At 40.0% G+C, this 288,358-nt stretch overlaps 1 protein-coding gene, 1 non-coding gene and 1 pseudogene across 2 annotated transcripts; 2 read left to right on the top strand and 1 right to left on the bottom strand.

Annotated features, from left to right (window-relative positions):
- The first annotated feature begins 229 nt into the window (after window positions 1-229).
- On the top strand, window positions 230-997 carry LOC141628909 (uncharacterized). Its single transcript, XM_074441992.1, has one exon. The coding sequence runs from the start codon at window positions 230-232 to the stop codon at window positions 995-997; it is 768 nt and encodes a 255-aa protein (XP_074298093.1).
- Window positions 998-65,489: 64,492 nt separating this feature from the next.
- On the top strand, window positions 65,490-283,020 carry LOC141628908 (U-box domain-containing protein 44-like; annotated as a pseudogene).
- Window positions 169,925-170,029, bottom strand: LOC141635612 (small nucleolar RNA R71). Its single transcript, XR_012540286.1, has one exon. It is a non-coding gene; the product is annotated as a small nucleolar RNA R71 (small nucleolar RNA).
- Window positions 283,021-288,358: the final 5,338 nt, after the last annotated feature.

The raw sequence follows: 288,358 nt of genomic DNA, 5'->3' as shown, positions 1-288,358 counted from the left end.
CTTGTATCTATTAGTGACATAGGCGGCTGTAAGTGCTGTACTAGTTTGAGAGCACGAAGGTATGCAGAAACCAGTATACTATATAAGCAAGTCTCTGTTACCTGCAGAGACCAGGTACACATCTCTAGAAAAACTCGTTTTAGCACTTGTTACTGCTTCGTACAAATTGTGTCCCTATTTTGAGTCACATACAATTTCAGTCGTGACCAACTACCCCCTGAGAACCATAATGAGGAAACCCGAACTGTCAGGGAGAATGGTTAAGTGGTATGTCCATCTGAGTGGGTACGACCTGAAATTTGAACACCGAACAGCCATAAAGTCCCAAGCCCTAGCTGACTTTGCGTCAGACTTTAGTCCCACCCTTCAAGAACAAGCCGACAGTGAAATATTGACCCTAAGTGAGGCTAAAGGGGAGCAGGTATGGGAGTTACATGTTGATGGGGCATCCAATAAGAAGGGAGCAGGGGTAGGACTGGTCCTGAAATCACCTCAGGAGGAACAAATAATACAGGCAGTACGGTGCGAGTTCAAATCAATGAATAACGAGGCTGAATATGAGGCCCTAATCTTAGGACTCCAATTAGTCTTAGAATTGCAAATCAGCCGCATCGAGGTGTATAGCGACTCCAAACTGATCGTAAACCATGTGAATAACGTATACACGACCAGGGATCCTAAAATGATAGCCTACTTGGAAGTAGCGAAGGATCTCAAACTCCGCTTTGCCTCCTTTAACATCCAGCAGATACCAAGGGATCAGAATGTTGAAGCGGATGCTCTTGCCACCCTGGGAGCAGCCTTCACTCCAGGGGCAGTGGGTACTATACCATTCATACATGTCATAAAACCTGGCATACGTCAGAATGAACAGCAGAACGCCAGTAAGGCTACAACCACCCAGTGGACATACGAAGCACGGATATTGTATACTGCCACACCCCAGGAAGAGAATGATGATTGGCGCAAGCCTTACATTAGTTGGTGTTTGGGCTAAAAATAGCGTAATAAAGAAAGCCCACTTGGTGAAATAAAGATTATAGAGAAGAGGTGAGGAGGATGGGAGCCCGCAGTCAGGAGAAGGGGGAACGGGCTTAAGAAGGATCAAGAGCCCATCACAGTAGGCGCCCGTGTTGAGAAAAGGAGTGTCAGGGAGAAGTTAGGGAGAAGTTAGGGAGATCGGGGAGAATTGGCAAGAGAATCCGGATTAGGAAAGAAGTCTTCATGGAAATAATATTCTCTTTCCATATTCGAGATAGAGTATATCTAGGGTTCTTACCCTATAAATAGCAGAGGAAGGAAATCAAGAAGGAAATTCATAAAAAAACACCTGCATTCGTACATCAACACTCAAGATCACATCTCGGCAAATAATACACGTTCATTCCCGATCTTGCAGGCCTGGCACCTAGGGCCAGCAGGATTAGCTTCGTACCATAATTGTAATCATCCTCCAATTCATATATTGCAATACTTGGCAGGGTACCATCCCTCCCGCGGTTGTTCCCACATTGGGTTTTCCGCGTCACCAAAATCTTACGTGTCAATTTACATTACGCACTTTATTTCCCGTTTACTTATTAACGTACAAATCATCATACAATCGACCAACGAATATAGACTACATTGACCCTAAATCGACTTAGGTAAAAAGACCTAAACATTTGGCGCCTACCGGTAGGGCATTGTGGTCGTCAATCGTTGATATTCGAATATGCAATGGAAAAGCATGTATCGAAGCCATGTCGGGAGCGGCGACCATCGCCACCACCATCGTCTACCCAAAGCCCAACATCGACGGTGGCCACGCGAGCTCCGGACATACCCCAAGAATCATACCGACAACAAAAGCCTCTCTACCTCCCGGGACCCTGTTGTCTCGGCCCGGACCGGATCGGACAAAGTAACATCAAGCTCGGGCGTCACTCCGCCGCCCGATCCCACGCAGTTACTGCTCGCCGGCGTGGAAAATCTTCAAAAAGCTATGGAAAACATGAGAGAAGATCAAAGGAGAGCGATCTTTGAGGTAAGAAGGAGAGATAGAGAGCTCTGGGCACAAATTGATCTCCTAAAGCGGCGATCCAACACTCCGAAGAACAAGACAGTGAAGGAAGATTTCCTTTGGTAGATCGACGCAAGGAGCATCGAGCGACGGCGATACCAGCTGAAATAATCACAAGATTGGATTTGGCTACGACACCATCAGATGGAACGATAACCCCACGAGGATTAGGATACCTCATGCCAGATAGCTGGCAGCCAGCCGGCTGCGTGGGGGTACAAACAGGTGGCCTCTCCGTCAGCAGTCCTGCAGTAATCGATCAGACACCTGCAGTAGGATCCGGGTCAAGCTAGCAAGTGAACTGGCAGCAGGGGACAATCGTTACCGCAACCCCCCAGGCTGCTGGAACTTACCAGAACCTTCCAGAACGAGGATCAGGAGGAGATATGCAGACAGCTGATAGGCGCACCCCAGATTCAGCCAAATAACTAATCAGCAGTACTTGGAACTAAAGGAGATGCTAAGTAGGGTTCCAGGGCTACCACCCCCACTCAAGAAAGCAGCTCTAGATAGCTATGCCGACTCACCATTCGTGGACACCATATCCATCACAGCCATGCCAAAAGGATTCACAAATCCAAACATGCCTCTCTTTGACGGCACAGCAGACCCCTTTGATCATGTCAGCCAATACAAGCAGAAAATGATGACGGTAACAGCCATAGGATAAGTTAAGGAAGCCTGCATGTGCAAAGGATTCGGGTCCACATTAACGGGACCAGCACTTCGATGGTTTGTCAGCCTGCCTAACAGGTCGATATCTACATTTGCTGAGTTGGTGAACGCATTTACTCAACAGTTCGCAAGCAGCAGAAAGCCACGGAAGCACGCAGGAGACTTATACAGAATCGTCCAAGGGGCAAGAGAGAGCATTGGAGAATACAATACGGTTTAACAATGAGAAGGTAGCGATGCGAGTGTGATATCTCAACAGACGGTAGAAGCCTTGAAGAGGCCTCCACCATGACTACGATCTATCTGCGGTGACTATGCATCCTTGCCATAGTTTCGAAGCGATCTGCGGAGAAAGCATTTGCCGCGATCGGTGGAGGAAGATATCCTAGCCGAGCCGACTTACAAAGCATGCCAAGTATTTCTAGTACTTTAGCCGTGGAGAAATCAGGAAGAAAGCAAACCACCAACAAGAAGGACAAGAGATACAGGCCATATGGGAGGGGAGTCAACGAGAATCGAGGAAAACCAACTACTCCCACCTTGGCGAGAATATGGGTTCACTACAGGTGTCGGAGGAATCTTGAAGGCACTAAGAGAGATGGGAGATGGAGTCGGGTGGCCCAATCCACCGATGGGAGAGCAAGCCGGAGAAAGGATAGCAAGAAGAAGTGTGAATTTCACCGTGATATTGGGCACAACACGAGGATTGCTACACATTAAGAAGAGAGATCAAGCGCTGTACGAACAAGGAAAGGCCGAGCCACCTATTACCACGTGGGGGCAAGCGGCGGGATAAGATAGGTTCCGTCAAGCGGCGGACCCACCCACATGCACTAAAATTATAAACGTGATAACAGCGGCTCAAACTTAAGCGGCGACACATACTCAGCGACTAAAAGGCATGCCACCGAGACCAAAGGAGACAGACCAACCAATTCTCGCGAGAATATCTCACGGTGATCTCGCGGCGATCGGCTTGATGAGGGAGATACATACGATGAAAGAGAACACCATGATGCACTTATTATCACCTTGTCAATGGCCAACGCACGATAAAGAAAGGTCTTGGTAGATACGGAAGCTCGGTCAACTTAATCATCTTTGAAAACCATAGAAAACATGGGATTCGGCGAGAAGGATTCTGAGAATAAGACTATTCCGCTAGTAGGCTTCGGCGGGCAAACGACCCGGCTCGCTAGGTGAGATAGTCATCCCAACCTATGTGGGAGGAGTCAACAAGCAAGTCGGTACACTGGTTATAGATGGCCCCTCTACTTACAACGTCATCCTAGGAAGACCATGGCTACACCCGGATGAAAGCGGTCCCTTGACATATCACCGGTGCATAAAGTTCCCCACCCCATGGGGAGTAGAAACGATAAGAGGAGATCGGGAGGAAGCTAGAGGTGCTACATGAAGGCACTCAAGGGCACTTTGCCGGCCCTCCCGCATAGCAATTACGAAGCGGCATGTCCGGGGCGAATACATCGAGCCCCCGGCGAAGAGCTGGACCAGTTAACTGGATAAGTTGCACCCGAGAGAGAATCGTGCTCATTGGAGCGGGATGTACGGGAACTTACGACAATGACTAGTCAAATTCTTACAAGATAACATGGATTGCTTTGCATAGTCACACGATGATATGGTAGGCATAGATCCATCCATCATAACACACAAGCTTAGCGTGGACCCAAAGTGTAAACCCATCCAGAGAGAAGGAGAAAGTTTGCGGCGAGAGAGAAATAAGGTAATCAACCAGGAAGTAGACAGACTGGCGGTAGCAAAGAAGATAAGAGAAGTGAAATACCCAGAATGGTTGTCTAATGTAGTGGTGGTGCCTAAAAATAATGGGAAGTGGAGAGTATGTGTGGACTTCACTGATCTCAACAAAGCGTGTCCCAAAGATCCATTCCCACTGCCTCATATTGATGCAATGGTAGATGCAACAATGGACACGTGATGCTAACATTTATGGACGCATGGAGTGGATACAATCAAATCAAGATGGATCCTGCGATCAAGAGAAGACACATTTATGTCCGAGAGAGGAATATATTGCTACAACGTCATGCCATTCGGCCTAAAGAACGCAGGCTCCACATATCAAAGCCTGGTTAACCGCATGTTCAAAGAACAAATAGGAAGAACCATGGAGGTGTACATTGATAACATGGTGGTGAAGTCAGAAAAAGCTAAAGATCATATGCGGCATCTAGCGAAACATTGACACCCTCGGGAATACAAGATGAAACTAAACCCATCTAAATGCACCTTCGGGGTATCTTATGGCAAGTTCTTGGGCTATATCGCGACTCAAAGAGGGATAGAAGCCAGATCGAAGCGATCAAAGTCATCTTACACTGGAATCACCGGAGAAGCCTAAAGATGTTCAAAGGCTAGGTGGGAAGGTAGCGACCTGAAACGGAGTTCATTTCAAGGTCTTGAGAAAAGTGCGGGCTATTTTACGACGTACTAAGGAAGAGTCGAAGTTTGAATGGACCCCGAACACGAGCAAGCCTTCGAGAGACTGAAGCACTATCTCGGCGACCCGCCACTTCTATTTGTCAAAACCAAAGCCAGGAGAACCATTATTCCTATACCTAGCCGTCACGAAGTAGCGGTGAGTGTTGTTACGGTCGAGAGAGCAAGAAAAGGAACGAAAACCAAGTATACTACGTGAGCAAGTCTCTGCTGCCGTGAGACCAGTACACATCCCTTGAAAAGTTAGTACTAGCATTGGTAGTAGCATCTCGCAAGCTGCGTCCCTATTTTGAGTCACACATCATACATGTTGTGACAAACTACCCGCTAAAAGCTATCATGAGGAAGCTGAATTGTCGGGAAGAATGTCTAAATGGTCGGTACACCTCGGTGGATACGACATCCGATGCGACCCTAGGACTGCAATCAAATCACAAGCACTTTGGCCGATTTTACAGTCGGACTTGATCCGGCCATCCAGAATCTGCGGATACATAAATCCTCACTCTAGAAAGAAGCAAGCGGACAGAAGTCGCGGATGCATATCAACGGAGCCTCCAACCAAAGGGGGCGGGCGTAGGATTAATCTGCGATCACCACGGGAGATCGATAGCACAAGTCAGTAAGATGTGAATTCAAGGCAACCAACAATGAAACGGAATACGAAGCCTTGATATTGGGAATGAAGCTAGCTCTGGGAGCTAGGGTGGACACACTGCTCATATCCAGTGACTCTTTGCTAATAGTCAACCACGTGAATGATGAGTTTATAGCCAGAGATTCGAAGATGATTGCATACCTGAAAGTAGCAAAGGATCTAAAATAAAAATTCGAAACTTGCAAGCTTAAACGGGTTCCCGGAGACCGAACGTGGAAGCGAGACGCCTAGCAACCACAGGGCAACATTAAAACCAACGAGCTATCCGGCATTCCAATAGCACATATCTTTGGAACCTTCTATCCGAAGAAGGCGAGACGAAATAAACAGAGGTGAACTGGAGGATCCACAAAGCAAAAGGAAATCCAGCGATTCTGAGAGGAAGGTGAGAGCTCTCGGCCAAACAGGCGGTGTGCGACCAAGTAGCCGACCCAATGAGATGATCCGCGCACACTTTACCTAGACTGGCTGCGCCATAACAAGCTACCAGACGATAAGAAGGAAGTGAGAGCTTTTAAAATAAAGGCTTCCAGGTTCATACTCATTGATGATACACTATACAAAAAATCGCTAGCGGTCCCTACCTACGGTGCACTGGACAAGAAAGAAGCACGATCGTGTTGCATGCTCTCCACAATGGCGAATGTGGAAACCATGCGAGGGCGGAGTCCTGCAAATAAAGCCCACGAGACGGGGATACTATTGGCCTACAATGAAGGCGGATGCGGCGAGTACGCACGAAAGTGTGACGCTGCCCGCGCTCGGCACCAATGATTCACCAGCCAGTAGAACCTCTGCACCCTATTATTTCTCCCTGGCCATTCATGGCATGGGGCATGGACATAGTAGGCCCCCTACCACGGGCCACAGGGAAGAGGACCTGGATGTTAGCAATGACAGATTACTTCTCTAAGTGGATAGAGGCAGAAGCATTCACGGAAGTAAAGAATAAACAAGTCATCTCATTCATAAAACGAAACATCGTCTGCAGAGTTGGTATCCCATCGAAATCATATGTGACAATGGCTCACAATTCATCTCAAACGATACCGAAGCATCTTGTGCCGGGTGGAATATCACCTTAAAAAAGTCGGCACCTAGGACTCCAAAGTCCAATGGACAAGCCAATCCAATGATAAAATCATTATGGAAAATCTAAGAAGGAGTCTACAGGAGTTAGGAGGAAAGTGGGCGGATGAATTGCCACTAGTGTTATGGTCGACAGACGACGCCAAAGATAGCAACAGGTCAAACACCCTTGACTGGTGTTTGGCGCGAGCGATCATTCCATCGAAGTTCTAGTTCCCACTCACGGTATGAAAATATGACGAGGAACGAACAATGTAGAGATGACCGAAGCACGGACACGATTGACGAGCTGCGAGCAAGCGCAAAAATCCGTCTGGCGCTACAAACGATCTGTGGCCGGGAGTTACAACAAGAATGTAAAGGTCGGGCTCCTGGAGGTAGGAGACCTGGTTCTCGAGAGAGGTGTTCCCAGAACACCAAGAATCGAAAAGCAGGCAAATTCGCCTACAAATGGGAAGGACCATACCGGGTAGAAAGAGTTGTTGGCCATGGCGCATCTGGATGATGACTATGGACGGTCAAATCATACAACGCCCATGGAACATACTTCACCGAAGAGATATTACTTTTGATAATAAGTAGACTCAGCTTTCGAATAATGTACTATGAGAAGCCAAATCATTTTTAAAGAAAATAAAAATCCGGTAGTAGGCATCTTTGCCGCCACTCTTATTTCGGTATCTTTAGTTATTTTAAAACTTTAAACTACTATTGGATGGTGTGGTCAGCGGCGTCACGGGACCACAATTGCTCAGTACCCCATGAGATGGCGGCAGTACTTCACATCATTCGATAGATTTTCTTATTTTCGAGGCTTCTCTAAGTACATCATTTTGAATTCTCGTATCTATGGTACTTTGAAAGGATGTCTAGCAGATCATCAACCGCCAACGCGGGGTGACAAGGCACATGGCACTCCAACATGCCTAACCTATTTTATCCACAAGGAGCACCCTCACCAGGCGGGTATGGAACATACGAAAGGGAGCAGTTGTGGTGAATACGCTTATCCAGGCTACCCCCGATACCACCCCCTGGACGTAGCTCGCACTAATCGCACTTAATCAAGGCCCCGACATACATGCAAAACGAACATGGAACGTAGGGATATCTCAGCTACGAGAATCTGCAGCGTCTCCATCTGGTCCTAGAATGACGATAAACTTGCCTCAATGACGCCACCCTGGGCATAAAACGAGACGAACACACCTTGTGTCATGAACAAAGTTAAGTAGTCCACAAATCATGCGGCATATGCCTAAATCGGCCGGTTTACCCAGGTGACACGGCGACTAGCTTGTCCGGATCGGTCTCTTTTCAGTGACCAGGTGGTCTAAATCAACCCCCAGGTTGACACGCCCTCCTCCTTACATTGCGGCATACGCCTAAATCAGCCATCGGTGACACGGCGACTAGGCGAGTCGAACGTTAGCCTTTTCGGTGTGACTAGACTTCGCCCTAAATCGATCAAGCGGTGACACGGCATAAACTTCCTAAAACAGGGAGAATAAACAAACAAGTACACGATATGTAAAAACCTTGCCAAACTATGACAAGGGGCATTCAAAATATGGCCAAAATACGGCCCCAAGTTCAAACCGCCACTCTGGCGAAGCAAACACAAAACAAGTTTAAAAACTTACAAAGTCTGCCACCTCTGGTCCAGACTGCCAAAAACGTTTATCAAAATATAAAAACTTAATTATCGGTCACATTAATGACCTCCACCTCTGAGACCTCCTCTGCCTGCTGACCACTCATTTTAGGTACTGCACCAGCTTGCATATCCTCAGCCGCCATAGCTCCCTGAGCTCCGTCAGCAGCATCCCGGGACATTCCAGTATCACCCCAAGAACCTTTGCTCGGCCAACGCAGAGAATTCACCTCACCAACCTCGGGCATCGGCATGCTCGGATCGGTTGAGCGGGGTAGAGCATCTCCACTTCTTCTCCTCTTCCTCTATGGCTGCTTTGGTGGGAGCCTCCTTGAGGGCAGCACGCATCCCACTGATCTTTCCCCGCCAGGTGGCATAAGCAACGACATTGGTGGCCAGGGAGATCAGCTCAGTGATCTTCTCCTCGGACGCTTGGAGAGTCGAAAAAGTCTTTGCACACCGCTTTGGGTTCGAGCCACCGATCGGCTCCCTCCTTCAACTTCTTCTTGGTGACAAAGCTCGGTCTTGACTCCACCACACGCTCCTTGAATCAACCCGGCTTTCTTGTGCGGATCATGTGATTTTCCTTCGACTCCTGGTTCTTGGCGCTGTAGCACGACTGGTGGTCTGCACTATGTTGATCATCTTCCTGTTGTAGAGTGCACACTGAAGAGTCTGGGGCATAAATAATCAGAAGTCAGCAAAGGAGTTGGGAGGCAGAATTTAAGCAAGAAACAGACAGACGGACAGGTAGAAAAGGAAGAATATTTACCATGAAAGCGTTGTGCACGTCATTTTCAGCCATCTCCTCTAGGAGAACTCAAAACGTTTCCTCAACGGGAGGGAAGAGCGGTGATCAATCTCCGGCCGATGGGGCACCTTGTCCACATTCCCAAAGCCTTACGGAAAATGAGCAATGATGCCTCCACTAGTAGAAGCACGGGGGTGGCGGGAGGAGTAGGCGGATGGCGAGATAACGGATCGACCTCCGGGGGCACGCGAGCGAACGAGAACTAGAAACTGCTGGGAGGAGTCGAAAAGAGGCGGCGGGAGCACTCCTCTTGGAGGCGGAGGCCACATCGGGCGGCGAAGGTCTCTTTCTTTTAGAACTTTGGGGGATGAGTTCCGTTGATCGACTTTTGAACCCGCAAGCATACACGATCTCGGACGGCGGGAGAATGCTTAAAACATCGGCGAACGGGCACAAAAACGAAGTGGTTACTGAAACCTTACCGAAGACATGTTGTCGGCTGATTGAGGAGGATTGGAGGAGGAAGCGGCGAAAAAACCAGGAGCGGTCCGGAAACTTTCTCTCGGTTCGAAATACAAAACGACTTTGCGCAAAGGGGATCTTGGCACCAATACGGGTAAGGTCACTGGGGCCTGCACGAAGACGATGAAGTAAGCTAGTAAGCGGCGAGATAAAATAATTCGAGGCGACAGGGAGGCTACTTACTCAAGTCGAGCCCACTTCTCGAAAATATAATCGGCGGGGAGGGTGGATGGAGTCCTTCCTCATGTAGAAGAAGTCCTCAAACCATTTCTCATCACGGGACTTTGACGCATGTTTGAAGGGAGCCTCTCCATGGCCCCGGAATGAGAACTGACCCCTGCCCAGGGATCTGATGCTATACATATGGACCAGATCACCCAGAGTGATAGATTTGCCAGTACTCTGACCAGCGGCCAGAGAATAGAGAAGAACTCTCCATATGGCAGCGAAAATTTGTGCCATGGCGAAATTATTGGTGAAGATAAAATCTTGGACGAGTTTAGGGAAAGGGAAACGGAGGCCGTATTTAAATGGGTACAAATAGAAACAAACCCACCCCGGACGGAGGGCGTCAGCTTTCTGTCCCGGCTCAGGGATGGCGATATCCACCCCGTCACCAAGACCAAGCAGACTCTTGATCCTAGGAATGTCGGTCGGAGTTAGGGCGGAATCACAATTATGTGGATGTCTAAAAAGTCCCCGAGAAGGGAAATGGGGTCAGGATTACGGTCGGAGGATGTTGGGATTGCCGAGGATAGTCGGGTTTTGCCCATGGTGGAAAGAGAAAATGAAGATTAAAAGAAAGAAAGAAAGAAGATGGATTACCTGATGATGAAGACGGGGGAGGGAACAGTGAAGCTGATGAAGATTAAAGGGAAGAAGATTGAGGGTTTAAGAGAAGAGAGTTTTTTTAAATGATTTAGAATGATTAATGAGAGTGGAAGAGAGACGTTGGGGTTATAAAGAGGAGAGAGGGAGTTGGGTGCGGAGAAAGAGGAGAAAGGCGGCTTGCATGGGAAGGAGTAAAAGGGCGGCATAGGGTTTTAAATATTTGGTTACGTAAATTCCTTGCTCGATACTTGAAGGCGTACTTCGCAAGAAATTTGGGGCAAACTGTTTGGGCTAAAAATAGCGTAATAAAGAAAGCCCACTTGGTGAAATAAAGATTATAGAGAAGAGGTGAGCAGGATGGGAGCCCGCGATCGAGAGAAGGGGGAACGGGCTTAAGAAGGATCAAGAGCCCATCACGGTGGCGCCGTGTTGAGGAAAGGAGTGTCAGGGAGAAGTTAGGGAGAAGTTAGGGAGATCGGGGAGAATTGGCAAGAGAATCCGGATTAGGAAAGAAGTCTTTATGGAAATAATATTCTCTTTCCATATTCGAGATAGAGTATATCTAGGGTTCTTACCCTATAAATAGCAGAGGAAGGAAATCAAGAAGGACATTCATAAAAAACACCCGCATTCGTACATCAACACTCAAGATCACATCTCGGCAAATAATACACGTTCATTCTCGATCTTGCAGGCCTGGCACCTAGGGCCAGCAGGATTAGCTTCGTACCATAATTGTAATCATCCTCCAATTCATATAATGCAATACTTGGCAGGGTACCGTCCCTCCTGCGGTTGTTCCCACATTGGGTTTTCCGCATCACCAAAATCTTACGTGTCAATTTACATTACGCACTTTATTTCCCGTTTACTTATTAACGTACAAATCATCATATAATCGACCAACAAATATAGACTACATTGACCCTAAATCGACTTAGGTAAAAAAGACCTAAACAGTTGGCTACGTGATGAGGTATTACCACCTGACCAGAAAGACACCAGGAGCTTCAAAATGAAATCCTTCAGATTCGTACTTATTGATGGTATCCTATTTAGATAGTCCTTGGCAGGACCCTATCTGAGGTGCTTGAGCAAACAAGAGGCACAGGCAGTAATGTGTGATATTCACAGTGGTGATGGTGGAAATCACACAGAGGGTAGGAGCCTGTCCAATAAGATACTAAGGCAGAGTTACTTCTGGCCTACCATGAGGAAGGACGCCATAGATTACGTCAAGAAATGCGAAGAATGCCAAAGGCACGCTCCTGTCAGCCACCAGCCAGCAGAACATATGCATCCAATCATCTCGCCTTCGCCTTTTATGAAATGGGGAATGGACATTGTGGGACCATTACCCCGTGCTTCTGGAAACAGGACGTACATGCTGGCAATGACGGACTACTTCTCTAAATGGATAGAGGCAGAAGCTTTCCCTCAGATCCTGGAGAAGCATGTATTATCTTTCATCAAGAGGAACATAGTCAGCAGATATGGCATCCCTTCAGAAATCATATGTGACAACGGGTCACAATTCGTATCCAACAGGACGAAAGACTACTGCGCCAGGTGGAACATCAAGCTGTTTAAGTCCACTCCTAGGAATCCGCAGTCCAACGGTCAGGCAGAATCCAGCAACAAGATAGTCATGAACAACCTGAAAATAAGGCTGGAGGAGATAGGAGCCAACTGGGCAGATGAGCTCCCCTTCGTGTTGTGGTCTGATAGAACTACCCCCCAAAGTGGCAATAGGTCAAACACCATTCAGTCTAGTATATGGGGCCAAGGCAGTTATTTCCTCTGAGGTGCAAGTACCGACACATCAAATATGCCAATGCCACCGAATAGAGGAACCAGGTAGAAATGGCCAGCAGCCTGGATACCATTGATGAGCTAAGGACCAGCGCCCAAATCAGGATGGCAGCCTACAAGCAGATGGCTGCCAGGAGTTACAACAAAAACGTAAGGCTGAGAACGCTACAGGTAGAGGACCTGGTACTCAGGAAGGTATTCCCAAACACCAAGAACCAGAGTGCAGGCAAATTCGCCTACAACTAGGAAGGTCCCTACTGCATAGAAGGCATCGTGGGTAATGGGGCATACAAGTTGGAGAACATGGATGGGGAAGCTGTCCCTAGATCCTGAAACATCATTCACCTTAAAAAGTATTATGTCTGAGGTTCCAGGTGCAGGACCCAAAAGTTCCACCTCCAACAGGTACATTCCAGGACCCTTGAATCCTAGCATTCAGTACTCCAGAAACCTTAGAACATGAACTAACTTGCTAAAAGTGTCTTTGATTAAGCAGTTATCGCTTGAAGGGGAACAACCCCATAATCCACTTGCTGGAGCCACAACTCACTCTCTCATGAGGTACATACGCAAAGAACTAATCATTTTGTTTTGTACCGCCTGACTGTGCCACCTGCACTAGTCTAACAACAACATCTCTTTTGACAACAGGAACAACTGAGTCACCAGGCAAGGTCTTTCGTTCAGTACGCACGTGCTAAGTCTCCTGAATTCAGCAGGTACTACTAAGGAAATGACAACTTACAACGTATCTTTCAAATCCTTTGAGTCAAAACCCTTTTTCTTATTTTCCCTTGGTGTCAACTTCACAGGTGTCACAAGGAGCAAAATGTGGAAGCAGCGTACTTAGTATTTCAAAAGGCCAAAATGAAACTCTATTTTCTTTTAAGTTGTTGTAAAACTCTGGAGGAACACACTTTGTGCTCCCCAAATTATTTTGGATTTACGAAATTGCTTCCACTTTTAGGTTTATAATTGTTTTTGGATTGAATGTGGATATGGTAAGTTGAATATTAAGGCAATGTCCTAGTAGGCTAACTGATGAACAGGAACTAGCAAATTATTCCTCCTGCAGGAAGTACCAAATGTGCGTGTGGTCGAAACAGAGGGATCCGAGCATCCTAATGGACAGAAAGCTCCCTGAACCATCATAGACACCTCAACAAGTACGAACCCGACACACAAACAGAAAAAACGAAAAATTGCTAGCAAAACAACAGAAGGAACAAAACAGGAATTTTCATAAACACCCCTCAGCAGGGGGAATTTGAAAAATAAATATTTTTGCCCCTTCTACGAGGCAAAAACCAAAGAGCACTAAAAGGTGCCCAAAACTACGAGGCACCAAAAGTTGGATTATAATAGGCCACCACATAGGGTGCCCAACGAAACATCAAGATAAACTTAAAATCTAAATGCCTAAACTAGGCAGCAGCAGTAGCAGCAGAATCTGGGGCGGCATCAGCAGGAACATCTACAGGGGCATTGGGCTCCACAATAGCCTCTACCCCACATAGACCTTCCCCTCCCTATGCAACAAGGGCATCCTCCCTAACCTCCTCGACCAACACGACAGTTGGTTGTTCAGTCCTAGCACTGGTCTCTCCTTCATCACCACCCAGCAAGTCATTGATGAGGCTGAAGTCTGGCTTGATTGGATATGCAGACTTAAATAGCCGTTCCTCCTCAGCAAAGTCCTAGTTGGAGTGTTCAACCGCCTCAAACTCCTTGATGCATTTGATCTTTGTTTCCCAGGCGGAAACAAATGTAGAGTCCAAGAGGAGGTGCTTCAGCAGCTCCACCTCCTTGTGAGCCTCTTTCATACGCCCTTCTGTCACCCTCCTCTCAGCATCCAGCTGCTTCTGGGCAGCTTCCTTCTCCTTAGCCAACTTCTTCTAGGCAACCACCTTCTCCCTCCTAGCCAGCGCCAGATCTACCTCCACCTTTCCCAGGTTGACGTTGAGGTAGTTCAACTCCCCATCAATCTGGCAACCCCCCTGCGCAGGAACAGGCCGTCCTGCAAAACCTACAACAGGAACAGTTAGCAGCACGAACAAAATAGACTAGTGAAACATAAAGGTAATTAAAAAAGTTACCTGCATGGCGCGTCCAGGAGCTTCATCTAGTACAGCAGGAAGAGGGGTATTTCCCAGAGAATGGACAGCAGCAGGGAGCAGGAACTGTTCCTTGTGAGGCCAGAGAAGCACCTCACTGGAGCCATACCCCTTGGGAAGGCGGGTTACAGTGGAAGTATTGGGCAGAGGTGGCCAAGGAGCCACTGCAGCCAGAGGAGCAACCTCAACAGGGACAGGCGTGCTAACCGGCTCCTTTTCGGCGAGGAGCGATGGCCTCTTCCTGGGAGAAGGACCGGAGGAGGCAGAAGCAACTTGCTTCCTCTTTCTATCCAGCAGGGAAAGACAGGAAACAGGAGTATTCCCTAGTACAGAAACACAGTTAGAACATAAACACAAATGACCATATAGCAAGAACGAAGATTTACCAGACGACATCTGGAATTCGGCAGCTGGGTGTTCATGCTTACTGGAGGAGGTACCAACTTCCTCTTATTCTTCTTCCACTTCCTCCTCTTCCTTCTCTTCTTCTCTCTCTTCTTCCTCCTCTTGCTCTCCTTCACCAATGTCAATAAGTTTGAAGGCGGATGCACCAATAGGGGAAGAAAGTACACTAGGGTAAGAACGAGTTGCAACAGGAAGAGCAAATATACGGCTAATCACGCTGTGATCTCTCGAGGGAACTGGCTGCTTCAAACCTGCAGCAGTACACTAGTAAGAACATTAAGGTAAAAGAAAAACAACAGACACCCAGAAACTAAAGTTACCTTTAGAGGCCCCTCACTTGTCAAATAAGTACTCGGGGGTGGGGGTAAGAGAGTCAATCTTAACAAAGATGAAGTTCGTATTCTAGCCTTCATCCCTCACTTTGGGAGGAAGGATCACACCAGCATTGCTGGCGTCGCATGACCTCAAGGTGACAAGCCTGGCAACAAAGGGGCTGAAAGTATAGAGCAAGGCAAGGTCACCCAGACCAATCCCCAGAGCATGATCCTCAGCGAGGATGCAGAGCAAAACCAGAACGCACCATGCATGAGGCATGATACGTGCATTTTATATAGTCTTTTTAAGCCTCTTTAAGCACGTATTTCTATGCTATTCTCGTATTTTTATGCTTCGAAATGCCCCGAATATTCTACGTTGGTTTGTTTTTCTTTATTTGCAGGAATGGACCCGGAAGTGGTGGAATCAAGTCTTTTAATCGTCCGGTTTACATGCATTTGGAGGATGAGTAGATTTGGAGCGGAAACACCGCTGTTATGTGATGCGTGAAGTCATTTCGGGAGCTAAATAACCAAGTCAAAGCTAAAATCAACGAAACAGTTGCTAGTTGAGTCCAAGTCATTCGATCGAAAGCTTTTGTGGTCGATCGAGTGGTTTTCAGAGAAGAAGTCCTCAATCGAATGGAATTTTCTGTTCGATCGAATTGTGCTATTTAGGGTATCCTCGATCAAGTGGTTTATCTTCTCGATCGAGAGGTTTTGCTAAGAGTCTATTCGATCGAGTTGTTTAAAATGGCTCGATCGAGTAATTCTCTATTGGGCTCGGGCCTTTTAAGTTTTATTTCATTTCTAGGTCAAATAAATTGTATTTCCTATAAATAGGAAGACGGCAGATCACTTTGACACACCACCTGATACATTAATCTTTTCCCTTTCTCTCTGTTGAACACTGCCTTTCTTCCGGATCTTATTTAGTAATTCTTTCTTTATTCTCTCTTTATTTTATAATGTTATTTACTTCTTCATCTTCTGCTTTTATTTATTATGCCTATCTAATTTCCCTGCTAGGATTTAAGGGAGTCAGTGAACTGATGTTAATAACTAATTAGGTTTATAGATCGTTCGTTGTTGTTAAGTCTATGTTGTTAATCACTGCCTTAAACTGTATCTAGCTATTTAAATCGATGCACTTAGCTTATTTAATTTTGGTAAACCTTAACCTAGACCAGAAGGTTAGAAGGGGTGAGACTCGCAGTGAACAATAGGATGCTTTAGTGAGGGCGGAAGCTAAGCTAATAGTATCTTAGGGCGAATTGAGACCGGAAGGAGATATTCGTTGCCCCTTAGACCGACACATCGACTGATCTGTGACCTTAGCTGCAATTAACTGACATTCATTGATGAACTTACAATCCTAGTTTTTCTTTCTCTCTTATTAATTCCTCTGAACCTTTTCTCTTGCCTTAATCTCATTAGTTTAGTTAAATACATTAAAACCACCATCATGTGACCATAGACAGACCGAATTGATGAGTAGATAGTGACCGCCTCCCTGTGGAGATCGACCCTACTTACCGCTGACTTCTGTTAGTAGTACCTAGGTATTTATTTTTGGTACCTGACGACGGTATCAAATTTTGGCGCCGTTGCCGGGAAGGCAACTATTTTATTTACTTGTCTAATTTTGTCTGTTTTTAGCCTCAAGGGATTTATTCCTTGAGGCAGTTCTGATCTTTTTTCTTAGTGTTGTTTTGATAGGTCCTACAGGTCCTACCTAGATAGTTCTAGGTAAAATATCGTCAAAGGGAAGGCTTGAGTACCTTTGACCTCCACCTATGTTCCATCCTATGGCGTAGCAGGTGGTTTACTATAAGAGATGTGATGCTGCTGGGCATAATGCCACTGTTTGTTTGACAGGGAACGATGAAGTTTGCGCGTCTAAGCAGCATAGACAAGCTAGTCAACCTTTTGCAATTGTGCCACCACATCCGCTTTATCAACGGGGCTATCAAAAGCCTCCATTCATTTTGGCCACCGCAACAACAAGCTCCTCCTCCTGATAGACAGAAAGAAGAGGTTGCGGAACTGAAATATTTGATCAAGACACTTGCATTTAAAATGCAAGAGTATGATAGATGCACGTACGCTCAAATCGATGAGATTGAGTCTCAAATAGCTCAGTTCGCCGTTGAGACGACCTTTTGGCACACAAAGAGTGGTCTTCCCCATGAAGGACCTGAGTTGCCTATCGATGATGGTGATTTATATGACTCGGAATGTGATTATCTATCCAAAAATGAAGAAGTTACGAATATTTCTACGACGCACTAGAGAAATCACTCGATCGAGCTAGTAATAGTGTTCGATCGAGTAGATTATCAGAAGAAGTGTTCGATCAAATAGAATATTCCACCCGATCGAACAGCTGTTATGAGGAAGTCCTCGATCGAGCAGTTCAGGATGTTCGATCGAGTGAAATTCAAGAGGAAAGCTCTCGATCGAGTGTTATCTTTACTCGATCAACCACTCTGGCCATGGAGAGCATTGATTTGTCATCTTGGTTCATTTTGGATGATGATTTTGATGAAGACAATGGTTATGGTGAATCTCCCCTTTTCAAAGCCGAGCTGGACGCGCTAGAGGCTGCGATTTATGGGATGGAACCCACGAAGGAGGGGAATGAGAAGACAGCTGAGTCAGTAATTGCTCCTAGCACGGAAGAGGTAATACATTCTTTTATCACCGATTCCGACAGTGAGAGAAACCAAACCGAGGTAGTTAACGACAATTTTATTATTGTTGATATTAATATTACGCTATCTCATATGATTCCTGCTTTTTCTTTCGATGCTCTACCCCCTCTCGGTTGGACAAACAATTTAACGATTTTTCACCATTCTTGTCATCCGAAATTCATTAGGCTGAAATGGTACCATAGTTTATTTTTAAGTGCTCCTGAGCTCCTTTATTTTATGGACAAATTTGGGAGCTGTCTTAGGAAATTTGTTAGACTTAAACGATTGAACATGCTATTTTCCTATGTTGCTGTTATACTATGGTGCTACTTACAGTTTTGTGTCACACATGCGCAGCTATTTGATCGGTTGCTGCGTGCTTTGAGCTGTTTTGACCAAGCTAAATTAGAGAGGCTCAAAGAAAAGAAGGTCGAGCTGGGACCTGTCTGAAACTAGCGCTACCGGGAGGCAACCCGGAGTTTTAATTTTTAGTTGCTTTTCAAACATTTTTAGTTGTGTGTGTAATAATTGGTTTTTAAACCATAGGATGGATCAGTTAAGCTTGTTTTGTTAGTTTCGCGGGCTGTTTTATTGCGTCTTTGTAGGAATCTATTATGGATGGCTCGATCAAATACTTTATATACTCGATCGAACCCTTTGCTGCTGATTTCACTCGATCGAACACAACTTCTTCTCGATCGAGTGCCTGCCAAAGAGGATCTTTCGATCGAGAGCCCTGTTTCCTCGATCGAACACCTAAGCAGTCTGATATACTCGATCGAGTACCATCGCGTGAATTTGGCTGATTTACTTCCTGTGACGCTGCTACGGAGCTGTTAGCGACCTCCCATATTCATGGTCGGTTTGGGGAGGTCCCTCCTTTACGTTGTCTTGTGAGTTTTCCGCATCTCCAATCTTTCTCCTTTTTAGTTTGCATTTTCTTTCCTTAATTTTGAGTACAATGAGGGCATTTTACGGTTTGGTTTGGGGAGGTTATGCATCCATATCTGTGTCTGCGTGTTGTTTTTATTGCATTTTTGTTATCACATTTTATTTCTGTATGCATTGCTTGTTTATTTTCATAAAAATCAAAATCTCAAAAAATTTATGAAAATTCGAAAAATTCAAAAAAATTCACGTTTACTTTTGCATATAGGTTGAGTCGGAACGGTGGATTTCAATGATGATATTGCTCTATAATTTGTCTTTTTGCTTAAGCCTTGCGATTAATTAATATCTTTTAGTTTTGTCTTCTGCATATCTACGAGTTAATGTTGAAATACAGCTGAACAAATAGACTTGACCTGATTATTTTGGCAAACTACTTATAATTTCTAAGATTTAGAGCCTTATAAACTGGTGTCATTTATGACCAGTTCCATGTAGGATTGTGAGTAGTTACTCCTTGCATAACATGTATCATCAATTTGCACAAATATGAAATTCAATTGCTTTTTGCTTGCATACATTCGGGTTAGTGGTTGGTGTCACATGCAGGGAGGTGCTTACATTTTCCCTTTCTTTCATTTTTACCCAATTAACTCCACATTAGCCAAATTTGCCTGTTGACCCTTAACTACATCCAAATTTAGCCTGCCTTGTCAAGCTAGTTAGTGTATGTTTTTGCGGTATGTATTTTTTATATTGATCCGAATTTGGTTTGTATTGTATCGATTTGGAGTTGGTAGAAAGGAAAGAAGGAGGATGAAATGAAAAAAAAAAAAAAAAAAAGAAAAATAATAAAAAAAACCGTGGAAAAAGTGAAGGAAAGGTGGTTCTATATCCTTACTAACATATTCATATATGCATAAATTAATTTGTCATAAAATTAACTAATGATCTTATGCATGCAAACATTAAAACAAAGTAAGGAAGAAACATTATTCTTACATTGCAATATCGGTATATATGGGCACAAAAGAGTTCTCCTTCTCTTTTGTTCTTGAGCTATCCCTTAAATGGAAGAACAAACACCCAAGACCCAAGTGTAGGATCTCTCCCAAGGCTTTATACCCAAAGCTTTCTCTTAATTAAAACCAATATTATGAAGACTAGATAATACTAATTTTTGTGAGAAAATTGAACCAAAAATATGGTCTCCTATAGTACATAGGCACACGGTTTTGGAGAGGAGAAAATGAAGAGTTATTCTCACTTAAACTTCTTAAAGTTTCAGCATACTTATGAATGAATTATGGCTTGTATTATATAAGCAAATATAAGACAAAAGTAAGAAGAAAAACAACTCTTGGACTTCCTCTATGGACCGCCCAAATGATGAGGAATTGGAAGAGTTTATTCTCTTCTATGTTAGGCACTATTAATAATATGGATTCCATATTACATTTGTCAATTTGTCAATATGTTACATGTCATATGTCACATAAATTTGTTATGTATTTTTAACATATTAAAAATCAACGTATTAATTAAAATACGTCATATACAAAAATCGACTTAGTAATTCATAATTACTTGTACCAAAATATTTTGCCAATCATAAATCACAACAACTTGTATTTATAATTATTCATTCAATTTCAATTGTTTACTTAAACAATAATTTCATCTGAGTAAAGATACAATTCGATTACTCAGACCGTATCTCATCTAAATGAGACACGTAAATTTTACTTCCAAAATCGTCCGTCAATTTTCAAGTAATTTAATTAACTCGCAACATTATACGATTAATTAAATAATCAATTAAGAGTGTTGCCCTATAGGTATGACCTAGGGGATCAACGATCACCACCGTCGCACGACGTAATGTCAAACTCTAGTCGCCAATCATTACCGATATGTGTGGACCATTGACAGATAAATACTTCCCAAATGTATTCTTTAAAATGAGATTTAATAATGATATTTAAATCATATGATCGCACTGTTGTTGAGGACACATTTCCCAACAATCTCCCACTTGTCCTCGACAAGTGTGCGTCACCAATTCTCTTGTCCTATTACTATCTCCCACTCAATGCAAGGTGTCTTTCAGGTCGTACTTGCAAGTGATCATATCGTGAGTGGTTTCCTCGATCTGGAGAATAACTGATTGACCGGATTTATCCACCATGGATACATTCCGAGCGTGGCCACGCATTTCCAGTTCATTACTCCTCGAGTGGCCTTGAGATATTGTTATAACCCTGACAAAGGGGTGGACAATTCCTATCGCACTCATTCCCTTCGACTAGCCACAGCCATCATAACCCAAAATATGCCCATTTGACCCCATTTACGAAGGTCGTAGTAACACAAATCAAAGTTAATCTGAAACTGTGCCATCTTAGGAGAATAGTCTTTAGTCAAAAGAATCGACTCATTTGAATACTATAGCGACTCTCGCCACGACCGTGCTATATAAATTTGCAGAACTCTATAAGCGGTCATTAGGCCCGACAAAATGTTCTTAATGTCATCTGCCTATGTGATCGACTAGTCATCTCACATGACTGTATGGCACTTGAACATGCCATCAATCGCATCACACTCTAGTCACTTCGAGACGTCACCTCATACAAGTGACTATGGGCGAATACTATGTTAATCCGTGTCCACTTTAACGGGGTTCAATTGTCATTACAACCCGTTTGGATGTAACAAAGTATAATTAAGATAAAAGACAAATGTGATTATGAACATGAACAACACTTCTATTTCATTTCAAAATCTAACATAGACTTGGTACACGTTTAAGTCCCATGGACGTCATATGTCCATCATGTTTAGCCTGCGATAAAGGCTTGGTGAGCGGATCGGATATGTTGTCATCCGTCCCAACCTTACAAATCGCAATTTCCTTTCTTTCTATGAAATCTCTTATTACATGAAATTTTCTAAGTACGTGTCTAGATTTATTACTAGACTTTGGCTCTTTAGCTTGGAAGATCGTCCCACTATTATCACAGTAGAGAGTGATCGGATCATTAGTCAGAGGTACTACTTTTAGACCTTCCGTGAATTGCCTCGATCCACACAGCTTCCTTAGCGACCTCGATGCTTTGCAATGTACTCACCTCCGTTGTAGAATCCGCGATTCTGACTTCCTTGAAGCTTCTCCAAACTCGCACCACCATTGAGCATGAAAACGAAACCAACTTGTGATTTCATGTCATCTCTATCTGTTTGAAAACTTGAGTCCGTGTATCCATTAACACGCAGCTCGGTGTCTCCTCCAAACACTAAGATAGAGTCCTTAGTTCTTCTCAAGTACTTAAGGATGTTCTTGACGGCAATCCAGTGACTCTCACCTGGATTTCCTTGATATCTACTCGTCATACTCAAAGCATACGAGACATCAGGACGTGTGCATATCATGGCATACATGATAGATCCAATAGCGGAAGCATAAGGGATCTCATTCATGCGTTCAACATCATGGGGTTTGGAGGGAGATTGAGTCTTGCTCAATATCGTCCCGGTTACCATAGGTACCAAACCTCTTTTGGAATTTTCCATGCTGAATCGTCGAAGGATCTTATCAACATAAGACTCTTGACTTAGTGCCAATATCCTCTTGGATCTATCTCTATGGATCCGGATACCTAATATGCGTTGTGCTTCTCCTAAATCCTTCATTTGGAAGTGGTTACCTAACCACTTCTTAACTGAAGACAACATTGGAATATCATTTCCAATGAGTAGTATGTCATCTACATACAAGATTAGGAACACAACATTGCTCCCACTGAATTTCATGTATAAACATGGTTCCTCAACACTTCGAGTGAAACCATTCCCTATTATCACATGATTAAATCGATGATTCCAACTTCTTGATGCTTGCTTAAGACCATAAATGGATCTCTTAAGCTTGCACACCTTGTTAGGATTTTTAGAATCGACAAAACCTTCGGGTTGTATCATGTACACCTCCTCTTCTAAATGCCCATTTAGAAAAGCGTTTTGACATCCATTTGCCATATTTCATAATCATGAAATGCGGCAATCGCTAACAAAATCCGTATGGATCTTAGCATGGCTACGGGGGCGAAGGTCTCATCATAATGGAGACCTTGGACTTGGGTAAATCCTTTTGCCACTAGCCTAGCTTTGTAGACATCGTCATGTCCTTCTATGCCATTCTTGACTTTGAATATCCATTTGCATTGAAGGGTCTTTTCCCCTTTAGGCAAATCTACCAAGTCCCAAACTTGGTTTTCTAGCATAGAATCCATTTCGGATTTCATGGCTCCTAGCCATAAGGAAGAATTAGGACTAGAGATTGCGGCCTTGTAGGTGGCTGGTTCGTCACTTTCTAAAAGCAACACATCGAGCGTTCCATCTTCTTCGATAAGTCCCACATATCGATCGGGATGGCGTATAACACGACTCGTTCTTCTAAGTGGAGGAGAGACAACCGTGTTAGACGATGAAGGAACATCTTCTTGCGTCTCTATCTCGGTTTGTGGCTCTTGAACTTCATCAAGTTCAAAATTTCTCCCACTCTGTCTCTTAGAAATAAATTCTCTTTCTAAGAAGACAGCCTCACAAGACACAAACACTTTGTTTTCTTGAGGTTTGTAGAAGTAGTATCCTCGACAATTCGAGGGGTAACCTACAAAGGTGCATTTTTCGGATCTTGGGGCAAGCTTGTTGTCATGTTTAGTTTTGACGTAAGCATCACATCCCCAAATCTTCATATAGGATATATTTGGAATCCTTCCCGTCCACATCTCACATGGAGTCTTTTCAGTGGACTTTGTGGGACTATTGTTCAAAGATCTAATTGCGGTTTGAATCGCAAATCCCCAAAACGAGTTCGGTAACTCGGTTTGACTCATCATTGATCGAACCATATCAAGTAAGGTTCGATTTCTCCTTTCGGCAACACCATTGAGTTGTGGTGTTCCGGGTGGAGTGAGTTGTGATATAATACCACGACTTTTCAAGTGTGAATCAAATTCAAGACTAAGGTATTCTCCACCACGGTCGGATCGCAGTGCCTTAATCCTTTTGTTCAATTGGTTCTCTACTTCGTTTTGAAATTCTTTAAATTTCTCAAACGCTTCACTCTTATGCTTCATTAAATAGATATACCCATATCTACTCAAGTCATCGGTGAAGGTTATAAAGTAGTCATAATTACCACGAGCAAGGATGCTCATTGGTCCACATACATCGGTGTGTATGAGTCCCAATAGTTCACTAGCTCGTGTCCCTTTACCACTAAAAGGATTACGAGTCATTTTGCCAAGTAGGCAATATTCGCATGTACCATATGATTGAAAATCAAATGGTGTAATCACATTACTCGAAATTAATCTTTTGATGCGATTCTCGTTTATGTGACCTAATCGACAATGCCAAATGAACGCTTCACTTGGATCACTTGTTTTGAGTCTCTTTGACTGAATGTTATAAATATCATTGGTCGGATTTGAGGTCTCTAAAATGTAAATGCCATTGATAGAGGAAGCTTGGCCTATAACCAAGTCGTTCCTCGATATAGTACAACGATTGTTCTTAATGACAAAACAAAAACCATCCATGTCCAGCATGGCGATTGAGATAATATTTTTAGAGAGTGTAGGCACATAATAACAATTATGTAAATACAACTCAAATCCGTTAGGCAAAGCTAGAACATAAGTTCCTTTGGATTCGGCCGCTACTCGAGCTCCATTTCCAAGGCGAAGATCCACATCTCCCTTGCTAAGCCTTTCCACATCTCTTAAACCCTGTAAATGATTACAAAGGTGAGAACCACAACCGGTATCCAGTACCCATGTCGTAGTGGAAGTATAATTTATATCAATAACATAAATTTCCTTAGGAATTTTACCTTTTGGAGTGATAACTCCTTCCCTTATATTTCGCAAATATACGGGACAATTCCTAAGCCAATGTCCCATGCCATAGCAATAATGGCATTCATCATTAACTTGCCTGAAGTTTTTGATTTTCCTTCCCTTCTTTTTGAACCTTTTGCCTTTTGAAGCAAGAGCTTGATTGCTTGAGCTCCCACTAGCTTTGGCATCTTTATCTTCCTGAGATAAAGATCCTACAGATTGTGTGAGGTAGTCTTCCTGAGACGTGCTCATACGAGATCTGGTAGTAGTGGGTGGTTTAGAAGAAGTGATGAAGTTAAGGTTTCCATCCGAACCTATCCCACAATGAATTTCTCTAGTTGTGTCGAAATCATTTTTGGAGCAAACGTCGTCAAAAACATTGTGGTAAGACTCAATAGTTATTGGTGCGGTAGCGTCTGATGGATTCATTGTAATGCACTACAATTTACGGAGTAAAAGGAATTATTAACATTTGTCTTTTTAAATCATACTTGTGAATAAATTAACAAGATATGAGCATTTATATAGTGACCTCTACCCAACTATTATAAATGATTCCAAGACCCAAATTCATATCGACTCGAACACGGTGGGGCCGATACATCCTTTATCAATATAACTCGGTGGATTAACGTTTAATCGATTCTACTTTTAGAACTCTTGGTCGATAAAATTACATTAACATTTATCTTTAGCCCAAAACACATCGACAAGGGCACGGTGGGGCCGATACATCCCTTATCAAAAAACTTTTGTTGAGTTCAACCCAAATTTCGAATAAATGTGTCCATGATCCAAATCCACATCAACTTGGGCACGGTGTGGCCGATACATCCCTTATCAACATGAATTCGGTGGATTAGACATTTATCACCCACTTCCCCTACGTAACAAGGTTTGTACCCCGGTGTGGCCGAGTGCACTCCCTCACGAAATAGGTTTTCATGGTTTCTACTATTTGGTAAGGCTATATCTCAATTGATTGTTTTAGCGAGAGGTCATGTCAATTTATTATCTATCACGTTTTAAGTGAACTAAAGCGGTGAACTACGATAATTGTAATTGACACGGTCGAAGGACTCGATTAGAACGATGCATGTTTTAGTTATGGCGATTTAGCGATGCATGCGACATAAATAAAATGCAAAACATAAAAAAATCCTAGTATGGCCTTCCTAGAAAATAGAAAACTGATTAACTGTTACATATTCGGAAACCAACTCCATTGGTCCCTTGAACTTCGGTTGTGGCACGCATCTCGAGGTAACACCGTCTTTATGCATCGCCATCTTTAGGAAATCCATCTTTAGGAACTCCGGGATGAATTAAAATTACATAATGAATTACATAATTCCTATTATACATTTGTAACTATAATAAAATAAATCTATTAAATTACAAGACGGTGATACGAGATCACATAAAAATTACAACCGAATCGATATTCCCATACATTTCGGGTAATACCAATTAAAAATCTAAGGCCATACTAAGTAAAATTACATAATTCAAAATTACATAAATAAAAGACATTCAACAATTGAAATATGCAGCATTATAATATGTATGAACATGCCCAATTTTATGCTAAATCGCCTTTAAATTTGCCAATATCATATATTACTCGGTTTTTACGGATTTGCGTGATTCAACATTTTACAATCACCAAAAATACATAAATTCATATTTATGCATAAGTTAATTACCCTAACTGTTTAGGACTCAAAATTTAGTCTTCACTAATAATTTGACCATAATTAACTCATATTTGTTCATAATGGACTTAAAATTATAATAAAATGCTATAAACTTCAAATAAATCATAAAAATTTCAAATAAATTCAAAATTTGAAATTTAAACTCATGAACATTCTGGAAAAATACCATGACACTCATAATGTTCAGAAACTTAGGTTAAAAATTTCGAAAATTATCCGGAAAAACAATGTTGCGGTTTTATCGATTTTAACTAAAACAAACATAAAAATATGAGAAAAATTATTTTCATCAACTTTTCAATTTTAGATCTGAAAAACATAATAAAAAGCAACATGTGACGTTTTTCCTTAGTCATGAAGTATGTTTTAGCAATTTTTACTAAAAATGTCACTATTTATGCTATTTTTCTTCAAAAATTCATAAATCATGCATAAAGACTTCTATATAGCCAATTATTTTACACACATCTTGTAAAATTGCATGTGACAACATACTAAATTTATATGACCAGAATCGAAATTTATCTCATATTAACCTATTTTTCACCAAAAAACGAATTTAATAATAAAAAATTCATTTTTCGAGCATAAAAACTCATAAAATTATGAAAAATTCCAGATCATCTAATAATAATATATGTGAAAACATATCCAAAAATAACTGAAAAATTCGAAGTTTAGCTAATTTTCGTCCAAAAATGGCATTTTTATCATAAAAATCACATTTTAATGCCAATATTATATAATATGAACAGTAAAATCCGTAAATTAACCAAAAAATCCTAAAATTCATTTTAGGACCAGAAACATATCATGCAAGAATTAATTTCGTGATATATCATAATAACACAAATTTACAAGTTTTATATGTTAATCGTATAACTCGGAAAAACTATAACCGATTTGCATGCAAACAACCATTGCTCTGATACCAATTGAAGGAAAGGTGGTTCTATATCCTTACTAACATATTCATATATGCATAAATTAATTTGTCATAAAATTAACTAATGATCTTATGCATGCAAACATTAAAACAAAGTAAGGAAGAAACATTATTCTTACATTGCAATATCGGTATATATGGGCACAAAAGAGTTCTCCTTCTCTTTTGTTCTTGAGCTATCCCTTAAATGGAAGAACAAACACCCAAGACCCAAGTGTAGGATCTCTCCCAAGGCTTTATACCCAAAGCTTTCTCTTAATTAAAACCAATATTATGAAGACTAGATAATACTAATTTTTGTGAGAAAATTGAACCAAAAATATGGTCTCCTATAGTACATAGGCACACGGTTTTGGAGAGGAGAAAATGAAGAGTTATTCTCACTTAAACTTCTTAAAGTTTCAGCATACTTATGAATGAATTATGGCTTGTATTATATAAGCAAATATAAGACAAAAGTAAGAAGAAAAACAACTCTTGGACTTCCTCTATGGACCGCCCAAATGATGAGGAATTGGAAGAGTTTATTCTCTTCTATGTTAGGCACTATTAATAATATGGATTCCATATTACATTTGTCAATTTGTCAATATGTTACATGTCATATGTCACATAAATTTGTTATGTATTTTTAACATATTAAAAATCAACGTATTAATTAAAATACGTCATATACAAAAATCGACTTAGTAATTCATAATTACTTGTACCAAAATATTTTGCCAATCATAAATCACAACAACTTGTATTTATAATTATTCATTCAATTTCAATTGTTTACTTAAACAATAATTTCATCTGAGTAAAGATACAATTCGATTACTCAGACCGTATCTCATCTAAATGAGACACGTAAATTTTACTTCCAAAATCGTCCGTCAATTTTCAAGTAATTTAATTAACTCGCAACATTATACGATTAATTAAATAATCAATTAAGAGTGTTGCCCTATAGGTATGACCTAGGGGATCAATCGATCACCACCGTCGCACGACGGAATGTCAAACTCTAGTCACCAATCATTACCGATATGTGTGGACCAGTTGACAGTATAAATACTTCCCAAATGTATTCTTTAAAATGAGATTTAATAATGATATTTAAATCATATGATCGCACTGTTGTTGAGGACACATTTCCCAACAAAAAGAAACAGAAAAAGAACAAATTAAAGAAATCGGAAAAAAAAAAATCTGAAAAAATGGAAAAATGTTTGTTGACGGTTTCACTCCTATGCTTTATTTATATCTATTGAGGAATATGTTCATTTCGGTTTGGTGAGTTTTGGTGCCAAATGAAGGGCATGTGCTTAATTCTATAATTGAGTAAGAATCGGATGTTGTTATTTGGTTCTGTTTAGGTACTAGTTTGGCCGCCTATACCTCCACATTCCCATAATTGCTTTGCCTTTTCTTTTCCATTGCCTCACTTTATCATACTTTTGTAAGCCCTCAGCTTTGACAGAACCTTGTTTGGTTGGAATGTATGTACGGTAGCTGGAATTGTCTATCATATTAGTTGCATGCATGTTTATGTGGGTCGAAGTTTAGGCGAGCGACTATTTTCTATCTCTCTTACATTTAATTGCTTACCCTTTGCTTCATGAGAGAAGAGTGACCCGTGAGAGTCCATCATTAAAGGTCTTGTAAGGTCGACAGTTCAGCTTTATTATAAACATCCTACAATTCGTTTGCATTTGACTGTTTTGCTATAAGTATCAGTTGTTTGCATTAAATTGGTTTAAGTGAGAATTCGTAGCTAGCTCTGAGCTTTCTTTTCCATTCCATTAGTTTGCATTTAGTTTACTCGAGGACGAGTAAAGGTTTGGTTTGGGGAAATTTGATACGTGCATTTTATATGGTCTTTTTAAGCCTCTTTTTATATAGTTTTATGCTTCAAAATGCCCCGAATATTCTTCTTTGGTTTGTTTTGCTTTATTTGTAGGAATGGACCCGGAAGTGGTGGAATCAAGCCTTTTAATCGTTCATTTTGCATGCATTTGGAGGATGAGTAGATTTGGAGCGGAAATACCGCTGTTATGGGATGCGTGAAGTCATTTCGGGAGCTAAATAACCAAGTCAAAGCTGAAATCAACGAAATAAGTGGCTGGTTGAGTCCAAGTCATTCGATCGAAAGCTTTTCTGATCGATCGAGTGGTTTTAAGAGAAGAAGTCCTCGATCGAATGGAATTTTATGTTCGATCGAATTGTGCTGTTTAAAATGGCTCGATCGAGTAATTCTCTATTAAGCTCGGGCCTTTTAAGTTTTATTTCGTTTCTAGGTCAAATAAATTGTATTTCCTATAAATAGGAAGACGACATATCACTTTGACACACCACTTGATACATTAATCTTTTCCCTTTATCTCTGTTGAACACTGCCTTTCTTCCGGATCTTATTTAGTAATTCTTTCTCTATTCTCTCTTTATTTGTAATGTTATTTACTTCTTCATCTTCTACTTTTATTTATTATGTCTAGCTAATTTCCCTGCTAGAATTTAGGGGAGTCAGTGAACTGATGTTAATGGCTAATTAGGTTTACAGATCGTTCATTGTTGTTAAGTCTATGTTGTTAATCACTGCCTTAAACTGTATCTAGCTATTTGAATCGATGCACTTAGCTTATTTAATTTTGGTAAACCTTAACCTAGACCGGAAGGTTGGAAGGGGTGAGACCCGCAGTGAAAAATAGGATGCTTTAGTAAGGGCGGAAGCTAAGCTAATAGTATCTTAGGGCGAATTGAGACCGGAAGGAGATATTCGTTGCCCCTTCGACCGACACATCGACTGATCTGTGACCTTAGCTGCAATTAACTGACATTCATTGATGAACCGACAATCCTAGTTTTTTTTTCTCTCTTATTAATTCCTCTTAACCTTTTCTCTTGCCTTAATCTTATTAGTTTAGTTAAATCAATTAAAACCCTTATCCTGTGACCATAGACAGGCCGAATTGACAAGTAGATAGTGACCGCCTCCCTGTGGAGATCGACCCTACTTACCGCTGATTTCTGTTAGTAGTAGCTAAGTATTTATTTTTGGTACCTGACGACGGTATCAAGGCGCAAGCTGGCAGATTGCCAACCTGTAGTGATGCAAGATCCTTTGCACCAGAGGAGGGAAGGGGAAAGACAAACCCTGGGTAAAAGGATACTCGTACAGGCATACCCAACCGGGATTATGGGCATCCGGCGCCTCCCCAGGCTGAGGAATGTGAATCTCGACCTCCTGCCCAAGGCCAAACCTCTCTCTCTCTCATCTCCTCGAGGGGGTGTCACCAAAGCTGGAATCGCACAGATAGTGATCTGCGAGGATCCCAGAGGATCGGAAGGGAGAGAGAGCAGCAGCAGATGGACCCCTATAGGGAGAAGGAGGAGGAACGGTACGGCGGATAGACTTTTTTACCATGATAGCGAAGTTTAAAGGGGAAAAAATTAAGAGAGAGAATAGAAAGTGAGGAGTTTACCTGGTGGATAGGGAGACTTTATAAGGGAGGGAGAGTGAAGGGTTTATAGGAAAGGGGTAATATGGACGGGAATAAAGGAAGTGGAGGGGGAGGGGTGTATTTATAACCAAAAGGAGTTAGGAGAGGGAGTTAAGAGAGGAAGTTAAGGGAAGGAGTTAGGAGAGGGAGTTATTGAGAGGAAGTTAAGGGAGGGAGTTAGGTTGGGAGGGGATCGAAGGAAAGGAGACGTGGGGGAGGTGGGGAGTTATTGAGAGGAAGTGACTGATTAGACCTCTAACGGTCAGACTCAATGGATAAGAATGCAAGTGGGCTGATGTCACACTATGACATCACCACTACATGCAGCGTCAGGAGGGAAGCAACTCCCAGCATCCATCGAGCAAAACCAGAACCTGGGAGTTGCTTGGGGGTAATTTTAAGGAAAAAATACCCTCTCATTTTCATCATGACGTGGCAACTCGCAATTGGATAAAGTAAAGGCACACGGATCAGTAACCAAGGCAGGAGGCTGCTAGACGCAAGGAAGAACAAGGGGGGATGAACCTAGACATTCAAGTGATACAAAGGCCACGTTTGAATTAAATAACAAACAGCCAGCAGGAACGTTGAAATGATTAGTAGGAACATTGCAGCGATCAGCAGAAGCTTTGACAAAGTCAGCAACCACTTCCTATTTCATAGGAAGTGGAGCGTATTGTTAAGCATATGTAGGGAGCATGTGCAATGACTCAAAGAAGGGCTATAAAAGAGCAATAAACATCAGATTCAAGGCATTCATCATTGGCTCCACTCGAAGAAATATCATTCGCCACCTGAAACAAATAATATCATCTACACACTTAGAAATTAATACATCGTTCATCTCAATTGTACTTAGTCGTTTGGAGATCACTGTTGTACCTCCTGATCATTCCAGCTAGGTTCACCCTCGGATACTATTACTACTAGTGGATCATTGGTGGGATACCATTTTCACCCGCGGTTTTTCCCACATTTTGGGTTTCCCGCGTCACCATTTTGCTTGTGTCACTTGTCTCTCTTTCTTTTTTGTTTGTCTTTCTTTTGAACTAGTTGTTTACTTTCGTTCTCGCTATATTCTTATTACCGATCTACTTAAGTCCTTAATATCGTATTTTAATTGGAATAGCCGCATTGACTCACAAATCTCTAGTCGGTAAAATCTTACCAAAACACAATTCATGCAACACGATACCGAATACAAAGGATAAGAATTAAGACAACTTGGAAATGGATAGAAATTTTCCCGACATTTCAAATTGATAAAAAACACTTCGAAAACAACTATGATATGGTCTCACTTGAGCTTTTATTCGTTTACTCAAACTCAACTTTCCGGAATAATGAAATCTATGTGAAATTTTGCAACTATAAAACTCCAATTAAATGATCAGAAACAAATTATCAAACTCTTAGCATTATTACATAAAGAATGAATCCAAAAATCAAAATTTTCGGTGTACTACTACCCTTTTGACAATTGAGCGATTATAAGACAAATTCTCTAGTTTGAATGAATACAACACATTATCGAGAAGAATGGAGGAAGCATGCGACAACCAAACAGAGAATTAAGCGTGAAAATCAAAATCCGGGTATACTTACTACTTATTTTCGACATCTTGAGAGCCTTTAAAACGAAAATTATCGACGTAAGTCTCCACAAAGCTTCATGGTGAAGGATTAAAATAATATGGGACAATTAAACCATGTCATGAGCATAAAAATCAAAATCTAGCCATGTCCACCATGGAGTTTTCGAAAATTTTAGTCATATTTTAGGATGAAATCTTCGATTTAAGACACGTATAGAATTATCCATAAAGATTATAGCTTTATAACACTATTAGACAACCTTTTTAAAGTGTGAAAGTCAAAATTTGGTCAAATGCATAATGGGTTTCGAAATTTTGGGTGACAAATTTTTTTTAAAGTGAAATTTTCATCTTAAAACAATGTATATACTTATTAACAAAGAATATAGACTTATAGCATGACTAAACCAAGTTTTATACATGAAAAATCATATTTTAGGCATGAAGTTCATGAAATTTCGAAATTTGAAGATAAAATTTTAAGGCAAAAAATTCACATGTAAGACAAGATCTATCAATGGTTAAGCCTTTGTTGATCAACTAAATCCAACAACAAGCACCAATAGTCCAATTATTGATTCAAGAACAAAATTTTCGAGTTCATTAAAGGTGAGCAAGATTTCAACATAAAAGTTTGATTTTTGACAACAATAATGATGTAGAAAGTTAATTACAACCATGAATTAAACAAAACATGCATATAATTCATTAAACTTGAAGTAAATTAGTGGAGGTCTAAATAAAAATCAAATTGGGGAACAATGAAGAAAGACGAACATACTTACATTATTAAATTAGAAGATATGAATGAAGAAAGGTGGAGTAGTAATGAAGTTTTGGAATTATTTTTAGAGGAATTTTGGTGTTGAAGTTATGAGGTGAAACGAAGAAATGAAGAAGATAAGGGTGAGCAAAAAGAAAATTTCAAATGGTTGACCACAGTTTTGAAAATATACTAAGGTTAGTACAACTATACAATTAATCATAAGAACAATACAAACACAATAAGTTCATACGATCAAACAATACCCCTCCATCAACTCCGAACTCCATAGTAACCTATGTCGGAATCGCAGAGCAGACACCAATGGCTCTCATCGCAACGAGTTGCCGGGTTCCCATCGCAACAAGTAACCCACCCCTGCCAATGTCAGACCGCAGCACTGAACATCAAAAGCCCCGCTCATCGCAATGAGCGAACCCAAATCCTTAATGTACACATTCCCTAGTGATGGGAGTCACAAGAGGCGATACCTGAGGGTGAAACAATCTCCCAACATGGCTCCACAATATCATCCACAACTCCTCCATCCTCCAATATCAATAATAATCACAATAATATAATCACACAAATCCAGGAATCACATCAATCTCACAATTAACTATATAATCATACTGAGTAGGGAAACCCTACCTTGCTAGCAATCCGAAATCAGCAATCAATCAGTTAGAAACGCTCCTCTACGAAGTCGTCACCTTTGGAACAATTAATACAATTCTATTACTACGACGATCCACAATAAAACTATCAAAATCCTCCAATTAACCCAACCTAGGGTTAAGGCAAACACTAAAAATGTAATTAAAAGTGAAGGCTATGACTTACAAAGCGATAGACACAAGCAAGGGTGAAATCCGAGACCAATAACGCCAAATCCGAGCTTGAATAATGATTAGGGTGATTAGGGAGAGTTTTAGAAATGACATTAAGTTGCAAATGGTGTTTATAAACTGATGAAATGATTTAATAACTCCCTAATTACTCTAAATCAAACCGCGTAAAAGACGTCCCCAGACTGGCCACTTGGTCGAGTACCACCACCCACTCGACCGAGTGAGCCCTACTCGGTCGAGTGCCTCACCAACTCGATCGAGTGATTCAAAATAACAGAACACACCCTAAACTCCCAACAACACTCGACCAACAATACTCGGTCGAGTGCCTCACCATACTCGACCGAGTGACGCTATGCAGAAATGTGGAGTATTACAAGAATGTCTTGAAAATATACAGCAGCATTTAGGCTTCTTCCCAAAAGAGAGGGGGAATATAGGCGTAAGACAGAAGAACCAGGACTATTTCATTTAGACGACGGGTCATTCATTCCGCCTTGCCATTTTGAGGAGAGGTTTGGGGGCATGAGAAACGGAAGATAAGGTGGTGTTTTTGTGCAAATTCGTGAAAGAGGTTATTGTCAAATTCGCGTCCAAGGTCATATTGAAATGATTTTAATTTACATGCAAATTGAGTGTGAATGTAATAATTAAAAGAGAGAATATGATTACATACATCAGACTTATTTTTAAGGGGATAAGCCCAAATAAATTGTGTGAAATTATCGATAAGCACGAGATAATACTTGTAGCCATTTTTACTCAAAACAGGACTGGTCCATAAATAAATATGTATTATATAAAAAAGAGCAACAGTAGCAAAAGTAGAATCAACAAAAGGCAATCGTTTGTGTTTACTGACTTGACACGGATGACATAAATGGGAGATAGTCTCCTTATTACAACTAATATGAGAACGACTCCTAAGATGTAAAATATTAGAACCAGGATGAACGAGACGGTTGTACTAGACATCAGAAGAAATAGAGACTAAGTTGTGACCCTGATCAATTGTGGACGACGCAGACTTGGAAGACACGGGGTAAATTTTGCCATTACTGTTACTCCTCAGAATCGTCATCCTAGTATGAAGGTCCTTCATAGAGAAACCAAATGGGTTAAATTCAACGGAAACATTATTATCTTTGGTAAATTGTCAAACAGAAATTAAATTCTTGATGATACAGGGCTTGTACAGTACATTGGTTAAATGAAGGGTACGGTCATGGGTTTTAATATGAGCATTTCCCGAGCCCCGAACCGGATTGCTATGACATTTACCAACAATAATAGAATGAATATTAGACGCATTAGAAAGAGAAACCAACGTACCTACATCAGAAGTGAGGTGAGACAATTCACCCATATCCATGAACCATGGTCGATCAGAAGCTTGTAAACTCATCGCCTGAAAATCTTAGCCAAGATCAGTGGGTTGAGGTTGTTCATTGTCAATGATGTGAGTTTGTCCAAAATTGCGAGAGCAACTGGTATTGGAACAAAAATTGGCATGAGTGGCAAGGGGACCCCACGGCTGCTATGGTTGAACCTAACCCGGATATGTCGGGTATGGACAAGGTGGTGGAGTCCAGGGGTAGGCCAGGGACTGGCAGCAAGCCACGTCATAGGGACAACAGTATTTGATGTCGTTGTTGAACGATCAGATTATGACGCCTTCTTTTGATAACTATGATTGTCGCGTTAACGATTTCCATTACCATTACCACGATTTGAAGATTAATTTTGAGGAGATGCCCCCGAGGAGTTAGAGTTTTCACGCTTACTGGAGGAATCAAAGGGCATGGCGGGAGAGGGAAGAAACGCGGTATTAGGCTCTTCTCGAGCAGAGGTTCGATGCTTTTCCAATTCAAGCATGCTTCGTGCGGTTTCGAACGGAGGTAGGGTTTGATTGATGTATGCTGTCACCGTATCTAAACTAGTAGGAACACCACAAAGTGAACTAACCTTTGATTTCCAACGGCGGACCCGACATCCTTCATCTGAACGGCGAGATCACGGAGATGCTGATAATAGGCTCCGAGGGAAGGCATGTTGTCGAGTTTCAAATTGTTTAACTCGTGCTCGAGTGCGGCTGCCCGTGCAGCTTTGCTGTTGAAAAAGATATTCTTAACTCGTTTTCAAGCCTGATATGCGGTCAACTCATCTTCAAGGATACGAGGAAGAAGATCGTCACTCATCGTGCCATATACCCTTTGTAGAACGTGGGCATCAACTTCACACCATTAACTATAGTTCTCATCGGTTGATGATGGTGGAGGTGTGTCATCGGTATGTGAGAGAACTTTTTATCCACGAGTGTGAAGGGTGAAAAGCCGACCCCACGAGGCGTAGGTGACCTCCGTTCCATCGAGAACACGAATCTTGTTGGTGATGTTGGGCACGGTGTAAACAAGGTGGGGGGAAGCTTTGGGCTGTGGCGTGGGGTTGACTGGATCAACCATAGTCGAGCAGTGGTGGTTATGGCGACGGGGAGGGCGGCCACATAGGAAGGTGAGACAGTATGCTAGGGTTAGATGTGAGACGGTATGGTAGGGTTAGATGCGAACCTAGGCTGGTACCATATAAGTTAACGTAATCCCCTAATTAGGGTGATGCCATTTCATTCATATATATAGTCAATACAAAAGATTCACGAAATATCCGAGATATCCGATTACGAGATATACGCTATAATAAATATATACACAATAAAATATTTACATATTTTACACTAATACCGGGTTTGGCCAAAAAACGGATAATCTAAAAAATGGATTAATATCTGTTATTTGGGGCTTAAATTGAATTGTAACTCTTAACGAGATCGCAGACACGTGGTGGAGAACCGGGAGAAAAATAAATATGGCCCAATACCATCTCCCGAATAGCTCAAATTGAGGTTTATAACACACAATTTTCGGGATTCCAAAGTCTTGGAACAAAAGTGTCCGGAAATCAAATAGAGGGTTCCTCACGTCAAATAAAGAGGATGCACAAAATTTGAGAAACCATGACGGTTATTTTAGAATGTCTGTATGCCAGTCTTGGCCGAAAAATGAATAATCTAAAAAATTGAATTATACCTGTTATTTGGACCTTAAATTGAATAAAATAATTCCTGAAACGACCACGGACACGTGTTAGAAAAATCGGGAGGAAAGAAACGTGACCCGTTACCACCTCCCAAACAGTTCATCAAATTGAAAGTGTATAATACACGGTTTTCCGAATTTAATGGTCCCGGAACAAAAATGTCCCAAAATTGAAAGGATGGTTTCTCAGCTCAAATAAAGAGTCCACACAAAATTTGGGGAATAATGACAGTTATTTGAGGATGCCTATTTGCAGTAAAGCAGTTGATAGGGCTAGTCGCGTACCCAAATAAAAGATAAATACCCTATGCTAGGCTAACAACAAATAATGTATTTAGGGAAGTAGGGTTCGAATCAAAGGGAGACGAAAGTTGCTAAACAAGTTACCATGAGGTGAATTCTATCAAGGTTGAGTCGATTGGTTTAGAGTTTGGTTGATAAATTAAAGCAAATATCAAGATAAAATAAATAACAATATAAAAAAGAATCTAGAGGATAGGCTTCACATGTAGATTAGCAAGGAAATTGTTGTCAAATAATGAGTACATTAAATCGGTAATTGTCTCGGTCAATAGCATTTACCTCTCGGTTTATTGCCAACCATAAAACGGGTCCTATAGGCTTTCGATCTTACTAGGTCGTCTTACTATTCATGCTTTATCTATTTTCCCATCCCGACTTTCGGTCTTAGGACGGAGAAATTTAAGAGTATAGTCAATAACCCAATTCTAACAACAAGAAATGCTAATTAAACATGATTCCTCTGCACCATAGATAAATATACTACTCACACATGATTTTAATTAAATTAACTAATAATAAGGATGATAAAAATTGCATAAAAACAAGATGATATTAAAGGAATTAGGATGAACAAAATAAATAGAGAATAGGTAAAACTAGAACAATACCAAAAGAGATACTTAAACAAGAATAAGGAAAATGGAAGAACAAAATTTGAATCTAAATAAAATAATCTTCAAAGTAGAAATGAAATTAAAGAGAGTTTTTCTAGTTCTAATGATTACAAAAAGCATAACATAAAAGTTCTCTAATGATAAGTTTAAATAGACAAACAACTAGTTAAGGAAAATAAAGAGTCTCCTGAATCGCGCAATCCCCGAGAATCCGGGGTTCAAGCTAATTTGGGGGCGCAATATTTCCTCACAAAACTATCAATCGCACAAACCCCTAGAATCTGGGGTTCCAACATCTCTAGGGGGCGTGACAATTTATCATATATGGCCATCTTGCACCAACCCCAAGAATCTGGGGTTTGAACAGCAATCAGGAGTCCTTGCGATCTCTTCCTTTCTTAATTAGTACTCCATTTCTTCATGCAAGTGTCAAGCAAATCCCGTTTCTTCTTCCTCGGGATGCGTGAATCTTCCCAAAATACCCCCATATGGCCAAGTCTCAATCCAAGTGGCCTCGTGAGACTCGGTGAATGCCAACATGATAGGAAAAAGCCGTAAATCGCTTCATTTCCTACAATATGCAACAAGACATGCAAAACACCTAGAAAACGGAATTAGCTCATAAAATCACTTTGTAAAATGCAAATTATCATGTAAAACCGAGCTAAAAGAGGGAGGATAATCATATAAACCTCAGACACATCAAACTCTCCCAAGCTAAACCTTTGCTTGTCCTCAAGCAAGCACACAACATCAATTATGACAAAGACAAGGATGACAAGCAACAATCATCCCATCCAAATGCAATTCCCTTCAAGTAGCTTGGAAAGCATAATAAAACAAATCCCGAAACAACATGGGCATAAGGAAAATGCAATACATGGATGAGGTTTAAACGACGTCATAGCATAAAAGATTTCACATGGACATTTCAACTCTTGCATGATCTTATATGAAATCGGGCTCCTCACAGGATTCACTCACACTCATGATATATACATGGCAAGTTTATGTGAATGTGATACTCTCCTATCTACGACTCAAGAGAATGCGCCCGCAATCTATTATGGTAAATATTCCAAATCAACAATATAATGCTAATCATGATGAAATATGCACAAGAAAAGAAGCCAAGAAGACAAAAAAGAAGACTAGGGGAAATGGGTAAGAAGGTGGACAAATGAATTTGGTCATGTGGAGCTGATGTCAAGCTAGCAACTAACCAAAGGTGCAAGGATGATTATTCCAACCTCAACCTTTCCCAAACAACAAGAACTAGAGCCAAAAGCAGCATATTGGCTCATTATACATTACAAAGCACAAGTACTTCCCAAAACAACACATTTTAAAAATGGAAGCTACTCACATTTCTCCTCTTCTTTTTCATCATTTTCATCATGCTTCTTTCTTTCTTTCTTTCTCATTTCATTTCATTTGTTTTTATCTTTTTTTTTTCAACTCTTTTCCAATCTTTTTTTTTTCTTTTCAATTTCCAACCAACATTCACCAAGTTACGGGAATCAGCGATCCCGCAACAACAATGCTCACAATAGTGACAAATTAAAGCAAATCCCAAATACACAAGAGCACCACAACACAAGTAGCAAGTCACTAGCTCAACAAAGATAGGTAATGTTATATGTAGCTAGGAAAGGGGTAAGATTTGGGCAAAATATGTAAGCAAGCATGGTGAATAGCTTCAAATGAAATCATGATAGCAAAGCTCATACAAAATGGAACAAGGTGTTGGAATATGTGTCCTCCGACAATAATGCGATCACAACTGTTGATCATGATGATCACATGTTTAAGTCTCATTATAAAGAATACAATTGGGAAGTAATATTTTACTGTCAACTGGTCCACACAATCGGTAATGATTGGCTGACTAGAGTTTGACATTAATGTCGTGCGACGGTGGTGATCAGTTGATCCCCTAGGTCATACCTAAAGGGCAACACTCTTAATTGATCATTTAATTGATCGTATAACGTTACGAGTCAATTAAATTATTTAAAATTGACGGACGATTTTGGAAGTAATATTTACGTGTCTCATTGAAATTTGATTAAATGAGATACGGTCTGAGTGATCGAATTGTTTCATTACTCAGATGAAATTATTGTTTAAGAAAACAATTGAAATTGAATGAATTATTATAAATACAAGTTATTGTGATTTATAATTGGTAAAATATTTTGGTACAAGTAATTGCGAATTACTAAGTCGATTTTTGTATATGACGTATTTTTATTAATACGTTGATTTTTTAATATGTTAAAAATACATAACAATTTTATGTGACATGTGACATGTGACATATTGACAAATTGACAAAAATAAAATGGATTCCATTTTACATATGTAAACCGAAATAATGGGAGGATTAGGAGAAATATTAGGTTTATTATGTTAGTGGTAAACATAATGATTTACCTACTAAACTAGCCATGCAAACTAGTTGTCATTGTGAAGACAAACTCTTGTATGCATTGGCTCACTCTTCTTCCCTCCTCTTCCCTTACCCGGTTTTTCATAGGAGCCAAACCAAGGGTTTTGCCTTATATTTTATCACTTGCACTACATTATAGTTTAGTGCATTAGAAAATTCATTCATTCATCACAAATTAAAATTTTTTAGAAAGATAAAAACTTCCTTTACTTCCTCTCTTAAACCGGTTTTTAGGAGACCAAAACCAAATTTATTTTGGGTCATTTTATGCTAAATTAATATTGTACTAGTATTCATAATATTAATTTTATTAAGAGTGTTCTTTGGGTATTTGATGTGAACATTATTTGCGCACATTTAGTCCCCTAATTGAGCCTATTTTGCATACTATTATAACATTTCATGGCCATTTTATCCGTCAAAACCTTCCTATTTGCTTTTCTATCGCATTTCATATGTTTTGTAGAAAAGGAGATAATAAGGCGGAAATTCCCGTCTTTCGTGCATATTTGGAAGCTTATTGATGATATTAGATGGACTAGTATGAAGATGAGGCAATAATGATGACCAAAGACGTAGGAATAAAGTGTATATAGAAGGATCAAAGGGTTAAAAGTAAGAATGACGAGAGGGAAGGCATTACAAGAAGAAATCGCTCGAAAACGAACCAAGGGTTGCTCCTTTGGCTCTGAAAATATGCTAGATGGAACGGCGTCGAAAAAACAAGTGATCTAGGCTTTTGAATCACTCCAATAGGAGTCCGGATGAGAAAATGACGTCCGTTTTACAATCCGAGGTCAAACAAAGAAGCTGTTCGGGAATCCGCGCGTCTTAGGCAGAAGACGTCCGTCTTCTCAAGAAGACGCCCATATTCCTCCAAATCCGCCCGTCTTTCCCTCTCTTTTTGTCCGAGCGTCTTGCTCCAAATCCGCCTGTCTTCCCCTGCTACAATCCGCCCGTCCCGACACCAATCCGCCCGGATTCCTTTACAGCAATTTTCGTGTTCTTCAAGCTCCGTGAAAGACGCCCTTCCTTCAAAAGATAGCGGCGTCTCCCTGCTCCAATCTAAAAAGTATAATTACTAATTTAGCCTTAGTTAACCTAATGAATCCTTACTATATATACCCCATTTGTAATAATCAAACCATGAAGTTTTCATATTAGAAATTCCTCCTTAGATTAGATTAGGAGTAGATTAGAATAGATTATCATTCAATCTTTCCACAAATTACACATTAATCTTTCCTTTAATCATTGTTCAAGTTTATTATTAAGTAATTCAAGTTTATTATTGGGTAATTAGAAGATTATTGGGTTTATTGGGAGATTGACAACCTTCCATCAATCATCAAGTTCTTCTATTATTCTTTGCATTATTATTATTGGAATCTCCATAGGTATAATTCTCTTAATCCTTGTTTTAATTATTGTTAATCTTTCTTACTTGTTCATCATGTTTGGCTTTGTTAGTATGATTGACAACCTTATTAACATGTTAAACTTGATCATGAGTGAGTAGTTACTTAGCTAGGATTAATGGGTAATTAGGGGAAATAAACATGGGGAATGATTCATGCTTAAATTAATATGCTTTCATAGTTTATTTGCTTGCTTGTTGTGATCTCAACTTATGCACATGTTATGTTTGATGAAATGCTAAGCCTATGAATCCTTTCATTTACTACCATCACTTACCTTTTCAATGAGACTTGTAAGACATAAACCAACTCGAGTCTCATTAGACCATGCATATAGTTGAGTAGGGTGGATTAAGTCGACTTGTAGGTGTTGTACAATCTAATCGATTCGGCTCCGGGACCCAAACCTCCCTAGGATTGTAAGATATAAACCAACTCAATCCATCACAACAATAATTTCTTGCATCTAGTAGGAAACATGTTTGTATGATCAACTCCCATGAATCCCTTATGAACCCATGATATCCTAGTGCTTTTAGTCATTTGTTTATATTTCTTAGTTCATTGTTTGCTTTACTTTGTTACTCTCATTTGTTTAAAATACAACTACAAACCCCACCAATTGTGACACTAGCATAGATCGAGATAGATAGACTTAGAACCCAAAGCACACCGTCCCATGGATCGACCTCGACTTACCGCTAACTAGTAGTTTGTTGAGAAATATAAATGTGTTTGATTGGGAGACCCGACGGCATCACTCTATATCAGTATTAAACTTTGAAAGAGATCCTATACTTGGATCTTTGTTCATCCATGGAGGAAAGCACAAGAACAAGAGAGAAGGAGATCTCTCTTGTGCCCTAATAAACCGAAATTCCAATGTAAGATAAAGATTTCTTCTTTATATTGTTTATAGTTTGCATGCATAAGATCACCAATTAATTTTATGATTAAATTATCATAAAACATATATGAATATGTTAAGTATATAGATCTACTTTTCCTTCAATCGGTATCAAGAGCCATGGTTGTTTGCATGCAAATCGGTTAAAAGTTTTTCCGAGTTATACGATTAACATATAAAACTTGTTAAATTTGTGTTATTATGATATATCAGGAAAATCATTATGCATGTTAAAATTTCTGGTCCTAAAATGTTTTTAGGATATTTTGGTTAATTTATGGATTTTTATTGTTCATATTATATAATAATGGCATTAAAAATATGATTTTATGAATAAAATGTCATTTTCGGACTAAAATTAGCTAAACTTCGAATTTTTCAGTGATTTTTGGATATGTTGTCACATATATTATTTTGAGATGACCTGTAAATTTCATATTTTTTGGACTTCTTATACTCGAAAAATGGATTTTTCATTATTAAAATCGGATTTAGATGAAAAATAGGTTAATATGAGATAAATTTCGAATCTGGTCATAGAAATTTAGTATGTTGTCACATGCTATTTTACAAGATGTGTGTAAAATAATAGGCTATATTGAAGTCTTTTTGCATGATTTATGATTTTTTGAAGAAAAATAGCATAAATAGTGACTTAATTAGTGAAATATTTATAAAACATACTCTATGACTAAGGAAAAACATTACATGTTGCATTTTATTATCTTTTTCAGATCTAAAATTGAAAAGTTGATGAATATAATTTTTCTCATGTTTTTATGATTATTTTGTTAAAACCAATGAACCGCAACATTGTTTTTCCGGATAAATTTCGAAACTTTTAACCTAAGTTTTTGAATATTATGAGTGTCATGGTATTTTTCCAGAATGTTCATGAATTTAAATTTCAAATTTCAAATTTATTTGAAATTTTGTGATTTATTTGAAGTTTATAGCTTATTTTTTGTAATTTTAAGTCCATTAATGAACAAATTTTAGAAATATGAGTTAATTATGGTCAAATAATTAGTGAAGACTAAATTTTGAGTCCTAAGAGGTTAGGGTAATTAACTTATGCATAAATATGAATTTATGTAATTTTTGTGATTATAAAATGTTGAATCACGCAAATCCGTAAAAACCGAGTAATATACGATATTGGCTATTTAAAGGCGATTTAGCATAAAATTGGGCATGTTCATACATATTATAATGCTGCATTTTCTTTATGATTGTCATAATTTTATTTATGTAATTTTTACTTAGTATGGCCTTAGTTTTTAATTGGTATTATCCGAAATGTATGGGAATATCGATTCGGTTGTCATTTATTGTGATCTCGTATCACCGTTTTGTAATTTAATAGATTTATTTTATTTTAGTTACAAATGTATAATAGGAAATATGTAATTTGTTATGTAATTTATTTATTTCGGAGTTCCCAAAGACGGATTCCTTCAAGATGGCGATACATAAAGACGGTGTTACCTCGAGATGCGTGCCACAACCGAAGTTCAAGGGACCAATGGAGTTGGTTTCCGAATATGTAATAGTTAATTAGATTTTCTATTTTAGGAAGGCCATACTAGGATTTATTTTTATGCTTTGCATTTTATTTATATGTCGCATGCATCGCTAAATCGCGATAACTAAAACATGCATCATCTTTCATCGAGTTTATCGACCGTGTCAATTGGAATTATCGTAGTTCACCGCTTTAGTTCACTTAAAAAGTGATAGATAATAAATTGACATGACCTCTCGCTAAAAATAAATAATTGAGACATAGCCTTACCAAATAGTATAAACCATGAAAACCTATTTCGCGAAGGAGTGCACTCGGCCATCCCGGGGTACAAACCTTGTTACGTAGGGGAAGTGGGTGATAAATGTCTATCCACCGAATTCGTGTTGATGAGGGTTTCATCGGCCATCCCGTGTCCAAATTAATGTGAATTTGGATCATGGACACATTTATTCGAAATTTGGATTGACCTCAACGGAAGTATTCGTGACCGTAGTCGCATGTGTTCCGGGCTATAGATAAACTTTGAGTAAATTTATCGACCAAGAGTTCTAAAAGTAGAATCGATTAAGCGTTAATCCACCGAGTTATATTGATAAGGGTTTCATCGGCTATCCCGTGCCTAAGTTGATATGAATTTGGGTCTTGGAATCATTTATCTAGTTGGGTAGAGGTCACTAGAAAAATGTAATAAAACTTGTTTAAATCTTTTTACAAGTATTATTTTAAAACGACATATGTTTTACTCCTTCTATTTTGTTTTGTAGACCACTTCTTTTTCTCATAACAAATGGCTACACCAAACCCAAACGCACTACAACAAATTGTCACTTGCGCCACGAATTATGCCACGGGAATTTATAATTCGTGGCTAAAATCTGCTTAGCCATGGGAAAAATTTATTCATTATTTTGGAAAAAAATTTATGCCACGGGATGACTTTTCCCGTGGCAAAAAGTCACTTGCGCCACGAAATAGGCTACACCCGTGGCAAATAAATATTTTAGCCACGAACTATGTCACACCCGTGATGAAATTTTACTTAGCCACGAATTGTTCCATGTCAAAAAAAAAATTTAGCCACGAACTAACAAACTCCCGTGGCGAGTATCTTTTCCGACTTAAATTAAGATATTTTCATGTTAAGGCAAACCTAAAATCTAAAAGAAATTTAATCAAATATAAATAATATGAAAATGCATTTAAATATAAAATTTTGCAGACACTTTAATTAATTTAATTAATATTTTTTTATTGTTTTATTTACTTTAATAAGATTTTAAAATTTTATAAACTTATATGCAAGCAAAGAAAAGTTTATCGTCTAAATTTTTTTATTCTTTTAGAAATCACAATTACGTTTTGCAGGTTTTTCAAAACATTTCTAATTTAAGAAATTTATTTTAATATATAATTATGTTTATTAGAGCCGTGAGTTTCTTTTAATTTTTTAATTAAAACATTATAATCTTGAATAACAAACTTAAATAAACGTATCACATTTAAAGACATAGCATATAAAATTAAATAAATATGTTATTTATCATCTATCTTTGATAAATCTAAAACTAACATATTGTCCAATTGGTTCATTCAAAATTTGATTTACAACTTAATTTGTAAGATATTAATAGAAAAATTTGAATTTGATATAAAATTTAACTTGGTGAGAAAAAAGTTTGGGAAAAATTTTTTTTAGGAGTGAAAAAAAACGACAATTAGATTACAAAATTGATTAAATAAAATAAGTGCGCTGAGAAATAAAAGAAAAAAATAATCTTCCACAAATAAATTAAGAAAAAAACATATCGGGAAAATTATGAATATAAAAAATTCAAGGGTTAATTGATAAACAATAGCAATATAAGGACCCTTTTTCATAATCAATATCAACATAATCAATAATAAGTAATCACTACCAAAATATTAACTTTTTTCTACGATCGGTACTAAGTCGCCTGAAAACCTAATCTCAACCTACTTGAAAAAGTCCAAAAGGCCATCATTCAAGTACAAATATCCACTCGCCCACTTCCAAAATCCCTCTCTTAGATGAAAACACCTTTAAAGTAGGAAAAAAAATTAGAGTAAGAAGGCGACTTGGTACCTATCGTAGAAAAAAGTTAATATTTTAGTAGTGATTACTAATTTTGATTATGTTGCTATTGATTATGAAAAAGATGACTAAAGTTGGTAGTTTTATCAATTTACCCAAAATTCAATATGGAGAAAATTTTTTCTTTGAAAATGAGTACATCACATGGAAAATATAGAAATTATAATAATTTAAAGTCACATGTGCAAATAATGTGAAAAATTTGAAATAAAAACGATAAATCATCACAAAGAGAAATCAGCTTAAGAAAATAAGAGATTCTGTTGTATGATAGTGTTTTTCGTGTTTTTTGAGTAAAAAGTGACTGCTGTTTGGTTAATAGTGACCAATTTGGGGGAGGGGGGGCTTTAATTATAAAAAGTGGTCATTATTTTACCAAAAAATGCTTAATTTTTCATATCGTAGGTACGACGGTCAGACAATAGCATTTGCGTAAAAAAATATACGAAAAAATGAGTAGAAGCGAAATGAAAATAAGAATGTCGATAAACTAAAGAAATAAAAAAAATGTTAGGAAAACACGATTAAATTTACTTTTTAGAGAAAATGGTTTTGCTAACTTGGGCAAAAAAATGACGTCAAAATCATTAGTCGGGAGGGTAACATCGAAAATTTGATTGTTTTGGCCAAAATAATATTTTTCCCGCAAAAATTCGTAAATCATGTAACATTTTTGTAATTAAATAGTACTAAAGGTAAATTTTGAAAGAAAAAAAATAAACTTAAAAGGATTCAAAGTATTAATTATATCAACAAAGTTAACTTTCAGTTTCGGTAGCACATCAAAGGAACTCTACAGTTAAGCGTGCTCAGGTGAGAGTAGTGTTCGGATGGGTGACCTCCTGAGAAGCCTCTTTGATGCGCGTGAATGCATGACCGGTGAAACCAAAGAACGTTCAAATGAATCGAGTTAACTAGCGAAACCAGTACCGAAATTGTTACGATTCCATATATGATAAAATATCGATCGTGAAAAAAAAAATTATTTAACATTTTATTTAATTAATTTTCATATATATTTTTTTGCCACGGGAATTATTTTTTGGCCACGGGAAATTTTTTGGCCACGGGAGTTATTAGCCACGAGAGAATCCGTGGCCAAAAATTTAATAATAGCCACATTCTTGTTTTTCTCGTGGCTATGTCTTTGCCACGGCCACTTGCGTCACGGAAGGTATTCCCGTGGCCAAATGATTTAGCCACGGAAATTTAACACTTGCGCCACGAATTTAGCCGTGGCCCAAGTGCCCATTTGTAGTAGTGACGCCACGCCTCTCGCTAATTCATCATGGCTCCGATCCTTCATGGATCGATGTAAACTTGAAAAGAATGGGTTAAATTTCTTCGATTGGAATGCCCAACTTAAATTAGCCGCCCAAGGTGACGACAAGCTTCGTTACCTTACCGAGGCCTCTCCACCCGAACCTACTACTAGGTCGACCGCCGCCACTAGGGAAGCATATGAGGCTTACCATAAGGAGTCCGCCGTAATGAAAAACGTGTTGATATTTGCGATGGAGGCGGATCTCCAAAGGAGAGCCTTTAAAATGGGCACCGCTAATGATATTTACTCCAAGCTTGTGACAATGTTTTCACAAACTCCGCGGATCGTCCAATATGAGGTGGCCGCGGCATTCTTTGATCTCGACTTCAAAGAGGGCCAAAAGGTTAGACCTCATGTGCTCAAACTTATGGAGCTAGTCGAGACCTTGAAGATTCAAAAGGTTGAAATCCCCAAAGAACTCATTGTAGATAGGATTCTACACTCCTTATCCAAAGTCAAAGCGTATGTTCAATTCCGGGTGAATTTTAACATGCAAGACAAGGATGTGTCTCTTGAAGAATTGCGCAAGTTACTTGTGCAAGCCGAGAGGGACATAGGGTTAAATGTGAACCCACCAAAGGATGTGCTTAACATAAGCACTAAGAGCAAGGGGAAGTTCAAGAAGAATGGGAGGAAGGGTAAGAAACAAGCTCCCACTTTCACCAAAGCTAAGACTAATGAAGCTAGCACTTCAAAAATCAAGAAGGGTCCTCTTGATAAATGCCATTATTGTAATGGTGTTGGACATTGGAAAAGAAATTGTTCCAAATACCTTGGTGATATTAAGGCTGGAAAGATCACTCCAGTAGGTAAATGACTATCCTTTCTTTTATGTTTCTAATTCAACTATGGTATTATGATACAAAGTTGTGATAATGTATCTCCCTTTTTATTGTAAATAGGGCCTCCACCAAGCAAAGGCAAAGGAAAAGAAAAGCAAGCATGAGAAACCATCAAGAAGCTAGGAATAGCTTTCATGGAGCTTTGCTTTTTATTGTCTTATTTTATTCATGTTTTGGATTTTAGAACCTTTAAGTTTCCGTGTTTGACATGGAAAGGTATTTTGAATAATTGGTTGTATTTTGGATAATGGTGGCTTGGTTTGCAACCCAAGTCACCCGTTTTATCATTTTATCCTTTGTTCTAAAATTCGTATTTAAATGCTTAATCTTAGAAACATATGATTATTCACTTAAAGTGATCTAATAGACAAATATAATGACGGGATTCATTATATGTCCACATGCTTAAGGCTTGTGTATGATCATTTACAAAGTGATTTTGAGTCTATGAACTCTTTTAAAGGAATATCAATCACTAAGTACACTTACGAAATCTAAAACTATTAGTCAACCTATGAGATAGTTCTCCTTATACTTCAAATTCATTATTTGTGTCTCATATGCTATCTTTGAATCTATAGTGTATTTATTCTAAAGATAGAGTGGGAGAAAAAAATGAGAACACAACACACGAGGCAAGATAAATGTACTTGTGAAAATGAGATCTACGCAAGGTAGAATGATTTGAATGAAGGTATATCTATTTATATAGTATACCCAATAGATGAGATCTATGGTCTCAAGTAAGTTCTATATGACTAAAGAGACCAAGTGAAGTAATCATAAGAGTATGTTCTCAAGATAACTACACGAGGAGACCAAAAGAAAGTTTTGGAACAAGAATGACTAATGTAAAGTCTTAATTGACTAGTTTATGATAAAATTTTGACCAATAGTTTCAAACTTTACTTAAGAGCCTAAATGAATCAAAGTAACATACTAGTAATAAACGAGTTGCAAGGATTGATATACCGATATCTTCAATAGCTAAGTTTTTTAACCTCGCAAAAGTCATTACTAAACCACATTATGAAAATAAATTGGTTAAACCTCCTTCTGAAAGAGATATTTTGAAGGACGTATATTAGATATTATTTATATTTAAACAATGACATTGCTACGTATCATTATGACATGAACGAATTAGAGATTAAAATCTCTTTCCATAAGGTTAAGATGAGACCTCTTCAAAATAGGAATTTTGAAAGGATATGATGGGACATATATGGCTTCATCTTAATAACTTTGCAAAGCAACATACATTCCAATTTTGAAATGTTTTCGATTGAGTAATCAATTTCGAAACATGTGGAATTAAGTGGGAGTTTAGAAATTATCATGTGAAGACATGGAATTTAGTGGGAGCTATCATCCTTTGAATGTTTACAACTCATTACTCATTAGGAATGACGAGCTAATATCTTCTTTCACAAAGAAGTATTTGAGTTTTCAATTCTGGATGAATATGGACTATGATGAATCCAATTACATCAAGAGATATTGGATTAGTATAAAGAAATACACATCGTATCAACATACACATAGGTTATTCATGTAAATGAAAATGGAATTGCCATTAGTAGTCATGGTTGTTCATTGAACCTAAGAACGGTTGATCTCATGATCATTAGTAACTAATGTTTCCGCCATTAGAATAATCATGCACATGTCCAATGGTGGGAAAGAAGTATTAGACTTCTGTTCTTCAATGGCGGGATAATTGGCACGGATATGTGCCAAACTATCGGAATTAGAAGCTTAAGCAAGCTCCTTGAAATAGTTGAGTCTACGGTGGAAGGTTCTCTCGGGCTCCGGATCACATGGAATTGGCTCACCCAATCGAGAAGACCTACGCATAAGACTCAAACTACAAGAGGAATGTAAGACCGGTCCCAAGGAACAAGTGTTCCTTAAGACAAATAAAAATAAGATAAAAATTCAACAACTAAAATAGCAACAAAACCGTGCTCCCCGGCAACGGCGCTAAAATCTATATAAGGCTAGTCGCGTACCCAAATCAAAGATAAATACCCTATTCTAGGCTAACAACAAATAACATAGTTAGGGAAGTAGGGGTCGAAGCACAGGGAGACGGTAGTTGCTAAACAAGTTGCCATGAGGTGAATTCTATCAAGGTCGAGTCGATTGGTTTTGAGTTTGGTTGATAAATTAAAGCAAATATCAAGATAAAATAAATAACAATATAAAGGAGAATCTAGGGGATAGGTTTCACATATAGGTTAGCAAGTAAATTTTGTCAAATAATGGGTACATGAAATCGTTATCTCAGTGAATAGCATTGACCTCTCGGTTTATTGTTAACCATAAAACGAGTCCTAGAGGCTTTCGATCTTACAAGGTCGTCTTTCTATTCATGCTTTATCTATTTTCCCATCCCGACTTTCGGTCTTAGGACGGAGAAATTTAAGAGTATTAGTCAAATAATTGTGGCCACCAATCAAAGACTAGGAAAAAGAAACAAGCATAAAATAGAGACAAGGGATCGATATTCATAAAACTCAATTCTAACAACAAGAAATGCTAATTAAACATGATTCCCCTACACCCTAAATAAATAAACGACTCACACATGATTTTAATTAAATTAACTAATAATAAGGATGATAAAAATTGCATAATAACAAGATGATAACAAAGGAATTAGAATGAACAAAATAAATAGAGAATAGGGAAAAATAGAACAATACCAAAAGAGATACTTAAACAAAAATAAAGAAAATGAAAGAACAATACTTGAATCCAAATGAAATATTCTTCAAAGTAGAAATGAAATTAAAGAGAGTTTTTCTAGGGATATTTCTAGTTCTAATGATAAGAAAAAGCATAACATAAAAGTTCTCTAATGATAAATTTAAATAGACAAACAACTAGTCAAGGAAAATGAAGAGTCTCTTGAATCGCGCAATCCCCGAGAATCTGGGGTTCAAGCCACTTTTGGGGTAGGCAACATTTCTTCACAAAACTATAAATCGCACAAACCCCGAGAATCTGGGTTCCAACATCTCTAGGGGGTGTGACAATTTATCATATATGGCCATCTTGCACTAACCCCAAGAATCTGGGGTTTGAACAACAATCAAGGGTCCTTGCGATCTCTTCCTTTCTTAATTAGTACTCCATTTCTTCATGCAAGTGTCAACTAAATCCCGTTTCTTCTTCCTCGAGATGCGTGAATCTTTCCAAAATGCCCCCATATGACCAAGACTCGCTCCAAGTAGCCTCGTTATACTCGGTGAATGCCAAAATGATAGGAAAAAGCCATAAATCACTTCATTTCCTACAATATGCAACAAGACATGAAAAACACTTAGAACACGGAATTAGCTCACAAAATCACTTTGTAAAGTGCAAATTATCATGTAAAACCGAGCTAAAATAGGGAAGAAAATCATATAAAACTAATACATATCAATAGTCTTAGCCGAAAAAGGGATAATCTAAAAAAAATGTATTAATACCTATTATTTGGGGTTGAAAATGAATAAAGTAACTCCTAAAGCGACTTCGAACACGTGGTAGAAAAACCAGGCGAAAAAGAAACATGACCAGGTACGACCTCCCAAATAGCTTAAAATAAAGTGTATATGTAACAACGGATTTTCTTTGGCGACTACTCGACCGAGTAGAGCCTACTCGGCCGAGTAGTGCTGTTGTTGTGAGTTGTTTTGATTCTGCCGATGAATACTCGGCCGAGTATAGTGAATACTCGACCGAGTAGAGGATACTCGGTCGAGTATAACGATACTCGGCCGAGTATTCGGTCTGGCGATTGTTATTTTGACGGTTTGATTAGGGAATGTTTAAGATTATTTTATATCCCGCGTCAGTTTTCAAAACATCATTTCAATTTCATCAGTTTCTACGTTACCCTAATTACACCCTAATCATTCCCTAATCTTTCCCTTAATCATTCTGTAGCATCGTCGTGTGGGTAATCTTCGTGACTCTTGCGTATAAGTTCTCGTTGCACTGTTGGTAAGTCCTATCTTTATGATTATTTGTACTCTTTGGGGTTACTGTATATATATGGAAATGGGATTTTGTGAATTGTGCAGTGTGTAATTGTGTTACATGATTATTGTATAGGAGAAGACTTCGTAGAGGAGCCTTTTTTATTGTCCGTGTTGCATACTACTGTTGGTTGCTAAGGTAGGGTTTCCTACTCAGTTTACTGTTATTGTAAGACATGTTGTTGTGATTATTGTTATCTGTTGATCATCGGAGTATGGAGATTGTTGTAACTATGTTGGTGTAAGGGTGTTGAGATGGCTGTGTTGTATTGTGATTGTGGTGGAGTCACTTGCGGGAGTGGCTTCACACTCTAGTTCGCCCTCCGTGGAACCCGCCACGGGAGGGGATGTGCACATTAAGGGATAGGGATTATTGTCGCTCGTTGAGGAGCTGGACTAGGTGGGATCGATGCGGTCACCCATCGCGCGAGGATTACCTATTGCGATGGGTAATGCTGCGGGCTACACACTTCGATGTGTAGTCGATTCTTGTGTGTGAATGGAGGATTGGGAATTGGTGATGATCGATTGATTCCTCCATTTGTTTGTCTTAATGTTTGAGTATCTCGACCCCGTGTTGTTTGTGGAATCTACGGTGATCCATTCGGGGATGGTGAGCGGAGCTTGACAGGTATTGCTAGTGTGAGCTTGGGGACTGTCTTGGGAGAAGTGCCATCACAAGTCATAGCATCACCGTCTGAGTCTTAGTTGGATTACTTTTATTATCAGACTTTGAAGTTGTATTTTGTTAAAACAGTATTTGAGTTTGGTTGATGTAAACTTTATATTTTACAGTACTTTAATAAATGTGCTCAGTTAGGACGCTTTTTGATATGTACTAACCTCGGGCAACCGAGATGGTAACACACTTTCATGGTAGGGTGGTCCTAGTAAGGCACCTTGGTATGAGGGGGTGTTACAAAGTGGTATCAGAGCTGAAGATTCCGGCACCTAAACAAATGAATATAATGTACCTAGGGAGTCTAAATAAAATGAACCCGGGGAGAGTTGCTTGGAGCTACCGCAAAGACTCGGGAGACGTCCCGGAGTCGCAAATTGGCCCTCACTAACTCGAGCCGGTAACATGGGGAAGTGTGATGAGAGTTAGGTTTTGTATGTACATGTATGTGAAGATGCATGTTTGTAAAAGTTGATAGTTGAAAGTATGTGTGTTGAAGTTCGTACATGTTGTGATGGGAGGAATGGTGGATGTGACGGGTTGTGAATGTTGGTCATGTTGGATTTAGCATATGCATGAATTGTATGCTGATATGATTATAATGTGGCATTAAAGTTCTTGATATATGAATTGTATGCTGATGTGATTATAACATGGCATTTAAGTTCTTAATATTATGTGTTTGTTGCGGGGAATAGTGAGCATGATAGGGGAACCTTATACTTTGTATAATTGTCTATTCGTGACTCGGCCGAAGCGAGGGCGGTGTACTCGACCGAGTAGGGAGCACTCGGCCGAGTAACCAAGAACTCGACCGAGTATTGAATTGCAGTGAGTAGCAGTAGCTACTGTATGTGATAACTCGACCGAGTAAGAAAGCGTACTCGACCGAGTAGAGGATACTCGGCCGAGTGTTGTGTTACTCGACCGAGTGATGTTTTTGAGTTTTTGACGTTCGCTTACGGTCGAATACTCGACCGAGTATCTAAGATACTTGACCGAGTAGTCGTTACTCGACCGAGTGTGTTTCATACTCGGCCGAGTGTTCTTTTGGCGGAAGATTATTATGTTTTGAGTCGTAAACTTTTGTGTTTACGTTTCCGTCTTCCTTGTCAGTTCAGTATGCCGCCCAAAAGAACTCCCGCGCAGATCCAAGCTTCAGAGATGACTCTTGATGAGGTTGCTCGCATGATTGAGCAACAAGAGGCTCTCCTTGAAGCTCTCAAAAATGTGGGAAAAGGGAACGAGAAGTCGATGGATGCAACACGGCTCGATCAACATTGCTCGTTTCAACCCTCCCACATATGACGGGGTAGGTGAACCAAAGCTACTCGAGAAGTGGCACCGTGAGATTGAAGCTCTCATGGAAATGGTTAAGTGCCCCGAGGACATGATTGTGGAACAGGTAGTGTACTACCTAAGAGGTGAAGCTGCAGTTTGGTGGCAAAATGTCAAGGATGATGCTAGAGCTTACTACCGAGCGAAGGAGCTATTCCTTGTCCAGGTTGAAGAGTGCTATGAGAGAGCGATTTGTGCGAGCATATCCGACACAAGATGAGATCGGACTTGATTCCTTCACTATGACCAGGAGATGACAACCGTCCTGATTACTATCATCGGTTTTTGGAGCTATCTCGTTATGTGGAAGACATGCAGCTAGGACAGAGGGGTTTGGCTCTCCATTTTGAGAGGGGTTTATCTGCTAAGATAGTGAGTCGTATGCCAGTGGGGTTGCTACGACCTCAAGGAAGTGTACCCGAGAGCGGGTCAAGCTGAGAGAATGGTAGATCTCTCAAAAGAGATCGATGAGAGGACTTAACTGCGAGAAAGAGGAAGGGTGATGGTGGAAACAACAATCAGTCGACCAACAAGAAAGGGAACTTCAACCATGCTAAGGCTTTTTCTCAAGGGGTTTCTCGGGAGGATCTCGTGGTTGGGGAAAGAATGGGGGTCGGGCTGTGAGTGACAACACCAACCTTACTTGCTTCAACTGTGGTGGGATAGGCCACAAAAGACGGAATGCACGAGCTCAAGCCCGAATGGTTCAGGAGCTCGGTCGGGAATTTTTCTCGGGGGCCGACTCGAGTTTTGCTAGTAACCGGCCGGGAGGTTCATGGGGCAACAGAGGTGGACAGGGGCAACCAGGCGGTTACAACCGCGGTGGTGGTGGATCTTATCGGCGCGGAACAATAGCGTCACTCGAGGATTCGGCGACCAAGCCAAGTACCTCCAATGCTTGATTCAGGGTGGAGGACGAAAAAACAATGGAAAGCACTTCATGATGGACAAGCGGGAAGCACGGATGATGCTCATGTAGTTACCGGTACCTTTCTTGTTCATAATGTACCGTCCTTTGTTTTGTTTGATTTCGGGGCTACACATTCTTTTGTGTCTAAGAGTCATCTTTGTGTCTATGGGTTTGGGAAAGTTTGAGGTTGTAAAAGATGATGTGTTCATACCTTCAGGGAGTCTGTGTCGTGTCTCAAGCTGTATAAGGGAGTATCCATGGTAGTTGGAGGGGTAGATTTACCAGTGAGACTGTTAGAGTTTCCTATGGATGGGTTCGAGGTGATTGTCGGGATGGATTGGTTGGGTAAGTATGATGCCAGGATAGATTGTCGGTAAAAGAGGGTGTCCTTAAAGGGTCCCAAGGGTGTTAGAGTGTCCTATAGAGGGTTTGTGGTAAAGCCTAAGTGTAGGTTCATAGCCGTGATGACTTTAAAGTCATGTTTGAGGAAGAAGTGTCCCTTGATTCTTTGTCATGTGAGAGATCACTGAGTAGAGTCACCGATGCCTTCCGAGATATCCGTGGTGAGAGAGTTTGAAGATGTTTTTCCCGAGGAAATACCGAGTTTGCCTCCCAAGAGGGATGTTGATTTCAGCGTGGAGCTTAAGCGGAACGGGTCCTATATCTAAAGCACCTTACCGTATGGCACCTAAGGAGTTGGCAGAGTTGAAAAAGCAGATACATGAGTTGCTAAGAAAGGGTTACATCAGGCCTAGTGTGTCACCGTAGGGAGCTCCAGTTCTTTTTGTAAAGAAGAAAGATGGAAGTATGCGATTGTGCATTGATTACGAGAGAGCTCAATCGTGTCACGATGAAGAACAAGTATCCGTTCTTAGAGGATTGATGACTTGTTTGATCGGCTAAGTGGAGCAGTGTGTTTTCCAAGATTGATCGAGGTCGGGTATCACCACCGAGGATAGCAGATGAGGATATTCCCAAAACAGCGTTCCGATCTCGATATGGTCACTACGAGTACGTGGTGATGCCTTTTGGGTTGACCAATGCGCCGGCTTTTATGGACTTGATGAATCGGATCTTTACACCGTTTTTGGATAGGTTTGTGGTTGTTTTCATCGACGATATCTTAGTCTATTCTAAGACTAAGGAAGAGCATGAGGAGCATTTGAGGATAGTCCTGCAGACTTTGAGAGATAATCAGCTTTATGCCAAGCTATCCAAGTGTGAGTTTTGGTTAGAGGAGGTGGCTTTTCTGGGCCATGTTATATCTAAAAAGGGGGTATCCGTGGATCCTAGTAAGATTGAGGCCGTCACCAAGTGGGAATCGCCGAAGAATGTTGCTGAGATTCGGTTACATGGTATACCTAAGGATATCGTTTCTGATCGTGATGCGAGGTTCATATCCAAGTTTTGGCAAGAGCTGCAAGAGTTGATGGGTACGACTTTAAAGATGAGTACAGACCTTTCATCCGCAACCGATGGTCGACGGAGCGGACCATCAAGACCTTAGAAGATATCTTTGAGGGCATGTGTTATGGACTTTGGGGGCGATTGGGAAGACAGGCTTGATCGATCGAGTTTTCATACAATAACGATTATCATACAAGCATTGGGATGGCACCTTTTGAAGCTTTGTATGGCCGGAAATGCCAAGTCCGGTTTGTTGGGATGATAGTTCGAGACGGTGGTTTTAGGGCCACACCGGTTCAAGATATGGTTGAGCAAATCCGTTGATTCGGCAAAGATGAGAGCACTCAAGATCGTCAGAAGAGCTACGCCGACTTGCACCGCAAGGACATTGAGTTTATGGTAGGTGACAAGGTTCTTTTAAAAGTGTCACCTATGCGAGGTTTTATATGGTTTGGGAAAAAGGGTAAGCTAAGCCAAAAGTTTATAGGTCCTTATGAGGTTTTAGACCGTGTTGGCGAGGTGGCCTATAGATTAGCGTTACCACCAGCTTTGGATAGAGTACACAATGTTATTCATGTATCTCAACTTCGGAAGTATGTGAGCGATCCGTCGCATATCCTTGAGATGGAGAACATCGAGCTTGATGAATCCTTGTCCTACGCCGAGATTCCTAAGGAGATTCTTGATCGCAAGGTTCGTAAGACCCGGAATGGTGAGACGGCCTTACTCAAGGTCCTTTGGTCTAATTATAATGTGGAGGAAGCCACATGGGAACCCGAGGAAGCTATGCGAGAATGTTTTCCTAACCTTTTCGATCAGGTATGTTTGGTTACGGGGACGTAACCGTTGTCCTTTTAGGGGGGTAGGAGATGGTCGCGGTCGTGTTTTGTTTTGTTTGTTGTTTTGCTCTGAGTCGGGGTAATGACTTTTATAGTGACTTATATAGTTCCTTGGTGTTGTTATATGTGGTTAGTATAGTCTTGTGGTGTAGTGTTGTGTTTTGTTTGATAGTACAGTGTGAACTTCGGGACGAAGTTCTTTTTAAGGGGGGAAGATTGTAACACTATGGATTTTCTTTGGCGACTACTCGACCGAGTAGAGCCTACTCGGCCGAGTAGTGCTGTTGTTGTGAGTTGTTTTGGTTACGCGATGAATACTCGGCCGAGTATAGTGAATACTCGACCGAGTAGAGGATACTCGGTCGAGTATAACGATACTCGGCCGAGTATTCGGTCTGGCGAGTGTTATTTTGACGGTTTGATTAGGGAATGTTTAAGATTATTTTATATCCCGCGTCAGTTTTCAAAACATCATTTCAATTTCATCAGTTTCTACGTTACCCTAATTACACCCTAATCATTCCCTAATCTTTCCCTTAATTATTTCGTAGCATCGTCGTGTGGGTAATCTTCGTGACTCTTGCGTATAAGTTCTCGTTGCACTGTTGGTAAGTCCTATCTTTATGATTATTTGTACTCTTTGGGGCTACTGTATATATATGGAAATGGGATTTTGGGAATTGTGCAATGTGTAATTGTGTTACATGATTATTGTATAGGAGAAGACTTCGTAGAGGAGCCTTTTTTATTGTCCGTGTTGCATACTACTGTTGGTTGCTAAGGTAGGGTTTCCTACTCAGTTTATTGTTATTGTAAGACATGTTGTTGTGATTATTGTTATCTGTTGATCATCGGAGTATGGAGATTGTTGTAACTATGTTGGTGTAAGGGTGTTGAGATGGCTGTGTTGTATTGTGATTGTGATTGTGGTGGAGTCACTTGCGGGAGTGGCTTCACACCCTAGTTCGCCCTCTGTGGAACCCGCCACGGGAGGGGATGTGCACATTAAGGGACATGGATTATTGTCGCTCGTTGAGGAGCTGGACTAGGTGGGATCGGCTGCGGTCACCCACTGGCGGCGAGGATTACCTGTTGCGATGGGTAATCTGGCAGGGCTACACACTTCAGTGTGTAGTCGGTTACTGTGTGTGAATGGAGGATTGGGAATTGGCGATGATCAGTTGATTCTTCCCTTTATTTGTCTTAATGTTTGAGTAATACTGACCCCGTGTTGTTTGTGGAATCTGCAGTGATCCATTCGGGGATGGTGAGCAGGCTTGACAGGTATTGCTAGTGTGAGCTTGGGGACTGTCTTGGGAGAAGTGCCATCACAAGTCATAGCATCACCGTCTGAGTCTTAGTTGGATTTCTTTTATTATCAGACTTTGAAGTTGTATTTTGTTAAAACAGTATTTGAGTTTGGTTGATGTAAACTTTATATTTTACAGTACTTTAATAAATGTGCTCAGTTCGGACGCTTTTTGATATGTACTAACCTCGGGCAACCGAGATGGTAACACACTTTCATGGTAGGGTGGTCCTGGTAAGGCACCTTGGTATGAGGGGGTGTTACAGTATAATACACAGTTTTTAGGATTCCATTGCTACAGAACAAAAAAGTTCGGAAATCAAATAGAGGGTTCCTCATGTTAGATAATGAGACTACACAAATTTTGAGGAAAGTCGACGGTTATTTTAGGGTTTTTGTATGCGATAAACGAGGCTTGACCGAAAAACGGATAATCTAAAAAATTGATTAATACCCCCTGTTATTTGGGGCAAAAATGGAATATGGTAACTCGTGAAGAGACCATATGTGCCTTTTATTAAGGTTACTTGATGTCTTTGACATACACCATATGCTTCTTTTATTATCCTAAGATATTTTTAAATGGTATGAAAAAAATTTAGGGATAAACCTACACGGTTACACGCAAGTATGTCCCAAATGTAAATTATTAAGTCTTTTCCACCGTGTATATCTACCGATAAGCTGAAATTTAACCCAAAATTTTAATTGGTCATATTCAACCTTCATATTTCATGTGCCTTATTAATCCTTACACATAAATACCTCAATGCCAAGTGGCAACACATCTGAACTGAAATGTTCCAACCAAATTTCATTTGAACTGAATCTAAACATGTCTAATATAATCTTGATCCCCCTTAACTCAACCGATATCCAATCCGCTATACACATCTCATGAGAAGGCCTATTCTTCAAATCCATCCACCTAAAAAAACTCTTTATAATCCTCAAAAATTCCGAAAAATAAAGAACAAATCACCAACATTATCATTAGCCCCTAGCCCCTTATTCTTTTTTACTTAATTTCAGCACATTTTAGTTCAGCTCAGCTATATTCAGTGCAGTTTAATTCACTACAGTTTAATTTATTTTAGTTCAGTTTATCTCTTTAAAAATTAACTCTTATTTCGAGTCTATTCAATTTACCTCTAACTCGTCCAATTCAATTCATCAGTTAAAAGAACAGAGCGAGTCTTCTAATCTTGTCCACTCCCTCAATTTTTTTTTTTAGACAAACGTGTACTATTTTATATAGACTATAAAACGGAGTGTACATAGAGTTCGAAACAACAAAACAACAAAGCAAATTACAAAACAAACATAGGGGAATTAGATACCCCTAAGCAAGTAGAAATCGGACTAAATGAACGAAAATTACAAGCGAAACTAACTGAAACTGAACTACGATACTTCTTAAACGATGGATGATAATAGTCCTAGAACGGAAGCAAGTCAGCTTCCTTACGCTTAGACCTTTTACCTGGAACAATAAAATCCGTGTACCTGCAAAAAAAAGGTAAGCGATTGACAGAAACTGATGATCTTCTCCAAATTAGCAGTAGACCTAACCATTCGACTGTGGGAAATATCGGTATACTTCATCAAGAAAGTCGGATTATAACGAAATTATAATTATGAAATTACGAGTCATAAACGAAATTACATAAACAAAAAGAGTAGAGATTAGAATTAACCTTCGGTCCTAGCAATTTGGCCTAAGAATAAATATCTACATCGATATTCTCCTAATCGTTGCACCCAAAATGCTTTGAGAAATGCCTCTCTTTTGCTAGAATGGGATCTCTAATTTCTCTAATTATTTTTTTGAGTTTTGTGATGATAGAATTAGGTCAAAAAGGTTAGAAAAATGATCTTCCCTTCTCCCTATTATAACCGTGTAAAATGGAGTAAAAAGGGGAAGATATTTTCTTTCTTTTTTTCTCCAAAACCGAATGACCCAAAATAAGGAGAGAAATCTTCTTATTTTAGGTTTGTCTTTTTAATTGTATAAAATGTGTATATTTATCAAATGTCATTTGTGTCGTCACGTATTTAATAAGTCCACACACAACAGTTTGTAGTCGATTTATTAATACCGGTCTGTCAACATTTTATTATGACAATTTCGCATAATATATACATTAACTATAAATATCGCATATTTATAATTTGCTAATTAAATATAACAGTTTACGTTTAATTACGAATTAACGTCTTAATTTGTTTAAGCTAACATTATATACAATAATTAAATATAACAGTTTATATTCAATTTACGAATTAACAATTAATTCGTCTCAGCTGATATTATTTAATTGAATTAAATAATCGACTCATCATCACATTGACTAACCTTTTAGTCAAATACATGGACTAACCTTTTAGTCATATAAGGCATCATTGTGATTATATTTTCATATAATCACATCTCTCAAACACATCCTTTAGGTGTGACTTTTAGGGACCAGTTGATCACCGCCATCAGTATGATAATAACGACAAACTTCTAGCAAGCCAACCGTTATTAATAAACGTTAATCAACTGATAAAACACTAAGTATACCCTGTGAACCTATAAGAGATTTATATACGTTATCACACTAACTGTGGAGGACACTAGCTCCAACATCGACCCTTACAAATGGAATGCTCCACCTTGCGACAACACTTCATGCTCGAGTTCATGCTCGAGTTCTCTTTGACTTTGGCAACAAATTGAAACTGAACCGTGGATACCTTGCTAACCAAAGAGGAATCAGATGAAAGCCGCTTCTTTTTGGCAATATGTAAAACAGCCTCCTCATGACCCAACTCAAGACTCTCAGATCCCAAATGTGCAAGCTGATGGTTCTCTTCATGAAAAGGATAAGGAATGGGAACTGCTGCTTCCCTTGAAATATCTTCATGGGGAGTTCCCGTCGAAATAAAATTTGTAGAGATGAGGGGACGAACCCTCAAGGATGACAACGATCTTGGATGGAAAAAAAGGAGATCCCTTCCGAGTAACAAATTCTCATAATCTTGGGGCGACAAACGCAAATTTTTATTAGGATGTTTTTTGTTGGAGAGAGAGGAATTTGCAGGCCTTGAGGTAAAGATAGTGGAGGGATTACAAGCATCCTTTGCACGCGAAGCCGGACAAGCCTCATTAAGGCTTTCAGATTCCATAATAATATTAGAACCAGAAGTAGTAATCAGTTTATCGGAGTCCATATTAATGGCAGCACGAGTTCCAGTTGCATAAGGGCTTTCGGAATCAATAATAATATCAGAACTAGTTGCAATTTCAGCATGAGTAGGAGAAACATCATCTATAACCAAAGGGACTTTACTACAAGACGGTATGTACAAATCAACGGGGATTGCAAACTTTTCAACCCCATCATCAACTCGCAAAGGTTTCTTACCTTTCTTGTCTGAGGCCAAAGGGTTAAAAGGATAAGCGACCCGTTTCCCATTAACATTTAAAGGTAAGAGATCGGCCACAGAAAGGAGTTCTCGATTAACATCATTGTTATGTGGTTCAAATTTTACGGCACGTTCAAAGTCATCAATAGCCTCAGAGTCCACTCCCTAAATTAAAATACTAAAATATTCATTTCATTCTTATCTTTCCATCACAGAACTCTCATATAGTCCTATACTCCTAAGTCCTAACTGGGATACATAAAACTCAAAATATATGAGTTTGAGAGGAAACCTCTCTAAAAAATAAAACCCCAAAATTTCCACCACCTTCCCACCAACTTCTCACATCCTCTCATTTCTCGCCGGCGGCCTCACCGCACCTCTATAGGTTGCTGGCGAGAGCCACCCTCTCCCGTATCCTCTTTGATCGGAGTATTTTCATATGATTGGAGTATTGTCATTTTACTAACTCTTTACAAGGGTCCGGGACTGTCTTCGTTTTCGATCATTACCGGTGCCCCTTTTAGGTTATGTTTTCCGATCTTTGTTGTTAGAACTCAATTACTCTCCTTTGCCCCTTTCAAGCAATATATCATGAATCGTAGGTCCTGTGTTGCCTTTCTTGAGTTCTTTGGGTATGTCCATGGTGGTGATGCGCCGGAGGACGATGAAGATTTCAGCTTTGTTTGTCCCTATAAGGATGCTTTCCCTCTTTCTAGAATTTATGCTTTAAAAGACCTTGCTAATGATCTTTTTAGACAAAATCATTTTGATTAAGCAAGCGCTTGCTACGACAAAGCATGTCGACTTCTGTGTTTGGTTATGAAGGATGGGTCTGACCTTGATTTTAGTTATATTTCAAACCTCAGAATTTCTTTATGCTTAAATTTAGCTGCTTGTGCTATTAAGCTTAAAGTTTTTGAAGGGGCTTTAATTCTATGTTCTATGGTGCTGAGCTATTTTCCTCGATATGCTAAGACTCTCTTTCGTAAGGCGATATCACTTAGAAGTTTGGGCAGGTTACAGGAGGCTTGCTCTACTTTGGAGGAGGCAGTCTTGGTGGAGCCTCAAAATAAGGATATTCTTCGAGAGTTGAGTGATATTAAAAATCTACCTGTTTTCAACCAAAATGGTAAGCGAATGGAGGAGAATTCGGTTGATGCTAATATTATCCGGGAAGGGAAACGTCTTAGTTCTTCACTGGAAATTCAAGAAGATAGTGTAGAAAAATTGGATTTGGGTAGTGGAGGCACTTATCAATTTGATCCTCTTAGTAAGAAAAGGAAAGGTAAGAAATCACTTCCACAATCATTGGAACGTATGGATTTTGCTGCTAGTAGCAATGTTAGTAATGCAGCTTATTCCGGCACCGACAAGAATGTCGATCCTACTCCTTCCTCCAATCAAATTCATGGTGATCAGTTTCTTCAATTTAACAGAAAAGGTGGAGGCCTTTCCCACTTAAAGATAGATGCATGTTCTTATCAAAAACTTCTTCAAGGCAAAGAAATTCAAGTGAACCAGCATAAGCTTTAACCATGATGAGAGTTCGTGTTCATAATCTTCTTCCGCATCAGGAAGCCCAGACGAGAACTCCCCATGAAGAGATTTCACGGGAAGCAGCAGTTCCCCTTTCTAATCCTCCTCCTAGTCCTTTGTCCGAGATGCGCAATCCGATATTTGATTTTGTGTCTACGAAAAGGGCTCAGTTGGTTGAAGAGGAGGTCATATTTCAAACTGATAACAAAAAGCAACTAACTTTGGACTCATCTCTTATTAGCAAGATTTTCATAGATCAGTTTCGTTTCGCGACAGTTAGGGAGCATTCGAGGAAGCTTCGTAGCCGTAAGAGAGATCATTTCAAGGGTCCCGGTCGAAGGACGCGGGTTGATGCTAATTTGAAGACCAACTCTTTGCTTTGTTTGGAGCATTCTGTTTTTGTTTGCAGGTACACGGAGACGATGGCTGTGATGTAGAGGAATAAAAGAAAGGGTACTCGCATGATCCATTTCGATGCCCATTATCATCCACCTTTCAAGAAACGTCAACTCCCGTCTTCCATTTGGTCCTTTTCTGAGAGTAGCCTGGTTTGTTGGATATCAAATAGTTATAGGGTCTGTGACGCCCCTCGGTTTGTATTGTAGTTAGTTATTATGTAGCCGTACACTATGTAATCTCATTTTATTTTATTTAGGGTACCCTTTTATTTATGCCAGTTCATGTTGTCAAATAAAATAAAATAAAATACTGCTAACTAGTACAGTAACTCCTAAGTCCTATCCCATGTGAATTACAGTTCAACTTCCATTACTTATAGTCACAAGTCAACCTTTGACTCCTTACCTCACCACTCTTCTCATCCAACGCGTCAATTCTTCACAAGGCAGCTGTCCAAAACCGGACCGGACCGGAATCAGAATCGTCAAAATTTTCGGACTGGAACCAGACCGGATCATAAAAATTCCGAACCGGGACCGGACCCGAAAAATTCCGCCCAAGACCGGACCGGAATTAATATTACCAGTCCGTCTTGCTTAATACCGCCTTATTTCAGACCGCAATAAGACCTCTTACAAGTGAGAAGCACACATGTGTTTTCCCACTCACACCCTAAATGAGTTTTTTGTGAGAGGAAATGGTATCCATCTGACCATTTTAGACGGATATGACAGTCTAAAATAAAAATTTGTGTAATTTTACATACACACTTTTTCAAATTCCGGTCCATAAATCCGGACCGGTTGGACCGGTCTTAAATGTATTTTTAGTTAATATTTTAAGGAAAAAAAATAAACTAAAAATAATTCCGGTCTTTCCAGTCCAAGATCGAACCAGACCAAAAACTTAAAAATTGGTGGACCGGGGACCGGACCGGAATTTTTAATTCCAATCCGGACCGGTCCATTTTTTTGTGGTCTACACCGGATGTTCCCCCTTATTTCACACTCTCCCTTCCAAACCACACCAAATCACCATTCCCGTCCCGAAATCCCCCCTTATTTCACACTCTCCCTTCCAAACCACACCAAATCACCATTCCCGTCCCGAAATCCGTCCAGTTTCAAATTCTCACTTAAAACGGTTTTATATAATGGAATCTTGTAACTAATTTTTCATTTAAGTGAGTTACTCCATTATTCGTATTTAATAGATCCGACGGGGAAACCAAACCTTTTGCCGTCGCCAACTGAAACAATAAACCAACTACTCTCCGACCTCAACCTAACTTCCCTAACCTCTGAAGACACAATCCCCTACGACGTGCCACATAGATTCTTATACGACACCTGCAGACTACACTTTCTGATCAATCACCATCTCCTACGCGAGATTTCAACCACGGCATCCATTGCGACTGCACTTAAGGGAATCTCCGTTGACCTAGCTAAAGCCGTTGAGACGGTGTCGCTTTCTAAGGAGAAGAGTAAGATTTAGGTGTTGATTAATTGTCGTACCATGTGTTCTGCGTTACAAGATCGTACGGCTAGTATTGGTGGTTGGCTTGCGTTGCTGGAAACTGGTGTTTGTATGTCGTCGGAGCACCGAAAGAAGGTTTCGGACCTTTCTAGAGATATGAAGCTTGCTCAATTCAATGTAGTTATTCCTTATCTTTATAATTTCTTAATTATGACTCGTTTTTTTTACAAACGTAATTATGACTAGTTTACTTTCATGATAACGATAAATGAGGTGTATAGGTGTATAGGTGTATAGGCGTATAGCATTTTGGCAGTGTTACGGTTTTAGATGACGTCTTTTTATGCTACGTGATTCCTTTAATGGTGACTATAATAATTATCGTGATTAGAGCATATTTAGAGTAAGTCCAATGGTTTAGTTTGAGTACTTGCTTGTAATTTCTTAAAATTTCAAGCTAGTAGCTTAACCATTGGAATTGTTCATGTAAACTTGCTTGGGTTGGGCTAGTAGCTTTATTAAGAGGATCTCTAATGGTAAGTTTAGTTCTTTCTTGAAACTTACCTTTCATCACATAAAGATTTTAAACTTAAATATTTTTAAAAATTTCTACAAACTATTACAATGGTAAGCTACTAGCTTAGTGGTGTGGCTTAAATGCACCATATGTCAACTACCTTCCACAATACCCTTTTAATTAATACATTTACTTATTTTTCCTAGAAAATAAAAATTAAAAATATTTAAGTGTTGTTTTAATTGGTAGATTTTTTCTTGTAGGCCTATTTGAGCTACTAGCTCCATGAATCTACTAGCTCAATTTAAGCTAGTACATTTAAAGTGTTCCAATGATTAAGCAACTAGCTTGAAATCTTTTTTATTTGGAAGCAAGTCCTTTTGCTTAACCATTGGAGATGCTCTAAGCATCTTGTCTAAATGGACTCACAACAAATAATCAACCAATAGAAAAATAATGGTTCTCAACACAGGTCGAGCAAGGCAGGCAAGGCAGTAACCATATACATCATTCGCAGCGTGGAATCTAAGAGGGCAGAGGAGTCCCTTAAGCCTCATCTCATTCTTGTCACAGGACTGAGTGCACCACAAGACCAGACAAGTTGCTCTCTCGCCTTGCAGCAGCGGAACCCGTCTTTTAAGTTGAAACGATATTCTTTTATTGAATTTCAATCCTAACATGAGGTTTAAGCACAAGACAAGAGTTGGGCGCCTTCGGACCTTTTCTTTTCATTTTTTATGGCTAGCCGCCGAATGACCAAAAACGCCGGGTTCTTAGAAAAATTGCATTTTAAAGCAGCAGTGGAATAAACTTCGTTGAAAAAGCCTTCTACTTTTCTAGCTAGTATAAATATAGGTAAACCATTGGAATACTTTAAATGCTCAAAATTATTGTAGCTTAAATTATGATATGGCAATGTTAAGCTAGTAGCAACTAGCTTATCATTGTACTTGCTCTTAATGATTTGACTTTGGGACTTACTTGTAATTTTATAAAATTGCAAACAAGTAACTCAACCATTGGAGTTGGCCATGTAGATTAGCCTTGCTCAAATAATTTGAGGGATGATTTTCATCGACGACGTTTTAGTAACTATCGACGACGTTTTCATTCCAAAAGACGATAATGCCCCTTGCACATGAACACTACTTTCTCTCTCTAAACATTTTTCCCTCAAATACAAGTAAAATCTGTAATACCCGCTGTATTAGGGACTCGTTGACCGACACTTTGACCTTGGGGGACCCTAGTGAGAGAGGGGAAAAGGGAGATACATGTAGTCAAAGACCAGACCAGAAACTCGATCTAGTAACAGTCACTCGGCCGAGTGCGGTGTACTAGGTCGAGTAGGGCATACTCGACCGAAGACTTGTTTGACAGCGTGATAGTTTATATTAGGCGGAGGTTGCGTCTTATAACATTTCATTTCTTTATTTCGTCACTTCCTAAACCAAATACTCTCTCTCTCTCTCTCCCTAACCTCTCATCTTTCACTACCCATCGATCACCTCACCATGATCTATACCACGGGAGGGATGCGTCTTGCGGGCAAGGCTATCGAGTCGGGTCGACTGTGCGACAAGGATCCGGTAGGGAGTCCTACTTAACGTGGTGTGATGGATGCATTCTGTGGACTTGCGAAAAGGTAGGGTTTTCTCTACTCAGTTGGCTGTGTAATTGGTTAAGTTGTTTGTGATTAATTGTTGGCATGTTATCTTTTGATTGGAATTGATAGAGGTTGATTAGATTGTACTGTTGGTTGGTTATTGTTGTGGGACCATGTCGGGAGATGGTTCCAACCCCATGTTCGCCCCTAGTGACTCACACAACAAGGGGGATGTGCAGATTAAGGAACTGGGATCGCTTATTGCGATGAGCGGGGCTTAGGTGATACAGCTGCGGTCCCTACTGGCGATGTTGGTTACCTATTGTGATGGCTAACCTGGCAGGGCTACACATTCTAGTGTGTATTCAGTTATTGGTGATTGTTGGAGTTGAAGGATTGATTGATTACAGATTGTTTGGATTCTGTTTATTGTGAGTTTTTACTTCCATTACTCAGTTGACTGACCCCGTTTATTGTTTTCAAAACTGTGATGATCCATTCGGGGATGGTGAGTAGTTGATTTAGCAGGTTGGATGTTGAAGTTGCTTGCGGGATATGGATGGGATCGAGTCATCACGCTGACACTTATGCTTAGTAGTCTTATCAGTAGTTTTGGAGTTGTTTTCCTTTGTCATGCTTGTATAACTGTAAGGATACATTTAATAAACGTTCTGTTATTGTCTATTTGGTATACTTACATCGGGCTACCGAGATGGTAGCATCCTTATATACTAAGGTGGTCCTTGGTAAAGCACTTTGGTATATGGGGGTGTTACAAAGTGGTATCAGAACGACGATTTTGGAACCTGAACCAATGAACTAAATGAACACAGGGTGTCAAATTAAAATGAACATCGTGTATGTGTGTTGGGAGCCCTCTTATGTCGGTTTTTGGTGAGAAGGCACCCTCATCTCAGAACCTCGGCCCTAACATACTTAAGCCAGTAACTACGCGCGGGAAAAGTTGTGGCATTGCATGTGTATGATTGCTGTGTGGTACGTAGTTTACCTTAGTTTCTTGTCGGGTATGAGCTTGTGGTACTATGGCTGGAATACGAAAGTGCGATGTGTGTATGCGTATGATCTTCTGTGTTTATGTTTCATGGTTGTAGTACTAGTGTGCCTGGTAGGCGTTATGGTGTAGCTTATGGAGGTATTTGTTCTATGAGTAGATGGCATGTGATATGGTTTAAATGATGTAGTTGTTAGTTATGGGATTTGAATTGTATGATGTATATATGAATTGTTAGCTGAGTGCGTAAGTTGTGTTAGAAGGATGTAGTTACTGTTAGTATAAGTTGGTTGGATTAAGGTATTATATTAATGCCTAAATGATCGGTAGATACTAATTGTGACGAGTTCTAAGCGCATATTAGACTCTGAACACTGTCTTTCGTGTTGCAGAACCGACAACGTCCTAATCAATGCCGATCTGTAAATCCTTTGTTAGCACTCGACCGAGAAAAGGTGGTACTCGACCGAGTTTGCTGTGCTCGACTGAGTACAGGTCTGTGCTCGACCGAGTTGGACGAGTTCGATCGAGGAAAAGGGAATATTCGACCGAGTACACATCTGGCAGAGACAAGTCAGAATCTGCCAAATAGCTACTCGACCGAGTACGACTAACTCGGCCGAGTAGGTCCAGAACTCGACCCGGTTCGCTCTCTTCGACCGGGTTCCGCGAGTGCTATGTCGGGTTTTAAAACCCCAATTCCTCCCCTTATTTCGAGACCTACTTCATAATCTCTCCCTCAAATCCTCTTATAATCTCTCTCTAATCAAACCTAAGTGCTTTTGGTGCTAGTAATTCTTCATCTTTGCTTGTTCAATTCTTCAATCGATCCTTCCTTCCAACTCAAGGTAATGTGTCCCAATGTTTCCCTTTTTTCCTAATTAAAAGTTTTTTTGAAAATCGATCACCAAGCTCTATAATCTTGTTGTAGATGCTTCAAAAGTGTTCAAATTGACTATATACCTTGTTAATAGCGCTGAAATAGTCGATTTCAACCCCGAAACCTTCATATTTTGGACCGAAAGTTTTAGGGTTTCGCCCCAAATCTCTTGAACTTTTGTAAATTTTATTCCTCATAGGGTGTTCATAGTTGGTCAATCAGTGATAATGCTACATTTTTGGTAGCCAATTCTGGTATTTTGAGCAAGAAAATCCGTCTTGACTTCGTCTTAAACCGAGTCAAATCTGAAATCTTTTCATCCTTTGGTACTCTTATAACTTTTTAAATTTTTGTAAGAGTTTATATCCTTGCAGTATGCTGAAACATCGAGCACCTCCCAAGAAGAAGACTCGGGCTACTGCCGCAGCCGAGCAAGGGGAGGCTAGTTACGGGCCGATCATTCCTCCGGTGGAGCAATATCTGATGGTAAAATTTGCTGATTTTAACCATAATTCTGCTTTTGTATCGTTGATGGGTCGCACAATGAAACCTACTCGTTGTGTCGACCCGAGACTTCTTAAGGATCTGGGGATTGAGGAGGACATTAGGCACATGTTCGAAATTCTAGGCTTCGAGGGTCTATATTATCTCCGAAAGAAGTCTTATCCCTTCCTGACTCTAGAGTTCATGAGCTCGTATAAATATGATGATGTGAAGGAGACCGTAAGTTTTCGTCTCATGTACACCGATTTCACTCTCACCGTTGATGAGTTTGTCGAACACTTGGGTTTCGAAAAGGCACAGGATGATCACTATAGGGATGTGGCGACTGATTGTGGGGCAATTAGCTACCTTCCTTTCATCACTGGGTGACCTGTCCCCAGATGCAGTGCCATGCTAATTAATGATGTGCAGCATGCGTCTATCCGTATATTCCTTAGGATGCTGACTTGCCTTCTTTATGGCCGGAAGGATGTGAGTAAGTTGAACTCACATGAGGTAATGCTCTTGATGTCTTATCTTAACCCTCTTCGAGAGGAACGTTGGTATTATAGTGCTCCGAGTATAGTGTGTGCTAGTCTAACACTCATGGCTAGCTCTTCGACTCGTAACTTTAGTGTGGGGCCATCGTGACCCGGCTTGCCCAGAAGTTGACCGACTTTGTTGCTCCTGAAGAGCCTCCTTCTGCCGCGTTAGTGGGTGCACCTGTCTTGGACCGGGAGTACTTCATTCACCAGAAGTGGTTGAGAACTTTGGAAGATGGGTCATTGTCATGGAGGGTGAAGGGTAACAAGTGGATAAAGCTACCCGCTGAGGAACACCTGCTTGTCACTGATCGTTTAGCGGAATCAACGGAGGTGGACCCAGAGAGTGGAGAGCCTACACTCCAGTACTACCTTATTCATGTGGGGTTCCTTATGGACTTACCTGAGCCGGTGCTAGGTACTATTCGCCAGAGGGTCGCTCCTCGTCGGACTCTTAGAGCTAGAGTGGTCAGAGATATTGTGACCGAGACACCTCCCTTCTCACAGGATCACTCTCAGCACCAGTACTCATCCTATCCTACGGCCCATGACCCTAGGATGCAGCCCAGCGAGTTGGCCGAGAGATTTTCCGTCACTCTGGTGTTGCGGAACATGCAGGAGATGGCACACCTTTAGGGCGTGGGGGTTCAGGGTGCTCATCCGATGTGGTGGGGGGCGTTGGGGATGATAGTGGGGTGTTCCATAGTTTCTGGGTGGACCGTGCTTCATGGAAAGAGCCAGTAAGCTATAAGTATGGCTATCTCGCAGAACCTTCAGGAGCCAACTATGGGAGCCAGCTGGACGAGGAGGGGTGATGGACTGGTGGCGGTGCAGGGATGACAGGAACAGGGGGAGATGACATGATGGATGCGGATGCAGCTGCGGACTTTTAATGAGTTCGTTTAGTGATTGTTTTATGTTATGTTAAACTTATTCGATATTTGGATATTAGTTGTCGCTTATTACTTTGTGTGTGGTTATGTACTTTGGCCGTAAGGCCAAGATTTATTTCATTTAAGTCATGTTGGGTTGAGGTGAACATTTCTATATGGATCAACGTTTAGCAATGTTGATTTGCAGATACAATAGAATTGCATGATGAGAAATTCGACTTATTACTGTCTGCCACCTGAGTACTCGATCGAGTACAAGCAACTCGACCGAGTAGCTTCTACTCAGCTGAGTAGTAGCTGTACTCAACCGAGCACCCAGGCTGGAATTAGTTTCATGGAGTTATGGTGGTCTTAATGCGTGGCCTATATCGTGGTGTCGTCAATCTGTTTTGCATAGAACTAGTACGCGATGGAATGTTTGGTGTTGGTGCCAAATTACTTAGAGCCTTTCAATTTTGTTATTTGCGTTCGGTGTATTGTTCGTAATTAAATTCCTGCTCGTGTGTTTATTTAATGTTTTTTTGCATATTATTTTATACTAGCATGTCCGTCACATGCTTGCAATTTGTTTTGGGAGTGAACTTCGGGGACGAAGTTCCTTTTATGAGGGGTAGATAATATCGCAGGACATAATTCTTTTTAATGCTTTAAATAGGTAATTGCCTGCATTCAAGTTTGAATTTGGGTGAATGTTGTTTCCCAAGTTAGTACGTGTTCAAGTTTGAATTCCGTTCTTTGTTGTCCTTTTGTGTGAATGTGTTTCCCGAGTTTTGTGTGAATGTGTTTCCCGAGTTGGTACGTTGAAAATGCGGTGGTCTCGAGTTTGGTGTGAATTGGAATTTTGAAAGTATGTCCGCATATGATGGTGGTTTTATGTGACGATAGCTTTGTGATTATGGAATTAATTGTGATTATGGGAGTAGTTATTCGGGACGTCGTGATGGGGCGTATGGGACGAACTTTGAGGACGAAGTTTCTTTTAAGGGGGGAAGACTGTAATACCCGCCGTATTAGGGACTCGTTGACCGACACTTTGACCTTGGGGAAGTCTAGTGAGAGAGGGGAAAAGGGAGATACGTGTAGTCAAAGACCAGACCAGAAACTCGATCTAGTAACAGACAATCGGCCGAGTAAGAGGAACTCTGCCGAGTGCGGTGTACTCGGTCGAGTAGGGCCTACTCGACCGAGTACCTATTTGACAGCGTGATAGTTTATATTACGCAGAGGTTGCGTCTTATAACATTTCTTTTCTTTATCTCGTCACTTCCTAAACCTAATACTCTCTCTCTCTCTCTCTCTCTCTCTCTCTCTCTCTCTCTCCCTAACCTTTCATCTCTCACCACCCATCTATCACCTCACCATGATCTATATCACGGGAGGGATGCATCTTGCGGGCAAGGCTATCGAGTCGGGTCGACTGTGCGGCAAGGATCCGGTAGGGAGTCTTACTTGGCATGGTGTGATGGATGCATTCTGTGGACTTGCGAAAAGGTAGGGTTTTCTCTACTCAGTTGGCTGTATAATTGGTTAAGTTGTTTGTGATTAATTGTTGACATGTTATCTTTTGATTGGAATTGATGGAGGTTGATTGGATTGTACTGTTGGTTGGTTGTTGTTGTGGGACCATGTCGGGAGATGGTTCCAACCCCATGTTCGTCCCTACTGACTCCCCTCACAAGGGATATGTGCACACTAAGGAGCTGGGATCGCTCGTTGCGATGAGCGGGGCTTAAGTGGTACAGCTGCGGTCCCTACTGGCGGTGTGGGTTACCTGTTGCGATGGGTAACTTGGCAGGGCTACACATTCTAGTGTTTAGTGAGTTATTGGTGATTGTTGGAGTTGAAGGATTGATTGATTACAGATTGTTTGGATTGTGTTTATTGTGAGTCTTTACATTCATTATTTAGTTGACTGACCCCATTTATTGTTTTCAAAACTGTGCTGATCCATTCGGGAATGATGAGTAGTTGATTTAGCTGGTTGGATGTTGAAGTTGCTTGCGGGATATGGATGGGATCGAGTCAGCACGCTGACACTTAGGCTTAGTAGTCTTATAAGTAGTTTCGGAGTTGTTTTCCTTTGTCATGCTTGTATAACTGTAAGGACACATTTCATAAACGTTCTGTTATTGTCTATTTGGTATACTTACCTCGGGCTACCGAGATGGTTGTACCCTTATATGCTAAGGTGGTCTTTGGTAAGACACTTTGGTATATGGAGTGTTACAAAAACCAAATTAAAAAAAACTAACAACAAATAAAAAATGTTAGAAAATAACCCACATCGACTAGAAAACTTTAAAAATTTAAGAAATCGGCAAATAAAGGCAATAAACACGGTTTTAAAAAAATTGACCGAACCACGAACGAAATGTTGAATTTCAACATTCGTCCATGGAGAAAACCTTGCGTTTTAACATTTGCCATGGAGTGAATGTTGAAATTCAACATTAAACCATGGACCAAATCTCAAGATCCAACGTTTGCCATGGAAGAAATGTTGAATTTCAACTTTCGACCATGGACCAACCTTAAAACCCTACGTTCAACCATGGAGGAAAGTTTAAGTTTAACTTTCGACCATGGCATCAACGTTGAATACCAACATTTGCACCATGGATGAAAGTTGAATTTCAACTTTCGTCCATGGTGTTTTTCCCCTTCCCCAATTTGACTTAATTCGACACAACAACCACAAAAATCGACACAAAATTCACCCTATTTCGCCAACAACAACACCACAACACAAACAAAAATGAAATCAAAAATATACAAACTAATTAACAAGAAAAAACTAAACCTAATTCAAAAACTAATTCAATTTAATTGGATAAACCCTAAAACAAGCAACTAATTCAATGTTGGTGGCGGCAGTGTTGGTGGTGTGTGGTAGTCGGCTAGGTAGTGGTGGTGGAAGTTGTGAATTTTGGAAGATTTTGTATTAGAGAGAAAAGAGTGAGATGTGGGGGGCAATACCGTCTTTTGCACTGAAAACGTCGCCGATAGTTACTAAAAGGTCGATGTTTACAAATTGGGAACAATTTTGAGCTAGTTTCATGGAACTACTTGTTTAAATGCACCTACAAAAGAAATTAACCAATAAGAAAAATAGTGCTCCATTTTTAAAGTTTTAATTTTATGTTAGAAATTTGGACATTGAACAAATAAAATAGAGGAATGTGTTAAATAGGTCCAATGAAACTAGTTGTAAGTTAGCTAAATCATTGAAGTGAATTATAGCATGAAATAGTTGTAGCTTAAAAAAGTGATGTGACAATGGTAAGCTAGTAACAACTAGCTTGTGACGGTAAGACTAGTTTATGTTGTGGCGATTGATTTAATTGATTGAAAGTGAGCTAATTTGATGCTATTTTTGGCATTATATGTTTTAGTTTATTAATTCGATGTACTTCACTTGCTATCTCGTTAATTTTGTTGATTTGGTGAATTAATGTTATGTTGTTGTTTTCAATGCTTGATTTAATTAATTTAATGCATTTAACATTGAGCTAATTTGTTGCTATTTTTGGTGTTGTACTACGGAGTATGTTTTAATTTAGTTAATTTCGAATGTAAACATAAATATAGTTCTGTCTTTCCTTCAATGACACCCAAAATCTTGGATTCAATTATGAGTGATATTCTAAATAATCAATATGAGTTTTCCTCACTATTAGCTGCTTCTTTTCCTCTAAAGGAATGTTATAATTCCTCTAATCCAATCCAAACTACCCACTTACTTTTTCAAGGTCAAACTATAAAATTTACATATTTAGTTGTATTTTGAAAATATCTTTCATAAATTATAATTTTTGCAAAAAAAAAAATTATATACAAAGAAAGAAAAACTCGGTAAAAGTGTCGCATGGAAGACCACCCAAAAGAAGTGGGTAGTTTGAATTGGATTAGAGGTAGTAAGATTTTCTCTGAAATATGTCTTGATAATTATCCAAACATTGATTACCAATTACACAAATTCTCATTTGTGACGAATATATTCGTCGCAAGCTTGCGACGGGTCAAGTATTACCCATGTAGGGTAGATAAGACGAAAGCAGAATGCCCAGGGAGAAACAATCTGTTTTGTGTTATCTACCCACATGGGTATTACTTGACCCGTCGTAAGCTTGTGACGGATATATCCGTCACAAGAAAGACTTACTATACCAATTAATGATTGAGGGTGAAAGAACAGATTCTTTTATAATTGTCAGGCCTTCTAATCCTAGGGATGTTATGTTGTTGATTTCGTTGCTTTAATTAATGTATCGAAAGTTGAGCTAATTTGATGCTATTTTTGGCATAGTAGTACTCTGTATATTTAAATTTAGTTAATTTGATTACAGCTCGATTATTGTCGCGTAATTGTTGTTTTTTTTTTTTTTTTTTTTTTTTTTTTTTTTTTGACAACGGAGGAGAATAACTTACAATGTTGCTTTTAGTACTGTTACTGTAGGAGTATATTTTGTAGGATAAAATTGTTAATTTTCATGAGTTTCTTCAAATATTTAATAAAGTTTTTATATTTAGTCTGTGACTCTGTGTTGAACATCTTGATTGATGCAAACTGTCTGCTATTTACAAAACACAAACATGTTGAGTACTTTCATCTTAGTTAGTATATTTACTCAATCTGGATACGAGATAAAGATATGAGTTCAAGGCAAATTGACTGAGTGTTGTTATTAGGGGCATGACATAATCGGAAAAGGCTTTGTGAAAGATTTCATCTTTTGTCTTAGCAAGATTGTCACATTCTCGATTCTAGTACGAGCCAATTTAATTTCAGTTAACTCTCCATGTACCTCGATGGGGTAGGCCGTATGGGAAATTTCAGTGTGCCAGTCTGTGTATATCGAGAACTAATAGTATTATGGACGGTGTAATGTTAAGTAGAAGGAATGGTGCTAGTACGAGCCAATTTAATTTCAGTTAACTCCCCATTTACCTCGATGGGGTAGGCCGTATGGGAAATTTCAGTGTGCCAGTCTGTGTATATCGAGAACTAATAGTATTATGGACGGTGTAATTTTAAGTAGAAGGAATGTTGCTAGCACCATTCTAGAAGTTAGAACTTAGAAGTATTGTTTTTGGATGGAAATGATTTTGAATGTGTTTAGTGTTTACTAACTCGTATTGTGAACCTAATTTTGAGTTCTGAAAATTGGTGTAGGTGATAGAGAATGAGGAAAGAGTGTACTGTACCCTGCAGAGAGAAGGGCAAGGAAGGCCAACCACAAAACCAGTTCAGAGTGCTATGATTATGGATTTATCCCAAGCATCAGGCATTGAGTATAGTAACCATATGGAGTTATCAGAACACATGACGCTGTTAAAGAAAGATCTTGCTAGGTCAACTTCAGTGTCTGAAAGGCGGATTTTGATGTCATTAGAGAAAATCGTCAACAACTGGTCTGTCCAGCCAAACTTCTCAGCTCTAAGCTTAGATTTCGACGTTGAAGATGATTCCCAGATTTTGCCTTTTAAGAATTTTCTTTGTCCATTAACTAAGGAATTTATGAAGGACCTTGTGGTGTTGGATTCGGGTCAAACTTATGAGCGTACTGCAATTGATTACTTGTTTCAGCGTTGCTTGGAGGATGGTCGTGATCCTACTTGTCCTGTGACAGGTCAAGTCCTTAACTCCTTGGAGCAGAAGCCAAACATTGGTTTAGCTGGGGCGATTGAAGAATGGGTAAACAGGAACGTTGAGATTCAGATCAAATCAAATCTGAAATATGTCAGTGAGGATCCTCCATCCGCTGAATGTGTTGAACGAGTTATGGATAGTGTCTATAAGATATCAGAAGAGCATCCTGCGAGCAGATACAAAATTAGAAATGCTGGAATTGTTGTTCTCATCTTTAAGTTGATCAAGAATCGGTCCAAGAGCCTCGGCTCTAATTTGAAAACCAAGGCTCTAATGGCTCTACTGTGCATGGCAAAAGATGAAGACAGCAAGGTGACCACACTGAACTTTATTGTGCTATATTGTTGATGTCTTATGCCTTTTTTTTTTTCAGTTCATTGTGTGATTGAGGTGGGATACATCATATACCATGCTAAACTTCTTATGAACAGTGCACCGCTATACTATGTGACACGCTTTGATTTTGTTTTCGTTTTAGTTTGCAGTTTTCACTCTTCATTGCTGATATCTTCCTATGGGTTCATTATAAGCTTGTACTGTACAATGCCGACTGGGTTGTAGTTTGTTGGAAATATTCATGTTTGATGTTCCTATATATCCAGACGGCAATGATTGAGGAAGGCATCACTAAATTGGCTGTGCATAGTTTTGTTGGAAGCACTGAAAAGGAGAAAGAAAACGCTCTGAAGTTACTGATTGAATTCTCAAGTAACAAAGATTACTGTGCAAAAATTGCATCTGAGAAAGGTACATTTGTTCTACTTTCAAGCTTTGCAGAGAACTTGGAACAACCTGCTTTTGTCGAATTTAGCAGACGATTTGTTAAGATGTTTGGAGATGATGGATGAGAATGTTGAACATTTGGCAGCAGCAGGAAGATTTGAACCTTTACTGAGTTGCCTCTGTGAAGGTAGGTCCATTAATAACATTCGTGGTTGGTTAAAGCTATTAGTCTAAGCTCGAAAGAGGTTTTTTTTTTTTTTTTTTTTTTTTTTTTTTTTTTTTTAGTGATGTTCTCTACCAGATTTAATACGACCTTTAACTCATGTAATCTTATTCTCAGGGACTCTTGACTTCTTGTACGAGTCTGCCTCACGTGTGAAACCAACCCAGATCCGTAGTATTCCTCATTTAATTATTTATTTGTTTTGTAGCAGCAGGTACTGAAAACGTTCAGAACGAGATGGCTTTGTTGATTGGCAAGATGACTTTGACAAACTGCAGTAGGGAACAAATTGCAAGACGGAGTGCAAAAGTACTTGTTGAAATGCTGCACAAGTCGGAGGGGAGATGTGCCAGTCTCCAAGCATTGTGCAACCTTTCATGCTTAGATGACAATGCAACTATTCTTGTAGAATCTTCTATACTTCCAGCTGTCGTAGACATTGTTCTTCAATCTCTGCACACCCTTCCTGAGCAACAGGAGCTAGCCGCTGCTATAATCGCAAATATCGTGTCAAATCCAGGGCATTGGGAGTTGGCTGAGGTCGACAAGAAAGGGCATTCTATGCTCTCCACTTACATTATTTCTAACTTCGTGAACCTATTATCTCAAGTTACCCCTTAATGCCAAGTGTCACGGTCCGAACTTTGAGCCGGATTGTGGAGCGCACCCTTGTCTAAACTCACGACAAGAATGCTAGCGAGAACATCAAGCACAAGTGTTTGTCAAGCACTAGTGCATTCGTAATTGGTCTCGGTTTGCGTGTGTCGAGATCGTAGTCTCGATCATCAACGGTCGACACACACATGCTTGTTGGTAAGTTATGAAGTCAAGAGTCGTTCATAAGAATGCAAGCAACAAGCAATAAGAAGGCAATTGGGTGGGAAGCAGATTCATTGATTTGTACTTCCAAAGAGGGAAATTTGATATTACAAGCCTGGTAGCTGGAAACATTGACTGTGCAGAATAGCGATACGTTTTCTAAACGCCTAAAAACGTATCTTAAACTAAAAAGCTAGCTCCAAGATTCGACACGCAGAAAGTAATCTTGGAGTACTACATGACTAAAAAAACAGAAACGAAAATACATAAGTAGAAACATAAAATCTAAGCGCTCGAAGTGAACGGATCACGCGCGCAATTTTTAGGGATTGTGCGGCTCGTTACTCTCTCCCCCACCTAATCTGTTGCCGTCCTCGGCAACGCTGGATGTCAGCAAGGCTGGTTCAGTCGACTGATGATGCTGGAAGTTGGTTGGAACGGATGTTTGCACGCTTGCTTTTATTGCGTGTAGGATCTTCTGGATCTGGATGGTACGACTTCAAGTAACTCACAAGGAACACCGGGTGACAGTTCATCCAGGTAGGGCGCTCGAGCTTGTAAGCCAATTCCCCAATCCGCTTTATCACTTGGATGGGGCCTTCATACTTTCGAACCAGCCGCTTGTCTCGTCCCCTGAGGAATCTCATCTGTTCTTTATTCAACTTCACCATAACCATGTCGCCTACTTTGAACTCCCTTGGTCTTTGGTTCTCATCTGCCCATTTCTTCATGCGGCGTGACGCCTTCTTTAGCTAAGCTCGAGTAATCTCTGCATTCACATTCCATTCTTTGGCGAACTTGTCAGCTTTCTTTGTGCGACCGCCATAGACATCTGCAACTGTGGGAGGCAATAATGGTTGTTGACTTGTAACAAGTTCAAACGCGCTCTTATTGGAAGAGGAGCTCGTCTGAACATTAAAGCAGAATTGGGCAACATCAAGGAGTCGCACCCACTCCATTTGAGTTGCTCCCACAAAGTGTCGCAGGTATTCTTCTAGCATACTTTTAAACCGTTCGGTTTGGCCATCCGTTTGGGGATGGTAACTTGATGACATCCGGAGACTGGAACCTAAGAGCTTGAACAACTCTCCCCAAAATAGTCCCTTGAAGCGGGAGTCGTGGTCACTGACTATACTTTCAGGTAGCCCCCAATATTTTACGACATGCCTGAAGAATATCGTGGCTGTTTCTTCATTGCTACAAGCCTTCAGAAGAGGAATGAAGGTTGCACACTTCGAGAATCGGTCCACAATGACAAATATTAGACTCAATGCCCTCACCTTCGACAACCCAGATATGAAGTCCATCGAGATGCTCTCCCATGGTCGGGTCGGCACTGGTAACGGATTTAGCAGCCCTCCAGGCTTCTGTTTCTCTCCCTTATCTTGTTGGAAAATAAGGCAGGTCTTAGTCTACTCGATCACATCATCCTTCATCTGTGGCCAGTAGTAGCTCCGCTTTAGTAGGCCTAAGGTTCTTTGCCATCCCGGATGACCCGCGGTATCATGGCACTCTTGCAGAAGAATCTTCCACAATCCTGCCGCCTTGGAACAAAAATCCGATGCCTCTTCGTGAATAGAAGTCCATCCTCCATCCTGAACTTGCGAGTCTTCCCTTCGACGACCAATTGTTTCAGAGTCCTCGCTACTGGGTCTTGATCGAGGTAGTCATTCGCCTGATCTCGAATATTTGTGGCCACCATGGTGGTAGACAAATGGGCAATCCTGTGCAATGTAGACATGTCGCACCTTCGACTTAGGGCATCAACGACCTTATTGATGCTCCTGGTCGGTAAACGAATTCCACATCAAACTCGACCAACAATTCCTGCCATCTTGCTTGTCGGATATTGAGCTTGGGCTGAGTTAAAAAGTGCAATGCTGCAGTGTTCTCAGTCTTGACGACGAACTTCGATCCTAAGAGATAGTGCCTCCATCCCCGTAGGCAATGAACAATGGCTAGGAGTTCCTGTAGGAAATATCGGTATACTTCCCTTTTAATTATAAGGATTATAACGAAATTATATTAATGATAACTAGTCATATACGAATTAACATCAACAAAAGAGAAGAGATTAATAATCAACCTTTGGTCCTTGCAAATATGGCCTAAGAACAATATCAAAATTGATATTCGCCTAATCGTTGCACCCAAGATGATATGAGAAATGCCCTTTTGTTCTTGCTAGAATCGATCCCCAAATTCACTAATTAATTTAGGGTTTTGTGTGATTTTTGATGAGAGAATTTTTAGGTCAAAAATTAGGTTAAAAAGGGATAAGCAAAATGATCTCCCTCTCTCCCTATTATAACCGAAATAGGGAGAGGAATAAGGGATGATATTTCTTCCTTTTTCGGTTTTGACCAACCGAAAAATAAGAGAAATTATTCTCTTATTTTCGGTTTTTCCACCTACCAAAAATAATGAGATTAAATCTTCTTATTTTTGGTAGTTTACAAAATGTATAAATGTGTATTATTTTCTCAATTGTCTATATATCGACATGTATTAATAAGTCCACTTATAACAGCTTGCAGTCGATTTATCAATACCAGTCTGTCAACATATATTATGACAATATTGTATAATATATACATTAACTATAAATATCGCATATTTATAATTTGCTAATTAAATATAACATGTTACATTTAATTTCGAATTAACATCTTAATTCGTTCAAGCTAACATTATATACATTAATTAAATATAACATATTATATTCAATTTACGAATTAACAGTTAATTCGTCTCAGCTAATATTATTTAATTAGATTAAATAATCGTCTCATCAACACATTGACTAACTGTTTAGTCAAATACATGGACTAACCTTTTAGTGAGGCATCAATGTGATTATATTTTCGTACAATCACATCTCTCAAACACATCCTTTAGGTGTGACTTTTAGGGACCAGTTGATCACCGCCATCAGTATGATAATAACGTCAAACTTTCTAGCAAGCCAACCGTTATTAAGTAATCGTTAATCAACTAATAAAATACGAAGTATACCCTTGTGAACCTATAAGAGATTTATAAATGTTATCACACTAATTTTGGAGGACACAAGCTCCAACAAACTCCCATTTGTCCTCACAAGTGCATGTGCGATAACCGATTCTCATATCCTAAAATTTCTCCCACTCAATGTAAAACAATTTGCAAAATCCGTATTCACAAAGGTCGTATTTTACAAGTGATCAATATCAAGAGTGGTTTCCCCGATTAGAGAGTAACTTAACTGATAAACGAATCATCATTCGAGCATGGCCATGCATTTAAGTTACAACTCCTCGAGTGGCCCTGAGAAATAACTATGCCTGATAAAGGTTGGATATTTTCCTCAACTCGAATCCTGCAGTTATAAGCACAATATGAAATGACCCAGAAAAAATCTGCTTAGCCTCCTGTTATGGCAGACCATGAGAAAGAACCAAAGTCACCCAAAAACTGCCTTAATCTCAAGAGACAGTCGATAGTCAAAAGAATCGACTCTAGGAACACAATGGACGTCCAATCCACGACCTGGCACCGAATGTTTTAAAAATTTAGGACTCCATTACGTTGTCACAAAAATTGTCCTACGAGGTATCGTTATAACTCGTATCTGTGATCAATCAGCCAACTATTTGACTTATGGCTCGTTGAACCCACCATCAATCAACTTCACAAAATAATAGCCAGAGTTATCAGCTCATGTAGGCGATTACGGACCAAAACAAATATAATGTAATTCAGTTCACTATGTGGCGTTCAATGTTGTCAGTACAATCCACATGAAAAACAAAATATTATAATAAAATGATGAAGTTATAAATAGTATATGAAAAAGATAATGTATCGAATCCATAATCAACTACTACAACTCAGGAACACGTTTAATTCCCATGGAAATAACGTGCCCTTCATGCTTATCATAATTCAACGGTTTAGTGAGAGGGTCCACGATGTTATCATCCGAAGCTATCTTGTCAATCACTATCTCCTCTTGCTCCACGTAATCACGGATCATGTGAGCCTTCCGACGTACATGTCTAGACTTGTTGCTAGGCTTAGGCTCCTTAGCTTGGAAGATGGTACCTCTATTGTCACAACAGATGGTGATCGGGTCATTCGAACTAGGAACTATCGTAAGTCCTTGTAAGAATTGACGCTTCTATATAGCTTCCTTTGCTGCTTCCGAAGCGGCATAGTACTCGGATTCAGTAGTAGAATCTCCTACAACATCCTGTTTGGAACTCTTCCAGCTGACAGCAACACCATTAAGCGTGAAGACGAACCCGGACTGAGATTTTGAATCATCTCAATCTGTTTGGAAGCTAGCATCTGAATCGATTGCGATAGCTTAGTATCTCCTCCATAAGTCAATACCCTATCCTTAGTCCTCCGTAGGTACTTGAGGATATTTTTAACAACTATCCAATGTGTTTCACCTGGATTCTTTTGGTACCGACTCGTCATACTCAATGCATATGCCACGTCTGGACGTGTGCATATCATGGCATACATGATTGATCCTACGGCTGATGCATAAGGATCACGACTCATGCGCTCACTCCCTTCAGGCGTCGTTGGTGACTGAGACTTGCTCAAATGCATCCCAGACGTCATTGGAAGGTTCCCCTTCTTGGAGTTGGTCATGCTGATCCTTTCAAGAATCTTATCCAAATAAGACTCCTGACTCAATGATAACGTCCGTCGTGATCTATCTCGATAGATACGGATTCCCAATATGCGTTGTGCCTCACCCAGATCTTTCATCTGGAAATGGTTCTTCAACCATCCTTTAACCAAAGATAAGAGAGGAATATCATTTCCAATCAAGAGTATGTCATCGACATACAATATCAAGAAAACAATCTTGCTCCCACTCGACTTGATATATTAGCATGGTTCCTCGACCGATCGAGTGAAACCATACTCTTTTATCACCTGGTCGAAGCGATGATTCCAACTCCGAGAAGCTTGCTTAAGTCCATAAATAGAACGCTTAAGCTTTCACACTTTCTTAGGATTTTCAGGATCTATGAAACCTTCGGGTTGTACCATGTATAACTCTTCCTCCAAATAACCGTTTAAGAAGGCGGTTTTCACATCCATTTGCCAAATTTCATAGTCATGAAAAGCGGCAATCGCTAAGATTATCCGAATGGAACGCAGCATAACTACGGGTGCAAAAATTTCATCATAATGCAATCCGTGCACTTGAGTGAAACCTTTTGCCACTAGTCGTGCCTTATAGGTATCTGGTTGCCCGTCTACAGAACGCTTTATTTTGTAAAGCCATTTGCACTGTAGAGGTTTTACCTTATTAGGTAAATCAACTAGATTCCTTACGTCATTCTCATACATGGAGTCCATCTCGGATTGCATAGCTTCAAACCATATGTTTGAGTCGGAACAGGTCATGGCACCTTTATAGGTAGCGGGTTCATTACTCTCTAGGAGCAAAACGTCACTCTCCTCGACCATACCAATGTATATGTCCGGAGGATTAAAGACTCTACCTGACCTCCTAGGTTCCTGAGGAATATTAACCGTATCATCAGTTGGAGGAACAACTTCCTCCATCTGTTCCTCGGTTGTTGGTTCTGGAATCTCCGACAGCTCGAAGGTTCTATTACTTGACTTGTTCTCGAGAAATTCTTTCTCTAAGAACGTCGCACTAGCCACAACAAAAACTCGATGTTCGGTAGGCGAATAGAAGTAATGACCAAACATTCCTTTTGGATAACCAATAAAGTATGTCTTGACTGATCACGGGCCGAGCTTATCCTCGTGTCTCCACTTGACATAAGCCTCGCAGCCCCAAACCCGAATAAAGGACAAGTTAGGTACCGTTCCCTTCCACATTTCATATGGAGTCTTGTCGACAGCTTTAGTCGGACTTCGGTTAAGTATAAGAGCAGCTGACAAAAGAGAAAAACCCCATAATGAATCAGGTACTACCGTGTGACTCATCATGGATCGAACCATATCAAGTAATGTTCAATTTCTCCGTTCGGACACACCATTTAATTGAGGTGTTCCAGGTGGAGTTAACTGTAAAACGATTTCACAGTCTTTAAGGTGTTGATCAAACTCATTTGAAAGATATTCGCCACCCTGATTTGAACGGAGTGCTTTAACCTTTCTACCCAGTTGGTTCTCAACCTTATTCTGGTATTCCTTTAATTTCTCAAAGGACTCACTTTTATGCTTCATTAAGTAGACATATCCGTATCTACTCAAATCGTCCGTGAAAGTGATAAAATATCTATAGCCATCTCTAGCGGTAATTGACATAGGTCCACATACGTCAGTATGTATGAGTCCTAATAGGTCACTAGCGCGCATTCCAACACCTTTGAAGGAAATTCGAGTCATTTTGCCGATAAGGTATGATTCACACGTGCCAAATGTAGAAAAATCGAATGCGGGAATAGTCCCATTCTCGACGAGTTTCTTTACACGTTTTTCATTTATGTGTCCCATTCGACAATGCCATAGATATGTTTGATCTTTGTCACCAACCTTTAATTTCTTATTATTCACGTGTAATATATCCGTGGTTTGATCTAAGATGTAAATTCCATTCATGGAAACTGCTTTGCCATAAATCATTTCATTGAAAGAGAAAATACAGCTATTATCCTTTATTGAAAATGAAAAACCGTCTTTATCAAGTACGGAAACAAAAATAATGTTCTTAGACAAACTAGGTACATAGTAACAGTTATATAAATATAACTCAAAACCACTTGGGAGTTGGATTACGTATGTTCCCTTCGAGACTGCAGCAACTCTAGCTCCATTCCCGACTCGCAGGTCCACATCACCCTTTCCGAGAGGTGTGATGTTTTTTAGGCCCTGCAAATGATTACACAGATGAGAACCACAACCAAGATATCAAGTACCTAAGTTCAAACTTGCATGGTTAATCTCAATCATATGAATATAAGATGACATACCAACAGGAGTGACGCGGCCTGCTTTTATGTCCTCACGGTACACGGGACAGTTCCTCCTCCAATGTCCAGTCTTGTGACAATGGTGGCACTCAATGTCACCGCCCTTGCTCTTTGCCTTGCTTTGTGAGCCACTAGTCTCACCAGGCCCACTCTTACCGTTTCCTGGCTTCTTAAACTTTGGCTTACCTAAAGTTAGGTCGCCGGGAGCTTTGCCCTTACCCTTATTCTTGTTGGAAATCATGAGAACATCTTGCTTCATGCTCCCACTCAATTTCATATCCTTCTCGGTCTGTATGAGAAGTGAGTGTTGCTCATGAGGACTTTTCTTCATGTCATTCATGTAGTAATTTGCCCTGAAAAGGGCAAAACCATCATGAAGTGAATGAAGCATACGGTCAATGACTATGCTCTCATTGATTTTGCAATCAAGTGCCTCCAATTTCTCGACATTCTCAATCATGTTAAGAATGTGTGGGCTAACCGGTTGGCCCTTCTGGAGTTTCGCATCAAAGAAGCGACAGGTATGCTCATAAGTAACGATTCTCGGTGCTTTTGAGAACTCGTTAGTGAGCGTGGTGAAAATCTTGTTTGCACCTTGGGCAATGAAGCGTCTTTGCAAATTGGTTTCCATTGCAAAGATGAGTATGTTCTTTATCGCACCCGCTTCCATGACGAAATCACTATAAGCAAGTGACTCGTTAACTCCTGCATTAGGGCTTGGGTTTACCGGTATTGGCTCAGTTAAGTACTTGAGCTTACCGTCAGCAATGTCAGCATTCCGCAATGATGCCTCCCAGTCTGCAAAGTTGGGCCCGTCATTTTTCAGACGTGTGAACTGATTCATGTGGTCCATGAAAGCTTTCAGCCAGGACTCGCGTCCAAGTGTGGCACTTGGCATTGGGATTTCGTTATTTCCAGCCATTTGTTGTAACAGTATTATCAAAATAAACGTATTCTACACTGCGAAAAGAAGAATAAATATAATAAGCATACTCATCGTTTATGATTTAAGTCTAATGCAATACTTTTATAACGCGAAGACTCAAGCATTTATACAATTGACCTCCCTCAAGAATTATATAAATGATCCCAAGACTCAATTTTACAGAAATTGATAAGCCAACCTCTTGGCTAATTCTACTATTAGAATTCTTGGTCGATAAATTTCTGTAAATTCTATCTTTAGTCCATCATAATCACGAGAAACTCTTCGAACTATAATGTTGAGGTAAACTAAGGCAACAAAAACTACTTACCCAACGTAGAAGGGGTCATATGGAGAGTAAGGTCCTAGATGCCTACCGACGAAGAACGGATTCATAGTTGTTTGCCTTTATAAAGACTAGTCTCAATTTCAGTTTTAGAGGAACATCCCATCAACTTTATTTTAATTCATTTTAAGTGAACTAATATCTAGCATGCGAGAATGAATAAACTAAGGTGATGGCTTAAAATTGTGTGACATCTGTATGTCTATGAAAACTAACATTCAACCTATATGAGTCAATTTTCATGCATTTTAGTAGGTGGTTTGGTTTAGGCGGAATATGATGCACTAACTATCATGTGAATGACAAGCAATAAGAATGGAAAAACGTAAAACAAAATAAAGTCCTAGTGTGGCCTATCTACAAAAAAGAACATAAATACAACTTTGGAATCCATCCTTGGACCCGAGAAGCTTGTCTTGATGTTCCATCTTGGTCCATGTAGCGGGAGTGAGCAATCCAATCTCCATCTTTAGTCTTCTCAAAATTACAATTTAAAAATTACATAATAAACCTATTTACATTCTAATTTCAAAACCGTAATAATTAAAGAAAACCAAACGGAGATACGATATCTCAAATTACATTAACAATTATGTTTCCATCATTACGAAAACATAATTAACTAAGGCCACACTAGGTATTACAAATTACAACCGATTGCAAAAATACGTAAATAAAACCATTCAACGATTCATTCAACTTAAATAAAAAGCATCAACTATAAAATTAAACATTCAAGACATAATTCCTTAATTATATAGATTAATTTATCCAGACCACCTATTTAAATGATCAAATTAAGTGACAATTCCTCAATTACTCACATTAATTTCAATCTTAATTCACATTGACCTATAATATGAATTAATCTCACATTATTCTAAACCTCTTTAAAATAATTAGGTATCTTGATTTGTGAACCTCTTCACAACAATTAATCATACATTATAAATTTAATGTATAATCAATATTGGCCAAAAACTATAAAAAACAAAAATAGAAATTGTTTTTTTTCTTTTTGGTCTCGGCAAAACAGGAAAATAAAAAAAACAGTTTTTTTTTCTTTGCTCACGGCATTTACAAAAAAAAAAAAAACAGAAAATCCCTTTTTTTTTTCAAATGCCCTCGGCATATACAAAAAAAAAAACGAAAAACCAATTTTTTTCTTTTTCTTCTCGGCTGAAAAAAAAAAAAAACAAAACAACCCTTTTTTTTTTTATTATTATCAAAACAAAAACATTAAGATGAACAAATTTGTTTATAGTTGCTTTTAGAACAAGATTGACATAATCATCAACAATATGAATTAATCCAATATGAATTAATGATACATGATTCTTAAACAACAATTTAATCTCATGTATGCCAAAAACTATATAGCAAAAACAAAAATCATCATTAATAAAAAAGATTCCATTTACATTTCAATTTAATGCTAATTAAATCAAAACATCTACGAATTTATTATATTATCATCGTAACCTATTAAAACAATAATATGAATAAATCTAAATGGAACAAAAACATCAACAAAACCGAAAAACAACTCGGCATACAAAAAAAAATGATTCGGCATTTTGAAAAAAAAATTTTCAGCCGATTGTTTTTTTTTATTTCTGCAAATTTTTTGTTTAAATAATTTATGAAAATCATACAAAAATAATTTCGTGGCCTTGGCTCTGATACCACTTGTAGGAAATATCGATATACTTCCCTTTTAATTATAAGGATTATAACGAAATTATATTAATGATAACTAGTCATAAACGAATTAACATCAACAAAAGAGAAGAGATTAATAATCAACCTTTGGTCCTTGCAAATATGGCCTAAGAACAATATCAAAATTGATATTCGCCTAATCGTTGCACCCAAGATGATATGAGAAATGCCCTTTTGTTCTTGCTAGAATCGATCCCCAAATTCACTAATTAATTTAGGGTTTTGTGTGATTTTTGATGAGAGAATTTTTAGGTAAAAAATTAGGTTAAAAAGGGATAAGCAAAATGATCTCCCTCTCTCCCTATTATAACCGAAATAGGGAGAGGAATAAGGGAAGATATTTCTTCCTTTTTCGGTTTTGACCAACCGAAAAATAAGAGAAATTAATCTCTTATTTTCGGTTTTTCCACCTACCAAAAATAATGAGATTAAATCTTCTTATTTTTGGTAGTTTACAAAATGTATAAATGTTTATTATTTTCTCAATTGTGTATATATCGACATGTATTAATAAGTCCACTTTTAACAGCTTGCAGTCGATTTATCAATACCAGCCTGTCAACATATATTATGACAATATTGTATAATATATACATTAACTATAAATATCGCATATTTATAATTTGCTAATTAAATATAACTGGTTACATTTAATTACGAATTAACATCTTAATTCGTTCAAGCTAACATTATATACATTAATTAAATATAACATATTATATTCAATTTACGAATTGACAGTTAATTCGTCTCAGCTAATATTATTTAATTAGATTAAATAATCGTCTCATCAACACATTGACTAACTGTTTTGTCAAATACATGGACTAACCTTTTAGTGAGGCATCAATGTGATTATATTTTCATACAATCACATCTCTCAAACACATCCTTTAGGTGTGACTTTTAGGGACCAGTTGATCACTGCCATCAGTATGATAATAACGTCAAACTTTCTAGCAAGCCAACCGTTATTAAGTAATCGTTAATCAACTAATAAAATACGAAGTATACCCTTGTGAACCTATAAGAGATTTATAAATGTTATCACACTAATTGTGGTGGACACAAGCTCCAACAGTTCCTTCTCTTGGACAGCATACCGAGTCTCGGCCCCATTCAACTTTCTGCTCTCAAAGGCCGCGGGGTGACCCTCTTGGAGGAGTACCCCTCCAAAGGCAAAGTCGGATGCATCTGTCTCGACTTCGAAAGGTTTCGTGATATCTGGCAGCGCTAACACCGGTTCTTGTACCACCGCTTCCTTGAGCCTCTCAAAGGCTCTTCTCTTCTCGATAGACCACTTCCACACTTGACATCTTTCTTCAGCAAATCGGTTAGTGGAGCGGCAATTTTTGAATACTCTCGAATAAATCTCTGATAATAGTTTGCTATCCCCAAGAAAGAGCGAAGCTCGGACACGTTTCTTGGAGTTCCCTAGTCCTTGATGGCTGTAATCTTCTTTGGATCCATTCTACGTCTCCCTTTTCCCACGATATGACCGAGGAAATTGACTTCGGTTTGGGCAAATTCACACTTTTCTCTTTTGACAAATTAGTGGTTGTCTCGGAGTTTCGCGAACACAAGCCTCAAGTGTTCTGTGTGTTCGGTCAATGAGCAGCTATACACAATGATATCGTCAAGGTACACCACCACGAATTTGTCCAAGTACTCGTGAAACACATGATTCATCAACGTGCAAAACGTCGCAGGGGCGTTTATCAAGCCAAAAGGCATGACCAACCATTCAAATGACCCAAATCTCGTCACACAAGCAGTCTTTGGCTCATCTCCTTCGGAGATTCGAACTTGATGATACCCGGATCTCAGATCTAACTTGGTGAAGTACACGACGCCTTGTAACTGATCGAACGAATCAGCTACCAAAAGGATGGGATAGCGATTTCTTACCGTCAGCTTGTTCAAGGCCCGATAGTCGATACACAATCTCAGACTACCGTCGTATTTCTTTTGAAAGAACGCGGGAGCTCCATATGGAGCTTTAGAAGGTTTAATCGACCCTGAGCGAATTAGATCATCGAGCTACTTTCGTAGTTCATCTAACTCTGGGGGTGCCATCCGGTATAGTCCTCGAGCTGGAGGTCTTCTCCCTGAAATTAACTCAATTTGATAATCCAAAAAACGTCGTGGTGGTAGACTCATTGGCAACTGATCTGGCATCACGTCCTTGTTGTCCTCCAACACTTCCTGGACTCGTGGTTCCACGGATTCAGCGGAAGTTTTCTCTTTCATGGACACGGTACACAAGTACGTCGGTTCTCCTTTTTGGAGTCCCCTCTTGAATTGCATCGCTGAGAGGAGCGGTCCCTTTAGCTTTCTCTCGCCTTCTACGACTTTAAGAAGACATGGTTTTGGTCATTGCTTTGTTACAGATATAGATAGCTTGGGATTTATATGTGCATCAACATTAGCTCTGAGTTATTTATTTGCCATTTGTATGATTGTCTTTTGTATTGTGTGATGCTTTGCTTGAGGACAAGCAAAGAGATGGTTTGGGGGAGTTTTATGAGTCATAATTATATACATATTTATGCCTCCCCTTAGTTACTTTGGATACGGTTTTCGTGCTTGTTTTAGTAGGATTTCACACTAGGATAAAGTCCTGCCAGGGATATAATTGCAGGGCCATCTAACTTAAATAATTAAGCCTGACTAGTACGATTGATTACTTAAAGAATGAATAACAAAGTGTGACACAAAGCTTTATACGTGGAAAAACTCTGGGAATAAGGGAAAAAACCACGGGCACCAAGCTAGGAGGGATTGTTAATATCTTTTAGAGTATCTTGATAGGGAATGTGTATGTCAGGCTAGGAATAGAGTATGAATGCTTAATAATTATGCTTAAGTGGTTTACAATGATAAAATGAGAATAAGTATGAGTGAATACTTAATTCTCTTTCCTTCCTCTTCTGCTTGTTATTTATACGCTGCTTACAACGACTCTTTCAAGGTTATTTTGGACGTTCCTTGTAAATAGGCCTCGTGCCCTATTTACTCGGGAGTGGTTGGTTGACTCTATAATCTGCCTACCGTTATCTTTGCTCAGTCAATAGCTTCATTTTCTTTGTATATTATGTTGAATAGGTCTTCCATGAAAGTAGGAGTCGTCTCTCTAGGTTTTAGTTGTGCTTTGGTTCTTGCCTGAGTTGATATGGTAGTGTCCTTCACACGGCTGGTGAGATATTCCTTCAGGCCTGGCCTAGTAGATGGCCTGACCTGTCTTTCCCTCCTGGCTGGCACCTGCTCAGGTGTTGTATGCCTTGTATTGGTCTCCTTTTGTTCAGGCTAGGCTTGGTGCTTCTTTGCTTGACTGTTGTCCGGTCAAGCAGGACAATTATGGGTCCAACAATTGCCCCTTATCTTCTTATTCCCAGTGGATCTGGCCAGGGATAAGGAGATAAAAAATCGGGCCAGGCAAAAAGTATAAGAATATTTACCGGAAAAGAGTTTGAGTTCCCTTTAATTTCTTTAACGACTAGTGATCATAAATGAGGTAGGTTCATCAAACCCTAGGACAGTCATGATTGGACTCATCCACTTGTGCTATCCGTTGGATTTTTGCGGTTATAAAATGCTTTGAGCCGTTATTTGCTTCCATATTTCAATTCTTCAATTCCCTAAACTTTATATCTCTTCTCTCTAATTCCTTTATGAAATAAACTTTCCTTTGAAAATCAACTTTATATTCCAATCATTCAAAAATGGCCACTGGAAGGAGAAGGTCTGTTGTATTAAAGACTACTGGGGCTGATCAGGCTCCGGTGGTGGTAGATGTCCCAGAAATTATTCCTGAGGATGAAGTTATGGAAATTTCTGTCCCTGTAGAAATTATGTCTATCACACATAATGTTATAACTTTTGCCCCTGTAAAATCTGTATCTGCTTCCTTCCCCGAGGCCAACCAATTGAAGCCTTCTTTCGAACATTATTTGAAAGGTAGAGGTCTACTTCCTTCTGGTGCCGAGATCTGGGTTCCTGAGAGCGGTCCAGTTAGGGCTAACTGGTGCAGTCCTGGCTGGTTTTGCATCTTCGAATGGGCGTTCAAAGGGGGTTGCAGGCATCCCTTTTCTCCATTTATGGTCGAGGTTATTAGGGCTATCAAGGTTGCTCCTTTTCAACTTATGCCAATGGTTTGGAAGATTGTTCAATCCGTTGAACATCTATGTGCCAAGCACAACTTGGTGATTACTCTTGAAGATTTCAAGAATGTTTATCATTTGAAAAGCAATACCACTGGGCGCTTCAACTTTCAAGTCAGGGCTAAGATGGCTCATCTGATAACCAATTTTGATTCAGGTGATGATAAAGGTTGGGCGACAACCTATATGTTCATCAGGGTAGATTCTGGTGCCCCTGATCTGGATTATCTTAACTATCTGGCTGTGGAGGGTAGTAAGTTCTTTTTCCCTGCATTTAATTCAAATTATAGTAGTATGTAAATTAAATTTTAATGATAAACTTACTTGTGTTGTGTCACAGTGGCTGACTGGGCTTGTGATCCTAATGCTGAGGGGTGAGCTGACCGGATTGTAGCTTTTATGGCATTGTCAGATGAGGAGAGGGCATGGCCTGCTTGTTTTGGTGTAGATACCCAGTATCTGCACCTTCCAAAAACCACCCGACAATGATCGGACTATAACGTGTTTTTGATATGCGTGCGTGGATTGGCTATACATGAGACGGTTTAATGCACTACTCGGATATGAAAAATGATTTCAAAAGTTTTCTAACTTCATTTGCATTAAAATAACACTATTTAGAGTTAAAACCGTCTTCGGACCCAAAACCGACTTAGAAACCCGCACCTCGAGTCAACCTGAGTCAACCCAAGTCAACCAAAATCTCGAATGTCAAAAATAATGCCATGAATGTTTTCATCATGTCATTTCCATTAAAATGACCCTAATTAGAGTCAAAACCGTCTTCGGACCCAAAACCGACTCAGAAACCCGCAACTCGAGTCAACCTGAGTCAACCCAAATCTCAAATGTCAAAAATAATGCCATGAATGTCTTCATCATGTCATTTCCATTAGAATGACCCTAATTAGAGTCAAAACTGACACCGAGCCAAAAACCGACTCGAAATTCAAATCCCGACTCACACGGGTCAAACCCGAGTCAAAGACACAAAATTCCTACCCCAAATATCACCTAAGAGTAAGCTTACACGGCTAAGCAAACCTGAAAGACCACAAATTACAACCAACAAAACATTGGTTAGAACAAATGCAAAATCCAAATTTGCGAAAGGGACAGTACACCCCATTGAGTCACGGGGTGGCTAGCGCCTCAATGGGGTGTCTCCTTAGCCTCCAAGCAAAATCGACCGACCTACCATCCCACATTTCTCTATAAATACCCACAATCACACACCATAATATTCACGCGAGAGTCCGCCCCCTCACATCTCCCTTAAACTTCTATACTCGACTTCCTAAGTCACAAAATCGACACGTGTTTACTACCTACCGATCCTAAACACAAACCTTACACTTATTGTTTGGTACCGTCGCCGTGCATTCGACCGACCCATTCGACCAACTCAACTAATTAATCAACATGTTTTAATTAACATATTTTCAACTCATTTTCAAAACAAAATCCTTTTTTAAGGCACTCTTTTTAAACTTCTTGATCGTGAGTAGTCGCTACGAGAAAACTTGTCTCTAAAGTCGTCTATGTCACAAACATCATACACGTAAGTTTAAGGGTATAAACAACTCACTTTATTTCATGTATTTACTGTTTTTATGAGTCTATAAGCATGAACAATGCATAACACGATTCAAATATAGGTTAGACGAGCCAAAACCGAGTTTTGGCCTGAGGCAGAAGCCCCTTATTGTGCAAGGTGGCTCGCGCCTCAATGGGGTGCCCAGGTCAGACTCAAACGTGTTTGAGCTCCTCTTTCCTTCAACGTTTTCTTTTATTTTTACTTATTTCCTTTTACAGTTTTTACCATTTCGAATGTTTCAAACCATTTTTATGACAAACTTTTTAACCATAAATCGTAATCACCCTTGGTTCCATATACCATGACGGTTAAATTCGTGACTCGGTGATATTAATTGGTTAATTACATTTTAAAGGAATTTCTATTCTTTTATTTACCATTTTAATTCATTTTTATGATAAACATATTTTGACCATTATAAAAATCATCCTTGGTATTCCGTGACTCGATGATATTATTGGTTAATTACATTTTAATGGGTATTTTAACCCCCTTTTTATTTTATTTACCATTTTTCTCATTTGTTTACATTTGTAAATATATTAGTCATAATTCATAATCATCCTTGGTTCTTTATACCATGTCGGTTTAATCCGAGCACGATGACAAACTTGAGTAATTACAAAGAAATGAACTTAACATGATTAGTTCAAATCAAACATTTTACATTTTTATTTGTAAACTATGCTTTTCAAACATGCAAATCCGACAATGAATATTACTAACATAATAGTAATTATTCCGAGTCATGCAAACAACATTTGTAAATTATTTAATCACATATACGGTTTTAAATAACTTTTTCAAGAACCAAGAGACACCCCCTTGGGTCGCCTCATGGCTCGCGCCCCAAGTGGCCGCCTGTTTCCATCTTTCAAAACCAGGGCAGAGCCCCTTCCATCGTCAATAGGCTCGCGCCCCTATGGGGCTGCCTGACGCTGTTATGCCTTGTTTTTAGCAGTTGTCTAGGAGGATCTCGACTACGGTTAACCCGTATAAATGACAGATCAGATTGACAAGTTTTAAATACATGTTTTTACACTTTGTCATTCAACACCCTTTTTCAAATAAATGGATCGTCTTAAGCATCATAACCCGAACTTGGTAAATGAATGTTTAATTTCCGTTTTCACATGTAAATCAATATAAATCCAACTTGACATCTTATGCTTGATATTTGGATTAACAAACCGACTTAGAAAGCTCACATGTTAGGTTAACACTTTTGGATGTGCATTCATGCATTTTAACCGTTTTATCAACTCTTGCACTTAAACAACCACGATCGATCAGTAGAGGCCGCTAACGCGGGTGGGATTGGGTGTCCGATTAAAGGGCTTCCCAATATGTACCCTCACTCCTTACTCAGAACCTTTGGATAGTAGACGACCTTATCCAGGGCGTACGAGAGTCATTTTAGGCATAGAATGCTAAAAGGGGGACGAGTCCTTATCTTTAGTACCTATGTTAAACACCGCTTTTTGCCTTGGTTGACCTAGGTATAAAGTGGATTTAGAACGGGTTCCAAGCATCCCACAAATGCTTGGTTGCGGCTCCGAACATCTCTAATCGTTTCGAGACCTTCACCGAGACGAAACCGACCGATCTAAAACGATCCGGTCGAAAGCATTTTTACGCCACCGAGCGTGGCTTTCAAAAGACCTCTGCATGTCCACATATTCGCTTGGCGTGCAGGTGGCCCGTGACCGCAGATCGGCTTGTGGCCCAAATCCACAGACCGGCCTGTGGCCCATGTCTACAGTTTGGCGACTCCGCTGGGGAAAACTAGGACACTTGTGTCTTTGTGATCCTTAGAGGTGAAACTCGAACGAGGTCGTGGTTAAAGTGCATTAATTGATATTACGGTCATAAGTCGGGTTCCTTGTCCGGGCCCACAACCTAACCCTTTACGACCAATTGTCTTGTCTCGTCGGCGTGAGTTTTCTCATCCCCGCGTTTCAATCCCGATTGAGTCAAGCATACCATTGACTTTACACATTTATGTTTCGTCAAAGAGCTTTCATCACTTTCGAGCACGAGGCTAGGGCACCCTCCTTACACATTTTGTTTGGATTGGTATCCCTCTCGCAAATCGGGGTTTGATCGCTTGGTGTGTAACCCACCCTTTTAAGCCAAAACCCGTATCAGCATAATGCATAATATAATGAACTGTGAGTGCTTATGTGCTACTTGATCATAAGTCCTTCCGTGTCATTTTTCAAACTTTCAAAAAACAACTTTTTGCGCCGTTATAATGGCCGTTTCAAACCTCGGTCTTTCGCCGACCGTTGCACGCCTTTCTAGGCCGTCATAATGACGATTTTCAAACCCGGTTTTTTATAACCATTTCAACACGCCTTTCTAGGCCGTCATAATGACGATTTTCAAACCCGGTTTTTAATAACCATTTCAACACGCCTTTCTAGGCCGTCATAATGATGATTTTCAAACCCGATTTTTTATAAACATTTCAACACGCCTTCCTAGGCCGTCATAATGACGATTTTCAAATCCGGTTTTTATAACCATTTCAACACGACTTCCTAGGCCGTCAAATGACGATTTTCAAATCCGATTTTTATAACCATTTCAACACGCCTTTCTAGGCCGTCGTAATGACGATTTTCAAATCCAGTTTTTACAACCATTTCAACACATCTTTTTATGCCGTTATAATGGCCATTTCAAAACCCGATTTTTTATAACCATTCAAATCACATTCTTATGCCGTCGTAATAACGATTTCAAAACTCGGTTTTCACAAACCATTTCAAAATACCCTTTTACGTCATCATAATGGCCATTTCAAACCTCGGTCCCTTGCCGACTGTTGCATTCTCAAGGAGCCCCTTTACGCCGTCATAATGACGAATTCTGCCCTCGAATTTTCAAAATTCGAAATCAATTTTTAAGCAAAAACGGTTTCAAACCATCGTAATGACGATTTCAACCCGTGCAATTTTCCAAATTTCAAATCTCGCCTTCGAAATCAAATTTGGCTTTTCTAACCCGTCGTAATGACGAATTCAATCCTCATGATTTCCAATTTCAAATCTTGAAAACGAATTTAACCATTTTCAAATTTCATTCAAAATCAAATCATTTGAAAACGAATTTAACCGTTTTCAAATTCCAATTCAAAACCAAGTCATTTGAAAGCCAATTTAACCGCTTTCAAATTCCAATCAAAAATCAAATCATTTGAAAACGAATTTAACCGTTTTCAAATTCCATTCAAAATCAAATCATTTGAAAACGAATTTAACCGTTTTCAAATTCCAATTCAAATCAAATCATTTGAAGGCCAATTTAACCGCTTTCAAATTCAAATCAAAAATCAAATCATTTGAAAACAAATTTAACCGTTTTCAAATTCCAATTCAAAAATCAAATCATTTGAAGGCCAATTTAACCGCTTTCAAATTCCACATTTCAAATCATTTGAAAACGAATTTAACCGTTTTCAAATTTCAAATTCAATTTCAAGTCTTTGAAAACAAATTAACCGTTTTCAAATTTCAAATTCAAAATCAAATCTTTGAAAACAAATTTAAGCGTTTTCAAATTCCAAATCCAATTTCAAGTCATTTGAAAACAAATTTAACTATTTTCAAATCCAAATCAAAATTCAAATATTTGAAAACAAATCAAACCGTTTTCAAATTTCAAATTCAATTTCAAATGTTTGAAAACAAATCTAACCGTTTTCTAATTTCAAATTCAAAATCAAATCTTTGAAAACAAATTTAACCGTTTTCAAATTTCAATCCGATTCCAAATTGTTTGAAAACAAATCTAACCGTTTTCAAATTTTCAACCCAATTTTAAATCTTTTGAAAACAAACTTAACCGTTTTCATGGCCATTGTGATGACGATTCAAATTCTTCAGTTCTCGATTTTCAAATCTGTGATTTGGAATTTCAAAAACCGTCTCTGGGAATAGTACATCGTTTTTCGAGTCGACTCAAACTCAAACCGTCTTTTGAAAATAAACTTAAGACAACTCTTCAACTACTCGACTTTCGGCGATCCCTACTCTTCGGAAATTGTCCATAAAACGACAAATGAACCTTTTTGAAAATTTCTATTTTCGAAAATTTCAGTCCACCTTTCCGATTCAGCCACGAGTCGGTTAGAGTCCAGTCGATTTCAAGTCAAGTCGTCTAGATAACGTCGAATCTCCGCCGAAGTTAGCACCTACCTTTTGGTCTAGGTCGTGTCGCCTAATTGTCGAGACATCTCCAATTATGGCGTTAGGAGAGTCAAAACCTCTCGGGTATTAAACCCGTATCTCCCATACATTACGGGTCAAAGGTCAAGTTGAGTACATGTCGTGTCCAACGACATCATGCCAGTAACACACATCCAAACTGAGTCAGAAGTCGTCTGTCTAGGCATCACTACGCCAAAGTGGACACTCGATTCAAGTTCAACGTCTTGCACTCTGAGTTCATACACAAGAGGTCATTCACGATCTTTAACAAACTCATAACCTTGTCACACTGTCACGTCTTCACGACAAAACTGCCTTTTGTACATATGTGTCGTGCTTGCCTTTGTTTGTGCAATACCTTGCCAAGACAAGTTATAACGCCTATCGTTATGTCAAATAGCAATCCCTTAGGTGCCATCGATTGCCAACCAGGAACTCAAGAAGCTGATCCATCTGCATCCACCACGACTCCTGCTGAAACCAACAACAGGGTCCTTCGACTCCTAGCTACCGTGGAAAGCTTGAGCACTCATCTCTCCCATGTTGAGGACAAACTGGTAACCGGGAATTTTCTCTCTTCTGATATTGAGCAAAGGGTTAAGCTTCTTGAAAGCCGGCTACTGGCCAACGACCAACAAACCAAAACCAGACGACCTCATAGGTCCTTCCCTGATCTGGGTATGCCTTATGCCACAGCCTTGGAAAGGCTAATCTCCAAAGGAAAGCTCAAACCGATTGGTCCAACTCTAGACCCTCTACCAAACAAGCGAGGACGAAGATGGGACGAAAAACTGTTCTGTCAATATCACCAAGGCCGTGGACATGACACTGAAATGTGTCTCCCCCTAAAAGGCGTCATTCTTGATATGATCGAAAAGGGCGAGTTACCATTACCTCCCTCAACAAACCACAAGAACAACCCTCCAGAAAACCCAGTTGGACACAATAAAGAATCTTCCCTAGACTGCTCTCACCTCATTTCTCCTGACGATGAGAAAATTCATGCAATTGATGAGGATGGCATACAAAGCGGTATAATGATGCTCTATGTCTCCATCAACAACATATTCTCAAAATTACAAGTGTCTATCGATGATTTGAACACTCGGGTAGCTAATTTGGAGAAAAGGGTCGGTACTACCGAAAATGAACCTAACCACCAACGAGAAAACCAACCCTTCATTCACCAACCAACAACTGTTGAAAATGAGGAGTCATCAGATGGTTCCCACATCCACGAACCTACCAACAAAGAACATGAAATTACCTCACCAAAATCCCTTTCAAAATACCAAGCAACATCCCAAAAACTTCCCATTGACAACGACCAAAATCCTGCTTCCGCCCAGGATTGACAAAAACAAAAACAAAACTCACAAAAACACCCCAAAGAACACCAATGTGGGAACCATTGGAAAACATCAAAGGGTATTCATAGATCTGGGAATAACATATGACACCGCTCTGGAGATACTTGCTTCAAAAGGAATTCTCCAACCCATTGGTCCGACTCCGGACAAGCCCGAACACAAAAGAGCCCGATTCTGGGATGGTAATGCCTATTGCCATAACCATCAAGGCAAGGGCCATGACACCGAAGCCTGTTTTAAACTCAAGCATGCCATTCAAGATATGATTGAAGCTGGCAAAATCATAATTGCACCTCTCAGTCAGGACAATCCTCCTGAATGTCTCACTTCAAACAACAAGGTTGGACGTTTTCAAAGGACATTCACTAGGCTCAACACAACCTATGCCGCAACTCTTCAAAAGCTCATGACTGAAGGGAAGCTCCAACCAATCGGGCCCACCCCGGACCCGTCTGAATGCAAGAAAAGCCGTTTCTGGGACGGCAATGCCTATTGCCAATATCATCAAGGGAAAGGTCATGACACTGAAACATGCTTCAAACTGAAACATGCTATTCAAGATATGATCGACAATCATGAACTGGTAGCTTCATCCCTAGGCCAACCAAGTGATGAAGACAACCCTAATGAACATCTATTTCTGCAAGGAGATGAAAGCCTCATGGACTTTTGTCCTCATATCATCCCCAACAACGAGAGTGAAGTGCTCAAGTGGGTCAATGCTCAAGACCAGACATTTAAGCTGCCAGATGCTGCGAAGGAGACCTTCAAGGAGGAACATGAGGATTAGGATTCCGTATCTACGATTTAGTCTGAGTCCGAGTCTTAGGCTTTCTCATATCTATCCTAGTGTCTGTCCTTTTATTCCTAAACGACAACTGGGGCCTGTCCCCATGAGTCACATGTATTCATCGAGTCTGTGCTAACCTCTTATTTAACTAAATAAAAGCACGATTTCCATCTATCATATATTTTCTCCTTTACCATTTCCCGTTGACAACGAGAATTGATTTGAGAATTTATTTAAAACAAACAACACGTTCCAATTTAATGCGAGTACACTCCAGTGACGTCCAGTACCGAGTAAGCAGAGGACTCGAAACTCCGTGTCCATTCTCTTTACTTATTCCATGTCTGGCAATAGAAACCTTTCAATAGCGCCTAATTTAGAACGAGCTTCTATCAAAGGGATTCTACGACGAACCTAGATAACAAACCAGGACATCTCCCTGTTCATGTTCAATGACGGAAGGCAAGCCCATTCCCCACAAAAAACATCCCATAGCCAAATTTCAACCTCTCACCAACGGGTACATCCCCGTCTGCCCCTTTACCTGCCTCGAACGAAGAATGGCAAATAACCAATAATTCAAAAGCCAAAGCGAAAGGCCAAAATCAATGTCCTAAGCCAATAACCATTTTCCCCAAAGCCAAAGCTCAAGGCCAAAGCAAAAACCAAAGCCAAAAACAATTCATCCAAAGCCAAAGCTCAAGGCCAAAGCAAAAACCAAAGCCAAAAACAATTCAACCAAAGCCAAAGCAAAAGCCAAGGCTAAAGTCAAATCACAAACACAAAATAGTGAAATTCAAAATCGCTATTTTCACGAATTTCAAACGACGGAATCAAACACCGTCATTCTCAAACCACAAAAAAAAAAACAGAATAGTGAAATTCAAATTCGCTATCTCTCACAAATTTCAAACGACGGAATCAAAACCGTCTTTTCCAAACAAAAAAAGAAATGGCGAAATTCAAATTCGTTATTTTCTCTCAATTCCAAACGACGGAAATTAAAACCGTCCTTTCAAACAAAAAACAAAATAGCGAAATTCAAATTCGCTACTTTCACAAATTCTAAACGACGGATTTAAAAACCGTCCTTTTCAAACAAAAATGAAATAGCGAAATTCAAGTTCGTTATTTTCCCACAATCTCAAATGACGGGTTTAAAAAAAACCGTCACCTTTCAAACTTTGGACCAACGAAGTCCAACACACCAAGTTCAGGATCAACAGGTCTAAAGCCCAGGATCCATGAGTCCGAAATACCAAGTCCAGGACCAACAGGTCCAAAACCAGGACCCACGAGTCCAAAACACCAAACACTAAAACCTCAACCAAAACTGCTTCACCCCTAAGTCCTTCAACAGACTGTTACAGGGAGACCTATCTAGGACCCTGAGAATTTCTTCAAGATCAAAACCAACATCGCTTCACCCTTAAGTCCTTCTAGACACTGTTATAAGGAGAACTATCTAGGCTTCTGAGGATTTCCCTCAAGCTCGTAATATCACACCTTAACCTTTATGGTCCAGACATGGAAATCGGATCCCATGTTATTTACCAACCATTTCGTGCTCAGGCCACATCAAGTCGGAGACCCCATTCCGCACCACACTACAAGCCATTACCCTTCGGCCTAAACACCGCAAAATTCTTGCTCCAGATTTTTATCTGTTAAGCAAACCTATAATTACCAAGCTCCACATTCCCTAATGTTGAAGCCATTTTTCACCACAATCCCCACGGAGTCCTCGAATGCTTTGCTATCGAGAACGAGACATACCTAATCTACCCTTAGAGTCCACTTTTTAGTGTGCTCAAATGATAAGGAACATTTTCACAAATTACACCTCTTCGATTCATGATCAAGAGGTATTTATCTTCAATCAACCTTCGAGTCACCAAACGAAATTTTCCATCGTGATGCTCAACTCCAGATTTTTATCTGTCAAACAAACCATTATTACCAAGCTCCACATTCCATAATGTTTAAGCCATTTTCACCCTGACCCAGATACGGAGTCCTCGAATGCATTGCTACCGAGAAACGGGAGATACTCAATCTACCCTTAGGGTCCACTTTTTAGTGTGCTCACATGATAAGGAATATTTTCAAAAATTACACCTCTTCGATTCATGATCAAGGAGGAATTATCTCAAATCAATTTTTCGAGTCACCAAACGACTTTTAACGTCGTGACCCACACACTTAAAGGTCCTAACATCTCGCTTAGGCACACAAACACATTCAGAACTACGATCTGGTTTGATTTCACTTCACGTGAATACGTAGGCAGTCCTTCAAGGACACAACCATACACCTCAAAATCACTTCAAGGTCCTAACATCTCGCTTAGGCACACATTCAGAACTACGATCTGGTTTGATTTCGCAAACACGCGAATACGTAGGCAGTCCTATTACTAGGACACAACCACACTCCCACACACATTCAATTTTCAAACCTTCAATTTGCAACCCATTGCACACACAGCTCAGAACTAAGATCTGGTTTGATTTCGCAAACACGCGAATACGTAGGCAGTCTCCCCAACAAGAACACAACCGCACACCCATTTCAATCTCAACCATCAACATCAATCCTCAAAAGCAGCCCACCCAGCCGCAAAAATTAATCTTATACCTCTTTACTGGGGTTTCTTCCTTAAGACGTTGCCCATTCCTTGTTTTGTCAAATTCTCACCATCTCACTCTGGGGACTTCTCTTTAATAGCCACCCGTCCTTTATCCTCAAACATATTTTGAGTCTCAACTACAGTCCAAAATAAAACTACCCATAGCCTAGGGCTCGGGCCGGACGATGACAAGGTCTTGGTTCCGCTCTCCGAATCATCATACCTCGAGGAGGGATCTCCAACAAGCAAACGGAGGCATAGATGTCTGGAGAAGATAATCAATTCATGTTCCCCTGCTGAGCGGACCTTCCAATCCAGGGATCTGATGCGCGTTGTAACCCTTTCTTGGCTAGGAGTTGCACTTACATGTGTAAAGTCTGTCAGGGTCACCCCCGTGTCGTGTCGATACTGAGTTTGCATCACGTTCACGACTGCCCATATCTCAGTCTGTCGATATGCGTCCATGTGAGTCAATGTCCCAACAGTCACATGTCTCCAATCTATCCAATCACCGATCTACGAGTAACAAGACTCGTCTTTAAGCTTCACAACATTCAATACTTCTATCTCCCTTCGCATGAGATATTACATGCTAGGTACTTATATGCTAACTGGCCACATGCTTATATGCTTACGTGCTAGTTGCTTATATGCTAACTGCTCACATGCTTACATGCTTATGTGCTTATATGCTTGCATTCAACGTGCTTGTCTATGCGACTGCGGATTTGTGTGGTCACTAACCATGCAGGTAATCTTGAGAAGACAAACTCACTCCAACTGAGTACTCGGTTCTTCCCAACAAACGGCGACCCATCAAGTCCAAGAGCTTTAACCCCGCCAATTACATGGCTTGCGCTACCTCCCAGCGAGCAACAACTCATATCCCCGACGAGTCCTGAGAAGTTTCCAACTCCCCAGCGAGTGCCGATTTTTAAATGGATGTCGCACATGCTATTTTCCACAGTCAATCATTCGACCATAGATGACTGGCGAGCCTTACAACGTATATGGCTGGCTAGCCTTTGTCCGCAAACAAGACACAACTCAAGGACGTATCCCGAAGATGCCTCGGGTACGACTCCTTTAAACAAGCTGGCGAGCCTTTGTCCGCAAACAAGGTACAACTCAAGAACGTATCCTGAAGATGCCTCGGTTACGACTCCTTATCACAGCTGGCGAGCCTTTGCACGCACACAAGATACGACTCAAGGACATATCCCGAAGATGCCTCAGGTATGACTCCTTCCTATGGCTGGCGAGCCTCAAAATGCACCAACTTTAACACCGGTAGGAGAGCCTTTGCGCGCAAATGATTCAAGGACATATCCCGAAGATGCCTCAGGTATGACTCCTTCCTATGGCTGGCGAGCCTCAAAACGCACCTCCTTCAAGACCGGCTGGCGATTCTTTGAGCGCAGATGATTGAAAGACGTATCCCGAAGATGCCTTAGGTATGATTCCTTCTTATGGCTGGCGAGCCTTTATACGTAGTCTAATGGACTTTAAACGACCCGAATCGGAAGTCGACAGACTCTAAAATGTTCCCGACGGCAGGTCCTTGACTCGAATCCCCGAGTCGCCTCGACGTCGCCCTTCCCGACGGCAGGTCCTTGGCTCAAACCCTTTTGAGTCGCCTCGACGTTGCAATGGTCTTCAGGTTGTAATCTTTGATTGACCTGGAGATCATACTTAGACTTTCGCCCTGTCCAAGCCTAAGTCAAAGTGGGGGCTCTGTAGATACCCAGTATCTGCACCTTCCAAAAACCACCCGATGATGATCAGACTATAACGTGTTTTTGATATGCGTGCGTGGATTGGCTATACATGAGTCGGTTTAATGCACTACTCGGATATGAAAAATGATTTCAAAAGTTTTCTAACTACATTTGCATTAAAATAACACTATATAGAGTTAAAACCGTCTTCGGACCCAAAACCGACTCAGAAACCCGCAACTCGAGTCAACCTGAGTCAACCCGAGTCACCCAAATATCAAATGTCAAAAATAATGCCATGAATGTCTTCATCATGTCATTTCTATTAAAATGACCCTAATTAGAGTCAAAACTGACACTGAGCCAAAAACCGACTCGAAAATCAAAATCCTGACTCACACGGGTCAAACCCGAGTCAAAGACACAAAATACCTACCCCAAATATCACCTAAGCGTAGGCTTACACGGCTAAGCAAACCTCAAAGACTACAAATCACAACCAACAAAACATTGGTTAGAACAAATGCAAAATCCAAATTTGCGAAAGGGACAGTACACCCCATTGAGTCATGGGGTGGCTCGCGCCTCAATGGGGTGTCTCGTTAGCCTCCAAGCAAAATAGACCGACCTACCATCCCATATTTCTCTATAAATACCCACCATCACACACCATAATATTCACGCGAGAGTCTGCCCCCTCACATCTCCCTTAAACTTTTATACTCGACTTCCTAAGTCACAAAATAGACACGTGTTTACGACCTACCGATCGTAAACACAAACCTTACACATATTTTTTGGTACCATCGCCGTGCATTCGACCGAACCATTCGACCAACTCAACTAATTAATCAACATGTTTTAATTAACATATTTCAACTCATTTTCAAAACAAAATCCTTTTTTAAGGCACTCTTTTTAACCTTCTTGATCGTGAGTAGTCGCTACGAGAAAACTTGTCTCTAAAGTCGTCTATGTCACAAACATCATACACGTAAGTTTGAGGGTGTAAACAACTCACTTCATTTCAAGTATTTACTGTTTTTATGAGTCTATAAGCATGAACAATGCATGACACGATTCAAATATAGGTTAGACGAGCCAAAACCGAGTTTTGGCCTGAGGCAGAAGCCCCTTATTGTGCAAGGTGGCTCGCGCCTCAATGGGGTGCCCAGGTCAGACTCAAACGTGTTTGAGCTCGTCTTTCCTTCAACGTTTTCTTTTACTTTTACTTCTTTCCTTTTACGGTTTTTTACCATTTCGAATGTTTCAAACCATTTTTATGACAAACTTTTTAACCATAATTCGTAATCACCCTTGGTTTCAAATACCATGACGGTTAAATCCGTGACTCGGTGAGATTAATTGGTTAATTACATTTTAAAGGAATTTCTATTCTTTTATTTACCATTTTAATTCATTTTTATGATAAACATATTTTGACCATTATAAAAATCATCCTTGGTTCTTTATACCATGACGGTTTATTCTGTGACTCGATGATATTATTGGTTAATTACATTTTAATGGGTATTTTAACCCCCTTTTTATTTTATTTACCATTTTTCTCATTTGTTTACATTTGTAAAAATATTAGTCATAAGTCATTATCATCCTTGGTTCTTTATACCATGTCGGTTTAATCCGAGCACGATGACAAACTTGACTAATTACAAAGAAATGAACTTAACATGATTAGTTCAAATCAAACATTTTACATTTTTATTTGTAAACTATGCTTTTCAAACATGCAAATCCGACAATGAATATTACTAACTTAATAGTAATTATTCCGAGTCATGCAAACAACATTTTCAAATTATTTAATCACAAATACGGTTTTAAATAACCTCTTCAAGAACCAGGATACACCCCCTTGGGTCGCCTCATGGCTCGCGCCCCAAGTGGCCGCCTGTTTCCATCTTTCAAAACCAGGGCAGAGCCCCTTCCATCTCCAATAGGCTCGCGCCCCTATAGGGCTGCCTGGCGCTGTTCTGCCTTGTTTTTAGCAGTTGTCTAGGACGATCCCGACTACGGTTTACCCGTATAAATGACGGATCAGATTGACAAGTTTTAAATACATGTTTTTACACTTTGTCATTCAACACCCTTTTTCAAATAAATGAATCGTGTTAAGCATCATAACCCGAACTTGATAAATGGATGTTTAATTTCCGTTTTCACATGTAAATCAATATAAATCCAACTTGACATATTATGCTTGATATTCGGATTAACAAACCGACTTAGAAAGCTCACATGTTAGGTTAACACTTTTGGATGTGCATTCATGCATTTTAACCGTTTTATCAACTCTTGCACTTAAACAACCACGATCGATCAGTAGAGGCCGCTAACGCGGGCGGGATCGGGTGTTCGATTAAAGGTCTTCCCAATATGTACCCTCACCCCTTACTTAGAACCTTTGGATAGTGGACGACCTTATCCAGGGCATACGAGAGTCATTTTAGGCATAGAATGCTAAAAGGGGGACGAGTCCTTATCTTTAGTACCTATGTCAAACACCGTTTTTTGCCTTGGTTGACCTAGGTATAAAGTGGATTTCGAACGGGTTCCAAGCATCCCACAAATGCTTGGTGGCGACTCCGAACATCTCTAATCGTTTCGAGACCTTCACCGAGACGAAACCGACCGATCTAAAACGATCCGGTCGAAAGCATTTTTACACCACCGAGCGTGGCTTTCAAAAGACTGCTGCATGTCCACAGATTGGCTTGGCGTGCAGGTGGCCCGTGACCGCAGATCGGCTTGTGGCCCAAATCCACAGACCGGCCTGTGGCCCATGTCCACACTTGGTCAAGAGCCCTTGCCTCGCTTCAAGAAGGCTAAATTGAGCACTTACAAGGCTGCTAGAGGTGCCAAGGCTTCAGGGGCCTCATCATCAGAAAGTAAGTTTTTGTCTTCTCTTTGTAGATTTTGATGCCTGAATATATGTTAGTATTATTGATATAGGATTTTGCGTGTAGCTACCAGGGCTTCTGCAAGGATTGCCAGTTTTCGTTTGTGTTTGGTAAAAGCAGGCATTTCTCAGATTACAGGGGAAAAGTCCCGGAGTAGTGACGCTACAAGGAGTGACAACACGCTTCAAGTCCAGGTCCCTACTCACCAGGCTCAATTGGTGTCTCCTCCGCAGGTTGTGGTTGATGCTGATGAGCCTAGTCAGGCTGGTAAGAGAAAAAGGTCGGATGAGGCTTCTGAGGGAGTTGATGGTGTGAGTGAAGTTAGGGAGGTTAGGGCTAGACTTGCTGATGTTCAATTTGCTAAGGAACAAATCCAAGCTCACTCTTTCTTAGTTTATGATCCTTACTACAAATATCAGGCTGAGGAAATGTCTGCTCAGGCAGTGGCTGCTACGTACCGTTCCAGGGACTATGCTGCTAACCTGGTCACCATGCTGCAGGAGGTATGATTCCTTTCTCCTTAGTTTTGTTTTGGTTGTATGTTTTTGTTCTAGCTTGCCTGATGTGTGATCTTCTTACAGAATGTAAAGGACATGTTGAGGGGTGCTTGTGAACTGGAATCTTCAAATGCCAAAAAAGAAACCTTGGTCTGGGAGGTGCAATGCTTGAAGAAAGATGCTGAATCTTTGAAGACGGATTTGGAAGAGTTGAAAAAGGATAATGAGTCTATGAAGAAAGAGAATGAGGCAGGCAAGGCAAGGTTGGCTGTTGAAACGTCAAAATTGGGGTCTGCTCAAAATGCTGTGAAGTCCATCCATGCTAAGCTTGCTACAGTCCAGGAAGAACTGAAGGTTGAGAAGCTGGCTATGCAGGATCAATTGAAGGTAAATGAGGAGCTGATTGCTGAAAGGGATGAGGTACAGGGCAGATACAAGGATGCTTTGCCTTGTATTTCTTTGGCAAGAGTCGTGTAGACGCCATGAAGGAGCCTGTTGAAGTCAGGCCATATTCGAACTCGGAACAAGAAATGGCTTACCTTAATGACACCTATCCTGATCTTTGCAAGCTACATGCTGATGACGAGGTTGATTCTCCTCCGTCCAAAGAAAAAAGCGGTGAGGCTGACGAGGATGGGGATGATGAAGAGGAGGAGGCAGCTGATGAGGGCATTGGTTCTGCTACTGCTTCCAAGGCAGGCTGATAATTTAGTTTAGGGTGATATTTTTTGTGCCCATCCGGGGATGTTCCCTGGACAAAATATCTTTGAATTTTTTCGCTAGTTGGTATTTGTCCTACCCAGGGGGAGATGTTCCCTGGTCAAACTTTGAATTTTTTGCTTCTTCCTTAGTATAATTTGAAGTTGTTCTCTTGTTCCATTGTGTGCCTTGGTATGATTATGTAGTACCTGCAATAATGCAACTTGAGCCATTTGTTAAGATAATGCCTGTCACGAGGGCTTATGGCCTTCAATTCGTTCAGGAAATCGTGGTTTTTTTGCCTGTCTTGAGGACTTTTTGAGTAAGAGGGGTAGTTGCCTGTCAGGAGGGCTTATGGCCCTCAGCCTGTCAGGAGGGCTTTAAGACAAGTGGTCTGGATTTATTTCACCATCATACCTGTCTTTTTATACTGAGTTCAGTTTTTTGTGTGTTTGTTAAATGTGGCAAAGATGCCAAAGTTTTTGATGCATTTCTGAGATGTTGTTCAGGTTGGGTGAAGTGGCCCTCAATCCTGAATATTTGTTTAAGCCTGTAATTATAATGACCTAGATAATTATAGAAAAGGCGTAAAACAAGTTTTCAGGATTTAACATGGTAAGTTGAAGAATAAGGTAAAAATTGTATTATATTAGGTAAAGGATAAGGTAAGACTATAACAGACAGCAAATTTGCGATTAGCAGGAAAGCACATATAAGCAGCATGGATTATTTCATTCAGGGGGTTTCAAATAGAATTTTGCAAGGTAAGAGATAAAGTTAATAGTCTTACCTGGTTGAAGCATAAGATAAGTAGTTTATACATGAAATAGTTTTAAGTGGGAGATGTTCCAGGATCTGTGGATCTTTTCTCCGTCCAGGGTGTGTAGCCTATAGGCTCCCTGCCCTACTATTGAGTCAATCAGGTAAGGTCCATCCCATGTAGGAGCAAGTTTGCCAGCATTCTTTTCTTTTGTATTTGGGAAGACTTTACGTAGGACCAAGTCTTCTTCTTTGAATACTCTGATGTTCACATTTTTATTGTAGCTTTTGGCTACTGTTTGCTGGTAGGAAGCTATTCTGATCTTGGCTGCATCTCTTAAATCTTCAGCCAGGGTTAGGCTATCTTGCAGTAGTGGTTTGTTTTCTTCCACGGTGTTCAGGCTGCTTCTAGTAGTTGGGACATGGATTTCTGCTGGGATCACTGCTTCGCAGCCATAGACCAGGGAGTAAGGGGTCTGGCCTGTGGATGTTTTAGGTGTAGTTCTGTCAGCCCAGAGGACTAGAGGGAGTTCTTCAGCCCACCTGCCTTTTCTTCTCTTTAGTTTTTCTTCAGACAGCTGATTACCACTTTGTTGCTGGATTTAGCCTGGCCATTGGCTTTTGGATAGCCTGGTGTAGAGGTCACCAGATTGATATTCCATTGTGCACAGAAAGCCATTGTCCTTTTTCCCACAAACTGAGTGCCATTGTCACAAACTATTTCTGAGGGGATGCCATATCTACATATGTTGTTGCGTTTGATGAATGATATGACATCCTTCTCCTTGACTTGCATATATGAGTCAGCCTCTATCCATTTTGAAAAGTAATCAGTCATGGCTAACATGTAGACTTTTTGTCCAGGAGCTTGGGGTAGTTTTCCTACAATGTTCATTCCTCACTTCATGAATGGTCAGGGAGCTGAAATGGAATGTAGTAGCTCCGATGGTTGATGGATGAATGGAGAATGAAGTTGGCAGGCTTCACATTTTGAGCTGTAAGCTAGGCAGTCAGCCCTTAGGATTGGCCAGAAGTAGCCTGTCCTTAGAACCTTGCTTGTCAGGCTTCTGCCGCCTTTGTGATTTCCACAGTATCCATCATGTATGTCCTCAATAACTTATTTGGCTTCATGAGGTTCCAGGCATCGCAGGTAAGGTCCAGCTTGAGACTTTTTAAACAAGATGTTATTTATAATAGTATAGGTGGAAGATTTAATTCTAAGGGCCCTTGCTTCATGCCTGTCTTTGGGTAAGATTCCTTGTAAGAACCAGTCATAGTATGGTTTGGTCCAGGAGTTCGTGTCCTCATTGATGGGAAAGATTTGGTCAGGTTTTGTAATGGTTGGTTCGAGCAGGTGAACAATAAGTCTCTTATCAAATACAGCAGGGCTGAAATTTGATCCCAGGCTGGCTAGGGCATCAGCCTGGGTATTTAAGTCTCATGGTATTTGATCAATGTCAAATGAACTAAAATTTTTGCAAAGGTTTTTGACATAGTCTAAATAAAGAACCATTTTGGAATCGTTTGCAGCGTAGGTTCCTTTGAGTTGATTGGAAATTAAAATCGAATAATTTTTTACCTTGAGATTTTGCACACAAAGATCTATACATACCTTGAGTCCAACTATCAGGGCTTCATATTCAGCTTCATTGTAACTGATAGCTTGAGCTATTAAATCTCCCTGTGGTGATTTTAGTACTAATCCCAGGCCAGTTCCACTCAAATTTGTTGCTCCATCTACGTGTAAGGTCCATTCCTGGCCTAATTTTTGGGTGTCTAGATGATTGGCCTCTTTTATGAGGTCTGGTTCTAGGCTGGGACTAAATTCAGCCACAAAGTCTGCTAAAGCCTGGGATTTGATTGCTGTCCTAGGTTCATAAGTTATGTCATAAGTAATGAGTTGTACTGACCATTTTGCCATTATGCCTGAAAGTTCAGGTTTTCTGAGGACAAATTTGATAGGCAGGTTGGTCCTGATAATTATTGGGTGACTCTCAAAGTAACGTCTAAGTTTTGTGCAGGATACAATAAATGCAAGTACGTATTTTTCAAGTAGTCCATACCTTGATTCTGCACCCAGGAGACTTTTACTTACATAATAGACGGGGTGCTATTGGCCTTCAATCTCTTTGGTCAGCACTCCACTTACTGCAGTCTCAGTGACTGATAGGTAAACCGTCAGGGGTTCTCCTTTGTTAGGTTTGGCAGTAGTGGAGGAGTAGCCAGGTAGGTTTTTAATTCTTGGAAGGCTGTTTCATGTTCGGGATGTAATACCCGGCCTTTGTGGGACCTGCACTTAGACCTCGGGACACGTGAGAGGAGGTTTATATCGATAAGAGAGCACTCGGAAAGGAAAGATAGCCTTACACTAGACCCGAGCCTAGACCGGTTGGTGTTGCAGCGGATCGAGTGGGTCTACTCGGTCTAGTGAATGGTACACTGGACCGAGTGAGTCCACTCGACCGAGTGGAGTGCTACTCATGACGAGTGAGTCCATTTGACCGAGTGGACTCGGCACTCGGTCGAGTGCCGCTGTTTTCAGAACACAGGATTTAATTCTTTTCACCCCGAACCCTAAAATTATTTCCACCTTCCTCCTTATCTCTCCAAACTTCCTTCTCTCTCTAAAACCCTCACAAACACCTTCTACTTGGGATTCAAGCTAGGATTTGAAGATCTACCACCTTCCTTCTTACCTCCTTCACTTAGTAGGTAAACATCTCTCCCTTTCTAGTCTTCTTCAACAAACATTGGCCTGTTGTGTTATGCACGATCTAATGTGTGAGAATAGGATGCTTTTTGAAGTTGGACTAGGTCTTCCATGAAAGTAGGACATGAACATTTCCCTTTATGTAACCGTTATGTTGCCTGTCAATTCAATCCGGCTTGTTTAAGAGCTCTGCCAGGCTGTTCTATGCTTTCCTTTCTTGGCAGCAGACTTTTCTTTCAAGGTTCAACAGGTTACCTTCCCTGGAATATACTTTTATTGTCAAATAGTAGTCACTTTTGTCCGTACTTGGTTGCCCCACTCAGCCTAATTATGCCAGGCTAGACTGAGGTCGGTCTAGGCTAAATATGGCTCAACAATTGCTCCTTGACATCTCATCCATGCTGGATCCGGTCAGAGGTGAGATGTCAGTTAATAGGGCTAAAAAATAAAAGGAATCATATTTGTTTGAGGACTCCTAAACTTCTTGTGACCGTTGGATGCGGCAACGGCTATCTCAATGATGTCATGCTGACAGATTTATGTTTGCTAGGGTTTTTAAACCGTTAAGCCACACTTTTCCTCCTATAAATATGCGTTTAAGGATGAATTCAACATCTACCAAAATTCTTCTTTCTTGTTTGCTATATTCTCTCTAAGAGATCTTCCTAATTTCTCAGAAAAAACTAATTTATTTTCTGCAATTTCCACATAAAACTTCTCCCAACTTCCATAAAATTATTTACTTGTGAATTTTGAAAAACATGGGAGGTAAAAAAAGTCATGCTTCTCAGAAGGCTACAACCAGTCCTGATCCGACAGAAGCCCGTGAGGAGGAGGTAGTTGAGATAGATCCTCCTACCCGCGTTATATCTTTTAGGTACCAAGATTCTATCTTTACTACTCTTCTATCACTTGAGTCTACTTTTTCTGAGGAGAATCAGCTAAAAACAAATTATGATGGGATTTTAAGAGAGAAAAAATTAATCCCTGATTCAGCTAAGGTCTGGATCCCTGAATCTTGTCCTGTCAAGGCCAACTGGACATCACCAGGCTGGTTTTGTATCTATGAATGGGCCTTCAAGGCTAGTTGCAAGCTGTCCTTCACTTCTTTAATGATTGACACCATTCGGGCCATGGGGGTATCTCCTTTCCAGATTATGCCGATGGTTTGGAAGCTGGTTCATTCTATTGAGAATTTATGTGCCAAGCATAATCTAACAATTACTGTGAATGATATCATGGCAGTGTATCATCTAAAAAATCATTGTACTGGTCGTTTTAATTTGCGGATTAGATCAACGATGTCTCAGCTGATCACCAACCTGGATTCGGGTGATGATAAAGGCTGGGCAAAAACTTACCTGTTTGTCCGGATTGAGAGTCTGGGATCTGGCCTGGACTATTTGAGGTATCCTGCCTTGTAGAGTGGTAAGTTTCCAGCATCTTTTGATTTATACATATTTTATTTTGCGTATATTTGAAGTATGTAAATTTTACTTGAGTGTTTGGGGATGTTTGTAGCTCCTGATTGGAGTTTTGATCCTCTTGATGAGGAGTCTTTTGCGAGGATAGAGGCTTTTCTGGCTCTTCCTGAGGAAGAGAGAACTTGGCCTGGCAGCTTAGGCAGGGATTTGCTGCCCCGGTACATGAGGCCTAAGCTGAGTGGTATTAAGGCGCCTAAAGGCAAGCTTACCTCTTCTGCCCTTTCCTGTATGTCTTCTTTATTCTTTTATGTTGATAATTTTCCTTTTCCTGTTGGTTTCTTGCAATTTATACGTGTTTCTTTTGTTTATCCAGTATATAGATCTTCTGCTAGGCTGGCTAGCTTTAGTGCTGCTGATTTGAAGGCTGGGGTTGCCAAGATTTCTGAGCAGTCTAAGAGTCAGGAGGCTACTGGTAGTGGGAGTGATAAAACTCTTAATATTCTAGTTTATGATGCCCAGGTTCAAAGGGGGCCAGCTCAGCTTGTGTCTCCTGAGGTCGTTCAGGCGGCCAAAAGGAGAAAAGAGACTGTTATAGCTAAAGAGGCGGAGGAGGAGGAAGAGCCTATCCAAGCCCAGCCAATCAGGACTATCAGGGGAGTGCCTGCCCAGGTTGGCGATATAGAAGCTGCCCGGGCACAGATAAATGATTTTTCTGCTAACATTGATAACGAGCTGTTATCCGGTGATGCTGCTAAGTCTTCTGCCAAGGCTGTGGCTCTCCTGACCTCTCTTATGACGAATGCTGTTACCGTTGCCTCCCAAGCCAAGGAGGTTGTTTATAACTGTATTTTCCTTGTATTGATTTTTGCTTTAGACTTAGTCAATAAGTTTTCCTTTCTTCTTTTCAGGGTTTGGATGCTGGGTTGATTAGTGCTTGCTAGCTGAGGGATGCTCGGGCCAAAATTAGCAGCTTGGAAGAGAGGTTGGATAGGGTTAACCATGAGTTGCATTTGTCCAGGGATAATGAAACGGTACTTCAGTCTAGGGCTGCTGAGGCTTGTGAGGTGGCAGCAAAGAATGCCGAGAAGGCGGTCAGGAAAGAGCTTGAAGCTGTGAGAGGGGAACTTGAAGCTGTAAAAAGGGAGTTGGTTGCTGAAAGACAGGCTATGCAGGATCAGTTGAAGAAAATGAAGAGCTTGGTGCTGAAAAAGAGTTGGTTGAGGCACGCCTTGCTGATGCTGCCCAATATTTCATTGGTAAAGGTCGGGTCGATGCCTTGAGAGATCCTGAGTTTGATAGGGCTAGGTGGGATCCGGATCGGGACGAGACAGCTCTGGATGCTAAGTATCCTGACTTGGCCAACTTGGGGCAGGAAGAAGAAGTTGACTCTCCTCCTTCCAAGGAGAAGTCTGCTGATCACGAGATGGTGGAGGGCTGTGGATCGGTTTCTGATTCGAAACCAGTTTAAATATTTGTTTTTGACGAGGTTTGGTTTGGCCCATCCAGGGGGGATGTTCCTGGAATGAATATTTATTATCACTTTTAAGGTAAGTTGATGGGTAGGTCCCATCCAGGGGGGAAGTCCCTGGTTTGAATATTTTGGTGGTTGGTCAGCTGTGTCTGATTAACCTTTATATAATTAATATTTTGCTTTCTCCTATTTGGGTTTGTGTTTTTGAGATGTGTTTAAGTAAGGTCATAATTTTTGTAGTGGGTCAGGTCAGGATTCATAGTGTTTGTATTTATACTGGATCAGGCCAGTTAGTCTACTGGATTGGGCCAGGCTTTCGCGCTGGATCTTGACCAGGCTTTCGTGCTGGATCTGGCCAGGCTTTCGTGCTGGATCTTGCCAGGCTTATATGTTATGGGTGAGGTATTTGCCTGTCTGGAGGGCTTACAACCCATGCCTATCTGCAGGGCTTATGACCCGTTTAGGACAAGCAAATCAGGAAGAGTATCCCCTAGCCTATTATTCGGACTGAGCTCAGTAGTTTTAAGGCCTGTTTTGAGAATTTTGCAACTGAAAGATGGATAATTTTTATATATGTGTGGTATGTATGCAGTGGAGTGGCCCTCAATCTTGAAAATTCGTTTAAGTAGAGTGTGAACTAAATGAATGCACTCTGTAAGTAAACAAGTATTCAAGATTCAGTTTGATAAAAGCTAAAGAATAAAAGAAGAGAATTTCATATTAACAAATAATCAAGCGTATAGGAAGAAGAAACATGTAGGATATATTTATTCATGTAACAGCAAGTATCATACACGTAGTTGCATATCAGGCCAGGCAAAAAAGGTAAAGTAAAGGTTTTTACCTGGGCTGAGGAGTGTATTCTATATGTGAAATAATTTTAAGTGTGCAACATTCTAAGCTATGGGAATCATCTCCCCATCCAGGTTCTGTAGCCTGTAGGCGCCCTAACCGACGATTGAGTCGATCAGCTAGGGACCTTCTCAGATTGGAGCCAGTTTGCCTGCACTTTTCTCTTTAGTATTTGGGAAAACTCTTCTGAGAACAAGGTCTCCTATTCTGAATACTCTGTCCTTGAAGAGTCTATTGATCCAAAATACTCAAGAGGGGGGTGGGGGGTGAATTGAGGATTTAAAACTTTTGAAAGCATTTTCGATTATGCGTATGTAATTGATTATATAAAGTTTATTGATTTAACTTTAAATAATCAACTAATGAAAGTAAACGAAATAAACGAAATAAACGAAAGGGCCACACGGTTTTTGAAGTGGTTCAGTTTCACAAGTCGAAACCTACGTCCACTATTCTCGATTAATAAATTTAGTACCTTTCTACGGATTACAAATTTACTAACCCAACTCGTACAACTAACTCTAGCTGTAACTCAATGAGTACCGTTAAATACTCGAGTGGCTAACTTACGCTAATAAGAAAGCACTAATGATTCTACTAAAAGTTCACGTTAATGAACGAGTAAGAAATCAAATAAGCACTATTATCTTATAACAATAACAATAAGAACGATGCACAAGATTATAAATCACACGACCTTTTTCGAAAATAAACAAAACGGTTTTCTTGCTTTAAAACACGGTTTTTGTTTTGTGAAAAATAATTCAAGTTATGCTGAAAGGTCTTAACTTTAAATGATGTAAAGTATGAAGTATTTATAGTAAAAGAGGAGCAAGGGTTTCGGTTTAGCAAAAACCCTAAGTGCCGTGGAAGTCTTGTAAAGCAAGAAAGAATTAGGGTAAATCTTTCCTTAATTCTTTTCCAACACTTGCCTTAATAAATAATATCTTCCAATTTTAACAACTCCTTAATATCTTGGAGATTAGGAAAGATAATATAAGGAGACAAAGAAATCTCTAACAAATATTATCCTAATACCTTAACCCTTATCCAATCAAACATTTATTGTGCAAGAAGGAAATTACTATTCACATTTTACTATTCATAGCACTATTTACGCACTGTTCACGCGGCACTATTCATGCAGCATTCTTCATCCCTAATATTTTTATAAGATAGAATTTAATAAATCAAATAATAAAGAGATAAAAAATCTCTAACCAAATATTTATTTAAAGATTTACTCAATCTTTTCTTTCTATCTTTACAAAAATAATATCTTATAAGTTAGGAAAGAATAAATCAAAATAATATAAAAGAGATATTAAATCTCTAATCTAATATTATAAAGATTTACATAAAACCCTAACTTGTACAAAGAGTAACCGTGTATGAGAAAGAAACGACTCATAAGCCCATTCCTCTTTCACGAAAACCCTAGGTAAGATAAATTAGGTTTAGGGTATTATAGAGTATGTAGAAACTAGAAACCCTAATTAGCAAGATGCCTCAACTCATAAGTTGATTCAATCATAATTACTAATTATAAGCTCATAGTAGAACCATACTCAATATTAAAATAAGCTCCCTTGTAAAATAAATACTTTTACTAAAACATTTAAAACGTTTTTCCAAAAACAATTTAAAAACTATTTTGTCGTGTGTTTTATAAACTTCACATCTCAATGTTATAGTAGAAGAGCTATAACATTGAGCTCTTATATAAGTAACGTTATAGTTGTGAGGCCATAACTTTACCAATGTAAGAAGTTCATTCTTACGTTACCATTACGAGATAATCACCTACGCTATTCTAATCTTCGTTAGGAGATCTTTAAGTGTAGGCTACTTCATTATCCAAGCTTGATCAATCTTTAATTGAGCTTCATCTTCTCATGAATGCTTGAATAATTCTTCCATTATCTTGCAATACCTTGATCCGTGATTGAGGGCTTGATCATGATATAAACGCATCATACTTCCATCACACTTCCTTAATGCTTGCGATTAGTAAGTCAATCTAAAAGACTAAACAAACAATTACGCGCAACGAGTATATAGAAAATAAAGCACTCTTGACATCATCAAAACATAAACATATATTCTATATGGTTCAACAAATTTCCCCTTTTTGATGATGGCAAGTCTCCTAAAATTGTGACTAAGTATGTAGTTCCCCCTCAATATAATACCGTTATCTTTATAGATAAAGATCAACGCAAGATCAAACAATTATATTCAATACCAAAGATTTATGGACTTTAAGAGACAATCGGTCTTGATAAGGAGGAAGCTTAGGCAAATACTAAATCATGGTTATTTCTTCCCCCTCTTGACATCATCGAAGAGACGAGAACAGACATAAAACGACTAGAATGATATCAATCGAGGCAAGAAATATTAATCAAAGCACATATTATAGTATAAGAACAATTTCAACATAAGCAAGCTCTAAATATAGAGTGTGCAATACAAACCAAGATGAATAGAGAGTTTGTAGGAGTGAAGAAAATTAGTCACTCACCTAACTACGATCTATAAAAGCATGCATGCAATCTAACATGATAGATATCTCTAGTAACCGTACATATACACTCCAACCAATCGAGATCCAAAACACATGCCGAGGCCTTACATATGAATGTGAGGTGAGGTAATTGGGTAAGAAGGGGCAAAATAATTTGGATATGTGGAGGTAAAAGCCAAGCTAGCACCGATCACAACCAAAAGTAACCATATTCCACTTTCCAACTCAACATTAAAGATGATGTACCATGCCAAGTACGGCACATACTCACTCACATCAAAAAGTACTTCTCATCAAGTAATATGGAAAAGAATAAGAATGAGAGTAATAAGAGATTTCTGCTTTTCCATCTTTTATAATAACATTTTTCTCCTTTTTTTTTTCGTATAATTTTTTATTTCATTTTTTTCAGTTCATTTTTTTCTTCCTTCCTTCCAATATTCATCACAACACCAACCAAATTGACCACAACAAGACTTCCAAATATACCAACAAGACTAGCTTGACAAGGGTAGGCCATATGGAATGTAGTAGAATAAATAGGTCAAAATAAGGCAAATTTGGCTAATGTGAGGTTAGTAGGTAAAACTTAAAGGAAGGGTCGCCTCTCCACATGTGTCACCACCACAAACCCGAGTGTATACAGGTAATAAGAGACAAATTTCATGCTTATGCAATTTGATGTTAGATGCCATGTAAGGCGTACTACTCATATCCTAAATGAAACCAATCATGAATGACATTGGTTTATGAAGCGCTAAACCTTAGAATGTATATGTGATGAACAAGAGTTATGGTTTGTATACAACACAAAACATAATAGACTAGCAAACGGAATATTCTCATAAAATAATAAAATACTATATAAGAATGTACTTGCAACGGAAAATACGGAAACAGACATACAATCTCGTCTTAACTAGTCAGTCATACGGTTAGGAAATAATTATGATAGTTTAGGTGCCACCGATTAAACCAATTTCCAACCGTAAAGTCTCAAAACGTTTTCTAGCTAATGATTTTGCCAATACGTCTGCCCATTGTTTTTCAGTACTACGAAATTCAAGTTTTATATTCCCTTTCTCAACATGGTCTCGAATAAAATGGTGTCTTATTTCAATATGTTTGGTACGTGAATGTTGTGCGGGATTTTTAGAAATAATTATTGCACTAGTATTATCATATAAAATAGGAATACATCCTACATCAATACCATAATCACGTAATTGTTGCTTAAGCCATAAAAGTTGAGTACATACCAGTCCTGCAGCAATATATTCGGCTTCAGCAGTTGAGAGACCAACCGAATTTTGTTTCTTCGAACCCCACGTAATAATACACGGTCCGACTGTTGGAATATGTGTCCTCCGACAATAATGCGATCACGACTGTTGATCATGATGATCACATGTTTAAGTCTCATTAAAATGAATCTCAATTGGGAAGTAATATTGTTACTGTCAACTGGTCAACATATATCGGTAATGATTGGCTGACTAGAGTTTGACATTACTGTCGTGTGACGGTGGTGATCAGTTGACCCCCTAGGTCATACCTAAAGGGCAATACTCTTAATTGATTATTTAATTAATCGTATAATGTTACGAGTTAATTAAATTACTTGAAAATTGACGGACGATTTTGGAAGTAAAATTTACGTATCAAATTGAAATGTGATTAAATGAGATACGGTCTGAGTAATTGAATTGTATCATTACTCGGATGAAATAATTGTTTAATGTAACAATTAAATTGAATGAATTATTATAAATACAATCTGTTGTGATTTATAAATTGGTAAAATATTTTGGCACAAGTAATTATGAAATTACTAAGTCAATTTTTGTATGTGACGTGTTTTTATTAATACGTTGATTTTTAATATGTTAAAAATACATAACAAATATATGTGACATGTGACATGTGACATATAGACAATTGACAAAAATAATATGGAATCCATATTATAGAATGGGCCGAAAATTAGAAGGGTTTATACTAATTATATGTTGCTTGTAATTAGTGGAAAACACAATGATTAAAAGGAAACCTAGCCATGCAAGCCTATTGTTCCTTGTGAAGAACAATTTCTCCATGCATTGGCTCACCCTAAAGCTCCTCTTACACGGTTTTGGGGAAGCAAATGTGATCATTGTTTTTTCTTTAATTTTGCCTAATAATATACTAAAGGTAGTGTATTATTTCCATTCCATTCACTCATCCAAAAACACAAGTTCTAGTGAGAAGAAAAATCCTCTCTTCTTCTCTCTTAAAAACCGAAATTTATAAGAGTTTTATAAAAGTTTTTGGTTCAATTTTCTACTAAAATTAATATTATACTAGTATTGTAATATTAATTAGATTAAGTGTTAAGCCTTGGGTATAATACATAGGGAGAGATCTTACACTTAGATCTTTATTCTTCCATTGGAAAAGCTCAAGAACAAGAAGAGAAAGGTGATCTCTCTTGTGCCCTAATAGCCGAAATCTACTATGTAAGGACATGATTTCTCCTCTATTTATATTATTGTTTGCATGCATAAGATCCGTAATTAATTTTATGACAAATTATTTAGACATATAAGAGTATGTTAACATGTATATGAATCTACATTTCCTTCAATCGGTATCAAGAGCCACGGTTGTTTGCATGCAAATTGGTTAAAAGTTTTTCCGAGTTATATGAATAACAAAATAAAACTTGTAAAATTTGTGTTATTATGATATATCACGAAATTATTACATGCATGTTAATATTTCTGGTCCTAAAGTGTTTTAGGATATTTTGGTTAATTTTTCGGATTTTTATTGTTCATAATTTACAATAATGGCATTTAAATGTGATTTTATGAGTAAAAATGTCATTTTTGGTCTAAAAATAGCTATACTTCGAATTTTCACTTGGTTTTTGGATATGTTGTTACATATATTATTTTGAGATAACCTGTAAATTTTCATAATTTTTGGACTTGTTATGCTCGAAAAATGAATTTTTCATCATTAAATTCGGATTTAAGAGAAAAATAGGTTAATATGAGTTAAATTTCGAATCTGGTCATAGAAAATTAATATGTTGTCACATGCAATTTTACAAGATGTGTGTAAAAAAATTGGCTATAAAGAAGTCATTTAGCATGATTTATGAATTTTTGAAGAAAAATAGCATAAATAGTGACATTATTAGTGAAAAATTAATAAAACATAATCTATGACTTAGGAAAAACGTCTAATGTTGCATTTTATTATATTTTTCAGATCTAAAATTGAAAAGTTAATGAAAATAATTTTTCCATGTTTTTATGATTATTTTATTATAAATTGATAAACCGCAACATTGTTTTTCCTAAAAAATTTCAAATTTTTAACCTAAGATTTTGAACATTATGAGTGTCATGGAATTTTTCTAGAATGTTCATGAATTTAAATTTCAAATTTTGAATTTATTTGAAATTTTTAGATTTATTTGAAGTTTAATGGCTTATTTTTGTAATTTTTGGTCCATTTTTGAACAATTTTATAAATAAAGGTTAATTATGGTCAAATTATTAGTGAAGACTATATTTTGAGTCCTAAGAGGTTAGGGTAATTAACTTATGCATAAATATGAGTTTATGCATTTTTGTGATTATAAAATGTTGAAATCACGCAAATCCGTAAAAACCGAGTAATATACGATATTGGCTAATTAAAAGGCGATTTAGCATAAAAATTGAGCATGTTCATACATATTATAATGCTGCATTTTCTTTATGATTGTCATAATTTTAATTTATGTAATTTTTGAATTATGTAATTTTACTTAGTATGGCCTTAGATTTTAATTGGTATTTCCCGAAATGTATGGGAATATCGATTCGGTTGTAATTTTTATTGTGATCTCGTATCACCGTTTTGTAATTTAATAGATTTATTTTATTTTAGTTACAAATGTATAATAGGAAATTATGTAATTTATTATGTAATTTTATTCATTCCGGAGTTCCAAAAGACGGATTACTTCAAGAATGGCGATACATAAAGACGGTGTTACCTCGAGATGTGTGCCACAACCGAAGTTCAAGGGACCAATGGAGTTGGTTTCCGAATATGTAATAGATTAATAGTTTTTCTATTTTAGGAAAGGCCATACTAGGATTTTTATCTTTATGCTTGCATTTTATTTTATGTCACATGCATCGCTAAATCGCCATAACTAAACATGCATCCTTATTTTATCGAGTTTATCGACCGTGTCAATTAGAATTATCGTAGTTCACCGCTTTAGTTCACTTATAACGTGATAGATAATAAATTGACATGACCTCTCGCTAAAACTATCAATTGAGACATAGCCTTACCAAATAGTAGAAACCATGAAAACCTATTTCACGAGGGAGTGCACTCGGCCCCCCCGGGGTACAAACCTTGTTACGTAGGGGAAGTGGGTGATAAATGTCTAATCCACCGAATTCATGTTGATGAGGGTTTCATCGGCTACCCCGTGCCTAAGTTAATGTGGGTTTGGATAATGGACACATTTATTCGAAATTTGGATTGAACTCAACAAAAGTAATTGATAAGGGTTTCATCGGCTACCCCGTGCCCTTATTGATGTGTTTTGGGCTATAGATAAATATTAGAGTAATTTTATCGACCAAGAGTTCTAAAAGTAGAATCGATTAAAAGGTTAATCCACCGAGTTATATTGATGAGGGTTTCATCGGCTACCCCGTGCCTAAGTCGATATGAATTTGGGTCTTGGAATCATTTATTCTAGTTGGTTAGAGGTCACTAGAAAAATGCATAAAACTTGTTTAAATCATTCATTTTTACGAGTATAATTAAAACGACAAATGTTTTACTCCTTATATTTTGTTTGTAGACCACTTCTTATTCATAACAAATGGCAACACCAACTCCTAATGCTACACCACTCGCTACTTCATCTTGGCTCCGATCCTTTATGGATCGATGTAAACTTGAAAAGAATGGGTCAAATTTCTCCGAGTGGGATGCCCAACTCAAATTAGCCGCCGAGGGTGACGACAAGCTTCGTTACCTTACCGAGGCCTCTCCACCCGAACCCTCCGCTAGGTCCACCGCGGCCACTAGGGAAGCCTATGAGGCTTACCAAAAGGAGTCCGCCGCAATGAAAAATGTATTAATATTTGCGATGGAGGCGGAACTCCAAAGGAGAGCCTTCAAAATGGGCAATGCTAATGAGATTTACTCCAAACTTGTGACCATGTTTTCACAAACTCCGCGGATCGTCCAATATGAGGCGGCCGCGGCATTCTTTGATCTCGACTTCAAAGAGGGCCAAAAGGTTAGCCCTCATGTGCTCAAACTCATGGAGCTTGTCGAGACCTTGAAAATTCAAAAGGTTGAAATCTCCAAAGAACTCATCGTAGGTAGGATTCTACACTCCTTGTCTAAAGTCAAGGCATATGTGCAATTCCGGGTGAATTTCAACATGCAAGACAAGGACGTGTCTCTTGAGGAGTTGCACAAGTTACTTGTGCAAGCCGAGAGGGACATGGGGTTAAATGTGAACCCTCCCAAGGATGTGCTTAACATAAGCACAAAGAGTAAGGGGAAGTTCAAGAAGAGTGCAAGAAAGGGTAAAAAGCAAGCTCCCACATTCACCAAAGCTAAGTCTTGTGAAGCTAGCACCTCCAAAGTCAAGAAGGGTCCTCTTGACAAATGCCATTATTGTAATGGCATGGGACATTGGAAGAGGAATTGTTCCAAATACCTTGGTGATATCAAAGCTGGAAAGATCACTCCAGTAGGTAAATGACTAACCTTCTTTTATGTTTCTAAATTCAACTATGGTATTATGATGCAAAGTTGTGATAATGTATCTCCCTTTTTATTGTAAATAGGGCCTCCACGAAGCAAAGACAAGGGAAAAGAAAAACAAGCATGAGAAACCATGGAGAAGCTAAGGATAGCTTTTATGGAGCTTTGTTTTTCATTGTCTTATTTTAAGTTATGTTTTGGATTCTAGAACTTTGAGTTTCCGTGTTCGACATGGAAAAGTATTTTGGATAATGAGTTGTATTTTGGATGATAGTGACTTGGTTTGCAACCCAAGTCACCCGTTTATCATTTATCCTTTTAATGTTCTAAAATTCATCTTTAAATGCTTGCGTTTTGAAACATAAGATCATTCACTTAAAGGTGATCTAATAGACAATTATAATGACGGGTTTCATTATATGTCCACATGCTTAAGGCTTGTGTATGATCATTTATGAAGTGATTTTGAGTCTATGAACTCTCTTAAAGGTATGTCAATCACCAAGTACACACATGAAATCAATTACTATTAGTCTGTCTATGAGATAGTTCTCCTTATACTTCAACATCATTGATTAGTGTCTCATATACTATCTTTGAATATATAGTGTATTTATTCTAAAGATAGAGTGGGAGAAAAATGAGGACACAACACACAAGGCAAGATAAAATTGTGTACTTGTGTAAATGTAGATCTACACAAGAGAAAATGATTTGAATAAAGGTATATCTATTTACATAGTATACCAAATAGATGAGATCTATGGTCTCAAGTTAGTTCTATATAACTAATGAGACCAAGTGTAGTAATCATAAGAGTAAATTCTCAAAATAACTACACGAGGAGACCAAAAGAAGTTTTGGATAAAAATGACTAATGTAAAGTCTTAACAAGTTTTGACTAAGTTCTATATGATAAATTTTGACCAAATAGTTTCAATCATGAGTTTTACTTAAGAGCCTAAATGAATCAAAGTAACATACTAGTTATGATCAAGATTAAGTTTCAAAGATTGATATTCCGATATCTTCAATAGCCAACGTTTTAACCACGCAAATGTCATTGCTTAACCTCGCTAGGAAATGGTTAATCCTCCTTCCGAAAGAGTATTCCGAAGGACGTATTCTAGATATTGTTTATATTTGAATAATGACATTACTACACATCATTATGACATGAGTGTGTTAGAGATTTAAAAATCTCTTTCCGTAAGGTTGAGATGAGACCACTTCAAAATAGGCTTTTTGAAAGGATATGATGGGAACATATATGGTTTTATCCTAGTAACTTGGCAAAGCAATTTATATTTATATCTTTGACAAATTTCGATCGAGAAGTCAATTTCGAAATATGTTGAATTGAGTGGGAGTTAGGAAATTCTCATGTGAAGACATGGAATTTAGTGGGAGCTATCATCCTTGAATGTATAAAACTCATTACTCATTAAAGAATGACGAGCTAATACCTTCTTTCATAAAGAAGCTTTTGAGTTTTCAATTCTGGATGAAAATGGACAATGATGAATCCAATTACATCATGGGATGTTGGATTAGTATTAAAGAGATACACATCGTATCAACATATACATAGGATATTCATATGAATGAAAATGGAATTAGCATTAGCAGTCATGGTAGTTCATTGAACCTGAGAACGGTTGATCTCATGATTATCAATAACTAATGTTTCCGCCATTAGAATAATCATGTACATGTCCAATTTTGAATCATATGCATAAGAGCATGATGATTGGTTGGTGAGCCATAATAGAAACGTCATGAATTCTCAAGTAGAATCCGATGAGCGATTTCGGTGTTTGACGGAATACTCGATTATGTGACAATAGGTTGCACATATATATGAAATCCGAACACAGGTAAGGATTTATGAGAATCCTAAAACTTTCGAGCTAGAAAGAGAAATGAGAAGCTTTGGAAAGATGCTTGGTTGAATAAGAAGTTATTCAAAAACAATCTTTCCTAGTAAAGCTAGGACTTGTGAGAAGTGCTAAGCTGAATAATCTTGTAAATTGTTACAAGATTCTACAAAACATATACCTAGTGCATTGTGTGTGGATGGAACACTTGATCAGTACAAGTTGTATTATTCATCGCAAATTCGTTCGTTATGAGATGAGCGATAAGAAAGTTCTTTCAAATTAAAGAACCAAAACCAAGGTCGAGAGTTTTCATCCAATGTCAATTTCTTGTTCTCGACCATTGGAGTAGCCATTGCATGAGAGTTTTCCATCCCGAATTTCCGAATTAATTCTTTAATATATTTCTGTTGATGGATTTTAATGCCTTCTTCAGTTTGTTGTATTTGCAGACCTAAGAAGAATTTTAATTCTCCCATCATACTCATCTCGAACTCGGAAGTCATCAACTAAGAAAAATATTTACATAGGCTTCGGTTGGTAGATCCAAAGATAATGTCATCGACGTAAATTTGAACAACCAAAAGGTCAGAATCCTCAGTTTTTAGAAATAAGGTTTTGTCGACGGATCCTCTACTAAATCCACTGTCAAGTAGAAACTTAGATAATCTATCGTACCATGCCCTAGGTGCTTGCTTCAATCCGTATAGGGCTTTATCTAATTTGAAAACGTGATCCTCAAATTTGATATTCTTAAAACCGGGAGGTTGTTCAACGAAGACTTCTTCTTGTAAATATCAATTTAAGAATGTTGTCTTTACGTCCATCTGGAAGAGCTTCAACCCTTTGTGTGCAGCGAAGGCTATTAGAAGTCTAATAGCTTCAAGACGAGCGACAGGTGCGAAGGTCTCGTCATAATCTATTCCTTCTTGTTGATTATAACCCTGGACCACCAATCTTGCTTTGTTTCTGACAATGACTCCGGCATCATCTAGTTTGTTCCTAAAGACCCATCTTGTTCCAATGACTGAACGATCTTTTGGTCTAGGAACTAAATGCCAAACCGTGTTTCTTTCGAACTGTTGTAGCTCTTCTTGCATAGCTATAATCCAATCTGATTCAGCAAGAGCTTCATTGATATTCTTTGGTTCGATCATAGATAGGAAATAGTAGAAAGAGCAGAAGTTGTTCAAGGAACGTCTTGTCTGAACACCCTTCTTAATATTCCCTAGAATGTTGTCCATGGGGTGTGAGCTCTTGTATTTCCATTTTGTTGAGGTACTTGATTCTTCATCGTTATTTGAGCTTGTCCCAACTTCATCTGGATCGGAATTGGAGGAAGTTTCCCCCTGAATCCAATCCGGGTGTTGTATTAGAGCCGATTATAACCTCGGACTCTACACCTTGATTTGGATTCAATGTTATAGTAACATCATCTATAACATTGGTTTGGGAGTTCTTGTTTTGAGTCAATGTTATAGTATCATCAACTATAACTTTGTTTTTCTCCTTTTTATCTTTTGAGGAACGATCAAGTTTATCATTCGTTCCCTCAATCTCATTCTCCTCCAATTCTAGTTCCGGAGGATCGTCTCTTGAAAGACGGAAGTCGGGTTCATCCAAGTCTTCTTCCTCATCCTATACAGGCTTATCAAACACGTTATCCTCATCAAAGATGACATGGACACTTTCTTTAATACAAAGAGTTCTTTTATTGAAGACTTTGTACGCCTTGCTATGATCTGAGTATCCTATGAAAATCGCCTCATCACTCCTAGGGTCGAATTTACTTAACCGGTTTTTACCGTTATTGTGAACAAAACATTTACTCCCAAAGCAACGAAGATGGGAGATATTAGGTTTTCGACCTCTAAGGAGTTCATAGGGGGTTTTCTTAAGAATAGGTCGGATCATAGCACGATTATGGATGTAGCAAGAAGTACTTATGGCTTCAGCCCAAAAGTTACGAGGTAAACCACTACACAAAAGCATTGTACGTGCCATATCTTCTAAAGTTCTATTCATACGTTCAACAACGCCGTTTTGTTGAGGAGTTCTTGGTGCATAAAAATTATGCCCTACACCATTAACTCTACAATATTCTATGAAAGCTTGATTGTCAAACTCGGTGCCATGATCCGTATGAATAGATACAAGATTAGTCTTATACTTATTTTGAACACGTTTTATAAGACAATCGAATTCATCAAAAGTTTCGTCTTTTGAATGAAGAAAGATAGGCCATACATACCTTGAGTAATCGTCTACAAGAACAAAGACGTACCTGGATCCTCCTCTACTCCTTACCTTCATTGGTCCACATAAATCCATGTGTACTAATTCCAAGGCTTGATTTGTGCTTACTATTCTTTTTGGTTTGAACGATGATCTCACTTGTTTACACCTTGCACACGTGTCACACATCCTTTCTTGATCGAACTTGATCTTAGGTAACCCTTCAACCAAGTCCCACTTCTTGAGTTTGTTCAAGGTTAGTGAGCTAATGTGATCAAATCGTTTATGCCATAGACAAGGATCATCAAGAGTAACTTTCATGCATGAAAAGGAGTTAGTAGGCACAACATTTAAATCTACCATATAAACATTTCTTTTCCTGTGGCCTTCGAGAATAACATTGCTAGTTCCTTCAATAATAATGCGACAACTATCAGTATGAAAATCTACTTTGTTACCTTTGTCGCATAGTTGAGATATGCTTAGCAAGTTATGTTTTAGACCATCCACGAGATAAACATCACTGATTGCGTGAGACTTAGAAATTCCGATTCTGCCAACGCCAATGACTTTTCCCTTTTTGTTGTCCCCGAACGTCACTTTTCCTCCATTGAACGGCTTGAGTGAAAGAAATAAATTCTTATCTCCGGTCATGTGTCTTGAACATCCACTATCAAGATACCATTGGTTGTTTTCTTTCACTACTTCCTGCAAAAAAGATTAGATACAATTTTTAGGTACCCAAGCTAAGTTGGGTCCCTTATGATTAGTTATTCTATATACTAAATCCCTTCGTATCCACACTTGTCTAATAACCGTTTTTCTAACCCTTGGTTTATTTTGCTTGGGAGGAGTTCTTGGGTTAGGGTTTTCTCTTGGTCTCTCTTGACTATTTCCCTTGTGAATAGGTTTACTAGGTTGAGATCGACAAGGGTTTTGTGAGGTGCTAGGTTTCTTGCTGTAGTCGAAGGCCATGTCATAGAACCAACGAAATTTATTGTTCCTTTCTTCGTTAGGTTCTTTAATGGGGGTTTCATCATTCTCATCAACCGTGTCAACAGTTTTAGCATGGTCGGCATTTTTTCGTATATCGTGAGCCTTTTTGACATAATTGATTTGGATGTGACCCGTATGAACACAGTAATTGAAAATCAAGTATTCAAGAAGATCAACATACTTCCTTTTCCTAAAATCACAATCCGAAGGTGTTGATTTGCATTTAGAGTGATCTCTACGGCTATAACACTCATGTCCTAACCCCATCTTCATATTATTGTCAGATTGTTTGGTTAGGAAGTTTAGGACTTTTGTGCTACCTTCCCACTTATCATGGACCTTTCTAGCATGTAGAAGTAGGTCTTTTAGGGTTTTAATTTCCTCTTGACATTTCGTGTGATCTACATCATTGTCCTTTTTAAAGTTATCACGAAAGTCTTGGAATCGTTTGTTAAGAATGAACACAACATCGGTGTGTTGTTTCTTAACATTGATCATATCGGTCTTAGATTCCTTCAATTGATTTAAAAGAGAATCTATCTCTTTGTTTTGGTCTAAGATCACTGCTTCATCAGATGTGACCTTAGTTTCCAAAAGTTCTTTGGCTTTTCTAAGTTCTAAAGTTATAGCTTCATTAGCTATAACTTTGGCTTGAAGGTGCTTGATGTTAAGCTTTAGGTCTGAAGTTATAGCTTCATTAGCTATAACTTTGGACTCTAATTCCTTCTTTTCAGCCATAGTCGAATCTAACGTTGTTGCTTTCTCAGCTATAACCTTAGATTTCAACTTCTTAGTTTTGGCCTTGAGTGTATGATTCTCTTCTGCGATTTCGAGAATCTATTCCTTCAGATCTTTTAATTCCAAGTTCTGTTCATGACACTTATCAAGACATTGTTCAAAGAATTCAATTAAGGCACTTTTAGACAATTTCTTAACACGTTTTTTAAGCTCAAGATAACTTACCTCTTCATCGTCATCTTGGTCCGATTCTCTAAGAAAGCAATAGTTTGAGTGAGAATTTGTGCTTTCATCGTCGCTGTCGGAGATGAGGTCAAGACTAACACTGCTGAGACAAAGGTTGGCCACTTCGTCGTCTTCAGATTCCTCGTCATCTTCCGAGTCAAGGTCTCCCCAACACGACACCATCATAACTTGTTTGAATTCTCTCTTTGTCTTCTCACGTTTTGTCTTGTCCTTTATCTTCTCCCATGTTGGACAATCTTTGATCATATGACAAGATTCTCCACACTTGAAGCAACCTCTATTTGCGAAAGATGACTTTGATTTTGTGACCTTTTTGTTGGATGACTTGTTGTTGTTGTTGTAGGATGATTTTGTTTGTTTGTTTCGAAATATTTTATTTTTGAAACGTCGTGCAAACAGAACAGTTTCATCCTCTAGTTCAGAGTCAACTTCTTCGCTCTTTAAGGCCATACTCTTATTACGGCTTAGTTCAGCGTCATCCTTGTTAAGAGTAATTTCATGGGCCATAAGAGCACCGATGAGTTCTTGATAGGATAGGTTTTCAAGATCTCGTGATTCCTCCATTGCTGTGACTTTAGCACGCCACTTATTAGTCAGGCTCCTAAGAACCTTCCTAGCAATGTCCTCGATCTTCGAATTTCCTACCTAGGTTTTTCAGTTCGTTTATGATGCTTGAAAACCTTGCGGACATACTATCTAAGGACTCATTAGGCTCCATAATGAATAGCTCATATTTTTGCATAAGCAAATCTATTCGGTGCTTCCTAACAATGGAAGTACCTTCATAAGCTAGTTCAAGCCCATCCCATATCTCCTTGGCCGTGGAACATGAAGAAAACCGATCAAACTCTGTAGAAGTCATTCCGTTTTGCAGGAGACTTATTGCTTTGGAGTTCTTTTCGGCCTTCTTGTAGTCGGCCTCGACATAGTCCTCTTCTTTCTTTTCATAGGTAGTGCCTTCCTCGGATGCCACAAGAATTTTGTGCGGTCCGTTTTGGATAATCCTCCAGCACTCCCAATCGTGACCTTTCACATAGTGAGTCATCATGTTTTTTGACAATCCATAATTCTCCCATTAAAGACGAGACACTTGAGATATTTGGAATCCATTTATCACGTGATAAGCAGCGGAATATAAAACGACAAGATAAATGAAAAACAAGATAGATCAGCCTCTTTGCGGTTAGGCAATCAAGAGCACGAGGCTCTGACACCAATTGAAGAGTCTATTGATCCAAAATACTCAAGAGGGGGGGGGGGGTGAATTGAGGATTTAAAACTTTTGAATGCTTTTTCGATTATGCGTATGTAATTGATTATTTAAAGTTTATTGATTAAACTTTAACTAATCAACTAATGAAAGTAAACGAAATAAACGAAATAAAACGAAAGAACGAAGTGACACACGGTTTTTGAAGTGGTTCAGTTTCACAAGTCGAAACCTACGTCCACTATTCGCGATTAATAAATTTAGTACCTTTCTACAGATTACAAATTTACTAACCCAACTCGTACAATTAACTCTAGCTGTAACTCAATGAGTACCGTTAAATACTCGAGTGACTAACTTTCGCTAATAAGAAAGCACTAATGATTCTACTAAAAGTTCACTTTAATGAACGAGTAAGAAATCAAATAAGCACTATTATCTTATAACGATAACAATAAGAACGAATGCACAAGTTTATAAATCACACGACCTTTTTCGAAAATAAACAAAACAGTTTTCTTGCTTTAAAACACGGTTTTTGTTTTGTGAAAAATAATTCTAGTTATGCTCAAAGGTCTTAACTTTTAATGATGTAAAGTATGGAGTATTTATAGTAAAAGAGGAGCAAGGGTTTCGGTTTAGCAACAACCCTAAGTGCCGTGGAAGTCTTGTAAAGCAAGAAAGAGTTAGGGTAAATCTTTCCTTAATTCTTTTCCAACACTTGCCTTAATAAATAATATCTTCCTATCTTAACAACTCACCAATATCTTGGATATTAGGAAAGACAATATAAGGAGACAAAGAAATCTCTAACAATATTATTCTAATACCTTAACCCTTATCCAAGCAAACATTTATTGTGCAAGAAGGAAATTACTATTCACGTTTTACTATTCACAGCACTATTCACGCACTGTTCACGCGGCACTATTCACGCGGCACTATTCATCCCTAATATTTTTATAAGATAGAATCGAATAAATCAAATAAAAAAGAGATAACAAATCTCTAACCAAATATTATTTTAAAGATTTACTCAATCTTTTCCTTTTATCTTTACAAAAATAATATCTTATAAGTTAGGAAGAATAATTCAAAATAATATAAAAGAGATATTAAATCTCTAATCAAATATTATAAAGATTTACATAAAACCCTAACTTGTACAAAGAGTAACCGTGTATGAGAAAGAAACGACTCATAAGCCCATTCCTCTTTCACGAAAACCCTAGGTAAGATAAATTAGGTTTAGGATATTATAGAGTATGTAGAAACTAGAAACCCTAATTAGCAAGATGCCTCAACTCATAAGTTGATTCAATCATAATTACTAATTATAAGCTCATAGTAGAACCATACTCAATATTAAAATAAGCCCCCTTGTAAAATAAATACTTTTACTAAAACATTTAAAACGGTTTCCCAAAAACAATTTAAAAACTATTTTGTCGTGTGTTTTATAAACTTCACATCTCAATGTTATAGTAGAAGAGCTATAATATTGAGCTCTTAATTTAGTGCAACTCATAATGAAAGCTAAAACATACTTTTCAAGTAAAACATACCTCATTTCTGCATCTAGTAGACTTTTACTTACGTAGTAAACAGGGTGTTGTTGTCCCTCTATTTCTTTGACCATGCTTGCACTGACCGCAGTCTCTGTGACTGATAGATATACCGTTAGGGGTTTATCCTTGACTGGCCTGGCCAACAAAAGAGGTGATGATAGATATGCTTTCAGGTCTTCAAAGGCTGACTGGTGGTCAGGAGTCCACTGGAAGTCTTTGTTTTTCCTGAGCAGGTTATAAAATGACTTGCACCTCTCCGATAACCTGGAAATGAATCTATTCAGGGCGGCTACTCTTCCTGTCAATTTTTGTATATCCTTGACACTTTTTGGTGGTTCCAGCTCCAGGATAGCTTTGATTTGTTCAGGACTGGCTCCAATCCCTCTTTTTGTCACCATATAGCCCAAGAACTTTCCTGCTGAGACTCCGAAGTGGCACTTGGACGGATTTAACTTCATGTTGAATTTTTCCAGTATTTGGAATGCCACTTCCAGGTCTTTGACATGGTCCTCTGCTTTCTTTGATTTAACCACCATGTCATCAATGTAGACTTCCATGGTGTCTCCAATTTGATCTTTAAAAATCATGCTGACTAGCCTTTGGTAGGTTGCCCCTGCATTTTTCAATCCAAAAGGCATGGGAGTATAGCAATACATTCCTCTTTCGGTAATGAAGGCTGTACTCTCCTGGTCCGGAGGGTGCATTTTTATTTGATTGAATCCACTTGAGGCATCCATGAATGTTAGCATCTCGTGGCCTGCGGTGGCATCTACCATTCCATCAATATATGTCAGGGGGAATGTGATACGTGCATTTTATATAATCCTTTTTGGCCTTTTTATGCACGTATTTCTATGCTATTATCGTAGTTTTATGCTACGAAATGCCCCGAAGATGCTACTTTGGTTTGTTTTGTTCTATTTGCAGGAATGGACCAGAAAGTAGTGAAATCGAGCCTTTTACCGTCCATTTAGCATGCATTTGGAGGAAGAGTGAATTTGGAGCGGGAATGTAATTGTCTTGAGATGCGCAAAGAAATAAAATAGCTAGGCGAGCAAAGGAAGAACTTCAAATTGCTGCTGCCTACTTTGAAGAGCTATATCTCGAGTTCTACAACTTATTTTCAGGTGATTCTAATTGAAGATGAAAGTTTGTCCTCTTAGCTTTCTAACGCCACCGGAATCGCCCTGTTTGCCCAAATAACGAAGAAATGGCAGCCGTTCGAAGTTCAGTGCGCGAAGTAGGAATTGTGCGCTGGAAAGTACTCGATCGAGTACAATTATGTTCGATCGACTCCTTTTTCTACTCGATCGAGTAGTTGCATTTTAGGGTTTACTCGATCGAGTATTTATTTCAGTCGATTGAGTGGTTTGAGCTTAATTTTGCTCGATCGAGTGGTTTCAAATCACTCGATCGAGTGGTTTCTTATTGGGCTCGATCTTTTTAGCTTTATTTTGTTTCTATGTCAAATAAAATTGTCTTTCTTATAAATAGGAAGACGACAGTAGACCTTAGACATCACTTTTACAATACTTTTTCCCTGTTACTGTTACTTATTGCTTTCCTCTCTTTTCCGGATCTTTTGTCTATAATTTTCTCTCTTTTCTCTTTTCTCATTATTTAATGTTTATTATTTCTCTTTCCTTTGTTTTTGTTCTTCCCTTTACCATGTCTAGCTAATTCTCTCTACTAGGATTAGGGGATTCGATGAATGAATGTTAATTGCTAATTAGTTCATAGATTGGTCGTTGTGGTTATGTCTATGTTGTTAATCCTTGCATAAAACTTAATATCTTTAGCCTTGTCTTATTGCATATGATGATATTGCACTGCAATTGTCCTTTTTACTTAAGCCTTGCATAAAACTTAATATCTTTAGCCTTGTCTTATTGCATATCTACGAGTTAATGTTAAAATTTAGCTGAACGAATAGACTTGACCTGAAATTTTGGCAACCTACTTATAATTTCTAAGGATTTACAGCCGTATAAACTGGTGTCATCTATGACCGGTTTCATGTAGGATTGTGAGTAGTTACTCCTTGCATAACTTGTATCATCAATTTGCGCAAATATGAAATTCAATTGCTTTTTGCCTGCATACATTCGGGTTAGTGGTTGGTGTCACATGCAGGGAGGTGCTTACAATTTCCCTTTCTTTCATTTTTACCCATTTAACTCCACATTAGCCAAATTTGCCTGTTGACCCTTAACTACATCCAAATTTAGCCTGCCTTGTCAAGCTAGTTTAGATTGTTTTGTGATATATATTTCATTGTGCCGAGTTTGGCTTGTATTGTATTGTTCTGGAGTTGGTAATTTATGAGAAAAGGAGGATGAAAAAAAAAGAAACCGAGAAAAGAAAAAGAGAAAAAAAAAGAAAAAGACGTGATGAAAGAAAAGAAAAGAAGAAAAGAAAAAAAAGGGACTGTTGATGGTTTCGCTCCTATGCTTTATTTTCATTTATTGAGGAGTATTTTTAGTTTGGTTTTGTGAGTTTTGTGCCAAATGAAGGGCACTCATGCTTAATTTTATAATTGAGTGAGAAACGGATGTTGTCATATGGTTTTGTTTAGGTACTAGCTTGGCCGCCTATACCTCCACATTCCTATAAATGTTTTGCCTTTTCTTACCCATTGCCTCACTTTACCATATCTTTGTAAGCCCTCGGCTGTGACAAGACCTTGTTTGGTTGGAATGTATGTACGGTATCTAGAATTGTCTATCATATTAGTTGCATGCATGTTTATGTGGGTCGTAGTTTAGGTGAGCGACTATATTTCTTTCTCTCTTTCATATATATGTTCACCCTTTGCTTCATGAGAGAAGAGTGACCCCTGAGAGTCTATTATTAAAGGTCGTGCAAGGTCAACGGTTCAGCTTTATTATAAACATCTTACAACTCGTTTGCATTTGACTGTTTGCTATAAGTGTTAGTTTGCTTGCATTAAATTGGTTTAAGTGGGTATTTGTAGCTAGCTCTGAGTTATCTTTTCCATTCCATTAGTTTGAATTTAGGTTACTCGAGACGAGTAAAGGTTTGGTTTGGGGAGATTTGATACGTGCATTTTATAGTCCTTTTTGGCCTTTTTATGCACGTATTTCTATGCTATTATCGTAGTTTTATGCTACGAAATGCCCCGAATATGCTACTTTGGTTTGTTTTGTTCTATTTTCAGGAATGGACCAGCAAGTAGTGAAATCGAGCCTTTTACCGTCCGTTTAGCATGCATTTGGAGGAAGAGTGAATTTGGAGCGGGAATGTAGTTGTCTTAAGATGCGCAAAGAAGTAAAATAGCTAGGCGAGCAAAGGAAGAACTTCAAATTGCTAGTGCCTACTTTGAAGAGCTATATCTCGAGTTCTACAAGTTATTTTATGGTTATTCTAATTGGATATGAAAGTTTGTCCTCTTAGCTTTCCAACGCCACCGGAATCGCCTTGTTTGCCCAAGTAACGAAGAAATAGAAGCCGTTTGAAATTCAGTGCGCGAAGCAGGAATTGTGCGCTGGAAAGTACTCGATCGAGTACAGTTATGTTCGATCGACTCCTTTTTCTACTCGATCGAGTAGTTGCATTTTAGGGTTTACTCGATCGAGTATTTATTTCACTCGATCGAGTGGTTTGAGCTTAATTTTGCTCGATCGAGTGGTTTCTTATTGGGCTTGGGCTTTTTAGCTTGATTTTGTTTCTAGGTCAAATAAAATCGTGTTTCCTATAAATAGGAAGACGGCAGTACACCTTAGACATCACTTTTACAATTTTTTTTCCTTGTTACTGTTACTTATTGCTTTCCTCTTTTTTCAGGATCTTTTCTCTGTAATTTTCTCTCTCTTCCCTTTTCTCTTTATTTAATGTTTATTATTTCTCTTCCCTTTGTTTTTGTTCTTCCCTTTACCATGTCTAGCTAATTCTCTCTGCTAGGATTAGGGGATTCGATGCATGAATGTTAATTGCTAATTAGTTCATAGATTGGTCGTTGTGGTTATGTCTATGTTGTTAATCACTGTATCTTGCTAATTGAATCGATGCATTTAGCCTTTTTAATTTTGATAAGCCTTGACCTAGACCGGAAGGTTGGAAGGGGTGAGACCCGCAGTGAACAATAGGATGCTTTAGTGAGGGCAGAAGCTAAGCTAATAGTATTTAGGGCGAATTGAGACCGGAAGGAGATATTCATTGCCCCTTTGACCGACACATCGACTAATCTGTGACTTTAACTGCAATTGACTGACGTTCATTAATGATCCAACATCCTAGTTTCCTCTTTCTCTTTCTAATTTCTCTTATCCTTATTTCTCTTACCTTTATCTTATTTAGTTTAGTTCAAACATTTTAAACCCCCCAATCGTGACCTTAGACGGACCGAATAGACAAGTAGATAGTGACTGCCTCCCTGTGGAGATCGACCCTACTTACTGTTAGCTTTTGTTAGTGTAACTAGGTATTTTATTTTTGGTACCTGACGACGGTATCAAAATGGATCCTTTGGACATGCTTTGTTTAGGTCGGTGTAGTGCACACAGACTCTCCATTTGCCATTCTTCTTCTGGACGACTACCACATTGGCTAGCTAGTTAGGGTACATCACTTCCCTGATCATTCCCATGTCTAGTAGCTTGTCGACTTCTTGGTTGATGATCTCATTTCTTTCTGCAACAAATTTTGTTCTTTTGTGTTGTACAGGCTTAAACGGCTTGTCAATATTTAACTTATGAGTTATAATGTCAGCATCTATACCAGTCATGTCAAAATGTGACCAAGCAAAATAAGACATGTTAGTTTTAAGAAAGCTGACCAGATTGGGCCTGACCGAGTCAGGTGCATCGGATCCCACAAGTACTTTCCTATCAGGATATTCTTGGTCTAGGATGACCTCTTCTGTCTCCATCTTTGATTGAGCTATATATTCACTCCTGACAGGGGACTTTAATTGCTATGCAAGGGACTTACCTAACTTTGAAGGTTTTAAAGCCTGAGTATAACATTCCTGAGCTGCTTTCTGTTCTTCTCTGATGGTGGTTATCCCCCATTCAGTTGGTATCTTTACACACTGGTGATATGTTGATGGGATGGCTTTGACGTTGTGGATCCAAGGTCTGCCCAGGATTACGTTATACGAGGACAGGCCATCCAGGACTCCGAATCTTTCATAAGAGGCTACCCATTGTGCATAAGTTGGCAAGTTGATTTCTCCCAGGGTACTCTTTGTTTCTCCGCTGAACCCGACCAGTACACTGAACTTCTTGGTGATTTTTTCTTCATCTATTTTCATAGCTTTAAGGACGTCTAGCATCACTAAGTTAATTGAGCTGCCTCCGTCTATTAGGATCCTTGACACCTTAGCTATACCAATTTGCATAGTAATCACTAGGCTGTCATGGTGCAGATCTGGTACTCCCTGTAAGTCCGAGTCATCAAAAGTAATAGCGGGTAATGATTTAGATCTAAAAGGAGATTGAAGTTTTGACTCCCTGGCAACTCTCTTGGCGGCTAAACTGGTCAAGCCACAGATTTCTAAGCCTTTGTTTATGAATTTGACTTCCTAGATGGGGGGAGGAGGAGGAGGATCCCTAATGTTCCCTGGATCTCTTTTGCCTGATCCTTCATCTTTGCCTCTGGGTTGCTGGATCAAATCTTTCACGTAGCCTTTATTTAGGAGGAACGCCACTTGTTTCCTAAGCTGAATGCATTCTTCTGTGGTATGTCCAATGTCCTGGTGGAAGTCACACCATCTTGAAGGGTCCTTCCTGGGATTGTCTGATTTCTTGGGCCATCTGACTGTGTCTCCCAAGTTCTCTAGGTGTTTGATTACCCGTGCAGTATTTATAGAGAAGTTATATTCAGGAATAGTTGGTAGGCTAGAAAGGTTACCTTTGCATTCCTGTGCCATATTGACTTCAAACCGGTCAGGCTAATAAGTTACTGATCCGGGGCTGCTTCCTTTGTGGTAGGAACTTTTTCTGTTGGTGTGGCCATAGCTCTGCTTTCCTCCGGATGAGTTTGTCCTAAAGTTGATATCTTCTTCCAGTCTGACATGCTCTAGGACAATAGACTGAACGGTAGCAAAGATCGGGCATGCCTTCTTGGTGAGATCTGCATAGATGTCACTGTCAAGCAAGACTTCCTGCCTGAATGATTCTACCGTCGTTTCCTCGTCACATCTGGGGATGGATACCTTTTCTTTGACAAATCTGGCCAGGAATTCTTTGATGGTCTCGTCTGGGAGCTGCTTCACTCTGAACAGGTTGCTAAGTCTTTTTGCCATATCCCTGCTGCTTGCAAACTGTTGGTTGAAGGCATTGACTAGATCCGCGAAGTTCTTGATGCTTCCATTTGGGAGATTGATGAACCACTGCAATGCTGCTCCGGTCAAGGTAGTGCTAAAGCCTTTACACATGCAAACCTACCTGAGTTCACTGGGTACCGAGGCTGCTAGCATCTTCTGCTTGAATATGGAAACATGGTTTTATGGATCTGAGGTCCCATCATAAGTTTTCATAGATGGAACGTTGAATTTCTTGGGGAGGTTAATCTTTGCAATTTCATCCGCAAAGGGTGAGTCAGCAAAGTTATCAGCTTCCACTTCCGCAATAGGATCTGGCACTCCGGGTATATTCTCTATCTTGCTGTGGAGTTTCTGGATTTCCTGAAGCATGACCATCATTATTGCTACATCAGTCTTGTCCGATCCATTATCAGGGGTGGTGTGTGGATCAGAGGAGACATCCTTCTCCGGAGTTCCAAACTAGAGAAGTCAATATGCTTGATGATGGATGAGAATGGAGTTCCAGGCTCAAATCTGGTTTTAGAGCCTGAAGCCTGATTTTCCAACTTCTTCTTCAGGCTGGGTTCTTATTCTTTGAGTCTAGTGATCTCAGCTTCCGCCTGGGCCGCCTTTTCTTGTATTGTTTCCAGTTCCTTGATTTTAGCCAAAGCAGCGGCTAGTTGTTGTTCTGGGGTGAGTGCAACCATTTTCTTGCGAGAATATTGAATGGAAGATGATGAAATTTTTTTAGGATTAATGAACTAGATGCCCCACGGTGGGCGCCAATTGTTTTAGCAGGATTTTCCCTGGAAAGATCCGGCCTACTTATTATGTGATCAGGGTATCTAGTTCTGTAAATTATAAGTAGAAATTTCAAAGGGAAATAAATAAGAATGGGGAATAAGTAATGTTGTTGTATTTCTTATATAGGCTGAATACAAATGTTGTGTGTAAACTTGAGTACAAGAGAAAAAGTAGTGAGTAATCTATAAAATATAATGAATAATCAATGAATACTTTACAATTGTTTGATGATGCTATTTATATCTCTCAAATTCTAACGTTGGATGCAGCTCAACGTCTCTCTTGGCCGTTGGTAGCTGTTTGCTAAAAAATAGGGCACATTTCCTATTAATCCGCTTGACTTAGTCTTCTTCAACAAACATTGGCCTGTTGTGTTATGCATGATCTAATGTGTGAGAATAGGCTGCTTTTTGGAGTTGGACTAGGTCTTCCATGAAAGTAGGACATGAGCATTTCCCTTTATGTAACCGTTATGTTTCCTGTCAATTCAATCCGTCTTGTTTAAGAGCTCTGCCAGGCTGTTCTATGCTTTCCTTTCTTGGCAGCAGACTTTTCTTTCAAGGTTCAACAGGTTACCTGCCCTGGAATATACTATAATTGTCAAATAGTAGTCACTTTTGTTCGGACCTTGGTTGCCCCACTCAGCCTTATTATGCCAGGCTAGACTGAGGTCGGTTCAGGCTAAATTGGGCTCAACAATTAGTATAGGATGCATTGTGATAGTTATTATGTGATTTGTATAGGATGAGATGGTTTCGGTCCGGATTCGAGTAGCTTGAGGAGATTTCTAAAAGGTAGGTTAATTCTACTCGGTTTCAATAATGTGGTGTTGTCTATGTTGTTGTTGTAGTTAGTTTTTCATAATTAGGGCATTTGCATTATAACATGTTTAGTGGTAATCATACTATTAAGAGGATGATTATGATATGTTGATTGTGGTTTATGCATTGGTCATTATCATATATATTGGAGTTGTTGTTGTTGTTGTTGTTGTTGTTGTTGTTGTTGTTGTTGTTGTTGTTGTTGTTGTTGTTGTTGTTGTTGTTGTTGTTGTTGTTATTGTTGTTGTTGTTGTTATTGTTTTAGTTGTTGGTGTTTTGGAGACGTAAGACGATTGGGAGACCGTCTTACTCTTGAGTCGCATCTTGGAGCTTCTCACTCCAAGAGGGATTTGCACATTATTGACTTGAGTTTGGAGGGACGCTTGTGGTTGAGACACGACGTCTGGCAGGGGATCCGGTTAGCTTCCAGACCCGATATGTCTGGGCATGTACCGGTACCTATTTGTGGTTGTTGGTATGTCTGGACGTGTCCCGGTACTAGTGTGGTTGTCGGTATGTCTGGGGGTGTCCCGGTACCGTAGTGGTGGCGGTGGCGTGTTTGTGTCCCATTCACATTAGTAGTTACATTGCATGTTCACACATGAGTCGTGTCATCCTTTATTTATTTATTGAAACTGTCATTTGTTGTGTGTGTCTTTGTCACGTGTCTCTTTTGGGGTGGCCTGTGTTGATCCATATGATGTCCTTTGGTCATATGGGGAGCAGGTTAGGTACAGATTGTTTGGATAGTACGCGGGAGACGGGACGAGCTTGATGAGCCACATGACATGCGTAGCTAGTTAGATGAGTATAGTAGTCATAAGTTGTATTTTATTCATTAGTTACTGGTTTGTAATTACTAAACTTGTTATTTATAATAAATGACATTTATCGTATCTCCGATTTACCGCCTCGGGAAACCGAGAAGGTAACATCTCCCGATTACCTTGTCCGGGTAAGAAGGGGGTGTTACAAAGTGGTATCAGAGCCACGATTTTGGAACCTAAACCAATGAACCAAAATAAACCTAGGTGTGTCTAATAAAATGAACCCGACTTGAGTACGATAGGAGATCGGTTTTATATGAGTGGCCGCCCTCATATCAAAACTAGTGCCTATTGCCTTGGTTGGTCACCACATGGGTTGTTAAAGATATATGTGAACGCTATATGAAGTTACATGGTTACATGGCTGTTTGATTTACCTTGAGTGTTTGTATGGTGTAGTTGTTTCTCCATAATGTATGATTGTGTATGGGAATTGGATGCTAGATTAATATGAACAATATGCTTAGAAATGATTAGTACACATTGGTATGTGAATTTTGTGTATGATTGGTGAAATATGCTGATAGAATAGTTACTAGTGCTATGACATCGTACCAAAAATGGTAAATAGGATGACGTATAAACTAACTCGGTGAGTCGCCGGTAGCCGGTTGACTCCCGAACCTCCTCTTTGTGTTCCAGGAATGTCATCGTCCTATTTCGACTCAAAATTTCGAGCCTTAAGCAACCACTCTACCGAGTACGAGTCCATACTCGACCGAATGATGGTGCACTCAACCGAGTGGGCCTGATACTCGACCGAGTGGACTACTTTCCAGGAGGTGGGAACATTCTGGAAAGCAGGTCACTCGACCGAGTAAACTCCCACTCGACCGAGTGAACTCGCCACTCGACCGGGTAGAACTGGGCTGGGAATTATACGGGTTTGATTCCCCTTTTTCTTCGTTCCTTATCTTCTTCATATCTCATTTTCACCTTATTCCAACAACACCAAAATTCCTCTAAAAATAATTCTAGAACTCAATTTTTGGTGATTTGCTACTTGGCTAAGTTTTTCGCTCACAATTTCCGTCTCAAATCTCTCCTAATTAGCAATGTAAGTAGACCATTCTTCTTGTTATTTCTTCATCTTGAATTTGTTAGATCTACACTAGTGTGCTTGAGGTGTGTCAATTAATTACACGCTTTTGCTTAATTCGTAGTAACAAATAGCTTTCCCCATTATAGTTGCTAAAAATCAAACTTGGTGTCAAAAATTTCGGTCATCATCAAGGAAAAACGTTTTGATGATAAATTTATATGTGGATTTTGGTGATTGTTGATGCGTATAATTGGACAACAAAGGCTTAACCTTTGTTGTTATGAATGGATTTTTTTTAATATGTAAAAATTTCGCCTTAAAACTTCGTCTTAAATTTTCTAGTTTTAGAACAGTCGTGCCCAAATTTTGATTTTTCTTTGAGTAAAAGTTGGTTTAATTGCCTTATAAGACTACCGTTTTTATTGGTAATGTGGTATGTGACCTCAAATGAAAAATTTTCCATCTTGAAAATTTAGTGTTACAAAATTTGGTGAAACTCGTGAAAACTTCCTAAGTATCCATGTACAATTTTGATTTTTGTCTTGAAAATGGGTTGAGAAGAGTCAACAAACTAAGAATTTGATGGTTATTACAACCCTATGAGGTGAGTTAAGGAAAGCTTCATCTTGAAAATGTAAATAGATTTCTCAAAATTGAGCACTCACTATGTCAAAAACTTCATTTTTCATGCTCACTACTTGGTCAAGTACTAAGTTTAGGAATTTGGGGGCGAATTTCATCCGCTTCCAAACTTAATCACGAGTCTCATATTCCATGCCTTGTGTGTGTGATTTGTTTCTTGTAGCATGTCAAGGAACACGAGGAGCAACCGTGGGAGAAACAACCGCAAACCCCAACCCGAACTGGAGGCACCACCCACCTTTACCCATCCTGGATACCCGGGGTTAGAATTCGAAAGTGAACCCCATAGGAATACCTTCTTAGCCCTCACCAAGAGACGTATGAACGCCACTAGGTGTGTGTTGGTGAGTGCCTTAGAAGCCTTGCGGATAGAGGTGCAAGTGCATGACATCTTTAGCGTACTTGGAATGGAGGGACTATATAACTTAGCGGAAATAAGCTACTGCATCCTTACCCAAGAATTTTTGAGCTCCTTCCTCTACAATCCAAAACACCACACCGTGAGCTTTCGGCTCAATAACACCTCATTTCACCTATCTAGGGATGTCTTTACGGAGCGGCTAGGTGTAGGAAAAAGGATCACCCATACTCTTAACAAGGTGAGGAAGGAAATGAAAGACACAAAATACATCGACCTTTACACACGTAACCGCAATACCGACGTTAGTGCCATGAAAATAAATGATGTGGAACACCCCGTTTTGAAAATTTTCCTTCGCCTTATGACCAACCTCCTTTACGGGAGAAAGGACCATAGTAAACTCAATTCCTCGGAAGTACTACTCTTAAGCTCCTACCTCAATCCATACCATGAGAGGCATTTTTACATTAGCCCTGTATCTATGGTGTGCTTAGCGTTTGAAAGGATGACCAAGTCCGATAAGTGCTCCTTTGATTATGGTGCCCTAGTGACAAGACTAGCCAAGAACCTCTTGGGTGTACGGAGGTGCCATACTTCAACATTGCCTACATGAAAGGCATGTTTTGGGTTGTGGATAGGAAAGACAAAAAGGGATACTCATGGAGTGTGAACACGGACTTATATATGAAGCTTCCCGCAAACAGAAGATTGACCGAAACCTCCCACTTGCCCGAACTAGCCCCACCTCGCCCTCCGGCCTGATCCTACCTCATTCCCGAGAGTCTTACTTACACTCTTGATAGTGAAGCGGTACGAGGGGAAGCGACCCCGCGACTTCTTTCTGATCCTCCTAGGACTTCTCCACATGCCCCATCATCCTCATATGTGCTCATGCCTTCGCCGCCCTTTGATCGCCCTAGACACTCCACTTACGCCCCGTCCTCTTCTATTATGCATGAACCCTCACCGCACCACAAACAACCTAGGCACTCCATGCATATGCCATCTTTTATCGGAGGATACAACCAACCTTCATCGAATTATAACCACCAATATCCCATGCCAAACCTAATTGAAAAGGTGAACAACTCCTTGGTCCTGAGAGACGTGCACGAATTCACCTATAACCAGGGAATCAGACCAAAGGAACGTCCTAGCTTTTGGTCATGGGATGGGGACACTTCCGGGTATTCAATGCCTATGGTATTCAACCTTGGGGTCATAGAGTTCCTCACGGCGACGGACACAAGCTTGGTCCTTGGGCGGGACCGCACTTTACCACTGGGAGTTTTTTTAACGATACGCACCAAGGTGGAGGTTATCAAGAGAATGTGGGCGGTGACTACCAAGGAAATTTGAACAGTACTTACAACGAAGAAATGGGGGGTGTCTCTTATGAAGGCGGGGGAAATGTTTTCTACGGAAGCGGGAGTGGAGGAGGAGGAGCATCTAGTTGGGCATCGGGACTTATAGAGCATAATGGGCGCTACGTCAACGCTATAGTGGAGGATGCATCGATGAACACTTCGGGCGACACCAGGGGTGAGGAGCTCAGCACGTGGGAGGAGGAGCCACCGGTAAGCAACCATGGAGCCCTGGTTCGGTGGATGAAAAGGTTTGGCAAGAGGAGGAAGTCAACTTCTTAGTTTTATCTACTCATGTGGAAACTTGTGTGATCTTGTGTTGGTTGAGTCTCGGACAACTCGCTTTTCTCGCGTTGTAAACTCGGCCATAAGGCCAAAACCTATTAGATGTTGTGTGGTGGGATGATGCTATGATCACCATTGAGACTCTTTTGCAAGTATGATTGACCATTGGAATGTTTAGAGACATGAATGACCGGATTTTGAACTATCAGGTGACACTCGGCCGAGTGCCGTTTTCACTCGACCGAGTTTCACTCGACCGAGTGGCGGTTCACTCGATCGAGTGCCCCATTTCACACGATCGAGTAAGCTGAAACAGACCGTGGGAACTTTATGTAAAAGCCCTCACTCGAACGAGTGCCACCCCCACTTGACCGAGTAAGTCTCTTCGCGATCGAGTGGACTGTTCTGTTTCTCTTTTAATAGTTCTGAACCGACATAGACTGAGTATTTTCGTTTTGTGACCCTACCGACCACCCAATAGTTGTATGAACGTAGAAATCCTTAATGAATAAATTAAAATGAGTTGTTTGAATCGTTGTGTGCCGTGTTATGCGTGTAACATTAAATATGTTTAGCCGACGATTGAGACTTAACATGCTTAGTAAAAATAATAATGATGCGGTAATGGGTAAACATAAATGAGAATTTTATGAGTCTTACACGATCGAGTCTTGTGGCAACTAGAGTGAGATGATATTATACGAGGATGGATGAAAATACGTGCGCAACCACGTGGTTGGTGAACAACAAGATTTAGTCGGGAATAAAGAATATGGGAGAAAGTCAATCACAGATTGCGAGGTACCCGACCGTGTTATGATTGTTACATACGGAGTCATGAGTTATACACATATACCTAGAGTCACATACTATGCATGGTATGACTGGACCTTAGCCATAAGAGTGGGAATGAATGTTGAGCTTGACTTGTACTCGAACCCATGAGCCTAAATCGAGTGAGTAAGAGAATCCTTCTTGCGAGCGATCGAGTGGCAAACTTCGGGACGAAGTTCTCTTTTAGGGGAAGTGAATGTAACATTTAGGAATAAGAAAGGACATGAGAGCACAAATAAGCACGTACGGTAAAATACTAGCGAGAGAGACGAGCGAATGTGTGAGGAAGTGTCTTGGGGGTGGGGCGAGGCATGACACGAATGAGACGTAAGAAAGTATTAAGGAAAAGTGAGGATGAGGCGAACTTCGAGGACGAAGTTAATTTTTAAGGACGAAAGATTGTAATACCCAGCGTTTGTGGGACCTGTACTTAGACTTCGGGACACGTGAAAAGAGGTTTAGACCGATAAAAGAGCACTCGGAAAGGAAAGATAGACTTACACTAGACCCAAGCCTAGACCGATTGGTGTTGCAGTGGATCGAGTGGGTCTACTCAGTCGAGTGAACGGTACAGTTGACCGAGTGGAGTCCTACTCGGCAGAGTGAGTCCACTCGACCGAGTGGACTTGGCACTCGATCGAATGCCGCTGTTTTCAGAACACGGGATTTAATCCCTTTCACTCCTAACCCTAAAATCATTTCCACCTTCCTCCTTATCTCTCCAAACTCCATTCTCTCTCTCTTTAAAACCCTCACAAACACCTTATACTTGGGATTCAAGCTAGGATTTGAATATCTACCACCTTCCTAATCACCTCCTTCACTTAGTAGGTAAAGATCTCTCCCTTTATTGTCTTTAAACCCTAACTTTTTGGGGAATTCATCATGGGTAGTTAATTAGCAATTAGTAAGTGTATTTGAGGTAATTAAGGGGTAGTAATAAGGGGCTTTGTAGTGTATATTAGTATAGGATGCATTGTGATAGTTATTATGTGATTTGTATAGGATGAGACGGTTCCTTAAGACGGTTTCGGTCCGGATTCGAGTAGGTTAAAGAGATTGCTAAAAGGTAGGTTAATCCTACTCGGTTTCAATAATGTGGTGTTGTCTATATTGTCGTTGTAGTTAGTTTTGAATAATTAGGGCATTTGTATTATAACATGTTTAGTGGTAATCACATTATTAAGAGGATGATTATGATATGTTGGTTGTGATTTATGCATTGGTGATTATCATACATATTGGAGTTGTTGTTGTTGTTGTTGTTGTTGTTGGTTTTGTTGTTGTTGTTGTTGTTGTTGTTGTTGTTGTTGTTGTTGTTGTTGTTGTTGTTGTTGTTGTTGTTGTTGTTGTTGTTGTTGTTGTTGTTGTTGTTGTTGTTGTTGTTGTTGTTGTTGTTGTTGTTGTTGTTGTTGTTGTTGTTGTTGTTGTTGTTGTTGTTGTTGTTGATGTTGTTGTTGTTGTTGTTGTTGTTGTTGTGGTAGTTGTTGTTGTTGTTGTTGTTGTTGTTGTTGTTGTTGTTGTTGTTGTTGTTGTTGTTGTTGTTGTTGTTGTTGTTGTTGTTGTTGTTGTTGTTGTTGTTGTTGTTTTGGAGACATAAGACGGTTGGGAGACGGTCATACGCTTGGGTCGCCTCTTGGAGCTTCCCAGTTCAAGAGGGATGTGCACATTAATGGCTTGAGTTTGGAGGGACGCGTGTGGTTGAGACACGATGTCTGGCAGAGGATCCGGTTGGCTTCCGGACTCGGTACGTCTGGGCGTGTCCCGGTACCTATTTGTGGTTGTTAGAATGTCTAGGCGTGTCCCAGTACCAGTGTGGTTGTCGGTATGTCTGGACGTGTCCCGGTACCGTAGTAGTGGCGGTGGCGTGTTGGCGTGTCATTCACATTAGTAGTTACATTGCATGTTCACACATGAGTTGTGTCATCCTTTATTTATTTATTAAAACTGACGTTTGTTGTGTCTGTGTGTTTCTCACATGTCTCTTTTGGGGTGGCCTGTGTTGCTCCATATGATATCCTTTGGTCATATGAGGAGCAGGTTAGGTACACATTGTCTGGATAGTACGCGGGAGACATGACGAGCTTGATGGGCTACGAGACATGCGTAGCTAGTTAGATGAGTATAGTATTCATGAGTTGTATTTTAGTCATTAGTTACTGGTTTGTAATCACTAAACTTGTTATTTATAATAAATATTTCTTTATCGTATCTCCGATTTACCGCCTCGTAAAACCGAGAGTGTAACATCTCTCAATTAGGGGTGTTACACAGGCATCCACTTGAATGATTTGTTCTTCCTGAGGAGGTCAGAGAAGGATCTGCATCTTTCAGATGATCTGGTTATGAATCTGTTCAGGGCTGCAACTCTTCCTGTTAGCCTCTGGATATCTTTGACTAACTTGGGAGATTCTAATTCCAGGATGGCTTTTATTTATTCTGGGCTGGCTTCAATCCCACTTTTTGTCACCATGTATCCTAAGAATTTGCCTGAAGACACTCCAAAGTGGCATTTGGAGGAGTTGAGTTTCATGTTGAATTCTTCCAGGATTTTGAAGGCTACTTCCGGGTCCTTGACATGATCTTCTGCCTTCTTTGACTTGACCACCATGTTATCTATGTAGACCTCCATTATGTCACCAATTTGGTCTTTGAAAATCATGTTGACCAGGCATTGGTAGGTTTCCCCTGCATTTTTCAGGCCAAAGGGCATTGCTGTGTAGCAATATATACCCATTTCTGTGATGAATGCAGTATTTTCCTGGTCAACTAAGTGCATTTTGATCTGTCTGAATCCACTTGAGGCATCCATAAATGTTAGTAGTTCAAGCCCAGCTGTAGCATATACCATTCCATCAATGCGAGGGAGTGGGAATGGGTCTTTTGGACAGGCTTTTGTTAAGATCTGTGTAGTCTACACAGACTCTCCCCTTGCCATTCTTCTTTTACACCATGACCACGTTGGCCAGCCATTCAGGGTACATTACTTCCCTGATCAGTCCCATGTCTAAGAGTTTGTCCACCTCTTCGTTAATGATTGTGTTGCGCTTAGGGGCAAACTTTCTCCTTTTCTGCTGTACAGGCTTAAAAGAAGTGTCAATATTGAGTTTATGGGTAATAATATTAGCATCTATGGCAGTCATATCAAAATGGGAACAGGCAAAACATGAAGATTTATTCTTAAGAAAACTTACTAGTTCTGGTCTGATATTATCAGGGACATCAGATCCTACCAGTACATACCTGTTAGGGTACTCAGGGTCTAATACTACCTAATCTGTTTCTATTTGGGTTTCTGCTACGTAAGTGCTCCTAACAGGGTACTGTAATTGCCAAGCGAGAGACTTACCTACCTTGGAAGGTTTTAATGATTCAGTATAACATTCCTGGGCAGGCTTTTGTTCACCTTTGATGGTTGCTATTCCCCATTCCGTTGGTATTTTGACGCATTGGTGATAGGTTGAAGGAATGGCTCTGACATTATGGATCCAAGGCCTACCTAGGATTGCATTTTAGGATGAAAGGCAATCCAGGACTCCAAATCTTTCATATGATGAGACACCTTCAACGTAGGTTGGCAGGTAAATCTTTCCTAGAGTATTCTTCGTTTCACCACTGAATCCTACCAAGACATTTGACTTCTTTATGGTCTGGTTCTCATCAATCTTCATGGCTTTCAAGACATCAAGCATAATTAGATTGACTGAGCTGCCACCATCTACTAGAATTCTTAGGACACGTGCAGTCCCAATTTGCATAGTAATGACCAGGCCATTATAATGGATGTCCGAGAATTCCTGTATATCAGTATCATCAAAAGTAATTTGAGGTAAATTTCTAGGTTTAAAAGGAGATTTCAGTTTTGACTCCCTGTCTATTTTGTTTGCAGCTAAGCTAGTCAGGCCGCAGATCTCAGATCCTCTATTGATGAATTTGACTTCATAGATGGGCTTTCCTGTTCTGCTGTCTTCCCTGTTCTTTAATGGCATCAAATCTTTGAGGTAGCCTTTCTTTAGCAGGTAGGCCACTTGTCTGCGTAGACCCGGGCATTCTTCTGTGGCATGTCCTATGTCAATGTGAAATTCACATCTTGTTGTGTCTTTCCTTGAGTTGGGATTGTCCACCTTTTTGGGCCACATGAGAATGTCTCCCATGTTGTCAAGCCTTTTGATCAATCCTGCCGTATCAACAGAGAAGTTATATTCCTGAATAGGTGGGTAAGTATAAGAGTTACCTCGTTGCTCATGAGCATAATTGATTTCTGATATGTCAGGTCTGGTATAGGGGGATGGCCTGGAACTGCTTCCCCTATGATTAGAGCTTTTTTTGTTGGATCTTTCATATCCTGAAACACTGTCAGTGGTTTCAGCCTTGAAGCTTTTATCTTCTTACAGTCTGATGTAGCCAATAGCCTTTGCCTGGACATCTTCAATAGTCAGGCAAGGTTTCATGGTCAGCTCGTCATAAAAATCGCTATCCAATTGTAGTCCCTGCCTGAAAGCTTCCACGGCTGTTCCAACATCACATCTGGGGATTGATACTTTCTCTTTGTTGAATCTAGTCAGGAATGCTCTGATTGTCTCGCCAAATTTTTGCTTGATTCTGTATAGGTCACTGGATCTCTTTTCGAGTTCCCTGCTGCTGGCGAATTGATGGTTGAACGAGTTTATCAGATCTGCAAAGGACTTGATGCTTCCATTTGGCAGGTTTATGTACCATTGAAGGGCTGGTCCGGTCAGGGTTATTCCAAAGCCCTTGCACATACATACTTGTCGTAGCTCACTGGGTATAGAGGCTGCCAACATTCTTTGTTTGTAGTAGGCTACATGGTTCTGAGGAACTGTAGTTCCATCATAGATTCTCATCGATGGTACGACAAACTTTTTAGGCAGATCTATCTTAGCTATCTCATCCACGAAGGGAGAGTCAACATAACTTTCAGGGATAGCTTCCTCAATGGTTGCAAGCACTCCAGAGATCTTCTCAAATTTCTCAGAGAGTTTCTGGATCTCCTGGAGCATGGCCATCATTATGGCTGCGTTAGTTTGATCTGGGATGGCATCTTCATTTAGGTTTTCTTCTGAGTCTGAATCAAGATCCCATGCTTTGGATTTTGATGGAGTTGGAGTACAAAAGTTGGAGAAATCAATGTTTCTGATAATTGAAGAAAATGGTGTTCCAGGCTGAATCTTCAATTTTGAGCCTGAAGCTTTATCTCCTAGCTTTTGCTTCAGACTGTACTCTGAATCTTTCAGTTTCTAGACTTCAGCTTTAGCCTGGGCCATCTTTTGCTTTAGTTAGTCCATTTCTAGTAGTTGTTGTTTGGTGGCAGCCAGTTGTTGTTCAATGCTATCTCCAGTCCTTTTTTGAAAAGGTTTTTGTGTTGTTTGGGATTAGGTTTTGATTATTTTTGAGCTAGATGCCCCACGGTGGGCGCCAATTATTTTAGCAGGATTTCACACTAGGATAAAGTCCTGCAAGGGATATAATTGCAGGGTAATCTAACTCAAATAATTAAGCCTGAATATTACGACTGATTGCTTAAAGAATGAATAACAAAGTGCGAGACAAAGATTTATACGTGGAAAAACCCTGGGAATAAGGGAAAAAACCACGGGCACCAAACCAGGAGGGATTGTTACTATCTTTTAGAGTATCCTGACAGGGAATGTGTATGTCAGACTAGAAATAGAGTATGAATGCTTAATAATTAGGCTTAAGTGGTTTACAATGATAAAATGAGAGTAAGTATGAGTTAATAATTGATCCTCTTTCCTTCCTCTTCTGCTTGTTATTTATACTCTGCTTACAACGGCTCTTTCAAGGTTGTTTTGGACGTTCCTTGTAAATAGGCCTCGTGCCCTATTTACTCGGGAGTGGTTGGTTGACTCTATGATCTGCCTGCCATTATCTTTGCTCAGTCAATAACTCCATTTTCTTCGTATATTATGTTGAATAGGTCTTCCATGAAAGTAGGAGCCATCTCTCTAGGTTTTAGTTGTGCTTTGGTTCTTGCCTGACTTGATCTGGTAGTGTCCTTCACACGGCTGGTGAGATATTCCTTCAGGCTTGGCCTAGTAGATGGCCTGACCTGTCTTTCCCTCCTGGTTGGAACCTGCTCAGGTGTTGTATGCCTTGTATTGGTATTCTTTTGTTCAGGCTAGGCTTGGTGATTCTTTGCCTGACTGTTGTCCGATCAGGCAGGACAATTCTAGGCCCAACAGTGCTAGTTTATATTAATTACATACTTTTTATGCTAGAATGTCGATACTTCCGCTATTCGGTTTTTAATGCAGGAATGATGCATTTATGGAGGAAAGGAATGAAATGAGCACCGCGGAATGGGCATGAAGGAATACACGGAGCATGGCACGAGAATCTAGAATAATAAAGGATGAGAAGTGAAGAAGACAACACGAAGAAAAGAGCTGAAACAGGGAGAGTCCTCGATCAAGCCCAAGCAGACTCAATCAACTGAGAATGTACTCGATCGAGTGCACCCAGGCTCGATTGAGTACACACTAGATTGAGGATTTTCTGCAATTTCCTTAAGTCGGTTGTGTTTTACTATAAATACCCACTTCGTACCCTATGTTATTTTTAAGCTTTATTTTACCTAGCTACGTAGATTTTACTCTAGAAAACTCTCTAAAAACTCTTAGTTTAGTTTTATTGCTATTACTCTCGGATCTACAACTCGTTCTACCTTAATTTGCTACGGTATTATTAATCTTCCTTCAGTACTTATTCAATTGTTATTGTTCATCTTTCATGTCTTTAATTATGTCTTCTATTATTATTGTTGTTCTTCTTCTACCTAGTATGCGTAGCTAAACCTTTCATCTAGGTGAATGGGGATCTAGGTTGTTAGAAGGGGGACTAATTAATGAATTGATAGTTAAATTGCTTATTCGTTGTTGTTCAGTTTATTGTTCTTCTTCTAGTTAGTTAATTACTGGCCGGGTTTAATTGACTAGTATAGCGAATTGAAACTTTCACTGACCGGGTTAGAAACAATAAAGACTGCGATAACTGAATAGAGATAATTTAATGATAGTGATAGCATGTTAAATTAGATGTAAAGGGAATACTGAATCGACCGATCATATAACCTTAAACAACGTAATTAGCTCTGTTAATGAATTTAATCTGACCCCCGGATAACTACCTAGTGAACTTGATCCCTAGACTCTTTAATATTATTGAATTTGTCTTTTATTTACACCACAATTAGTTTTAGCAAACAAACATCCTTCAAGAAATTGGTTACTTTAAGACAAACTTAAATATAAACAAACTAGAACAATTAAACTTGCCTCCCTATGAATTCGAACCTTTCTTGCCACTAGCTACCAGTTAGTAGTAATTTAGGATTTATTTTGATAGGCCAACGACTGAAAATAACCCTATCAAATTTGGCGCCATTGCCAGGGAGGCAACAATTTTTCTGTTTGTTTTTGTTTATTTTTGCTTTTTGTCTTAGGGAGCATTAGTTCCTTGAGATAGTTTGATATTTTTCTTGTTGTTTTCGTGTATGCCCAGGTCTGACAGGTCGGAGATTGTACCTTTTGATCCCGAGCCAGAGAAGACTTTTCGCTATAGACAAAATTTTTAAAGAGAAGTAAGTCAAGTGGAAGACTTGAGTACACTTGACTACGAGCGGTTTACTTTCGCAGAAGATTCGTCCTTTGAAGAGGACACATTAGTTTCTGCACCCGTTATTTCTAGAACGTTAAAGATGCCAACCTTGGCAAGTCATTCCGAACCCACCATTGATCCTATTCCTAAAGGCTTTAAGCTCCCTACCACTGATAAAGGGACCTTTTAGATCAAACCGTCTTATATAAGCCTGATAGAGGGAAATTTATTTGGAGGAAAAGCTGAAGATGACCCTGCCAAGCACATGGACAAATTTGTCACATATTGTTGTTCTATTCCCTTGATTGCTGGGGTGACTCAAGATCAAGTCAAACAGACTCTTTTTTCTTTCCCTCTCAGAGATGATACAGCAGAATGGCTACGTGACTTGGATATGGAGACCAATGCAATCACTAACTGGAATTCACTAGCTCTTGCATTCTACAAGAGACATTTCCCTCCACAGAAGACAAATAATCTTAAGGAGCCAGATTACGAGTTTTAAGAAAGGTCCTACTGAAGACCTTAATGAAGCATGGGTTCACTTTAGAAGATTGGTTCATTCAGTCCCTCACCATGGCTTCGAGAAGTGGTTTCTTTGCAACCAGTTCTACAACAGGTTGTATGACGATCATAGGGCTCTACTAGATTCTTCAGCTAATGGGAAATTCCAGGACAATACTAATGATGATAGTGCATGGAAGTTGATTGATCAGATAGCTACCCACACTACTGAGTATGGTAACCCCAGAGGTACTAAGAGAGGGATTGGTTCAGATAGTGTTGTTGCAGCACAGCTGGAGGCCTTAACTGTTCAAATAGCCGAATTAAAGACATCTCAGTATTTGGGTAATAAGCAAGAAACGGTTCATGCCATGACTCAACAACAAGTGTCCTGCGAGAGATGTGTGATACCATCGTTAAGTACCAAAAATAAATACCTATTACTACTAACAGAAGTCAGCGGTAAGTAGGGTCGATCTCCACAGGGAGATGGGAAAATGTCAGCTTAACTAAGTCCGTCAGGGTAACAAATTCTTGGGGGTTTTTGAATGATTTTTCTAAACTAAGGAGGTCAAATGAGAGAAATAAAATAAGAGAGTTGAAAACAAACAAGCAGAGAAAAAGAAGCTAAGACAGTCGGTTCACCATGCTTCTCAGGAATTGTAATCTAAGATCTCAGGTCAATGCAAGTTAGATCTACAGGGCAATGAATATCTCCTTCCAGTCTCAATTAACCCTAAAACACTATTAGCTTAGCTTCCGCCTTCACTAGAGTGCCCTAATGTTCGCTACAGGTCTTACCTTTTCTAATCTTCCGATCTAGGTCATGGTGTACCGTGATTAATCACCTAATTGTGTCGACTCAATTAGACAAGAATAGTTATATACAACGATTAACAACATAGACCTAATTTGCATCAAACCTAATCACTTATTCATATTTCCCTTAAAATCATGGTTCCCCTATGTCCTAGCAAAGGAGTTTAGCTATGCATGATTATTGAATAAACAACAAGAACAACACACAAACTATAAGAATTAAACATAATTAACTATCTAAGAAGAGAATAAGAAAGGAATAAGAGTAACAAGGAAAAAGTAATTAATTAATTAAAAGTAGAGAATACCGATTACAAGGAAAAAGCAATGGAGAATTAAGTTTCCAAGTTTTTAGTTCTAAGAGAGGAAAAAAAAGAAGAGGAGTCGAAGGAGAGATAGATCTCCCCTCGTATTATGACTACCGTCATAATATATACTCTAATTACAAAAGCCAAACTCGAAAATAGCTCAAAGCCCGCATAAAACACATATTCTCTCGATTGAGTGAGATTAAACCACTCGATCGAGGATAATTATTGAAAATCCTTTCGATCGAGTGAAAATGGAGTTCAATCGAACACTTTAGATAATGGTTAACTCGATCGAGTGAAAGAAGATTTCGATCGAGTGATTCTTTAGGGATAAAGCATTCGATCGACCATAATGAGTAGCAAAACTGGTCGATCGAGCTATATAAGCACGTGTGAACTCTTTGGCACTTTCCGAGGCCACTTCACGCATCTCTAAGTGACAGATTCTAGGCTCCGATTCGTTATTCTCTAAAATGCATGCGATTAGGACAAGTTCAGGCTTGATTTTGCTCCTCTCTAGTCTGTACCTGCAATTTATACAAGACAAACACAACGTAGACTAATCGGGGGCATTTGTAGCTAGATGCCACATAAATAACACAGAAATGCGTGTAAAAATGAGGTAAAAACCTTATATAAAATAAACGCATCAAATCTCCCCAAACCAAACCTTTGCTTGTCCTCAAGCAAACTATGAATGCAACTAAAGACAACTACGGAACATGACCAACTCATCAGCTACAAATCATCCACCCAAACCAATTTTATGCAACAACTAACAAAGTGGCAATTGGCAAGTGCAAACGAATTAAAAATCAATGTCTCAAACTACTGAACCATCGACCTTGGAAGAGTCATAGATATCAGACTCTCACGGGTCGCTCGTCACACAAATTAGGCACATGGTGAGTACTTGATAGAAAGAAGTAAAGACACTCACCTAACTCGACCTATAAGAACATGCATGCAGTCTAACATGAATAAAGTCTCTACAACCGTACATATACATTCCAACCAACTAATGACCAAGACACATGTCGAGGACTTATATTTGGGTAAGTGAGGTAATGGGTAAGAAGGGGCTATAATGAATTTGGAGATGTGGAGTTAATAGCCAGGCTAGCAATAACGGATCCAAATTAGAAACACTTCCTAACTTCATACTCAATATATCAATGCAAAATGGTGCTAAATTGCAGCACACAACTCACTAACCACCATAGAATCGTCAACTCCCCATAAGATATAAATATAACATAGGAGCGAAAATCACAAAATAGAGTATTTCTTGGCTTATGATTTTTTTCATAATCTTTCTTTTTCTCTTTTTTCATATTCTTTTTTTTTCATTTTTCACAACTTTTTCTTTTCATTTTTTTTCATTCCCTTCAACATTTCCACCAACTTCTCAAAATAGATATATCCATATTGCAATGGAACATTCCCAACAACTACTATTACTAGCTCGGCTAGGGTAGGCAAAATTATAGATTGTAGTTATATAGGACAAAATGGGCAATTTGGCTATGTGGAGCTCATGGGTAGAATGAAATAAAGGAAACTGCCTCTCCTAACATGTGTCACCAACCACAGACCGAATGCATACAGGTACCAAGTAGACTGAATTCATGCTTATGCAATTTGATGTTACATGTCTTATAGAGAGTACTACTCACATCCTACATGAAACTGGTCAAGGATGTCACCAGTCTATTAAGCTCTAAACCTTATAATGTAAATGTAGCTTGCTAATATAAGAGTCAAGTCTATTCGTTCAGATAAGTTTGAAACAAAAACTCGTAGATTATGCACATTAGCATGGCAACGGAATGTCAAGAATATGCAAGGTAAAGCTAAAGGGACTCAAAGTAGCATAAAAGTTCAACGTTCCGACTCAACCTAAGTGCAGTAATAAACGTGAATTTTGTGAATTTTTTTGAATTTTATGTAATTTTTTTGAATTAAAACAACAATGCATGTGAAAATAAGTAAACGTGCAAACTGAAATGCACAAAACTTGCAGACACAGATATGGATGCATACCTCCTTAAACCAAACCGTAGAATGCCCTCGTTGTACCAAAAATAGGGAAAGAAATGCAAACTGAAGAGAAAATGAGAGCGGAAGTCGGAAAAACTTACAAGATGACGTAAAGGAGGGACCTCCCCAAACCGACCATGAATATGAGAGGTCACAAATAGCCTAATAGAATCGCAGCATGCGAGAAATAACATCAGGACTCGATCGAGCAGTACAGAGGGGTTCGATTGAGTAGAAATAGTGCCAGAAGCTCTCGATCGAGCAAAAGTGCCACTCGATCGAGAAGAGGGATTTTGCAGGGACTCGATCGAGAGCAGCAGATGATCAATCGAGTAAGAATGTCAGCAAAAGTGCTCGATCGAGTAAGAAAACTACTCGATCGAGCTAGGTACCTGCAAATCGCAACAAAAGATACAATCCGACTCACAAAAGTGCATACAAGTTCAGAAAATGTTCGTAAAACTAGAGTCTAGGCACACAACGTAAACGAAAACAACAAGTTTAAACAAAAGTACAACAAAACAGTCCGGATTGCCTCCCGGATAGCGCAGGTTTATGAGGTCCCGAACGACCTTTCTGGCTTCAATTAGCTGGCGCATCAGGATTGTCGAAGTACAGGACTTCAACTCGGTTATCTGCATCATTTGCTTCATGATAATGCTTCACATACTGGCCATTGACCTTGAACCTGTTACCATCAGAACTTTCTAATTCAACTGACCCAAATTTAGTGACAGCTGTCACTGTATAAGGGCCACTCCACCTGGACTACAGCTTGCCAGCAAATAAGCGCAGTCGGGCATTAAACAGCAACACCTTCTGTCCGACATGAAATTCTCGAGGCATGATTCGTTTGTCGTGCCATCTTTTCATCTTCTCTTTGTAGGTGCGTGAGCTATCATAGGCATTCAGCCTAAACTCCTCCAATTCATCTAGCTGCAATAAACAGTTCTGACCACATAACTTGGGATCAAAGTTTAGTTCACGAATAGCCCACCAAGCCTTATACTCTAACTCAACAGGTAAATAACAGGACTTCCCATAAACCAACCGATATGGTGATGCTCGAATCGGTGTTTTAAAAGCAGTCCGATAAGCCCATAATGTGTCCTCCAGTTTGAGATACCAATCCTTTCGTGATTTAGAAACTACCTTAGCCAAAATCTCTTTAATCTCTGGATTAGAGACCTCAACTTGCCCACTAGTTTGGGGATAATATCCCAAACCGCGTTGATGTTGGACACCAACCTTAGACAATATAGAAGTATGTTTCTTTCTTTGAAGTGCATTCCCCCATCACTAATGACGACCCTAGGGAAACCAAATCGGGGAAAGATAATCTTTTTGAACATTTTAATCTTGGTATTGGCATCATAATTAGGCAAAACAATCGCCTCCACCCACTTAGACACATAATCTACTGCTACCAAAATATACCTGTTACCTTTGCTAGACGGGAAGGGTCCTTGGAAATCAATGCCCCAGACATCGAAAACCTCGACCTCTAGGATACCGTTTTGTGGCATCTTATGTCTCTTAGAAATATTCCCAAAGCGTTGGCAAGCATCACAACCTGAAACAAACACTTTAGCATCAGCAAACAAAGAAGGCCAGTAAAAGCCAGACTGAAGTACCTTAGCCACGGTGCGCGATGGACCGTGGTGACCACCATAGGAGGATGAACGACAGACCTCCAATATTGCTTTGGTCTCCCACTGCGGAATACACCGTCTGTAGAGACCGTATGCACACTCCTTAAATAAATAAGGATCGTCCCAGAAGTACTGCTTAGCGTTATGGAGAAAATGCTTCTTTTGTTGATAAGAAAGTCAGGTGGCAGCCCGCCACTAACAACATAATTAGCTAAATCTGCATACCAAGGGTCATAGTTAGGATGAGAAGACATAACAGCAAATAAGGAGTCATCGGAAAAAGAATCATCAATAGGTAAAAAATCTTCTCCCTCCTGCTGCGATAGTCACGATAGATGATCAGCTACTACGTTCTCTGCACCCTTCTTATCTTTGATCTATAAGTCAAACTCCTGAAGGAGGAGTCTCCACCTCAGCAATCATGGTTTAGCTTCTTTCTTAGCAAGAAGGTGTCTCAGTGCTGCATGGTTAGTAAAAACTGTAACTTCCGACCCTATCAAATAAGAACGGAATTTTTCTAGCGCATAAACCACAGCTAACAACTCCTTGTCAGTAGCGGTGTACTTCACTTGAGCCTCATCTAGAGTTTGGCTAGCATATTATATTGCAGTCAAAGCTTTGTCTTTTCGCTAGCCTAGCACCGCTCCTAGTGCATAATCACTAGCATCGCACATAATCTCAAACGGCAAGTCCCAGTTGGGAGGCTGTATAATCGGTGCTGAAATCAGGGCCTGCTTCAACCTGTTAAAAGCAGAAAGACACTCATTAGTAAATGTAAATGGGGCATCCTTAAGCAACAGCTGTGTAAGCGGTTTAGCAATTTTTGAAAAGTCCTTGATAAACCGGCGATAAAAGCCAGCGTGACCAAGGAAACTCCTCACTCCTTTAACATTAATAGGAGGAGGTAATTGCTGAATCACTTGCACCTTTGCTTTGTCTACCTTAATGCCACTATCAGAAACTAGGTGCCCTAAGACAACTCCTTCGTTGACCATGAAGTGACACTTCTCCTAATTAAGCACAAGATTAACCTCAATGCAGCGCTGCAACACTTTATCAAGGTTAGACAAACAATTAGCAAAGTCACTTCCATAGACACTAAAGTCGTCCACAATAGACTCTATATACTCAGAAAATATCCCTATCATGCACCTTTGAAAGGTGGCAGGGGCATTACATAAACCAAAAGGCATCCTGCGATAAGCAAAAACACCCTGAGGGCAAGTAAAAGTAGTCTTTTCCTGATCGTCTGAATGAATAAGGATCTGCAAGAACCCTGAGTATCCATCTAGATAACAGAAAAACTTATGATAAGCTAACCTTTCTACCATTTGATCAATGAAAGGAAGGGGAAAGTGATCTTTCTTTGTGGCGGCATTCAGTTGTCTGTAGTCTATGCACATCCGCCAACCAGTTACTACTCTAGTAGGTATCAACTCGTTTTTGTCATTCTTTACCACAATTGTCCCTCCTTTCTTAGGAACTACCTGAACTGGACTCACCCACTTAGAATGAGCAACAGAATAGATAATACCTACACCAAGCAACTTTATTACCTCAGCCATCACAACGTTCTGCATCTTCTGGTTTAGTCGGCGCTGACCCTGTCTACAAGGCTTGTGATCTTCCTCAAGCTCAATTCTGTACATACAAATGTCGGGACTAATGCCCTTAATATCATCCAATGAATAACCCATGGCTTTCCTGTTTTTCTTAAGAACAGCTAACAAAGTGGTCAGCTAATCGTCATCCAATTTGGCACTAACAATAACTGGATATTGCACTGTATTATCTAAGAAAGCATATTTAAGATGAGAAGGAAGAGGCTTACGCTCAGGTACCTTTACCTCTATGGCGCAAAGATTATTGATCATTTGTCCCACTCTCTCCGCTTCAGTGTCGGTGAGTTCACGCTCATCTAAAGCAGCTTCGAGCAAATCCAACACAACATCATTGTTCTCTGGGTTATCTGCACACTCATCTAAAAGCATCAAAGCTTTTAGTGGATCCTTTATAAAAGAACCCGACCAGAAGTCATAAACCGGTTCGTCAACAATATCAACTGAATAGCAAGTATCCTCTATCATTGGCCGAGCAAGTGTACCAGGCAGGCTAAAAGTGATTGCATCATCCCCCACTCCATGAGTCGAACGCCCTTGTTTGACATCAATAATGGCCCCAGCTGTACATAAGAATGGTCTTCCTAGTATAATTGGGGTCCGGGTATCCTCAGCTATGTCCAAAACAATAAAGTCTATTGGTATAAAGAACTTGCCTACTTTAAGAGGCACGTCCTCTAAGATACCCACAGATCGTCTAACAGATCTATCAGCCATCTGTAAGGTGATGTTAGTCATTTTAAGGTGACCCATATTAAGTTTTTTTGCAGACAGAAAGAGGTACGACACTGACACTGGCTCATAAATCACAGAGAGCCTTATCTATCACTTCATTCCCTATGGTACAGGTAATAGTGAAAATACCCGTGTCTTTCATTTTCGGTGGAGCCTTATTAAGGAGTAAATTATTAGACTCTTCCATAAATGCAACAATCTCAAATTCGCTAAGCTCTCTCTTACGTGTCAAAATGTCTTTCATAAATTTTGCGTAAGTAGGTACTTGGGTAACAAATTCAGTAAAAGGGACGGTTACTTGAAGATTCTTGACCACGTCCACAAACTAACCGTACTGTCGCTCGACCTTAGCATCCTTCAAAAGTCCCGGATAAAGAACCCCGGTAGGAATAAGTGGTCCTGCGACCTTCTCTTTACCTTTAGCATTTCGTGACATCTCCGTAGTAGGGGAAGATGACACAGTAGCGGAATTAGGCGTTGAAATTGAACTTACGCTGGCACAGGTGTTCGATCGAGCACTATTCCCATTCGATCGAATTGTTTCCTCAGGCATAGTACTCGATCGAGGACTATTGTGGACATGGCCCACCTACGGGCCCCGGTTCGATCTGCGGGCATGCAACGGTCTTTTAAAAGCCACGCTTGGCGGCGTAAAAATGCTTTCGACCGGATCATTTTAGATCGGTCGGTTTCATCTCAGTAAGGTTCTCGAAATGATTAGAGATGTTCGGAGTTGCCACCAAGCATTTGTGGGATGCTTGGAACCCGTTCGAAATCCACTTTATACCTCGGTCAAATTGAAGCACAAAGCAGCGTTTGACATAGGTACTAAAGATAAGGAAATCGTCCCTCTTTAGCATCCTATCTCTAGAATGACTCTCGTACGCCTGGATAAGGTCGTCCACTATTCAAAGTTTCGAGTAAGAGGTGAAGGTACGTATTGGGAAGCCCTTTAATCGACACCCAATCCACCCCGCGATAGCGACCTCTCTTGATCGATCTTGGTTGGTTGAATGCGAAAGTTGATAAAACGGTTTAAATGCATGAATGCGCATCCAATAATTTAAACCTAACACGTGAGAGCTTTCTAAGTCGATTGATTTAATCCAAGTATCAAGTATAACATGTCGAGTTGGATTTATGGTTGATTTGCATGCAAGACGAAAATTAAACATCCATTTACCATATTAGGTTTATGGTGCATAACGTGATCCATTTGTCTTAGTAAATCATTTTGCAAATATGATTTTGAATAAGCAAATACTCATCTGATCCGTCATATATCTGGGCTAACCGGAGTCGGGATCGTCCTAGACTAATGCTGGAAAGGGAACAGGCTCTGTATCAGACGACTACATGAGGCGCGAGCCAGCCGGCGGTGTAAAGGGGCCTCCCCTGGTTTTGAAAATGAGAATTGAAAGGCCTATTTTAGGCGCGGGTCAACCTACGGTGATATGCCGTTTTCTGACCTTTTGAAAAACGTTTACAAAACGTATTGAAAAATGGGTATTTAACCCGATTTGATTTGAAAGGGTCGTTTAGACCGCATTTGTTGATTTGAGGAACGAGACTCGAATAGTCATCATTATTTTGATAATATTTAGTGTCGGGTTCGACTTTGACAAACTTGACATGAATAGTTTTGAAAATAATTATGAACTAATTGTTTTAAGTTCACTTGAATGTAATTAGTCGATATTCATCATCATACCCGGGTTAAAATCCGGCATGGTATGTAGAACCAAGGATGACTTTGTGTCGGTGACTAATATGCTTGTTTTGGAAATGTAAAGAAATGAAGAAAGGCTTTAAAATACCTCCCAAAAATGAAATAAAAGGCTTTAAAATACCTTTTAAATGTTATTAACCAAATATTATAACCGAAAGACGGATTTAACCGTCATGGTATGAGGAACCAAGGGTGACAAATGTTTTATGGTTAAAACAAATGAAATAAAAAAGGGTTCGAAAATATTTGAAGTAGTAAAAACCGATTGTAAATATGAAAATGAATTAAAGGGAAATGACGAGAACAAACATAGTTGAGTTCTGACCTGGACACCCCATTGAGGCGCGGGTAAACCGGCGAACCAAGGGGTTTCTGTCTCAGGCCAAAAATCAGTTTTGGCTCGTTTATTCCATGTTTCGGTTCATGTTATGCATGTTTTAGCATGTTATAGTCATGAAACAAACAAAAACCTGATAAAATAAGGATTTTGACACCCTCATACTTACATGCTTGGTTATGGCGAGTGACCGACGTAAGTGTAACAACTCGTTTGGTCGGAAAAAACTCGGTTTAAAACCGTTTTGGTACGTAAAAAGAGTGTTTTAAGATTAGTGACGGTGTAGTGGTCGAAGTAGTCGGTCAAGTGATTTAATGCACGATGACGGTACCAAACATTGTGTAAGGCTTGTATTTACGATCGGTAGGTCGTAAATACGCGTCGGATTGTGATTTAAGAAGTCGATCCGAGAATTTTAAGGGAGAAAAGAGCGGGCGGACACTCGTGTGGTCGGTCAGAGGCGACACAGCAGAGGAGGTGGCTCCTAGAACAGGATCCAGGTTGTCACCTTTCATGGGAGTGGGGGTGGCCCTAGTAGACTCAGCCTCTGAATCGGCTATGACTTTGTGATAAAACAGTGGGAAGGGGACCTTGACTGGGACATCAGGAGTGTTAAGAGCTATGACAGACTCTGACTCCTACTCCTACTCAGACTCAGATTCAGATTCTTCTTCGCTTCCGTCTTTGAACATAGGGCCTTTTCCAGTTGTGATCTTGAAAATGCGGCCTTGGCGATCTGTCCACTTGACGGTTTTCCTCAAGCCCTGTGTAGCTTTCTCCGGGTCAGTATCGGAGATAAAGGCAGTTGGGTCAAACTAATTGTCCTTTAAGGAGATGTTGATGATGTCCTCATAGTCGAGGTGCTTGATGTTATCTTCTCCAAAGATGAGAGTGACATCTTGTCCATCGAGGCATGACGACGGCTTAGACTCGGTTGATGCAGTTTTGGTGTTATCGGGGATGAAGTAGCAGTCTTGGAAGACTTACACACCCGGGTACCAAGCCCTGGCTACAAAATCATAGATCGGCTCCGGAAAGCCATGGTAGAGCTCTGATTCTCCCTCGGGGACAAAGTATCCATTGAGGGTCAGATGATAGGGACAGAGGATAACTCCGTGCTTCTTGTGTTTTCGAACTAGGAGGTTCATCTCCTGGATATCTTCATTAGTAGTCTCGTATCCCAGTCCGAAGGGAATGTTGGGGACCTTAGTCTGTTTCAAGGGAGGTAATGTGCTCTTCAGTGGATTGAGGGGCAAACCCGGGAAGTAACCCTGGCGCATCATGATGCGGTTGACTTTGAGGTTGGCAAACGGGTCACAATCAAAGGGTGTTCATTCATCAGTTATGGCATTCACAGCTTGGAATCCCCACATTTCCTTATCATCTTCCTCAATGGTTTGGGAGGCTATTCCCATCCTCATGACAGCTTTGATCGGGGAAGCAGGAATTGTGATTTTTTTCCCGTTGAAGGGGACCCTGATTTTATGGTGGATAGTCGAGGTAACTTCCTTAACGGCGTGAATCCTGGGACGTCCCAGGAGCATATTGAAGGAGGCGTCGATGTTGACCACCTGAAAAGTGGTTTGCCTTTCCAGTGGTCCGGTTGCGACAGTCAGAGTGATGAGCCCCGTGACCTTGCGACAAGTGCCGTCGTAGGCGCGTACTTCTTCGTTTGTCGAGACCAAATCAGCTTTCTTAATACCAAGCTTGTGAGCAGTCTTGAGGAGAATGACATTTACTGCGGATCCATCATCCACAAAGACCATGGGTACATTCTTCTTGAGACATTGTACGGTAATGTACAGGGCAAGGTTATGATTGGCTCCGAAGGGAGGGATATCTTCGTCAGAGAAGACGACTGGGTTGTTCAAGTCAGGAGCGTCCCTTGTCATATGTGCCACTATTTCTTCAGGGGAATAGGTTGAGGGCACAGTTAGTTTTCCTAAGGCCTGTAGCAAAGCCTGTCGATGTTCAAAGGATGTCGCGATCAGTTGCCAGATCGAGATCTCGGCTTTTGCCTTTTGAAGCTATTTGAGGATTGAATTCTCAGGAGCCTTTGGTTGAGTGTCTACTTCAGGGACAACTTGGTTGTTTGTTGTTGGAACGACTGTTGGATTGTTCGGGTTCTGATAGGGGCGTCTGGACCGGGTAAGGTGACCGATCTCTTTTGCCCTCTTCTCTTTGTCTGGGACAAGGTAGACATCTTCAACGTCGTCTCTCCAGATGCCGTTGATTTCAGGATCTCGAAGGCACCATGGAGGGGTATTTCTTAGTAGGCAGTTTTTGTGAGGGATATTTTTGTGAGGGTAATTTTTGTAGGTTTGATTATTGTGAGTGTAATTATTGTGAGAATGATTATTGTGAGGTGCATGCCAGAATGGTCGCGGGAGCAACCCGTCCTGGTGAGGGTAGTTTTGGGCGCTCGGAGACTCTCCCTCGGGCGTGGTGGTGGAGGATTGAAGATAAGCCGGCGGTAGGCATCGTCAAGTCGGGTAATCCTCTCGGAGAGGCTGGTTATGGCTTCCTCAACCTGTTGGAACATGGTGAGCATAGTGGCGGCACTGAACACAAATACCCCGTCCGAGGGGTCTTTCTCCAAGGTGTTCACCTCGTCATCAATTGGCAGGATGAGGTGAGAGCAGTCCAGAGTTGGCTCATCGTTGGAGATGGCGTGGATTGATACGTGCATTATGTATAGTCTTTTTAGCCTATTTTAGCACGTATTTCTTTGTACTTTCGTACTGTTTATATTGCATTTTGCCCCCGAATTGGCTACTTTTGTTCGTTTTGTCCATTTTGTAGAAATGAACGCGAAAGTAGTGGAATTGTACCATTTTCGTCCTTTTTGCATGCATTTTGAGGAGACGGGATTTTCTAGAGTGAGACCTTGCATTTGGATGCGTGAAGGAACGGTCTACGAGGCATGCGGTCACGAGTTTGAGCTGATTTGAAGGAAGAATACTCGATCGAGCTGTTTTATCACTCGATCGAGTGGTTTCTATGACTGGATTTAGTCGATCGAGAAGTATTATACTCGATCAAGAAGTGCTGAAATTTGGAGTTACTCAATCGAGTAACAATTTTACTCGATCGAGTAGATTATCTGGAGAAATGCTCGATCGAGTGGTTTCAAACTACTCGCTCAAGTGGTTTTGGCTGGCGTGGGCTTTAATTGGCCCGTGAACCTGTTTTAGTTATTGGACTTAGTAGTTTTTCTATTTAAGCGTACGTTACTAGGTCATTAGCTATCTATTCTATTCTATCTAAGTTTTATCTATCATTCATCTTCACAAAAAAGGACTGCGTTACTTTTTCTTCTTCACTGTAACTTTTGCTTTCGGATTTTCTCGCTCGTATTTGTTAGTTCTTTACGCCGGATTCTTGCGATTGTAATCTCATTCTCCCTTTTTAATATTAATCTCTCTTTTATTTAATTTAATTGTTTGTTTAGTTCCTTTTACTTTCTGCCCTAATTACTTTTATGCAATTTAATTATCGTTTAATTATGTTTATTGTTAGTTCATTCATCGTTATTAGTTTTGACAATATTAATAGCATGAGTAGCTAATCGGTTTCATGTTGGGATTAGGGAATCTACGGTAGAAATGTGACGATGTAGTAAATAGGTTAGATGAATTAATTGTGAGAATATGTCCCCATAGCAATATAACTGTATTTACCGACTTAGTTGAGTGCACGCTTCTGAGTCACCTTTTTAATCTGGTTAAATTTATTCCTGGATCGGAAGATTGGATTAAATAGACCTGCTATGAACAGGAGACTACCCTGACGAGGACGGAAGTTAATTTAGTGGTAATTTAGGATAGAAAGTGGACCGGAAGGACCTTTTCATATCCGTCTCGCAGTAATTTATCTAAGTTGTTTACAGTTGAGTCACTGGACTACCGTAGTGAATCGAAATCCTGACATGTCCCCTCTTTATTGATAGTTTATCACCCTTTTTCTGCCTTTACCGCTCTTTCCTTGCTTCTCTTTCTTTTAAAGCCATAATTAGTTTAGAAAACCAATTATAAACACCCCCCATTTGTGACCAAATAGACGGACTTTTACAGATATCTTGCCTCCCTGAGGAGATCGACCTGACTTCCCTAGCTATATAGTTAGTTTAGTTAGTTATTTTTGATAGGTACACGACAGCCCTGTCAAATTTTGGCGCCGTTGCCCGGGAGCCAATTGCCCTATCTGTCTTTGTTTCGTTTATTTTATCCGTCTCAGGGAATTTTTATTCCTTGAGGCAGTTCTTATTTATTTTCTTTCAGTGTTGTGTATGCCGAGGTCAGACAGATTTGAGTTAATTTCAGCTGATTCTGAGCCAGAAAGACTGTTCACGCATAGACTCCGTCTGCAAAGAGAATCACGAAAGGAAGACTTGAGTACTTTCGAACCAGAGCTTTAGCATTTCCTTTTTACAGAAAATCCATCTTTTGAAGAAGATACTTCTAGTTCTGTAAACCAACCAGTAAAGATGCCGAACATTGCTAGTCACTCAGAGCCTAAAGCATCATCAATTCCAAAGGGTTTCAATCTCCAGACTGAGGATGGGAATACATTTGACATCCGACCTTCCTATATCAATCTGGTGGAGAGAAATCTCTTTAAAGGTGTGGCAGGTGAAGAACCGAGGAAGCATATGAAGGTCTTTACGGACTACTGTTCTACTATCCCCGCCACAAAGGATGTAACTCAAGACAAGATTAAGGAGGTTCTATTTCCGTTTTCTTTGACTGACTCAGCCAGGGAGTGGCTGACTGATTTGGACCGTACGGCCGCGGGGGTCAGAGACTGGGAGACCCTTGCTCTTTCTTTTTATAAGAGATATTTCCCTCCACAGCGCACCAATCAGCCGAGGGCAAAGATCATAAGTTTCAAGCAGGCACCTGATGAGACTTTCTATGAAGCATGGTCCCGTTTAAAGAAGTTGGTTAGCTTTTTTCCTCACCATGGTTTTGATCCGTGGTTTCTGTCCAACCAGTTCTACAATGGGCTGTACAATGATCATAGAGCCATACTTGATGCATCATCTAATGGAAGACTCCAAGAGAACACTGACGATGATAAGGGATGTGCCCTTATTGAAGAGATGGTGAACCACTGTGCTGAGTATGGAAACCCGAGGGATGGTATTAGAAAAGTTCATATAGTCGATAAGCAAGTTGTGGCTCAGCTGTAAGCCATGAATGCTAGATTTGATAAGTTGGAGCTGCATTCTGATGGGGAGCCTCAGACAATTCATTTGCTTACTAGAGGGGAGACTGTCACATGTGAGAGGTGTGGGAGCAATGACGGTCACACTGCTGTTGGCTGTCTTACGGAGAAGGAACATGTGCTTGCTTTTCAACAATACATCCAAGGAGGGGGTTCCTACTATAACAACCAAGGGGCAGTCCATCCCAATTTGAGGTGGACAAGTCAAAATGTGCTCAATCCTACCCATCCTCCTCCTCCGCAGCAGCCATATGTCCCTCCTCATAAGGCTCAACAAGGCTTTCAGAAGCCTCCTTCCTTTCCTACACCTAATCAAGGTGCATCATCTTCTGGTGGAGTAAGTGAGCTAGGTGAGTTGAAGACAATGTTGCAGTCTTTGACAAAGTAGTGGCAGCTGAGTGATTAACAAAAAAATGCATCTATCAAGGCACTTGAAACTCAAGTTGCCCAGTTAGCCGCGAACCAGTCCACAAGGAAACCGGGTCATTTACCATCACAAGCTGATAAGAATCCACATGAGACGGCAAATTTAATTAATTTGAGGAGCGGTCATTCGTATGAGGGAAGGGACGTGTTGAAATTAGCCCCAAGGAAGGTATTACTGGTGATGAACAGTGTTCTGTCGAAGAAAAGGAGCTGACGATAAAGAAAGCACTCGATCGACTAATTTCTGGGGGTCGATCGAGTGAAAGTGCCGAAGAAAGGACTCGATTGAGTGAAATTTATACTCGATCGAGTGAACAGGGAAAAGATTCTACTCGATCGAGTGAAATTTTTTGTCGATCGGGTGATTTTGTTGAAGAAACAGCTCGATCGAATGGTATTTTTGGTCGATCGAGTAGTGTAGATAAAGAACAACTCGATCGAGAGCCTGCTAGTGCTCGATCGAGTGAAATATCGCCTGAAAGACCTCGTTCGAGAGGAAAGAAGCGTTCGAAGGATTTAGAGCTTGATCCGACTGACACGTTGGAAGAGAGGAACAAGGGATTTGAGATACCCATCACGGTGCCCTTCCCGAGGTGTTTGCAGAGTACTAAGGCTAATCAACAATTCGGAAAATTTGCCGAACTCTTGAAAAGCTTGCAAGTCACTGTGCCATTCGCCGAACTGCTGACACAAGTACCCTCTTACCTTAAATTTATGAAAGAAATTTTAACGCGTAAGAGGCACATTAACGACCATGAGACGGTAGCTTTGACCGAGGTAGGGACTGCCCTAGTTCAGAATAAGTTACCTCCTAAACAGTCAGACCCGGGTATTTTTTCGACTCTGTGTCATATTGGTACCCATTTGATTGATAACGCGTTATGCGATCTTGGCGCTAGCGTGAGTGTCTTACCGCTGTCTCTGGCTAAGAGACTTGGTTTGACTAAGTTTAATTGCACAAACATGACTGTTCAGATGGCCGACCGTAGCATATCACGGCCACTAGGTGTCATAGAAGACATACCTGTTAAGATCAGGAGGTTCTTTATTCCCGTTGACTTCGTTGTACTTGACATCCTCGAAGATGCCCATACCCCTATTATTTTAGGGAGACCATTTTTATTTACCGCCGTGCGATAATAATAGACGTCGGGGGCAAGACATTGACTTTTCAGGTTGGGGACGAGGAATTGATATTCCATCAGTCCAAGTTCCGAAGGGCTCCCATGCAAGCTCAGCCTTGCAATGCCCTCTCTTCTATTGACCCTCCTATTGACACTCAAAACGAGAATTTGGAGTATTGTGCTGCTATTGTGACCCCTCCGCCTCAGGTTAAGAGAAAAAAGGAGGAAAGTTCGTCTGTTTTCCTTGCTACAGGTACAGATAAGAATAATGCAGGAGTTGTCAAAGGGTAATGTGCAATCAATGTCAGTCAAAGTGGGAGTGACAACGTTAAAGCCGGTGAGAAAGGAGTAAGGATGAGAAAAGTTCGCGCGTATGTGGACGTCAACTATTCTCCTCCTAATGATTCAAATGCAAGCTCGTGGAAATTGAAAAGGACGATTAATGTTGCTGAGATGACGTCCTCCAGTCAGAAGCCCTCCGAGGGGCTACTGAATTGCTTCGAGAAGTGAGCGGGGAAATGCCCCGTGTAACAAATTGTAAAAACAATTTTTAAATATTTCCGTTGAACTTTATTTAATGCTTTTAATTAGGACAATTAGAATTTAGACATTTTTTTAGCGTAGAGTAGAGACTATAGACTGTTACTTTTCGTATTTGGTATTTTGGGATATTTTTGCGAGTGTTCTTATGCAGGTTTGGGGAATTTTACGCAAATTCAAAGGAACAATAGCAAATTCAAGAGCTTACACGAGGAGAAGAGTTCGATCGAGTACTTTTTGTACTCGATCGAGTGAATTTTGTTCGATCGAATAACTCCATTCTGCTCGATCGACTAAAGCAAAGAAGGGGAGTTCTCGATCGAGTAACTTTTTACTCGATCGAGTGGATTCATGCTAGAAGTTCTCGATCGAGTAGTTTTAAACCACTCGATCGAGTGATTTTGCAAAGCCCACACATGGACTCTCCTTAACTTCCCCTCTTTTTACTTCTAATTCATTCTTCATCATTCTTTTTCGACTATGTTCCTTATTTGCGATCAAAAAACCCCAATTCCTCCATTTTTCTTGCCCATTTGCCAAATCCACCACCTACATTGGTATTATTCTAAATTAATCGTCATTTGCCCTCTACTTTCCCCTTGATTTGTGCTGTTTTACTCGGTCTATTAGAGGAATTAGGGTTCCGCGGTTTTTCGATCAAAAATCGCCCATTTTGCTTGTTTCTTGTCGATTAATTGTCCTTTGTGGGTGCTGTATCATCAAGTATGTGATCCTTACTCTTCTTTATCCTTTAATTTCTTTAATTTTTGCTTTTTATGAGGATAATCAAGAATTAGGGTTTCGGTCCTTATTGTAGGTCGAAATTTTCGACTATAATTCTGTTTCAATGCTTAATTCATCTTACTTGATGCTTAATTTCCTTGCCTCATTGATATTTTCTTGTTTAATTCGAATTTTTCGAGAAATTTGCGATTAGGGCTAATTACAGTCGAAATTTTCGACTGTAAACTGGGTTTTGCTGCTGCCATATGCATAATTGGCATTAGTTGTTGCTTTATTTGCTGCCATTGATGCCAGCTACCCTTCCCCTATCGCTGTTTACTTGTTATCATTCGAATTTTTGAGGAAACTTTGGGAATTTTTGGGCTGTAGGTCGAATTTTTTTCGACTGTTAGGAAATTTTCATGCTGATTTCACGCTGTTTTTCATGCTGTTAAACTGTTGTCTCTTCTCAAATTCCCCTGCCCAATTTGTTTAGGATGGATTCAAGCTCGATGCCCTCTTCGAGCTCTGCTGCCAGTCCGTCCCTGTCTAAGACGGTAGTCTCTGCTGCTACTACCGTCTCCGCACTTGCCAGTACCTCTGTTTTTCTAGTTTCTAGTGCCGGTACTGTGTTTACTGCCGCTCGCACTGCTGCTAGCCTTGTTTCAGCTACAACCATTGCTACTGTTAGCACTGCTGCTAGCCTTTCTTCCTCAGTGGTGGTCACAGCTGCAGCCACAGCTTCTTCTTCAGCCACGGTGAGCACACCTGTGGCGAACTCACCCGCAGTCGCAGCTGCTTTACGGGCGGCCCTAGTTCCTCGTACCGTCAGTGGGCGATCTTCTACTTCAGGTTCTAGAGGTCGTGGTCGGGGTCGTGGTCGTGGTCGTGCTACATATGCTCCTAGTACTCTTGCTACTCCTTCTGGCACGGTCATTGTTCGAGGGGACGACTCTCTTGACTCACACCCTCGGTTCCCTCAGGTGATTTTTGTAAATGGTGTTCATCGTGAGCGATTTTATAACTTAGTTGAATGTGAGTTTCTCCTTGACCAATTCTTAGACCGTCCAGAACTTCAGAGGCTCGGCTTCTACGAGCCAGTTTGTGAGCTTTTACGGGGCACGGGGATGGCCGGACTCATCACTATGAGCGGCCACACTTTCAGGGTGCTGAGCCTTGCGTTCTTCAGCTTCTTCACCTTCTCCTCAGGGGCACACGACGCTGTCCCTAGTAGTCTTTCTGTGTCCTTCCGGTTGTATAACCAGACCTTTTCTATGACATTGGAGGAGTTTGGTACCAGACTCGGCCTTTCCTTTACGGGCGCCACGGTTTGCCCTAGGAAGGTCATTCGTCAGCTTTGGCGGACCTTGGCCCAGGCCACCTTTCCTGAGAGAAAGCTCGCTCAGGTCCACCTTCCCCCTGCCTGTTACTTTCTTAGACTGATGGGGAGCACCATTTTTGGTCGAAGGGAGCCAAACAACATCAACATCAACGAGCTCTCCATCTTAGGTAATTACCTGAACATCGACTGCGAGGGTCCTTTTACCCTCAACATCGCCTATTTGACCGCCTAGTACTTCCAGGCCCAGGGGGAGAAGGTCACGGGCACCATTGTCTGCGGTGTCATAGCCACCTTTCTTGCCCGTTCTCTCCTCACCGCTTGCCTCGTGACTTACCCTACATAGACGGTTATAGGTATTTGAGCCTAGCTGCCATGCACTCTCAGACTTGGCTGACCACAGACTACCGGACATGGAAGATAGATGGTCCCTTGTCCGTCGACCTTCCTTGTGACACCTTGCCTCGTCTAGCCCCTCTGCCTACTGTTGCACGGGGCGCCCGACCACCACCTCTACCTCAGTACCACCTCAAGGTCTGCCCAATTACTACTTTAACCGCCGCTAAGAAGCGGCGTAGACTTAAGACCGGAGAGGGATCCGCACCTTCCACGGGTGGCCAGACTTCCACGGCCACACGTACCCCGATCCCTACTCCTACTCCTACTCCCGCACCCGCCGACCAGACACAGACACAGCCGGTCCTACCGGCTAATTTTATACCTCCCTCACCCTTTGAGGCGTCCTCGGTCATGGACCAAGGGCGCCGTGACGGTTTGTTAGTTGAGATTGCAGAGAGACAGGCTCGTATGGAGCGGGACATGGCTTTGACTTTGTCCCCTCTATACGAGTATCACATGCGGCGACACCGTCCCATCCCAGAGGGTTGGCCACACCGTTCCTTTTACCGGTACCCAGCTGAGGGGTACCCGGAGTCTGCTAGTGAGGATGAAGAGGACGAGGACCCGGCGGCGGCGGCGGAGAGAGCTCGAGCTGAGCAGAGGAGGAGGAGAGAGGAGGAGGTAGATCCGGACTTAACGGTGACGGTGGAGGACATGCGTGACAGTGACGAGGAGGCTGACGAGTAGCTGCTGGCCTACTCACTTCCCCGATTTTCTGGCTGGTTTGGGGAAGTTCGTGTTTTGTATGTCCATCTCACTCTTTTATTTTGTCTCCTTTTATTTTATTGCTTTTATTCTTTATTGGTTGTATATTCCCGTTCCCCTGTATATATCTGCTGGTGTATGCTGGAGAACAACGAAGGTGTTGTCCGTTTTGGTTTGGGGAGGGTATTGCATCCTTTTGAGTCTGCATTTGCATTTGTTTTCCATTCACGTTTATTTATTTCAGCTTGCATTGTTTATTTATTTCATTAAAAATAAAAAATAAAAAATTCAAAAAATTAGAAAAATTCAAAAAATTCAAAAATATTCACGTTTATTTTTGCATATAGGTTGAGTCGGAACAGTTGATTTCCGTGATGATATTGCACTATAACTTATCATTTTACTTGAGCCTTTCACTTCTATTGATGGTTATTAGCTTTGTCATACGCATAGTCTACGATTTTTTGTTCAAATATAGCTGACTGTTTAGACTTGACCTGATAAATTGGCAACCTACTTTACAATTTCTAAGGTTTAGAGCCCATAACTGGTGACATTCATGACCATTTCATTAGGAATTGAGAGTAGTACTCCTTGCATAACATGTTCATCATTTTTGCACTTTTATGACATTCGATTTCTTGTCAAATGCACACATTCGGGTTTGTGGTCGGTGTCACATGCAGGGAGGTGCTTGCAAATTTTTCCCTCTTCTTATATTTTTCACCCATTTAGCTCCACTTAAGCCAAAACTTGCCTTTTTGACCCATTAGCTACGTCCCAAACTGAGCCTGCCTAGTCAAGTTAGGTTAGTATGTCCTTTTGTGGTATGATTTTTCGTCTGCAGTTTGGTTCGTATCACTTGATTGCAGTTGGTGAAAATAGAGGAAGAAGAAAAAGAAAAAAAAATTGAAAAGGAAAAAAAATGAGAAAAACATGAATAAAGAGAAAAAAAAAAGAAAAAGAAAGGAAAAAAAATGTGATTCACGTTCACAGTGGAAGAAAAAAAAAAGTTAGAAGTTTTTGTATTTAAGTTTAATTGAGACCGTATATGCTCATCTTTTACCTTGTGACGGTCTCACTCCTCCGTTTTATTCCATATTTTTGAAGAGATTGTGTATGAGTTTAGTGAGCTGTGTGCCAAATGAAGGGCACTTGTACTTTATTTTTCAGTCAGTAGAGATTCAGACGGTCTTATATGGTCTTGTTAGGAACTAGCTTGACGCTTTTACCTCCACATTACCATAACTTGTTTTGCCTTTTCTTACCTGACCCTCACTATTCCCATATCATTTGTAAGCCCTCGACTGTGACGGACATTAATGGTTGGAGTGTGTGCATTAGTATTTGAATCGTCTTTCATTTTTGTTGCATGCATGCTATGTAGGTTGCAGTTAGGTGAGTGACTGTTTCTCTGTCTCTCTTTTACATATAACATTCACCCTTTGCTTCATGAGAGAAGAGTGACCACGTGAGAGTCCGATTTTGTTGGTCTTGTAAGGTCGATAGGTTGGCTATATTTCTGAACAGCTTATAACTCGTTTGCGTATTGACTGCTTAGCTATGACTGTTAATTTTTGCAGCATTAAATTGGTTCAAGTAGACAAGTTAAGCTAGCTCTGAGTCTTCATTTCCGTTCCATTAGTTGCATTTTAGTTTACTCGAGGACGAGTAAAGGTTCAGTTTGGGGAGATTTGATACGTGCATTTTGTATAGTCTTTTTAGTCTATTTTAGCACGTATTTCTATGTACTTTCGTACTGTTTATATTGTATTTTGCCCCCGAATTGGCTACTTTGGTTCGTTTTGTCCGTTTTGTAGAAATGAACGCGAAAGTAGTGGAATCGTACCATTTTCGTCCTTTTTGCATGCATTTTGAGGAGACGGGATTTTCTAGAGTGAGACCTTGCATTGGGATGCGTGAAGGAACGGTCTACGAGGCATTCAGTCACGAGTTTGAGCTGATTTGAGGGAAGAATACTCGATCGAGCTGTTTTATCACTCGATCGAGTGGTTTCTACGACTGGATTTAGTCGATCGAGAAGTATTATACTCGACCAAGAAGTGCTGAAATTTGGAGTTACTCGATCGAGTAACAATTCTACTCGATCGAGTAGATTATCTGGAGAAATGCTCGATCGAGTGGTTTCAAACTACTCGATCGAGTGGTTTTGGCTGGCGTGGGCTTTAATTAGCCCGTGAACTTGTTTTAATTATTGGACTTAGTAGTTTTTCTATTTAAGCGTACGTTACTAGGTCATTAGCTATCTATTCTATTCTATCCAAGTTTTATCTATCATTCATCTTCACAAAAAAGGACTGCGTTACTTTTTCTTCTTCACTGTAACTTTTGCTTTCGGATTTTCTCGCTCGGATTTGTTAGTTCTTTATGCCGGATTCTTGCGATTGTAATCTCTTTCTCCCTTTTTAATATTAATCTCTCTTTTATTTAATTTAATTGTTTGTTTTGTTCCTTTTACTTTCTGCCCTAATTACTTTTATGCAATTTAATTATCGTTTCATTATGTTTATTGTTAGTTCATTCATCGTTATTAGTTTTGACAATATTAATAGCATGAGTAGCTAATCTATTTCATGTTGGGATTAGGGAATCTACGGTAGAAAAGTGACGATGTAGTAAATAGGTTAGATTAATTAATTGTGAAACTCTGTCCCCATAGCAATATAACTGTATTTACCGACTTAGTTGAGTGCACGCTTCTGAGTCACCTTTTTAATCTGGTTAAATTAATTCCTGGATCGTAAGATTGGACTAAATAGACCTGCTATGAACAGTAGACTACCCTGACGAGGACGGAAGTTAAGTTAGTGGTAATTTAGGATAAAAAGTGGACCGGAAGGACCTTTCCATATCTGTCTAGCAGTAATTTATCTAAGTTGTTTACAGTTGAGTCACTGGACTACCGTAGTGAACCGAAATCCTGACATGTCCCCTCTTTATTGATAGTTTATCACCCTTTTTTTCTGCCTTTACCGCTCTTTCCTTGCTTCTCTTTCTTTAAAGCCTTAATTAGTTTAGAAAATCAATTATAAACACCCCCCATTTGTGACCAAATAGACAGACTTTTACAGATATCTTGCCTCCCTGAGGAGATCGACCTGACTTCCCTAGCCATATAGTTAGTTTAGTTAGTTATTTTTGATAGGTACACGACAACCCTGTCACGGATTCCCAGAGGATTTGTTTTGTTGTTTGGCTTAGTCGGCGGGGGTAAAGGCAATTCCTCTTTCTCAATCATGTATTGGATGATGTGTTTTAGTTTGAAGCAGGTCTCTGTATCATGCCCTTTCCCATGATGGTACTGACAATAGGCATTGGGGTTCCAGAAGTGGGATTTCTTAGCATCGGTCGTATCCGGGATGGGTCCGATTGGTTGTAATTTTCCCTGGTCCATGAGCCTCTTCAGAGCACTTGCGTAAGTTGACCCTATATTAGTGAACACTCTCTGGGGGCGCTCAGCTCTCTTAGCAGATGGTTCAACGAGGTTGACCTCATCGATCTTGTTTGTTTGATAGTAAGGGCGAGACCCGGTTGAGGTGGATCCTTGGTAGCCACTGCCAGTAGTCTTGGCCAAGACACCCTTTCGGAGGTCATCTTCAATGCGTATCCCCAGAATTTGCAGATCTTGGAAGGTCTTGATATTTTGGTACCTTAGTAAGTTGGCATACACTGGGCGGAGATTGTTGACAAACTATTTCACCAAAGTTGATTCACTCGGCTTGCTGACCAGCTGAGTACTTACTCTCCTCCAACGGGTTAAGAACTCGGTTAATCCCTCCTTGTCGTTCTGGGTTAGGACCTCAAGAGTACGGGTATTGGATTGGATTCCAACATTGTCAGCGTATTGCTTAGCTAATTCAACTGCGACCTCATCCCAGGTAGTAAGGTTTTTCGGATCAAGGGAGTAGCACCACTGACGAGGGATCAGTTCCAAAGAGGACGGAAAGATTCGGGTGAAAACTTCCTGTTTGACCCCCTTAATGGCCATGTAGTCTTTGAAGGCACGGATATGATTGAGCGGGTCCTTTACTCCTTTGAACTTGGGCACATCAGTTAGGGTAAAGTTGTCAGGTAATTAATCCCAGACAGGTTCGAACCTTCGGTTGTGCTCAAGATGGATGTTGTTACCCCAGGCTAGGAGCTGTTCTTCCAAGAGCTTTAGCCTCTTCTCAGTTTCAGTCAGAGGTGGAGTATTATGTTCTCCAGTTTCCTTATTTTCCAAGGCGTCGATACGGGTCTCGACGCGATCCAGGGTGACCTTAAGAGCGGTGAGCAGGCTGGCTAGCTGATAAGTCATGACATCTCTGTTGTTATCGTTGTTGTTGTTGTTGATAGACGAAGTTGAAGACATGGCCATGGCTCTGAGGCAGAAAAATGGCTCACATTACAACTCAATCCGACACGGTTCAAACACTGAACGCAGACAACACAAGGACGAGACAAAGATCGGACTAAAAAAGACGAGGATGACCGTGTGTGGTACCTTAGTGCTGACTCTATTTATGACGTGACGGTGTTGACCGAACTTTTAACACGTGTCTAGCATAACGGCGCGACGCCATTGGACGGGTCTCGTGGTGAGACGACTCATAAGTAAAGACCCGTAAGTACGTTTGCTTCGACTCGATAGACACGAGGCGGAACTGGAATGGTGGATTTGGGCGGGGTTGCCCCTCCTTTGTTTTGCAGGTTGTTTGTTTGTTCCGGGTTTATCCAATTTAAGCCGTCATAATGCCGAAATTTTGGCTGACTTTTTTTTTGTTTATTCTTTTGATCGCAGGGTACCATTTGGGACTTACGGGGGTCCGTCGTGGAGGCCTTGGAGGAGGAATATGATCCTGGAGGGGGAGGGTCGACTGTTTTTTGTTACAGCTGATGTGTGTCCCAAATATGATGTTTTACACCCTCTTTTACACGCATTTCAGAGCTCAATTATGTAGTTTATGCTACTATTTTCCCTATTTCTGTCTACTTTCGTCATTTTGTGTAATATTGTAGAAATGTGAAGAATCCAGCGGAAATCGAGCCGAATCCGTCCCCGAGTACTTGGCATATTATTTGACATGATGTATTTAGTCAAGAAACGAACTTGGTGCGCGTTGCAAGGCCTGAAAGATAGGTTTGCGAGAGTTTCAGAAGCGGATTACCGGCTAGAGCGGTCTATAGACTGACCTACACGGTCAATAGACTGACCTACGCGGTCTATAGACTGTTAGAATGCTGAACAGAAGTCTGCAGGAAAGAGGAGCAGTCGATCGACTGATGCCTTGGTTCGATCGACCAGAGCACGATTATCAGAAGCTTCTGTACAGCGCATCTTAGTCGATCGACTGGTATTAGTGGTCGATCGACCGCTATTTTAATGTGACGCAAATTAAAAGGACGAGAAGTTAGAAGCCCAATTGTAATTAGGTTTTAAGAATAAGAATCATGCTATATTCCTATATAATGTGAACCCTATGTTTCAGAATAGGCATCGGGTTATTCTAGGGAATTAATTAGGGTTCATCACACAAAAAAGGTTGAATTTTGATTATTCCATTAGTTTAGAATAATTTTCGTCTATAAAGTTTACTTTTCGCATTTGGTTTTGGTCTTTACTCTTCAATTCTTCTTTGCGGTATTCTTCTGTTCCTTTGTTCAGTTTTGTTGCTTTAATTCTTCCGTAGTTTAGAATTGCTAGTTTAGATTTCCCAAAGCCAAATTCTTGTTTCATGTTAGTTATTAATTTAGTTAATTTAATTATGAATTCGATTGCTTTATCTGTTAGTTTTATTGCTGTTATTATCACCATCATGAGTAGCTAAATCCTTTGTGTTAAGAAGTAGGGGACCTGTAGTGTAGGCGGCTTAGATTTCGTAGACCTGAGTCGCGTCATGGTCGATCGACTGCCTTACCTGGTCGATCGACCGGCTCACGTGAGATCAACTCCGTTTTAATTAATTTAATTGCTATATTTGACGAATCGAGTGAACGCGACTAGTTGAATGCTTAGGAATTGACCGACCCGATAGATCGAAAGATGGGGGAGGGAAATAGACTACTTAATTAAGACGACTAAATTAATAAGATCGAGAGATAAGTTAATTTAGGTTTTTAAATCACTTTTCAGGGCGAGAGTTAGTACTAGTGATATTAGGGACCCGTAGCTAGATCGAATGATGCTACCTGTTAAGAATGGAACGAGAGGACTTCTTATTTTCCCGTCTTACGTGATTATTTCAGACTTACTTAAGATACTGCCGTCGAAACTACAGTGAACCGACCATCTTAGCATCCTTTTAATATTTGTTTTCATCTGTTTTCATCTACTGCTCATTTATTTGTTTTAAGTTTAATTTTAATTTGATTGCCTTTAGTTATAGAATTGTTCAAATCAAACCCCCCTCACAACTGTTACTTTAGACTAAAATTAGACAACTATTAATTGCATCGCCTCTCTGTGGTTCGACCCTGACTCCCACTAGCTATAGTAGTAGTTTGGATTATAAATTTATCTTTGATACTCCACGACGGTATCAAATTTTGGCGCCGTTTCCGGGGCTACTCCACGACGGTACAGAAGCTTCTGATGATACCATCAAATTTTATACTACTTAATTAAAACGACGTAAAAAAAAATTTATAAAACCACCGAAGATGCAGGAGGTTGTCATGGCTGAGGTGATGAAATTACTCGATGCAGGTATTATTTATACAGTTGGCAACTCCAAGTGGGTTAGCCCAGTTCAGGTAGTCCCGAAGAAAGGAGGGACCACTGTGGTACAAAATGAGAAAAATGAATTAATACCAACTCGAGTTGTAACAGGTTGGCGGATGTGCATTGACTACAGACAGTTAAATGCCGCCACAAAGAAAGACCATTTCCCCCTCCCTTTTGTTCACTAGATGACCGAAAGACTAGCCTCTAATATATTTTTCTGTTTCCTAGACGGATATTTAGGGTTCTTTCAGATCCCTAGTCATCCAGATGATCAGAGTAAGACCACCTTTACCTGTCTACAGGGTGTTTTTGAGTACCGCAGAATGCCTTTCGGATTGTGTAACGCCCTAGCTACCTTTCAGAGGTGCATGATGGGGATTTTTTCTGATTATATAGAGAATATTATGGAGGTATTTATGTATGACTTCTCAGTTTATGGTAATGACTTTGACCGTTGTTTAGCTAACCTTGATAAAGTCATGCAGCGTTGTATTGATGTTAATCTTGTTTTAAACTGGGAAAAATGTCAGTTCATGGTCAATGAGGGAGTTGTGTTGGGACATTTGATTTCTGATAGGGGCATACATGTTGATAAAGTAAAAGTGCAAGTGATTGAGCAACTGCCTCCTCTTATGAATGTTAAAGGAGTGAGGAGTTTCCTTGGCCATGCTGGTTTTTATCGGCGGTTCATTAAGGATTTTTCGAAAATTGCTAAACCACTTACACAATTGCTTCTCAAAGATGCTGTTTTTGAGTTTACTTATGAGTGCCTTTTAGCTTTTAACAGGTTAAAGGAGGCTTTAGTTTCTGCGCCAATCATTCAGCCGCCTGATTGGGACCTCCCATTCGAGATTATGTGGGATGCCAGCGATTATGCGATTCGTGCAGTCTTAGGACAGCGGAAAAATAAAGTTTTGAATGCCATATATTATGCGAGTCTAACTCTGGATGAGGCTCAAGTTAATTATTACACAACTGAGAATGAGTTTCTAGCAGTAGTTTTTGCCTTAGATAAATTTCGGTCCTATTTGTTGGGTTCTAAGGTTATTGTTTATACTGACCATGCAGCGCTTAAGACTCTCTTTCTTAAGAAGGATGAGAAGCCGACGCTTTTGAGGTGGATACTCTTTTTGCAGGAGTTTGATTTGGAGATTAAAGATAAGAAAGGTGCAGAGAATGTGGTGGCTGACCATTTATCTCGTCTGCAGCTGACAGAAAGGGAAGATTCGTTACCCATTAATGATTCTTTTCCTGATGAGAGTGTTAGGTATTACTATTTTTGGGTCTTATCCACCTCCGTGGTTTGCTGATTATGCTAATTTTGCATTGACAGATAAAATAGCACCCAAGCTTTCATGGCAGCAGAAGAAGCGGTTCGCTTATGATGCTAGACAATAGTTTTGGGATGATCCATTTGTTTTCAAGGAATGTGCAGACGGTCTTATCCGGAGATTTGTTCCTCAATGGGAGGTCAAGGATATCCTAGAAGCTTGCTACTCTTCTGCCTAAGGTGGTCACCATGGTCCATCCCGGACTGTGGCTAAGGTACTCCAATCTGGTTTCTATTGGCCAACTTTGCATGCAGATAGTCGGAATTTTGTTGCTGAGTGCGATGCTTGTCAAAGATCAGGGAATATTTTAAAGAGACATGAGATGCCACAGGTAGGTATTCTAGAGGTTGATATTTTTGATGTTTGGGGCATTGATTATCAAGGACCCTTTCTGAGCAGTCAAGGTAATAAATATATCCTCGTAGCCGTAGATTATGTGTCCAAATGGGTAGAAGCTGTTGCTACCCCTCATTGCGATGCAAAAGCCGTGATTAAGCTGTTTAAAAAGATAATCTTTCCTCGTTTTGGTGTCCCTAGGGTTGTCATTAGCGACGGAGGCATGCATTTTAAAGAAAAACAACTTTGTGCTATGTTGACTAAATTCGATATCCAACATCGTAGAGGTTTGGGGTATCATCCCCAAACTAGTGGTTAAGTTGAGATTTCTAACCGAGAATTTAATGAAATGTTAGCTAAAGTTGTTTCTAAATCACGGAAATATTGGAGTCTTAAGTTGGATGATGTCTTGGGGGCTTATAGGACCGCGTTTAAAACGCCAATTGGGATGTCACCATTCCGATTGATTTATGGTAAAACATGTCATTTGCCTGTTGATTTAGAACGTAAATCTTGGTGGGCAATTTGTGATTTGAATTTAGATCCTAACCTCTCTCGTGAGAAACGTATGACGCAGTTGAATGAGTTAGAGGAATTTAGGCTGCTGGCCTATGATAATGCTAGGATCTACAAGGAGAAGACGAAGCGTTGGCATGACAAGAGGATCATCAAGCGCGAGTTCAATGTCGATGATAAGGTAGTCCTTTTTAATGCTCGTATCCGTTTATTTTTTGGTAAGCTAAAATCCAGGTGGAGTGGCCCTTATACGGTCCACAATTCTGACGAAATCGGATCGATTGAATTGGAGACCTCATCTGGAGACCGATTCAAAGTGAATGGTCAAAACGTGAAACACTATCACGGTGCAGACGAATTTGTTGGGCAGGTCGAAGTACTATACTTTGACCCACTTTTAGAAGCTGCAAATTGAGGTAAGAAGGTCGTGCGGGACCTCCTAAACCAACGCTAACCGGGAGGCAACCCGGCTTGTAATTTTCTTGTGTAATTAGGAACTTTATCGTTTATTTAGCTTACATCTCATTAGGAGCTTTAGATTTATTTTATTTTAGTTAGCGATTACTGTTATGGGAAGACGTGCGCATTTGTGAGTGTATGCATGTAATTATTTTATGCAAAACGCGTAGGATGATTCGCTGGATGTCTAAGAGAGAAAGACGGGAAATTGAAGTTGAAAAAGAAAACTTTTGACGTATTTGAGCTTAACTTCAAGTACCTTCAGTCGATCGACTAGGTGTATCAGTCGATCGACTGAAGAGAAAAAATCGCCAACAATCAGAAACTATTTAAGAGGAAGACTGGTCGATCGACTGGGTCTGATAGTCGACCGACCACAGTGCGATATCAAAGGCCACACAAATAGGGAAGTTTTAATTTATACTTTCATTCATTCATTCATAACACATTTGAACGAAAAAAGAAAAAAAACACTAGTTCTTCCTCATTGCGATTTTTCTTGTCAAATCTCCCCTGTAATTTCGATTTTTTTTTTGCTCAAAATCTCCAAGGTTTCATCAAAGGTATGTTTCTAATCATCTTTTAGCCCTTTAAATTCGATTTTTGCTGAATATTTATGCCCAAATTCGAGAAACCTCACATTGTTTTGAAAAAATCGATTTGGGGAAAATCGATTTGGGGCTAATTTCTTGTCGAATTTGTGCTTTAATTGCGTTTGTTATCCCTTTTCCCTTGATTTTCGAGCCATCTTAGAAACTAGGAGGAGTTAATTTCGTTCTCAAGTGGGCTTTTACAAAAGACAATCGTAAAAGGAAAACGCAGCTTTGAGATCCAGTCGATCGACCAGGCGAAGCAGTCGATCGACCGCCCAGTACAGTGCTGGCAAAAATGTTTCCTCTGCTGAACTCCATGGTCGATAGACTAGAGTCACTAGTCGATAGACCAGTTGCGCTGTATCATATTCCAACCCTCCAACTTCATGCACGCATTCTGAGACGATCAAGTCCAGAGCTTCTAACTTCATAGTTTCCATAAAATGTCCCCGGGAACAGATAAAGGCTCGATTTAGCTTACTTTCGATCATTCCTACAATAATGACATTGGAAATACAAAGTAAACCGTTTCGGGAAAATAATAGCTTAAAGCTAACAAATACGCATAGAAATACGTGCCAAAACCGCTAATAAAGTGTATAGAATATGCACGTATCAAATCCAAGTTGATGTAGGACGATTTTCTCTGCTGTATGGATTCCCTTTTAAAGTGTATAGAAGCGGTTATTCTAGGGAATTTCTTTCGATCTATCGGGTCGGTCAATTCCTAAACATTCAACTAGTCGCGTGCACTCGATTCGTCAAATATAGCAATTAAATTAATTAAAACGGAGCTAATCTCACGTTAGCCGGTCGATCGACTAGGTAAGGCAGTCGATCGACCATGATGCGACTCAGGTCTACGAAATCTACGCCGCCTACACTACAGGTCACCTACATCTTAACACAAAGGATTTAGCTACTCATGATGGTGATCGATTATTCTAATATAACGTGAACCCTATGTTTCAGAACAGGAATCGGGTTATTCTAGGGAATTAATTAGGGTTCATCACACAAAAAAGGTTGAATTTTGATTATTCCATTAGTTTAGAATAATTTTCGTCAATAAAGTTTACTTTTCGCATTTGGTTTTGGTCTTTACTCTTCAATTCTTCTTTGCGGTATTCTTCTGTTCCTTTGTTCAGTTTTGTTGCTTTAATTCTTCCGTAGTTTAGAATTGCTAGTTTAGATTTCCCAAAGCCAAATTCTCGTTTCATGTTAGTTTTTTATTTAGTTAATTTAATTATGAATTCGATTGCTTTATCTGTTAATTTTATTGCTGTTATTATCAACATCATGAGTAGATAAATCCTTTGTGTTAAGATGTAGGGGACCTATAGTGTAGGCGGCTTAGATTTCGTAGACCTGAGTCGCGTCATGGTCGATCGACTGCCTTATCTGGTCGATCGACCGGCTCACGTGAGATCAGCTCTGTTTTAATTAACGTCATTGCTATATTTGACGAATCGAGTGCACGCGACTAGTTGAATGCTTAGGAATTGACCGACCTGATAGATCGAAAGATGGGGAGGAAAATAGACTACTTAATTAAGACGACTAAATTAATAAGATCGAGAGATAAGTTAATTTAGGCTTTTAAATCACTTTTCAGGGCGAGAGTTAGTACTAGTGATATTAGGGACCCGCAGCTAGATCGAAAGATGCTACCTGTTAAGAATGGACCGAGAGGAATTCTTATTTTCCCGTCTTACGTGATTACTTCGGACTTACTTAGGATACTGTCGTCGAAACTACAGTGAACCGACCATCTTAGGATCCTTTTAATATTTGTTTTCATTTATTTTCATCTACTGCTCATTTATTTGTTTTAAGTTTAATTTTAATTTGATTGCCTTTAGTTATATAATAGTTCAAATCAAACCCCCCTCACAACTGTTACTTTAGACTAAAATTAGACAACTATTAATTGCATCGCCTCTCTGTGGTTTGACCCTGACTGCCACTAGCTATAGTAGTAGTTTGGATTATAAATTTATCTTTGATACTCCATGACGGTATCAACAAGCTTGGTTGTGTTTCTCCCTGGCGGCCTTTGCCCGGCCAATGATCGAGTATCGATCGTTGGTCAATTGTCTGCAGGGGTTCGGATGACCGATGAGTAGGGTTCAATACGGGCGTGTCATTCCATGATGCCACTTTTGATCGTTATCGAATTCTGGTGATTGGAGGCTAACATCGGGGTAGCGTCCGTTGTCATGATCCTCTTTCACTCTTGAATTTTGCTGATTGGAGGTCAACGTCGGGGTAATGTGCTGAGTTATGATCCTCGGTTGTCGTGTCGTCTGAACTCTTCCAGGCATCATTTTTCTTTTTGTCGTGGAGCAGGACCGAGGTATTACCGTCATGGTAACCACCTCTGCTTCCGTTGTTGCTCCTCTGTCTCTTGTGTTGCTCCCTTTCTTTTCTGTTTAAGAGGATAGAGAGTGCTTAGTTCGGTAGGTGGCGGATAGCCCCCAGTTCGTTTCCTAGGCCAGTGTCTGTATGATTGATGGTTGTTTTAGGCCAGTGTCTGTATGATAGATGGTTGTTTTAGGCCAGTGTCTGTATGATAGATGCTTGTACTGGATCTTGTTTGTACGGTCAGTTGTCCGTATCAAACGTGTGTCGATATATTTTGCGTGAGGCGGTTTGTATATACGTGTTTTTGGATTGTAGCTCATTTTGTGATTTTTGGCTTTTTTGTGTTGTGTTTCGGAGGAGCGCTGTCGGCTGTCAATTCTCCTTTCGCTTTGCACTAGTTCCTGCATCGTTAGTGTAGAAAACAGGCAACAGATAGCATATATACATAAACACAAACACGTAGAAGCATTTGATTGAAGAACAAAAATTAACCAAGATGACTTGGAGTTAAAATTTGAATTTTTAAAATTGAAATGAATTCTGAAAATTTTTGCGGCAAGTCGTTGCGTTTGGACTCCCAAAAGGAATTAATTTCAAAATTGAGCAATTAACTCGTGTCGTGAATTAAATTGCATCGAATGTTGAAATTGAATCGTGACTCGAAAAATTCAAACTCAAACCGTCAGGGATGAATTTTTAAAAAATATTTTTACGAGCATATTTGATTTTTGAGTTCAAGACTCGAATTTGTGAGTGCTTGAATTTTGAAGAAAACTGATGTCGTGTCATCAACTTTCGATATTTATTTTGATGGAAAATCGTGAAAAAGCGAAAAAATTTCGGAATTTTGATTAACATGGAAACGATCCGTCGCGGATCGGGGCTACTAGCCCTTCCCCCCTTTAAAAAAAAAAGAAAAATCTGTATATTTAAAGTTGCGTCATGGAAACCGTGTCGGATTTCGTAAAATTCGAAAACAAGGAAATGTGAGTGTTAGAAAACACAAAATGTCCTGGATCATCCCGAAGAGGCGCGAGCATCCTGGCAGGAGGTTTGAGGTGTCAGTAGAAAACACAACTTGAAAGAGACAAGTCAAAAGCGGATAATCGGGGAAGGCCTAAAGAGGCGCGAGGTGCCTGGCGATGGAAGCCAGCTCTCCTCTTTTTCTAAAAAACGCGCTGATCATTTTTGTATAAATAGTGATGTTTGCGCTTCATTGTTTCATCATCCGAAACACAAAAACATCTCTACAAAACTTCTTCTTCTTCTTCCACAAAAATATTTCATGGATTCTTTTGAGAATGCATTGCGACAATGGTGCCGGGATTTGTCGCCTCCCGAAAAGTATAAACTCGTTTGCATGGGAGTTGGTCAATTGTTGGTTCTCGTCAAGTCAAGGTGCAATCCTCATTTCTCGAAGCATGTTCTCGGTTTTGGGATTCGAAACACCATGTTTTCGTTTTCCCGAAAGGTGAAATTTGTCCTCTTTTCGAAGAAGTTGGAGCCATTGGTGGGTGGCCGGGTTGTGTTCCGGTGCTTCCTCCGACTCGGTTGTGCTACAAGGAGAAATTCCGTTCCATGTTGGGCTTGTCGACAAGTCAAGTCAACTTCCTTCGTGCTCCACATGGTGTGGTTATGTTGGCTCTTATCAACATCTTTTCAAACCGATTAGATGTCAACATTTCGGAGGTGGCTAGGAGAAGGGCTCTTGCCTTATGCCTTACCCATGTGTACCTCTTTGTTGATGTTTTGAAGAAGGAGGGGCCAAAATGTTATGGTAGCATGACCCTTATTCATGTGGTTGAGCAAACGGAGCATGGTAGAGATCCATCGTGGTTGGTGCTTGGGGAGATCATCCAAGCCTTGGACGAGGAAGGCTCTTGTGGAGAAGCTCCTTCGTTCGGATCCCCAAGGATCCTTCAAGTGTGGCCATTGGAGAGGCTAAGGTATGTAGAGCCTTCGGTTGATTTTTCTTCTTATTCCTTCCGTCACCTTACCATGAGGATGAAGTTGTACTCGGATAGTTTTGGTTCTACCGAGGCTTCGCCCACCGCCGAGCGGAGTCGCCAATCTGTGGACATGGCCCACCTGCAGGCCCCTGTTCGATCTGCGGGCATGCAACGGTCTTTTGAAAGCCACGCTCGGCGGCGTAAAAATGCTTTCGGCTGAATCGTTGTAGATCGGTCGGTTTCGTTTCGGTAAGGGTCTCGAAACGATTAGAGATGTTCGGAGTCTCCACCAAGCATTTGTGGGATGCTTGGAACCCATTCGAAATCCACTTTATACCTCCGTCAATTCGAAGCACAAAGCAGCGTTTGACATAGGTACTAAAGATAAAGAAATCGTCCCTCTTTAGCATCCTATCTCTAGAATGACTCTTGTACGCCCTGGATAAGGTCGTCCACTATCCAAAGTTTCTGAGTAAGAGGTGAAGGTACGTATTAGGAAGCCCTTTAATAAGACACCCAATCCCGCCCGCGGTAGCAGCCTCTACTGATCGATCTTGGTTGGTTGAATGCAAAAGTTGATAAAACGGTTTAAATGCATGAATGCGCATCCAATAATTTAAACCTAACATGTGAGTGCTTTCTAAGTCAGTTGATTTAATCCAAGTATCAAGTATAGGATGTCGAGTTGGATTTATGGTTGATTTGCATGCAAGACCGAAATTAAACATTCATTTACCGTATTAGGTTTATGGTGCATAACGTGATCAATTTGTCTTAGTAAAGCATTTTGCAAATATGATTTTAACTAAGCAAATAGTCATCTGCTCCGTCTTATATCCGGGCTAATCGGAGTCGGGATCGTCCTAGACTAATGCTGGAAAGGGAACAGGCCCTATACCAGACGGCTAAATGAGGCGCGAGCCAGCCAGCGGTGTAAAGGGGCCTCCCCTAGTTTTGAAAATGAGAATTGAAAGGCCTGTTTTAGGCCGATTTTATTTGAAAGGGTCGTTTAGACCGCATTTGTTGATTTGAGGAACGACACTCGAATAATCATCATTATTTTGATAATATTCGGTGTCGGGTTCGATTTTGACAAACTTGAAATGAATAGTTTTGAAAATAATTATGAACTAATTGTTTTAAGTTCACTTGAATGTAATTAGTCGATATTCATCAACATACCCGGGTTAAAATCCGGCATGGTATGTAGAACCAAAGATGACTTTGTGTCGGTGACTAATATGCTTGTTTTGGAAATGTAAAGAAATGATGAAAGGCTTTAAAATACCTCCCAAAAATGAAATAAAAGGCTTTAAAATACCTTTTAAATGTTATTAACCAAATATTATCACCGAAACACGGATTTAACCGTCATGGTATGAGGAACCAAGGGTGAAAAATGTTTTATGGTTAAAACAAATGAAATAAAAAAGGGTTCGGAAATATTGGAAGTAGTAAAAACCGATTGTAAAAATGAAAATGAATTAAAGGTAAATGACGAGAACAAACACGGTTGAGTTCTGACCTGGACACCCATTGAGGCGCGGGTAAACCGGCAAACCAAGGGGCTTCTGTCTCAGGCCAAAAATCAGTTTTGGCTCGGTTATTCCATGTTTCGGTTCATGTTATGCATGTTTTAGCATGTTATAGTCATGAAACAAATAAAAACATGATAAAAGAAGGATTTTTACACCCTCATACTTACATACTTGGTTATGGCGAGTGACCGACGTAAGTGTAACAAATCGTTTGGTCGAAAAAACTCGGTTTAAAACCGTTTTGGTAAGTAAAAAGAGTGTTTTAAGATTAGTGACGGTATAGTGGTCGAAGTGGTCGGTCAAGTGATTTAATGCACGATGACGGTACCAAACCAAATGTGTAAGGCTTGTGTTTACGATCGGTAGGTCGTAAACACGTGTCGATTTTGTGACTTAGGAAGTCGAGTATAGAAGTTTAAGGGAAATGTGAGGGGGCGAACTCTCGTGTGAGGATTATGGTGTGTGATGGTGGGTATTTATAGAGAAATGTGGGGAAGTAGGTCGGTTGTGTTTGCTTGGAGGCTAAGGAGACACCCCATTGAGGCGCCAGCTACCTCGTGATACAAGTGGATGTATTGTCCCTTTCAATTTGGACGTGGCCTATTCTCCATCCATTGTTGATATGTGGTATTCATATAAGATGTCGTGTAACAATATGGGCATATAATAAGATGATTTTGGTGTTCCTGAGGTAGGTGTTTTGTGTGCTTGACTCGGGTTTGACACGTGTGAGTCGGGATTTGAATTTCGATTCGATTTTTGGGCCGGTGTCGATTTTGACTCTAATTAGGGTCATTTTAATGGAAATGACATGATGAAAGCATTCATGGCATTATTTTTGACATTCGAGATTTGGGTTGACTCGGGTTGACTCAGGTTGACTTGAGTTGCGGGTTTCTGAGTCGGTTTTGGGTCCGAAGACAGTTTTAACTCTAAATAGTGTTATTTTAATGCAAATGAAGCTAGAAAACTCTTGAAATCATTTTTAATATCTGAGTAGTGTATTAAACCGTCTCATATATAGCCAATCCATGCACGCATATCAAAAACACGTTACAGTCCGATCGTCATCGAGTGGTTTTTTGGAGGTGCAGATGCTGGGTACCTACAGAGCCCCCACTTTGACTGAGGCTTGGACAGGGCGAAAGTAAAAGTATGATATCCAGGTCAATCGAAGATTACAACCTGAAGACCATTGCGACGTCGACTCAAAAGGGTTTGAGCCAAGGACCTGCCGTCGGGAAGGGCGACGTCGAGGCGACTCGGGGATTCGATTCATGGACCTGCCGTCGAGAACAGTTTAGAGTCTGTAGACTTCCGATTTGGGTCGTCTAAAGTCCGTTAGACAACGTATAAAGGCTCGCCAGCCATAAGAAGGAGTCATACTTGAGGCATCTTCGGGATACGTCCTTGAAACTTTTGCGCGCAAAGGCTCGCCAGCCGGTGTTGAAGGTGGTGCATTTTGAGGCTCGCCAGCCATAGGAAGGAGTCATACCTAAGGCATCTTCGGGATATGTCCTTGAGTCGTATCTTGTGTGTGTGCAAAGGCTCGCCAGCGGTGATAAGGAGTCATACCCGAGGCATCTTCGGGATACGTCCTTGAGTTGTACCTTGTTTGCGGATAAAGGCTCGCCAGCTTGTGAAAAGGAGTCGTACCCGAGTCATCTTCGGGATACGTACTTGAGTTGTATCTTGTTTGTGGACAAAGGCTCGCCAACCATATGCATTGTAAGGCTCGCCAGCCATCTATGGTCTAATGATCGACTGTGGGAAATAGCCCGTGGGACTTCCATTTGAAAATCGACACTCGCTGGGGAGTTAGAAACTTCTCAGGACTCGCCAGGAGATATGAGTTGCTGCTCGCTGAGAGGTCGCATAAGCCATGTGATCGGCGGGGTTAAAGCTCTCGGGCTTTATGGGTCCCCGTTTGTTGGGAAGAACCCAGTACTCAGTTGGAGTGAGTTTGTCTTCTCAATATTACCTGCATAGTTAGTGACCACACAAATCCGCAGTCGCATAGACAAGCACGTTGAATGCAAGCATATAAGTACATAAGCACATAAGCATGTGAGCAATTAGCACATAAGCAACGAGCACGTAATAACTCACGCGAGGGGAGATAGAAATTTTGAAATTTGTGAAGCTTGAAAGCTGTTAAGAGTTGGAATTTATTTCTCATAGATTTGCGATTTGATAGATTGGAGACACGTGACCGTTATGACATTGACGCACACGGACGCATACTAACAGACTGACAAATAGGCGGTCGTGGATGCAACACAAACTCAGTAGCGACACGAAACGGGGGTTACTTTGACAGATTTTGCCAATGTAAGTGAAACTCCTTGGCCAAAAGAGGGTGACAACGCGCATCAGATTCTTAGGGTAGAAGGTACGCTCGGCTGGGGAACGCGAATTGATTTTCTTCTCCAGACATCTTTGCCACCGTTTGCTTGTTTGAGATCCTTCTCGAGATATGATGATTCGGAGAGTGGAACCAAGACCTTGTCATCATCCGAACCGAGCACTAGGCTAAAGGTGTTTTATTTTGGACTGTAATTGAGACTCAAAAGATGTTTTGAGGATAAAGGATGGGTGGCGTCTTGAAAGAGAAGCCCCTAGAGTGAGAAAGTGGGAATTTGACAAAACAAGGAATGGGCGACGTCTTAATGAAGGAGCCCCCAGTAAATAGGTATAAGATTAATTTTTGCACCTGCGTGGGCTGCTTTTGGGATTGATGTTATTGGTTGAGATTGAAAGGGGTATGCGGTTGTGTCCTTGTTAGGGGACTGCCTACGTATTCGCGTGTTTGCGAAATCAAACCAGATCGTAGTTCTGAGCTGGTTATTGAGGATGGAAAATTGGAATTGTTTTGAAAGGGGAAGTGCGGTTGTGCCCTTGTAATAGGACTGCCTACGTATTCGCGTGTGTGCGAAATCAAACCAGATCGTAGATCTGAGTGTTTGTGTAATGGGTTGTAAATTGAAGGTTTAAAAATTGAATGTGTTTGGGGGTGTGGTTGTGGTTGTGCCCTTGTAATAGGACTGCTTACGTATTCACGTGATGTGAAATCAAACCAGATCGTAGTTCAGGGTGTGTGTGCCTAAGCGAGTTGTTAGGACCTTAAAGTGATTTTGAGGTGTATGGTTGTGTCCTTGAAGGACTGCCTACGTATTCACGTGAAGTGAAATCAAACTAGATCGTAGTTCTGAATGTGTGTGCCTAAGCGAATTGTCAGGACCTTAAAGTGTGAGGGTCACGACGTTAAATTCCGTTTGGTGACTCGAAAATTGATTTGAGACAATTCCCCTCGATCATGAATCGAAGAGGTGTAATTTGTGAAAATGTTCCTTATCATGTGAGCACACTAAAAAGTGGACCCTAATGGTAGATTGGGTATCTCCCGTTCTCGGTAGCAAAGCATTCGAGGACTCCGTATCTGGGTCAAAGTGAAAATGGCCTCAACATTAGGGAATGTGGAGCTTGGTAATAATAGGTTTGTTTGACAGATAAAAATCTGGGATTGAGGGTCACGACGGTGAATTCCGTTTGGTGACTCGAAAGTTGATTGGAGAGGAATACCTCTTGATCATGAATCGAAGAGGCATAGCTAGTGAAAATGTTTCTTGTTGTGTGAGCACACTAAAAAGTGGACCCTAAGAAAGCAATGTTTTTGAAGACTCTGAATTTGGGTCAAGGTGAAAATGGCTCTGACATTTTGGAATGTGAAGCTTGGTAATAAAAGGGTTGTTTGACACATAAAAATCTGGAGTTTCTATTTTGTGGTGTTTAGGCCGGTGGGTTCCGGCTTGTAATGTGGTGCGGAATGGGGTCTCCGGTTTGATGTGGCCTGAGCACGAAATGGTTGGTAAATGTGGGATCAGAATCTCATGTCTGGACCTTAAGGGTTAAGGTGTGATATTACGAGCTTGAGGGGAATCCTCAGAATCCTAGATAGGTCTCCCTATAGCAGTCTCTAGAAGCACTTAGGGGTGAAGCAATGTTGGTTATGATCTTGAGGGAAATCCCCAGGATCCTAGATGGGTCTCCCTGTAACAGTCTGTTGAAGGACTTAGGGGTGCAGCAGTTTTGGTTGAGGTTTTAGTGTTTGGTGTTTTGGATGTGTCGGTCCGGGATTTAGTGTGTTGGACTTGTTGGTCCTGGGCTTTGGACTTGTTGGTCCTGGACTTGGTATTTTGGACTCACTTGTCTAGGATTTTGTGTGTTGGATGCTTTCTTTGGATTTTGGCGTTTTTGAGAAAAGGGTTTCAATCTTGTTTTGTTTTGATTTTGGCGTGGGTCTTGGCCTTCGCCAGAGTAGCTTTTGGCTTTGGTTTTTTTTTTTTTTTTTTGCTTTGAGCGAATTAATTTCGGCTTTGGTTTTTGCTTTGGCCTTAAATTTTGGCTTTGGGTGAATGGATATTGGCTTGGGCCTTTGATTTTGGCTTTTCGCTTTGGCTTCGGGTGAAGGGCTATTGGCTTGGGCCTTTGATTTTGGCCTTTCGCTTTGGCTTTGGGGATGGGTATTGGCTTGGGCCTTTGATTTTGGCCTTTTGCTTTGGTTTTGAGTGAATGGTTATTGGCTTGGGCCTTTGATTTTGGCCTTTTGCTTTGGCTTTTGATTGAATGGCTATTGGCTTAGGCCTTTGATTTTGGCCTTTCGCTTTGGCTTTTGAATTATTGGTTCTTTGCCGTCCTTCATTCGAGGCTGGTAAAGGTGCAGACGGGGATTTACCCGTTGGTGAGAGGTTGAAATTTGGCGATGGGATGTTTTTGTGGGGAATGGGCTTGCCTTCCGTCATTGATCATGAACAAGGAGAAGCTCGTTCTAAATTGGGTGCTAATAAAAGGTTTCTATTGCCACACATGGAATAGGTAAAGAAAATGGACACGGAGTTTCGAGTCCTCTGCTTACTCGGTACGGAACATCACTCGAGTGTACTCACATTGAATTGGAACATATTGTTTATTTTAAATCAATTCTCAAATCAATTCTCGTTGTCAACGGGAAATGGTAAAGGGGAGAATATATGATAGTTGAAAATTATGCTTTTATTTAGATAAATAAGAGGATAGCACAAACTTGATGAATACATGTGACTCATGGGGACAGCCTCCAGTTGTCATTTACGAATAAAAAGGACAGACGCTAGGATAGATATGAGAAAGCCTAAGATTCGGACTCCGACTCAAACTCAATCATAGATACGGACTCCTAATCATCATGTTCCTTCTCGAAGGTCTCTTTCGCAGCATCCAGCGGCTTGAATGTCTAGTTTTGAGCATTAACTTACTTGAGCACTTGAGACTCTCGTTGTTTGGGACGCCGGAAGCATAAGATCCTAGAAGGTTGTCCTGTTTTGAGGAGTAAGGCGTCCATGGGGACCATTCTTTTCCATCAAACGATTCAGGGTTGATAAAGACAACCTGCCACCATCGAGCATGTTTTGGATGATATGTTTGAGATTCCAACACATCTCCATGTTGTGCCCATTACCCCTATGGAATAGGCAATATTGGGAACCGTCCCAAAACCGGCCTCTTTTCTTGGGTGTAAGATCTGGAGTGGGGCCAATCGGTTGGATTAGTCCTTCAGAGACAAGCACTCTATAAGCAATGGCATAAGGCATGCCTAATTCTGAAAATTGTCTTTGCGGGTGTGTGGCTTTTTCTGGCGAAGGCTCCACAAATTTTACTTCGGTAATGCAGAAGACTTGCTTTTCGGGAGGGGTCGCAGATGTTGAACCTCCTTTAATGATTTCATCGATGCGAGAAATTTCTGTTGATAGGTCCTCGACGCTCTTGATGTTACAACCCTTCAAACGGGATGCATAATTTGGCTGAAGGCACTCAATGACATGTTTAACTAAAGCCTCATCTCCTTGCTGATAGGATGGCGTTGAGTCTACCTTTCTCCTTTTTACCAAATGATTGGTAGAATACTCACCTTCTCGATCACCCAAATCGATGAACTTCCTATTAGGCCGCCCAGGTTCTTTATCTGGAGTGGTTAAGAGTAAGATGGAAAACCTGCCATCCTCAATTCCATATTGTATGGCGTGCTTGAGCTCGTAGTACATTTCAGTTTTATGCCCCTTGCCTCTGTGATATCGACAATATGCGTAGCCATTCCAAAATTGGGTCATGTTTTCTAGTTTTGGATCTAGAGTTGGACCAATAGGTTGCAGTAATCATTCTGAATAAAGTATCCTCAGAGCGGCACCATATGTCATTCCTAGATCTGTGAGTATCCTTTGATATTTTCCCATGGTTCCAACGTTGGTGTTTTTGGGGATGTTTTTGTGAGTTTTGTTTTTGTTTTTGTCAATCCTGGGCGGGAGCAGGATTTGGTTGTTATCAATAGGAAGTTTTGGGGATGTCGTTTGATATTTTGAAGGGTATTTTGGTGAGGCAATTTCATGTTCTTTGTTGGTGGGTTCTTGGGTGTGGGGACCATCAAACGGTTCCTCATTTTCAACATTTGTTTGTTGGTGAATTGGGCATTGGTCTTCTCCCTGGTGGTCAGGTTGATTTTTGGCGTTCCCAATCCTTTTCCCCAAATTAGCTACCTCAGTGTTCAAATCATCGATAGCCACTCGCAGCTTTGAGAATATGTTGTTGACGGAGACGGAGATCATGGGTATATCGCTTTGTAGTCCATCTTCATTAATTGCACGAATTTTCTCATCGTCGGGAGGGATGGGATGAGAGCAATCCAAGGAAAGTTCCTGATTGTGTCCAATAAGGTTTTTTGGAGGGTTGTTTTTGTTGTTGGCAAGTAGTCGGCTTTCAAGGAGCTTAACCCTTTTCTCAATATCAGAAGAGGGAAAATTCCCGGTTATCATTTTGTCCTCAACCTGGGAGAGACGAGTGCTCAAGTCTTCCACGGTTGCTATGAGTCGAAGGACCATGTTGTTGGTTTCAGCAGAAGTCATGGCGGATGAAGGCTGATCAGCTTCTTGAGTTTCCGGTTAGCGATCGATGGCACCCAAGGAATTCCTAATGACATAACGATAGGCGTTATAACTTGTCTTGGCAAGGTTTTGCACAAACAAAGGCAAGTACGACACATATGTATTAAAGGCAGTTTTGTCGTGAAGATGCGACGGTGTGACCAGGTTATGAGTTCATTAAAGATTGCGAATGACCTCTTGTGTTTGAACTCTTGGTGCACGACATTAAACTTAGACTTGAGTGTCGACTTTGGCATAGTGATGCCTAGACAGACGACTTCTGACTCAGTTTAGATGTGCGTTACTGGCATGACACCGTTGGACAAGACATGTATACAACTTGACCTTTGACCCGTAATGTATGGGAAATGCGGGTTTAAAACCTGGCAGGTTTCGACTCTGCTAATGCCTTTGAAGATGTTTCGACAATTATGCGACACGCCCTAGACCAGAAGGTAGATACTAACTTCGGCGGAGACTCGATGTTATCGAGACGACTTGACTTGAAATCGACTGGACTCTAATCGACTTGAGGCTGAATCAGAAAGGTGGACTGAAATTTTCGAAAATAGAAATTTTCAAAAAGAACCATTTGTCATTTTATAGACGGTTCCGATGAGTAAGGATCTTTAGAAGGTCGGCCAGTTGAAAAGGTTGTCTTAGGTTTGTTTTCAAAAGACGGTTTAAGTTAAGATTGCGTCGGCTATGAAAACAATGTGTTGTTTCCGAAGGCGGTTTTTGAAATTCCGAATCATGGATTAGAAAATCGAGAATCGAATAATTTGGAATCGTCATCACAATGGCCATGAAAACGGTTAAATTCGTTTTCAAAGAAATTGAAATTGGGTTGAAAATTTGAAAACGGTTAGATATGTTTTCAAAGAGTGAGTTTTGTTTTGAAATCTGAAAACGGTTAAATTGGTTTTCAAAGATTCGATTTTGAATTGAAATTTGAAAACGGTTAAATTTGTTTTCAAATGATTTGAAATTGGATTTGAAATTTGAAAACGGTTAGATTTGTTTTCAAAAATTTGAAACTGGATTTGAAATTTGAAAACGGTTAGATTTGTTTTCAAATATTTGAATTTTGATTTGGATTTTGAAAACAGTTAAAGTTGTTTTCAATATTTGATTTTGAATTGAAATTTGCAAACGGTTAAATTTGTTTTGAAATGATTTATTTAGAATTTTAAATTTGAAAACGGTTAGATTTGTTTTCAAATATTTGGAATTTGATTGAAATCTGAAAACAGTTAAATTTGTTTTCAAAGATTGAGTTTTGATTTGAAATCTGAAAACTGTTAAATTTGTTTTCAAAGACTTGATTTTGAATTTAAATTTGAAAACTGTTCAATTTTCTTTCAAAGGGTTTGAAGTTGAATTTGAAATTTGAAAACGGTCATATTTGTTTTCAAAGATTGATTTTGAATTCGAAACTTGAGAACGGTCAAATTTGTTTTCAAAGATTCGATTTTGAATTTGAAACTTGAAAACGGTCAAACATGTTTTCAAAGATTTTATTTTGAATTTGAAATTTGAAAACTATTAAATCTGTTTTCAAAGTTTTAATTTTGAATTTGAAATTTGAAAACTGTTAAAATTTTTTCAAAGTTTTAATTTTGAATTTGAAATTACGAGGATTGAATTCGTCATTACGACGGGTTAGAAAACCGTTTTAACCTTTGAAAGACGGTATGCAAATCGAAAAGTGTGAGAATTAAAATCGTCATTACGACGATTTAGAAAAGCCAAACTTGATTTCGAAAACGAGATTTGAAATTTGGAAAGTTGCACGGGTTGAAATCATCATTAAGACGTTTTGAAAAAAAGTTTTTGTTTGAAAACTAATTTCGAATTTTGAAAATTCGTGGGTACAATTCATCCTTACAACGGCGTAAAAAGGCTGTTTGAGAATGCAGCGGTCGGCGACAGACCGAGGTTTGAAATGGCCATTACGACGACGTAAAAAGGGCATTTGAAATGGTTATAAAACCCCCCGGTTTTCAAATGGCCATTATAACGACATAAACAGGTGCTTTGAAATGGTTGAAAAAACCGGGTTTTGAAATGGCCATTATAAGGGCATAAAAAGGTGTTTTTAAATGGTTGTAAAAACCGGGTTAGAAAATCGTCATTAGGACGGCCTAAAAAGGCGTGCTTTTTGAAATGGTTTTAGAAAACCATGTTTGAAAATCGTCATTACGACGGGCTAAGAAGGCGTGTTGTTTGAAATGGTTGTAGAAAACCGGGTTTGAAAATCGTCATTATGACGGCCTAGAAAGGCGTGTAACGGTCGGCAAAAGACCGAGGTTTGAAACGGCCATTAAAACGACGCAAAAAGGTGTTTTTGAAAGTTTGAAATGACACAGAAGGACTTAAAAGCACTCACAGTTCATTATATTATGCATAATGCTGGCACGGGTTTTGGCATAAAAGGGTGGGTTGCACACCAAGCAATCAAACCCCAATTTTCGAGAGGGATACCAATACAAACAAAATGTTTAAGGAGGGTGCCCTAGCCTCGTTCTCGAAAGTGATGAAAGCTCTTTGACGAAACATAAATGTGTAACGTCAATGGTATGCTTGACTCAATCAGGATTCGAAACGCGGGGATGAAAAAACTCACGCCGACGAGACGAGCCAATTGGTCGATAAAGGTTAGGATGTGGGCCCGGACAAGGAACCCGACTTATGACCGTAATATCAATTAATGCACTTTAACATGACCTCGTTTGAGTTTCACCTCTAAGGATCACAAAGACACAAGTGTCCTAGTTTTCCCCAGCGGAGTCGTCAAACTGTGGACATGGGCCACATGCCGGTCTGTGGATTTGGACCGCCTACCGGTCCGCGGCCATGGGCCACCTGCACGCCAAGCCAATCTGTGGACATACATCGGTCTTTTGAAAGCCACGCTCGGCGGCGTAAAAATGCTTTCGACCGGATCGCTTTAGATCGGTCGGTTTCATCTCGGTAAAGGTCTCGAAACGATTAGAGATGTTCGAAGTCGCCACCAAGCATTTGTGGGATACGTGGAACCTGTTCGAATCCACTTTATACCTAGGTCAACCAAGTTAAAAAGCGGTGTTTGACATAGGTACTAAAGATAATAAATCATCCCCCTTTTAGCATTCTATGCCTAAAATGACTCTCATGCGCCCTGGATAAGGCCATCCACTATCCAAAGGTTCTGAGTAAGGAGTGAGGGTACGTATTGGGAAGCCCTTTAATCGGACACCCAATCCCGCCCGCGTTAGCGACCTCTACTGATCGATCGTGGTTGTTTAAGTGCAACAGTTGATAGAACGGTTAAAATGCATGAATGCGCATCCAAAAGTTTAACCTAACATATGAGCTTTCTAAGTCGGTTTGTTTATCCATGTACCAAGAAATTGGTGTCAAAGTTGGATTTAGATTGATTTGCATGCGAAAACGGAAATTAAACATCCATTTACTTAATTCGGGTACGGTAATGATGCCTAACATGATCCATTCATTAAAAAAGGGTGTCAAATGACAAAGTGTAAAAAATGTAAACTTGTCAATCTGATCCGTCACGTATTCGGATAAACCGTAATCGGGAACGTCCTAGAGAAGTACCAAAATGGGACAGAACAGTGCCAGGCAGCCCTGTTAAGGCGCGAGCCTATTGGCGAAACAAGGGGCTCTGCCCTGGTTTTGAAATGTAGAAAACAAACGGCCTCTTGGGGCGCGAGCCATGAGCCGACCCAAGGGGGTGTCTCTTGGTTTTTGAAAAGGTTGTTTAAAACCGTATTTTTGATTAAATAATTTGCAAGTATTGTTTGCATGAATCGGAATAATTACTATTATGTTAGTAATATTCGTTGTCGGATTTGCATGTTTGAAAAGCATAATTTACAAATAAAAATGTAAAATGTGCAAAAGGAAAATGTTTGATTTGAACTAATTATGTTAAGTTCAATTATTTGTAATTAGTCAAGTTTGTCATCGTACTCGGATTAAACCGACATGGTATAAATAACCAAGGATGATTATGAATTATGACTAATATGTTTGCAAATGTAAACAAATGAGAAAAATGGTAAATAAAAGAAAAGGGTATTAAAATACCCATTAAAATGTAATTAACCAATAATATCATCAGGTCACGGAATAAACCGTCATGGTATAAAGAACCAAGGATGATTTTTGTAATGGTCAAAATATGTTTATCATAAAAATGAATTAAAATGGTAACAACCGTAAAAGGAAAGAGGTAAAAATAAAAGAAATGAATAAAGAGGAAAGACGAGAACAAACACGGATGAGTCTGACCTGGACACCCACAAGAGGCGCGGGCATCCATGCATAGCAAGGAGCTTCTGTCTCAGGCGAAAACTCGGTTTTGGCTCGTCTAACCTAAATTTGAATCGTGTTATGCATTGTTCATGCTTATAAACTCATCAAAACAGTAAAGACATGAAATAAAGTGAGTTGTTTACACCCTCAAACTTACGTGTATTGATATTTGCGACGTAGACGACTTTAGAGACGGTTTGCTCGTAGCGACTACTCACGATCAAGAAGTTTAAAAGAGTGCCGTATAAAAAGATTTTGTTTTGAAAATGAGTTGAAAATATGTTAATTAAAACATGTTGATTAATGAATTGAGTTGGTCAAATGGGTCGGTTGAATGCATGGCGACGGTACCAAACAAAATGTGCAAGGCTTGTGTTTACGATCGGTAGGTCGTAAACACGTGTCGATTTTGTGACTTAGGAAGTCGAGTATAGAAGTTTAAGGGAGATGTGAGGGGGCGGACTCTTGCGTGAGGATTATGGTGTGTGATGGTGGGTATTTATAGAGAAATGTGGGGAGGTAGGTCGTTTGTGTTTGCTTGGAGGCTAAGGAGACACCCCATTGAGGCGCGAGCTACCTCGTGATACAAGTGAGTGTATTGTCCCTTTCAATTTCGACGTGGCCTATTCTCCATCCATTGTTGATATGTGGTATTCATATAAGATGTCGTGTAACAATATGGGCATCTAATAAGATTATTTTGGTGTTACCTGAGGTAGGTGTTTTGTGTGCTTGACCAGGGTTTGACCCGTGTGAGTCGGGATTTGAATTTCGAGTCGGTTTTTGGCCCGGTGTCGGTTTTGACTCTAATTAGGGTCATTTTAATGGAAATGACATGATGAAAGCATTCATGGAATTATTTTTAACATTCGAGATTTGGGTTGACTCAGGTTGACCCGAGTTGCGGGTTTCTGAGTCGGTTTTGGGTTCGAAGACGGTTTTAACTCTAAGTAGTGTTATTTTAATGCAAATGAAGTTAGAAAACTTTTGAAATCATTTTTCATATCCGAGTAGTGCATTAAACCGTCTCATATATAGCCAATCCACGCACGCATATGAAAAACACGTTACAGTCCGATCATCATCCGGTGGTTTTTTGGAAGGTGCAGATACTGGGTATCTACAACTATGCACCTCTCGATCGAGTTCATCAATTTCAGCATATTTTGATCGAGGGTCTGAATTACTCGATCGAACAGTATTTCTGGCCAAGTTCCTCGATCGAGAGGAATGATCTCCTCGATCGAATTCTTCAATTTCGGCATCTCTCGATCGAACAGATGTAGTGTTCGATCGAGTACTTGTCGAGGAGATATCACTCGATTGAGCTACAGGACGATGTTCAGCAGGGACATCGTTGCTTAACTCCTCTAAATCAATATCCGGAGTCTCATCAGCAATTACAACTTCATCATCCGACATTTACGGTCCGTCATAAGTAAGACCGCTTCGGGGATTTATGGCATTGATCAGGTCACACAGAGGTGAGTGATTCACTTGACTTTGCGCGAGTGAAAGATGCGCAACTTGGCCTTTCAGCTCCTCTATAGCATTGTCATTTTTGTCAGATTTCTTTTCAAACTGAAGTGTTAAGTTCAGCATCAGAGACTTCAGTTCTTCAATTTTAGCGGATGAATCATCTGGTTGTGGCGTTGGTTTAGAGGGACTAGAATTACTTGTCATTGTCAAATCTTCATATAGCTTAGAGAATGGCACTCATTGCTTGAATTTTTGATAGGCGTGGACGCGCTCTACATCCGCCATACAAGTAATAGGGTCATCCCCCTCCATACCGCATCTACCACAAATCACTTCTTGCTCAGTTATGGCAAAAACTTGTTCATGAACACCCGTAGTTTGTGAAATCTCCGGACTATCTAATCTTCCACTAGGACTTTCCACCTCAGCCACCACAAACTCATTTACGCGCCTACCTCTTCGAGGATTTCCATATTCAGCTACGTGGATTGCCATTTCCTAAATAAGGTGCCATCCTTGATCATCTTCGACACTTTTTATGGAACCTCCCCTTGGCCGTGTTGTCAAGAATAGCTCTTTGATCAGGATATAACCCATTGTAGAATTGGGTACATAGAAACCAACACTTGAAGCCATGATGAGGTACAGATCAAACAAGTCTCTTGAACCTAGTCCAAGCCCCTTTCAAATATTCAGTAGGCAATTGCTCAAATGCTGTAATTTGGCCTCTCAACGCATTAGTGCGCTGTGGTGGGAAATATCGTCTGTAAAAGGCAAGATCAAGGGAATTTCAGTCGGTAACACCGGCAGCTTCCTTGTCCAAATCTCTCAACCATTCCCGGGCGTCATCAGTCAAAGAAAAGGGAAAAGGACTCCCTTAACCCTATCCTGCGTCACCCCAGCAGCTAAAGGAATGGTGGAACAATACTCTATAAATAACTCAATGTGCTTACATGGATCTTCGCCAGGTACCCCGCTAAAGAGATTTATCTCAACCAGCTGTATATAGGATGGGTGGATCCCAAAGGTCCTTGAATCTATAGTGGGTAGCAAGAAACCTTTAGGCAGAGAATCCACAATCGGTTCTTAGTGACTAGCGATATTCGGCATCTTAGCAAATAGAATCTACAGAAAGGAAGGTATGACAATGTTCTCTTCTAGAATAGATTTCCTGCAAAACTAATTAAAGCACTAGAAAAATATGAGATCAGTCTCAAGGAATAAATCCCTTGAGACGAGAGACAGACTTAAAATAAGAAACAAATTACGCCACCTCCCCGGCAACGGCGCCAAAATTTGATACCATCGTTAAGTACCAAAAATAAATACCTATTACTACTAACAAAAGTCGGCGGTAAGTAGGGTCGATCTCCACAGGGAGATGGAAAAATGTCAGCTTAACTAAGTTCGTCAGGGTAACAGATTCTTGGGGGTTTTTGAATGATTGTTCTAAACTAAGGAGGTCAAAGGAGAGAAATAAAATAAGAGTTGAAAACAAACAAGCAGAGAAAAAGCAGCTAAGACAGTCGGTTCACCACGCTTCTTAGGAAATGTAATCTAAGATCTCAGGTCAATGCAAGTTCGATCTACAAGGCAATGAATATCTCCTTCCGGTCTCAATTCACCCTAAAACACTATTAGCTTAGCTTCCGCCCTCACTAGAGTGCCCTAATGTTCGCTACAGGTCTTACCTTTTCCAATCTTCCGATCTTGGTCAAGATGTACCGTGATTAATCACCTAATTGTGTCGACTCAATTAGAAAAGAACAGTTATATGTAGCGATTAACAACATAAACCTAACTTGCATCAAACCTAATCACTTATTCATATTTCCCTTAAAATAATGGCTCCCCTATATCCTAGCAAAGGATTTTAGCTATGCATGATTATTGAATAAACAACAACAACACACAAACTATAAGAATTAAACATAATTAACAATCTAAGAAGAGAATAAGGAGAATACAAATTAAAGGAATAAGATTAGCAAGGCAAAAGTAATTAATTAATTAAAAGTAGAGAATACCGATTACAAGGAAAAAGCAATGAAGAATTAAGTTCCCAAGTTTTTAGTTCTAAGAGAGGAAAAAAAGAAGAGGAGTCGATGGAGAGATAGATCTCCCCTCGTATTATGACTCTCGTCATAATATATACTCTAATTACAAAAGCCAAACTCGAAAATAGCTCAAAGCTCGCATAAAACACATAGTCTCTCGATCAAGTGAGATGAAACCACTCGATCGAGGATAATTCTTGAAAATCCTTTCGATCTATTGAAAATGGAGTTCGATTGAACACTTCAGATAATGGCTAACTCGATCAAGTTAAAGAAGATTTCGATCGAGTGAGTCTTCAGGGATAAAGCATTCGATCGACTATAATGAGTAGCAAAACTGGTCGATCGAGCTATATAAGAATGTGTGAACTCCTTGGCACCTTCTGAGGCCACTTCACGCATCTCTAAGTGACAGATTCCAGGCTACGATTCCTTGTTCTCCAAAATGCATGCGATTAGGATAAGTTCAGGCTTGATTTTGCTCCTTTCTAGTCCGTACCTGCAATTTATACAAGACAAACCCAACGTAGAATAATCGGGGGCATTTGTAGCTAGATGCCACATAAATAACACAAAAATGCGTGTAAAAATGAGGTAAAAACCTTATATAAAATACACGTATCAATGTGGATTTGATGGCCATAATGCGGCCAAGTGTATGAGTACCATTGAACAGGTACATGCTTTTCCGTCTTTCAAGCAAGGTACTCCCTATTCTAACTTCTTCCCTGAAAGGAGTCAGAATGTGTTTGCTCAAGCTCCGCAATAGAATGCTTATATCATTCCCCAAAACCGTGTTAATCAACCACAAGGGAACTTTGTTAGGCAATCAAGGAGGTTTTCAGTAGATGCAACCTCCTCCTCAAGCTCCAGGTAATGACTGGTGATACCCGTCGTTGTGAGTACCAAAGATAAAATTTGTAATTCCTATTAAGACTAACCTAGGCTAGTGGTAACAGGGTCGAACCACAAGGAGGCAGATGTAAATTCTAGTTGATTTATATTCAGTCTAAGGTAACAATTGTGGGGGTTTGAGTTGAGATGGTCTAAAGCTAAGAACAGATAAAAAACTAAAAAGACGGTCTTACAGATAAAGAAGGGGGTACTAGGACGATCGGTTCATTATAGCTTCGGCGGCAGCAAACTAAGTCGGTCTGAGTCAACACAGGTGAGGCGGGAAATAAAGAGGTCCTCTCGGTCCACTCTTAACAAATAGCATCTTTCGATCTCGCTATAGGCCCCTAATATCACTAATACCAACTTTCGTTCTGAAAAGTGACTAACGGTCTAAACTATACCTATCTTTCGATCTTAGCACAGTTTAGTCGATTCAATTGATGGTCTAACAACTTACCCTATCTTTCGATCTATTGGGTCAGTCATAAAGGGGTACTTAACTGGTCGCATGCATTCGATTCGTTAAATACAACAATTAAAATCAATTAAAACGAAAGGTAACCTCACGAGGTCAGTCGATCGACCGGGTAAGGTGGTCGATCGACCAACACGCGGTCGATCCGTGTATAATCTATTGCCGCTTATGCCATAAATCGCCTACATCCTAGCACTATAGAATTAGCTACTCATGCTAAGGGTAGAAACAACAACATAAACGATAAAGCTAACTACTGAATTCATGCTTAAAACAGTAAAATAAACAATTAACATAAATAATGATAACGGTTGCGGGAATCTACTTAGCAATTCTAAACTATTGATAAAATAAAGATGAACTATAATTAGGGCAGAAGAATACCGAATTGCAGAGGAAAGATTAGTTATTAAGAACCGAAAATCCAATGCTCAACAATCCCAAACCCTAACTATCAAGAACCGTATGCGAAAACTTAATCTAAATTACTGAATAAAACTTTGAATGAAAACTGAATAATAACTTGATGATGATTGAATGTTTCTAGGTTACGTTATATAGCAACTAACGTAACTTTATTTCCTAAACCTAGCATAACTTTGGGCTTCAAGATTCACGGTCTTTTAATTCTCGTCTGGAATAGCAGCCTGGTCGATCGACTAAGGTAGGTGGTCGATCGACCACTCGAATAAACAAAGGGCTTCGGAACCCGAACATTGGTCGATCGACTGAGGGTGATGGTCGATCGACTACTTGAGCTGCTACTTGACTTCTTAAAACTCGTGGACTTGTCTTTTGGGCCTTGGATTGCGCACCAAGCTCGTTCCTTAAGTGATTCCTTTACGTCATTTGCAATGCAGATTACTCGGCGACGGATTTGGCTTGATTTCTTGTTGAATTCTTCACATTTCTGCAATAATGTACAAAATACGGAAGTAGACGGAAATAGGGAGAAATGTAGCATAAACTATAAGAATGAGCTCTGAAATGCGTGTAAAATGGGATGTAAAACATCATATAAATGACACGCATCAAACTTCCCCAAACCAAACCCTTGCTTGTCCTCAAGCAAGAACTAGACTCGATCCTAAAACCTAATGGAACGAGTTCAATCTCAGAGCGAATTGTCAACTGTAAAGCCTAAACCAATTTAATGCATAACCAACAATCAATTAGTAATGCGAATCATGCAAACGAATTATAAAGTCGTTAAAGACTGCTGAACCGTCAATTGTAGAGACTTATCAAATTGGACTCTCACGGGTCGCTCAAATCACTCAATAAGTACAGGTGAATTTTGTAGTGACTCTCACCTAACTACGACCTATGAAGACATGCCAGCAATAGAATATGAAAACGATCTCTATGACCGTACATATGCATTCCAACCAAACAGATGACCAATGACACATGCCGAGGTAAATATGGGATATGTGAGGTATGGGTAAGAAGAGGCAAAACATTTTGTGGAAAAGTGGAGGTACAGGTGATCAAGCTAGCACCAAAACGGAACCAAATGGCAACATCCAACTTCTTGCTCATAATCAAACGAAACGGTGCTATAGCAAGCACAAAACTCACAATCTCCAAACTAACAAATCAATAAACTCCCCATAGGATATAAATGAAACATGGGAGCAAAAATCGCCAAAAGATAAGGATTAAATTATGCGAATTGACTTCTTCCTCGAATCTCAGTCGATCGACTGCTATGAACAGTGCAGAACCTCTTTTTCTTTCTTTTTCGAATCATTTTTTTTCATTTCTTTCTTTTTTTTTTCTTTTGTTTCTTTCTTTCCTTTTTGTTTTCATTTTCCAATCATCATCTCAACAGAGCAAATGCCACCAAAAACGAGTAACAACCCCAAGAACACAGACTACTAGCTTGACAAAGGTAGGCTAAATGTAGGATGTAGTAAACGGGACAAAAAAGGCTATTTTTGGCAGTGTGGAGCTTATGGGCAAAATGAATAAAGGAAACCTCTTCCACATGTGTCAACTAACCATAAACCGAATGCATACAGGTATTAAGTAGATCAAATTCATATTTATGCAAATTAAGGAAATATGTCTCATAAGGAGTACTACTCACATTCCTAAGTAAACCGGTCATAGATGTCACCAGTTATAGGCTCTAAATCTCAGAATGTATGATGTAGTTTGCCAATTTTCTAAGTCAAATCTCAAGTTCAGCAAGAATGTAACGAAAACTCGTAGATATGCATTTACGATTCTACTAATAACATGTTAATCTAGCAAGGCTCAGGCAAAACAGGTGCAAATGCAAAATTATCATAGAAATACTACCGTTCCGACTCGACCTAAATGCTAAAATAAACGTGCATTTTATGGGAATTTTTTGAAATTTTTCAATTTTTTTTTTTTTTGTTTTTTGGATTTTTGTATACATATGAAATGAAATGAACAATGCAAAACAGAATGTAAACGTGAATGCAAGCAAATGATATGCGACGCAAAACCTTTCCCCAAACCAAATCACACAATGTCCCCATTGTGCAAAATCATGTAATGAAGAAAAGAGAAATGGGAATTTGCGAGAAAATAAATAAACAGACACAAAGGAAAGATATGGAACTCACAAGACTTTAAGCGCAGAAAAGGAAACCTCCCAAACCAAATGAGCTAGGAGGTTTCAGAGTGCTAGCAGTGATGCTACTATCAAGAGTGCCTGAAAGATGAAAAATACCACGCATAAGACTGAGAAAACAATTTTGAAGCGGTAGAATTGTGCGTAAATGAGAGAACAGAAGAAATAAGTAATATAACGGAAAGTAAAGCGGAGTAGAAAACTCCCTTAGGTCCCCATATCGACCAAACACAGCAGGGGAGAGGTCGTGAACAAATACAAGATGCAGCGGTGGTCGATCGACCAAGAAGATCACGATCGACCAAGTGGGCGTGAACAAGAGCTCCTGTAAACCCGCAAATCGCCGATCGACTATATAGACCGATCGATCGAAAACACTGCTGCAACTTCTTATTTCTTCGTATTAGCTCAATAACTCGAGCTACCGAGGTCTAGAAACCTGCAAATGCACAATAATACGCGCCCAAAATTGCGCGAAAACCCAAAACAAAGCCTAAAGTGCATAAAAATCCTAAATAAAAAAAAATAAATGCGAAGTTTTCGCGCACACAAAAGCAATAAAAAACAAAATAGTTCGAAAGCAATAAAATGTTTGTAAAGCTTTTGATCAACTAGTAGTTGATCAAGAAAGGCCAAGGTATGGCCCACTTCGTCGGCTTCTGGCTACTAGAGGTAGCCTCAATGGTGCTCAGTTTATCAGCTGCACCCGTCTTAGCTTCAACAGTCGGAAAGCTCAATGGATCAACCTCGTCATCTCCCCAATCAAGGGTCTCTTTGGGTTCGTCGGACTCCAAATCAGACCATCTCACCTTGGCTGGCTCATCTTCCAGTTCCTCATCAGTCGCATAGCTAAGGCATCTAAGACCTCCTCTTGAAATGGTTTGCTCTGTCGCGGCGGGAGTAACCTGCAGCTTCTCCTTCCCCAAACCAGCTCCTGCAATGTCTGAAACAACAAGTTTTTCCTCCTTTTTGCTCCCAATCTGGGGCGGAGGGGTTATCACAGGAGTAGTAATAGAGACAGGTAATTCAGGAAGCACAAAGTACGATTCTTTTCAGAGACCGTATTACAAGTAACAGGCCATATGGGATCCTTTTTCTTAGCCGGCTGGGCAAAGACAATAGAGTGCTTTCCCACTTTGAAAGTCAAGGTTCCTAGACCGACATCGATGACTCGCACCCGGCGGTGTGCGAGAAATGGCCTACCCAAAATAATGGGAATATGAGCATCCTCAGGCATGTCAAGTACAACGAAGTCAATGGGGAAGAAAAACTTCCCTATTTGGACAGGATTGTCCTCTAAGACCCCTATTGGCTGGACCGAAGATCGGTCAGCCATCTGTACTGTCATATCGGTAATAGCAAACCTGGTCAACTTAAGCTTCCTAGCTAGACTCAAGGGCATGACACTTATACTAGCTCCTAAGTCACATAAAGCCTTCTCAATTGAGAAGGTACCTATTTTTCAAGGAACAGAAAAGCTACCCGGATCCTCTAACTTATGGGGCGCAGTGTGAGACAAGTAGGAGCAAGACTCTTTAGTTAACGCAACAGTGTGAACATGTTCAAGCAATTTTTGCTTTGATAATAACTGTTTCATAAATTTAGTGTATCTTTGGCACTTGGTTAACTAACTCGAGGAAGGGTACCTGAACATTCAAGCTACGAATAACTTTCTCAAACTTACTTTGAAAGATACCCTGTTCCTTCGTCGGCATGAGACTCTCCGGATATGGGGTCGTAAGGAGTACCTTAGCCCTCTCCTCTAAATCGCGCGTCTTGGTATCCTTGGACTTTGGTTGGAAGTCCACAACTTTTTCCTTGTTGAAGCTTGACCCTCCCTCAGACCGTCTCAAATGAGAACCATTAACTATCATTGGGTCGAACTTGAGCCGCGACCCGACCCATCGCACTCGTCGGCACCAATATTTTCGGATCGTGGTACCCCAAACAAGTGGTCTCATGATTATTTGGCATCAAAGGACGAAATTCCTCGGATCGGCGGCGATCTCGATCGATCGACCACCGTCCTCGATCGATCGACGAGATGTACGATTCGAAGCTCACGTAACCCGAGCTTGGTCGATCGACTAGGTATATCGATCGATCGACCGATATACCCAGTAGACAAATGTTTCTTTGATTTATTCGTTGAAGCTTTCTTTTGACTTGTTTCCGGCTCATCTTTTTCAACAGCGTCCTCGACCATGGCAGGACCATCAAGGGTGGACCCGCTCCTCAAAGTGATGGCATTTAGGGTCTCCTTTTGTTCGGGTTGAGTCGGTAAGTGTCCGGGAGCTCGAGTGTTACTTTTGCTAGCCAATTGAGCAATTTGGCTCTCTAGTAGCTTCATCCCGGCCTCTCTTGCTTGGGACTCCTTTAGCAACAGTTTCTTAAGCTCGGAAAATTCAGAAAGTGCGATTGTTGCTTTGCTGCGGCACATAAGGAGGTTTCTGATGTTGTTGTTGCTTTTGATGAGGGGGCACATAGGGTTGATCTTTGCGGCGGAGCTTGAGTTGGATTCAGGACATTTTGGCTCCTCCAACTCAAGTTTGGGTGGGTTGGCTCGTAGTAGGTGTTGGTCCGCCTATAGTGTTGAAAGGCACAAGATTCAAAGGACTAGGGCGTTCTTGAAACGTGCCCCTCGGCTCCACACCTTTCACGAGACGAAGGGACCGTCGACACAAAGATTGACTTGGTACATCCCACCTTTAGAGGCTCCTCCTAGCTCATATTTGTCAAATCTCGCAAGAAGAGCCTCAAGCGCAAATGGCAGAGAGAAGATTCACAGACTCTCCTCTAGTTCCCTCTAGAATTCCCATACTCGGCCTTGTGGGTAGCTAGATCATCAATGATCTTCCACCCCTTGGTTGCTCCCAAATTTTCAAATAAATCGTCCATAGGTCGCAAAGATCCAAAATGGCCCTCTGATCGTCGTACAACCCATTGTAGAAATGATTGCACAAGCTCCACTTTTCGAACCCATGGTGCGGTATGGTTCGCACCACTTCTTAAACGGACCCATGCTTCGTGGAAATTCTCATCCGGCCCTTGTTTAAAGCCCGTGATTTAGGCTCTGATAGCAATCGTCCTTGAAGCAGAAAAAGTACTTCTTGTAGAATGCCAATGCCAAGGTATTCCAATCGGTGATCCCCGAACGATCCGGTCCAAATCTCTATACCACTCCCTTGCGGCATCACGAAGGGAGAAGATGAACATGGTCTCCTTGATCTGGTCTTGGGTCACGCCACCGGTGGGGGGGTATGGAGCAATGATGAGTCAATAAAGGTCTCCATATGCTTAGTCGCATCTTCATTTGCAGCTCCCCGAACTCGTTCTTCTCAACCATGCTAATGTATGAAGGCTTTGGTTCGAACTTCCGGCATCTCCTGGTAATTCGAACCCCTTATATAAGTTTTCAGTTGTCGGCTCAGAATGACTAGCTATACTTGCTTCCTCGGCCATGACTGGAATTTCGGAGAAGTAACTCGTCTCGGTGAAGAAGTGGAAACGGTGAAGACTGTGGGTCTTCTACGAACGAGATCGTTCTCGTAATAGCTTGACAGAGTACTCAGCTCTTCCTCTGTCGGTAGTACTCTTTGTGTTCGTCTCAACTCGCGCAAAGATTTCTCTATCTCAGGGTCAAATGGCACTAGTTCACCACCCTGTGACCTGCGCATAAGAGGAAACTACAAAAAGAATATGAGAAAAATTTATGGAACAGAAGTCCCTTAAACTAAGAAAGACTAAAAATAAAACAACTAAAATTAGGACTATTGCCTCCCGAATTCAGCGCCAAAATTTGATACCCGTCGTTGTGAGTACCAAAGATAAAATTTGTAATTCCTATTAAGACTAACCTAAGCTAGTGGTAACAGGGTCGAACCACAAGGAGGCAGATGTAAATTGTAGTTGATTTATATTCAGTCTAAGGTAACAATTGTGGGGGTTTGAGTTGAGATGGTCTAAAGCTAAGAACAGATAAAAAACTAAAAAGACGGTCTAACAGATAAAGAAGGGGGTACTAGGATGATCGGTTCATTATAGCTTCGGCGGCAGCAAACTAAGTCGGTCTGAGTCAACACAGGTGAGGCGGGAAATAAAGAGGTCCTCTCGGTCCACTCTTAACAAATAGCATCTTTCGATCTCGCTATAGGTCCCTAATATCACTAATACCAACTTTCGTTCTGAAAAGTGACTAACGGTCTAAACTATACCTATCTTTCGATCTTAGCACAGTTTAGTCGATTCAATTGATGGTCTAACAACTTACCCTATCTTTCGATCTATTGGGTCAGTCAAAAAGGGGTACTTAACTGGTCGCATGCATTCGATTCGTTAAATACAACAATTAAAATCAATTAAAACGAAAGGTAACCTCACGAGGTCAGTCGATCGACCGGGTAAGGTGGTCGATCGACCAACACGCTGGTCAGTCCGTGTATAATCTATTGCCGCCTATGCCATAAATCGCCTACATCCTAGCACTATAGAATTAGCTACTCATGCTAAGGGTAGAAACAACAACATAAACGATAAAGCTAACTAATGAATTCATGCTTAAAACAGTAAAGTAAACAATTAACATAAATAATGATAACGGTTGCGGGAATCTACTTAGCAATTCTAAACTATTGATAAAATAAAGATGAACTATAATTAGGGCAGAAGAATACCGAATTGCAGAGGAAAGATTAGTTATTAAGAACCGAATATCCAATGCTCAACAATCCCAAACCCTAACTATCAAGAACAGTATGCGAAAACTTAATCTAAATTACTGAATAAAACTTTGAATGAAAACTGAATAATAACTTGATGATGATTGAATGTTTCTAGGTTACGTTATATAGCAACTAACGTAACTTTATTTCCTAAACCTAGCATAACTTTGGGCTTCAAGATTCACGGTCTTTTAATTCTCGTGCGGAATAGCGACTGGTCGATCGACTAAGGTAGGTGGTCGATCGACCACTCAAGAATGAACAAAGGCTTCGAACCCGAACATTGGTCGATCGACCGAGGGTGATGGTCGATCGACTACTTGAGCTGCTACTTGACTTCTTAAAACTCGTGGACTTGTCTTTTGGGCCTTGGATTGCGCACCAAGCTCGTTCCTTAAGTGATTCCTTTACGTCATTGCAATGCAGATTACTCGGGGACGGATTTGTCTTGATTTTCTGTTGATTTCTTCACATTTCTGCAATAATGTACAAAATACGGAAGTAGACGGAAATAGGGAGAAATGTAGCATAAACTATAAGAATGAGCTCTGAAATGTGTGTAAAATGGGATGTAAAACATCATATAAATGACACGCATCAACTGGCCGAGATGAAAGCTTTGTTGCAGCAGACTTTGATGATTCAACAAAAGCAAATGACTCGAATTTCTGAACTTATAGCTCATAACAAAATGTTGGATACTCAAGTTGCTCAAATGGCGGTTCAAGATCCTTCAAAACAGCCCGGCAATCTTCCTCCTCAAGATAAACAAGCACATGAACAAGTTAATGCTATTTCACTAAGGAACGGTACTTCTTATCAAAGTCTGTATGTACCCATTGATGAAGATGAAGTCCCTTACATGCATCCTAAGGGACTAGGTAATCTCGAGCTAAGTGATGACGAGAAAGAATTAAGCAAGGATCAAACACGGGATAAGAAGAAAAGCGAAAAAACGAGGAAAAACTTGTGTACTCGATCGAGTACAAGAGGGCTCGATCGAGAACACTCCCCAGAAGCCAATTTTTCTCGTGTTTCAGATACGAAGTTAGAAGAAAATAGTATCCTCGATCGAGTGACCACAAGACTCGATCGAGTTCACCCTGTAACTGACGACAGTGCCTCTAAAACTACTTCTAAAGCAAAAGAAGCCGAGCCAATTAAAATCCAACTACCTTTTCCACATCGATTACAGAAGTCTAAGCTTGAACAACAGTTCGGGAGGTTCATGGAGGTAGTGAAGAATCTTCAAGTAAGTATGCCATTTACTGAATTGGTCACTCAAGTGCCGGCGTATGCTTAGTTTTTGAAAGAGATCTTGTCCAAGAAGCGATCTTTTGATGAAGTTGAGACAGTGGTATTCACTCAGGAATCCACAGCCGCATTACAAGCTAACTCACCACCAAAGCTAGGGGATCCATGGAGTTTTTCTATTCCTTGTCATATTGGTAGTATAGCTATAGATAAAGCCCTTTTGTTATTTAGGGGCCAGTGTTAGTGTCATGTTGTATTCTATATGCAAAAAGTTAAATATGGGTCAACTCCGTGTTACCAATGTGACCTTGCAAATGGCTGACAGATCTTAAAAGAGACCTATAGGTGTCTTAGAGGATGTGCCACTTAGAGTAGGGAAATATTTTATTCCGGTTGATTTCATTGTTATGGATATGGCCAAAGACTCACAAGTACCAATCATTCTTGGTAGACCGTTCCTTCACACCGCAGAAGCACTCATAGATGTTAGGGATGGTAGTTTGACACTAAGGGTTCGGGATGATACTATTAAATTTATTCTTGATAACGCTTTAAAGCGTCCCCATTTAGCAGCTCCATCTTATATGCTTAATGTTGTTGATCCACCTATTCATGATTCATTTGCTTTATGTTTGGACAGGAATTAGTCTGACGCCCCTACTGCCGCGTCAGGACCATGGAGAAAGGAAGTGGATGAGATAGAGAAGATGATTTATGGAGATGAGGCTCATCCTGAGCCGCTTTATAGCTTTAATGATGATGTTGACATAGAAGCAGAATTGGATGCCTTGGAGGCCGGGATTTTTAGAGAGGAGCCTGTCAAAGTTTTTGAGGAAGCTCCTATGACGGATGAAGCACCCCATCTCCTTCCTAATGATGATGACTTGAAGAGCACTGAGCATGCTTGCTCATATTTTATATTAGATTTTGAGTTTGATGAGCCGGAACTTTATTCGTTGCTTATTTTCTTAGCTTGGACTATTTATTGGTGCTACTTATGTCTGTGCGTAGCACATGCGCAACTTTTTGATTTATTATTGCGTGCTTTAAGTTGTATTGATTATGCCTTGCATGTTATATGTTTTTAAATGCAGGAACTGTCCGTTGGATTGGTGCTCGATCGAGTCCAGCTAGGCTCGATCGAGTACCCTTACTTTTTGGGTTTAAAATGTAGCCAGATGATTATGGAATTGCGCGGTTGGTCTTTCTCCCCTATTTTTCCAGCTGGTTTGGGGGAACTCCTATCCTCTTACCCGGTATTCTTTTTCCTTGTACCTTCTTTTATTCTATTATCTCTATTTATTTCCCAATTCTTTTGTTAGATGTGAATGCTATGTTGTAGGTGTCACAATGAGGACATTGTGACATTTAGGTTTGGGGGATGAGTCTTTAATTATATTGTGTGATTTATTTATGTTGCGTGATTTACTTTATTGTTGTGTAAAGTTAAAACAAAAATCCATAAAAATAAAAAAAATAAAAAATAACTTCATAATACAAAAACATGTTTTTGCATTTGAATCCCAATTAAGTTGTCCATGTACATTGTTTTGACCCGTTATCCATGAAAACAAAGCTCATAACTCGAGTCTTGACCGTATTTGACATGCCTTATACTAATTAGATTTGACCAAATTATGTTGGTAAACTACTTAAATTCTGAGATCTATAGAGCTTCCTAGGATAGGAACATCAATAAACTGGTCTCGTTTGTTTATTAGGCTTGAGTGTGGTTTCTCCTTGTGGAATATGTAATATCAAAATGCATAAGTGTGACATTAGTTTTTTAATTTTACGCGTTCATATGATTAAGTACATGAGGATATGCGGTTCTTACCGTTTAAATAAGCCATACATTATCCTTTTTGTTAGCCCGTTTGAACCCTTGTAGCCGTTCTATATCCCATTTAATAGCTACAGTCCAAGAATTTGCCTACCTTTTCGAGACAGTCGTAGTTGCTTGTTTATCATGTATATTTTGCTACTATGGATGAGTTGGGACTATTATTGTCAATATGGGGTGTAATAGAATTATTTAGCAATTGTATTGTATCTCTTATGTTGAAAAGAAAGATAAATATGAAGGAAAAGAAAAAAAAAAGGAAAAAAAAAAAAGAAAAAAGACATTCGGAAAAAAATTGAAAGAAAAAGAAGAAAAAGAAAAATATATGCTTCATTGTCATTTGTTAAGGGGAACAGAAGGTTGGTTAGTAGAGTCTAATGCATATTTGGATAGTACTTCATAAGCTCTCATGTGTTGTAAAGTCAAGATTATTTCTCTAAGTTGGGTTTATTTGTATCTGCCATCATAGATTTGGTTTTGGTTTTAGTTTAGCGCTGCGACTACCGTCTTAGCTCCACATATCCTTAACATGTTATTGGCAAAAACCACTTCTATACCATTTGCTCATTTGCCATGTACTTTTGTCTATTTTGTGAATGCATATTAGTTGGAGAAATTTCTATCACATTAGATTCCATGCATGTTTCATAAGTTGAGTGAGTGATTCTACTTCTTTCTATCTTCACATATAAATCACCAAAACTTATGAGTGCGTGAGTGAATCCGCGAGAATCCGACTAATTTATCTTGCAAGATAGAAAGGTATTTGGCAGTTGTCTATAGTACGGTGACATGAGACTTGAGCTGCATTTTCTATTACCCGTACCTTTGAATTTGTTTTATTGGTACACCTTGGTCATTGCTTTCTTACAGATATGGATAGCTTGGGATTTGTATGTGCATCAACATAAGCTATGAGTTATTTATTTGCCATTTGTATATAGTCTTTTGTATTGTTTAATGCTTTGATTGAGGACAAGCAAATAGATGGTTTCGGGGAGTTTGATGAGTCATAATTACATACATATTTATGCCTCCCCTTAGTTACTTTTGATACAGTTTTCGTGCTAGTTTATATTAATTACATGCATTTTATGCTAGAATGTCGATACTTCCGCTACTCGGTTTTTAATGCAGGAATGATGCATTTATGGAGCAAAGGAATGAAATGAGCACCATGGAGTGGACATGAAGAAATATACGGATCATAGCACGGGAATCTAGAAGAAGAAAGGATGAGAAGTGAAGAAGACAACACGAAGAAAAGAGCTGAAACAGGGAGAGTCCTCGATCAAGCCCAAGCAGACTCGATCAACTGAGAATGTACTCGATCGAGTGCACCCGGGCTCGATCGAGTACACACTAGATTGAGGATTTTCCACAATTTCCTTAAGTCGGTTGTGTTTTACTTTAAATACCCAATTCGTACCCTATGTTATTTTTACGCTTTATTTTACCTAACTATGTAGATTTTACCCTAGAAAACTCTCTAAAAACTCTTAGTTTAGTTTTATTGCTATTACTTTCGGATCTACAACTCGTTCTACCTTAATTTGGTACGGTGTTATTAGTCTTCCTTCAATAGTTATTCAATTGTTATTGTTCATCTTTCATGTCTTTAATTATGTCTTCTAATATTATTATTGTTGTTGTTGTTCTTCCTAGTATGCGTAGCTAAACCTTTTATCTAGGGTAAATGGGGATCTAGGTTGTTAGAAGGGGGAATAATTAATGAATTTATAGTTAAATTGCTTATTTTTTGTTGTTCAGTTTATTGTTCTTCTTCTAGTTAGTTAATTACTGGCCAGGGTTAATTGACTTGTATAGCGAATTGAGGCTTTCACTGACCGGGTTAGAATCAATATAGATTGCGATAACTGAATAGAGATAATTTAATGATAGCGATAGCATGTTAAATTAGATCTAAAGGGAATACTAAATCGACCGATCATATAACCTTGAACAACGTAATTAGCTCTGTTAATGAATTAAATCTGACCCCCGGATAACTACCTAGTGAACTTGATCCTTAGAATCTTTAATATTATTGAATTTGTCTTTTATTTACACCACAATTAGCTTTAGCAAACAAACATCCTTCAAGAAATTGGTTACTTTAAGACAAACTTAAATATAAACAAACTAGAACAATTAAACTCGCCTCCCTATGGATTCGACGCTCTCTTGCCACTAGCTACCAGTTAGTAGTAATTTGAGATTTATTTTTATAGACCAACGGCTGAAAATAACCCTATCAGTTCTACGGTTCTTCTTGCCATCGTATGATGCAGCCCGTCGTGAAGACCGGGCTCTGATACCAAATGTCACGGTCCGAACTTTAAGCCAGATCGTGGAACGCACCCTTTTCTAAACTCACAACAAGAATGCTAGCGAGAGCGTCAAGCACAAGTGTTTGTCAAGCACTAGTTCATTCGTAATCGGTCTTGCTTTGCATGTGTCAGAATCCTAGTCTCGATCATCAACGGTCGCCACACAAATGCTTGTTAGTAAGTTATGAAGGTAAGAGTTGTTCATAAGAATGCAAGCAACAAGCAATAAGAAGGCATGATGGTCGTGTCATTGTACGCCCTCAAACAATATTTATAGTCTCCACAAACTGCCCTTAGTAGAGCGGTAAGTAAAGGTAGGATCCCAACGGACGGGTATTGGATTAAATTATCGATTGCAAGTAGTTATGCCTTAGAGTCACAATTTAGTTTGGACTGAGATGGTTGTCTAAACTACTAGGCAAGGTAAAAGTAAACAAATAGAAAAGCAAAACAAGTAAACAAATGGGAATGTAAACAATTGATGAAAGGCACTAGAGTGTCCTGGGTTCTTAAGGAAATCATGGAGAGATCACAAAAACAAGTCTCATAGATGCAACCAAATTATTGTTATAGTGGAATCGAGTTAGTTTATATCTTAAAATTCCTAGGAAGGTTTGGGTCTCGGAGCCGAGTCGGTCAAGACTTTACAACACCTACAAGTCGACTTAATTTCTTCCTATTCAACTATATGCATGGTCTAACAAGACTTGAGTTTGTTTATGTCTTACAAGCCTTGTTGAATGGATAAGAGATTCATGCTAGGTTGTCAATCAAGCATTTCACCAAGCATAACATGTGCATCAGTTGAAACTTTAACAAGCAAGCAATCATATGAACTCATTAAGTTAAGATCTATCCCATGATTAATTCGCCTAATAGCCCATTAACCCTAGTTAGGAGACTACTCACTCATGATCATGGAAAACATGCTAAGAAGGATGTCAATCACATCAACAAGTCTAAACATGATGGATGAGTAAAGCAATAAACAATAATTAAACAAGAGTAAAGGAATTGTACCAAACTTATGATTAACAAATGGAAGGAAACAATAATAGAAGAAAACTTGATTGATGAATGACGAGTTTTCAATTTTTCAATATACCCCAAATAATGTTCCAATTACCCAACTAGATCTAAGAATTCATCAACAATAATTAAGGAAGGATTAATATATAATTAAGCTAATTGATTTCTAATCTACTCTAATGACTTGATACTCATCTCATATTACAAGGGAGTATTTATACTAAGTACAAATATTAGGTTAACTAAGGTCATAAATGACGATTAAGTCCCTAAGATGAAGATTAACGCCTTGCAAGTCCCTAAGGAGCCGCTCGACCTAACCCTGTTGGATGCCCATGCTGTAAGGAAATCCGGCCGTCTTCCTTGTGGGACGCTCGGGCTGTGTCCTAGGGACGCGCGTCTTGAGCATCAAGATGCTCAGGCTGAGCTTGGGACGCCCGTCTCACAAGTCAGTGTGGCTTCTTCTTTGTTTTGCTTCTTCAAGATTCGTGGGGATCGTTGAGGAGCCTTGGGGGTCCTTCATCATTGCCCAAATACTTGTGTTATTGATCTAGGCCTTTAGTGTCGGTCTCCTCTTTGATGCTCAGTCATTAAATGCGATCAATTTAGCTCCGTTTTTGCTCCATTCACGCAAGGCTAGCGCTCCTTCCCTCCCAAGGGCACAAAACCCCATAGAATATGCAAAGTAGGAAGCTTAAGATAGAAACGACCCTAATATATGCATGAAAGCATAGGAACGAGGCTAGTTCGGGGACTAAATGTGTGCGTGAGTCACATCAAATATCCCCAAACCGAATCTTTGCTCGTCCCGAGTAAATAGGTTACTAAAACTATAACCTCTATTAATACTACTAGCCGATTTGAGACAATTAGCGGGTCTCATTCCGCCCCTACAACTCACAACAAGAAATTCATGAGGTAAGATGCCTTCTTGCAAGGCTAGGTGGGGCTTGCCAAAATGGCGATGCATCCTAACATTTAAGCACATAAAAGCAAGTAAGGGATGCATCTACAAAAAGAATAGCCACTTTCTTCATCTAAGTGGCAGAAATCACCTACACGGGAAGCAATTCAAGGGCACACACTCTATCATAGATATTGGTTCTCCTAGTTACTAAGTCCAAGAGGACACAAACAAGTCACCTCCAAGTTGTGTTAAACTAGGTTACCTTTGTCCTCAATCGCTAAATGCTTTTGTCAAGAGCCAAGTCCCTATGGTGTTGAAAAACTGTAGGATCACGGAATTCCCCCTCTTGCCTAGACAAGAAGAAGGGTCGTTGTAACACCCCCATACTCCAAGTGCCTTACCAGGACCACTCTGGTATAAAGATGTTACCATCTTGGTTGCCCGAGGCAATGATCATCATAAGACAATAACGAAACAGTATTTATATAGTATAAAGTTAAGTGAAAGGTTACAATCCGGAAACCAAACTGATAAAATGTGAATACATGTTCTCCAAAATCAAATGTCTAAAAGCTAAACATAATATCTGACAACAACAGAAGACTCTTCTAACTGCAGTGATGACTCATCCCAGCTAGCCCATGTATCTCTACGCATACCTGCTCAACAATTGCTCACCATCCCCGAATGGATCACCACAGTTTTTAAAACAATAAACGGGGTCAGTACTAATCACACAATTTATATAATTCAACAACACAACAAACAACACAGCTCAATCATCACAGATATACTCCAAAATCCATTCCCAACTCCACAATACTGACTACACACTAAAGTGTGTAGCCCTGCCAGAATGCCCATCGCAACAGGTCACTCCACGCCGCCAGTGGGAGACCGCAGCCGTTCCCACCTAATCCCCGCTCATCTCCGTCGAGCGATAATGGGCGTGAAGCCACTCCCGTATGTGACTCCACTCAGCCAGGGACGTGCCCCGAAGAACACAGACAGATACAAACAATCACAACTACTAAACAGCAATCAAAACCAACAACCGTCGCAATACTCGTATGATAACAATCACAAATCATCACCAACACATTATGGGACTAATACTGAGTAGGGAAACCCTACCTAGAATACAATACAGTCAGACGATCTCAACAGCTGTTATCAAAAGGCCTCTTCTACAAATCCTCCTACTAACATACGATCATACAATTACTACCAATCAAGAAAGGCAACAAAACCCCCAAATCCCAAATTAGGGTTTAACTAACTTTAACAAAATACCATAAAAACAGTACGTAGATCTTACCCTCGACGCAAGGATCACAATTGTGTAAATAAAGACGAATTCCGACCTTCCAAGCTCCGGGATTTGTCAATAATGCGATGAGTGCGAAGAACGTAGGTTGCAATCTTTTTTGAAAGTAATTAGGTTTGTAAAAGTGTATTATGAAAGTGACGGAAGTGTTTATATATTAAATCGCATTATTAACAAAACTCGACAAATCATCCCCCCGTAAACCGGCTACTCGATCGAGTAACTGACGTACTCGATTGAGTGCCGCCTACTCGATCGAGTACCAAGGCTACTCGATCGAGTACCCAACAGGTCAGAAACTATTTTTAAACGTAACACACCCTTACTCGACAGAGTAAGGCCCACTTGATAGAGTACCCAGAGACTCATAAACCGTAGTATTACAGTCTTCCCTCCTTAAAAAGAACTTCGTCCCCGAAGTTCAAACCACAACAAAACAAAGACATACTCCTACACTCCCGACACAACAACCAAAACAAAACTCAACATAAAAACATGCTACTAACCAAACTCAACCCGACTCAAACCATTACTAAGCATACTGACAGAACACAAAAAGATGTAAAAACTCTTAAAAACTCTTCGTGATCATCTCCTACCCCACTAAAAGAAACAAGGTTACGTCCCCGTAACCATACATACCTGATCAAAAAGGAAAGGGTAACGCCCTCTCATAGCCTCCTCTGCATCCCATGTAGCTTCCTCAGTCTCGTGGTTAGACCAAAAGATTTTGAGCAAAACTGTCTCTCCACTCTTAGTCTTCCTAACCTTCCGGTCAAGAATCTTCTTAGGCACCTCAAATTATGACAAGGACTCATCTAGCTCTAAGCTCTCTGCCTCTAACACATGTAACGGATCACTCACATACTTCCGCAGCTTAGATACATGAAACACATTATGCACCCTCTCTAACACAGCTGGTAAAGACAAACTATATGCAACCTCTCCAACCCGCTCTAAGATCTTATAAGGCCCTATGAACTTCTGACTCAGCTTGCCTTTCTTCCAAAATCTCATAATCCCACGCATAGGAGACACTTTCAGAAAAACCTTGTCCCCAACCTGAAACTCTTTATCCCGGCGATGTAGATCTGCATAACTCTTTTGCCTATCCTGAGCTGCTCTCATCCTTTCCCTTATCATCTTAATCTGTTCAACTATCTCATGTACCATCTCTGGTCCTAGAACCACTGCCTCAGCACCGTCGTCCCAACAAATCGAACTCCTACATCTCCTCCCATATAAGGCCTCAAACGGTGTCATGCCAATACTAGTGTGATAGCTGTTGTTGTAAGAAAACTCTGTCAAATCCAACCTCTGTTCCCAGCTACCACCAAAGTCCATTACACAAGCTCGTAACATATCCTCAAGAGTCTTGATCGTTCTCTCAGTCTGACCGTCTGTCGCAGGATGAAATGTTGTATAGTACTCATCTTTAAAGTCGTTCCCAAAGATTCCTGCAACTCTTTCCAAAACCTTGAGATAAATCTCGCAGCTCTCTCAGATACTATATCCTTAGGGACTCCATGCAACTTTAGCACATTCTTCTGATAAGCCATCGCTAATTGTGCCTTAGTCGATGTATCTTTCATTGGCACAAAATGAGCTAACTTGGTCAGTCGATCCACTATTACCCATATCATGTTGTTACCCTGTTGACTCTTCGGCAAACCCACGATAAAATCCATGGAAATGGATTCCCACTTCCACTCAGGTACCTCTAAAGACTGAATCTTACCTTGTGGTCGTCGTTGTTCCCCTTTAACTCTCTGGCATGTCAAACAACGGGCCACAAACTCAGCTGTTTCTTTCTTCATCCCAGGCCACCAGTACGTGTTCTTTAAATCCTTGTATAGCTTGTCACAACCTGGATGTACTGAATATGGTGTACAATGTGCCTCTGTCATTAGGGACACACCACCTACCATCATTAGGGACACACCACCTACCATCAAACCTCAAACTACCATCTGAATGAATAGAGAATCGAGACACTGTCCCTTTCTCTACTCGAGCTCTCCACTCAACTATCTTAGGATCCAACACCTGTTTACCTCGAATATCATCATAAATATCAGGCTTCACTGTCAAATCTCCCATGGCATCCCCTCTCTACATCATATGTATTCCAAACTTCCCCACCTCATCTCTCAACCTCATCAAAGATAAAGCTGTACACAAAGAATGTACACTCTTCCTACTCAAAGCATCTGCAACAACATTGGCTTTCCCTTCATGTTAGATAATATCCATGTCATAATCGCCAATCAGCTCCATCCACCTCCTCTGTCTCATGTTCAACTCCTTTTGAGTGAAGATGTACTTGAGACTCTTGTGATCAGAAAATACCTTAAAGGTCGCTCCATAAAGATAATGTCTCCATATCTTGAGAGCAAACACCACTGCACCCAACTCTAGATCGTGTGTAGGATAGTTCTCCTCATAAGGCTTTAATTGTCTAGAAGCATAGGCAATCACTTTACCGTTCTGCATCAACACACATCCCAACCTATTCTTTGAGGCATCTGTATAAACCTCACAGTTCTCGATCCCTTCAGGCAATGCTAAGTTAGGAGATGTGGTCAAATGCTCCTTTAATGTTTGTAACGCCGTCTCACAACTCTCATCCCACGAAACATGTTCTCTTTCCTCATCAAAGCTGTCATAGGTCTAGCAATCTTGGAGAAATCCTTCACGAACCGTCTGTAGTATCCAGCTAAACCCAAGAAACTCCTGATCTCAGCAACATTCTTTGGTGCTTCCCACTTTGTCACTGCCACAATCTTTGCCGGATCCACAGCTACCCCATCCTTAGAGATCACATACCCCAGAAAAGCAACTTTCTCTAACCAGAACTCACACTTGGACAGCTTAGCATATAACTCATGCTCCCTCAAGGTCTGCAACACAATCCTCAGATGCTCCTCATGCTCCTCCTTAATCTTGGAATAGACTAATATGTCATCGATAAACACCACCACAAACTTGTCCAAAAACTGTCTGAAGATTCTGTTCATCAAGTCCATAAACACAGCCGGTGCATTAGATAACCCAAAAGGCATCACCACATACTCATAATGGCCATAGCTAGACGTGAAAGTTGTCTTTGGTATGTCCACCTCTCTAATCTTCACATGATGGTACCCCGACCTCAAATCAATCTTGGAAAAAACTGATGCACCACTCAACTGATCAAACAGGCCATCTATCCTTGGCAAAGGATACTTGTTCTTCACCGTCACTCGGTTCAGCTCCCTGTAGTCTATGCACAACCTCAAGCTCCCATCTTTCTTCTTCACAAAAAGAACTGGTGCTCCCCACGGTGATACACTAGGTCTAATTTATCCTTTCTCTATCAGATCATCTAACTGTTTCCTGAGGTCCTCCATCTCCTTAGGACCCATCCGGTACAGTGCCTTAGAGATTGGCCCCGTCCCCGGTTTCAACTCAACCGTGAAATATATCTCCCTCTTCGGTAGCAACCCCAGAATCTCCTTTAGAAAGACATCTGCAAACTCACCCACCACTGGTATCTGATCAACCGTCGGACTCTCTATCCGGTCATCTCTCATATGGCGTAAGATCAAAGGGCATCCCTTCCTCAGATAAGACTTCAAGGTCACAACTGCAATCAAATTAACTTTGGGTTTGACCACAAACCCACGATAAGACACGCTAACACCCTTAGGACCTTTCAAAGACACTTTCTTTTGATGACAGTCTATCTTAGCTTTGTACTTTCCCAACCAATCCATCCCGACTATCATCTCAAAACCGTTTAAAGGAAACTCCAGTAAGTCTACAGGTAGATCAACTTGCCCAACTATCATAGAGACATCCTTATACAACCTCCCACATGATACAGACTCACCTGAAGGTATAAAAACTTTCTCACTTACAAACTCATATACCTTCAAACCCAACCGTTTAACATGACTCGAAGATACAAACGACTGAGACGCCCCCGAATCAAACAAAACAAAGGTATGAATACCGTTAACAAGAAAAGTACCAGTGATAACATGTTCATCGTCCTCAGCTGCTTTCTTGTCCATCATGAACAACCTTCCACTGGTCTTCTGTCCACCTCCCTGGACAGTACTGGCTGATGTGGTCGGCTTAGCACCCGACCCCTGATTGTTGTTGTTGTTGTTCGTAGCTAGTTTCTGATAGGAATTACCGCCATTGCGGTTACCTCCACCCTGGTTGCTCTGACCTCCCCGGTTAGACCATGACCCAGTTGGTCTGTTACTCGCATAACTCTGTGCCGGTCCCTGAGAATAGCTCCCCTGAGCCGATCTCTGAAAAGCTCCAGGTACACTCGTGAACTCATATCTCTTGTGGCCTACACCGCCACAGCTATAGCAGGTCATCTCCCAACTACCACTACTACTCACACGGCCACGCCCAAAGGAAGCCCCAGCACTGAACCCTGAACTAGTAAGAAAACGCTCTAGCCTGATTGTGGTTGCCTTTCTTTTAGTTAGATTGGCCACCACCTTCACTTTCAGCCTTTGTTTTCTCACCCACTCTCTCCCGGGCCATCTCCACCAACCTCTCAGCTCTCCCAGCCCTCTCATAAGCTTCCTTAACATCAGTAAGGACTCCCACGAGTAACTTGTCCATGATCTTGGGAGTCAACCCCCTCTCAAATCATAGCGCTAGGTTCTCCTCACTCAAACCCATGTCCTCAGCATACCTAGACTTCACATTAAACTACTTGTAGTACTCAGCAACTGACATATCAGATGTCATCCTAAACCCTTCAAACTCCTCCCTCAGCTTACTCCTCACATGCTCAGGTACAAACGCTTTCCTCATATCCCTCCGGAACTCATCCCAAGGTATAGCAGGTAAGCCCTGCTTCGTATACATCTCTCTAGCACTCGCTTTCACCTTGTCCCACCACTCACCAGCTGTCTCCCTCAAGTAGAACGCGGCTTGTTCTACTTTCATCTCATCAGAACAATGTACCAGGTCCAGTATGTTCTCCATCTCACGATGCCAATTGTCAAAAAGAATTGGCTCCCCGGTCCCCTTCTACTCTTTTGGGTTATACCTCGCTATATAAAGGTTGATCTTAGAGTGATCAACCTCCTTATCCTTTCCCACTCTCTTTAGGGCCTCCGTAAGAGAATCTTGATGTTCCAACATCTTAACTATATCATTGATGTTCATGCTCTCAGCTCTCGCATACAACGCGGTTTTCTTGGGCGGCATCTTGAAACTATATAAGAAAAGGGTAGATATGAACATACGCACTATAACCCCAAAACACGAAAACAGACTGCCCAGAACAAACTTGATCGAGTGCCTAAACCTACTCGATCGAGTAGAGGCTACTCGATCGAGTGCCCACCATACTCCATCGAGTGCCCCGACCTCAGACCCAAAACAGACCTTCTGATCTCTAACATACTCGACCGAGTAGCACAGTCACTCGATCGAGTGACCCCCTACACGATCGAGTGCCCTATATACTCGATCGAGTACCCAAAAACACGATTCTGGTTATAAAAATGTCAAATACCCACTCGATCGAGTCAGACCCACTCGACCGAGTACCTCACCTACTCGATCGAGTGCCCCCTACTCGATTGAGTCATGCTGACTCGTACATACTACCCGCATGTTATCTCTCATAACCCAACATACTATGAAACTTTATAAACTCAACATTATAATATAACTATGCATGCAATTCTACAAAACTCTTCATATGATCAATAATTACACTAATTCAAGTTATCAAATGCCACATAGTAAACATCCATCATGCTTCTTTATGCAACCAACATACAAACACACCCCACCAAATTTTTCAATCATGTTTTCAATCTCTACTCCCAACATCCAACAATTCATAACAAATATCGTCACATCACATACAAACTAGTAAACACCACATACAACTTTGACATATACCCCCCATATGACCGGTTCAAAATTGTAGGGCGAGTTCGCGACTTTAGGACGTCTCCCAAGCCTTTGCATTAGCTCCTATAACCTTTACCCTGGTTCATTTTAATTGACTCCCTATATTCATTAGATTCATTGGTTACAGGTTTCAGGATCGTCACTCTGATACCATTTTGTAACACCTCCATAATCCAAGTGCCTTACCAGGACAACTCAGGTACAAAGATGTTACTATCTCGGTTGCCCGAGGCAATGATAATCATAAGACAATAATGAAACAGTATTTAAATAGTATCAAGTTAAGGGAAAGGTTACAATCCGGAAACCTAACTGATAAAATGTGAATACATGTTCTACAAAATCAAATGTCTAAAAGCTAAACATAATGTCTGACAACAGTGGAAGACTCTTCTAACTGCAGTGATGACTCATCCCAGCTAGCCCATGTATCTCTACTCATACCTACTCAACAACTGCTCACCATCCCCGAATGGATCAAAACAGTTTTTAAAACAATAAACGGGGTCAGTACTAATCACACAATTTATATAATTCAACAACACAACAAACAACACAGCTCAATCATCACAGATATACTCCGAACTCCATTCCCAACTCCACAATATTGACTACACACTAAAGTGTGTAGCCCTGCCAGAGTGCCCATCGCAATGGGTCACTCCACGCCGCCAGTGGGGGACCGCAGCCATTCCCACCTAATCCCCGCTCATCTCCGTCGAGCGATAAACCCAAATCCATTAATGTACACATCTCTTCTGTGGCGGGTTACACAGAAGGCGAATAATGGGCGTGAAGCTACTCCCGTATGTGACTCCACTCAGCCAGGGACGCGCCCCGAAGAACACAGACAGATACAAACAATCACAACTACTAAACAACAATCAAAACCAACAACCGTCGCAATACTCGTATGATAACAATCAACAATCACAAATCACCACCAACACATTATGGGACTAATAATGAGTAGGGAAACCCTACCTAGAATACAATATAGTCAGACGATCTCAACAGCTGTTATCAAAAGGCCTCTTCTACAAATCCTCCTCCTAACATACGATCATACAATTACTACCAATCAAGAAAGGCAACAAAACCCCCAAATCCCAAATTAGGGTTTAACTAACTTTAACAAAATACCATAAAAACAGTACTTAGATCTTACCCTCGACGCAAGGATCACAAAGGTGTAAAGAAAGACGAATTCCGACCTTCCAAGCTCCCGGATTTGTCAATAATGCGATGAGTGCGAAGAACGTAGGTTGCAATCTCTTTTAAAAGTAATTAGGTTTGTAAAAGTGTGTTATGAAAGTGACGGAAGTGTTTATATATTAAATCGCATTATTAAAAAAACCCGACAAATCATCCCCCCCGTAAACGAGCTACTCGATCGAGTAACTGACGTACTCGATCGAGTGCTGCCTACTCGATCGAGTGCCTAGGCTACTCGATCGAGTACCCAACAGGTCAGAAACTATTTTAAAACGCAACACACCCTTACTCAACAGATTAAGGCCCGCTCGATAGAGTACCCAGAGACTCATAAAATCGTAGTATCACAGTCGTCCCCTCTCCACCATGCAACGAAGTGGGATCATCAAAGGATAAAAGGGTTTCAAAGTACATGAGATTCTTTGATAGTGGTTCGCTTTTTGGGTTTATTTTTTCCCCCATTTTTGTAGCATTTAACGATTAAGAACATGCCATTCTTTGATGTTTGCCATTTTTCAACTTTTTGCATTTTCTTTGAACATTTTTCAAAGTAACCCCATTTGTAGCGAGGGTCTACTAAAGCATAGAAGTCTATTTTTGCTCCTCATTTCATTTGATGCAATTTTGCAAACTCTTTTTGGCATTTGATAACTTGAACTCAATTTGATATTTTGTGCCCATTCCCTTTTTGTTGACAAAATGATAGATGGTAAATAAAAGAACGGTTGCATGGCATCAAGGGTCACCTTGGAATAAACGGTAGCCAAGGAGTTATTACATCACAAGGCAGTCTTGACTAAGCCTTAGTCCATGGGTCAAAGAATACTACTATGACACATCCTAGGGTGTCTTGAGAGTATTCTAGCAAATAAAGTCTCAAGGAGAAAAATTATTTACAAGGGCCTTATATAAACTTGTCAAACTTCTCAAAGAGGCATTTTCACAAAAAATTTCTAATATGCAACTATATGCCATGATGCAACTATCATATATACAACTCTAATGCATATGCTACTATCAACTAAGATGCCATATAAACAAGATGTAAACTCTTAACAACACACTAGTATGTACCACATCAATCAAAATATAGCCACATTGTCATTAACATATAGAAGGAGGAAGGAGATTTGGAAAGATCATACCATGCGGTCTTCTATTTCCTTCATGCCTCGAATGTAGCGTAGTCGACCCAATGTGATAATAGTGACAAACAAACAAACAAACAAACAAATATATATATACAATATATACAATTCTACACTACAAACGAAAGAACATGTTTTCGAAATTTTTTAAATTTTTCAAATTTTTATCATTTTTGAAATAAAGGTTAGAGGTTAGATGTTAAATTGTTAAATGTTAGAATTTCTCATCCCCACACTTAGTATGGACATTGTCTTCAATGGACAAAACGATAAGAAATTGTGCGAAAGCAATGATATGAAATGCATTAATCTACACTAAATGCAAGCTATATGGAATATATTACAAAATGATGCAAGCTAAACTATTCTAAATGATGCATGCTTTCTATTGGTTGGAGATCTAATTTGGATTAACTCGGGATGCTTGTGACTAAACTTTCCCAAACCGGTTAAATTTATGGGGGAAGTTTGGCCACAAGGCCATGCATGCAATGCTATGCAAATTGTCGTTTTGGATTTTTTCTAGTGGGAACAAAAATTGCCATCACCTTGATGTGGCTAAGGTGGAAAAACTCCTTTGGTGTTGCTCGGACAATTCACTAGGCAAAAAGCCGAAGCAATAATAATTATTCAAAACAAGTTATTTAAACAAATCAAATTTTGATAAAGAGATGAGAGAGAGGAAGAAAGAGCTCACATAATCCATGATGGGGTGCCTCTTGCCCGCTCCACCTAGCCAAAGAACTCTTCACTTATCGTCATCATCTCCTCCATCCACATCACTCCAATTCGCTCTAGACTCGTCACTTTCATAGAAGTCCATGAATTCATCCCCTTCACTATTCATCTCCACGGTGTCATTGTCACTCTCCCTTCCATCACCATTGCCACTTGCTCCACCATTCCCATGGGCCGAATTTGGAAAGAGTATGACGACTTGAGCCCAAAAGGGAAGTATTTCTTCTTCATTAATGCGCTCTTGGCGGGCCATTTGATGGAAACTAGAATATAGAGCATAGTAGGCATCCACCCTATCATCATATTGTTGGTGGTGCATAGCTTGAAGTAGACCCATGGCAAAGTCATCCCTTGGAAGAATGAAGGGGCTAGGGTGGTTGTAGGGTTGGTACGGGAAGTGGTACAGAGGAATAGTGATCTTATCCCCTTCATTCTTGTTCGCATGCTCTTGTTGTTGTTGAGTAGGGGTGGGGGTAGGTTCTCTTGCCTTGTGTTTTCGGGTACTAAGTAGGAAGATAGTCGGGAATGGGGCCCTCTTCTCGTTGAAATTCTTGTCAAACCTTCCATTTTAAGGGTTAAGAGGGAGCTTTCCTTTCTCAATCATTTGATTCTCCTTTCATATCTCTCATAGGCTATCCAACGGTGTTGTATGAAAATAAGCCTTTCATTAAGCCTAGTGTTGCCCGAAAGATGCACATACGAGTTATCATTGTTGAAGTTTGGGTTAAACTACTTTGCAATTCTTGTTATTAAGCCTCCATTCACAATATGCTTCATCCCATTGTCACATCCTTTCCGAAACCGTACCCATCTTTCAAGTAGTACCAAAGGAGCATTGAAGTGGTAGCCACTTTTACCTTGGATTAGCAAGTATGATTCCATGATGGTAAGATCAAGCTCATTAACAATAGTCGTGTCACGTCGAGCAAGTAGGGTCCTCGTGATAAAACGGTAAGTGAATCGAATAATGGGGTTTTGGATGTAGGAGGCCGAACAATCTTTAATCTTTGTCATATCACGTCCCGTTAGGGCTCTCCAAAGTGGTTCCACACTGTAGTTTCTAGGCTTTTATGTTCGAGAGGTTGATACATCTAAGCCCAAAATATCCGCAAACTCAACTAATTTCATCATTCTTGCGTCATTTTCCAACCGAAATTCTATGCATATGGTATTGTTAAGGGTGGAGATCTTTAAGAAGCTTAGGAATTCAAGCACAAGTGATCTATATGTAAGCTCATGCTTATAAAACATGGCAGAGAGTCCAAATAAGTCGAACAATGCTTCGGTTTGATGATAAATCCCTAACTTTCTCAATGTATCATGACAAACAAATTTAGTTGGGAGGATGTTTTTATCCAAAATCCGGTGGAAGACAACTCTTTGTGCATCATTAATAAATTCGATGTGGGGGAACCGATCAAGTCTTGAAAGATCAATAATCTCTTCATTTTCCCTCATTCTTGTGTTGAGATATGATGTTGAAGAACTGTCAATTATCCTTGTTCTCCTTTGTTCCTTGGTCATGAACCTTCTTGGTGTTTTCATTTTGATTTAGGTTAAGGACTTTGTTTGTGATTGTGTGAGAGTGAAATCAAACCTTCTAAATTAGATCTCTTTGCTTTGTGGAAAACCCTAGGTTGAGTGAACTCAAGTTTAGAGAGGTTGATTGGTTTGTTTGGAGATCAGATGGGGTGATTTTGTGTATTTGTGAGGGAGATTTGGGTTTACTAAGTGAGAGAAGTTGATATGGCTTGAAATATGTGGTGGAAATTAGGAAAATAAAGAAAGGTTTTAGCTAATAGAAGAGCGGCACAGGAGGGAGATACACGGTTCCTAGGGCAAGCCGAGCGTCTTAAGCTTCAGGATATTTTTGTATGCACAAAGGGGGACACGCGACATGAAGTCGGCTCGCCCGTCCCGAGCATTGGGACGCTCGACCTGGGTCATGGGACACCCGAATTTCGTAACAAGAAGAAAATATTTCTTGGATGAGAAGATAGGGACGTGCGTCCCTATAGGTGGTCCGCCCGTCCTGAGCTTTTGGGATGCTCCTGATGCTAGGACGTCCGATTTTCGTTTCAGCATAAAAACTTTCAATTTCTCTTGGCTCCAGCTCCCACGAGTCGAGGCCAACTCATGGGAGTCCTCCTTTTAGCTCTTCTATAGTTTCTTCCTCCTTCATTGAGTGCCATAGGCTCTCTCTTAGCCTAGGCAAAAGCTTCCCCACACTTGAATCTCAAATCCTTCACATATTAAACTTGATTAGTAACCCTCCCACACTTACTCTCATGTCAAAAATTGTACTTAAAATAAGGAATTAAAACGCAAAGAAATTAAAGTTAAGTGCAAGTAAGTAAGTTAGTATATTTACAAGTTGTGGTTTAGGGAGGACTCCACCAAACTCTCCTCAATTTTAATGCTTGATCATGGTGGGAGAGGCTCAAGGCAGATATCCTCAACTTCTCCTACAAAGGCTCCTTTATAATAAGGCTTGATATGTTGACCATTGACTTTGAGCCGATTCCCATCTTCCGACATTAGCTCAAAGTTTCCATACTTTCCAACATTTGTGATTACAAAGGGACCCGTCCATCGTGAATTCAACCTTTCGAGGAAGAGGCGATATCGAGAGTTGAATAGATGGACTTTGTCTCCCTTGTGCAAGGCCTTTTGCTTGATTCTCTTGTCATGAAGTAATTTAGTTCGTTCTTTGTAGATCTTTTCATTCTCATATGAGTGAAGCCGAAACTCCTCTAGTTCTTCAATTTGCAAGATCCTCTTCTCTCCACTTAACTCGAGGTCAAGATTGAGGGCTTTGATTCCCCAAAAGGCTTTGTATTCCAATTCAAGTGACAAGTGACAAGCCTTTCTATAGACTAGCTTATAAGGTGAACCTCATATGGGTGTCTTATAGGCCGTCCTATAAGCCCAAAGAGTGTCATCAAGCTTAATGCTCCAATCCTTACGAGTCTTGCTAACAACTTTCTCAAGAATTTGCTTGATCTCTCTATTGGAAACTTCGACTTCAACGGTTGTTTGAGGATGGTATCACAAGCCGGTCCTATGTTGAACACCATACTTTGTTAAGAGATAAGAAAGTTTCTTCTCATGCAAGTGTGTTCCACCATCACTAATAATTGCTCTAGGAACTCTAAACCTTGGGAATATCACTTTCCTTAAGAGCTTGGTCACCGTCTTTGCATCGTCGGTTGGAGTAGCAATTGCTTCTACCCACTTTGACACGTAATCTATGGCAACTAGAATGTACTTGTTGCCTTGGGACGATACAAAGGGACCTTGGTAATCAATTCCCCAAACATCAAAGATTTCAACCTCCAAAATGCCTCGTTGTGGCATCTCATTCCTCCAAGATATGTTCCCGGTTCTTTGGCAAGGATCACAATGAATGATAAACTCCCTAGCATCTTCAAACATGGTGGGCCAATAGGAGCCCAATTGTAGAACTTTGGCAACCGTTCTTCTTGCTCCATGATGTCCTCCATATGAGGATGAGTGGGAACCTTCCAAAACTCCTTGAACTTCCTATTATGGCACACATTTGCGGTAAAGATAATCACTACATGCTTTGTAGATATTGGAATCATCCCAAAAGTACCTCTTCACTTCAAATAAGAATCTCTTTCGTTGATTGTAGTTCAAGTTTGGAGGAAGGACTCCTCCCACAATGTAGTTCGCAAAATCGGTAAACCATGGTGTTGTGTGTTGTTCAAGTCGTGTGTGGATGGCCATTAGAACATCATCGGGAAAGGAATCATTGATCGGTGTATCTTCTTCATTGTTATAAAACTGAATCCTTGACAAGTGATCCGCAACTACATTCTCGGCTCCTTTCTTATCTCTTATCTCTAAGTCAAATTCTTGGAGCAATAAAATCCACCTTAACAAGCGTGGCTTTGATTCTTTCTTTACCAAGATATGTCTAAGAGCACGGTGGTCCGAGAACACTATCACCTTTGATCCAAGTAAGTAGGAGCGGAACTTGTCCAAAGCATACACTTATAGCAAAAAGTTCCTTTTCTGTGGTATCATAGTTGACTTGTGTGGTGTCAAGGGTCTTGCTTATATAATATATAGCATGTAAAGCCTTCCCAACCCGTTGACCAAGAACCGTGCCAACGGCATAGTTGCTTGAATCACACATTATCTTGAAAGGTAACTCCCAATTTGGCGGTTGAATAATCAATTCCGAAATTAGAGCCTCCTTGATCCTATCAAAAGCATCAACAGACTCATGAGTAAATTGGAACGGGGCATCCTTAAGCAAAAGTTGATTGAGGGGTTCTGCAATTTTGGAAAAATCTTTTATGAATCGTCGGTAAAACCCCGCATGACCGAGAAAACTCCGTACCCCTTTGACATTCACGGGTGGCGGTAATTTCTCTATCACCTCAACTTTTGCTTTGTCAACCTCGATGCCCTTTTCCGAAATCAAATGACCCAAGACAATGCCTTCATTGACCATGAAATGTCACTTTTCCCAATTCAAAACAAGGCTAACATCTTCACATTTTTACAAGATAATAGATAGATTATGCAAATATGACTCAAAATCTTTCCCATTAACACTAAAATCCTCCATAAAAACTTCCATTATGGTCTCTAAGTAGTCGGAAAAGACACTCATCATGCAACGTTGAAATGTGGCGGGAGCATTACATAGCCCAAAGTGCATTCTCCTATAGGCAAATGTACCATAAGGGCATGTGAAGGTGGTCTTATGTTGGTCATCCGGGTGTATCGGGATTTGGAAGAATCCCGAATACCCGTCAAGGTAGCAAAAGAATTTGTTAGATGCAAGCCTCTCAAGCATTCGATCAATGAACGGAAGAGGCAAATGATTCTTTCTTGTTGGGTTATTCAACTTACGATAATCAATAAACATTCGCCAACCGGTGATCTTCCTTGTGGGTATTAGCTCGTTCTTGTTATTTTTCACCACCGTGGTACCTCCTTTCTTGGGTACCACTTGAATGGGGCTAACCCACAAGTAGACCTGTCAAACGGGTCAAACGGGCGGGTAACGGGATTGGTCATTTTAGATTCGGGTAAAATACGGGTCGGGTCTATTTCGGGTTTGAAAAATACGGGTTATACGGGTTTCGGGTCGGGGTTTAGGGTCAGAACGGGTCAGATTAACGCCTTTTTAAAAATTATTCATTTTCTTTAATTTTACTTATAAACACATAATTATTCTTAAATTTTTATTATTATGTAGTTTAATATATGATATTAGTAAGATTAAACATTTTTTGCTTAATATTTTCAATATCACACCCTTATATGAAACGGGTTGATATGGGTTTCGGGTAAAAAAGGGTTGATCAACACCTTTTTATGTCATTTTTTAAAACTTCTTTTATATAGTAATTCCTACCATTTATACGTTTTTTCTCCTCTTGCTCGTCTTAGTCAACTTAATTGTCACCATTCTCACCATCATCACCTCGTCTTCCTCATCATTACCCTCACTAACTCGCTAAGTACGACAGTGATACTCAAATAAGATGAGAATGATGACATGGTATGTGATTCCAGGTGATGAGGTGGCAATGCTGACGTGGAGTGAGGTTCCACGTAATACGATGGATGTGATGGTGTGGCATGCACTGCAAAGTGATGATATGGCAGTACCGACATGGAATACGGTTCGATGTAACAAGGTGAAAGTAATAGCGTGGCACACACTTCAAGGTGATGACATGGCATGTCGCCTGAAATGCAAAATGATGACATGGCAGTGCTGACGTAGAATACGGATCGACGTAATATGGTGAAAGTGACGACGTGGCACACACTTTGATGTGATGACATGGGATATGGTTTTAGGTGATGACGTGTCATTCCGTATATATACATATCTTTCCTTAATATTTTATAAGTCAGTACCTATTTGACATAATCAATTTTAAGGAAAATATATTGATGCGTTGACCAACGGTCAACCCATTATGGGCCGGGTTTCGACCCGCTATTTACGGGTCAACGAGTTCGGCTATTTTTTGGGTTTGGGTTGAAAAAAACGGGTTATTTGCGGGTTATTTACGGGTCGGGTCAGGTTTTGACAGGTCCACCCACAAGGAATCCAATATAGGGTAGATGATTCCCGCATCAAGTAATTTCATAACCTATGCTTTTACAATTTCTTGCATATGGGGATTTAGTCTCTTTTGTCCTTGAATGGTGGGTCTATGGTCTTCCTCTAGATGAATCCTATGCATGCAAAAGTTGGGGCTTATTCCCTTAAGGTCATCTAGACTATAACCTATAGCCTTTTCATGTTCTCTTAACACACCAAGCAAACTTTCCAATTGACTATCATCAAGTTTTTTATTGACAATCACGGGTTTGGTTTTAGACTCATCAAAGTAAGCATACTTTAAATTAGGGGAAGGGGTTTTAAAGATGGAGTTTGTACCTCAACCTCTACCTTTGATGGTTCATTGGGAATACTTTCCACCTCTATTATGCTTTCCTCCTCTATCACACTTTCTACCCTCATTGCTTGTTCCACCTTAATGGGTTGTGATAATTCTTTGAAGATGCTATCCATCCTCATGGATTGCTCATAGGTGAGCTTTTTGTTGGCTAGAGAGGTCTCAAAGAGGTCTACTTCCAATGCCCAACGTTTGCCATTGGCCTCACTTGCTTCCAAGGCCTTTAATGCTTCCAAAGGGTCTTTGATGAGAGTAGAACTTGCATGGTCCTCTACACAACAATCTATAAGGTCATCTTGCAATGTAAACTAAGAGAAAAACGTGATCGAGAAGTACTCTGAGGAAATGTTTTTTCCCAAGGCAAAGAAAGACACAACTAGAAACAAAGATTGATAACAATTCAATTTAACACCGTCCCCGGCAACGGCGCCATTTTGATGGTCGTGTCGTTGTACGCCCTCAAACAATATTTATAGTCTCCACAAACTACCCTTAGCAAAGCGGTAAGTAAAGGTCGGATCCCAAGGGACGAGTATTGGATTAAATTATCGATTGCAAGTAGTTATGCCTTAGAGTTACAATTTAGTTTGGATTGAGATGGTTGTCTAAACTACTAGGCAAGGTAAAAGTAAAAAAATAGAAAAGCAAAGCAAGTAAAGCAAATGGGAATGTAAACAATTGACAAAAGTCACTAGGGTGTCATGGGTTCTTTAGGGAATCATGGTGAGATCACAAAAGCAAGTCCCATAGATGCAACCAAATTATTGTTGTAGTGGAATCGAGTTAGTTTATATTTTACAACTCCTACGAAGGTTTGGGTCTCAGAGCCGAGTCGGTCAACAATTTACAACACCTACAAGTCGACTTAATTTCTTCCTATTCAACTATATGCATGGTCTAACAGGCCTTGAGTTTGTTTATGTCTTACAAGCCTTGTTGAATGGATAAGAGATTCATGCTAGGTTGTCAATCAAGCATTTCATCATGCATAACATGTGCATAAGTTAAAACTACAACAAGCAAGCAATCATGTGAACTCATTAAGTTAAGATCTACCCCATAATTAATTCCCCTAATCCCCTATTAACCCTAGTTAGGAGACTACTCACTCATGATCATGGAAAGCATGCTAACAAGGATGTCAACCACATCAATAAGTCTAAACATGATGGATGAGTAAAGCAATAAACAATAATTAAGCAAGAGTAAAGGAACTGTACCAAACTTATGATGAACAAATGGAAGGAAAGAATAATAGAAGAAAATTTGATTGATGAATGAAGAGTTGTCAATTCTTCAATATACCCCAAATAATCTTCTAATTACCCAACTAGATCTAAGAATTCTTCAACAATAATTCAGGAAGGATTAATATGTAATTAAGCTAATTTATTTCTAATGTACTCTAATGAGTTGATACTCATCTCCTATTACAAGGGAGTATTTTGATACGTGCATTTTATATAGTCTTTTTAGCCTATTTTATGCACGTATTTCTATGCTTTTATCGTGGTTTTATGCTACGAAATGCCCCGAATATGCTACTTTGGGTTACTTTGTCTTATTTGCAGGAATGGACCATAAAGTAGTGAAATCAAGCCATTTACCGTCCGTTTAGCATGCATTTGGAGGAAGAGTAGATTTGGAGCGGGAATTATAGCTGTCTTGGGATGCGTGAAGCTGTTTCGGGAGCTAAAAGGACAAGTTAAAGTCAAACTAACGTGAATTATGAGCTGCTGAAGTCAAGATCCACTCGATCGAGTGCTTTTCTAGTCGATCGAGTGGTTTAGGATTCAATAATCAGTCGATCGAGTAGTTTATTCATTCGATCGACCAGTTCCTTATATGCCTTTACTCGATCGAGTGAATTAGTTGGTCGATCGAGCGGTTTCTGGCTGGGTATGCTCGATCGAGTGGTTTTATTCCACTCGATCGAGTGGATTTTGCTACGGGCTGGGATTTTTAGGTTTAATTCCGTCATTAGGTTTAGCTAATCCTATTTTCTTATAAATAGGAAGTCAGTATGTCATTATAAACTCTCTCACACACTTTTACTTCGTTCCCTTTCTCTCTGGTTCGAATATACTGCTACTGTTACTTTGTTCTTAATTTCCGGATCAATAATTCAGTATTAATTCTTTCTCTTTCTTTTCCTCTTTAATTATTATTTATGTTTATTGTTCTTCCTTTATTTCTCGTTTCACCCTTATTTATGTCTAGCTAATCCCGTAGTATGTTAGGATTTGGGAAGCCGTGGTAGCATGTTTTAACTGACTTGAGTAGATTAGCCTTGCGATAAGAATTGTATTAGGCAATTTAATTGTTAACCGGTCGAATGAATGCATGCAGGAGACCAATAAATTTAGTTAACCCCGACCTGGATCGAAAGATTGGAAGGGAAGGCTTGCTTAATTACAATAGGGTATTGTAGTGAGGACGAAAGTTAAGCTATTTACGCTCTAGGGCGGTTTAAGGACCGAAAGGTGACGACCATAGCTCTTCTTATCAATAGTCTAATCGCCTTAGTATTTCCGATAGTATAGCTACCACGGTGGACCGACTCCTATCAAATTTTCTTTCTCTTATTGTTAATTTCTTTTATCCCTTTTCTCTTGCCTTTAGCCTCAGTAGTTCAGTTAGTCCAATTCAATCAAAACCTCCATTTCTGTGACACCCTGACAGACCAAATTAAACAGATAGATAGCAACTTAGCCTCCCTGTGGAGATCGACCCTACTTACCGCTGACTTCTGTTGGTAATAACTTAGGTTATTATTTTTGGTACAAAACGACAGTATCAAATTTTGGCGCCGTTGCCGGGGAGGCGACGCTTTTTATCTGTTTTATTTTGTTTGTCTTTCCGCCTCAAGGGAAGACTAAGTACCTTGAGGCCGTTCTTATCTTTTTCTTTAGTGTTGTTTTGATAGGCCTACAGGTTTATTAAACAGGCTACTGAGGGAGATTATCGAAGGGAAGGCTTGAGTACCTCCGATCCCTCTTGCCAAGATGACATCTGTCTCCCGACTAATTGCTCAGTTTGAAGCCCAAGATGAAAGACCTGCTAGTTGGGAAAGGAAGAAATCTTGGGGATGTAGTACTACGGAGCACAATGCAGCTGTAGTTGTGCCACCACATCCACCCTATCAATGGCCACCGCAACGAGATCCTCCCGATATGCAAGAAGAAGAATTCGCGGAGCTGAAATCTTTAATGGAGACAATTGCATCTCAAATGCAAGCTCAGGAAGATTATGATAGACAACACTTCTCGCGAGTTGATAAGCTCGGGTCTGTAGTTGCTCAGTTAGCAGCTGAGATGGAGATAGAAGAGATCGCGGAGCTGACATATTCAATGGTGACGCTTGTATCACAAATGCAAGAGAGCAATAAAAATATGGACGCTCGATTCCTTAAGCTTGAAACTGACATTGCTCAGTTAGCAGCTGAGATGCAAGAAGAAGAGGTATACCTTGCTGAGAGCGGTTTTTCCTCTGAGGAAACCGTGTTGCCCAATGCTGAAGATGACCTCTATGACTTCGACGACGAGTTTCTATCATATTTCACTAGCTTACGCGAAGATTTCAGCCCTGTACAGGAGGAATCACTCGATCGAGTGACTGATATTAGTCGATCGAGTGATTTTCCAGGAGAAAGTGCTCGATCGAGTGATATTTCCACTCGATCGAGTGGAATTCAGGAGGAAGTTGGTCGATCGAGTGAGTATTTTGCTCGAACGACTGAATTGGCCATGGGAAGCTTTGATTCGTCACTTGGGTTCACTTTGAATGATGATTTTGATGATGATGACGATTACGGTGAATCTCCCTTATCCAAGGCTGAGTCGGATACACTTGAACTTGAGATTTATGGGCTGAATTCCACCGAGGGCGACGAAAGGACAGCTGAGCCGGTAATTGCTCCTAGCACGGAATAGGTAATAAACTCTTTTATCTACGATTTTGTCATTGAGAGCGACCAACCTGAGGTAGTAAACGATAATTTAATTATTGTTTGTTTTAATAGTATATTGCCTCGTTTGACTCGTGCTATCTATTTTAATGTTATACCCTCTCACATGTGGACGCGTAAAATAACGATTTTTCACCGTTCTCATCATTTCCAAACTGTTAATCTGAGATGGAGCCCTAGATTATCGTTAATTGCTCCCGCGCTCCTATATTTTGTGGATAAATTTAGGAGCGCTCATAGGAAATTTGTACGACTTAAAAAGTTAAACATTTTTATTTCCTATTTTGCTATTCCACTTTGGTGCTACTTATGCTTTTTTGTAGCACATGCGCAGATGTATGATTTAATGCTTTGCGCGCTTTGAAATGTTTTTTGATTATGACTATTAGAGAGGCTCGAAGAAAAGAAGGTCGAGCTGGGACCAGACTGAAGCTAGCGCTACCTGGGAGGCAACCCGGCAATTTTATTCTGCATTTTTTTTCATTTAAGTTGTAATAAATGGTTTTTACACCATAGACGGTCTCAGTTAAGCTTGTTTTTGTTAGTTGTGGGCTGTTTTTATTGCGTTTTGCAGGAATTACACCGAGGATCACTCGATCGAGTAGTCATTCTACTCGATCGAGCACTTTTGCTGATGAATTCACTCGATCGAGTGATTAATCTACTCGATCGACCACCTGTAGGATGAGAAACCACTCGATCGACCTAAATTCCATTCGATCGAGCAGTTTTGAGCGCCCATTCTACTCGATCAGACACTATTCCTCTTGACCGAGTATTGTTGACTTGGATTAGCTTCCTGAAACGGTTTTCCGGGCCTTTAGCAACCTCCCATGTTCATGGTCGGTTTGGGGAGGTCCCCTTATTCGCGCATTTTGTGAGTTTTTCCGTATTTACTCCTTTCCTCCTTTAGTTTGCATTTCCTTCCCATGTTTTAGTACAATGGGGGCATTGTACGGTTTGGTTTGGGGAGGTTATGCATCCATATCTCAGTTCCGCATTTTGTTTTCATTGCATTTCAGTTATCACGTTTAATTTATGTTTGCATTGTTGTTTATTTTTGTTAAAAATTCAAAATTTCCATAAAAATTTTTAAAAAATTGTTAAAATTCAAAAATTTCACGTTTATTTTAGCATATAGGTTGAGTCGGAACGGTAGATGTCAATGATGAAATTGCACTGCAATTGTCTTTTTGCTTAAGCCTTGCATTATACTATTATTCTTTTAGCTTTGTCTTATTGCATAATCTACGAGTTAATGTTTAATTTAGCTGAACGAATAGACTTGACCTGAAATTTTGGCAACCTACTTATAATTTCTAAGATTTAGAGCCTTATAAACTGGTGTCATTTATGACCAGTTTCATCTAGGATTGTGAGTAGTATACTCCTTGCATAGCATGTTCATTAATTTGCACGTATATGAATTCAATTGCTTTTTGCCGTCATACATTCGGGTTAGTGGTTGGTGTCACATGCAGGGAGGTGCTTACAATTTCCCCTTCTTTCATTTTTACCCATTTAACTCCACATTAACCAAATTTGCCTGTTGACCCTTAGCTACATTCCGAATTTAGCCTGCCTTGTCAAGCTAGTTTAGATTGTTCTGCGGTATATTGTCTATTGTATCAAGTTTGGCTTATATCTATTGTTTTGGAATTGGTATTTATGAAGAAAAGGAGGAAAATAGAAAAAAAAAAGAGTTGAAAAAAACGTGAAAAAGAAAGAAAGAAGAAAAAAGAAAGTTGAAAAAAGTTGAAGAAAGAAAAGAAGAAACCGAAAAAAAAATAGAAAAAGAAAGGAAAAATTTGAAAAAAGATGTTGTTTGGTTGTTGACGGTTTCCGCTACTATGTTTTATTTATATCATTTGAGGAGTATTTCTAGTTCGGTTTGGTGAGTTTTATGCCAAATGAAGGGCATGTGCTTAATTCATAATTGAGTTGGAAATGGATGTTGTCATATGGTTTTGTTTAGGTACTAGCTTGATCACCTATACCTCCACATTCCCATAAACGTTTTGCCTTTTCCTACCCATTGCCTCACTTTACCATATTTTTGTAAGCCCTCGGCTGTGACAGGACCTTGTTTGGTTGGAATGTATGTACGGTAGCTAGAATTGTTTATCATATTAGCTACATGCATGTTTATGTGGGTCGTAGTCTAGGTGAGCGACTATTTTTCTCTCTCTCTTACATCAATATGCTTACCCTTTGCTTCATGAGGGAAGAGTGACCCGTGAGAGTCCATTGTTAAAGGTCTTGCAAGGTCGACGGTTCAGCTTTATTATAAACATCCTATAACTCGTTTGCATTTGGCTGTCTTCCTATAAGTGTTAGTTCGCTTGCATTAAATTGGCTTAAGTGGGCATTTGTAGCTAGCTCTGAGTTATCTTTTCCGTTCCTTTAGTTGCATTTTAGTTTACTCGAGGACGAGTAAAGGTTTGGTTTGGGGAGATTTGATACGTGCATTTTATATAGTCTTTTTAGCCTATTTTATACACGTATTTCTATGATTTTATCGTGGTTTTATGCTACGAAATGCCCCGAATATGCTACTTTGGGTTACTTTGTCTTATTTGCAGGAATGGACCATAAAGTAGTGAAATCAAGCCATTTACCGTCCGTTTAGCATGCATTTGGAGGAAGAGTAGATTTGGAGCGGGAATTATAGTCATCTTGGGATGCGTGAAGTCTGTTTCGAGCTAAAAGGACAAGTCAAAGTCAAACTAACGTGAATTATGAGCTCCTGAAGTCAAGATCCACTCGATCGAGTGCTTTTCTAGTCGATCGAGTGGTTTAGGATTCAATAATCAGTCGATCGAGTAGTTTATTCATTCGATCGACCAGTTCCTTATATGCCTTTACTCGATCGAGTGAATTAGTTGGTCGATCGAGCGGTTTCTGGCTGGGTTTGCTCGATCGAGCGGTTTCTGGCTGGGTTTGCTCGATCGAGTGGTTTTATTCCACACGATCGAGTGAATTTTGCTACGGGCTGGGCTTTTTAGGTTTAATTCCGTCATTAGGTTTAGCTAATCCTATTTTCTTATAAATAGGAAGTCAGTTTGTCATTATAAACTCTCTCACACACTTTCACTTCGTTCCCTTTCTCTCTGGTTCGAATATACTGCTACTGTTACTTTGTTCTTAATTTCCGGATCAATAATTCAGTATTAATTCTTTCTCTTTCTTTTCCTCTTTAATTATTATTTATGTTTATTGTTCTTCCTTCATTTCTCGTTTCCCCCTTATTTATGTCTAGCTAATCCCGTAGTATGTTAGGATTAGGGAAGCCGTGGTAGCATGTTTTAATTGACTTGAGTAGATTAGCCTTGCGATAAGAATTGTATTAGGAATTTAATTGTTATCCTATCGAATGAATGCATGCGGGAGACCAATAAATTTAGTTAACCCCGACCTGGATCGAAAGATTGGAAGGGAAGGCTTGCTTAATTACAATAGGGTATTGTAGTGAGGACGAAAGTTAAGCTATTTACGCTCTAGGGCGGTTTAAGGACCGAAAGGTGACGACCATAGCTCTTCTTATCAATAGTCTAATCGCCTTAGTATTTCCGATAGTATAGCTACCACGGTGGACCGACTCCTAGCATATTTTCTTTCTCTTATTGTTAATTTCTTTTATCCCTTTTCTCTTGCCTTTAGCCTCGAGTTCGATTAGTCCAATTCAATCAAAACCCCCATTTCGTGACACCGACAGACCAAATTAAACAGATAGATAGCAACTTAGCCTCCCTGTGGAGATCGACCCTACTTACCGTTGACTTCTGTTGGTAGTAACTTAGGTTTTTATTTTTGGTACAAAACGACTGTATCATATTTATACTAAGTATAAATATTAGGTTAATTAAGGGCTTAAATGACGATGAAGTCCCTAAGATAAAGATTAACGCCTTGCAGGTCCCTAAGGAGCCGCTCGACCTAACCCTGTTGAACGCCCATGCTGTAAGGAAATTCGCTCATCCTGCTTGTGGGATGCTCGGGCTGTGTCTTTGGGATGCCCGACTTTAGCATCAGGACCCTCGGGCTGAGCTTGGGACACCCATCTTACAGGTCAGTGTGGCTTCTTCTTCATTTTGCTGCTTCAAGATCCGTGGGGATCGTTGAGGAGCCTTGGGGGTCCTTCATCATTGCCCAAATACTTTTATTATTAATCTAGGCCTTTAGTATCGGTCTCCTATTTGATGCTTGGTCATTAAATGCGGTCAATTTAGCTCCGTTTTTGCTCCATACAAGCAAGGCTAGCGCTCCTTCCCTACCAAGGGCACAAAACCTCATAGAATACGTTGTAGGGAAATATCCGTAAAATTCCCTTATAATTAAGGATTATAACGCAAATTTAACATGTGAATAATTGTCATAAACGAAAAACAAGAGAAAACGATAAGAGAATAAGATCAACCTCGGTTCCTTGTGCAATTCGGCCTAATGAACAGAAATCAATATAGATTTCCTCCTAATCGTTGCATCCAAGACCGTCTGAGACTATGCCCCTTGTGCTAGAAATTACTCTCTAATTGCCTTGCAATATTGAGAGAGTTTTTGTGAGTTTTTTCTGATGTGAGATCTAGGTTTTCAGAGAGAAATGCTCCAAAAACCTAATTTTTGTGCAAATGAAATCAATTAATTCAAAAGGAGAGAAGGTCTCTCCTTTTGTTTCACTCGGTCCGCACGGTTCCCAATGGAGAGAGTGGGCTTTCCACTTTCTCCTTATTTTAACTCGTGGTCCGACTCGTTTTGCTAAAATGTATATGACGGGTTTTGAATTATAAATCGTCACTCGTTATCGGATAAGAAAACATCGATTAGTAACATGAATTAGTCGACACATATTAATACTTGTCCGATAATGACAATATTGTATAATTAATTAAATTCAATATACATTAATTAAATATAATCGTTTATATTCAATTTACGAATTAACTGCTTAATTCACCTTAGCCATTATTATTTAATCCGTATTAAATAAATATCTCAACATCGCGTTTGACTAATTATTAGTCAATAACTCCGACTAACTGCTTAGTCATATTAGGCATCAACATGACTGTATTTTCATACCGTCACATCTCTCAAACGTATCCTATAGGTGTGACTTTTAGGGACCAGTTTATCACCGCCATCAGTATGACAATAACGTCAAACTTATCTAGCAAGCCAACCGTTATTGATAAACGTGGACCAACTGATAATAATACAAAAGTATACCCTTTGATCCTTTTAGAGATTTATATGTCATTGCACTAACTGTAGAGGACACCAGCCCCAACATATGCAAATTAGGAAGCTTAAGATAGAAACAGCCCTAATACATGTAAGAAATAAAGCTTAGGAATGAGGCTAGTTCGGGGACTAAATGTGTGCAAATACGAGTCACATCAAGGAAATTGGGTAGAAAGCAGATTCATTGACTAGTACTCCCCCAAAGAGGAAAAATTTGATACTACAAGCCGGGTAGCAGGAAACATTGACTGTACAGAATAACGATACGTTTTCTAAACACCTAAAAACGTATCTTAAACTAAAAAATCTAGCTCCAAGATTCGACACGCAGGAAGTAATCTTGGAGTACTACATGACTAAAAAAATAGAAACGAAAATACATAAGTAGAAACATAAAATCTAAGGGCTCGAAGTGAACGGATCACGGGCGCAATTTTTAGGGATTGTGCGGCTCGTTACACCAAGCATGTGTTCTCCAGATCCTTTGTGGAATTGCTTCTTCTCCTAAAGCATCTGGTGAGTTCTATGTTGATTTTGCTTTACACAGAGTACTTTTTGTCTATTGTGGGGATGCAAATATTGCTCTTTTTGCTCATCATACCGCCTCTTCGTTGAGGATTGCCAAATTGCTTTAAACAGGAATGGTTAGTTGATGGTATTATTTCAAACTCATATGAGTCATATCATGAGTAGCACCTCAAACGACTATACCAGCTAAGCTAGTTGACATACGCAGTGATTTATAAAAGGTATTGGATTAGCAAGGTATTCTTTATGGCGTTGAATTAGCAGGCTAGTTTTCCGATAGTGGCTTGTTATGCTATTGTAATGTTTGTCCAATTCCCTCTCGCATCTATGCTAATCGTGTTTATAAACTCACTTTCTTTTGGTATACCATAACAGGTTGCAACTCAAATTAAATCTGGGAATGGCATGAAAACTATGATAGAATATCTTGAACACCCTGAAACTTAACATAGAATCTTCACTTTCAAGCTTATGAGGATAATATTTGAAAGATCCGGTGAAGATCTTTTAGTCGCACTCAGACGTTTGAACAAACTATCTCTTCTAAGAGACCAACTACAAGACAACCAGTTAACAAATAATGAGTGATCCGAAGCCTCTTGCGTGCTATCTAATCTACCACTATCAGAAGACGAAGTTGTTGGTAAAGGAGAAAGTAAATAATATCAAGAAATAATTGTTTATTATTTGATGCATATTACAAGTAAATTAGAGGCTTTTATATAGCCTTACAATATGACATTTGAACGTAGAAACTAAATATATAAAATAAATACTTCTAAGTTTCTATCATAAACTAAATAACTTATTCTTAACATTAACACACTAACTCATAATATCAATAACTCACCTTTATACCAATCCATTTTTAAAATAATCCTCAAAAATAAAGTATTTGTCGTTTTGGGTCGGTTTTGAAAGTATATGTCAAAATGGTGTCCACGTAGGCTCGGGTTTTCAAAACCTAAAACACGGAGTAAACACGCCATAGGGAGTGGCGTGTTTGAAGTTACCAAGAAAGGCAGTAGCGAAATAAACTAGGAACCCAAATACGCCACACAGAATGGCGGGTATACTTGAGGAAACACGCCATTGATAGTGGCGTGACTCATGGATAAAAAAATTTCAATTGAAAACAGTACATGGCACTGTAACATTTATGCTAATCAACCATCCTCCTTATCCTCCCTACCTCACACAAATTAAACTGCTGACGTTGATGGTGGTATGATGTGACATGAACCCGACGTGTCTGGGTTGTATGCGAGCAGGTGCAAGTGGTGGTTACCTGGTTGTTCGCTGGAGATGCATCGGATGGAGGTGGTGGACTGAATTCGGTGATGATATGATGCGAGATGTGTCGGTTTTGGCATGGAGGACGAAGGTACGCTGGTGGTGGAATTATAATAGCTGCTGCTACGAAATCGAGGTAGGCCAAATCGATCATCCTCCATTTCGTACCTCAGTCTAATATCAACTTCACAACAAACCAAAACACCATACCTTTATATAAATCGACGACACAAAGTTGATGGTGGTTCGAACTAGTTATTGATATCGATTGGTGCATAATAATGAGTTTGGTGATCCGAAAATGGCAAGAGGAGAACAGGTGATGGTGGTCGTGGTTGATTTAGGGGCGGGACAATGGTGGCTCGATTGCGGTGACGGTGAGTTATCGAAGGTAGAATTTGAAGAAGCCAAAAGAGGTATTGAAGAGAAATTAGGAATGGTTGATTTTGTGGTAGGGCAAATTGGCTATGGCTATGGTGTTAGAAATATCGGTATATTTCATCAAGAAAATTCGAATTATAACGAAATTATGAAATATGAAATTACGAGTCATAAGCAAAATGCATAAACAAAATAATAAAGATTAGAATTAACCTCCGGTCCTAGCAATTTGGCCTAAGAACTAATATAGAGATCGATATTCTCCTAATCGTTGCACCCAAAATTCTACGAGAAAAGCCTTTTCTTGCTTGAAAGAGAACCCTAATTCCTAATAATTTTTAGGGTTTTGTGATGGAAGTATCGAGAAAAAAATCAAGAGAGAAAATGATCCTACCCTCTCTCCTATTTAACCGTCCAAAAGGAGAAAAGAGGGGAAGATCTTTTTCTTATTTTTCTCCCCTTTAAACGTGTAACAACCAAACAAATAAGGAGAAAAATCATCTTATTTTAGGTTGTTATCATATTGTATAAAATGTGCATCATTATCAATTTTCATTTATGTCGTCACGTATTAATAAGTCCACACACAACAGTTTGTAGTCGATTTATTAATACCGGTTTGTCATCATTTATTATGACAATTTCGTATAATATATACATTAACTATAAATATCGCATATTTATAATTTGCTAATTAAATATAACCGTTTATGTTTAATTACGAATTAACATCTTAATTCGTTTAAGCTAATATTATATACATTAATTAAATATAACAGTTTATATTCAATTTACGAATTAACAATTAATTCGTCTCAGCTGATATTATTTAATTGTATTAAATAATCGACTCATCATCACATTGACTAAGCTTTTAGTCAAATACATGGACTAACCTTTTAGTCATATAAGGCATCAATGTGATTATATTTTCATATAATCACACCTCTCAAACACATCCTTTAGGTGTGACTTTTAGGGACCAGTTGATCACCGCCATCAGTATGATAATAACGTCAAACTTCTAGCAAGCCAACAGTTATTAGTAAACATTAATCAACAGATAAAATTCTAAGTATACCCTGTGAACCTATAAGAGATTTATACACGTTATCACACTAACTGCGGAGGACACTAGCTCCAACAATCTCCCACTTGTCCTCACAAGTGTATGTGCTATAACCGATTCTTATATCCTTAATTTCTCAAACTCAATGTAAAACAATTTGCAAAATCCGTATTCACAAAGGTCGTATTTTACAAGTGATCAATATCAAGAGTGGTTTTCCCGACTAGAAAGTAACTTAACTGATAAACGAATCATCATTCGAGCATGGCCATGCATTTCAGTTACAACTCCTCGAGTGGTCCTGAGAAATGACTAAACCTGATAAAGGATGGATATTTTCTTCAACTAGAATCCTGTAAATACAAGCACAGTATGAAATGACATAGTAAAAATCTGCTTAGCCTCCTGTTACGGTCGACCATGAGAAAGAAACCAAAGTCACCCAAAAACTGCCTTAATCTCAAGAGACAGTCGATAGTCAAAAGAATCGACTCTAGGAACACAATGGACGTCCAATCCACGACCTGGCACCGAATGTTTTTAAACATTTAGGACTTCATTACGTTGTCACAATGTCCTACGAAGTATCGTTATAACTCGCATCTGTGATCGATCAGGCAACCGTTTGGCTTATGGCTCGTTGAACCCACCATCAATCAACTTCACAATATAATAGCCAGAGTTATCAGCTCATGTAGGCGATTACGGACCAAAACAAATATAATGTAATTCAGTTCACTTTGTGGCGTTCAATGTTGTCGTACAATCCACATGAAAAACAAAATATGAAATAATACGATGAAGTTATAAATAGCATATGAAAAAGAAAATGTATCTAATCCATAATCAACTACTATAACTCAGGAACACGTTTAATTCCCATGAAAAAAACGTGCCCTTCATGCATATCATATTTCAATGGTTTAGTGAGAGGATCCGCGATGTTGTCATCCGAAGCAATCTTGTCAATCACTATCTCCTCTTGCTCCACGTAATCACGGATCAGGTGAGCCTTCCGATGTACATGTCTAGACTTGTTGCTAGACTTAGGCTCCTTGGCCTGGAAGATTGCACCTCTATTGTCACAATAGATGGTGATTGGGTCAGTCGAACTAGGAACTATGGTTAGTCCTTGTAAGAATTGATGCATCCATATAGCTTCCTTTGCTGCTTCTGAAGCGGCATAGTACTCAGATTCAGTAGTAGAATCTGCTATAACTTCCTGTTTGGAACTTTTCCAGCTGACCGCATCAACATTAAGAGTAAAGACGAATCCAGACTGAGATTTCGAATCATCTCGATCCGTTTGGAAGCTAGCATCTACGTAACCGATTGCACATAGCTTAGTATCTCCTCCATAAGTCAATGCCTAATCCTTAGTTCTCCGTAGGTACTTAAGGATGTTTTTAACAGCCATCCAGTGTGTTTCATCTGGATTGCTTTGGTACCGACTCGTCATACTCAATGCATATGCCACGTCTGGACGTGTGCATATCATGGCATACATGATTGATCCTATGGCTGATGCATAAGGAACGCGACACATGCGTTCGACCCCTTCCGGTGTCTTGGGTGACTGAGACTTGCTCAAATGCATCCCAGAAGTCATTGGAAGGTTCCCCTTCTTGGAGTTGGTCATGCTGAACCTTTAGAGAATCTTATCTAAATAAGACTCCTGACTCAGTGATAACATCCGTCGTGATTTATCTCGATAGATACGGATTCCCAATATGTGTTGAGGCTCACCCAGATGTTTCATCTGGAAATGGTTCTTCAACCATCCTTTTACCGAAGATAACAGAGGAATGTCATTCCCAATCAAGAGTATGTCATCGACATACAATATCAAGAAAACAATCTTGCTCCCACTCGACTTGACATATAAGCATGGTTCCTCGACCGATCGAGTGAAACCATACTCTTTTATCACCTGGTCCAAACGATGATTCCAACTCCGAGAAGCTTGCTTAAGTCCATAAATGGAACATTTAAGCTTGCAAACTTTCTTAGGATTTTCAGGATCTATGAAACTTTCGGTTTGTACCATGTACAATTCCTCCTCCAAATAACCGTTTAAGAAGGCAGTTTTCACATCCATCTGCCAAATTTCATAGTCATGAATAGCGGCAACTGCTAAGATTATCCGAATGGAATGCAGCATAACTACGGGTGCAAAGATTTCATCATAATGCAATCCGTGCACTTGAGTGAAACCTTTTGCCACTAGTCGTGCCTTATAGGTATCTGGTTGCCCTTCTACAGAATGCTTTATTTTGTAAAGCCATTTGCACTGAAGAGGTCGAACCTTGTTAGGTAAATCAACATGATCCCATACGTCATTCTCATACATGTAGTCCATCTCGGATTGCATGGCTTCAATCCATAGCTTAGAGTTGGAACAGGTCATGGCACCTTTATAGGTAGCGGGTTCATTACTCTCTAGGAGCAAAACGTCATTTTCCTCGACCATACCAATGTATCTGTCTGGAGGATTAGAGACTCTACCCGACCTCCGAGGTTCCTGAGGAATAATAACCGTATCATAAGTTGAAGGAACATCTTCCTCCATCTGTTCCTCGGTTGTTGGTTCTTGAATCTCCGACAGCTCGAAGGTTCTATTACTTGACTTGTTTTCGAGAAACTCTTTCTCTAAGAACTTTGCACTAGCCGTAACAAAAACTCGATGTTCGGTAGGCGAATAGAAGTAATGACCAAACATTCCTTTTGGATAACCAATAAAGTATGTCTTGACCGATCGCGGGCCGAGCTTATCCTCGTGTCTCCACTTGACATAAGCCTTGCAGCCCCAAACCCGAATAAAGGACAAGTTGGGGACCGTTCCCTTCCATATCTCATACGGAGTCTTGTCGACAGCTTTAGATAGACTTTGGTTAAGTATAAGAGCAGCTGACAAAAGAGAAAAACCCCAAAATGAATCAGGTACTACCGTGTGACTAATCATGGATCGAACCATATCAAGTAGTGTTCGATATCTCCGTTCGGACACACCATTTAATTGAGGTGTTCAAGGTGGAGTTAACTGTAAAACTATTCCACAGTCTTTAAGGTGTTGATCAAACTCATTTGAAAGATATTCGCCACCACGATCTGAACGGAGTGCTTTAACCTTTCTTCCCAGTTGGTTCTCAACCTTATTCTGGTATTCCTTGAAGTTTTCAAAAAACTCACTTTTATGCTTCATTAAGTAGACATATCCGTATCTACTCAAATCATCCGTGAAAGTGATAAAATATCTACAGCCGTCTCTTGCGGTGATTGACATAGGTCCACATACATCAGTATGTATGAGTCCTAATAGGTCATTAGCGCGCATTCCAACACCTTTGAAGGAATATCGAGTCATTTTGCCGATAAGACATGATTCACACGTGCCAAATGATGAGAAATCAAATGTGGAGATAGTCCCATTCTCAATGAGTTTCTTTACACGTTTTTCATTTATGTGTCCCATTCGACAATGCCATATATAAGTTTGATCTTTGTCACCAACCTTTAATTTCTTATTATTCACGTGTAATATATCTGTGGTTTGATCTAAGATATAAATTCCATTCATGGAAACTGCTTTGCCATAAACCATTTCATTAAAGGAGAAAATACAGCTACTGTCCTTTATTGAAAATGAAAAACCGTCTTTATCAAGTACGGAAACAGAAATAATATTCTTAGATAAACTGGGTACATAGTAACAGTTATATAAATATAACTCAAAACCACTCGGGAGCTGGATTACGTTTGTTCCCATTGAGACTGCAACAACTCTTGCTCCATTCCAGACTCGTAGGTCCACATCACCCTTTGCGAGGAGTGTGATGTTTTTTAGGCCCTGCAAATGATTACACAGATGAGAACCACAACCAATATCAAGTACCCAAGTTCCGAAACTTGCATGGTTAATCTCAATCATATGAATATAAGATGACATACCAACATGAGTGACGCGGCCTGCTTTTATGTCCTCACGGTACACGGGACAGATCCTCCTCCAATGCCCAGTCTTGTGACAATGGTGGCACTCAACGTTACTGCCCTTGCTCTTTGCCTTGCCTTGTGAGCCACTAGTCTCACCAGGCCCACTCCTACCATTTCCTGACTTCTTAAACTTTGGCTTTCTTACATTTAGGTCGTCGTGAGCTTTGCCCTTACCCTTATTCTTGTTGGAAATCATGAGAACATCTTGCTTCATGCTCCCACTAAATTTCATATCATTCTCGGTCTGTACGAGAAGTGAGTGTAGCTCATAAGGACTTTTCATCATATCATTCATGTAGTAATTTGCCCTGAAAAGGGCAAAACCATCATGAAGTGAATGAAGCATACGGTCAATGACTATGCTCTCACTGATTTTGCAATCAAGTGCCTCCAGTTTCTCGACATTCTCAATCATATCAAGAATGTGTGGGCTAACCGGTTGGCCCTTCTAGAGTTTCGCCTCAAAGAAGCGACAGGTATGCTCATAAGTAACGATTCTCGGTGCTTTTGAGAACTCATAAGTGAGCGTGGTGAAAATCTTGTTTGCACCTTGGGCAATGAAGCGTCTTTGGAAATTGGTTTTCATTGCAAAAATGAGTACGTTCTTTATCGCACCCGCTTCCATGACGAAGTCACTATAAGCAAGTGACTCGTTAGCTCTTGCATTGGGCCCTGGGTTTGGCAGTCTTGGCTCAGTCAAGTACTTGAGCTTACCGTCAGCAATGGCAGCATTCCATAATGATGCCTCCCAGTCCGCAAAGTTGGACCCGTCATTCTTCAGTCGTGTGGACTGATACATGTGGTCCATGAAAGTTTTGAGCCAGGACTCGCGTGCAAGTGTGGCACTTGGCATAGGGATATTAGTATTTCTAGCCATTTGTTGTAAGCAGTATTATCTATATAAAACGAATTCTACACTGCGAAAAGAAGAAGAAAAATATAATAAGCATACTCATCGTTATGATTTAAGTCTAATGCAAAACTGTTATAATGCGAAGACTCAAGCATTTATACAATTGACCTTCCTCAAGAATTATATAAATGATCCCAAGACTCAATTATCTGTAAATTGATAAGCCAACCTCTTAGCTAATTCTACTTTTAGAATTCTTGGTTGATAAATTTCTGTAAATTCTATCTATAGTCCATCATAATCTCGAGAAACTCTTCGGATTATAATGTTGAGGTAAAATAAGTCAACACAAACTACTTACCCAACGTAGAAGGGGTCATATGGAGAGTAAGGTCCTATATACCTACCGACGAAGAAGGGATTCACAGTTGTTTGGCCTATAAAGACTAGTCTCAATTTTAGTTTTAGAGGAAGATCCCATCAACTTTATTTTAATACATTTTAAGTGAACTAATATCTAGCATGCGAGAATGAATAAACTAAGATGATGGCTTAAAATAGTGTGACATCTTTATGTCCATGATAACTAACATCCAAACTATATGAGTCAATTTCCATGCATATAAGTAGGTGGTTTGGTTTAGGCGGAATATGATGCACTAACTATCATGCGAAGAAAAGCAACAAGAATGGAAAAACGTAAAACAAAAACAAAGTCCTAGTGTGGCCTATCTACCAAAATGAACATAAATATAACATTGGAATCCTTCCTAGGACCCGAGAAGCTTGTCTTGATGTTCCATCTTGGTCCATGTAGCGGGAGTGAGCAATCCAATCTCCATCTTTAGTCTTCTCAAAATTACAATTAATAAATTACAAAATAAACCTATTTACATTCTAATTTCAAAAACATAATACTAAAGAAAACCAAAGGAGATTCGAGATCTCAAAATTACATCAAGATTATGTTTCCATCATTACGAAAACATAATCAACTAAGGCCACACTAGGTAATACCAAATTACAACCGATTGCAAAAATACGTAAATAAACCATTCAACAATTCATACAACTAAATAAAATGCATGAACAATAAATTAATCATTCAAGACATAATTCCTTAATTATGTAGAGTAATTTATCCAAACCACCTATTTTAAAATGATCAAAATTATGTGACAATTCCACAATTACTCACAATAATTCCAGTCTTAATACACATTAACTTGTCATATGAATTAATCTAACATCATTTTAAACCACTTTAAAATAATTGGGTATCTAAAATTTGTGAACATTTTCACAACAAACAATCATACATTATAGATATAATGTATAATCATTATTGCCCAAAACACACCAAAAAAAAAAATTTATTGCTCTCGGCATTCTGCCCTAAAATTTCGAAAAACAGGTTTTTTTTTTCGCGAAAACAACCCCTTTTATTTGAACAAATTTGTTTAATGTTGCTACTATAACAAGATTGGCATAATCATCAACGTTTAATTTAAACATAGATCCAAACTAGATGATTCAATTTAACCTCTTAAAATGAATATCTATATTATGATTAAATCGATTATCTGAATATTTGATTCATCACAATTGATTTGAACATTATTAAATTAATGAATCATGATTCTTAAACAACAATTTAACACCATGTATGCCAAAACTATATAGCAAAAACAAATGAACATCATCAATCAAAACAATTTCCATTTACATTTCAATTTAATTCTTATTAAGTCAAAGCATCTACAAATTTATCATATTATCATCTGAACATATTAAAACAACAATATCAATAAATCAAAATGGAAACAAGGCATCAACAACAAAAAAACATCTCGGCAAAAAAAAAATAATTGATACGGCCGAAAATATTTTTTAAATTTTTTTTCTTTTTGCTTTAATCCATTTATGAAAATCATATAAAATAATTCCGTGGCCTAAGCTCTGATACCACTTGTTAGAAATATCGGTATATTTCATCAAGAAAATTCGGATTATAACGAAATTATGAAATATGAAATTACGAGTCATAAACGAAATGCATAAACAAAAGAATAGAGATTAGAATTAACCTCCGGTCCTAGCAATTTGGCCTAAGAACAAATATCGAGATCGATATTCTCCTAATCGTTGCACCCAAAATGCTCAGAGAAAAGCCTTTTTTTTGCTAGAAAGAGAACCCTAATTCCTAATAATTTTTAGGGTTTTGTGATGAGAGTATCGAGAAAAAAAATCAAGAGAGAAAATGATCCTACCCTCTCTCTTATTTAACCGTCCAAAAGGAGAAAAGAGGGGAAGATCTTTTTCTTATTTTTCTCCCCTTTAAACGTGTAACAACCAAACAAATAAGGAGAAAAGTCTTCTTATTTTAGGTTGTTATCATATTGTATAAAATGTGTATCATTATCAATTGTAATTTATGTCGTCACGTATTAATAAGTCCACACACAACAGTTTGTAGTCGATTTATTAATACCGGTCTGTCATCATTTCTTATGACAATTTCGTATAATATATACATTAACTATAAATATCGTATATTTATAATTTGCTAATTAAATATAAGCGTTTATGTTTAATTACGAATTAATATCTTAATTCGTTTAAGCTAATATTATATACATTAATTAAATATAACAGTTTATATTCAATTTACGAATTAACAATTAATTCATCTCAGCTGATATTATTTAATTGTATTAAATAATCCACTCATCATCACATTGACTAACCTTTTAGTCAAATACATGGACTAACCTTTTAGTCATATAAGGCATCAATGTGATTATATTTTCATATAATCACATCTCTCAAACACATCCTTTAGGTGTGACTTTTAGAGACCAGTTGATCACCGCCATCAGTATGATAATAACGTCAAACTTATAGCAAGCTAACCGTTATTAGTAAACGTTAATCAACTAATAAAATACTAAGTATACCCTGTGAACCTATAAGAGATTTATACACGTTATCACACTAACTGTGGAGGACACTAGCTCTAACAGAAGGTACGCTGGTGGTGGAATTATAATAGCTGCTGCTACGAAATCGAGGTAGGCCAAATCGATCATCCTCCATTTCGTACCTTAGTCTATTGTCAAGTTCACAACAAACCAAAGCACCATACCTTTATATAAATCGACCACACAAAGTTGATGGTGGTTCGAACTAGTTATTGATATCGAATGGTGCATAATAATGAGTTTGGTGATCCGAAAATGGCAAGAGGATAATAGGTGATGGTGGTCGTGGTTGATTTAGGGGCGGGACCATGGTGGCTCGATTGCGGTGACGGTGAGTTATCGAAGGTAGAATTTGAAGAAGCCAAAAGAGGTATTGAAGAGAAATTAGGAATGGTTGATTTTGTGGTAGGGCAAATTGGCTATGGCTATGGTGTAAGATGGTGTCATTGAGGAGGACTTGGAATCGAGGCTGAAACATTCAAGGAAAGGTAAAAAGGGGTAGGTAAATGGCTGGCAGTTGGCGTATGATTTATGGGTATAAAGACACGCCCTTTCAAATGGCGTGTCTATTTCAATAGACCCGTCATTGTTAATGGCGTGTCTGGGCTTCCTAATTTATTTTGATACGGACTTTCTTAGTAATGTCAAACACACCACTGTCAATGGCGTGTTTACTCCGTGTTTTGAGTTTTGCAAACCCGAGCCTACGTGGACACCATTTTGACAAATATTTTCAAAACCAACCCAAAACGATAAATACTTTATTTTTTAGCATTATTTTAAAAATGGATTCCCTTTATACTAACATATTATTATTGTAATAACTTCTTTGACGTATTATTCAACACGCCCCCTTGCTTCAATGCTTGCAAACACCCATCTGCGATCGGAAATCATCAACTTTTGCTATTGAAAGTGACTTCGTTAGGATATCCGCTACTTGTTGATTTGTTCCACAAAACTTGAGCTCGATCATTCCTTTTGCAACCATGTCACGAATGAAATGATGACGAACATCAATGTGCTTAGTCCTGCTGTGAAAAACGGCATTCTTCGTCAGTGATATGGCCGCTTTGTTGTTACAGTAAATAGTTGTAGGAGACTTTTACTCACGGAGGAGATCTTTTAGCAACCGTCTAAGCCAAATAGCTTGACATGTAGCTGAAGAAATTGCCACATACTCTTCTTTAGATGAGGAAAGCAACTGTCTCTTGCTTCTTTGAACTCCATGAAATAGCTTCTGAAGTGCTTTTTCGATCATCAAGAGAACCGGCCCAATCACTATCTGTGTATCCGACTAACTTGAAGTCTGATACTTTTGAATAGAAAATTCCATATTCGGTAGTGCCGGCTATATACTTCAAAATTCTTCTAACTACTCCAAGATGTTTTGACGGATTATGCATAAACCTGGAAACCACACTCACTGAATATGAAATATCAAGCCTAGTGTGACTTAAATAGTTTAAGCCACCTACCATTTGTTGATAGTATCTGACATTAACATCACCAGTGTCATCATTTGATGACAATTTATCATTTATATTCATTGGAGTGCTTGAAGTTTTGCAACCCAACAAATTAAACCTTTTAACCAAGTCCACTGCATATTTCTCTTGAGATATAAAAATGCCATTTTCATCTTGCTTCACTTCCAAACCAAGAAAATAATATAACAATCCCAAATCCGACATCTCAAATTTATTCATCATAGAAGATTTGAACTCGGCAACAATTGAGTCCGACGATCCCATGTACACCATGTCATCAACAGATAGACATACCACCAAAAATTCATTACCACATTTTTTCAAATAAAGAGTCGGCTCATTTTTGCTCCTTGTAAATCCATACTCATGGAAATAAGAGTCGATTTTATTATACCATGCGCGCGGAGCTTGTTTAAGAACATACAAAGCCTTTCTCAACTTGTAGACTTTGTCTTCTTCTCTATTTTTCACAAAACCTTCCGGTTGGTACACATATACTTCCTAATTAAATTCTCCATTTAAAAAAGCTAACTTCACGTCAAACTGAAAAATAGGCCAATTAAGTTGTGCAGATAAGGCCAAGAAAGTTCTCACCGTTTCAAAGCAAGCCATAGGTGAGAATGTTTCATCAAATTCAACTCCATATTGTTGTGCATATCCTTTAACAACTAACCGTGCTTTGTGCTTTTGTACACTTCCATCTGTATTATACTTTGTTCTAAACACCCATTTCAACCCTATAACATTCTTCCCTTCGGGTGGATTTACCAACTCCCAAGTAGCATTTTTCTCTATGGATTTTATCTCCTCGTGCATTGCATCCTGCCATTTTTAAATTTCTGCAGCATCATCATAAGTAAGAGGATCTGAGGCATATAAAGAAAAATTACAATTTGTGTACACATCTCGAAGTGATCTAAAATGCCTAGGAGGTGTCTCTTCGGACGAGCTTGAAGATGAACACGTAGGAGATGAATTATTTAATGGTTAGCTGGGTGGTGTATGAATTGTGCTAGCAGAAGGATTTGAAATTAACTATGGCTAGAGCTACCACCATTTTCCAGTGAAGAAGATGAATTCTCATGCTTCTCAATTGTTGCTTTTGGCATTTCATCCTCTTCAGGAAATAGAATCGATCTATCATCAGTACTGTTCCATGGCCAGCAAGCATCTTCATTAAACACCACATCTCTACTTAGAATAATCTTGCCACTAACAGGATCCTATAACCTATATGCTTTAGATCATCATACTATAACCAATAAACACACATTTCTCGGATTTTTCATCAAGCTTATGACGATAAGGTTTTATTAAAGCATAGGCTACACAACCAAAAACCCTTAAATGACTTACCCAAGGCTTAGAACCTTGCCATGCTTCATAAGGTGTTTTGTTAAGAACTGCTTTTGTGGGTGATAAATTTAGAAGATAAACTGATGTAGCAACTGCTTCTGCCCAGAACTTATTTGGAAGCTGTTTTGCCTTTAACATACTTCTGGCCATTTAAACAACAGTACGATTTTTCCGTTCAGCAATGCCACTTTGTTGCGGAGTGCGTTGTGCAGTAAGCTCCCTACGAATACCATGCTCTTCACAAAAGTTATCAAACTCTTGCGAGCAAAACTCACCTCCCCTTGTCTGGACGGAGTATCTTTATGACCTTTCCTGACTGTTTCTCTACAAGCACTTTGAACTTTTTGAATACTTCTAAAGAAGCAGATTTTAAGGTTAAGAAATATACCCAACTTATTCGGGTGTAGTCATCAGTAAACAGCCAGCAAGAAATAATAACTTCCATTCATAGATGATGTTTTCATTGGTCCACGTAAATCTGCATGCACTAGTTCTAGGCATTTAGACGCTCTCCACGATTACCCAACAGGAAATGAACTTCTGCTATACTTCCCAAGGACACACCCTTCACAAAACTCTAGGTCGAAAACCTTTGGCAACCCTAAGACCATGTCTTTCCTTTTTAGGAGTTTTAATCCATTTTCATGCAAGTGACCATATCGTAAGTGCCATAAATCAGACTCACATTGTAACATCCCCATATTCAGAGGAGCCTTAACTAGGCTTTACTTAGCATATAAAGGCGTTACCATCTCGATTGCCTGACGTAAGTAATCATCAAAAGTCGATAAAAGAACATTTATAGTTATATTACAAGCGTTACAACTAACTTAAGAAAATAAAGATACAACTCGTGAGCTACACACTATCTCTATCAAAACTCGTGAGGACTCATCCAGCCATAACTCCAGCTATCAACGCTATCAACACCTACTAAGACTAACTGCTCACCAGAAGGGATCACGGCAGTCACATAAAACAACAAGACAACCACACAAGGTCAGTACTGAGATAAGACATGACAAAACTAACATCATCTATCAACACAACACAGCACAATCGGTCATACACACAATCACACCAACTCCAATCAATCTCCGTCAGCGACTGTCCACTGGACTAGCCCTGCTAGTGGGGGACCGCAGCCGTACCCACCAAATTCCCGCTCATAAAACCGAGAGATAACACTGTTCCATTAATGTGCACATCCCCTCCCGTGGCGGGTTCCACGGAGGGCGAAACTAGGGCGTGAAGCCACTCCCGCAAGTGACTCCACTCAGCCGAGGATGCACCTCGAGAACCAGAGACAACCAATCACAGACAGCTGCAATACAACGACAACCAACAAACTGTAAACACCAACCGATTACCGCATATACGCTTCCTCGCAAACACAGCTACAACACAACAACCACGACACAACAATCGACACACTAGACCATCCACAGAAACTGAGTATGCGAACCTACCTTTAAGTAACTGCAACCATTCCATGTCCACACATGCAAAACCCATCAATCAAGCAACACATATACACACAATACAACCATCTATCACAACCAAGAAAATCCTAACTGAAAACACAAGGCATAGATGATGATGACGACATACCTACAAGAGGAAAACTGGCAAAGGACCGCTACCCGACTCAAGTTATGCACTCCTAAGGCACAAGGACCTTCAAAGGCTTCCATGGAGGTTATATGGTGAAGGGAAGGGAAGGAGGCGACCTAAGGATCTGAAGAAATGAGGCGGAAATGATTTGCGGATTTAACAAAACACGATTATAAACCCTCGCTGAGAACCCATTACTCGATCGAGTGGCCCACCTACTCGATCAAGTGGCCCCTACTCGATCTAGTATCTAAGCTACTCGATCGAGTAGCCTCTACTCTATCGAGTACCACCCGTAACTCAAAGCACAGGATGACTTTGGTACGCACTCCTAAGGACTATTATCGCTCCCAAGGTCAGTCAACGCTGGTCAACGGGTCCCTAAAAGGGCGGGTATTACAGTCTTCCCCCCTTCAAAAGAACTTCGTCCCCGAAGTTCAACTCACCTATCTCAAAGCACAAGACACGGGAACACAACGACATCAGTACTCTTTCGACAAAGGTCACTACTCCCCGGAAATACCATCCTCCATGTCATCATCATCAACTGTCTAACACTCCATATAGATCGACCTCGACAAACTAATACTTGAAATAGCAACCTCACAACACGAACCGGCACAACTAACGATTACCCAACACATTACGAGATTACACTTTCATTAACAACAACCATCAAAACGAAATAAATCACATTAACACCACTATGTTATCCAACGATACGATTCTATTCCAACACATGACATCATAACTTGTCCCTTTATGACCGTCTTTTAAAGCACACTATCAATTTTACTTCAACACACAAATTTCCCAACGAACAAATGCAAACAGTTATAACTTCATACAAGAAATGTAACCAAAGTAATAGAAAACCTTATAAACAAACAACAAAATAATTGCAATATCAGCCTTTTTATTTTGCGACATTACTCTTCCCCTCTAAAAGGAACTTCGTCCCCGAATTTCACCACCAAATCACTACACATGTTATGTACTACCTACGACTTGACACATATATCTAACCCATAGCATTCATTATGGACATTACTCATTAATCAGACAACCCTTAAGCCATAAAACACACGCAAGCATATTCGAATAACTAGCCGCCGTCAAGAATGCATGTATATATCAATTGTACATTTAGATAGGAAATACACCATTCCGGTGAAATATAAAAAGAAGACATTACGGATGTAAAATGAATGCAATAAGAAACAATTACTACTTCACTATTTGTTACAGATACGCATCTAAAATCCAAACACGACCTCCAACATATGAAATTAACGGTTCCAATATGTTACTAATCATCAATAACCATGTTAAACACCAAACATGTAATTATAGAACCATTTAGCAATTTTAATTTTACGAAAAGTTCCTGTAACAGTGCTACTCGATCGAGTATATAAGGTACTCGATCGAGTGCCTACTACTCGATCGAGTGTCTTGGCTACTCGATCGAGTAGCCCTGAGATCAGAATATCTCATTTCTGTCACACCTGCAGCTACTCGACCGAGTATGGGGTACTCTGTCGAGTACCTACAGGTCAAAATCTTGAAAATTCCTGTCATAACACCGTATACATACATAAAACGTCACGGAAACACGAGTCGGAATGACAACCGACCCCCAAAATTCTGCAAATAAAGTCAAACTAGCAAATCTGGCCTTATAGCCATCCATACAAACCAAAATAAAAAAAAAGTTCTAACTAACAACGACTACTATCGTCCAACTCCATCAACCATAAATAAGGATAAAGAATAGGAGTATCACTCCTCCTGCTGCTGCTGCTCATCCATCATCTCATCTCCACTACCCTCTCCTCTCGAGGTGCCTACTCCTGACGACCCAATACCCGCATCAACCCCTGCTCCAGCTCTAGGACTCACTTACCATGAGGTCAAGCCACCATAAGCAAAGGACTGAGGTGTCCCCCAGGCTAACTGATCCACCCCGTAAGAGTGGAAAACCCCACTATAGTCCCCAACTCCGCTCTACCACACTGGATGCGGTCCCTCAGTCCCAATCCCCTGAGTGTACGCCATCTCATGCATGTTCCGGAGTGTCAAAGTAGATGACACTCTCTTTGCCAAGTAGCTCGATCACGTCTCCGGGGTGTCGAGGTAGGGGTAACAAGGAAAAGGGTGCTGCTGCGGTGGTGCTGTCGGTCGTGGTCTAGTCTCAGCTGTCCTCTCCCTCACCCGACGAGGTCCTCTCCCCAACCTGGGTCTCTCCTCCACCACTGCCACATTCTCCCCCTTCTTCGGCTCGGGCATCACCTGAAGGATCGTGTCATTGATGAGGTATGTCTGTAACTGCCGGGGCACATCCTCCTCCTCCTCCTCCTCCTTATCGGAGTCAACAGCTACCACCACCGGGTCTAACGGCTCTTGACACGGCTGTCGCGTACCTGTCAAAAATAACCAACTGACCAACTAACTAATATAGCTAGGGAAGTCGAGTCGAATCCACAGAGAGGTAGGAAATTGACTGCTAAAACTAGGCTCGTCTAAGTAACCAAATTTGGGGGTTATAAAATTGTGATTTCTAAACTAACAGAGTAAGGAAAAGAGAAATAAAAAGGGGGAGTTAACAGATAAAAGAGGATAGCTAAGACAAGCGGTTCACCATAATTATCTGGTCGAGTAATCTAGGTCCCAGGTCAATACAACACGGTCCAAGGGGTAGCGAACGTCACCTTTCGGTCCTTAATTCACCCTAAAACGTAAACAGCTTAACTCTCGCCCTCGTTGCAATATTCTATTGTTCGCTACTAGTCTCCCTCTTCCAACCTTTCGGTCCAGGTCAAGGTCCACCAAGGATAAAGGTCTAATTGCGTCGACTCAATTAGGCAATTACAGTTATTTGTAGCATTTAAACAACAAAGACGATGCCGGTATCAACCTAGTGGATCGATTACTCTCCCTTCAAATCATGGGTCTCCTATAGTCTTAGCATAGGAAATTAGCTACTCATAATTGTCAGATTAACAATAACAATAACCAAGCAATTAAAACTAAACATGATGAATAATCTAATTGATTGAACGATTATAAGGTAAAGAGAGAAAAGGAATTAAAAACAATAAATACGATAAAGAAATAATTAAATTGATAATACCGATTCCGAGTAGCAAGGTAGAGAGAGTAGAATTCCAAAAGAACAGTGACCAAAGTGACAGATGAAAAATGTACGTAGTAAAAGAGATGGGAGTCACATCGTGTACTCCTCAGTCTTATACTGTAAAAACATCTTAAACCTAATCTATGGACTGATTACAAAAGCCCATAGAAGATTAGGCGGAAATAAACCAAAAACACAAGCAATCCCCTCGATCGAGTAAGATGATTACTCGATCGACGTCCAAGTCACTCGATCGAGCTAGGACATCCCCTCGATCGAGCAACATCGCTCGCTGAACCTCCTCGATCGACTCCATGAATTGGTCGATCGACCAATAGTGAGTGTAATAAGCATTCGATCGAGCACTAAAGGACTCGATCGAGCTACATAAGCGCGTCGGGACTTGAGCTTCTCCTTTGCTCGGCTCACGCGTACTCCAAGTGTGAAATTCCTAAGCTCCGGCTCCATATTTCCCATGAATGCATACAATTGGGACAATTAAGGCTCGATTTAGCTCCTCCTTGGTCAATTCCTACAAATTACAATAAACGGGCCAAAGTAGAATATTCGGGGGTATTTGTAGCCAGATGCTACATAAAAAGCACAGAAATGCGTGTAAAAATGAGGTGAAAACCTTATATAAAAGACACGCATCAAATCTCCCCAAACCAAACCTTTGCTTGTCCCCAAGCAAATATGAATGCAACTAAGGGTGAACAATAGAACGGGACCAACGCATCGGCTACAATAATCCACCGAACCAATTTAATGCAACAAAATGACAAAGTGGCAATGAAAAGTGCAAACGAGTTAAATTAATGTTTCAAGCTTATCAACCGTCGACCTTGCAAGATTCAAAGATGTCGGACTCTCACGGGTCGCTCGTCACTCAAAATCAGGTACAAGGTGAGGATGTATGTGAAAGATAGGAAAAAGCAAGACACTCACCTAACTCGACCTATAAGAACATGCATGCAGTTAACATGAATAAAGTCTCTACAACCGTACATACGCATTCCAACCATACTAGTGACCAAGACACGTGCCGAGGACTTACATTTGGGTTAGTGAGGTAATGGGTAAGAAGGGGCCAAAATGAATTTGGATATGTGGGGTTAAAAGCTAGGCTAGTAACAACGGATCCAAATATAGACTGCATCCCACTTCGTACTCATAACAAAGAAGATAAAACGGTGCAAAATTATGCACTAAACTCACAAAACCAAAAGTCGTCAACTCCCCATAGGATATAAATAAGGCATGGGAGTGTGAAACAATGTGTAATTCTCATTTTTTTCTTCTTTCATTCTCTTTTTTCATTTGAATTTTTTCTGTCTCTTTTTTTTTTTTCGCTTTCTTTCCTTTTTTTGTTTTTTTTTTTTTCAATTCAACACATTTTCTTTTCTTTCCTTCAATTCTTCCACCATCTTCCTCAAATCGGATGAAATAACCATATTGCAATAACACATTCCAAAAACTACTCGTTACTTAGCTCAAATAGGGTAGGAAATATTATAGAAAGTAGTTGTTAGGACAAAAAAGGCAATTTGGCTATGTGAGGTTCATGGGTAGAATGAAACAAGGGCAATTGCCTCTCCTAACACGTGTCACCATCCACAGACCGAATGCATACAGGTATTAAGAAGACTAGACTCATGCTTATGCAAATTGATGTTACATGTCTTAAAGAGAGTACTACTCACATCCTAAATGAAACCGGTCATGAATGTCACCAGTTTAATAAGCTCTAACCTCAGAATGTAATGTAGCTTGCCGACATAAAGAATCAAGTCTATTTGTTCAGGTAAGAGAGAAACAAAAACTCGTAGATTATGCACATAGTCACGCCAACTGAATGTCAAGGATATGCAGGGCTCAAGTAAGGGTTCAAAGTAGCGTCAGTGTTCAAACGTTCCGACTCAATTTAAACATGAAAATTTTGAAATTTTTTTGAATTTTATGATTGTTTGGCATTAATTAAAACAACAATGCATGCGGAAATAAATAAACGTGCAAGCAAAAATGCAAGAAACATGCAGACAGAGATATGGATGCATACCTCCCCAAACCAAACCGTACAATGCCCTCATTGTACCAAAAATAGGAAAGAAATGCAAACCGAAAGGAACAGGGAGAAGTGGAGTTGGGAACTTACAAAACGTCATATAGCGGGACCTCCCCAAACCGACCATGAACATGGGAGGTCAAAGAAAGTCAACAGTGGCCTTGTAGACGTAACAACAACAATGTGGAAGTCATAGCTACTCGATCGAGTACCTTTACTTGGTCGATCGAGTGTTTTGCGTGAGGAATGGACTCGATCGAGTACATAATCACTCGATCGAGTAAGCACGGATAGGGATATGGTCGATCGAGGACATCACCCTCGATCGAGTAACAGCCGCATCGGAAAATGCTCGATCGAACACAAAAACCCTTCGATCGAGCACTTTAACCTGCAAAGGACGCAAAAACGCAAGGAAGGCACAAAAATTGTTCATAAAGCAGCGTCTAACGTTTAACGTAAAGCGAAAGAAAAACAAATAGTTCAACAAAAAGTACAAAAAAGACTCTATCCGGCCGCCTCCCCTGAGAGCGCTGTTTAAGAGGTCCCGCACGACCTTTCTGGTATCAAGTAACTGGCGCGTCGAGCTCGTCGAAGCGCAAGACTTCAACACGGTTGTCTGCTTCACTTGCCTCATAGTAATGCTTCACATATTGGCCATTCACCTTGAATCTATGACCCTCGGAATCTTCAAGCTCCACGGATCCAAATTTGGTAACACCCGTCACCGTGTATGGACCAGTCCACCTGGACTTCAGCTTGCCAGGAAACAGTCTCAATCGGGCATTGAACAGCAACACCTTTTGCCCCAGATGAAACTCCCGAGGTAGGATTCTCTTGTCATGCCATCTCTTCGTCTTTTCCTTGTAAATGCGCGAGCTGTCATAGGCATTAAGCCTAAACTCCTCTAATTCATCTAGCTGCAAAAGACGATTCTGACCACACAGCTTAGGATCATAATTAAGCTCACGAATTGCCCACCAGGCCTTACATTCCAGCTCAACAGGTAAGTGACACGATTTCCCATAAACTAACCTATAAGGTGATGCACCAATTGGTGTCTTAAAGGCAGTTCTATAAGCCCATAATGTGTCATCTAGCTTAAGACTCCAGTCTTTCCGTGATTTAGAAACTACTTTAGACAAGATCTCCTTCAGCTCGCGATTAGAGACCTCTGCGACCACTAGTTTGGGGATGATACCCCAAACCACGCCCGTGTTGGACACCAACTCTAGACAGTATGGAAGTGAGTTTCTTTTCCTTAAAATGCATCCCCCCATCACTAATGACGACCCTAGGGACACCAAAGCGGGGGAATATGATCTTTTTGAACATTTTTATCACGGTCTTACCATCACAATGAGGTGACGCAATTGCCTCAACCCATTTTGACACATAGTCTACTGACTACTAAAATGTACTGTTACCTTTTTGGGCGGAACGGTCCTTGGAAATCAATGCCCCAGACATCGAAAACCTCAACCTCTAGGATGCCGTTTTGTGGCATCTCATGTCTCTTCGAAATATTCCCGATCGTTGGCATGCATCACAAGTGAAACAAAAGACTTAGCGTCGGAAACAAAGAAGGCCAGTAAAAACCAGACTGAAGTACCTTAGCCACGGTGCGCGATGGACCGTGGTGACCACCATATGAAGAGGAGTGACAGCCTTCCAGGACTATTTTGGTCTCCCACTGCGGAATACACCGTCTGTAGAGACCGTCTGCACATTCCTTAAACAAGTAAGGGTCATCCCGGAAATCATGCTTAGCGTTATACGAAAACGTTTGTTCTGGCGAGAAGAAAGGTCGGGCGGCTTGCCACGACAACGAAGTTAGCTATATCTGCATACCAGGGTTCCTGGTCAACAATAGACGATATGTGAGCAATTAAAGAATCGTCGGGAAAAGAATCATCAATAGGAGAGAATCTTCCCCTTCTTGTCGCGTCGGTCGCGACAAGTGATCGCTCAACGTTCTCAGCTCCTTTCTTATCCTTGATCTGCAAATCAAACTCCTGAAGGAGGAGTATCCACCTCAGTAGCCGTGGTTTTGCCTCCTTCTTAGCAAGGAGATGCCTCAAAGCTGCATGGTCAGTAAAAACAGTAACTTCTGACCCAACTAAATAAGTACGGAACTTCTCTAAGGCATAAACTACAGCTAAAAGCTCCTTCTCAGTGGTAGTGTACTTCACTTGAGCCTCATCCAGAGTTCGGCTCGCATAGTAAATAGCATTCAAGGCTTTGTCTTTCCTCTGGCCTAGCACCGCTCCTAGTGCATAGTCACTCGCGTCGCACATGATCTCGAACGGCAAGTCCCAGTTGGGAGGCTGTATGATCGGCGCGGAGACCAAAGCCTGCTTTAACCTGTTAAAAGCAGAAAGACAAGCATCAGTAAACACAAAAGGGGCATCCTTAAGCAACAGCTGTGTAAGTGGTTTAGCAATTTTGGAGAAATCCTTGATAAACCGGCGATAAAAGCCAGCGTGACCAAGGAAGCTCCTCACCCCCTTGACATTAACAGGAGGTGGTAATTGCCGAATCACTTCCACCTTTGCTTTGTCAACTTCTATTCCCCTATCAGAAACCAAGTGCCCTAAGACAACTCCCTCGTTGACCATAAAGTGGCACTTCTCCCAGTTCAGCACAAGATTAACCTCAATACAAATACTGAACACTTTCTCAAGGTTAGACAGACAGTTAGAAAAATCACTTCCATATACACTAAAGTCATCCATAAAAACTTCCATGATAGACTCAATATACTCTGAAAATATCCCCATCATACACCTTTGGAAGGTGGCAGGGGCATTGCATAAACCAAAAGGCATTCTGCGATACGCAAAAACACCCTTAGGACAGGTAAATGTAGTCTTGGCCTGATCGTCTGGGTGGATAGGGATCTGAAAGAACCCTGAATACCCGTCTAAATAGCAGAAAAATTTGTGGGAAGCTAACCTTTCTACCATTTGATCAATAAAAGGAAGGGGAAAGTGATCTTTCTTGGTGGCGGCATTCAGCTGTCTGTAATCTATGCACATCCGCCAACCCGTCACTACTCGGGTAGGTATTAATTCATTCTTCTCATTCTTAACTACAGTTGTCCCTCCTTTCTTCGGGACTACCCATCTAGAATTACCTACAGAATAAATAATACCTGCATCCAGCAGCTTCATTACCTCAGTCATCACAACATCCTGCATCTTCTGGTTCAGCCGACGCTGACCCTGTCTGCAAGGTTTGTGATCATCCTCCAGCTCTATCCTTTGCATACAGATATCGGGACTAATCCCCGTGATATCATCCAGTGAATAGCCCATTGCTTTCCTGTTTTTCTTAATTACAGCTAACAAAGAAGTCAGCTGATCATCACTAAGCTTAGCACTAACAATGACTGGATACTGCTCTGTATCGTCTAGAAAAGCATATTTAAGATGAGAAGGGAGAGGCTTACGTTCCGGTACCTTTACCTCAATGGAGCAAAGAGTGCTGATCATTTGTTCCACCTGCTCTCCCTCATGCTCGTCTAGATCATCAACAAGAAGCTCCAACGCAGCGTCATCGTCCTCTGGGTTATCTGCACACTCATCAAAAAGCATGAGAGCTTCCAGTGGGTCCTTCATAAAAGAACCCGACCAGAAGTCATAAATAGACTCATCAATGATATCGACCGAATAACAAGTGTCCTCTATCATTGGGTGGGCTAAAGTAGTGGGCAAACTGAATGTGATAGCGTCATCTCCTACTGCAAGAGTCAGACGCCCCTGTCTGACATCAATCACGGCCCCAGCTGTACAAAGGAACGGTCTTCCTAAAATAATCTGGGTCCGGGTGTCCTCAGCTATATCCAAAACAATGAAATCTACTGGGATGTAAAGCTTGCCTATTTTCACGGGCACATCCTCCAAGACACCTAAAGGTTTCCTAACGATCTATCAGCCATCCGTAGGGTAATGTTAGTCACTTTGAAGTGACTCGGTTTCAATTGCTTGCGGACGAAGGGGCATGACACTAACACTGGCACCTAAATCGCAAAGGGCCTTATCAATAATCATATTGCCTATGACACAAGTAATAGAAAAGCTGCCCGGGTCTTTCATTTTTGGAGGGGCCTTATTTAACAGTAGGTTACTAGACTCTTCCATAAATGAAATCGTCTCAAATTCGCTCAAATTCCTCTTACGCGTCACAATATCCTTCATAAACTTAGCGTAAGTGGGAACTTGAGTAACAAGTTCAGAAAAAGGGACAGTTACACGAAGGTTCTTCACGATGTCCACGAACTTACCATCTTGTTGTTCGATCCTTGCGTCCTTGGACGACTTGGGAAGGGTACCCTGGTAGCGATAAGTGGTCCCGCAACCTTTCCTTTACCCTTATCAATGCGTGACGTCTCCACAAAGGGGGAAGATGACACGGTGGTGGTATTAGATATTGAATTAGGAATTCCGCCACTTAATGCACTGGATCGAGTACCTTTCGGGTCGATCGACCGCTTTCTTCTTCGATATCACTCGATCGACCTATCTTGACACTCGATCGAGTGTCTTCTTCAGCATGGTCTCTCGATCGAGTAACTTGGAGTTCTGTACTTCTCGATCAACCGCTAGTGTCACTCGATCGAATGACTGGATGGTTAGAACCGCTCGATCGAGTAGATGAGTTGCTCGATCGAGTGGTTACTCACACGCAGCAAGCATCTCCGTAGAAACTCGTCTAGATCGTCATCCGAGCCATCATCACCGCCAAAAACTTCATCCTCTCCATGAATGATGTCATTTTGAGAATTCATGGCACTCGACGGAATCGCAAATTGGAGGAGTCTTGGTTTGGTCTCACATGAGTGTTAATCGCTGCAGCGACTTGTTCTCTCAATTCCGATATAACAAAGATCGATTGCTCGACCTACTCAACATGATGGATTTCAATTCGGCAATTGCCTCTCTTGAAGAAGGAGAGACCGGTTGTGGTACGGGTTCGAAGGGGCGTAAATGCTCTTTATCTCGTCGTATAGCTGGGAGAAAGGAACTCCCTGCTTGAACTTCTTATATGCAAGGGCACGCTCTACACCTGCCGTGCATTCGTAAAGGTCATGTCCTTCTTCACCGCATCTTCCACATGGCTCTGTATGCTCTGTAATCGTAGGCATCTTGACGAATAGACTATTAACCTGCAAAACTAATCAAAGCTTCGCGAAAATGAGATCAGTCTCAAGGAATGAATTCCTTGAGACGAGAGACAAACTTAATTAAAGCAACAAATATGCGCCACCTCCCCGGCAACGGCGCCAAAATTTGACACGGCTGTCGCGTACCTGTCAAAAATAACCAACTGGCCAACTAACTAATATAGCTAGGGAAGTCGGGTCGAATCCACAGAGAGGTAGGAAATTGACTGCTAAAACTAGGCTCGTCTAAGTAACCAAATTTGGGGGTTATAAAATTGTGATTTCTAAACTAACAGAGTAAGGAAAAGAGAAATAAAAAGGGGGAGTTAACAGATAAAAGAGGATAGCTAAGACAAGCGGTTCACCATAATTATCTGGTCGAGTAATCTAGGTCCCAGGTCAATACAACACGGTCCAAGGGGTAGCGAACGTCACCTTTCGGTCCTTAATTCACCCTAAAACGTAAACAGCTTAACTCTCGCCCTCGTTGCAATATTCTATTGTTCGCTACTAGTCTCCCTCTTCCAACCTTTCGGTCCAGGTCAAGGTCCACCAAGGATAAAGGTCTAATTGCGTCGACTCAATTAGGCAATTACAGTTATTTGTAGCATTTAAACAACAAAGACGATGCCGGTATCAACCTAGTGGATCGATTACTCTCCCTTCAAATCATGGGTCCCCTATAGTCTTAGCATAGGAAATTAGCTACTCATAATTGTCAGATTAACAATAACAATAACCAAGCAATTAAAACTAAACATGATGAATAATCTAATTGATTGAACGATTATAAGGTAAAGAGAGAAAAGGAATTAAAAACAATAAATACGATAAAGAAATAATTAAATTGATAATACCGATTCCGAGTAGCAAGGTAGAGAGTAGAATTCCAAAAGAACATGACCAAAGTGACAGATGAAAAATGTACGTAGTAAAAGAGATGGGAGTCACATCGTGTACTCCTCAGTCTTATACTGTAAAAACATCTTAAACCTAATCTATGGACTGATTACAAAAGCCCATAGAAGATTAGGCGGAAATAAACCAAAAACACAAGCAATCCCCTCGATCGAGTAAGATGATTACTCGATCGACGTCCAAGTCACTCGATCGAGCTAGGACATCCCCTCGATCGAGCACTGCCTGCTGAACCTCCTCGATCGACTCCATGAATTGGTCGATCGACCAATAGTGAGTGTAATAAGCATTCGATCGAGCACTAAAGGACTCGATCGAGCTACATAAGCGCGTCAGGACTTGAGCTTCTCCCTTTGCTCAGCTCACGCGTACTCCAAGTGTGAAATTCCTAAGCTCCGGCTCCATATTTCCCATGAATGCATACAATTGGGACAATTAAGGCTCGATTTAGCTCCTCCTTGGTCAATTCCTACAAATTACAATAAACGGGCCAAAGTAGAATATTCGGGGGTATTTGTAGCCAGATGCTACATAAAAAGCACAGAAATGCGTGTAAAAATGAGGTGAAAACCTTATATAAAAGACACGCATCAGCTCTGTCGGTGGGAGGTGCTCAGGAGCCGGGATCCTCATCCAGCTCATACCCCACACCCTCCAAGCTAGGCCACCATCAGCTAAAGTTATCAACCATTTCAGGTCGAGGTAGTAGTCTCTGTCCATCGTAGGTACCGGTGTAGATAGAGGCACGTACTCCGAAGAAGCCTCAAAGAGGCTAGCTTTTCAGCTAGCCGAGTGGCGATATCGCCACAACTCAGGTACCGGGTGGTAGAAGTAGCCATCAAAGCAAGGCTAGCACACACCATGGCGGGAGCATTAAACACCACCTTCTCGGTCCACTTCGGGTTCAAATAAGACATCAAAAGCAACAGTTCATGATTGTTCAGCTTACTCATATCCGGCCTCTCATAAAGAAGGTTTGACAAAGAATGAAGGAAGATCCTCAAGGTAACATGTTGAAAATCATTAATCAACATGTTGCTGGAGGTGGGAGCTGGCTTTCCGGAAAGACAAGGCATGAGGCGGCAAACACCACACTCGGAAGGAATTTGACCGATGGAATCATTGGGAGGCTTGGCCAACCCAAGGTGAGAAGCAAAAAGGTCCATGGTCAACATGAACCTTGTGTTCATTAAACGAAACTCAACCTTTTATGCAGCTGGCTCGTAATTAAAGGAGCTCATAAACTCTAAGGTCAGAAAAGGGTAAGAATGCTTCCTCAGCCGATACAACCCCATAAACCCCAAGGTTTCAAAGATGTGACGGAGATCCGTCTCAATTCCCAAGTCCTCAAGAAGTGTGGTATCCACACAACGGGTAGGCCTCATTTTGCGTTTCTGCAACGCCACAAATCTCTCCCTTTGTTTAAAGTCCACAAACACCACCGAAGGGTACTCCGGTACAGCGGGTACTACGGGTCCACTACCTTCCCCAACCTCAGGCTGTGAAGCCCTCCCCCTCTTACTCTGACGGGTCCCTATGTTTAGTCTCGACATCTGTTTCAGCATACGATTTAAACAAACTTGCATAAGCACGTTAAGCACATAATGCACACAATTGAACCTCTAGTAATCAGCTAGGTACACACTTTCTCCAACAAATCCCAATTTGATACATAAATTCAGTTTAAAGTAACTCAGACGATCTCTATAGCTGTAAAAATTTAACATGATAGACATAATCTACTCGGTCAATTCGGATATCATGGCATGGCTCAAATGTTACACTTTATATAGACCTGATAATCATGTGAAAAATTCATATATGTTCATAGAAAGGCAACTTAAAACACGTCATTATCAACCTTCAACATTTGAAGCAAACAACTCAATTAGACTAGTCATACGATTTCTACAACTGTGAAGATTTTGACACATTCTTCAACAATTAACATCCCCATTACCATATTAAAAGTTTAACTCTTGCATATGCATTCATATCCAACACAAAATCTCAATTATAGAAAGCGAATTTTAACTTAGGGCACTTTTAAGACGGAGTTTTAATGCAAGTTTTAAGGTGAAAATTACCAAAATCCAACTTTTAACATGGTATATACAACATATAGTACTCAATTTCACCATCCAACATTTAGAAAACAACCAAAATCAATTTTGATTTTTTTGCAAACCCTCGAAAGTTCGTCCCCAATTTGGTAATTTATATTCTATTTTTTGAGCAATTAATCATCAACAATCATGAAAGGGAAGCATATGAATCACATTACAACAATTAAAAGCAATGATTCGTCCGTATGAATCGAAATTTCAGTTAATTCTACCATTCTAATAAGTTCAAAGTGATAAAACATGTAAATAGGGAAGAAATTCATACCTTGATTAGATAGGAAAGTAGGAGGACGAAATTAAACAAAGCAAACAACCCAAACTACTCACCACCAACACAAGAATAGGAGAGTTTTAAGAGATTTAGGGCTTAGGGTTCGAATAGAAGAAGAAAGAATAAGAAGAATGAGAAGAAATAAGGGTTTTAAGAAACCCGCAAGAACCTCTGCAATGTAGCCTACTCGAAGATCGAGTACCCTCTACTTGATCGAGTAGGTGCTACTTCGTCGTGTATCTGCAGAAAATTTCCACATTCCGACGTCATAGCTTCCTAACTAGATCGAGTGAGGTCTACTCGGTCTAGTAAGCACTCGCACTCGGTCAAGTAAGGTTGAGTACTCGGTCAGAAATACGAAGTAAATTGAAGATTCCTGCAAAAACAATATCGCGTGTCGATTCCAAACTATGTTCGGAATTCGTCACTAGTCTCACTCATGTATTACCATTACTACTCAAGCATACCATACCGTCTTATCAGATAAGATTTATATCATGTTACGCCAGAACAAATTCACACAACACGGTTTACCTGTTACCGAGTCATTCATATACACAATTACGTCATTGTATCATATCTAAACTCGTCTTACCACATGGCTATCAGCTTATTCTCATGTTAATGTAAAACATATAATTAACGATAATTATTCTTCCATATGTCATTCAAATGTATTACTATCATGTTCCAATTTCAATCATAAGCAAATTATTCTACACAAATTGATTATTACACAGCGGAAACTTTCAACCATTAAACATTGCACAGAAGCATCATTAGCTGCTATTTCTCATATTATGACTCAACACTTCTTTAACTATCATCACTATAGCTACCGTAGGACTTATAAACTCATATAGGATCACCATTACCAACAACCTTATGCAAACACCAACATGATCACTTTTCATATTACAACATACACTTCCACACTTTTCACGCATTTCTATTAATTAAAACCCTTTTACGTCTCTCATAAACATCGCATAAGCTCACTAATTCTACCAAAACTTCACCACACACAATCCAAATGAAACTCTCATGCCCATACCAACTTTAACAAAGACTCAACCACGGATAATTTCGACGCAGTCAACATACACATTACATACATACACAGGGACTCCACATTCCCATACCCAGTGACTGGATTAAGTACAATCAGGCCAAGATTTTGAAATGAGGTCGCCTACTCACCCAAAACCTAGCATCAGCTGGGGCTCTCATCATACATACACCAGGTTCATTTTATTAGACTCACTACGTTCATTGGTTACAGGTTCCAAAATCGTCGTTCTGATACCACTTTGTAACACCCCCATATCAGAGGAGCCTTAACTAGGCCTTCTTTAGCATATAAGGGCGTTACCATCTCGGGTTGCCCGAGGTAAGTAATCATCAAAATTCGATAAAAGAACATTTATAGTTATATTACAAGCGTTACAACCAACTTAACAAAATAAAGATACAACTCATGAGCTACACACTATCTCTATCAAAACTCGTGAGGACTCATCCAGCTAGAACTCCAGCTATCAACGCTATCAACACCTGCTAAGACTGACTGCTCACCATAAGGGATCACAGCAGACACATAAAACAACAAGACAACCACACAAGGCCAGTACTGAGATAAGACATGACAAAACCAACATCATCTATTAACACAACACAGCACAATCGGTCACACACATAATCACACCCACTCCCGTGGCGGGTTCCACGGAGGGTGAAACGCAAGTGACTCCACTCAGCCGAGGATTCACCTCGAGAACCAGAGACAACCAATCACAGACAGATGCAATACAACGACAACCAACAAACTGTAAACACCAACCGATTACCGCATATACGCTGCCACACAAACACAACTAGAACACAACAACCACGACACAACAATCGACACACTAGACCATCCACAGAAACTGAGTAGGCGAACCTACCTTTAAGCAACTCCAACCATTCCATGTCCACACATACAAAACCCAGCAATCAAGCAACACCTATACACACAATACAACCATCTATCACCACCAAGCAAACCCTAACTGAAAACACAAGGCACAGATGATAATGACGACATACCTACATGAGGAAAACTGGCAAAGGACCGCTACCCGACTTAAGTTATGCACTCCTAAGGCACAAGGACCTTCAAAGGCTTCCATGGAGGTTATATGGTTAAGGGAAGGGAATGAGGTGACCTAAGGATCTGAAGAAATGAGGCGGAAATGATTTGCGGATTTAAAAAAACACGATTATAAACCCTCGCTGAAAACCCGTTACTTGATCTAGTGGCCCACCTACTTGATCGAGTGGCCCCTACTCGATCGAGTATCCAAGCTACTCGATCGAGTAGCCTCTACTCTATCGAGTACCACCCCTAACTCAAAGCACAGGATGACTTTGGTACGCACTCCTAAGGACTATTACCGCTCCCAAGGTCAGTCAACGCTGGTCAACGGGCCCCTAAAAGGGCGGGTATTACACACATAACTTCTTAGCCATAAAAACCTTCTTTTCAAAACAATTTATGTCTAACGGAAACATCTTGTTTTGGGTCGTACTAATAGTAACTACAGTTTGCCCGGATTTCTTATCCAAGATTGTGCAGCTATCATCATCAAATAAGACCTTATACCTACTAGACATCAACTGTCCCACACTCAATAAATTATGAGCTAAACTAGGCACAAACAACGCATTATGAATTAATTTTTTCTTGCCAGAGCTAGTGGAAAGAGTAATTGTACCTTTACCTTCGACTTGTACTACCTTATCATCACCAAGGCGAACTTTTGATTTTTGTGAGGTGTCTAAATCCATGAACAAAGACTGAGAACCAGACATATGGTATGAACAACCACTATCAACAAACCAGACATCACCCGAGACTGCATTGTCATGAAAGTGTGCCATAAAAAGAGTTTCTGCCACTTCTTTTTCTACAAAATTTGCTTGATTTTGTTTTTGATTTTGTGCCTTTATCCATCAATTCGCTTCTTTGTGACCGAATTTATTACAATGATGACATTGAATCGACAAATTTTGTCCATGTTGTCGCTGCTCAAAATGTTGGCCACGGCCTCTGCCACCGCCATGAGCTCGACCGCGGAAACCACCTCTACCGTTTCCACGTCCACCAAAATTATTATTGTCATTTTCTTTTGAAGACTCTCCCTTCACCTGAAATGCCTTTTCTTCATTATTTTCTTTTGAACAATTTAATCGTTCTTCATGAGCTTGCAAAGAACTCATTCATTCATCAAAAGAATAAGTTGACATATCATGAGCTTCTTCAATTGCAGCGACAATAGAATCAAATCTAGAAGTAATACTTCTCAAATTTTTTGGAACCACTGTTTTATTTGAAATATCTTCCCTATAAGACTTCATTTTATTCACAATTGTACTAGCTCTAGATAGGTAATCCTGCACGGACTCATTATTTTGCATATTTAAAGTTTCAAAATTGTGGCGTAGCGTTTGAAGCTTAACAGCGATTACCTTATCCGAGCCTTTGAATTCAGTTTTTAAAATTTGCCATGCCTCCTTCGAAGTTGCTGCTGATGCAATTCTAGAGAAAATATTTTCATGAATAGATGATTAAAGAAATAGGAGCGCTTTTGCACCATTTTTTCCTATTTTCTTTCAATCTTTGTTGTTCGACATCCGAGTCGTCAAAACTATCTTCAACTAAATCCCATAGCTCTTGAGATTTAAAGAAAGTTGTCATTTTTTTTTTTGAAGGAAAAGCATGATATGACAATTCGGCTCGTCATTGTATCGCTCTCTTTATGTAGCTTTTAAGGGGATCTTTCGTTTGATTCATTGATGGAGAAAATTTACCTTTTATCGGCACCATAGATCCTCGTCGAATAAGCGTATCAATTGTAGAGTCGTATGACAAACCATCAACAAACCACTCTTATCTATATTTCCAATAAAACAAAACCTTAGAATGATATAAAGGAAGGAAAAAACTCCGAAATTCGAGACAGACAAACGAATCTCACCAAAAGAGAGACTTTTATTACTGGAATCATAATTTTTCATACTAATAATTGATAAATAAAACTTTTATGGGGCTTATCATCGATTAATGGTCAATGGAAGCCCCATATTTGATTGTTGGAAGCTAGGGTTTTTAGAGAGAAAAGGAGATCAATTCATGGAGTATGATTTAAATGATAACAAAGTTCTCATTTTAATCGACCAAAACTCATATTTATCCCCCTCAAAAATGGGAATTAGGTTGAGAACTGGTGGAGACTCCATTAGTGGCCATGACACTCTAAAAATTATTTTATGGGAAAACTCCGTATATTTCACTCACTAATTTTTTATTTGATCTTATAGGAGCTGCGTTGCTCTTAAAATTTCTCTCTTGCCTAGATGCTCTTGATACCAAACTTGTTGGTAAAGGAGAGAGTAAATAATATAAAGAGATAATTGTTTATTATTTGATGTATATTACAAGTAAATTAGAGGCCTTTATATAGTCTTACAATATGAAATTTTAACGTAGAAACTAAATATATAAAATAAATACTTCTACGTTTCTATCATAAACTAAATAACTTATTCTCAACATTAACACACTAACTCATAATATCAATAACTCACCTTTATACTAACACATTATTATTGTAATTACTTATTTGAAGCATTATTCAACAGAAGTGAAGACAATTCTAGGGGCAGTTTTCCTAAAATGGACAGTAATGACCCTGAATGAGAAGTCACGTGTCCCCAGTGGAGGAGTATCGAGATCATTGGCAAGCTTGTCGGAAGGGCTTCTTGGCCTTTTACTCCACTTTGCACAGACACACAAATACTGGGTTGGGTCAAAGAGCATCACCTCATGGCCATCTTCCGGGAGCAACTGAATTACGTTTCTCAACCAAGATGTAAGCAGATGGCGATTCTTGGATTGCAAAACTTGCCAGAATCTGATTGAGCCCTTGTTACAGAGGGTGAATCCCATATTTTACCACCACAAGGATTTTGCTCCTCCATGGTATTCATGTGTGGAAGAGCACTTCCCGAACCCTCAACATGTCCCATACACAATGATCCCTGTGAAAGAGACATCCAAGTTTGCTTGCTGAAGAACAATTGCATCAAACCCTTGATCGATCTACTCCTCGATGAAAACCCAGATGTCCAAATTACAGCCGTGGAAGCACTTTCGTCTCTCATTCCAGAAACGTCACACAACTACAGGCGTGCCCTTAATGAGCTCGATCACCGGGAAGTGGTAGAAGCCATAATTAACCTCTTCGTTTACGTTCGGCCTGGAGAACTCCAAGAAAAGGCCATATGGATGGTGGAGAGACTGTTGATAGGAGAAAGCACGAGCCAAAGATTTGCTCTAAACCAGTCTTTGGTTCGCGCTTTAGTGGAAGCTTTGAAACACGGAAATGCCGACACCAGAAAACTTGCTCAGGATGCCCTTACTAATCTGAAGTAGTTACCCGGTGCCAGTGGGAAGATTTCTGGCCCGATCCGACCCTGGAGATAGTTCAACGTAAAAAACTTTTGTAATAGATTTGAATATTCACAAATTGGTTTAGTGGGTGTGTTTTAGTAAGTCCACAGCTCTTGTAAAATTGTGTTGTATACAAAATGTAAATGAACATTCTGGTTCAATATTGCATAATAATGTTGATATTTACTATAGATGTTTTTCAATGATTTTTACTCGATTTAATTGTTGTGCCATTCGAACCACGTCAGTTTGCATGGTCTATAACTGTATACACCTCAAATTGTCTTCTAGCTTTATGTGTATACGGTATCTGGTAGCGATAAAACTAGGTGTCGTAAAATACTAGAATTAAGCTACCAAATTAACAATTTATAAGCCAAACTATACTCTAGACTACTCTAAATGATAAAGTAATATAGTGCAAGTAAGGGTCGGTCCCAAGAGAAGGTCTTTTAAGCTAAATACTTGAATTGTAAACTATTGACTACTAAAGACAAGATTATAAACAAACAATGGTTATTCACAATGGAAAACAATAGAGAGACGTGAAAAGGGGGGTTTTGAGTTGATTGGTGACATGAAACAAAGTAAAATTTGCAATCTTAGTCTAACAAGCAATATATCAAACACTTGGTGAGTAAGATGATTCAATAATTAAGAGAACTTGGTGCAATTCTTCCTTTGTAACCAACAATGGTAAAGTTTAACTCTTTAATAATTCTCTTCCTAATTTTTACCCAATACTTTCAAGTCAAGATAATAACATGCACAAATTAAACCATCTATGCATGTCCTCCAAGTTTAATCAACAATTCATTAAACCACGAGTGCAAATAAAACATGAGCATTAAGAGTTGTGCCAAGACAAGAAGCTAAGATCAATTCTCACAAGATTAAACCATACAAATGAGAAAAGACATGGAATTTCCTACTTATTGCATGAATCCTTTAAACCAAATCAACATACAACAAGCTTGCTCCAAACAATCCTAGATAGATTAAACCATTTCTCTAGAATTTGCAATAGTTGAACAAATAAGAAGCATGGATGGCCAACCCAAACATAAACTCATTCAACATGAAGATTAAGCATAAGGAAAGATCATTAGATAAATAAGAGGAGATTAAAAGAGTCTTACAATTGATGCGGACTGAGGTCGTCACTCATCCAATCAAACACATTTATAATACTCAACACACAACTAGTTAGCGGTAAGTCGAGGTCGATCCATGGGACGGTGTGCTTTGGGTTCTAAGTCTATCTATCTCAATTTATGCTAGTGTCACGATTTGTTTGGGTTGTAGTTGTGTTCTAGACTAATAAAAGCAATAAAGTAAAACAAGCAATAAAAGGAAGGGTGTAAACAATTGATTAAAGGTGCTAGGATATCATGGGGTCATAGGGGATTCATGGTGTTGATCATACAAACATGTTTACAAAGTTGCAAGCAATTAATGTTGTGGAGGAACCGAGTTGGGTTATATCTTACGGTTCTTAGGAAGACTTGGGTCCCGGAGCCGAATCGATTAGATTGTACAACACCTACAAGTCGACTTACTTTCCTCCTAATCAACTTCTATGCATGGTCTAACAAGACTCGAGTTGGTTTATATCTTACAAGTCAAGTTGAATAGATAGGAGATGGTAAAAATGCAAGGATTCATAGGCTTAACATTTCATCAAACATAACATGTGCATAGAGTTGACATCACAATAAGCAAGCAATTTAATCATGTGAACATATTAGATTAAGCATGAATCAATCCCCATGTTGGTTTCCCCTAATTACCCATTAATCCTAGCTAAAGAAACTACTCACTCATTATCATGGGAAACATGTCATTAATGGTGTCAATCATCACAACAAGTATAAACATGATAATAGAATGAAGAAATAAACAATAAAGATTAAAAAGTAAAGGAATTATACCAAACTTGAGATGATCCAAATAATAAAGCAAAGAATAATAGAAGAAACTTGATTGATTGATGAAGGGTTGTCAATCCTCCAATAATAACCCAATAATCTTCAATTACCCAATAAAAAACTTGAATAATAAACTTGAACAATAATTAAGGAGATATTAATGTGAGATTTGTGGAAAGATTAAAGAGTAATCTATTCTAATCTACTCCTAATCTAATCTAAAGAAGGATTTTCTCCTAAAAACTCGTGTCCAATCTAATAAAACTCCATAATGGGGTATTTATAGTGGAAATTAGGTGGGTGCATTAGGGTTAACTAAGGGCTAAACTAGTAATTACACTTTTGAGTTTAGAGCAGGGAGGAGCCGGTATTTCTTGAAGGAAGGGCTTCTTTCTTTGTAGCTTGGAGAAGACGGAATTGTGCTGTGGGGGAATCCGTGCGTATTGTGGTCGGGACGGGCGGATTCTGGGAGAGGAAGAAGAGCGGATTTGCTAGAATCCGGGCGGATTCTGGTGGGGCAATCCGAGCGGATTCAAAGCAAGACGCTCGGATTGTGTAATGTGGAGACGGGCGGATTGGAGACAATCCGCTCGGATTGTTCTTCAGCAATGATTCTCCTTCTTTTCTTCCCTTTTGCTCATTCCTATTTTATTCTTGCGGGATTGGTCTTTAGTCTTTGCTTCCTCTTCATACTAGTCCATCTAGTATCGTCAAGTAGCTTCCAAATATGCACGAAAGACGGGAATTTCCGCCTTATTATCTCCTTTTCTACAAAACATATGAAATTCGATAGAAAAGCAAATAGGAAGGTTTTGACGGATAAAATGGTCATAGAATGTTATAATAGTATGCAAAATAGGCTCAATTAGGGGACTAAATGTGCGCAAATAATGGTCACATCAAATATCCCCAAACCGAACCTTTACTCGTCCCGAGTAAAGAGGTGACTAAAACTATACCTTTATTTAAACTAACCTACTAATATAACCGATATGAGACAATTAGCGGGTCTCACTCCGCCCCTTCAACTCACAACAAGACAACCATGAGGTAGGATGCCTTCTTGCAAGGCAAGGTGGGTCTTGCCAAAATGGCGACACATCCAATCATTAAGCACACAAAATCAAGTAATGGATGCATCTACAAAAGAATAGCCACTTTCCTCATCTAAGTGGCGGAAATTATCCACAAGGGAAGCAATTCAAGGGTACACACTCCTTCATAGATACAATTTCTTCAAACTACTAAGCCTAGAAGGATACCAATAAATCACCTCCAAAATGTGTCAAGCTAGGGTACCTTTGTCCTCAATTGTTAAATGCTTTTGTCAAGAGTAGACTCCGTATGGTGTTAGAAACACTGGAGGATCGTGGAATTCCCCCTCTTGCCTAGACAAGAAGAAGGGTCGTCCCCTCTCTACCATGCACAAAAATGGATATGATGGATAAAGGGATCAATAGATAATTGAGTTTCACTTTTGGGAGTTTGCTTTTGTTTTTGTTTTTCCCCCCAATTTCTTGTGGCATATAACATTTGAGAACACTTTCTTTGCCATTTCTTTTTTATTTTTGGCATTTCAATACTTGACAACTTTCAACTTTTCTTTGCATTTCTTTTGAACATTTTCAAAGTCACCCCAATTAGTAACGAGGGTGCCTTATATTTGAAGCTTTAGGAGTCTATTTTTGCTCCTCCCTTTTTTTTTCTTTTGATGCATTTTTGCAAACTTTCTTTCACTTTTCATTTCATTTCTTGAACTCAAATTTGAATAATTTCTTTTTGTGCCCATTCCCTTTGATGACATGGATGATGGATGGATGGATGCATGGTTTCAAGGGTCACCTTGGAATAAACGGTAGCCAAGGAGTTATCACACCACAAGGTACTCTTGACTAGGCCTTAATCCATGGGTCGAAGGATACTAGCATGACACATCCTAGGGTGTTTTACAAGTATTCTAACAAGCAAAGTCTTAAGAAGAAAAAGCATCTACTAGGGCCTATATACACTTGTCAAGCTTCCCAAGTAGACGGTTTCGCAAAATTTTCTAACATACAAACTACATGCCATGATGCAACTAGCATATATACATCCTAATGCATATGCTTCTACCAACTAATATGTCATATAAACTAAATGCAAGTCCTAAGTTCACATTGTTTTTACCGCATCAATTAAAATAAAGCCACATAGTCATTAACATAAAGAGGAAAAAGGAGATTGGAAAGATCATACCATGCGGTCTTCAATATCCTCATGTCTCGGATGTGGCATAGTCAATCAATGTGAAAAAGGATGAACAAACACAATATATACAAAACAATATATACAAGTCTATACTTACAAAGGAAATGAACTTGTTTTTGGTTTTTGAAATTTTTCAAATTTTTATGGTTTTTGATTTTATGAAATTAAAGAACATATTTTTGGGATTTTTCGAAATTTTTCAATTTTTATGTATTTTTGGAATATAAATTCCCATCCCCCACTTTATTTTGGACATTGTCCTCAATGTACACGTAGGAGTAGGAATGAAAAAGAAATACATGTTTTTGGATTTTTGATTTTTTGAAATAAAGTACAAATGCAATGATATGGTATGAATGAATGCATGCTCTAACTAAATGCAATTCTATATGACATATATAACAAATGAATGGAATCTAAACTATACTATATGATGCATGCTAAATGCTTAAGTCACTTATGATCAAACCTCCCCAAACCGATTTAAGCACTATTTCTAGTGTAGAAAAGAATAGGATTGGTCATTAGTGACTATGCATGAATTCTAGTCTATATGCAACTATCTACATGAATTAAATTACAATGCAACTATACTAATGATCTAACTAATGTAAATGCAATATGAAATACAATACAAATGCATGCAAAAGCTACACTAAATGCAATGTATATACAAAAGAGAGAGGGAGAGATGGGTATCATACAAATGGAAGTGGTGAATTAGGCCTCTTTCACTCGTCATCCTCATTTTGATCATAGCCATAACCATGAGAACTTACGGCTTGATCATATCCGGGTGCTTGGCCCCAATATCCTCCTTGGTCAAATCCTCCTCCTTGACCCGAGTACCCTCCATCTTGGCTAGAATGCCCTCCGTCTCCTCGACCCCAAGCTTGGTCCCCATAATTTGGGAACAAGAGCTCCGGTTGTGCCCAAGAGGGTAAAGGGCCATTAGGGTCAACATACCCTTGTTGAGCCATGTTATAGTATTGGGGGTAGAGGGCCAAGTAGTTGTCCTCCCTTCCTTTATGCACCCCAAGGTCCACTCTATTCATGAGTGACATCAAATCATTAATACCCGGGGTGTTGGGGATTTCCGGTTGGAATTGGGTATATGGAGTGGGGTAAGGCGGGATAGGGACGTAGGAAGGTGGGCGAAGAGGTGCACCCGGCCCTCCACGAGGTGGTTGACGGTG

The sequence above is a fragment of the Silene latifolia genome, chromosome Y (assembly GCF_048544455.1).
Source record: "Silene latifolia isolate original U9 population chromosome Y, ASM4854445v1, whole genome shotgun sequence".
Classification (NCBI taxonomy): domain Eukaryota; kingdom Viridiplantae; phylum Streptophyta; class Magnoliopsida; order Caryophyllales; family Caryophyllaceae; genus Silene; species Silene latifolia.
This window is presented reverse-complemented; position numbering and strand designations above follow the sequence as displayed.

What these genes read in the sequence shown, in the direction of transcription:
- LOC141628909 (XM_074441992.1), top strand. Translation starts at nt 230, where the DNA reads ATGAGGAAACCCGAACTGTCAGGGAGAATGGTTAAGTGGTATGTCCAT.